We start from the raw sequence: 288,358 nt of genomic DNA, 5'->3' as shown, positions 1-288,358 counted from the left end.
TTGGGCAATGGGTTTACTCCTTATCGGTCTTGGGTTCAACTCCCCTCCTGAGTTTAAGAGGAGGGACTGCTTGCAAGCTACAGATCAATCCCCTAGGGACTAGTCTTGCCCCCACGCTCGCCCTTAAGTGGAAACTTTGGGCTGGAGTCGCGAGGATTGGGGATACCATAAGTAAAAAAATAATTAAATAAATTATGTTATTTAGTTAATTTGGGTAATTACCTCCATATTATCTATTCACTATTATGGAGTAAGAAAATATGGTATTCTTTGTGAAGAACAAACACTCTCGTGTAGCCTCAACCTTGGATTAGCAGATTGTTGGAAGTTGGAGTTTGATTAATTCCCTTTCCAACTTCATTTCTCCTCCTATTAGTTTTAGAATTATAATTAAATGGTCCCCCCCCCCCCTCTAGCCCGATACTAGTTGGTTGAAATTGAATTTTGATGACTCATCAAGAGGTAACTCAGGTCAGGTAGGTGGGGTTAGGTTCCTAAGGGACTCGAGTAGTAAAATGATCCTAGCCTACATGGCTAACCTTGGATTTCAAACCTTGAGCTTTGCAGAGGTGGTTGTGGTCTACCATGGAATTGTGATTGCGAAGGATAGAGGTGTAAAGACCGCTAGTCCTAACCTTAATAAAACTATCATAAATAAACATTGTTAAATACTATTAAAGTCTATGTACTTCTATTACAAAAGAATAATAAATTACCGTTAATATGAGCACAAGATTCATCATGCATTCTGAAATAATAGTCTAACATACATTTTCAACTGAATCTAAATTACCATATATGTATATATGCAAGATTTAGCATTCATATGTGAGGAATGTAGTTGAGTAAAATAAGGACTTAATGTTATCAAGTATATAGAAATCAGAAATGTCTTATCAAAATAAGTTTTGCAACTTGTAGTTAGTATTAAAAAAAAAAGATAAGCCAACAAACAAAAGAACTTCAAATGTCTATGTTTAATTAATGATTAATACATACTAAGGTTAATGTGCAAAAGAGTAAAGATAACTTATCATCTTAGACAATATCATTCAACCATGAATTCATGAATAGAAGATAGAGACTAAGCAAAGAAAAACACATAAAAGATTAATCATGCACACGTGGACACATGTTAGTTGGTTAGTGGGTTAGGGATTTTACCTTACTTTCTGTTAGTTACATTCTCTTGGCGACTTCCTATCGCATCTTTGACAGTAGACCTCATAGGCCCTTTTACATAGCTTATATAACTTATAATCATGAGACCATATTGATCATTTACAATAATGCAACTAAATATACAATAGTCCATTGGACTTTACAATGCAATATATATATATATGAATCTTTGTCTTTGAATGTATCGTCTCCATTGTCGTTGGGCTCACCTCCATCTGTAATCTGGAAGACGGACATATGACCGAAGCGTTTTATCTGCCCAACCAATACAAGATTTCACTTTCTAATGCTCATAATGAACTCTCGTCCCTTACGACAAAGTTCTCTAGCAAGTCAAAACCAACTTTCAAGAACAGAACCTGTGCATGCATGTAGTATCTAACAACCTAACTGTTGAACTTAACTACATGTGCTATGGCGGGGAGTAAATAAAAAATGTTATTTGGCCAAATTAACCCTATTAGGGTATGTGAAAACACCCTTCCCCAATTTAACTCACAACAAACACATCTTTCCAAATTTCATCCGTCATAGACAGAAAGAATGAATATAACTACCCTTCCTAGTTAAATTTATTTGTAATGAGATTGTTTTTCTTTCAATACTACTCATACTCATTTATGGAATAATACTCCAAGATATGTTTAATAATGATTAAAAACAAGTTTCACCGTAACATTTCTTAATTACTGTAGATTTATGCCTAGAAAATGCATCAGATGTTCAATCTTACACATAATGATAATAACTGGTTATAATCAAAGCATCGATGGAGACATGAGAAATTATATGTTAGCAGAGGAAAAATCGAATTGACTTAAGACTCTACCTGTCAAAAATGGTGTCAGAAATAACTATAAACAAAAATGGTTAATGGTTAAAATGATGTTTCCCAACAATTGAACAGGTTGTGATAGGAATTATCAGAAACATCTCTCAATTACCCACGTCTTGAGTCGATTTACTCAGGCAATTAATAAATAAAAATGACTAATTAATAAATCAGTTTGATGCCTAGTCAGAACTATGCCATCAATCAAATTCATACCCCAAAAATGCATTATTAAACAGATCGAGCCAAGAAAGGAAACGCAGAGGAAAGAATAGTGTGGGGGAAAAGGGGGTGATAGCTCCATGACTAGGCTGAATCAGTTTAGAAGAGAACATTTTCCATCTAAACGATTTGAGAGGGCAGTCAAGGAAATAAAATGAAGGAAAAATCGCAGGGAATCATCAACTAAAGAAACTACAGAAGTAGTTAATCAAAAATCGATGCCACTATATGAGCAATGAGTTTCAGAAAAACTAGCAGTAAAAAGGGCAATATGTTCCCATGGAGTCAAAGTTGGCTCAATAGGGTAAGCAAAACTTTAGAAACCTCAGCAATATCAAAATCGATACATATATTTTAAGAATTTACAGTAAAACAAAGCATGCACACACATGGCACCATAAAAATCCTAGGACAATATATAACAAAGTGATGAGAATTTTGTCTGTGTTGTGTGATTGCCTTCTACCTTATGGTTAATTTCTAGCAGCGTTTCCTTACCACCAAAATCGCATGCTAAACCACTAACCTAAGCACTCCTATAATAATATATCGCTTAGAGAGACACAAAAAACCAACAAACCCCATTATTTAAAACTGCAGAAAAATAAAGAAAGAAAGGGGGCGAGAACAATAAACCCCAGGAAGATTACTCTGTTGAATGATTAGTTTGTGCAAAAATACAATAGGAAGCCAGTAGATAATCATTCATAAACTTTAACAAACAATCAAGTTGATACTAACATGATTTCAAGAAAATCTGCTAGAAACAAAACAATGGAACAAGTGCAACACTCGAATCAGGATTTTGTTGAGGATCAAAAAATCGCAGTCCAAATTGTGGAGGTTGTTGTTCCATTGTGTGTCTAGACTTTGATTTGGCTGTGATGGGCATGAATCGTGGAATGAAGATGATGAAGTGCAACGCTAAAGTCAAGGATCAAATTAAAAGTTTGATTTAATTGAATTGATGGAAGACAAAGGGTTGATTTGATTAAAAAAAATGATTGATGGGATAACCTAGTGCTCAAATTATGAGTTTGACAAGCCTAATGAATGATGTGATGAGAGCGTTACTCAAGAAGATGCACTCAAGAAACAATATAGATCGATGCAAACTGAACCTCTTGCTCGAGGTGATGAGTCTACAATGATGTAAGGACTAACTCTAGACATGATGTAGTCAAAGAGCAAGTGATAATAGTCGCTAAGATGGGCTATGTGACAACTCTGTGATATGAGACCAAGCATGGATGAAGGACTGATTTTGATTTAATTTTTAATTGATTGAACTAGATGATTTTGATTTTATTAGAACGATCAGATTGATTGAAGTTTTAATGTTTGATGTTTGGATTGATTGATGATTAATGTTTGATCCCTGACTTATGAGAAAAGTAATAATGACATGACTTTGGTGACAATGACAATGGATGAGAGTGACGATAATGATGATGCAAATCTTACTTGTGATGATGATAATTGTGACTATGCTAGGACTAGGATAATGATCATGAAAACACAAATTTGGAATTTTGATGGACAATATGTTTGGATTATGAAAGACTAATTTTTTACTTGTTTTTGGCAAAAGATAATTTTTTTGTTACACAAACACATCAAGCACAAAGTTAATTGTCTAACTCAACTAAAGTGTAAGGGCCTAGATTAGCCCAAATGATAACAATTTTTGGTTTGAACATGAAAACAATTGAAGAACTTTACAACTAAAGGCTTGGAATACGGATACTACTTTGTGAAGCTCTTGCAACAAGAATACCTTAGACGCAACAAATAGATAGAGACTAGGTAGTGCTTGCCCCCTCCATGACACTGGCTTACCTTTTCTCTTGCTTGTGAGATCCAAAAATCCTTGAGAAATTTCTATCTCATTATGAAGGGTACATGAAGAGAATCTTCAAGGTACGATACGCACATCCTAAACCACAAAGTATAGGATTTTTGGCCTCTTAAAAAGGGCATTTATTCAAATTTAAAGGATTGGATGGCTATTCATTCGGCGGTGACTCACTTAAGAGCCTATCATAGTCCTCGATAAAGGATTTTAATGCATCTCACATGAATGTTGATACTGAGGGAACCGTCAAAATACGGTTTTCACTAAGAAGACTCCAGCTTTCGTCTTTGTCAATTTATATAGTGAACTGAATGAAAGCACCACTTTGAGTCGCTCTTAGGGTGAGTACTTTTTCCCCCAAGGCAAACTTGCTACTAAAAGATAGTACATGTTCTCTTACGCCCAAGATCACGCAAAGCACAAGGGGAGGGGATACTTGCATGTTACCTTTTCAAAGATTTAATCTAAATAAAATTAAAAGTTATAAGGTTTTTAATCACCCAAGTTCCATAGAAGGCGTGGGGAGAGCATACACCAATTATAACCTTTCCAAAACACGCAAAAGACACAGTTAATTCCCTTATTGAAAATGAAGTGTTCTCTAATTAAGGAAAATACAAGACTATACAAGACTAAATTCTTAAACCAGATTTTATTTTAAGCGCAACCCCCCCCCCCCCCCCCGCTTGGCAGTCCTACAACAAACAAGTGAGTGTTTGGTTTCTTTTGGGGGTCTTCCACAATCAAAATTTCTACACAAATATTAGCAAAACCAAAAAATAGAGAACTATTAGCAGGTTAGCAAAAACCAGGTAAATTTAAGAATCTAGAAAAGTGCAAAAAAAAAAAATAGCATTCCCACGATTCCACAGTTCAAACCCACTATTCCTTAAATTTACATGTAAGCTTGCTATTTGTCAGCTCAAACCTGCTATTCATCAAAAAATTAAAATAAAATCTCAAAACCCGACAACATTAAAACACATAGGGAAATTTTATTAGTGCAAACCCACTATTTCTCAGCCCAAACCCACTACTAATCAGTTCAAACCCGCCATTTATCAGAAAATTAGAAAAATAGACAAACACCCAAGAACAAAAAAAAAACACAAATTTTTAACCAGAGCAAGCTCGCATTTTCTCAATTCAAACCCACGATTTCTATCGCAAACGTATAAAATTTATACCTGACAGTTGAATGGCGGGAATTCATTCCCGCAATTTCTAGCTTTGTTCCGGCTATTTGTCATCAGGTTCCTGCAGTTCATGAAAAAGAGTGTTGGAGATAAAAATGACTTCTGTCAAAGCGGACATTAACCTGCTACCTCACATTTTTGTCTTCAAGAATCCAAAATCTATAATAAAAGTAATCAAAACTTCACAAATGTGTGCATGAAAATGTGAGTAAACAAAAAAGATTGAAAATGTAATTGGCAATCTAAACTACACAAATAACAAGCAAACACTCATGATTAAGATGCTAAAAAAGGAAGCTAAATTAACAAAAGATGAGTAATAAAATGCAAACTCATAAGTTCCTTTGATTTGGTTGTCCTGATTCGACGTGTGCTCACTTTGATAAGGGTGCTCGAAATTGCTCCATGATTATGTAAATGCATGATTTGAGGAAATTATGAATGCAAGATGTGTGTAAGGTGTGGATGCAAAGTGGCATTATGACTTTGCTATGAAAATGGTATGGTAGATTGTGAGGAAAAATGGAGGCATTAAATAGAAAAGGATGGAGAGGAGAGGGTGGTGGAAATGCAACGCTTGTCCTCCTTGAGGACAACTGGCAATGCAAGAGGTAAAGTGGCAATGCAAGAAGTGACAAGTGGAAAGAAAACCACATGTCAATTTGAGAGTAAAACACCCAAAATTAGTTTCTTTTACCATTTATTAAAAATAGGGAATGTGCACATATTAGGATAAGGTTGGTTAAGAGAATAGGGTTGGTTAGGAACCAAGGGTTAGTTAGTGGGTTGGGATTAGATGAAGGGTTAGAAGGTGGTTAAAGTTAGGATTTAATTCAAATTAAGAGACTAAGAGGAAAAGGACAAACAATAAATTAAATAGAACAAATTAATTTCATTTTCTTTATTTAATAGAAAAAGGGGGAGGGTTAATTGATCAAATGAGTAAGGGGACTCATTAATTAATTAATTAATAGGACACTACTAAATAAAATTAAATTGATTTAGCTGGATGGATGACATTAATTAAGTAAATAACGTGTAATTATTTAACCAATAAATGCAACTCGAGCGACTAAATTCAATTAATGAAATTAATCAAATTTGGGTGTCTACAACTTGGGATGGCACTTATCAGCGAGTTGTGCAATGAATCTGCAGATTGATTGTAGCTTCCCTTGCAATGATTTGAGTTGACTAATGTTCCTTGGTGAAGGCATTTCTAAGATAGCTTTTACCTTTGTTGGGTCAACTTCGATGCCTCGTTGTGACACAATGTATCTTAAGAGCTTCCCGGAGGTTACTCCAAAGACACATTTCTTGGTGTTCAATCACACTTTGTATTGTTCTAGTCAAGTGAAGATCTTATCTAGGATATCCAAATGGTTTTCTTATATGACTGACTTACCCAACAAGTCATCTACATAGTCTTCCCAAGAGGTCATCCACATAACCTTCCATTAAGATATGCATTATGTCATGAAAAATGGTGGTCATGGCCCTTTGGTATGTAGCTCCAGTGTTCTTGAGGCCAAAAGTGTCACGACTCGATTCAGACCCTAGTTAGATTTACTTTACTATGCTAGATACTGATACTGTTGACATTTTGCACGTGATCATTTGATTAGCTTTTAATAATGTTGGATGATATTGTGTAGTTTAGTGACAATGATGATGGTTAGTTATTTTATGATGATGATGTTTTAATGTTATGTATGATGTTTTAATGTTATGATTAATATCGTTACTTAATAATGATGTTTAATGATGTTAATATTTTTATTAGATTTTTATGTAACGCGATTTTATTATTGTGATTTGATGAATTTTTGTTGAGTTGGAGTAAGTTCCAGGTTGATCGTCGAAGGCGGACATATGACCGAGGAAGGGTTTTCTAGCTCGTCAGTGGTGACCTAAGGACTGGAACCCTGTGTAAAAACACCAATTAGATAACAATTAGTAATTTAAATTTGGAAATTTAATATAAATTGATTGAAAAAATATATACGATTAAAATAAAATAATAAGAATAAATTACTAAATATATAAGTATTAAATATTATAATCAAAGGTAGAAATTTATTGAATAATTAAAATATAATTATTCAAAAGTAAATAAATTAATTAATTAATTGAATAATTAAAATATAAAATATAAAAATTATTTGATAGTTAAATTATAAAATATTAAAAAAAAAACTATTTAAGAGATAAAATTTTATAAATACTAAAATTAAAGGACTAATTATAATAAATAAAGAGATTAATTCGAGAAATTAACTAAAATGTTTATCCTCCACCACGTCTTCCTCCACTTCATTGTTCCCCTTGCCACGTTATTTTCTGCAGAAGATAGGAAATGGAGGGGTAAGGCGTAGTGTTTGGGGGTTGGAAGAGAGGTACTCCCCGCTCCTTCCACTCCACTCCATGTTGCTGTCCCATAACCCTCCCAGCCATATTCTTCAGCTCACAGCCATATATATATATATATTTTGTTGATATTTTTTTATTTTTTTTATTTATTACGCCTCCTACTATGAAATGCACCGAGCTTATTTTGTCTATCAACGGTGGACATGCTAAGTGAAGGCCTGCAAGACGATCGAGATGATCGTCACCGTTCAGAAGACTTTGAAGACGTTTGCATCTTTTATTTTGACATGACAATGACAACAGTTGGCGTAATAACTCTGACAGCTAAGAAACGCAAAGAGCCGTGAGAAAAAAAGTGAACGAGATGTTAAAAGTTATTCACGTGTCAGTTTTTCCTTTCTCACGCGTGAAAGACGGAAATCGAAAGAAACATTATTAAAGAAAATCCTCTACCGCATCTCCGTTCACATTGGCAGTTGCTTTTATTATACTAAATATATTTCGAAGAGCCAGTATACGATCCTAGGGAAACATGAAACTTTTACTCGAACAATGGGATTCAAATACGGGTGCTTCTTCTATTTTAAACTTTTTTAAGACTTTTCCAATGCTACGTGGAATAAGAGTTTAAATATTAATTTTTTCTTCTCCCTTTATATTATCTTTTTTTTTTTTTAAGTTTGAAATTTTTTTATTAGAGATTTTTAATATATAATGTATGAAATATATAAATAATACGTTACATATTTTATTTGTTATTCACTTTTAATTTGTTTTAATAATTATTAGATAATGTATCAAATAAATAATAAGTTTTAATATATTATATAATTTTTTTCAATATTATTGTTTAAATTATATAAATATTAAATAATTTTTTGATAAATATAATTGTCTTTGAAAAAATATATAGTTTTTTTTTTTTAAATATTTTTAATTTATTTTAATAATTATTATATTATAACATATCTGATAAATAATTAGTTTTAATATTTTATATAATTTTTTGAATAATGATTCAATTTTTATATTTATTTAAGTTCATCTCTATCTCCATCTCCATCTTCTTCTCTATCTTTCTTATCTCTATCATTGTATCCCTCCTTGCACCTCACTCTCTCTCTTCTACCTCTATCTGTCCTACAAGATATCTCCCTCCATTTCTTTCTGTGTTTCCATCTCTCTTCCTATCACTCCCTCTTTTTATATCCCTCTATTTCTCTATTTGCTATTTCTCCCCCTTTCTCTTGATCTATTTATATATTTCTCTCCCTCTATCTCAATCTCAATCTCTCTCTCTCTCTCTCTCTCTCTCTCTCTCTCTCTCTCTCTCTCTCTCTCTCTCTCTCTCTCTCTCTCACACACACTTTCTCCCTCACATCTTTATCTTTATATTTCTCTAGCTCTCTCATAAACAACGCCATATTCCTTCTTCCCTATCTCTATATCTATATGTCTCTCTCATGTATCATTTCATCTTTATTACTTATCTCTATCAATTCCTTTATCTCTCACTCTTGCTCCTTTATCTCTATTTTCTCATCTCTACCTCTCTCTCTATCTATATCTCATTATCTATATATCTCTCTCTTATTCACTCCATCTATCCCTTCATGTCTCCTTTTCTCTCTTTATATACATATCCCTCACTATCTTTCTCTATATATCACTTCCTATATATTTATCTTTCTATCTCTCCATCTCCTCTCTCCTTCTATCTCTATTTCTCCCTCTCCCTCATCCTCTCTCCTTCTATATCTCCCTCTCTATATATGTATCTCTCTCACACCCTCTAGCTTTCCCAATTTATATGTATCTCTAAATCTCTCTCTTCCCCCTCTCTTTCACTTACCAATCGTTCTACCTCTCTCCTATCTCTCTATCTCTCAACATCGCTCCCTCACTCACTCCCTCCCTATTCCCACATCACATCTATTTCTTAATCTCTCCCTCTACCTCCCCCATTTTGTCTTTGTCTCCCTCTCTACATATCTATTTTCCTATCTATATTCCTCTTTATTTATCTATTTATCTTTCTTTGTCTAACTCTCCCCCTCTCTCTATATCTCAATATATCTTTGTCTCTCTATCACTATCTCACCATGTATATCTCCATCTCCCTCTCTCACTCTATACCCGTCTATCTTTGCCTCTTTATCTCCCTATCTTTCCATATCCCTCAATATCTCTCTATCTATCTCTCTCCCTCTATTTATAGACATCTTTGTCTCTCTCTCTCTCTTCTTAAATGTATATAAATATATTTATTTGAACCTCTATTTCTATCTCTCCATATTTACTCTCTCTCTCTCTCTACATCTTTTTATCTTCCCCCCTTCTGTACCCCAAATATCTACCCGCTTACCTATATTTTCTCTTACACTCCCCCCTCTCTCCTTATAGAAAACATAACATGAGCTTGTCTGTAATGGATTTTGATTATCTTTTTGATTCAAAGGTTTTCTTTTCAGGCATGTTTCGATCCCTGTAAGTGGATTCAAATGAACCTATCACTTCTTCAGTGATACCTTTATCTCACGAGCAACAACATTTTTTAAATGGCCTACTAATTGACCTCATATATTGCACATATGTATGCAAAAAATAGACCATTTTTTTCCTAATTGACTTTCCACATCTATTCGGCATACCCATTGCACACCAAGGTGCAATTGCTAGTTATTTATTTATTTCTCCTCTGTATTTCTACCAGTAAAAGCCCATTTTAATTTATCAGTTTATGAATAGGATTAATTACTGAGGAAATTTTGCTTAGTATTCTTATGCAATATTTGTAAATACAATTTTCTAAGATTTATACTTGGTGTAATGGAAAAAGAACATCTTATGGGGATTAATGGGTTAGGAGTTCAAACTCTACTAAGTGCACTTTTGACTTCTATTTTTTTGACTTTCTATTTTCCCTAAGAATGAAAAATTTAGAATCGTTTTTGTATTTTGTGGAAAGGGTTAAGTATGTTAAATTAATTATTTATATTTACATACTGATATGATAAATAGAAAATTTATAAAGAAGAGAATAAAATAACGGTGAATAGAAAATATTTTATATGGAATTTTCTTTATAAATTAGTAAAATTCTAACTTGAAGATTGATTAAAGAAGTTGATTTTAATAAGGAAAGAAAAAATTAAAAACAATAAAAATTATAATATATATTATTTTTCTGATATTAATCTATGGAGGGTTAATTATTTTTCTGTCTATGAGGGATGCTTATGGGACAAGGTGTTTTTTTATGGGCTAACCAGGGAAGGGTGATTTTCTTCACCTCCCCAATAGGGTAATGATGGCCATCATATTTATTTATTTTTCTCCCTGTCATAACACATGTAGTTAGTTCAACCAAGATGGGTTGTTAGTTCTACATGATTGCACAGGTTTTGTTACTGCCAGTTGGTACCAGTTTGCTAGGATGCTCTGTCATGAGGGACAAGAGTTTATCAAGAGCGTCGGAAAGATTATGCTTCATTTGGTTGGGCGGATAAAACGCCTAGGTCATATGTCTGTCATATGGTTTGCGAGAGGAGGTTATCCAGGTCAAACGGAGACAACACATCCAAAGACAGAGGAAATCAAAGATTCCAGATAAATTTTATGTAATAATTAAAGATGTATATTTTATCTTATTGTGAAATACCAGAATGGTCATATGTAAAAATTATGTAAAAGACCTACAAGGTCACATGATGTAATGCGACAGGAAGTCACCACGCAATGTAACTAACAAAAAGAAAAGAGAAAAAAAGGCTACTAACATACTAACCCACTAACATACATGATTTACTTTCCTTAGATTAGTTTTCCTTTTTGCATGCATGCATGGTCATATTTAATTTTTAGTTAATCGATTTAATTATGCATTTTTTGCATGTTAATTTAAATCGTAATAACACGTTTTACTTCTTCGCATGCGCACACTTAACTCGATATCGTAAATAATTATGGGATTACATGTCATTTAATCTTCATGCATACTTTACTTATGTTATTTCTCCACATGCATATTTAGTTTTCGCATGTTAGTTATGAGATGCATGGATGTTCGGTTTACTTATCTAATACTTGCATGTCAGTTATCATAAATTATGCATGTGCATTAATAGCTAAATTAATTTTAATTGTAATTGTGAGTTAAAGGATGGTTTAACTAGGGTTAGGACAAGTGGGTCCTTACAAAAAGGCATAACATTCTAACAAAATTTTCCCAAGGACATGTAAAAGTTGTTATGTGTTGGTCCTCAAGTGCGATCTTAATTTGGTTGTAGTTGGAGAATCCATCCATAAGTGATAACATTGCATGACCATTTGTAAGGTCTATGTCAAACCTATGTTGGGCAAAGGAAAGTCATCCTTAGGATAGGCCTTATTTGTGTCTTTAAAATTTATACATATTTTGATGTGGCCATCTAGTTTTGCTACAGGTACAATATGTGAGACCAATTCTGGATAATATATCGACCTGACAAAATTGACATCAAGTAACTTCTTATGCTCAGCCTTTACCAAAAGTGTTATTTTTTGGATGCATTTTTCTCAACTTCTGCTTGACAGGTTTTGCACCTAGTGTGACTATTAAGTGATGTGTGACAAGATCAAGATCTAGACCAGGCATATTGCAATATGACCATGCAAAGTTGATTTGACATTCTTTGAAAAAATTGACAAAGTTGGGATGTTCTTGTTTTGTCAATGAAGCTGCAAGGTAGATATTATGAGGATTTTCTTCATTTCAAAGGTTGGTCATTATTGTCTCCTCTATTAACACAAATGATAACTCAAGATATACTGTTAAGGGCAGAGTGTCAAGCCTTCCATCTTCTAGCACCTCGGAAAGGTTTTCACGATTGGATGTGTCCTTTCATTTTACTTTTTCATGGTCTAAAAGTGGCGCAATATGACTTTCACTAGGAAACCTTTTATTTATTTTTTATATTGTTGGGACTAAAAGGCTTGGCACCCTCTCTAAAATAATTCACATTGTTAAGTTCAATGACAAATCCTTCTCTATGGTCCCTAATAGTAAGATCATCTTGAATTCCAAGGTAATTGATTATAGCCTCATCAATTTGGAATGTGTCTAATTAGGGAGGCCCTTGTTGGTTCTAGTCTTTGAGTTGAGGGTGGACAAGTGGAAGGCCATTGGTTAATTCAAATTGAAAGGCTGAGATGGTAAAGATGCATGAGTCTTCATAGATATCAATGACATCGTCAAGGTCATCGTTGGTACTCTCCTAGTTAGTTTTGATTGTAGGGGTAGTTTGATCAACACAAATAGAGGCACACTAAGGACCTAGGGCCATTGAATTTCGTGGTTTAGACCTTAAGCCTTGAGATGTAGAGGGTTTGGGATCCCAAAAAAAATTATCTATGCTTTTCCACTAAAATGCTTAACTTGTGGGATTGAATAGTTTGTTCTTGATGTGGTGCTTGCTTGACCAACTCTAAATTTTTCCTCAAAAGTAGGCTCACTAGGTTCTCTAAAGGTTTCTTCAAGATCATAATTACTAGAGGATTTATTTGAATCCCATTCCCATTCATTGGAATCAGTCGTGGAACTGGTTGGACTCATTTATAATGTTGCTTTTGTAGGATGTTTACTATTTGTTATCCTTATTTTTTATTATAATAAAAAATTTGGATAACGCCTAAGAAACTTTCTAAGTTTTTTTTTTGAGATAATTTTGGCCTCATTAGTCTTATTGGGGTCTTCATGTTTGTTTTCCTGATCCTAGTTCTAATTGTTATTTCAAAAAATTAACTCAAAATTGTATTTTTCAACCTTTTTCCTAAAGTGGTGCAATGTCAAAGTTTAACTCCAATATTACACTATCTTAATTCTTTTGGTGCAATGTCGGAGTTAAACTTTGACACTATATCTATCTTGGCATTTTTGGTACAAATCAGACTTGTAAGTCCAAATTGCACCTTTGAGTCAAAATACAACAAAAATATGTATTTTGAGGTTGTACACCCAAAATACACATCTTGGTGTATTTAGGGTTTAAACCCAAAATTCGCATTTATGTCACATGTTTGGGGATCATTTAATGGTCTAGGTCTTTGAAATCATCTTGATTTCCTCTTGTTTTATCTTCCTTTTAATCTTCTTTTTGGTCATTTTGCCTTCATTTTGTTCTTGAGATCTTGAAGTTTTTGTCAAGTTTGAAGAAATTTGAAGGGTTGAAGCCATTCTTCGATGTTCCTTTCAGGTAATAATTCTTTATTTCTTGCTTTATTTTGGGTTTTATTTTCTTTCATTTTCTTACTGAACTGTTCAGGCTTCAAAGGGCTGAACTTTATATTCATTTTGAAATGCCTCTTTGGCATATGTCAGGGATGCAATCCCATCATATACCAAATTACGTTTGTTATAATGTATGGTGGGGTTGTATCCCTGACATACACCATATATATGCGTCTACAATTGACCAATCTCCAAATTTTCACCATTTGGTGGATGTCGGGGTCGTAACCTCAACATACACCCAAATCTTACCATTTGGTATATGTCAAGGTTACGACCTCGACATATGGTAAAAAAATTTGAAATCATTGTTGCCTAGTGTAGGACAGGGTTACGATCCCGACCTACACCAAGTTCTTCCTTTGTGGTATAAGTCAGGGTTGTAACCCTGACCTACACTGATTGCAATACACATTGTTAAATGTTGTGTTTGGTGTATGTCAGGGTTACCGATTCCTTCCAAAATGGTGTAGATTGGGGATATGACCCCAACATACACCAAAACCTGAACCATTTTTACTCTTGTTTCCTATGTGGTGCATATCGGGTTTATAAACCTGATCTACACCACTTTGTTTTGCATCAACCTTCCTAAGTGTAGATTGGGTTTACAAACCTAATTTACACCAATGTATTTTACAATATTTTTAAAATGCAAATCAAACTTATAAGTCCAAAATGCATCTTTTTTGAGCTCCACCTATGTTAGGTGTATCCCAAAGGCAATTTTTGTTCTACTAATAAATTAGGGTTTTTCAGACCCTAATAAGGTGATTCTGATGAGATGAGCAGAGATTACTTTAGTGGCAAATTTTTGCCAATGGCGAATTTTTCACGTCGACGACCTGGGAAATGGCGAATATTTTGTACCGACTGGGGTTGGCCATGTCGCCAGAACATTATCAATTTCCGTCAAAGTCACGGCCCGATAGCCATATGTTTTATGCAATTAAATGTTTCTATGCGATGATTTTGCTAATACAATATACGGTGGACACACGGTAAATTTAATTTTTTTGCCTACACTCTCCGAGGTTGCCTTAATAGATGACCATAATTCACCTATAGGCATGTGAAGATTTGTTAGCCAGGAGGACCCAATTCGCCCGACATTTTGCCGATGCGTGTCTCCATTCACCCCAACTTTCGCCAACTATATTGTATTTGCCAATTATTTGGACGACCTATAATCGCCTTGAAAAATTACATTTGGACGACCTATAATCGCCTCGAAAATTACATAGGTCGTGTTATAGTTACGCGGGATTCGCCAAATATTTGTATACCATATAAAATTCTTACGGAATTCGCCATATAAGGATTGGTATAAATACATGCAAAGATCAGATCTATCTCAACACAATCTGGTGGGTTCTAGGCTCTGAATTCTAATCAATGGTGAAGTTTCAGACCAAGGAAAATCATTGTTGTTGGCTGCATTGGCGACTGCTAGTGACCTAAAGGTGAGCGATCATATTTTTGAAGTGTTATAAGATTATTCTAAATTGATCTATATTTGTTTGCATTGTTGAGTTCATTTTTATTCAATGGCGACCCGTCAGTGCCAAGTAGTCAGGACTCAGGGGGGACATTCAAACCCCAGACATCTAGATTATAGGTCGTAGAGCCAATGAAACATATATTATATATTATAGTCTATTATTGCTTCTTCAACAAATTGATATTTTTTGGGCAACCTTTATTTCGTTGGAGATGTCAAATAGGAAGAGGGGTAGGAAACCTAAACGTGGGGAAGGCCATGAGAGGCCAACAAAAAGCAGAACGTTGTCTTCGTACTTTGGCATTGGAAAAGATTGTGGTGAAAATCAGGAAGGCACATCATCACAAGTACAGGTACAAAATTTGCCACCTACACTGCATGTTGAAGACAGCGGCGAACCTGATATCTCAGATCAAGATGATCTTGAAGAAGATTATCTGGTAGATGCCCAAGTTAGCCGGAATGATATAATCGACTTGGGTGATAATGCCATTGATGATAATGCACGGAAGGGGAAAAGAAAAGCCATATCAAAAAAGGGTGAACCACAATCAAAAAAGGATCGGGAGTGGGATATGTCAGTGAGGAATTTTCAAATTAATTGGGCATCAAAGTATCCATTCATTGAACTAGTGGAGAATCCAATTGAAGGCAAGCCTCTAATAGAATGCAAGTGTAAGATTTGCACTTGGAAACATAACAAGGAAATTAGGTTGCAGCTAAAATTTGACACCATAGAAAAGCATATGGGTAAAGTTTATGAAAAACAAATGATAGACGGGTTGAAAAATGAGTGATAAGATGGAAAACAAAGGAGGAATGTAAGCATGTGAGGAATGCCGAAGAGTATTATTTTCATGAGAAAATATAGACGAATCTTGTTGAAGTTAAAGGTTCTATTGAAGCTACTTTTGGAAAAGAAATGCAAATAGAACAACTGGGAAAAGTTGTTCAGTTAAGCGTTGTTTTTTATATTTTGAGCAGAGGGCGTGCTATGATAGATTTCCCATCGATTAGTGGTTTATCACACTTTTTTAAAGTTCCTAACTATCCTAATAGACACTGGTCCGTAAACAGTGGATGGGAATGGGCAAGTTCTCTTGTTGAGGTTGAAAAAGAAGATGTAAAGGAAAAAATAAGAGAGTCAAACTTTATTGCATTTTCTTTAGATGAAGTTACGGCAGTAGACAATACTTCATGGGTATGCATGCATGTTTATATTGTAGAGAATCATACCCGCCAACCTCATCTACTATCTGTTGCTAAAATGAAGGAGAGTGTGATCGCGGAAAATTTATTTCAACTAGTAAAGAGAAGTTTAATTGAATATGGAGGTATGGATGACATGACGGTAGCCAAAAAATTGGTTTGTGTTGGAGCAGATGGAGCTTCAGTAATGCAAGGTCACAGGAATGGTCTTTGTACAAAGATTGAAACTTCATTTGCATCGTACATTACTGCAATTCACTGCATGGCTCACAAAATGAATCTAGCTTTTGGAATTGTGAGCAAGTTTGCTTTGGTTAAAAAAATTGAAATTTTAATCAGAGAGCTCTACTCACACTTCTGTCGAAGTCCCAAGCAATTTATGGAATTTCAACACTTTGCTGATGGAATAACTGATGGGAACAAGCTTCTCAAGGATAATGATACCAGATGGATCTCTTTGGATGGTCCAGCGCATCGAGTGTTTTCAGAATATCCATCCTTGATTGGACTATTTCACACAACTCACGATGAATCAAATCAACTGAAATTTCCTGACCTTCTTCGGAGGTTAAGTAATTTAGAGACACTCTTAACTTTAGCAGCTCTTCTACCCATGCTAGAGGAAATGAGGAATATTACGAAGGCTGCCAAAAAAAGAGCTCTGTATATTGTATAATATGCTACGTTGCGTAAGATGACATGCATGACCCTCAACAATCTATATTGAAATCAACCAACACTATCTGATGAAAAATTTGTTAAGTGGCGGACACTCACAGATTTGAACAATCCTGATAACTTTTTACAAATCAGTGCAGACGGGGAGGTATGTGCCAATGTACGGGGAGTTGAGATACCAATACACTTCTATGCCACGGTCGACCCCGAGGAACCAGGAAAGCACCCCAAGAAGCAACTAGCAAGAGTTACAAGGGAAGATTTCGACAAGATTGTTGAAACTCTAACTACTTATGTGAAGAAAATTCGGTATGATATTTCCTCACAAACTAGAAGTAGATTCCCTCCTGACAACCTTCTCGAAGCCATGTCTATTGTGTTTCCTCATTATTGGAGCCTCAACATTGCATCTGATTTTCGAAGTAAGCTACTGATTTTGATTAAATAATTTTGCATATCCAGAGAATTGAATGGAGTAACTATAAATGGAATATTAGACAAAAGTCATCTTTGAGAGAAATCATCTCATTTTGCATACACTATGAGAGAACAATATGGCGAAATGGAGAACCCCCGCAAAGAGGGATCAGTAACAAGGCTTTGGAAAATTATAGCTGAGAATGCAGCATTGCATGATTCAATGCCAGAATATTTGAAGCTTGTTTATTTATGTCTTACCATGATATTGGGTTCGGTGGAAGATGAGAGATTTTTCAGTGCTTTGGGGTTCCTAAAATCAAAGCTAAGAAACAAACTAGACAAAAATTTGGAAAATTGCTTGAGGCTCTATACATCTAGGTATGATGTCCACACTTTTCCTTACGATAGGGCACCTGCAAATCTGGAGGTCCAAATGTGAAAGAAGGGGTTTGGGAAACACTTCAAACCAAAGTGTCAGTGGGACTATTGACTCATGTATTGGACCTACTGGTAGCATTGAGATGCAATTCAGTGAAGGTATGCAGACTCAGAGTGAAGAAACCACAGACAAGAATCAAGAAAGCTCTGAATTTGATGAGGATGAATGGCAATTGTAAGAGATTGGTATTTATTAATCTTATTACTGTATCTCATCATTCATATTACAAAATCATATTAATTTTTGCAATTAGAATTTAATATTGATTTGTAATTGTATTTTTCAACTTTCTATTTCCAGATTTAAAATAGCATAATATAAAAAGACCATAATGTGTTTATTGATACAGAGATGTTTATTGTTTATTTAGACATGTTTGAGTCTCAAATCTGTGTGAGACATTTCAGAACCATATGATACAATTCATTCAATAGTAATACACATGTCGAGAACTTAGATTTTCATTCATTCTTTCAAAATATAGCCATATGATACAATTCATTCAATAGTAATACACCAATCTGTGTGATTCTCCATGCAAATTGCAAAAGTGAATACAAAGTTTCAGAACCCTTTGCAAATGACCCTGAATTCCCTTTTATAGAAACAAGAGAGCAACAACAGCTCCTTTGTGATTCTCCAATGTCCATGCAATAGTGAATACAAAGTTTCAGAACCCTTTGCAAATGACCTTGAATTCCCTTGTATAGAAACAAGGGAGCAACAACAGCTTTAGGTCGAATTGCAAGTTTGCAACATGTGAAGACTCAACATCAAAATCACAAACTCAACACAGATTTATATGGCTATCACAGATCGTATTAGCAATTTAACATCTGCTACATGTCTGATGTCTCCTATTCAAAAAATAGAGTTCAAAATTAAATATTAATTCACGCCATGACAAATTAAATATAGATAATAGCAGTGCCTAAAACCTAGTAATCAGAAATAGAGAAATGCATAAATGTTAAAGCAAGGGAGAATTTGACAATACAAATTTACTAGCTGAAGTTTTGCACTATGCATCATAGATTCATAGGCTGGATTAGCAAAATAGCAATAGCGAGTGTTGGTTTTTTCCTATTCACAAAACAGAGTTATTTCAAGCGATGCCAAATTCCAAATAGAAAAAACATAAAACCTTGAAATTAAGAGTAAAAGAAGAAAATTGTGCAATACATACTATGATTCTTAAGATTTTTGTGCTAGTTTTTGTAGGGTGCTCCACTCTTCGTCTGATGGAAGGTCAATATTCTGTAAACTATGGAAAGTCAACTGCAACTTTGTCAACATTCCATATTTAGAAGATTGACTTGACATCACTGTTTCATCCAACACCGAATTTAGAGTTGTAATTGGATGGATGAATTCCAGAAAGCTTTGGGGAGTTGTGTTGTTAGGAAGTAAGTCTAAATCAGACTTAATTTTTATCTCCATGCTTTTTTTGTAAGCTTCTTTTCCAATGAATTTATTTGATGGGTCAACGGTCTTAGGCAAACCAAGTTTAATCAAATTATTTTTCTTTTCTTGCAGCTTCAATATCTTTTTTCCACAATTTTCCATAACTTCTGATGTTTCCCTTAGTTTCTGGCATTTTTGAATGATAGATGATGTCTTAACTGTGGCATCAATGCGGCTCTTAATTCCCTTAGATGCCAAGTAGTTGTCACTGGAACTGTAGACTACTTGCAGAATCTTTTTTGTCATATCCTCTTTTGAATAAACATGTATGCTCTTCTCAAATTACCCTTTGATTTTCATATAAATTACTCTCAGACTTTCATTCAATTCAAACCATTCACACAACTTGTCACTCCTCTGCATTATTTGCCGCCAAATGTTTTCTTGTATATACTTCGTTGTATTTTTCATATTATCTTTCAATCTATCATCCAAAGTTTTTATTTTATCATTTGCATTGTGCAAGTCTTCTTTCATTTGTGCACATTTTTTTATTTCTTCATGTACTTCCTCTTGCAATTTTTTTTCTTTTTCCTTCCCATGATCCAATAGGTCCTATATTTTTCTTCTTTTGACAACAGCAGACTCATAACTTTTGTATAATTTTTAAAAATTGGCTCTTTCCTAATCAATTTTTTTACTGCTTTTAGCCAGTTTTTTTGTCAGGTCCTTCAATTCTGCATCCATCTTCTCCTGCTCTGCAATTTCTACTACAAAGCCCGAATTTTTTATCCTTTTTCTGTAGATCATTGCACTTGTTATCTGTTGCTTTCCTCCTTGATTTTTCATTTGTCGGGTCTGCCTGTAACTTTTCTATTTGTTTCTCCAGTTTATTTTTTTCTTTCTCCACCTTTAGCAGTGAAGTGTAGACCACTTCGTTAGTCCTTTTTGACACACTAATTGTGTCCACATTATGTACTTTGGAAAAATCCATTTGGAGGGTGCTAACTTGAAATTCAGAGGGATCTATCTGACTGTGTGGTGGATTTTTATCTTTAGTTGGGGTCGGGGGCATAACAACCATGAACTCCTTCATATCTTTATGTGGGTCATATGTTGTAAATACCCTGTTCCTTGCAGGTTGTTCGTCTAAAACTTCAGTCAGGGAAACCCTATGAAATACTTTCTTTTTTTCTTTTTTTGCTTTTGTTGTGTGTTCATATTTTTCATAGTAATCATGAAATTGAAAATCTAGGCTTGCTGAAGCAATTGAATGTTTGAAAGGTGACATAGGAATACCAGAGGCTTCAGTTCCACTTATTCCTGTGGTTTTAACTAATGCTTGACTAGGATTACCAACAACAATTTTTGATCCTGTCCCACTCCCACTGACACTTTCATGTGTAGTTTTCATAATCTTTTTAGGTGTGTGATCTGATTGTAGTGTCAGTGGCACTTGATACAGGATTCTGAATAGTATGAATATCTACCACTAGTGGCCTCTTGCGAGAGATATTTTGTTGTAGCCCTTGTCCAACAACAAGACAACTAGTATCAGTAGTAGTACCCATGCCAGCCCCACCAATCACAACATCACTTGACTGAACAATAATGGGAATATTATCCCCAGTTTCCCCACCTGTGGTAGTGGCACTTGATTCACCACCAATGGGAATACCATGATGTGGTTGTGGTTGTGGATTTGAACTTGAAACAAATGTAGGTGGACCCTGAGGGTAATGAGTAGTACCTATCTGTGATGAATCTGAAGAATCAAGTCTAATGACTGGTTTAAAAGGATCTTTTGATTTTGACTCTGATGGAAGTTGTACCTGAAGTGGATACCAAATTCCCTCTCCTCTGGCACCTAGACCACCACCTTCAAAACCCATTTTTTCCACAATGCTTGCCCCTTTGCTATATTTTTCTTTCATGGACTCATTGACTGCACCTAATATTTTAGGGACTGTAGTAGTTGTTGGAGTGGGCTCAACCTCATACTCATCATCATCTTCACTCCTATCATATGTTGTTGTGGGATACTCCATATTCCACAATTTTCTAAACTCTCCATCCTCGTCGATGGTCTCAAATTCTGCACTGGTCTTTGGTCCACCTAGATTCTTCCTCATAGTCCAAAAATCATTTATTTTGGTTTGAGTCCAAAAACTCTCTTTACATTCTTGCAGAATTGATTTGGGAATAGATTTCTTAGATGGATTAGCAAATTTTTGGTATAAATTGTAGAACCTCCTATTTTGGATGCCCTGACCCTCCTCTATTGTCCTTTGTGTGTGCAATGCCATAATTTGTGACGAAATTTCTTCTGTTGAAATGTTATTGTCAGCTGCAATTTTTTCCATCTCCTTTTTAACCTCATCCCAGGAGTCCATGTTTCTAATCTTTTCTAGCAATGGTTTACTTTCATGTTGACATAATGCTGAAGAGTTCCCATTTTTCTTAAGCCTTGCTTGAACTACACCGATTGGATCATACTGCCAGAGACCCTCATCACCAAAGTTAAAAAACTATCAAAAAATCATGTACCACATTGAATGCTTTTCTCTCAAATGTGAACCCTCCACATGAGAAAGGCAAGGAAGAAAATATGTTCTTCTTTTGCTGACCATGGAAGTGCCTATCTGTGCTCTCTAATTGTCGTACATACTCCAATGCAAATACCTTCTTTGTCACATGTATTGGAAGTCTATATGGTTTTACTGCTGATCCGTAAAACCTTAACACAGTGAATTCTTCCATGAAGAACCAGTCAGCCAATTCTATTTGACTTTCGAGTTGAATGCAATCTCTACAAGACACGGGCAACCTAGGCATTGGAGTGCTTGTAATTTCATTATACATTGGTGCCAAAAAGAAGTCTACAAAATGCTTGTAGTTCTTTCTGTTATCATGCATCCTTATCTTTGGTGTCCATTCATATATTGGACACTCTGTTCTCCTCCCAGTCTTCTCATCAATCTTATAGTTCACAATTTGAAGCTTGTTGGTCTCGAATATTGCACGATACTTGGATAGAAGGAGATAGCACAAGTACGATGAGAAACTAAATGTCTTACAGGAACCTTTTTTTATCATTAGTAATTTTTTTTGCATGGATTGAACAATGTGCTCAATAAAATTATATCTTACTGGCTGACCTACATAATGGATATTATAAATCATTTCAAGAAGGCTTGCACCCACTTCCCTATCATTTTCCAATCCCAGGCAAAACGATAGCAAGGAAATAGAATCCCCAACCCATAGAACAAAAATGTTAGAATCATAAGGAGGCTTATGATTCTGATCCAACACAATACCGGTACAACTCTTTATTAGATCTTTGATAAATGAATCTCTATGACTTGGATCGAGACTCTCATAATTCTCTGCCAGCTTTCCAAGGTCAATTTGGACGTTGCGTTTTGGGCTTCAAATCCTAGGTTCAACAAACGAGCAAATTCTCCCTCATTTATGGAAAGAATTTCCTCTTTTTTATTTTTATTGACAATTGCTTTTTTATCTTCATCATAATTTTTGATGCAGACCATGACAAAATCAGGGCAAGGGAATACTTTAGGTAACACCATGCTTTCCAATCCAGCATCCCACGATGCGATTTTATATGTTCTTTGTTTTACATTGGGTTGAAAACAGTAAATTTTGCCCTGCATGCATCTGTCGCCTTACTAGATAATGCATATCTAATATCTATGATACGCTTTTCACCATGGATAGCAGGGTCATAAATATCATGGTATTCATCAATGAAACCTGGTGTTTTAACCAATTCGGTTAGGTACATTTTGTGTTTCACTTGGCTTCCTGTTGAACTACTGCTTCCCGTTTTCCCCATCATTATTATTGTTAATAATTCAAAATAATGCTAGATAAAAACCTGAAAATGCTAACCCTCAAATTGGACCACGAGATTAAAAAAAGCAAAAAAGGCGGGATGTAGGTGTTCTAGATTTTATCCAAAATTTCTATTTCAATAGATTGGCGCAGACAGTCTCTGTTGCAGCTTGCATTCCTCAATCTAGTAGTTGTTTCTGAATCTCCCTCGATTTACAGGTTTGTCCATGAAATGAAATACGATTATGATTTACGAGTCTCTTATTTTGAAAACTCTGAAAAGTGCAAAAGTAATACCTAAAGGGCAAAATATCTAGAATCATGTTGTAATTTTATTAATTATTACTAATAACTATTCGATGTCGAAGGACAAAACATTCATTACTTTAGTATAAATTCTAAGGACATCAAATGTAAAACATTCCATTCCGGGTGAAGTTCTCACAAATGTGTTCACTTCCCACGTTCGGGTCGAAATCCACCCTAAGCCATTGATCTTTGCTCATCCAACGGACGATGGTACCTGTTGTTAGATGTCGTGGGTCCCATGACTTCTGTCATTTTTTGGGCACGTCACCATACTCGTGTGACTTTACGGGTCTATTTTTTAAGTGTTTAATCATTTTAAACTTATGCTTGAAAAAGAGCTTTATAGACTTAATTATATTTAATTAAATTTAAAGCGTTTCAATTCCGGGCGAAGTTCTCACAAATGTGTTCACTTCCCACATTCGAGCCGAAATCCACCCTAAGTCGTTGATCTTTTCTCATCCAACGGACGATGGTACCTGTTGTCAATTGTCGTGGGTCCCATGACTTCTGGCAATTTTCGGGCACGTCACCATACTCATGTCACTTTTTGGGTCTATTTTTTTAGTTTGTTTAATCATTTCAAACTTTTATCCGAAAAAGAGCTTTACAGACTTAATTATATTTAATTAAATTTAAAATATTCAATTCCGAGTGAAGTTCTCACAAATGTGTTCACTTCCCACATTCGGGTTGAAATCCACCCTGTTGTTGATCTTTGTTCATCCAACGGACGATGGTACCTGTTTTGATGTCATGGGTCCCATGACTTCTGCCATTTTTCGGGCACGTCACCATACTCGTATCACTTTTCGGGTCTGTTTTTTAAGTCTGTTTAATCATTTCAAACTTCTGCCCGAAAAAGAGCTTTATAAACTTAATTATATTTAATTAAATTTAAAATGTTCAATTCTGGGCGAAGTTCTCACAAATGTGTTCACTTCCCACATTTGGGCCGAAATCCACCCTAAGTCGTTGATCTTTGCTCATCCAACGGACGATGGTACCTGTTGTCAGATCTCGTGGGTCCCATGACTTCTACCATTTTTCTGGCACGTCACCATACTCGTGTCACTTTTCGGGTCTATTTTTAAGTCTATTTAATCATTTTAAACTTCCGCCTGAAAAAGAGCTTTATAGACTTAATTAAATTTAATTAAATTTAAAATGTTCAATTCTGGGCGAAGTTCTCACAAATGTGTTCACTTCCCACATTTGGGCCGAAATCCACCCTAAGTCGTTGATCTTTGCTCATCCAACGGACGATGGTACCTGTTGTCAGATCTCGTGGGTCCCATGACTTCTGCCATTTTTCTGGCACGTCACCATACTCGTGTCACTTTTCGGGTCTGTTTTTAAGTCTATTTAATCATTTTAAACTTCCGCCCGAAAAAGAGCTTTATAGACTTAATTAAATTTAATTAAATTTAAAATATTCAATTCTGGGCGAAGTTCTCACAAATGTGTTCACTTCCCACATTTGGGCCGAAATCCACCCTAAGTCGTTGATCTTTGCTCATCCAACGGACGATGGGACCTATTGAGTGTTGTCAGATGTCGTCGGTCTCATAATAAGAGACTTTTAAATTTTAAAGATGTGCAATAGTTTGAGATAACTATTAAATATAATGTTAATATTATTTGTAAAAATTTGAAATTCAAAAATAGTATAAAACATGAAACTTAGTTTCTAGAATAAAACAAATAACTAAATATAAATATAAATTTTGATATACAATTTGAAAGGTAAAAATTTAATATATAAAAGAAAACATTCAATATTAAATCTAAAATATTAATTTAAAGTTTAACAAAATTCTTTAAAATTATGTTTACAATATATAATTTTTAAAAATAGTTTAAAAATATATATAAAAGTTCAACATAAATTTAGTGTATTAATTTAAAGTTTTACAAAATTCTTTAAAAATATGTTTACGATATATAATTTTAAAAAATAGTTTAAAAATATATATAAAAGTACAACATAAATTTAGTGTAATATAAATTTTAATTTAATAAATAAATAAAGACTATATATATATATATATATATATATATATATATATATATATATATATATATATATATATATATATATATATATATATATATATATATATATATATATATATATATAAGTTCAACATAAATTTAGTTTAACATAAATTTTAATTTAAGATAATTAAAATAAGTAAGTTTAATATAATTAAAATGAGTAAATTTAATATAATTAAATTTAGTATAATATAAGTAAGTTGGAGTTTTAGTTCAAATCTTAACTATATATTTATAAAATTATAATCAACCATAATCAATGTACAAATAATTAATGGAACGAACTGAATTTTTTTTTATATATATTAAATATAGAGGAAGAAGCATTACATAAAAAAGATCACAGTATTAAATTTATTTCTATTGTTTAACAAATAATTGAAATAACGTAGCTCATATACAAAAAACATTTGAAAAAAATTAATTAATAAAAATGAAATAGAATTATAGAAAGCATTTTTATATTCATAAGACTCTAAGAGGCAAACTGAAACAAACTGGAATTTGAAAAATTATCATTAATATTTATGCTTTGGAAATTTACAATTTTTACGTCTGAGACTTGAGTCCCTCAAAAACTTAAAAGCCAAAATGAGTGAGCCACTGAGCCTGTTAGGTTTTGAGGACATAGGAAAAAAAACTACTAGGGGCCCAGGGGGGGCGGGGCTAGGGCACAGGTAGTGGATGGTTTACAACTTTGCCCTAAGAATTTGGCCCTCCTTCCATGTAGAATTCTTCAGACAACATAAGTTGAGAGAATTCTTCAAGCCACATGTAGTTTGGAAATGCGTCCAGGAGCAACAATTTTTGGAGGAAGTCCCTGCCAATCCGTGCCCATTTCCTGTGACGTGTCAAGTGCTTTGCATTCAGGTTCAGGAGAAACAATTGCCTGGCTACTGGCACTGTCTAGTCGGGGAGGAGAATCTTGGATAATTCACTCACCCAAAGGATCCCCACCCCTACTTCTACAAGGATGACAACAGTAATGTCATCTCCAAGGAAGTCTTCCTTAAAAACCTTCCTCAACAGCATCAACATATCCACCTTGTCTCCTTCGAGGTCTAGAAGAGACGCTAAGAAGCGAGATGTAATGTCCATGTTAACACGGTATCTATTTTTTGTTTCGCAGAAACTCTCTGCCCAACACCATCCGCATAGCCTCATTGGTGAACGACCCAACCTCTTTGTAGACTGATTGGAGGGTTGGGTCTCTAACGGAGCCTAGAAAGGCCCTCTGGGCCTTTGCAGAAATGCTTCTCAAGCGGATGGGAGTGTCCATCTTGAGAAAACAGATTAACAATTTAAACAACCTTAGCCTATAAACCTAAACTAGAGGAAGAATTTAAATATCGTGAGCTCCATGAAAGAAGCAAAGATCGTATATAAATAGTTGAAGCTCTTGATTGTAATAATTACTTCTCTAACCATATTAATTGCTTTAAATTTTTTTAAATATTTCATATCTCTGCAAATCTTTCCCATAAATGCACTATTGTACGAAAATGGAAACAACTATAAACCAGTACCAAGTTGGCAAGTATCGCATTGGAAGTCGTGGGGACAGAGTGGATTACAATTAGTGAATAGATATATATTAAATGAACGAAATTATCGATCGTGATTCGTAACATTTGATATGTGTCTATTGAATCCAATTCCATTCTGGGCACTTTCTGGTGACCTATGTTCTCTTCAGAAAATTGGGCCGAAATAAAACTTCAGCCATTGATCTATGATCATCGAACGGTTTAAAATCATTGATAGATTTTAGGTATGTGTCACCCTTCCCCTATCAAAGAGGTCGCGCTTATTGATACATTGTGCAGAGTTTGGACTCAATGTGATGTACTGATGTGATGTGATGTGATGTGCCTTGTCTATTAATGGCAATGAATTCATGAAATCGCCAATAAATTATATATTTTTCCATAAATAACAAAATATTCGCCAAAACAAATTAAATAATTTTCAAGCGGTGGATAAAAATCGCCAATACATTTAAATAATTTTTCCTTCGGAGTAAAAATTTTTGCCCATATAATTATATATTTGTTCCTTTTAACAAAAATTATTCGCCTCCCACAATATATATTTTTCCCATAGAAAAAGGTATTATTCGCCAGAAATTTATGGAATTTTCATATCCTAGAAAAAAAATCGCCAATACAAAATAATTTTTTTTCCTATTTAAAAAAAAAATCGCCATCAATATGAAAATTTCCCCCCAAAAATAATGTCTGATTCGCCAAGATTTTACACAGTTGCCCGGGGGTGGTTTCTTAAAGTTATCCCTGGTTACAATCACAATAAAATGACAGAGTTGTCTTTGAGCATAAGAACTGTGAAGTTCAAGAAGCAAGACCCTCATCCAGTCTTCCCATCTTCATCTGTATCATCTAATATTGACAATATTAGAGATATGGAGATTGGACATATAGATATTGAAGAATTTTTTTTAAAAAGTAAAAGAGCCACCTGAGTACTATAAAATGGAGACAACTATTAACAGTGGCATTCATTTAGTCTCAGTTTTCCTGATGTCAGCATAGAACCCTAAATTTGTGTTAGCATTAGCTAATAGGTTTGATCCAATAAGTAGGGTTGTCAAGGATGCAGAGGGGAATAAAAATCTCATTAAGTTGGATGAGGATTTCTTTGATGCCATTTTAAAATGTTCTAATATTGATCAATATGCTAATATTGATCAATATGCTAATATTGATCAATATGCTAATATTGACCTGTAGTTAGCACAAGCATAGTATGACAATAATTCAGACAAGTGCATAAGATATATCAATTTCATAATTGGTTGAAGACTTCAAGGCCTACTATTGCAAGATGGCCTAAGACTATTCATCAAAGTGATTTCATTAAAGAGGAAAATGATTTGATTACTCTTCTTAGTAGGGTGAAAGGGCTTCCTATTTCAAATACTTATCATGACTGGATGTATCAATATATCCATATCATCCAGCAAAACAAGAAGAAGATATTTCAGGGTAAATAGATAAGTGATACTTTGTGTGAGAAACTTACAAAGGTCCCTACTACTTTGAAGTTTTATATGACTTCATATCTAGTATATGCCTCAATGAGGCATTTTCCAAGATTATCTACCACAGGAGATAGAAGCCAAACTCCAATATATCAATATTACTCTCAATTGGCTCTAAATAATAGTTTGCACCACTTCAGAAGAGTAAATGATGCTTTCTTCTATCATTACATGTGCATGTTTGATAAGGAACTCTAGAAGAGGAGGGTGTTAGATGAATCCTGAAATGTGATGAACTAATACAGGTGTATGTTCCTACAATTTCCTATTTTTACCTATCTTAGGGTAGGATGCTATGATGATGAACCCTTCATGTTCCCTAGGTACCCATCACACAAAATTGTGCTTATGGAATTGGCTTGTCAGATGGTAGCGGTGCATGAACACCAGTCAAGTTCACACAAGCTTGGGTTCATGTTCTCTCTCATTATTGGGAGATACACAATCAATTCAATTTACAAAGCCAAGGCCATGGATGAAGAAATGAGAAGGGTTACCATGAAGCTTTTCAAAACTGAGAAATATAAGTGGTAATCTGTAAATTGTAAGGCACAAACACTTCAATAAATCATTGCATGCATGGTTAGACAGATATAATCATGAATATAAAAACCATAAAAAATTGATCTATTGCCTTATAAAAGATGCGAGCATAGACTTGCTCTCATATTTGTCTAAGCAATACGAGTGACTAGACTACACCAAAACGAAGGATTTAATCTATATGAGCACAAAATTAAGCTAAATGGATGCAAGATTAAGCTAGATAGATGCAAGATTAAGCTAGATATGCAAGATTAAGCTATGAATGATTAAACTAAATATACAAAAAGCTAAGATGCAATAATCTTAAAGCACAATATTCTCAATGAACCTAGAGCAAAAACAACATAATAACAATAAATCTCTAGGGTTTTTTTGAATGAGAGGTGAAAGGTTGAATTTATAGAGAATCCAAAGAGAGAGCAACGGACAAGATCGATTAATGATGAGTGGTCAAAATTCTCCAAGAGGAAGCACAATCGAGGTGAATTGATGTGATTGCCTACTTTTCTCAGTTTTAAAGGAAATTGAGCTAAAATTAAGATAAAATCTGAAAAAAAAACTGATTTATTCCATATTTTTATTCAATTTTGAGATTTAGTTGTTTTAATTGCTTTTCTAAGATTTTTCAATTTATTAGATTTTTAAGATATCTCAATTTGATTCCTTTTTCCAAATTTAATTCCTTTTTTCAAATTAATTTCTTTTTTTCAATGATTTAATGGCAAATTGATTTATTAATTAAATATGCTAGGATATTGGCCTGTTCATGGGCTGTTGAGGGCTAATCTTCAGAGTAAGGGCCTACCAATCCCTGAGTGGACTTTGCTTGAAAAGGGGTGGACTAAGATAAATTTTGATGGCGCATCGAGGGGCAACCCAGGGGCTTCGGGTGTTGGGGTGATTGCTCGCGATGATCGGGGCAACACTCTGGCCATTGGTGCTAAGAGATTGGTGGATGGAACGAACAACGTTGCTAAGTGTCATGCAGCGTTAGAAGAAATCCTAATGGTTAGGAAATTGGGGGTCAAGAAACTTCATTTGGAAGGTGACTCTCAGGTTGTGGTGAATGGGATAGCTCGAGGGCGAATGGAAGCATGGCTTTTAGACAAGCAGGTGCGTAGAATGCAACTTTTGCTGAACGATTTTGAAGATTTTAAGGTGACTCATGTCCTCCAGGAAGCAAACTTGGAAGCTGACAAACTTTCCAATGTGGGAGCGAATGGCTTCTTAGAAAATATGTTTAGTTTGTTTGAGGACTTTAGAAATTGTAGTCCTCTTGATTCTGATTTTGAGTAGAAGGCTTATTTTAGAAAAGTGAACCCAAGCTCGATTTGAAGTGACCATTTGTAGCCATGGTTCTATAGGAATTAATGTTCCTCGTGGTGTGTGTTATACAATTTTACTGCAAGTGGCCTTGCGGTGATGGATGATGATGGAGGCGAGCGGTGTGAGTAACTGGTGATGATGTTTAGATTTCTGCGAAGCGTGTGAAGTACTCATGACATGTGATGGAGACAGCTTTAAAGGCCTTTGTGCTTTGATTCCTGGTATTTTGTGGTGACTGCTTGGTGGTAGATGGAGTGTACAGTGTTTCATTTTTGCAGCAACGAGAAAGGATGGAAGCAAATTTTTCATTGGAGTCGGATGGGCAATTGCCTGCGTTTCGTGGGTTGGCCTCGAGGATTAGGCTAATGAACGTCTTCAGAGTGGATGGAGATGATTTCTGGAGGGCAGTTAGGTTGTTGTTTGGAGAGGAATTCCTGACTCAGGATTGGCGGCCGAGAACAAATCTTGACATTTCATCGCTTTTTACTGCTTTGGCCTTGCAGGTGGGGAAGTCAGTGGAGGAAATGCAACAGATTACTTCCCTGATGTTAAGACCCAAATGGGCAGGAGGTTTGCAAGAAGTGGTGGCCCGAGCTGTCATTGGCGAGGGGCTGAAGTTGGTGGAAGGCCCGAGCAAGAGGATTGGAGTGGTCGTTGGGGAGCTGCAACCTTTTGTCATCTGGTCGGCTTCTCGGTCGATTGCTTTGCAGGAGGAGGACGCAAGGAAAGGCTGGGTTGAGATTGTGAATTTTGTTTGTCAATTGGGGTCGACTGAACATGTTAAGATCCATGGGAAGGTGACTCCCATTCGATCTGAGTCCCCTCTGGGCAAGGATGGGAGGCCTTTGGTTCAGCATCAACTTCCAAAGAAATCGACGAAGGTGGTGGAGCGTGGGTCGCTGTGTGGAAGCAGGCTAGGAACGCTGCCAGGTGGAGGGAATGTGACGCAGAAGGTTGGACCCAACAGGGTATCCCCAATTTCTCAAGAGAAGAGGCATTGGGGTGGTTTCGTAGCTAGGTTTGGGTCGGTCAGGGTCTAGTGTGTGGTTTTTGTGTATGTAAGTGACCCTTTTTGTGGCTGTGGGTCATGGTGGGATGGTGTTTTTTTTTGGGTTCCTTTTTGTAGTAGGGGAGTGACCCCTTTGTGTTGCAGATAGTCTATCTTCTCTTTGGATGTAATACTTTTCTATTCTAAGCAATATATTACATAATGTTATCGATCAAAAAAAAAATGCTAGGATATTTAATTAAATAAATAAAATAATTGATCAAAAAGATTTAATTGGAATGATTAATTAAATAAATAAACATTTAATTAATATAGAATGATTTATTTGACATGTGACATTGATGATTTAAGAAGTTAATTAATTAAGTGCTCCAAATTGATTTAATTGTCTTTGGTTAGGACCTTTGTGATGTGGCCGATATTAGGGGCCCATGGTTTAGGTGACCATTTTTTAGGGTATTACATTTGCCCCTCTTTGAATTGATGTGCGAGCAGTGCATTGATTCAAAGAATAGTTGATGTTGAAGAGATATCAATTCTGAACTTGATGGATCACAAACCAATGAAGAGCAAGATATTCAACTTGATTTGAAGTGATGAAACTGAATAGGTTGATTAAAACGATACCGATCCTGAACATGATTGAACTAGGACCGATAAAGAATGAGCTATCGATCTTGAACTTCATGGATCAAGAAACAAGCACCAATTTAGAACTTGATTGAACTATAATTGGTTGAGCGAAGAGATAAAACCGATTCCGAACTTGATTGAACAAGAACTGATTAGCGAAACAGGATGTCCGGCTTGATTTGATGTGATCAAACTGAACACCTATTTTGATTGAGTGTGTGATCACTGTCAAAAAGACTCTTTAAACCCTTGATTAGGTTTAAATGGATAACTAGTTTGATGAGATGTGATGAAACTGATTACCGTTAAGAGACTGATTCAGATGAAGACAATATCAGCTTGATTTGGTGCGATGAAACTGATATGCCCCTAGAGATTGATTGAAGTTCGATTAAACTTTGATTTGAAAAGATTTGCTGCTCAGCTTTTGATGAAAATTTTTAATTAAAAAAAATTGACTTTTTGATGATGTAATCATTGATAATGATGATCTAATAAGTATGCCCCCTCGGGAGCAAAATCGAAAGATAGCAAGATCGCAGTGATTTTAGGCAATTTCGTTTAATAAAATAATTTATCGATGATAATCTGAGCACGAAGATTAATTTGAGATCAGAATTGATTCAAAAAATATTTGAGTGCAGAATGATGTAAAGATGGACGCGAAGATGAAAGTGTCAAGTGGTCAACGTTGTGAAAATTTGAAAAATTGACATCAGATTTCGATTTCGATCCCGAAAATGGACTCAGGACGGTTGATTTAGCTAAGAGTAAAAATTTTGTGTCAATCGAAGCAAGGTTGAAAATTAAGGTTTGTCGTATGAATAACTGGAAAATTTTATTTTCTCGTATCATCGTGTATGTATTGTCATATGGTATATACCCATAAATCGTACGAGTTTGTTCATCATAGACCACTTTGTCGTCTGATATGGAATTGTAGCTCTTATGATCATGTTTACTCATACGGCTCGTAAAGTTTACTCGTACGGCTCGTAAAGTTTACTCGTACGGCTCGTAAAGTTTACTCGTACGAGTTTCTGTTTTTTGTGTTAACTCGTATGGAAAACAACAAGTATTTTTTAAGGTCCAATCGTCAAATTTCATTGTTGTAAATTTGGATTATTTAGCAACTTTGACACATTCTTAGCTCAAATTTGATCGCGTAGTGATGATTTTTTTGTTCAATTTTGCAAGTTCAATTGCCAGACATTCAGTTTTGGTGCACACATCTGTCGACTATGAGATTAGTTCGAGATTTGTCAGATGCATAGAGGGGACACATTGGATCGTGTGGATTTGGATACTTGCTTTAGATGCCTGATATCCATGTGAAACACGGTTTGTTGACTGCTTTAGTTGAGCGATTCCATAGCGAGTGCAACACATTCTACCTGCCGACTGGGGAGATGACTATCACTCTTGAGGATATATACAGGATTTTGAGGACACCTTTTGCTGGAGATAAGGTGGATTACGATGTTGCGCCACAACAGGGGATTGAGGCACTTAGACGCATTTTTCACCTGGATCGTTCTATCACATGGGACGATCTTTTGATCAGATATGGTGCACAGTTCCCCCTTGCTTGCATTTTGGCGGATATTATAAGTTGTTTCATGATGCCAAATAGGGGACAACAGGGATTTTGTGTGTGGATGGGGTAGGGTGCTGGAGAGATTGCTTACTCATCCTGTCAGATTAGGTTAAAGATCATGTTTACTCACACACGTGTACCACGAGATGCATGAGATCGCCTATAGAGGGGTGAAGAGTATGGCGGTAGGTTTCTACAGATTTGGCCCTGGGAGCATATCCCAATTTGTAGGCCGATTGTAGATGATGCGCGAGAGGAGGGTTAGCCCATTACATAGAGATATTCAAGATATATTACACAACCCTACCTGGGCAAGATTGACTACTAGAGGAGACAACTAGATGACATGATAATAGTAGTCTGGAGACCATACAGGGGTATGGAGTTGTGGGATGATTGGAGGAGGCAGCGGAGAGATATGTTTATGACTCTACCACTTGTTGGTAGATCCACAATGATTATTGAGTGGTTTGTGGTTAGTAGATTTTTGAGGCGGTATGGGAGGCCATAGAGTATCTCCTAGGAGTTTACAACTCATGCATGATTTTCTGATGAGGAGAGGCGAGGATGGGGGCCTAGACTGTCATATGCCCTTGCCATGTAGGATTTAGCAGGTTTACAGCCACAGAGGTGGAAGTATCTGGAGGATGATGCAGATGCACGGGTAATTCCACAATTTAGGGATTGGTTCCAGAGACATCCATTCCCACGATTCACAAATCTTGGAGAGCATGCCCCTCAGATAGATGAGGGTGATGATGTGTCTGTGCGAGCTTAGAGAGAGGCGACACCTAGGAGGGGAGAAGGAGATGTGGGTGCGAGCAGTAGTAGAGCACTTGTCGCAAGACAACAGTGCCGAAGGGGAGAGGGAGGGTCATTGGGAGCAGTTGGCAAAGATGCAGGTGGTGATAGGGGAGGAGAGGCCTCAGTAGATGTAGAGATGGGTGAGGCAGTGGGTCGTGGTGGTGAGTATTCTCCTAAATAGGTACAACAAAGGGGAGAGGACCATGGTGGCAGAGGTGAGGAGGTTGGAGCAGGAGGTTAGACACCTGCATATATCATTCACGCCTTGAGGGGTAAAGTGCATGGACTGCAAAAACAATTGACAGTTACTCAGACTCAGATAGCAGAGCAAGATCGACAGGTCCAGAGCTTGAGAGCAGAGCGTGAAAACCTTCAGCATGAGTTTGTACACCAGACGAGCAGGGCAACATACTACGTAGCAGCCTATAGTGCGGTGGTCCCAGTAGATAGGCAGGTTGTGCCTTATTCACAGTATATGGCTCAGTTAGAGGGAGCTAGGGAACCTAGATAGGATGATGCCCCTATTCAATAGCCACCACCTCTCCACTAGGCGATGAGGGAGAGGGCCATAGCTAGATTTTGATGATTTCTGCCATTTTGTTGTATACCCCATTTTTGTAGTTTATACGATTCTTGCCCCGATTGACACTATTTATGACATTTGATATCATTTGTACCCTTTGACATTAGATTTTTGATGAGATATATATGAGTCTGTGAGTTGATCTTTTTGTACTTGTGTTATTGATATGAGATGATTTATGAGATGTCTTTCTATATGCATTGTTCTATATGAATGCATTTCTTTTCAGTATATATGTATGTAATGCAGATGAATATGGATGTTTTTGTTTCTTTTTCATATGTACATAAATGATTTGATGAATGAAAATGATGAGCTAATAATGCAAATGTTTGTTTTTTTGTTTTTCATGCAATAGTATGAATGCAAATGAATGTGTAATGGACTTATGGATCTATATGATATACTCATGTATGCAGCTAACACCTCATGTAGGATTTGTGATGTTGATACACAGGTACTTGATTGTGTCGATGATGATGATACAGTTGACCACTTGGCAGAGAAATGATGATTGATTCAGATTCAACTCACCCAAAAACATTGCTATCATGTTGAATCACTTTAAATGCAAAACATAGTATGAATGCAAACTAGGACATGTATGCAAACTAGGACTCAGTCACTGGATTTGGTATGCTTAATTATCGTCACTGAGCATTTTACAATGTCGGAAATAGACATAAGCACCAAGGCATGAAAATCCAGGATGACCTGAATGTCACATCCTTTTGATCTAGCAAGTGAACATAAGCGCCAAGGTATAAAGAGCCAAGATGACCTGAATGTTGCTTGCGTGCAAACACACCAAACAAAGCAGAGTTCCTTTATTTTCATATGCAACATTGATTATCTTGTCCGCAATGACCCTTTTATCGTTCATATCCTAGGACAAATTAAGCATGTATCCAGATTGCATGATAAAGAAATTTACTCAAAACAGACAAGGAAACAATTCCAACCTCCCTGTAGCATACAAATAAATGGAGTCGAGGTATGTGTGGCGATTTGACCTTGATGTGAAGGAACTTATCACAAACACCCATCTTATGAGATGTTTTCAGATCATCAAAATTATTCCTACAAGCAGAAAACAAAGAAAAGTATTATGCCCCCAATCCTTGTTCCTCTTAGTCAAGATAGACTTCCTCGAGTTACTCAGAGGGAATAATAATCGAAAATAAATTTAAAAGACAACACACAAAGAAAAATTCAATCAAATCTCAAACAGTTTTAGTGATTGTTTTCATTGTTCTTGTTTTGTCTGGTTTACTCAGTGGTAAGACTCTGCAGTAGTTTGGAGACAGTTGATTGACTTGGATTGGATGACCTGGTACTACCGACATAAAGATGACTTGGTTAAACCGCTTAGGAAATTTAGATTGATCACTTCATTACCCTAAGACTAGGACGTTGATCGGTTTCAAGCCACGATTGTTCCAAAAAGAACCAGGTTGTCACAAAAGCGACTGAAGGATATGTACAAGCTAAAAGAAAAATGTAGGAAAGTGGGAAATAAAACAAGGAATGCCAAATTTGCGTTGATAGATGGGGCACTTCAGTACAAGAAATAAAACTAACTTGGACAAAATCTAGTAGCCATACTAATCTATGTCATTCTTTTGATTTGTGTGATCATTGATAAGAATGTTTGGTTTCAAAGAGTGAGTACCCCGTATAAGACCGATCTGTCTGGTTTTGAGTGTACCTTCCTTGTATAAGACATGTTGATGTTTGATAGAATTTGATAGATTGATTAACAAGACATGTGATAAGTTTGATTGTATACCTTAAGAGTTTGTTTGTTGTTGATTTGGTTTGATGGATGGTCTATGTTTTCTTGCTTTGATTTTTTCAGTTTTTGATTTTGTGATTTTTGTATATTTTTGTCTTTTTTTTCAGTGACATTTTATGATTTTTAGGATTTTTTTTAGGACATTTTAGGATTTTTTAGGATTTTTCTAGCTATGCCCCCAATATGCAGACCTATATGACATAATGATCTATAGAATGCATGTGGAGACAATGATTTTTTTATATGTCCTATGTCAATACAATATGCATGATGAAGATGCATTTCCTATTCAAACAAGGATGATTGTGTTTGTTTAGCACTTCGTAATACACCAATTGAATTGGAGATACAAAACAGTTCATAGATAAGTGGTCAATCGATCCTTAAGGTCTCTTGGAACATCCAAATTAACACACTTAGTGACTAGGATTTACAAATGGAGAAGCGGAGAATTTCCCCATTGGTTCTTGAAACTTTGATCTTCTTTTACCCATGTGAGTGCAAATGAGTTAATTCCTGCTCTTATGTTCACTAAACATCCTTAGTATCCTATATGACTAGCTACATGGATTATTCTAACTTCAAAAGCATCCCAAATAGAGCCTTACTGCCAACGAGATTTTAGAGCTCCGACAAGGTTATAGACTATAATTTCTCAAATATTGCTCCATTGTCAGCAGGCGTCCATTGCCAGCAAGCATCCATAGCCCTTATGAAGTTACTCACATGTTCCCATAGTCAAGCTTTTTGTCACACTTGTATGCGTGATATTTCAGTTATATATGCATTGCTCTTTTGCCTTGAGATGAATATTTGGCATAGCACTTTTTTTTCTTTTCTTTTTTTTGCCTTGACTTATAAGTAATGAAACCTAATTGGGTGTGACAATTACAGCGACGCTGAAGTAAAATTTTAGATTTTTCAGTAGTCATGTGATCAACTAGGTGTGTAGATTGAATTAGAGATTTTGTTAATGTTTTTGAGATATAACAATTGAGATATTTTGGGTTAACAAGTCTCAAATAGTGAAATCACTACCCAACCATAAGTAAAGCATCATCACAAGATAATGTTGAAAATGAATGACCTTAGCACCTCAAATACGTCATGTCCAAATATCTAAGAAAGAAGACAAGCGTTGTTTATCTTGAATGCAAACAAATGATAAAATTGAACAGTTGCCTTGTTTTATTAATGCTGCTATATGCAAATGCAGAAATTTTGTGAATACGATGCATTTAAAAAAGAAAGTATATGTGATGCATTGCTTTGAATAAAATGATATGCAATGCAAAAAGCAAAACCGAAACTAACCTAGCCCCTAGATATAATATCGTTTAAGGTGCATGTTGTTCATAGGGCCAGGGAGTTTTGTGTAGCTAGTTCATTGGTCTTTGTTTGAAGAGTCGGATAAAGATATCTTTTCCAATAGGATATAAGGACTTAGCTAAGTGTACATGTTCAACATCTCCAATGTTGATTTCCTTAGTTCTTGGATTTTGTGATGAAACTAGGACAAAGTCTTATGCAAAGGATTGGATAAGGGGGATGGAAGAGTGAAAAAGAGATGTTGGATAATGGATCAGATATCGAAAGGTTGATGCATGAGTGAATGGAAATCTTGAGGAGTGGTGGAGTGATGAAGGAAAAGTGGATCTCAGATTTTGATATTTGGATGGATGCACGAGCAGGGATTTTGGGACATAAGGATCTAAAGTGGATGAAGGAGGTGATGGAGGAATAGATTTGGAAGGTTAGGATGGAGGAACAACAATTTTGGATGCCAATTTGAATTTTTCTTTAGACTATTGTGCTTCAAGGAGTCGCTTAGGGATCCACATGGTTTTTTATTTTTCATGATTTTGTAGCTCCTTGGAACGCATTGCTTCTACAAGTGCCTTAGGAACCCATATAAATTTTGATTTTTCTTTCTTTTGCTCAGTGGGCCTTTGTGTCCTTTTAGATTCTTCTTCTTCTTTTTGGGTCATATTTATTGGCATTATTGGATGAATTGATTATGTCTTGCATTAATGTTTTGTCATTGATGTCAACACTAGTCGTTATGGTTGGTTACCGGCAAACAGGTTTTGGTTACCAGTAGATGATCTAGTGTTACTGGCAGAAGAGAATATATGTTGGACAATTCTGACATGTTTGGATCTATGGAATGTGATTGGTTACATGTGGTAGGTGCTTCTAGAGCATGTATTGGTCATATGGTATTGACTTGGTAATCGGATTCTATCATACACTCTGTTAAACCCTTACTGAAAGTAGTTTAAGTCTTTACCGACAGAGCTCTCACTGAGGAATCTTGACATGATGCATAATTGGTGGTACTGCAGCTTCTACATGGATTTCAAAATGCATAATTTTTAGGATAACTGGTGAACAACTAAGAGGGGGGGTGAATCAATTGTTAATAGATTATAACATTTAATCTACTTAATAACCTTTAACCTGATTAAGTATCGGTAAAGCAAAAACAGATACCGGTAAACAATACAACTTAACAATTAAACAGATAATCAATGCAAAGCAACCATACCACATAACACCATGATTTGTACGTGGAAACCCCGAAAAGGGAAAAACCATGGTGGGAAGCCTACGCACAGTCAAATGATACTTCTGCAGAAAGTATGTGATACAATCAAGGGCCTGCACATGCAATAAGGCACACTGCCTAAAGCATACTGCTCATTACAAAAGAGTCTCACTGACTACACAGAGGCAACAACCATCTCAAGATAAATGGACAACAATCCAATACAGTGAACTGCCAGAGATAGCATCTACCATGTCTGATTACAGTCCTGATTAAGCTCAATACCAGAGGCCTTTGACCTCGTCCTTAATCCCAATTCAATCATCTATGATCGACCAAATCTCCTTTGCATATAATATTGCATTTCAATATCGCGACTTCTTATTCCATTCTATACCATGGTCTACAATGAGATCTTACATCATTTTATACAAACCCTAAGGCCTAACCCAATTACGTCAGCCACCTAAAAGATATTACAATAAGATCATTATATAAATTCATATTACAATGATATGCCATGTCGGCTTAAGACCAAAACAACAACAATAAATCCATAAATTATCATGAAACATCATGGTAACGTGTAGAGTATACGTTGACATGATACCGGTCCATAACCTAGATAGGTATCAGACCTATTTTGGGTCCACCATGCCAAAGCGATGTCTTCAAGTAGTGGAAGCACGATCAAAGAACATCTTTAGCATCCTGAAATCCATGTAGAAGCTACACCAACACCAATTATGCATCCTGTCAAGATTCCTTAGTGAGAGCTCTGTCGGTAAAGCCTTAAACTAGTGCCAGTAAGGGTTTACTAGAGTGTATGATGGCATCTGATTACCATGTCAATACCATGTGACCAAGACATGCTCCAAAAGCATGTACCACATGTAACCAATCACATTCCATAGATCCAAACATGTCAGATGTGTTCAATAGATATTCTTTTATGCCAGTAACACTAGATCTTCTACCGGTAACCAAAACTTGTCTGTCAGTAACCAACCATAATAGCTAGTGTTGACATCAATGACAAAACATCAATGCAACACATAATCAATTCATCCAATAATGCCAACAATCTCCCCCTTTGGCATTGATGGCAACACTAGATGTGAAAAACATCTATGTACCAAAAAATGCCAAACAAGTCTCCCCCTGCGAAAGACAACGAACAATCTCCTGAATATCAATAACTCTCCCCCTAATGTATACAACTCCTTTTCTTATTTTTCACATCAATATCTCTCTCCCTTTGACATCAATGCCAGAAATCTAACAAAAATATCAAAACAAGAATATAAACCTCTGTATCTCAAAGCTGACTACTCCCCCTGAGTAGTAGCACCACTCATCAGTGTCGGAATGAATAATATCTTTGATAATGCATGCCAGACTGATGACAAGCTACATTAATCAAGCCTCTGTCGAAGAGGCAGAAACCCCTAACCTATCTCTCAAATACTCAAATGATTCCTTAGACATCGGTTTAGTGAATATATCTGCAATCTATTCTTTAGTGTTCACATAAACCAATTTGACTTCCTTTCCTTGAAGCAATTGTTAGGATAACCGGTGAACAACCGAGAGGGGGGGGGGGTGAATCAGTTGTTAACAAATTATAATATTTAATCCACTTAATAACCTTTAACATGATTAAGTATCGGTAAAGCAAAAACAAATACCAGTAAACAATACAACTTAACAATTAAAAAAAAATCAATGCAAAAGCAACCATACCATATAGCACCATGATTTGTACGTAGAAAACCCAGAAAGGGAAAAACCACATTGGGAAGCCTACCCACAATCAGATGATACTTCTGCAGAAAGTATGTGATACAATGAGGGGCCTGCACATGTAGGAAGGCACACTGCCTAGAGCGTACTGCTCATTACAAAAGAGTCTCACTGACTACACAGAGGCAACAACCATCTCAAGATAAATGGACAACAATCCAATAGAGTGAACTACTAGAGATAACATCTACCATGTCTGATTATAGTCCTGATTAAGCTCAATACCAGAGACCTTTGACCTCTTCCTTAATCCCAATTCGATCACCTATGAGCGACCAAATCTCCTTCGCATATGATATTGCATTTCAATACCGCGACTTCTTATTCCATTCCATACCATGATCTACAATGAGATCTTACATCATTTTATACAAACCTTAAGGCCTAAACCAATTAGGTCGGCCACCTAAAAGATATTACAATAAGATCATTACATAAATCCACATTACAATGATATGCCATGTCGGATTAAGACCAAAACAACAATAATAAATCTATAAATCATCCTAAAACATCCCGATAATGTGTAGAGTACGTGTTGACATGATACTGATCCATAACCTAGATAGGTACCAGACCTATTCTGGGTTCACCACGCCAAAGCAATGTCTTCAAGTAGTTGAAGGATGATCAAAGAACATCTTTAGCATCCTGAAATTCATGTAAAAGTTGCACCAACACCAATTATGCATCCTGTCAAGATTCCTCAGTGATAGCTCTATCGGTAAAGCTTTAAACTAGTGTCAGTAAGGGTTTACCAGAGTGTATGATAGCATCCGATTACCAAGTCAATAACATCTGACCAAGACACGCTCCAGAAGAACATACCACATGTAACTAATCACATTCCATAGATCCAAACATGTTGGATGTGTCCAACAGATATTCTCTTATGACGGTAGCACTGGATCTTCTACCGGTAACTAAAACTTGTCTATCGGTAACTAACTATAACAGCTAGTGTTGACATCAATGACAAAACATCAATGCAACACATAATCTATTCATCCAATAATGTCAACAATCTCCCCCTTTGGCATTGATGGCAACACTAGATGTGAAAAACATCTAAGTACCAAAAAATGCCAAACAAGTCTCCCCCTGCAAAAGACAACCAACAATCTCCTGAATATCAATAACTCTCCCCCTAATGTATACAACTCCTTTTCTTATTTTTCACATCAATATCTCTTCCCCTTTGACATCAATGCCAGAAATCTGACAAAAATATCAAAGCAAGAATATAAACCTTTGTATCTCAAAGCTGAATACTCCCCCTGAGTAGTAGCACCACTCATCAGTGTTAGAATGAATAATATCTTTGATAATGCATGCCAGATTGATGACAAACTGCATTAATCAATTCTCTGCCGGAGGGGCAGAAACCCCTGACCTGTCTCTCAAATACTGAAATGATTCTTTAGACAACAGTTTAGTGAATATATCTGCAATTTGTTCTTTAGTGTTCACATAAATCAATTTGACTTCCTTTCTGTCTACCTTCTCCTTCAAAAAGTTATACTTTATTGATATATGCTTAGTTTTAGAGTGAAATATCGGATTCTTAGACATGTCAATAGCTGCAGAGTTATCACAATAGATAACTACCGGTTCACTACAATTTACCCTGATATCCTTCAAAGAGCTTTGGTCCTCTTTTGCAAAAGCTTAACCGCTTGAGGTAGATCCTATGGCAGCTAACACTTCTAATCCACCAGAAACTATTTTCAAAAGAGAAATCCCTAAGCTTGATGGAATAAATTATGGGATATGGAAAATTCAAATGGAGACTCATCTTAGATGTCTTGGCAAGGATATTTTGGAGATCACTGAGAAAGGATACACACCTTATGATCCGACATCTGGAAATCCTACTCCTGCAGACTTGGATAAGAATATTAAAAATGATTGCAGAGCTAGAGAAGCCCTCTTGTGTGCACTTACTAATCAGCAGATCATGGGATTGACTGGTAAATCATCAGCTAAGGTTATGTGGGATAAATTGCAAACTCTAAATGAAGGTGATCCTACTTTCAAAATTGCTAAACTTGATGGCTACCGGGTAAGATATGAAAACTTGAAGATGGAAGATAATGAAAGAATTGTTGTGTTTATGGAAAGAGTAAATGAGATTGTTATGGGAATTCAATGTTGTGGAGGTTTTCTAAGGGAAGATGAAATAGTTTCCAAAGTCTTCAGAGCCCTTCCACCGGCTTACAAGATGAAGGCAACTGCAATTAATGAGTTGAGAATAATGCAAACTCTTCAATTAACAAAGACATTTTGATTGGGAAATTATCTGCTTTTGAGTTTGAAGAATTTGGATCTTTTGGAGCTATAAAGTCTGAACCTTCTTTTCATGCATCATCATCATCATCTATCGGCAAAAGTGATTGGAAAGTCTTATATGCACAAGAATTGGAAGACATGAGGAAAGAAGATGAAGAATTTGAGCAACTTGAAGCCTTATTTGCTAGAAGAGTACCTAAAGGTCCGACAGGAAGTAAGTATGAAGGAAAAGAACCTTTTAAATGTTTTTCATTTAATAAGACTAGTCATTTTGCATCTAGATATCCTGAAAGGAATGCAAGGTTTGAGGAAAGAGTTAAGAAATCATTTAAGCCTAACCAGAACATATATAGATTCAAGAAAAGTAAACAATGCTACATAGCAGATGAGGAAGGTAAATGATGACTCTGGAGATGAACCGGCAGAAGACCCTGCTAGTGGATCCGGCAATGGAAAGGAATGGGTGTTCTATGCTTCAAAGGAAGATGAACCGGAACCGACTATCACAAATGAAGAAAAGGCCCTGGTAGCAAAAGTTGAAGATAAGGATGAATGGGTAATTGATAGTGGATGCTCACATCATATGACTGGAGAGAAAGGGAAATTTTTGTCCCTGCAAGAATACAATGGTGGTCAAGTCAGATTTGGAGATGACAAAGCATTTATGATCCGAGGTAGAGGTATTATTTCTTTGGATGGCAAGCATAGCACTGACAATGTCTATTATGTAGAAGGTTTAAAGCATAATCTTTTGAGTGTTGGTCAATTGGTGGACAAGGGTTTCCAACTTCAGTTTAAAGTTAGAAAATGCAAAATCATTAACAAGACTGGTTTGGAGATTGCAACCAGTATTCAAACTGGAGGTAATATCTTTCACTTGAACACTAGTAATAAGACATGTTTGATTGCTCATATTGATGAGAGTTGGTTATGGCATAAGAGGTTGTGTCATGTTAATTTTGATTGTATTGTTAAGATCAGTTCAACTAAGGCAGTTAGAGATATACCTAAGATTATGAAGCCTCATAATCCGGTATGTAAGGAATGTCAATTGGGAAAGCAAGTTAGAAGTTCTTTTAAGAGCATACATGATAAATCTAATGATGTAATTGATTTGATTCAAACTAACTTATGTGGTCCAACAAGGACTAGAAGCTTTCAAGGTGATAGGTATTTCATGTTGATTATTGATGACTATTCTAGGATGATGTGGGTGACTTTTCTTAAGGAGAAGTCTGAAGCTTTTGAGAAATTCAAGATCTTTAGAGCAAAGGTTGAAATAGAAACTGGATTGAAAATGAAATGTCTAAGATCATATCATGGCGGTGAGTTCACTTCTCATGAATTTAATAGTTGTTGTGAGACAAATGGAATCGGGTGACAGTTATCTACACCTAGGACTCCTCAACAGAAGGAAGTGGTGGAAAGAAAGAATAGAACCATTTTGGATGCAACAAGATCTATGATGATGGAAGCCAAATTACCTCATATGTACTGGAGAGAAGCAGTGAGTACACCAGTCTACACATTCAACAGAGTTCACATCAAAGGTGAAACCGGTAAGACCCCTTATGAATTATGGTTTGGACATACACCTACTGTTAAATATTTCAAAATTTTTTGAAATAAATGCTATATCAAAAGAGATGATTCAATTGGAAAGTTTGATCCTAGATGTGATGAAGGGCTATTTCTTGGTTATTCAATTCAAAGCAAAGCATATAGATGTTATTACAAAAGATTGCAGAAAATTGTGGAGAGTGCTAATGTGAAAGTGGATGAGCAGTACAGAAATCATTTTATATCATATGACAGGGAACCGACAGTGGAAATGATCATAACTGAACCGGCAATGCCTCAACCGGTACAGGAAACTGAGATAGTTACACCGGCACAATCAGAAAATTCAACTGTGAGTGATGATCACAGCAGTGAACCTGAAGTTTAGAAGACACCAAGGTATGTAAGATTAAATCATTCTGAAGATCAAATCATTGGAGATAGGAACGAGGAGGGAGTTATGACAAGAAGAATACTGGAAAATGAAGAGGTATTTCTTATTTCTCAAGTTGAACCGACATCTGTTATTGAAGCTTGTAAGTATGAACATTGGTTAAAGGCTATGGAAGATGAATTAGATCATATAGAGAAAAATGAAACTTGGACTTTAGTTCCCCGACCTAAAAAAAAGAATGTTATTGGAACTAAATGGGTTTTTAGGAATAAATTGAATGAGGATGGTCAAGTTGTAAGAAACAAGGCTAGATTGGTTTGTAAAAGATATTCTCAAATGGAAGGAATTGATTATGGTGAGACATTTGCACCTGTAGCTAGAATTGAAGCTGTTAGACTATTTCTTGCCTATGTAGCCTATAAGAACTATAAGGTTTATCAAATGGATGTTAAATGTGCATTTTTGAATGGTGAACTTGAAGAAGAAGTATACATTGAGAAACTTGATGGATTTTCACTGATAAATGATAAAGATATGGTTTGCAGATTAAAGAAAGCTTTCTATGGATTGAAACAGGCTCCTAGAGCTTGGTATGCAAGATTGGATAAATATCTTTTGAAGCTTGGTTTTACTAAAGGCAATGCTGGTAGTAATTTATATTATAATATCACTGATAATGATATTCTGATTATTGAAGTATTTATTGATGATATCATTTTTGGAGGAGAAGATAAATTGTGCATGGAATTTGCTAACAATATGAAGAATGAATTTGAAATGTCCATGATTGGTGAGATGAAATTTTTCTTAAGTTTACAGATTACTCAAACTGACAAAGGCATTTTTATCTATCAAACTAAGTATCTGAGGGAATTGTTGAAGAAGTTTGGTATGGATAATTCCAAATCGGTAAGTACTCCTATGGTGACAAGTGAGAAATTATCTATCAAGGATACTTCTATACCGATAAATCCAACGAGGTAGAAGTCTATGGTTGGTGGTCTGTTATATTTAACTCAAACTAGACCGGATATTATAAATGGAGTAAGTATTGTTTCAAGATATCAAAGTAATCCTAAAGAAAATCATGAATGTGCAGTAAAGAGGATATTCCGATATTTGCAAGGAACAACAGAATATGGTTTATGGTATTCTAAAAATGATGATTTCACTTTATGTGCATATACTGACTCAGATTGGGCAGGAGATACTAATGACAAGAAGAGCACTTCTGGTGGAGATTTCTTTCTTGGAAAGAAATTGGTTTCATGGATCAGCAAAAAATAGTCATGCATTTATTTATCTACTACATAAGCTGAGTATGTTGCAGCAGCAACTAATTGCACTCAAGTCTTGTGGATGAAGCAAATGTTGAAGGATATCGGGGTAAATTGTAGTGAATTGGTAGTTATCTATTGTGATAACTCTGCAGCTATTGACATGTCTAAGAATCATGTATTTCACTCTAAGACTAAGCATATATCAACAAAGTAAAACTTTTTGAAGGACAAGGTAGAAGGAAAGGAAGTCAAATTGGTTTATGTGAACACTAAAGAATAGATTGCAGATATATTCACTAAACTGATGTTTAAGGAATCATTTGAGTATTTGAGAGATAGGTTAGGGGTTTCTGCCCCTCTGGCAGAGACTTGATTAATGCATTTTGTCATCAGTCCGACATGTATTATCAAAGATATTATTCATTCCGACACTGATGAGTGGTGCTACTACTCAGGGGGAGTGGTCAGCTTTGAGATACAGAGGTTTATATTCTTGCTTTGATATTTTTGTCAGATTTCTGGCATTGATGTCAAAGGGGGAGAGATATTGATGTGAAAAATAAGAAAAGGAGTTGTATACATTAGGGGGAGACTTGTTTGGCATTTTTTGGTACTTAGATGTTTTTCACATCTAGTGTTGTCGTCAATGCCAAAGGGGGAGATTGTTGGCATTATTGGATGAATTGATTATGTGTTGCATTGATGTTTTGTCATTGATGTCAACACTAGCTGTTATGGTTGGTTACCAGTAGACAGGTTTTGGTTACCGGTAGAAGATCTAGTGTTACCGGCAGAAGAGAATATCTGTTGGACACTTCCGGTATGTTTGGATCTATGGAATGTGATTGGTTACATGTGGTATGTGCTTTTGGAGAATGTATTGGTCAAATGGTATTGACTTGGTAATTGGATATTATCATACACTCCGGTAAACCCTTACCGGCATTAGTTTAAGGCTTTATCGGCAGAGCTCTCACTAAGGAATCTTGACAGGATGCATAATTGGTGTTGGTGCAGCTTCTACATGGATTTAAAGATGTTGAAGATGTTATTTGATCATGCTTCAACTTCTTGAAGACATTGCTTTGGCGTGGTGGACCCATAATAGGTCTGGTACCTATCTAGGTTATGGACCAGTATCATGTCAACGTGTACTCTACACGTTACCGGGATGTTTCAGGATGATTTATGGATTTATTATTGTTGTTTTGGTCTTAATCCGACATGGCATATCATTGTAATATGGATTTATGTAATGATCTTATTGTAATATCTTTTAGGTGGCCGACCTAATTGGGTTAGGCCTTAGGGTTTGTATAAAATGATGTAAGATCTCATTGTAGATCATGGTATGGAATGGAATAAGAAGTCGCGGTCTTGAAATGCAATATCATATGCGAAGGAGATTTGGTCGATCATAGGTGATCGAATTAGGATTAAGGAAGAGGTTAAAGGCCTCTAGTATTGAGCTTAACCAGGACTGTAATCAGGCATGGTAGATGCCATCTCTAGTAGTTCACTCTATTGGATTGTTGTCCATTTATCTTAAGATGGTTGTTGCCTCTATGTAGTCAGTGAGACTCTTTTGTAATGAGCAGTACGCTCTAGGTAGTGTGACTTCCTGCATGTGCAGGCCCCTGATCGTATCACATACTTTCTGCAGAAGTATCATCTGACTGCCGTGGTTTTTTCCTTATAGGGGTTTTCCATGTACAAATTATTGTGTTATGTGGTATGGTTGCTTTGCATTGATTAGTTGTTTAGTTGTTAAGTTGTATTGTTTACCGGTATCTGTTTCTGCTTTACTGGTACTTAATCAGGTTAAAGGTTATTAAATGGATTAAATGTTATAATCTGTTAATAATTGATTCACACCCCCCCCCCTCTCAGTTGTTCACTAGTTATCCTAACAATTTTTTTTTTTGTTTTGACATGTCGATTAGATGGGACATGGTGATCCTTGAATACATGTTGATTACTTGACTTAGTGACTTTTATGCTTGACATCCAAATTGCTTGGAGAAAGAAAATAATGTGTAGGTTGATAGGGATGATATGGGGGTATTTTGGATGGATGGAAGGTGCTCGAAGATGTATGCCTTTGTTGATCCTGCATAAGGGATGGAGGGATACAGGGTCCTAAAATGGATGGTTGAGATGAAGGGGAAGACATGTATTTGAATTTTGGCTTAGTAGGGATACCAACATCTTGCAGAATGTCACCGAGGCCATGACCTTTAATATTTTCTTTAATATGGAGGGGTTCTTGCTTGTGAAGATCTACCCGTTTTCTTTTATAAATATTTTGACTTGTAGGATAAAATTTGCTTTGGGAAGAAGACGTGAGTCCATTATGAGTTGGAGGTGGAATGTAGGGGATGATAGGATACTGAGAGGTCTTAGTAGGAATGATGGATCCTTGAGGTGAACATGGAGGATTATGACAAGGAGATGAAGAGATACTTTGATCTTGACATGGAAAAGGACCATTAGATAGAGTAGGAAGGGTGTTTGACTCTTCATTTTGAATAGGATCATTTGAAAAGGTGGAAGAGGCATCATGATCTTGCTTAGGAAGTGGATTAGGAATGGGATTTGGAAGGATGATTTTCTCTTAAGATGGAAGGGGATCATCTTGGAAGAAATGGAAAGGTATAATGGGATCATCGTGAGATTCTAGGGAAATAGGATCTTTTTCAACCATTGGATGGGATGGCCCTTGAGATAGCCCTTGAGGGTCAACATGAGAAGTTTCATCATAAGGTTCATTATTTGAGGGATATGGTATGGATTATTGTTGAGAAGCCTTAGGAGATGGAGGATACATGTGAGCCATTGCTAGACACAGGTTCATAATTTTGATCATGCTTGTTGATGACATTCGGTTTCTTCTTAGGTGAATTATTAGGACCTTCAATTTCAATAACACCATCATCAAGGAGGTCTTGAATTTAATGTTTTAATTCCATGCACATTGAGTCTTATGTTTTTTATGCCTATGATATGCACAATAATTACTCAAAAATTCACATCCCCATGTGATCTTGTTAGGCAATATGATAACATTGTGCTTAAGAAGCTCTTCTAAAGCTGACTCAATAGATTGCCCCAAAGGTGTAAACTGTCTATCTAGGGGATAGATGTCTTTTTGTCTTGGTGAAGATGCCTTGTGATCTTGTATGAGATTTGTCTTTTAATTTTCAATTACTTTATGTTCCACCTTATATAATTGTCTTAGCATTTCTTGAAGTCTGGTGTTCTTGATATCATAAAATTTTATCTCAAGAGGGTCATTGAATCTTTTTGTTGGGCTTGAATATCATATATTTTTCTCTTGAGATCTTTAATTTGTTGGGCCAAGGTGGCCATGGATATTTATGACAATTTTGATTTACAAGAATGGATTAGTTTGTAATCAGTAAGATTACCTCTTACTTTTGTCAGAATTCTTATGAGAACTTCTAGTTCGAACAAGCATTTACAATCGACGTGACCGAGAGCTAGGAGTGATACAGAAGTCAAGATCAAATCAGAGCTAGTTGTTTGTTTGGGTAATGATTGAGTAAAGTGATTGAGACCAAGTCTAGTTTCAAGAATGATCTGTCCTATATAAGACGTGATCTAAGCAGACTAGGTTGATCAGATTGATGTAGGATTGATTGAAATAGATGCAAAATAATCGACGAAATCGTGTAACACAATGACAGGGGTACACTATCAAGATTATTTATGCTCAGGATGAAAAAGACCAGATATACGCTCACTGTAGACTAATTAGGCAAGTATGACATATTTGAAAAGGCATGCAAAAAGAGATAGGCTTTTGGACTGACAGAATCATAGGCTTGTACGATAGAGTACTATGACTCAGACGATAGTTTAAGGACTTCCCGATGACACACTGGGATCCTCGTACGAGTTGTTGCTTATTCTCACATAACAATATAAGGCTTATCAGATGACAAATTGTCAATGATGACTCGTACAACAGTATAGCACTTACCAAATGACAATTCTTATTGGATTATACGACAAACTTGCAAAGATAAACCCTAGGTGTTAAGACTCATAGGACAGTTTACTAGTTATCAGACGATAATTCTCAGAGGCTAGTACAACAAAACAAAAGACTCGTATGACACAAGTTAGATAGGGATGATTTTCTAACAAGGACAGAGTTTTGACCACTGATTTTTTGATGTTTTGATTGTTTTCCAGTTTTTGGGGTTTCAGTTTCAGTTTCCAAGACAAATACACAACAAACACACAAGATGTAAAGTGACTTCAAGAACAACACACTAATTTTAAGGAAGTTGGATGAGAGAGAAAAACTTTGCTTGCAGACTTAGGTACACACCCAATAGCTAATCAGAATATGGTCGTTGAGTCTCACGCAATGGATTCTCAATGTCGTATTAGCCGACTCCAAACACAAATGGGGGCACGATATGGCAAGTATCTTGGGAGAGTTACTATCTCTCTTGCACAAAGATTATCCCCCTTTCAGAGGTGAACCAAGTAGATTCCACCTTAAAGTTCTTAGGAAGGATTTCCGTTTGAAATTACCCCTTGAAGTGGCACAAGCGCGATTGAGGCCTGTAGCCCAACAAGGTACCGAAACAAGATGTATTCATGCAAGCGTGATTAAGACTGTGAGTCCCTACAAAATGTCTGATATGAAAGATCTTAAAGAGAAAACTCAAATAATCTCATCCTCTGCTACTTTAATCCTGAAAGGCCTATTTGTTATAGTGAGTTGGAATGCTTGGGTCTAGCTATACTCACTTGGGTCATTCTCACAGGGTGATTACTTTTTCCCACTGTGACAAGCCCGCTAAAGGAACACAAATCTCAAAACTAGAAATGCTTCAAGGGTATGGATTTTTTATTGTTTGTGCATACAAGAGCATACTCTCCTACCTTTTAGAATATTCTCAAACATGAAAAAAAAAACTTGTTCATTAACCATACCGCAATTTAAGTGCCTATAAATGAATTAAAAAATACACAATGTTCAGTTGTTTCTCCTTAGGCAACCTGCAAAAACAACGAATCAGTAGTCATATTGCTTTTGAGAAATGAATTCTTTGACAGGTGTAAGTTTCATTGATAGATTCTTTTACAAGCATTCTGCAAAAAACCAGTTAGGCTATGAAATATCTCTTAGGCATACAGAAGACAAATCAGGGTTAGCATTAGTATCAGCAAAATTCAATCAGAAAACCCTAAAATTAACCTCTCTATTTTTAATACGATAGAACAGTAACTCGTATGAGTAACTTTACATAGCCATACGATAATTATCAACAGATAATATGACAAAAGATGGCAGCTTACATAAATTCGTATGAGTTTTCTCAACTTACCGCATGATAAAATAGTGATTCGTACGAGTTTTCTCACATAGTCGTATGATTATTCTCAGAGAACCAGATGAATAAACACATAATGAAATGATAGAATCGGAAAATTGTATGAGGATTCCCAGAAACCAGATGATAAAACTCAGAACTCGTATTGTGTGCTACAAAAACTCATACGATAGTTTGCAAAGACTGTACAGACGAAATCTGGAAAATAACAAGAAATGATTGCAAGAACGAAAAAATTGAATTCTCGGGCCCCACGGTGGGCGCCAAAAAAGTGTGTTTGAAAAGTGGTAATCTATAAGTTGTAAGACACAAACACTTCAATAAATCATTGCATGCATGGTTAGACAGATATAACCATGAATATAAAAACCATAACAAATCGATCTATTGCCTTCTAAAAGATGCAAGTATGGACTTGCTCTTAGATTTGTCTAAGCAATACCAGTGACTAGACTACACCAAGACAAAGGATTTAATCTATATGAACACAAAATTAAGCTAAATGGATGCAAGATAAGCTAGATAGATGCAAGGTTAAGCTAGGTATGCAAGATTAAGCTATGAATGATTAAACTAAATATGCAAAAAGCTAAGATGCAATAATCTCAAAGCACAATATTCTCAATGAACCTGGAGCAAAAACAACATAATAACAATAAATCTCTAGGTTTTTTTGAATGAGAGATGAAAGGTTGAATTTATAGAGAATCCAAAGAGAGACCAACAGCCAAGATCGATTAATGATGAGCGGTCAAGATTCTCCAAGAGGAAGCACAATCCAGGTGAATTGATGCGATTGACTGCTTTTCTTAGTTTTAAAGGAAATTGAGCTAAAATTAAGATAAAATCAGAAAAAATAGATTTATTCCATATTTTTATTCAATTTTGAGATTTAATTGTTTTAATTGATTTTCTGAGATTTTTCAATTTATTAGATTTTTAAGATATCTCAATTTGATTCCTTTTTCCAAATTTTATTCCTTTTTTTCAAATTAATTTCTTTTTTTCAATGATTTAATGGCAAATTGATGTATTAATTAAATATGCTAGGATATTTAATTAAATAAATAGGATAATTGATCAAAATGATTTACTTGGAATGATTAATTAATTAAATAAACATTTAATTAATATAGAATGATTCATTTGTCATGTGACATTGATGATTTAGGAAGTTAATTAATTAAGTGCTCCAAATTGATTTAATTGTCTTTGGTTAGGACCTTGGTGATGTAGTCGAGATTAGGGGCCCATGGTTTAGGTGACCATTTTAGGGTATTACAACAGGGGTATGAAAGATAAGCTAAAGAAGAGCTATACTCATTTCACCATGTAGAAGACATTTGGATTGATTGCTTAATAGAAGAGGATATCAGGAATCTTGACTATTGTCGTCATACCATGGAGCAAATAAAGAACTTAAATCTTGTTCATATTCCTAGGTATTTTGAAGATGATGAAAATATTCTAGATCCAATAATGAGAAGAATAAGATTGCATACTCACCCTTACCTCTCATCCAATGGTCGCAGAAGGAAATAACCTCAATAAGGGCCATGCTCCAGAATATTCTTGTCAATACCAATGTCTTGTTAACACAGAAAGGAATTCAATTGAAGCCTTTCCAAACTGGATCAAAAGATGATAGTGTAGGACCAGTGGGAAAGACTTATGAGTTAAGAACCAAGAACAAGCAAGATTCAACGACTCCAAAAGCTCCTAAATTCAATTTCACTGTTGGAAAGGGTAAAGATAAGATTCAAGGGGAATCCTATGTTCAGGATACTCAGACAAATGGAGAAGTTGAAGAAGAGTTACTTGAGGAGGAGCTACAATGAGAAGAAGATTAAGAATTAAAAAAAGAACAAGAAGAGGAGTATGATGAAGAGGGGTTGCCTAAAATTCCTAGTACCTCCCAGTCTAAAAGGATACAAGAAACTATTCCCTCCACATCCCATGATACTCCAAGTATTGTTCCTCCTCTAGTTCCTATTTTTAATCCTATTCCTTTTGATTCCACAATTTCCTATGCATATGGCGGTCCTAGTGTAGTGATCCATACCATTCCTTGCACAACAACCAGTGAGTCAGCCTTAGACACTCCACAGGACAATATTGAAAATGTATTTCTCCCAAATTTATCTGACTTGTGTCTTCTTCTATGTTAGAATATTTTGATAAATTCATGTTAGAAACTAAACTTGCACCCAAAGTTTTATTCAGAGAGGACCTACCTTCAATTGTAACTTCCACTCCTATTTTAACTACAAATGTACATAGTGAAGAACTTTCAACTTAATTATTGGCCACTAGAGTTGAAGACGACACACCCTTACCACCCTGACTAGTCTCTAATAACCCCAAGAGAAAGAAGCAAGCCATCTCCCCATATGACTTTGACTTTGACCAGTTGGCTCCTGTCAAACCTAAAGTTATTAAGAAGGCTAAAACCTTGTCGAGGGTGAAAGTGGATAAATGGAAGAACAAGTATGTAGAACTGGAAGTGCCTCCCCCAGATGCATATATTGATAAAATTCAACCCACAACTTATGTCATTAACATAATTGAATTGGGTAAACAAACTAATGAAGGAACTATAGAAGATTTTGATAATCTTGTTGCAAGGCATAATGAGGAAAAGATTAAGAAGGACAAACTTAATAAACAAGTGGAACAACTCACTACTGTGTTGGTTAAGATAACAAAGTCCTCAGAGGTAATTGAACTATTTACTTCATCAGTGGTTGTTAAGTCTGAGGTAGATAAAACATTGAATCTACTCTCACAAGAATTGGAAAGACAAGAGAAGGACTTGAACTCATGATTGACGTTAGAAGATTTTCAATTAGATGTTCTAGTTGATAATGGAGTTCTCCCTTCAAGAGAAATGTATATTCAACAATGGGAAGCATTATAACATCAAATGAACACTCTAGAAATTCTTATCAAGGATATGTGAAAGGACCAAAAAAAATATAATCACAAATGGAGAGAAATCATTCAAAAAGTATCTGGACTTTCATGCTCATTCCTTGATGATAATCAAAAGCCTCTTCATGAAGAGGTTATCATCAAATAATTTTGCTTGCTCATTGGAGAAGAGGTTGATAAATAAATTTTCTTGATATCTTCAATTGATAAGTTGATAGATATTCAGGTTAATTTGGATAACTTGGCTTCCCTTCTGAAGAAGCACAAAAGATGTTATGTTGGCCTCAGAGATTACATCACTCGGGTCAAGGTTGTCATGAGTCATACTCAAGGACTAGATGAAGAACAAATGAAGGTTTCCCTACAAAAGTTCGAGGAATTCATGAAGCAAGATCATAATGGAGTGTTTGATGACACTAAGTAATTTTATATTTTTGAAGTTGTAGGTGCATTTTTGCAGTTCAAATTTGACATTTTAGGTGTCATTTTGTATTTATGTTTTTGCATCTAGAATATGCACAAGTTCTAAGTAAGGTTAAATTTTTTTGACTTAGACATAGTTTGTTGTAGCATTCCTAGATTAGGTCATTGCTCCTCTCCTATATATATGAGGGTGCTCATTGTAATTATCATCTTTAATTTTATGCAACCAAACTCTGTTGAAGTAAAGAGCAAAGTGAGACTTTGAATTCATATTGTTATTTTGCAAACTTAATCAAATAAGAAGACATATTTTGGCATTCAAACTTTGTGTTGGATTCATTGTGGTTTATGGTGAGAGTGTTCTTACATCATTCTTATTGTAAAATCTTATTTTGATTGAATAAAAGCATTGTGGAAGAGTATTATTAAAGAGTATAACACATTTTGTTTTGTAAACTTTGTGTTACATCTCAATATTTGTAAGGTAGAAATAGTATAAATCTGGCCATCTAAAGACTTCGAGCTTTATTTAGCTATTTAGATAAAAGTTGTTAAAATTGTAAGAAGGTATCAATACAAAGACTTTTTGCTTTGTCTTGTTGTCTTTGAAAGTCATTTTGGGTTACATAAGTTATTTGTCAAAGGTTAATAGGATTATAGTTTTTAAAGACTTTGTGCTTAAGTACTATTTTCTCTTCCAGGGGAAGCAATGAAAGACTCTATGTTTTCATGGGAACTTTGCTTCTTATTTATATTTTTTATCAAGTTATTTAAATCATTACTACTCCAATTGTAGCTCATTTTCTAAAAAAAGAGAAAATAATAACATCTATTCTAAAGGAGATAATAAGATGAGTATCGCCCAAGTTTGGATTAGGATTCATAGTTAGAGTTTTGTTCTAAGTGAAAAAGAGTAGTGAGAAAAAGGGGGAGTATTCCCTTACAATTAGTTGAGATTTAATCTCACATTCTGTGGTTGAAACCACAATTTTGTGAACTTCCCTAGTTTACAAAATTTTCAACCAATAGTATTAGATCCACACAATCTTAAGGGTGCAAAGATCAATCCTTTTGTTTGTTGCTTCTTATGTACTAATTCAGGCTAGAGGGGTTCTACAATGCCCTATTTTTGTAAGCTAATGGGATGCTTATCATCATATCCCATTTTCTATAAAAAAAATTGAAGCATTGTCATAGTTTTCAATAGGTATCCTGATATTATCTCGATCTAATTGTTCTTTAGGGTCCTTGTACAACATTTTGAAAACATCTTCATCTTCTATCTCACCCCATTTGGTAAAGATGGTAGGATCCCATTTGATAGTAAATTTTGACACATGAGGGGATAATTGTGGTCTATCATAGGTCTTAGGAGAGTCCATAAGTTGTCTGATATGCATAGATTATTGCAGGGTATATTCTCCCATTCCTTTGTCCTTGATGTTGACCTTGACCTTGGGTTGCTTGGAGATGGAAGTTTTTAGTGATGCAAGATTAATATACGATGTGGATGAATTGGCTTCTCTATTGATGGGAATGGTAACTTTAGGTTTAGGATGAATATAATTGCAATAAAGGTATCGATTGGGATCCCCAAGGATAGTGATTTCAACTCCATTATGAGGAAACTTGATGCATTGATGGTACGTGGATGGAACAACTTGCATGACATGAATACATGGTCATCCTGAGAGGATATTGTAAGTGAGATCAAGGTCCAAGACTTGATAGACCCCATCTTTCACTACTGGCCCAACTTTCATTGGCAATGTGATTGATCCATTGGATAAGCACTCATCATAATCATAAGCTTTTATTGTTATCTTTTTCTCGGCATCAAAAACCCCTTCAGAGAACCTTAAGGTGGTAAACAACATTAAAGTACAAATATTTAGACCCACTCCATCTATTAGGACTCATTTTATTATATGTTTATGGATGAAAGCCTCAATGTGAAGAGGTACATTATGTAGTTGTTGAGGAGATATATCATCATTTTCAGTGAATGTAACGAAATGAGGCAAAGAAAGGTGTCCCACCATGGCTTGAAATTGATCCACACGCAGATTGGTAGGTGATGAGCTGAGATATTAGCTCCTTTTATTCTTATAACTCATAAGTTTTTGTTACGTTTTAATTTGTATAATGGGATGGTAATGTTGTATTAAAGTATGGATATGTGCATTTTAGATGTTAACTGAACCCATTAAATCATGTTTTGTCTTTGCCAGTTATTCTTGTTGCCATGCCAGTTATTCCTATAGCCATGTGATTTGTTCTTGTTTCCATACGGATTGTCATAAGGCGATAACATGTGTGAAATGAATAAGTGTTATGATTAATTAAAATAGATATGTATATGCTTGTATGTTCTCTCTTTTCAATTGCAGGAATAAATGAGATGTTGCAAAGAAGGTTGTCCTGTCACATTGAGAAGGTAGTTTGAGATATTCAAGGGGCGACTAAAAGTTCAAATCAACGAAGAGGATAATGGGTGTAAGGAATGGAAAAGGAGTAGCAAGGCACACAAGACTCATTTATGTCTGACTTTAGTGAGCATCAATCTTGTAATACCACCACGCTATATTCTTGGTTGTGGTTTGGTGTAGATCCACATTTTTAGTGGCTTAACTCTGACTATTCTCTGTCATGAATGTTATATGCCTCTTCTCATCGGCGTGATCTTGATTATAGGAAGTTGTTGTAATTTTATTTTAAATAAGTGTCTATGCCTCTTCTCTGAGGTCAGAGAAGAAAGAGAGGGACAAAGAGCAGAAGATTTTAGAAATAAAGTTGTTGAGTGTTTTAGTTTTCTTTCATTTTAAATGATGTATCAACTCTTGAAGAACAATTAATAAAGTTATGTTATTCTGAGCACTTAGAGTTATTTTGGAAGCCTGGATACACTCATCCAAGGGGGGCCACTTGGTGAGTGATCCTGTGCCTTTGTTAAATTTAGTTTTATTTTTCTGCCACAGTAGACGTCCTGGCATTGACTGTTCCTGCAGCCACTGAAAACAGATCCATTGATTGTTCCTGCAGCCAAAGCAAACAGAGTAATTCCTATTTGACAGCTTTGGGCTTAGTTAACATTTCTTTAAATGAGTTTTATGTTAATCCAGAGTTTTCCTATAGACATTAATTTTTTAAAATTCTTGCTTACTTTTCCCAAATAGATTTTAGTTTCTATAGTAATGCAAGATAGCTATCGCAAGAACTTAGTGCATATATAATGCAGACCCATTTCAAGTAATACGTCCCTAGGTTGACAATCAAATGAACTTCAGTTATGGAAATAGTAACTTCACAGAGTGAATGTCCAAACTTCGGGTTGAGACTTTAGCTATAGTTATTATTCCTATTGGTGGAGCAAACATTTTTGGCGTCGTTGCCGGGGATGGTGTCAAACTAAGAACCTGTTATGGTTATTATCTTTTTAGCTTTCAGTTTAGTTGTTTTTGATAACCCAGTTTGTCTAAAGTATTTTTTATGAATTTGCATGCATAGGCGAAGAAGAGATGCTCAAGATAGATTCCTTCCCAATCATCCTAATCATGCAAGACTCAATCCATATAATTCCCCAGATGAAAATTCCTTTGCTACACTATATCAAATCCCAAAAAATTTGAACCCTCCTGAATTTGAACTTCCAGAGAACAACCTCCATTTTCTCTTTGGACCTCCTGAAGAGGAACTTCATTTAGTAATCCTCCCCAAAGCTCAATGCAAGGAATTCCACCCCTTGGTGGGAATAACCCACCTCCACCTATGGCACCAACATTTAAGCTCCCTATTTCTGATCAACATGGTAATGCTAATCTTAAGAACATTCCAACTTCTTCCCTCCCTAAATTCTATGGATTAGTGACAGAGGACCTAGACACATTTTTGTTTGAGTTTGATGTCCTCTGTAGGAGTTTTGATTATACTATAGATGCCCATAGACTCAAAATATTTGTTGCCACTTTGAAAGAATCAGCTTTGAGATGGTTTATGAGTCTAGGGAGTAGCACAATCACTACATGGGATGGGATGAAATGATTATTTCTCCAAAATACAAGGATTATTGTAGAGGCATTGACCACCATGGGGATGATATTTTTAGAATGATATAGAAAGAAGATGAGAGTCTTAAAGATCATCTGGAGAGGTTTCTATTCAATGTCAAAAATTCCAAGCATAGCACTCTAAATGAAGAGCCTCTCAAGATGATATTTTTGAGAGGAATCAGTGATGAATGTTTAGATGCTTTGGATCTCATGGGAGGAGGTGACATAACACAATCAACATCGAATGACATTGGACAAATTTGTCAGAAGTATTCTAGATCTGCTTCTAAGAAGAGTAGGCATTTCAAGCCAGGAGTTTCTTCATCAACATCTGGTAATGGAGTTTCTAGAATGGAACTTAGCCATTTGTTGAAGGATTTTAAGGAGGATATCATAAACAATATGGCTACTCAACTGGACACACTTTTAGCTAAGAAGAAGCACGAGGAAGATGATGCAGTTCTTGCAGAATTCTACCCCCATTGTAGACAAAGGAAAAGATTCTGTAGATGTAAAATGGTTGCAAATCTTGAAGTTCCTAATTTCAAGACAATACAAGGTGATGATGAACAAGTTTTCTATGTTGCTCAAAGAAGGCCAAATTTTCCAAGACAAGGTATGCCTCTCGATCCACTTTCTTTTTTTGGTTATAGTGGAAATTCCTATGCACCAAATAATCAATGTCAATCTCCATATGCTCAAAATTTTGGTAGTTATCCAAGTTGGTATGGTCCTCAAGGCCAAGGGCAGCATTTTGCCTATCAAACTCCATAGTGGCAGCAGCCACAAGGAAATTAGTCTCCACCTCAGGGACCATGGCAGCAATTTCAAGGAAATTGGCAACCTGCTCCTTAATGGAGGGGGGGTCGGCCATGGACAAATCAGTCATCTAGATATTAGAAAACTATGTAGCAGCCACAACCACCTACAATAATGCCTCCTCCTACAGCCACTACTGTTCCACCTAAACCCACACAGTTTCCCACTCAACCAATGTCGAATTCTAATAGCAAATCTCAGCAACATCAACAAGTTTAATCAGCTGATGCTAATCAATATCCAACCTATTCTTTATCTATAAGTGATATTCACCTCAGATTTGGGACAACTTTGTCTAATATGTCCCCACCAGTTATAACTGAGATGCCAAAAGAGCAAGAAAGCCCTAGTCCAACAATCCAAATACCTTAAAATCAGCAAGTACCTCCATTTCCTCAGAGGTTGCAAGCAAAAGAGATTCTTCCATAGCAAGAACAAAGTTTTGATATCATAGATCAGCTAAAACACGTATGTGTTAAAATTCCATTATTACAAGCTATTAAGGATGTTCGTGTGTACAGTAAGGCACTTAAAGAAGCTTGTTTAAAGAAGCTTGGTAGAAATAAAAAAACAGTGCATGTAATGGGTCAATTGGTAGATATCATGTTAGGAAAAGTTTCAATTCCTAAATATGTTGATCCTGGTAGCCCTGTTGTGAATATAGTCGTTAATGGCACTTAGATAAAGAATGCTTTGATAGATTTGGGAGCAACCATTAATGTCATGACAAGGGATATTATGCAACGGCTTGAAATAACTAGTCTTAGACCTACACCTACAATCCTACAGCTTGCTGACAGTTCCACAGTTCGACCTGATGATATGATTGAAGATATAGTTGTTGCTTTAGATTCTTGGGAATACCCTGCAGACTTTATGATCCTGTCTCCTAAGGCCACAATGGGAGGATATCCAGTGATTTTGGGAAGACCTTGGCTTGCTATAGCTGATGCATATATTAGATATCAGTCAGGGGATATGACTATCTCAGATGGAAATACTACCAAAACTTTAGCTCCGTATTCTCCTGCCCAACCCCAATTTGATCAACAACAAGTTGTTTAGCCTAACTTGGGAGAAGAATTTGAAGAAGGAGTTGACTCTGCCAATCACCTTATGATGATTAATAGAGGACCATTCATCCAACTTCACGATGATGACTCAATTCTCTATAAAATTCTGATAAATGAGTTAAGACAAGAGCAGCAGTCCCAGGAGTTAGTATCAAATATTTCAGAACCAAACTTTCCTGCAGCCACTGATATGCTGCATACTCTGTTGCCGCGAGATGTTTGTACTTCTCATTTTTTCTGAAGTATCTCAAATTGATCTTACTATCAAAGTGGAAGTTGATTCAAACAAATATTTGAATATCAACAGTAAACTCACAGAAACCCAAAGAGTAGCACTTGTTGATTTGCTCAAATGTCATAAACATGCTTTTGCATGGGATTACAAGGACATGCATGGAATTGATCCTACAGTTTGTACCCACCGTATCTACATAAAAGAAGACTGTAGACCACTTAGACAACCACAGACAAGAATCAATCCTACATTAAGAGAAATAGTTAAAGAAGAATTACATAAATTATTAAATGTTGGATTTATCTATCCTATTTCAGATAGTCAATGGGTGTCACCTTTAGTGATAGTTCCCAAGAAAGCAGTAAAATGGCGAGTATGTGTGGATTACAGAGCTTTGAACTTGGCAACCAAAAAGGATAATTTTTCATTACCATTTGTGGATCAGGTATTGGAATCCTTAGTAGGGAAGCAATACTTCTCATTTCTTGATGGATTCAGTGGCTACAACTAGATTCAAATTTCCCTAGAGGATTAGGAAAAGACTACACTTACTTGTCCTTCGAGAACATATGCATATTTTTTTCTTCCTTTTGGATTATGTAATGCTCCGGCTACTTTTCAAAGAGCAGTGATAAGCATATTTTAAGATATTTCCCAAGACAACATGGAAATCTATATGGATGATTTTACAACCTATGGTTCAGAATTTGAAGAGGCATTGAAGAACCTGAAGAAAATTTTGCAGCGATGTGAAGACTATAATTTATCATTGAATAGTAAAAATTTCTTCATGATGATGCATGAAGGTATAGTTCTCGATCATTATATCTCTAGAAATGGAATACAAGTTGACCCAACAAAAATAGAAGTCATTCAAAATATCCCTGCACCGGTAAAGCAAAAAGATGTCAGAAGTTTTCTTGGTCATGCTGGATATTATAGGAGGTTTATCAAAGATTTCAGCAAAATTGCAAGTCCTTTATATTCTCTTTTGACCAAAGATATGGAATTCAATTGGACTTCTTCAAGTAATGAAGCTTTCTTGAAGCTCAAACAAGCATTGACCCAAGCACCAGTGCTTAAGGGTCCAAACTGGTCCTTACCATTTCACATTCATACAGATGCATCATATTATGCCACAGGAACAATTTTGGGACAGAAGATTGATAATTTGGAAAGTGCAATTTATTATATCAGCAAAAACATTCAGGGGCCTAAGCTTAATTACACTGTCACTGAAAAAAAAATGTTAGCAGTTATATATGCACTTAATAAATTCAGGCATTATATAACAGGATATCTGATAAATGGGGATTAGATTTTGTTGGACCAATTGATCCTCTTTCCAATGGAAAATCTTATATTCTGGTATGTACTGATTATGTCACCAAATGGGTGGAAGCACGAGCTATGACACATGCAAGAGATAATAAAGTGGCTAAATTTCTCTATGAAGAAATATCTACCAGGTATGGAGTTCCAAGAGAGATTGTTTCATACCAAGGACCACAGTTTACTTCCACGTTGATTGCAGCATTGGTTACTGAATATAATATCAAGCATAGGAAGTCTACCCCATACCATTGACAAGCAAATGGTCAAGTAGAAGTCACAAATAGGGATCTAGAAGCCATTCTTACTAAAACAATAGTTGTTCATAAAAAAGATTGGTCACAAAGACTAACTAAAGTCATTTGGGCATACAAAACAACATGGAAAACACCAATTGGTTTTACACCTTTTGAAATGGTGTATGGGAAAACAACAATGATGCCTATTGAGTTTGAACACAAAGCTCTGAGAACAACTCTACAATTGAATATGATACTTTCTGAAGCACAAAGAGATCGCATTCACTAATTAAATGCTTTGGATGAGCTAAGAAAGATGGTTGTCCAGCAAACAGAACTTATTCAAAGTCAGAGAGCTAAAGTGGCATGATAAGTACATAAAGGAGAGGAAATTTCAAGCAGGTGACTAGGTGTTGCTGTATGATTCTAGATATAAGGATACTATGGGAAAGTTACAGACAAGATGGCTAGGCCCATATGAGATAGAAGGAGTTTTAAAAAATGGAGCAGTTCGCTTGACCACTATTGATCCATTCCGATTCAAACTTTTAGTCAATGGTCATTGAGTACGCTTGTATCATAAGCCTACAACCAAAGAACAATTCCTAGAACAATTCACCAGTTAAGATCAAATATCAGTTCCTGTAGCAAATGGAGAAGTTCCTACAACAACTGAAGGAAACATTCAGGGCGCAGTTCCTATAGCTTTTGCAGGGAACGTTCCTAACACTCAATAAATTCTTCAAGCATCATTTCATAAAGATATTCCTATGTATTATGGAAATATTATTCTCCATTACTAATTTTTCCATCCACGTCATCCCACTTCATTTCTTTGTCTATCATTTTATTCACATCACATCATTTCATTTCACCCTTCTTTTTAGCTAACTGTTTCATGCAACATTTATTGGCATGACTGCAGGTATGTACATAGCTTATTTTTTATTATTTATACAATTATTATTTTACTATGATTATTGCTTATTTCAAATCCGCGTACACTTCCCTCCGTCCTTTCTGCATGTGTGGACACGTGCCATAATAAGTTGGGGGGTGTTTTATGGTTCGATTTCGAAGTTAAGTAATTATTCATCCTTGTTAGTAACTTGATTTGATTTGCCTACCATCATTCTTTCTAATGAGATATTCTTTGGTGCGAGTGAGCAATGCATTCTGTCACAGAAACTGGAAGTAAGGAAGGAATTTTCAAACAAATATTTTCAGTTCTGCGAATCACTTCAAGCCCTCATTTTCAGCTGCAGAAATTATTTTGTGAGCTGAAACAGTCATGGGTGGAGATCCTATCCACCATGAACCTATAATCCATGACACGTTGCTGCAGGATGCCCTATGTGAGCATTATTTTCGGATGCATGGGTGGATTTATTATTTTTTGAAAATAATAGATTACAATGAAGAAATTGATTCTGAATTCATGTATACATTCAATGAAGGAGAAGCTTATGTGAAGGGATTGAGGGTTATTGCTACAAAACAACGAATAGTTGAAGTTCCTGGGTTGCTGCAGGAAGGAGAGTTGTTTCTTGAATCTAAGGATGCAAGAAGCGCTAGGGCAGAATTTACACACCCCACAGATGGACCTCTGACAATGGACAAATAGGGAACCAGGTAGGTATCTCTTCTAGCAGAATGGCCCCAGGTGGCATTGTATATAATGAAATACATTACCTACGATGGAAGGTATTCAAATTTACATTCGATCCATTTCAAATTGCTTAGCCATTTACGACATGGCCGAAGGGTAAATGTTCTAAATTTTCTATACCACCCTATTTCCATAAGTACCAAAGAAACACGAAAGGGTGGAAATCGTTATGTCAGTCATCATGGTTTGATAAATTTGTTAGTAGAACGTTCCCTTAGGGATGTTTCTCAAATGGCATGGGGGGTATTTGAAGATATACTATAATTTAGGTTTGAAGATGCTCCTGTTGCAGAGGAATTAACAGCCCAAGAGGAGGATATAGGAGAGCCCTCGTCTCCTAGAATTTCTGCAGGAAACAACCTCTTGTTGCCAAAGAAGCTTTGACTATTCTAGAAGATGTGGTGGTTGAAACAAACATTGAGCAGCCCTCCACTCATTTCCAAAGAGGAGCGACATCTTTTAAAAGGAAAGGGAAAGAAGTAGAGACAATTGATGCAGAAGGAGAAACCATGGTGCAGCCTCAAGCAACGCAGGTTTCTCCTGCAGCCAAAAGGCATAAGTCAAAGGGAAATTCTCCTGCAGCAACGCCTCTAGTAGAAACTGTTCCTGCAGCTACTCTAAAGGTCTATGTAAGAAGGACTTGATGGAATACACCAAAAGTTCGACCAACAGGGGATGCAATGGAGGTCATTTCAGTAGAAACATCAGAAGAGGAACATGGGAGTCCCGCAGTGGTTAAATCCCAGGAAGAACATGATGTCGATAGACTTTCAAGTCTGGCATATGTGGCAGAACAATTTGAAGAACTTGTTGAATAAATTCCACGTCCTAAGGTAACAACTAATAGACCTCCATCATCTCTCACTAGTTTGTCTATTGCATTAACATTTTATAGGTAGTGGGAGATAGAGAGGGCTAGGTTACCTGGAATTATTTATAAGAAACAGAGGGAAATTGAAAAGAGGGATAATCATATTGTAGAATTGGAAGCCAAGGTTGACACAATTACCAATATGGTCTCTGAATTGATACAATGTAGGGCTCCTCCAAGGGTTTATGATTTGCATCTAAAAGAGCGGTATTTAAATTTTAAGCTAAACCACATTATTAGAGACCTTAGTCCTTCTTTAGACACCCCAGAAGAATTTTATAATGCTTATCAGACCTCTCCAACAACTATTAAAAATTTATTGTATAAATTCTATTTGCATAACTATGTTGTGACTTCTGATAATGAGTGGAATCCCTTGTTATACATTGGTGACATCCACATAAAAGTATTAATGTCATGGGTGCAAAATGAAATTAGCATGGGTACTCAGACCAAAGCATATAAAAATTTGGATTTTGATTGTCCATTGCCACTCAGGGATAAAGCTAAGGACCCACGACTTCTTTATTATGATTGGCATAAATTATTAGCAAGGCTTGATGTAAGGAGCCAAGTGTTACCAATGAGGGAGGAAATATTCCAAGAATATGAACACTTGATTGGAAATGAAAGTGCAACTGTAGTTGACTGTCTGATTCAGTGTTGGAATAATCTTTCAGAAGACTTAAAACAAGGTGAACCTCATTCACTGCCGAATTTTCATGCAGCTATATAGGGAGCCCCTAAATATATCCATTTGGGTAGGATGAAAACCAATGACTGGTTACCCTTGATCTTCTAGCCCCCTATCCTTATGTGGCCATTGATGGGATGTAGGGTTTCAGACAAACCCTATGAGGCAGCCACAAAAGAAGCCAAATGGGCCAGACTAGAAAAGATGAAGGGATTTTATTGAAATCTAGCTACAGGAGGGACAAGTCAAAGAACTATTGGTGACTTGCAAATTAGTGCCTGAATCAGAAACTTTCCTCTTGCTGGAGGATCAACAAGACACTAAGTTGGGGGGCATGATGAGCTGAGATATTAACTCCTTTTATTCCTATAACCCATAAGTTTTTGTTACATTTTAATTTGTATAATGGGATGGTAATGTTGTATTAAAGTTTGGCTATGTACATTTCAGATGTTAACTGAACCCATTAAATCATGTTTTGTCTTTGCCAGTTATTCATGTTGCCATGCCAGTTATTCCTGTAGCCATGTGATTTGTTCTTGTTGCCATATGGATTGTCATAAGGCGATATCATATGTGAAATGAATGAGTGTTATGATTAATTAAAATAGATATGTATATGCTTGTATGTTCTCTCTTTTCAATTGCAGGAATAAATGAGATGTTGCGGAGAAGGTTGTCTTGTCATGTTGATAAGGCAGTTTGAGATATTCAAGGGGTGACTAAAAGTTCAAATCAACGAAGAGGATAATGGGCATAAGGAAACAACAAAGGAGTAGCAGGGCACGCAAGACTCATTTAAGTCTGACTTTAATGAGCATCAATCTTGTAATACCGCCACGCTATATTATTGGTTGTGGTTTGGTGTAGATCCATGTTTTTAGTGGCTTAACTTCGATTGTTCTCTGTTATGAATGTTATCGGCCTCTTCTCATCGGCGTGATCTTGATTATAGGAAGTTGTTGTAATTTTCTTTTAAATAAGTGTCTCTGCCTCTTCTCTGAGGTTAGAGAAGGAAAAGAGGGACAAAGAGCAGAAGATTTTAGAAATAAAGTTGCAGAGTGTTTTAGTTTTCTTTCATTTTGAATGATGTATCGACTCTTGAAGAAAAATGAATAAAGTTATGTTATTCTGAGCACTTAGAGTTATTTTGGAAGCCTGGATACACTCATCCAAGGGGGCCCACTTGGTGAGTGATCCTGTGCCTTTGTTAAATTTAGTTTTCCTTTTCTGCCGCAGTAGACGTCTTGGCATTGATTGTTCCAGCAGCCACTGGAAACAAATCCATTGGTTGTTCCTAGAACAAAAGCAAACAGAGTAATTCCTATTTGACATCTTTGGGCTTAGTTAACATTTCTTTAAATGAGTTTTATGTTAATGCGGAGTTTTCCTGTAGCCATTCAGTTGTTTTAATTATTGCTTGCTTTTCCCAAATAGATTTTAGTTGCTATAGTAATGCAGGATAACTATCGTAGGAACTTAGTGCATATATAATGCAGACCCATTTCAAGTAATACGTCCCTGGGTTGACAATCAAATGAACTTCAATTATGGAAATAGTAACTTCACAGAGTGAATGTCTAAACTTCGGGTTGAGACTTTAGCTATAGTTATTATTCCTATTGGTGGAGAAAACAATAGGTATGGAAGTCCCTTGCAATGCTTTATCTAGGATGACTTTATGTGAAGTACATATACACAAAATATCAAGTATAGATATATGAGTGGGTGTCTTTCCAAATTGATCGACAAGGTCATATTGGTTGGATGTGGAGGTTGTTTTAGGCATAAGACCTTGTAAAGTCACTTTACCTTGTTGTGTTATTACATTGCATTTATGAGGTTTGTCCTTGACAATTATGGTGGTGACATGAACTGGTCCATTTCAATAATATGGTTAATCATGTATTCATAGGAAACATTGGCATATTTGGCATTATTATCAAAAGTGGTCTCGGGAGCTTTTCCTTTATCATGTTTAAGCAAGGTATACTTAAACACCATATGTTCCTCATTGGATGAATGACCTTCAACTTTAATTGCACCATTGTCAATCAATAAGGTCTTGGATGAAATCATTGAGTTTATTGCAATTTCTAGTCTTATAACCCTTGTTATGATGGTAGTCACAATATCCATCATTATTCCACTATGTTGGATTGATTCTAGATTCAAATGCTTGAGATTTTGGTAATGTGATAAGTTTATTGGTAGCAAGTTTTTGTAACACATACTCTATAGGATCAACCAAAGGCATAATTTTTTGTTGTGATTGAGCCAAAGGTTTTGATGTTCTTTCAGTGTTAGCTTGATTATTCAATGCATTAGGTCCTAAAAAAATCATCACAGGCTAGGTAGCCTTAACTGTGTTCACATCTACAACCCCATCATTAACAATATTCGTATTCTTGTTCCAAAAAAGGGATTTTTCATTACCATTATTAGGACTATCCTTACTATCTTTGTAGATCTTAATAGTACCTTGCTCAAGGAGGATTCTCTCAATAGATAGATCCTTTTCTATGACTTCTTGAAAGGTTCTCAAACATTATTTATGAAGCTCAAATCCAATCTCATGATTCAAATTTTGCATGAGCATATCAACCATTTACTTTTTTGGGACATGGCAAGGACAACAACTAGCCAAACTTATCCACCTTTGCAAGAAATATGCAAAGGATTCTCCACTATTTTGCTTGGTGTTACATAGGGGTGTCACGAAGACCTCATATTCAATGTTGTAGGAGAAGTGGGCAATGAATTTCTTGGCTAACTCACCCATGACTTAATTCCAGGTGGCAATCATAAAAACCACTCTAAGGCTTGTCCACTTAGACTATGTGGGAAGAGGTGCATAAGATAAGAATTATTGTAGGCACATAAGATAAGAATTGTTGTAGGCCACCTCTATACAAGTAGTAAACAACTCCCTAATATGATCCTCAGGATCACCTTTCCCCTTATACTTGTCAAACTTAGGTACATCAAAATTCAGGGGAAAAGGTGGCATGCGTATGGACCTATCAAAAGGATAAGGGCAAATGTCCTAAATTGCATAATTATTGACGGGTTTCTTGATCGTACACTAGCCAATTGTTTTTGTAATTCTCGCACTTGTTGTGTCAAATTCCTATTAGGTTGTGTCATGTTTCCTTGAGTTGCTCCTATGCTTGAGCCATCGGGAGGAGGATGAGGAATATAGTTCATATATTAATCGTTAGGTGGAGGGATATGGTTTTAATATTGATCACTAGGTGGAGGTGGAGGAATATAATTATTATATGGTCCATCAAGTGGAGTTAAAGGAGGAACATAGGGTTGATAATGACCACTAGGTGTAGATGGAGGAACATAATTTTGATAGTGGCCAATGAGAGGAAGTGGGGGAGGAACATAGTTATGATATTGTTGGTGATATTAATATTATTGATGGACATTTTGATCATATACATAATTGGTATTGAAAGCATGACCATAGTCTTAATCATTAGGTTGGCCACTCGGTTGAATTTTAGAAGAGTGACCATAATTTTGACCATGAGGCCAATTGTTCCTTTGACCACCTAGACTGAGAGTCTTAACACAAGGTTTTGTTTGAACTTGTTTGGTATTCGTTTGGTCATCTTGAGGGGACATAATTGGTTTTTTATTAAAGGGATGAAGGTGAATCGAGCACAGAGATGGGTCCAAATTCATGTCCACTATTATTAGCATCATTTTTGGTGTACCTAAGTTGAGACACATCAAATTTTTGAGGTACTTTAGCTCCCTATTGAGCAAGAATTAAGAAGTAGTGATGTGGGTCTTGATATAGCACTATGTCAAGTAATTTATTAAACTTAGGAGTGCTTGCGTGATCTTGAACATCCCCTAAATTGTGAGGGTATCATCATCCAAATCATTGACAAGTCCTAGATTTCGAAAGGATCTTATATTGTAAATTCCTCATCATCATAGTATTGTTCCATGTTTTGAGATCTTCAAGCTTCCTGGGCTTCTCTTCTAAGTCTTTGGGCTCTAGTTTCAACCATGCAAAGGAATGCTTTGACCTAGGTGAGGAAATGGCAAGATGACAAAAGTAGTGACATGGACTTAGGTAATAACTAGGATAGAGGAAAAGTCAAAAGTAGTCTTCCAAGGTCCTAAGATGAAAATCTAATAAGGAAAATATCAAGACTATGATATATAGTTAGAAATCAATAACTCAAGAAAGATGTGACTTCCTAGGAGATGATAAATTCCAAGTTAAGCTTATCTAACTCAAGCTAATAAGATGGTCTCCTACTTGAAGATGATAAATCTAAGCAAAAAACCACCTAGTGATACTAACATTGATGCAAACGATGAGGACAACAAGACAACTTTTGGACTTGACAAGATTGGTTTTGGATATAAATTTAAAATGACTCAAAGTGGAAGGACAACAATGGTGAAATTGATGGTTGAATGATTAGGAATCCTATGGAATCAGCCTGAAATCTCTTGATCTTTTTGGACCAAATGAGTGGGATAGCTCTCAAATATGCGACAAGAAATCTTAAATATGTGTTAGGATTTCTCTAATACATGACAAGGTTGCTCAAATACGTATCAAGAAGTGCCAAATACACAACAAGGTTGCTCAAATACGTGTGAATAGTAACCAAATACATGACATGATTACTCAAGATGTCTTTCCTAAAGAGTTACTAGGGTTACCTCCAAAGAGAGTGTTTGAATTTTCAATTGACCTAGTTTTCAGAGATGGTCTAGTATCCAAATCTCCTTACCGTATGACAATGACAAAACCAATGGAGTCAAAAGCACAACTTTAGGATTTGCTAAGAAAGGGTTTGATAAGACCTAGTGCATCACCTTTGGGAGTACTCGTGATCTTTGTGAAAAAAAGGATGGTACTTTACTATTATACATAGGCTATTGTAAGTCGAATAAGGTAATTGTGTGTGGGAAAAGTGGTGCGATGAAATGGAAAATACAAATTCAGGACTAGTCCACACACCAATGGGACTCTTGGTGCAAGTTATGGAGTTATATGGAATAACTCAACTTCCCAAGGGATGTTCCATTGTTCTCTATCTCACAAGACCCCTCAAGCCAATGCCTTTTCTCTCAGATCACTGAGCAAAGTGACTTAGGGATGACAATAATGAGAATGAGGGATGTTGGATCAATCTAACATGAATGCAATCCTAAATGTGCATGATATTAACAAATATGAATTAAACTAGCATGTATATGTGTAGCGTCCTAAAATTGCGACAGTTGCAATTTCGACTGCATTTGGGTCTTCACGATGGCGGCGCAACGTTGAACCTAAATGGAGACGTCGAAACCTGTCTGCGACACTGAAAACTGCATCTTTTTGCACCTTGGCCTGATCCTCCTTGCACCCTGCTGTCCCAGGAGGTGGGACCATGGCGCCAAGCGCCCTGGTCCCTGGCCCTATTTTGGGCTCGGTCTCTTGTTGGGCATCGGGTCTTTAAGTTTGCAATTTGGAAAATAATGCTTCTAGGTCGGCCTAAGGTCGGAAAAATCAGTCTCCTAACCCTAATTGACAAGTATATAAACTACATTCCCTCTCCCAATAGAGGGAGGGGAAAAGATATGCGAGCAAGAGGCGGAAGTGATATTCAAACATTCAAACATTCAAGCATTCAAGCATTCCTTCAAGCAATTGAGCATTCTAAGTCTCCATTCAAGGCTAAGTGTTGCATTCAAGACAAGGATTCAACCATTGAAGAGGAGATCACTTACAACATACAAAATACAACATTCATTACACCTTCGCATGTAAGAATACAAACATTCTTACAACAAGGTATCAGTACTTGTTTACATTACAAACATTTACATTTACAGCATTCTCATTTCTTGGTTAATTCCAAAATCGGGGTTTGACCTAAAGGCAAACCCCTAATCCCTAACCCCCCAATCGTCCTCTCTTTTCTATGTGTAGGTTGCAGGTACGCGGATGTAATTGAAGATCTGGAATCCTTGTGCAGAGACGAACAGATCCCCCTTCGTTTCGCGGATTTTTCGGAGGACCGTGTGCACTCCGGGTGCCATCGTCCCGTCAATTTTCGCTCAAATTTGCAAGACAACATCATCTCGACATTTTACTGCTAATTTCAGGTTCACAGCTTCATCCTGTGTCTCTATCTCCGTTTACAAACGAATCTTTCCTACTTCACATGTACTCCTAGTTCAATCCTTCCATCTACATTCTTTACAAAGGAGGGTATCCTTGCAGTCTCAACCCTTGAAACTCATTTAGAATTCAATCTTGCATTGTGTGGGATTGGATCTTGTGAGTTTCAACCCCTCTTTTGACTGTAAAGTCTCTCCTAAGTGAAAACCGTCAACCCTAGTGACCCTCCTTTCTCTCTCCTTGGAGTGGGGGAAACACCTAGGGTTCGATTTTCCGCTTTACATTTTGGTGAACCTGACGTGAACATCCTAATTCTGATTATTCATGGTTAGATCTGAAAAAAAAAATTTGCTTCCTTAATTACATTTCCATTTTAGAAGTTAATTGCACAAAACCCTAAATTTTCTTTTTAGTAATTGAGCTTGTGAAATGTTTAATTGTTAATGCTTGTTTCAGATCTACCCTTCTATTCCAAATTGTCAAATCATATTTGTGCTTTAATTTTGAAAATTAAGTGGTTAAGTGTCAAAACCCTAATTTTTAAAACTCTCTTGATTCAGCCTTTGACTGATGATTTCACTGATCAAAACACCTCCAAATCGGCTGTAACTTTGGATTCCGCAACAAAATCATAATATCTCTCATCCCTGAAAATTTGGAAAAAAGTTGCGAGGACCGTGTGCACCCCAAGCGCCATTGTCCCCGACATTTTTTCCGAAATTTCGGGAGCTAGATCTTACTGTATTTTTCTGCTAAAATCCAGAATCTTGGCTGATTTCATCAATTCTTACACTTTCAAAATTAAAGTCAAAGTTGGTCTAGTGATTGCTTGGATTAAGGATTCTAATCATTCAAAAATTGTTGAAATTGAAATTCATGTCAAAATTGTGCTTCTTACTATCCTAAATCTGAAAAGCGTGTTGGCATTCATTCGAAATTTCAGTGCTTTATTCAAATTTTTGCAGTTTATGACTTTTCAAATTAAATGTTTAATTGCAACAACCTTGATTTCCACTTTCAAAATTGAATTTTGCGTGAAATTGAGTCAATTTTTAAATTTCAAAACCTGCATTGCTTTTAGTATTCCCTATAAAATCATAAAATTCAAAATTTCAGTTTCCCTCTCTTTTTCAAAATTCAAATTTTGCATTTTTCAACAATCTTGGTAGGGTTCAATTTTGAGATTGCAACTTTAATTTGGCCTATCTACAGATCGTAAAATCACTCAATTTTTTCAAATTAGCTTTAAAATCATCATAACTTTCATCCCTGAAAATTTCAAAAAAAGTTGCGAGGACCGTGTGCACTCCGTTTGCCACGGTCCCTAACATTTTTTCCGAAATTTCGAGAGATTGTCTTGATTGTATTTAACAGCTTAAATCTAGGAGATTAGCTGATTTTATTGAAATTTGCTACCTCTAAATTCAAAATCTTCTCTCTCTCTTTAGTGCATGAGTTTTATAACAATAAGCCCTACTTACACTATTCCCGTTAGGCGAAGCCTTAGAATTAAGTCTTTCCAAGGTTTAATTACTGAGGAGATGGAACCTAATTTGAATGGCCTTTTTAACGAGGACACGGGTAATTCCTCTAATCCTCTTAATGATGAGGAAGCTCTCCATGAGGTTTCTGTAGAACAACTTTCAAAATTGGATAACCAATTTGATGATTTTCGACAATGGATGTCCCAAGAATACCCCGATAGTCAAGCTCTTCCCTTAATTGAGGGTCTAAAACGTATGGTTCAAAATGATAAGAATGGAATTGATATTTTGCGTAGTATTGCACACATTGTGGATTCGAATGTGATGCCTATGAAGAGTTGTGCTGAAACTTTGGGTTATACACAACCTCCTACTCAAGTCAATCATGTTAGAGTAAAGTAATTAATTAACTTTGCTCTCCTCTTAAGATTTCTCTTTATGCATACATTAGTCATTTAATAATTAATATTTAATTATTAAATGCTCACACCTTAGGGTTAGGTTTTCCTTTTGGTGTTGATCTCCTTTATAAGGATTGATCTCTTGTATTATTCATATTCTTGATTCATTTTTCTCTGATAATACATCTTTTCTCTTTGTCAGAGCCAAAACCCTTGTATTCATTCTCTCTCTTTCTCTGTGACAGGTTTCTTGCATGCAGGTTTCTTTTGGGTTCTGTGGATTTGTATTTCTCAAATCCCACATGGTATCAGAGCTGGATCTGCTGCAGCTTGTTCAGACTTTTGAAAGATTTTGAGATCCAGGTTTTGGTTGCATCAGATCTGTGTTTGTCTTCTGTTTTTTATTTTGGAATAGGGGGTATTTTTTTCGGTGCACTTTGAGCCCAAACGGACCTCACCGTTGAGCTCGTAGCGCCCAAAAACCCCTATTTCCATATAAAATTCGTCCGATTTGGACACAGTTGCTCCAGAGGGCAAAAAAATTTTGGCCCCAAGGGCACGAAAACCGAGGCAGAAAAATCACAAAAAAAAAAAATATATATAAAAACCGCAGTTTTTTATTAACTCAAAAGCGCAGCTAGTTTGTTAACGGCACCGCCGGTGCGCTTCTAGGCCGCCCCCCGCCCGGCCACCGCCGCCGCCCCCCGCCCCGTCGCCCGCCGCCCGGCCCCAGCCCGCCCGCCGCCTGCGCCCACCCCGCGCGCCGCTGCCGCCCCTGCGCCGCCAGCAGCGCCGCCCCCCGCGCCGCCACCTCCTGCGCCCGCCCCTGGTCGCCCAGAGGACCAGGGGCTGATTTTTTTTAGCCCTTCAGGGCTATAAGAGCTTATTTGGGCCCTTTAGGAGCAGTTTTACAAAATCGGGCATAACTTGGGCGTCCGATCTCCGTTTTTTGAAAAAGAATAGGCGTTGGAAAGTTGGTTCCGAGCCCGATCTAATTAATGCAGGACTTTTTTTCTGATTTTGCCATTTTGTAGTGTTTTTTGCCAGTCAAAGTCAGAACAAGTTTTTTGCACTCCAGGAGCCATATCTTTTGCATACGGACTCCGTTTTTCGAAAGCAAATAGGCGTCGGAAAGGTGGTTCTGTGCTCTTTCCAGATCTACAGTCTATTTCATCAGAAAAATCTTCAAGTGCTCCAAATTTTGTCTCAACCCGTTATTGCTTTCTATCATTTTCTGGCTTTCAGTTTGTATTGGGGATTAGTTTTTTGCATTGTGGGGGGGTGTTTTCTCTTGCTTTCTGTTATTTATATCAGAAAACCAGAATTTACAAACACCAATACAAAAAAAATCAAACCCCCTTCTGCATCTTCTGTCTAGTTCTGAAAGACCACTTAATAATAATTAAAAATTCAGAGCAGTTGAGGCACAGTTCATAGGATGGCAAACAGACTTATTGAATCTCTCACACCGCATAATTACCACACTTGGAAGGGTCGCATGATGACTCTTCTCCAGTCAAAAGGGTTATGGTCCTGTTTGGATGAGGTTCAGCCTCAGTTGACACGTCCTTTTGAGATTATGCAGCACAGGAACAATATGGATCAGGCTATGGGATTGATGGCTTTACACATTTCCGACAGTCTTCAGTTTCATCTTGAGGGTTGTCTCACTCCTCGAGCCATTTGGACCAAGTTTGAGGGACTTTTTGGTACCGTCAACGAGTTCAGAGCTTTGCAGCTTGAGGCAGAGTTAACTTCCTTGGTACCTGATTCATTTCCTTCTATTGAGGACTTTCTAATGAAGTTCAAACAACAAAGATATATCTTGCAGGGTTGTGGTAAGACTAAGACTGATACAGAGTGCATTTTCTTGATTCTCTCCAAGCTTCGGGGTCCATTTCAGATCTTCTCTTCGACCTTCTATTCCACCATGGATGCCTTGGGTGCTCGCCATGTCATGCCTTCTTTTGAGGTCTTTTGTGATCGTCTAACTCGTGAGCAAGCTAAGCTTAAGCAGTTGGATTCCCTTTCAGGTTCACAGAACCAAACATTGGTAGCCCAGCCCTCCAAAGGAAAACATAAGCAGAAACCGAAGCCTAAGAAAGATTCAGAGGCTAGTGAGAATCCCTCCAAGCCACCACCTAAGTCTGATTCAAAACCACAATTCAATTCTAAACAGGGCAAATCTTCAAAGTCTGGTGAGTCTTCCTCCAAGACTAAGAAGAAATCAGGTGATCCTTGCAGTTTTTGTGGCAAGGAAGGACATCCCGTTTCCAGGTGTTGGAAACGTTTAGAGGCTTTGGAAGAAGCCATGCAGCAACATAATATCAGTGCACCACAGCCTCCTTCACAGCCCACAGGGAAAGGTCATGCTCTTTCTGCACGAGCATTGTCCTCAGCGTCCACTTGGATTCTAGATTCTGGTGCCTCTCACCATATGACACACACAGAGGATTTGGTCACCGCTCTTGCTCCTACAGGCACTAGACATATTGCAGTTGGTGACTCAGCACAACTTTCCGTTCAGGGTTCTAGTACTGTTTCATTGGATGGTGGTTGTCTTCAGGATGTGCTTTTGGTTCCTGACATTTCGACAAACCTTCTATCCGTTTATCAGATTTGCCACTCTGGCTCTGGTAAGACAGTTGAGTTCTCTCCACATGATGTGGTTATTCGAGATCTTCATGATCCTGACTTGGTTGTGGCTACTGGGAGTGTGGATTCTGCATCTCACTTATATAGTTTTGATGGCTTTGAGAGTTCAGACACTGTTGGTTCCTCTCTTATAGCACATGCAGATTCAGTGAGCAGGCTTTGGCATGAGCGTTTTGGTCATGTCAATTACAGATATCTCCAGCAGATGAGTACACAGGCACTTGTGATTGGGCTTCCACAGATTTCTTGTACAGATGGTGTATGTCGTGGTTGTGTCCTTGGCAAACATCATCGAGATCCTTTTCCTAAGGGTCGAGCCTCTCATGCTAGGGCAGCCCTAGAGTTGGTACACAGTGATCTTATGTCCTTTCCGACTCCTTCTTTTTCAGGGGCCCGTTATGTACTCACTTTTATTGATGACTTCTCCAGACGTACATGGGTGTACTTTCTTAAGTACAAGTCTGATGTCTTTGACTCTTTCAGGAAGTTTAAGACATTTGTGGAGAAGCAATCTGGACTTTCTATCAGGAGGATACGCACAGATAATGGGGGGGAGTATGTAAATCAGGCTTTCAGAGATTTTTGCACTGAGCATGGTTTACAGCATCAGTTTACAGTTCCTTATACCCCTCAACAGAATGGTGTTGCTGAGAGAAAGAACAGAACCTTACGGGAGATGGCAAATTGTATGATACAGTCTCGAGCTATGAGTTCTTCATTTTGGGCTGAGGCAGTCAATTGTGCCAATTATATTCAGAATCGAATGCCCCATAAGGCATTACGACATATGACTCCTGAGGAGGCTTGGACCCATGTCAAGCCTGATGTTTCTACATTCCGAGTTTTTGGTAGTGAGGCTTGGGCATTTGTTCCTGATGCTCAGCGGATAGCCATGGAGAGGAAGAGCCGACCACTCATATTTGTTGGCTACTGTGAGGATGTTAAGGCATACAGGTTGTTTGATCCTGATTCCAGAGAGGTCTTGTTTCGGCGGGATGTCCAGTTTGATGAGTGCTATCCTCAGATGGATTCTCCATCACCAGCTTCTCCCTCATTGCCTACTCCTTCCTCTTCATCTCTTGAGGATTACTTATCTATTGAGGATGATGTAGATCATGATCCACCATCTCCACCACCACCAGTTGCTCCGTCTTTGCCGAAGTGGGCCCGTGATACTGTTGATGCAGCTGGTTCTTTGGCAGGTGATCCTTCAGATACTCGTCGCACTCGTGCTCAGACATCTGGTTCTAGTCTTTTGAGTCATACCCTTTCAGATGATCCTCAAAAGTTTTCAAAGGCGACAGGACACCCAGAGTGGGATAGGGCCATGGATGAGGAGTATTCTTCTTTGATGAAGAATCATACTTGGGATCTTTGTCCTCTTCCTAAGGGAAGAAAGTTGGTTCGGTGCAAGTGGGTGTATCGTACCAAGTATGCTGCAGATGGTTCTATTGATAAGTATAAGGCCCGTCTTGTTGCGAAGGGGTTTTCTCAGGTAGAGGGTATTGACTACTCTGAGACCTTTGCTCCTGTCGCCAAGATGAATTCTATACGCCTGGTACTTTCACTTGCAGCTTCACAGGGATGGACAGTGTTTCAGATGGATGTGAAGAGTGCCTTCTTGCATGGAGACCTTCATGAGGAGATCTATATGGAGCAGCCTCAGGGTTTTGTGCATGACACTTCTTTGGTTTGCAGACTTCGACGTTCATTATATGGTCTCAAACAAGCCCCCAGGGCTTGGTATGAGAAGATGGACTCCTTCTTGCTTTCCTCGCACTTCACACGTTGTCATTCCGATCACACAGTCTATATTCAGCGTCAGGAGGGTGATCTTTTGATTCTAGTGCTATATGTAGATGATCTCATCATTACAGGTAGCTCATCCTCCATGATTCAGAGTGTTCAGAGAGCTTTGATGGAGCAGTTTGAGATGACAGATCTTGGTCTCTTTCACTTCTTTCTGGGTCTACAGGTTATTCAGTCTTCGGATGAGATTTCCATTTTTCAGGAGAAGTATGCTCTTGATATGCTTCAGCGATTTGGCATGCTTGATTGCAAGTCTGCCCCCACTCCATTTCAGTCAGGTGTTGTTTTGTCTTCCACTTGCTCTACTCCTTCAGTAGACCCCACCTTATACAGGCAGTTGGTTGGCAGTCTGTTGTACCTGACACATTCTCGTCCTGATCTTTCCTTTGCGGTTGGCCTTGTCTCTCGGTTCTCCCATGATCCTCATGAGAGCCATTGGCAAGCAGCCAAACGTATTTTGAGATATATTCGGGGCACCACACATTATGGCATTCACTACTCTTCAGGATCCCCTCACATCATTGGCTTCACTGACTCCGATTGGGCTGGTGATGTCAATGATCGGAAGTCTACTTCTGGCTTCATTTTTTGCCTTGGTTCTGGTCCTATCACATGGTCTTGCAAGAAGCAATCTGCTATTGCATTATCATCTACAAAGGCTGAGTACCGTGCAGCAGTGTTAGCTAGTCAGGAGGTTTTATGGCTTCGACAGTCGATGACAGAGTTTGGGTTTCCTCCAGATTGTCCCACTATTCTTTGGTGTGACAACCAGAGTGCCATTCACATTTCATGCAACCCAGTGGAGTATCAGTGGACAAAGCACATTGAAATCCACATGCACTTCATCAGGCAGTTGATTCAGGATAGGTTGCTGACATCTTCACTAAACCTTTGGCATCTCCACGCTATCTTCAGTTGCGCTCAATGCTTGGGGTGAAGGAAGTTGTCCTTGGGGGGTCTCAGTGAGGCCTTCCTTCTTTCATGTTTTTCTTTTCAACATGATTCTTTATCTCTTTTTGGAGAGGAGTTTTTTCCCACTGGGTTTTCTCCTTTACTCCACTTTATAGAGATTTTCTTGTATTTGGGTACCTCATCAGGCCTTGTTGCCGGGACCCTCTTTTGCATTGTAGTTCCTTTGCTTTCTTCTGCATTGTTTGTAGCTGCATTGTAGCTCATCTTAAGGGGGGGTGTTAGAGTAAAGTAATTAATTAACTTTGCTCTCCTCTTAAGATTTCTCTTTATGCATACATTAGTCATTTAATAATTAATATTTAATTATTAAATGCTCACACCTTAGGGTTAGGTTTTCCTTTTGGTGTTGATCTCCTTTATAAGGATTGATCTCTTGTATTATTCATATTCTTGATTCATTTTTCTCTGATAATACATCTTTTCTCTTTGTCAGAGCCAAAACCCTTGTATTCGTTCTCTCTCTTTCTCTGTGACAGGTTTCTTGCATGCAGGTTTCTTTTGGGTTCTGTGGATTTGTATTTCTCAAATCCCACAAATCATTCTATCCCTTTGACAACTTCTATTGCTAGTATACCTACTTTTACATCAAACATAATGACTATTTTAATACAAGACATTCCACCTATGATCACCAGTCATGGGGGAAATCCTTCTTCTTCAATTAACCCTCTTCCTTCATTCAATCTGACTTCTTCATTCATTCCTTCAATGAGTGTCCCTATTACATCTCCACAAATGAACCTAGCACAAGGGGGCAATTCATTTAACCATTCCATTCCTCCTTGTAGTGTTCCTCCTTTCCAATCATCTCCTATGACTAACTATCATAGTGTCTCGCCACCTTAATCTCAATCAATACCTTCTTTCAATAACATAATACCTCCATCACAATCTAACACGTCTAATATGAACTCTTCGACTGAAGCGACCATTAACAATCTTGCACAAACTGTCTCTTCTTTACAGCAACAAATTGCCTCTATGAATCAATCTAAGTTTAGTGTGCCCACATTTGATGTTGCGAGCCCACTTTCTCTTGACATTGTTCGAGCTATTCCCCCTAAGCATGTTGAAATCCCGCAGTTGGAGCTTTATAATGGTAAAGGTGATCCTCTAACACATGTTAAGACCTTTCAAACAATATGTACTGATTTTGCTCATGACCAAAGATTGCTTGCAAAACTATTTACTAGAACATTAAGAGACAAGGCTCTACAATGGTATTGCTCGTTGCCTTCCTATTCTATTACTTCTTTCCAACAACTTGCAAATGCTTTTATTTAACAATTTCAAAACAATATAAGTCCTAAAGTTACTTTGATTGATTTAATGCATTGTAAACAAGGTGTTAAAGAAAAAGTGACTGATTTCATTGGTAGATATAAGCATTTGTATGCTCAAATTCCTTTTCCAGTACCTGACAATGATATTCAAAGAATCTTTATTTCTAATTTACAAAAATATATTAGAGAAAAACTTCTGTTTTCTGAGTTTACTTCTTTCCAACAGTTGTGTGCAACTCTTCACAATTATCAACTGACTGTGAGTCAAATGGAACAAGCAAATCCTATGGCTCCGAGTGATAAGGGTGATAGTAGTCAACAACCATTTGGGAAGTTTAAACCGAACAGAGAGTCCATTAAATTCAATGAAAACATCATCAACAACAATGTGAATGCAGCATCAGGTATGCCTCCTATTTCTAAGTTTTTCAAGAAAGAAAGAAAGTTTACTCCTTTGAATGAATCATTGCATAGTATTATGAATAAGTTATTGGAACAAAATGTGCTTACTCTTCCTCCTATAAGGCAAATAGATCCTGCAAAGATTAATTCCCCCTATTTTGATAACAAATCTTTTTGTCAATTTCATCGTCAACCTGGGCATGATACCGAAAAGTGTTTTGCTTTAAAGGGTAAAATTCAAGATTTGATTGATAATAATACTATCTCTGTTTCAGGTGTGAATGATAAAGGCAACACATATGTAGCTCCTCCTAACCAAAATCTTAAGATTTTTACTGATCCATTACCTTCTCATACCTCTAATGTGATTGAGACTAATGATTCCTCTTTCTCACCTGATAGTCTTGTGTCTATGACTCCGAATGTGATTAACTTTGTGGAACAGCAGAAAATCCCTAAAGAACCTTCCATCACATTCGATTCCAGTGAAACTATCAGGGCACCTGATGGTCCTCTATATATAGTTGTAAAAATTAAGAATACACCTTGCCGTGGAGTGCTTATTGATCCTTCTTGTATGGTTAATGTCATTACTGAAGAATTTCTTTTTACTTTGCAATTGAATCAAGTGATCTATGACAAAACAAATGTGGTTGTGAAACTATTTGATGCATTTTCTTCTCCTGCAATTGGTTCTATTACATTACCTATTGAGGTCCATAACAAAGCCCTCGATGTGAGCTTTGCTATTATTCCATCGTCCGAACAATTTCGTGTGAAGCTAGGTTATCCTTGGCTGTCTTCCATGAAAGCTATTGCTTCTCCTATTCACAAGTGTTTGAAATTTCCCCATAATGGTGAAGTTGTTACTGTCAATCATAGTCTCTTTAAACCAGCTGAAAGAACTTCTAGTGTTCCTATTGATTACTTTTGGCCTAAACAATTCCAATCTCTTCCACCGCGAAGTGATCATCTTTTCAAATCTTATCAAAAGTGGAAAAAAGATATGATCCTATCTCTAAGTGAACCTAGAAAACCCAAACTTGATATTCCTATCATTCTTGAGAAGGAAGTTCTTCCTTTGAAAGATAAAACTAATGTCTTCCCTCAAGAAGATTCCCAACCCATCCCTATGGATGTGACTATGTCTATGCCTAATAAACTTTCTAAAGGGAGACCCATACCTCCTCATCATGATGGACTTGGTCTCCTTCCTAAACCATATATTCCTCCTTTATATGGAGCAGTTCCTCCTCATTCCTCTTATAGAGAGAAGAGACCTTCCTCTTCTCCTATTATCCAACCTAAGAGATCACAACCCAAACACCCAAGTGATAAGGATGAGAATATTCCTCCTCCTCAATCTTCTCAACTTCCTACTAAGACTAGACTAAATCGTTCTGCACGTGAACGTTGACGAAAGCGTCGTCTTAGAGCTTGTGCAGCTGCTTCTCAAACTTTGAAATCCCCAAAAACACCTTCAGCTAGCATTATTCCATTTTCTCCTCAGCCGAAAATTGAGCCAAAATCTCCTAAACATAAGATGCATGATGGTCTTGATCCTGTGCGAGTTAAAGATCCTATTTTTATAAATCTTGATGATGATATAGATGAAAATGTTATTCATGATGAAAATGTTACTTCTCTTCATTCTGATAGTGAATATGAATATGTTGATGTTGATAACCATTTATCTAACGAATTTTCTAAAGCACTTATCCTAGCTCCTAGACAAGAACAACGTGGCTTGGAACATGAACATAGCCCTTGTTTGGATCTTGTGATAGCTCCATCTACTGTGTTGGATGTTCCTCCTCTAGCGTGTTTCCTACCTTCTCGAAATATTGATCAGCAAGATCGGGGGGTAGATGACATGCTAGACTAGTTTCATTAGCATAGCAGACTCTCTCCTCCTCTCTTGATCTCTATTGTTACTTCTTCTATGTGTTATTCTCATTCTTCTATTTTGTTGTCCTTAGTGTTGTCTACTTGAGGACGATGCAAAGCATTGAGATCTCTTTTGGTCTCTCTCATGTTGACTCAAAAGACACATGTGTTCCCTTCTTCTAGGTGACCTTCCTTGATTGGGGAATGAAGAACAATTATGCATACATACATATGATATACATGAATTATCATACAACATACTGACCCTAAGGAAAGCGAAGTCACCTTGTGCTTTGTGTTTTGTGTCTATTATCCTTGGGCTTATCTCACACTTGGGGGCTAAATCCTTGTGATAACGTGCTCCTTTCCTTTCTCATTTCCTATATGTATCACTACCTTAAAGCAATCACCCCCGATGAGGCGTGTGTGATCGCTTTAACGTAGGGGGGCATACACCCCGTTCATATCTCTTCGAGATACTTGAAAATTTCTTGGTGAACTTAGCTTTGCCTTGAAATTTTTTGATATTTTTCTTGCATGACTCATAGTGAGGGAACCTTACTATTGACAGTCATGGTTCTCCCTCGTGATCTTCCCTTTTACTTTGTCAATCGAAGTCGTAAGATCCTTAGTCCACTGGGGGCTTGGTGTATCTTGCCTCCTTGACATGGTGAAGGTCTTTCAATGTTGTTTCCTTGTACTTTACCAGAAGTATGGGCGTACGCTTATACTCCCTCTAAAGTGGGGGCTAAATGTAGCGTCCTAAAATTGTGACACTTGCAATTTCGACTGCATTTGGGTCTTCACGATGGCGGCGCAACGTTGAACCTGAATGGAGACCCCGAAACCTGTTTGCGACACCAAAAACTGCATCTTTTTGCACCTTGGCCTGATCCTCCTTGCACCCTGCTGTCCCGGGAGGTGGGACCATGGCGCCCAGCGCCCTGGTCCCTGGCCCTATTTTGGGTCCGGTCTCTTGTTGGGCATTGGGTCTTTAAGTTTGCAATTTGGAAAATAATGCTTCTAGGTCGGCCTAAGGTCGGAAAAATCAGTCTCCTAACCCTAATTGACAAGTATATAAACTACATTCCCTCTCCCAAAAGAGGGAGGGGAAAAGATATGCGAGCAAGAGGCGGAAGCGATATTCAAATATTCAAACATTCAAGCATTCAAGCATTCCTTCAAGCAATTGAGCATTCTAAGTCTCCATTCAAGGCTAAGTGTTGCATTCAAGACAAGGATTCAACCATTGAAGAGGAGATCAATTACAACATACAAAATACAACATTCATTACACCTTCGCATGTAAGAATACAAACATTCTTACAACAAGGCATCAGTACTTGTTTACATTACAAACATTTACATTTACAACATTCTCATTTCTTGGTTAATTCCAAAACCGGGGTTTGACCTAAAGGCAAACCCCTAATCCATAACCCCCTAATCATCCTCTCTTTTCTGTGTGTAGGTTGCAGGTACGCGGATGTAATTGAAGATCTGGAATCCTTGTGCAGAGACGAACAGATCCCCCTTCGTTTCGCGGATTTTTCGGAGGACCGTGTGCACTCCGGGCGCCATCGTCCCGTCAATTTTCGCTCAAATTTGCAGGACATCATCATCTCAACATTTTACTGCTAATTTCAGGTCCGCAGCTTCATCCTATGTCTCTATCTCCGTTTACAAACGAATCTTTCCTACTTCACATGTACTCCTAGTTCAATCTTTCCATCTACATTCTTTACAAAGGAGGGTATCCTTGCAGTCTCAACCCTTGAAACTCATTTAGAATTCAATATTGCATTGTGTGGGATTGGATCTTGTGAGTTTCAACCCCTCTTTTGAATGTAAAGTCTCTCCTAAGTGAAAACCGTCAACCCTAGTGACCCTCCTTTCTCTCTCCTTAGAGTGGGGGAAACACCTAGGGTTCGATTTTCCGCTTTACAATATGATGATAAGATGAAAGGATTAGTAAAAGAACTATCCTAACATGATACACTAGCTTAATATGATTATTTGTGATAATAGAAATGCTTCTAAAATGTTTATTAGATTATTTCTATTCAAAGAGAGACTAAATGTTTGATAAAATGACTAGATATGCTTAGTAAAAATGCCTATAAGTGTAATGCTAAAGACTTGGATATGAAATGGAGGAATGAGAGCTCTATTTGTAGGAAGAATAGGGCAATGGATGGTCAAGATTGGATAATCTTATCAAGGGCTAGGATTGAAAGTTATCAATGCATGTTTGCAATTCTTACCAATGAAATGGTGACAATTGTCAACATAAGACTACTTGAGAGGGGATGTAAGAAGTATTAAATACTTGAGAAAACCTCATGGTTACCTTAGGAGGTAAGGGTTAAGGTTAGGTTTACCCATTGGATAAAGCTTTTACCCAAAGGATAAACTCTTGTGCAAGGGTTAAAGGGATAACCATGGTCAAAGCAATGAATGCTTGATGAGACCCTTGGGTTAGATGAGGGTTGAGTTAGAGAGAAAGTCTCTAATCATGCAAGAGGGTTGAGTTAACCATTAATGGTTTAGAAGAATTTCAAGGTTAACTTGTTGAAGACATAAAGCCTTTAATGGTTTCCAAAGACTTTGAGGGTTTGAGAAGTGACTTCCCTTTGCTTAGGGATGTGACAATATTTAGTAGATGGGTTAGGCTAATTTAGAAGTGATTAGAAGAATCTAGAAGGGGGGTTAGAGAGGCAAGTGGGAAATGTAGGAGAATGCAAGTGGATGGAGGGTAATTTTAATTAAAATAAATTACTTTATTTCAACAAAATAGATGCAAGTGGGGGATTTAATTAAATTAGATTTATTTATTTACCATGAGCAATTTAATTAAATGTAGATTTAATTAAAAAGGGTGGAAAGGGGATTTAATTAAATAAAGTGATTTATTCAATTAAATGGATATGAAAGGCCTATGTGAATTTAATTAAATAAATTGAATAACTTATTTAATCAAATAGATGAAAGTGAATAATTTAATTAAACATAATTTAATTAAATAAAGGAATGAGGTTAAAATGAATATTAAATATTCACTTAGGAAAGTGGTCCTTTTTATACGTCTACATTTTGTCCCTCTTTGAAGTGACATGTGTGCACATGTTAATTCAAAGAAAAATTTGATGTGTCACCAAAATTTGATCGATGTGATGTCATATATTGAGATGTTGATGTCGTGCCACAAATTTGATAAATGATATTGATAATGCTCCCTCGGGAGATGAATCAGAAAAATTGAAAATTTGGTTGAGTTGATAATCGTTTTGGATTTGATCGCATTTTGAAATTTTGTCTGCGTTTAATGTGTGTTAATTGATTCATCTCCCGAAAATGATGTTTGCTAGGGTTAAAAGTGAGAGAACGAGCAAAATACATGCCCCACCTACTAACCCTAATTTACTTTTACCCTATAAAAAGGTAAAAAAGTGATTTCATTTGTATCATTTGCACCTTTTGACTTTTTGTGAGAGTGACATTTGGAGAGTGACAAGATGTCGATTCCCTATGCTTCGCACCGATTCGAGCGCGTTTGTCAATACCGAAGACTCGCCACGTATGGTCCACCTATAAGTCATCCTTATTTTGTCTTGTTTGCTTTTTGTTTTGTCAATTTTGGTCACGTTTTTTATTTTTTGCTTGTGAATTTCACGTTTCAACGCATCAGGTTCGTCACCTAGTGCATACGATAAAATAGTTAGCGCGTAGGGTTTGTCAACTAGGGTAGCGTCTAGGAGTAGTTGGGTAGCACATCGCAGGTTTAGGGTAGCGCATGGGATAGAATAGCACATAGGGGTAACAAGGTAGCGCATGCGGGGAACATGGTAGTGTGTAGGGTTGACCTAGCGCATAGGGTTCATAGCTTAGCTTGGGGGGTAATTTGGGTAGCGCATAGGGCAAAGTTTTTAGCACATAGCCGAGTTTAGCTAGTGCATAGGTGGCAGTGTAGCACATGGGAGGGTTTTCTTAGCGCATGAGCAAGAAAATAGATGGAAAGAAGTGGGAAGATTGCATTATGGGGAAAAATAGATGATGAAGATGATTTTAGGGGTAAATAGGTGTCCGCCAAGTGCTTCGGGATGGATTTTTAGCCAAATTTGTGCCTGCTTGTGATGATGTCTGAATCTTGATAGATTGTGAAATTGTTTTTGCTATTGAAGTACCAAGCTGATTGATTGAATGATGATCCTGATTTGTTATTTGATATGGATCTTTGATTTTTGCTTTAAATTGAATTTGATGTCCGATATGAGTTCCGATTCATGATTTCCGATATGGTTCCTGATGTGATGGATTTTTTATGTGTTTGCGTTATGGGTTTTTGAGTTTGATTTCTTGATATTGTTCTTTGCTATGGATCTTTTGATAGGATTCCTCGATATGGTGTTTGCATTATGGGTCTTGATGTTCGATATGGAACTTGATTTAAAACTTGTGTTGTTTCAAGTTATTTTTGATTAGATATTGATTTCGATATGGGATTGGATTTTTGATATGGAACTTGATTTAATACTTGTGTTGTTTTCAAGTTGATTTGATATTGATATGGATTCCTGATTTTTTTATATGAAACTTGATTTGATACTTGCGTTGTTTCAAGTTGATTTGATGTTGATTTCGATATGGAACTTGATTTGATACTTGCGTTGTTTCAAGTTGTTTTTGGTTGGATATATCGGATAGATGTGGGAACTGATGCTGGACATTTGTTTTGTTGTTACAGGAACGACTTGTTGTGCTTCAGTCGCGAGAGTGATTTCCTAGACCATGGTCTCTGATTCCGCGGTTGACACAGGCAGATAGAGATATTATTGAGAGGTGTGGGTTATCCTCTTTGTTGGACATGCCTCGGTATATATTAATCGGGGTTTGCTGACAACTTTGGCAGAGAGGTGGCATAGTGACACGAACACCTTTCATTTGGCTACTGGTGAGATGACAGTTACTCTAGAGGACTGATATCAGATTTTACGAATTCCAATGATTGGAGCACTATTTCCATATGAGTAGACAGAGGAGGATGGGACAGAGGCTCTTCGCTAGATATTCCACGATGATCAGATTTATGGATATGAGATCTCTTGGCAAGATTTCATAGATTTTGATTATGCTCCACTACCTTCTATACTGGTCGGCTTCGTATGTGGCTTTTTGTGTCCCGACCGTAGGTCGAAGGGACTAGCAGTGGGGTGGGGATTGGTGTTAGAGGATATGGTGACACAGGGTCATGGGTTTGCCTAGGGGTCTTGTATGTTGGCCCATCTGTACAGAGATCTACACCAAGTGGTGTATCTAGGATACAATAGTTTATCAGCCGAGGTCACATTATTACAGGTGTGGGCTTGGGAGCACATTCCTGCAGCGAGGCCACTTGCAAACAGGGATAGGCCAGTTGGTCAGGCTTATGCATATGTGTACACAGGTATAGTTGTCCAGCGTAAGCTGAGCTGGGCAAACTAGAGCATTGGAGGAGGGTGTTGGACAACATTGATACGATCATTTGAAGACCGTATATAGATTGTGAGGTGTGGGCGGAGGACGGGCTAGAGCTGCCCTATGTATACATGTCGCAATACTTGATAGGACAGACGCCTTTTATCATTGAGAGGTTCTTGCATAGCCGTGTTCAGCGGCAGTGTGGTCGACAACAGGGTATACCACAGGGAGCGTGCCTATATGCTCGTCGGAGATAGGATGTGCCAGAGTGGGGTCCGACCATTGATAGTGCAGCAGCTGTGGAGGAGTACATGCATTTGGCCGGACATATATGGGATTATGGGTTCAGAGTGATAGATGCGGGGATGATAGAGGAGTTTGGAGCACTCTTTATGGCCAATGTTGTGGCACGGATATTAGATCCGACAAAGATGATTCCTTCCTTTGACGATGATGAGGATGAGAAGCCAGAGATGGAGGAGGGATATGGGGATGACGGAGGAGATGACGAGGGAGATGGGAGGGGAGGTGGTAGAGGGAGACGGGGAGATAGAGGAGGGGGTGGAGGATTGAAGGGGGATGGAGGGAGGAGAGGAGATATTGGGTTAGTCAGACGACTGGGTGGTGATGGAGGTAGAGAAGGTTTGGTTCTTGGAGCTGGAGGGGTTGGCAAAGCAGGTGAGGTGCTAGTAGTTGTGGGTGGCACAGAGGAGTTCAGGCGGCCGACCCAGAGGAGGAGATCAGATGTATTACCTCCATCGGGGCCTAGGACAGGGACAAGGATGGGTGGTACCACAACACAGGTACCCATTCAAGTCTGGGTACCCACCCACTGACAAGACACACAGATTAGGTCCCTACAGATGACAGTGCAGCAGCTTCAGGCACAAGTACTGGCTCAACAACATCAGATTACACAGATTACCGCAGAGCTAGATACGGAGAGAGAGCGTCAAGGTTGAGCAGAGGAGCTTGCAGAGAGACTACTGAGAGCGACAGCTAGTGCCCCGATGCAGGACACATTGAGAGAGATACAATACACTACCATGGTGGTTAAGTACTATAGGCGGTTGTATGAGGATTTAGTCCCTGGAGAGTAGAGGGCTCCTAGATTTACTACTAGTCGATCAGCTCAGAGTCAATCAGGGACAGAGAACAAAGGTGTTATAGGGCCTTCTCGATGTGATCCACTTGGAGATCCAGGAGCTAGGACATCTACTGTGAGACCATCATCCTCAAAAGATAGTCATACCTAAGAGACTTGTCTCTATTGTATTTTGATCATTGTATTGTATTTTGACAGACATGACATCCTTTGTATATTTTGACCATTTTTGAGATATATATATATGTGACACCGATTTTCCGATCCACATGTGATGCGCTTATGGATAATGATTTATGCATTGATATGATGATTCTATGATGATGATGTGATGCAATGATATAATGATATGTTTGTTGTGATGACTGATTTGTGAGATGCATCTTGAAAATGAGATGTATGATAATGCTATGAAATGTGAGATATATCTTGAAAATGAGATGTATGATAATGATATGATGTGAGATGTATCTTGAAAATGAGATGTATGATAATGCTATGATGTGAGATGTATCTTGAAAATGAGATGTATGATAATGCAACTAAATGCAAATTTACATGATATGCAACTAATTGATAATGATATGCAACTAATTGATAATGATATGAAACTAATTGATAATGATGTGAAAATAATTGATCATCCTCATTCTGTCGTTTGTCATTCCTATATAGTCACATGTTTTTGCTTTGTTTGTGTTTATCATCATTGAGTTGTTGATATGTTGAAAGTTTATACAAGCATAATGGTATAATTGAACCATAATGACCTGAGAAAAACTTACATGGATTTTGGTATTGCAAGATGGCACAAGCGTCGAGGTATAATTGAACCAAGACGACCTGAGTGTTGCTTGCGTACTACAGACAAGATTAAACCCTTTGTATGCGCAAAGTGGAACAATGTCTTCGGTGATATGTTCATATCACGTCTCGAGACAAAATTTGCACAGTACAAGTGATCGCCTCACAGACAGAAAACCAAAAAAAATATCAGACTCTCCGGCTACTTTCTCTAGTTTGATGCATCGTTGACAAAATTTAGGAGATCCAATAATTAAAAAAGTTCAAGTGCAAAAATAATCAAAACTTCATGCAAGATGTAAACAAATCATAATTCAGAAAATCATCCATCATGTGTGTGTTGAAATTGTTAATAGGATCAGTGTTTTTTTTTCTTGGTTGTTGGAGTTTTGGCTTGACATGATTTGTTTGGCATGCTGCGATTCTTGTTTGCTTGAAGTTAGATGAATGTTGCACCTAGTTATAGATACCGATCGATGTGGATATTTACAGTGATTACCAAGACATGGTGGGATATAATGAACTGATATTTAGATAAGCAAGGACAGTGACTACGCTAAGTATGTCCGGGATCATGATGTTTATAAAGTGTTGGGCGATGGCCATGAGCTTTGACGTTGGCTGCAAAAGATATGAGTAATGATAGATAGAGGAGTCATTCCCTCACAAATAGTGCCCGTTGCCAGGTTTTCACTTGTTTTTATTGCACTTTTTTTTGTTGTTTTGATTTTTTTGTATTTTTCTGATTTTTCAAAAAAAAATTTGTATTTTTCACTTTTTTCGTGCATTAGACCACTCAGGTATAGTATTTCTTCAAATGGATGTTGTTGGTTGGTTCATCGAGCATATCTCCCTCTGAAATGGTAAGTTGATAGGCACCTGATCCATAGGTTGATATGATAAAGTAGGGACCCAACCAATTAGGTTCAAACTTCCCTTTCTTTTCTCGATCCTGTTGATTTCTAGGATTTTCTTTGAGTACAAGATCACCAACTTTAAAAATCCTAGGGATGACTTTGTGGTTTTAGCTTTTGCACATGTGTCATTGGTATGCTTTGAGGTGATCATAGGCATGTTGTCATTTTTCATCTAGAAGCTCTAGTTCTTGCAATCTGTTGACCCGATACTCCTCATCTGGAATGAGACCTTTCAAAGATACTCTGAGTGATGGAATCTCTAGCTCAAGAGGTAAAATTGCTTCTGATCCATATACCAAAGAATATGGCATAGCCCCTGTAGGTGTCCAAATGCTAGTCCTGTAGGCCTAGAGTGTTAGATTGAGTTGCACATGCCAATCCTTTCCTGCATCATTTACTGTCTTTTTTAGGATTTTCAATATTGTTTTATTTGATGCCTCTGCTTGACCATTGCCCTGCGGGTAGTAAGGTGTAGAGAAACGATGTTGGATTTTGATTTGTTCACATAGTTCTCGTACATCGTGATTTTTGAAGGGACGCCCGTTGTCTATGATGATGGAACTGGGAATGTCATATCTGCAGATTAGATAATTGGGGATAAATGAGGCAATCTGTTTTCCAGTTACTGTGGTCAGTGGGACTGCTTCAATCCATTTTGTGAAATACTCTGTCGCAATGACTATGAACTTGTGTCCATTTGAAAAGGAAGGATGGATTTTTCCTACTAAATCAAGCCTCCATTGACAGAAAGGCCAAGATGTTGTAAATGGTTGCAATTCCTGTGTTGGTGCATGAATAAGATTGCCATGAATTTGGCACTTAGGACATTTCTTTGCAAAGAGATAAGAGTCTTTTTCCATTGTCGGTCAATAATACCCCATTCTTAGAAGTTTTTTAGCGAGAGTAGGACCACTTGAATGTGTGCCACAAATACCCTCATGAAGCTCATGTAAAGCAGAGTCAAATTCACTATGATCAAGGCAACGAAGAAGAGTACCATCTAGACCTCAATGGTAAAGGGTATCAACAGTTAAGGTATAACAGGCGACTTGTCAGATAAAGTTGCATTTTTGGTTCCGTGATAGGTCAATGGGTAGGGTATTGGTTTTAAGATATTCATAGATTGTTCCGTATAATAGAGAGTCTGAACCGGTTAAGGCATAGATAACATGGGATGCAAAATTGTCATAGGCTAGGGAAAACAATTGCTCTACCAGAAACTCATAACAACTCTGTTGTTCTGGAATTTGTAGTAGCGAAGCTATAGTAGCCATTGCATCGACTGCTCTGTTGTCTAACCTTGGTATTTGCTCGAAGGTGATGTGTACAAATTACCGTTTGAAGTCATCCACCATTCTTTTGTATGGCAGCAGCTTGTCATCCTTTGTCTGATATTCATTGTTGATATGATTTATAACCAATTAGGAATCTCCATAGACTTTCAGTTATGTGATTCTCCATTCTACGACCATTTTGATTCTTGTGACCAGTGCTTCATACTCAGCGATGTTATTTGTGCATGGAAACATGAGTCTATATGATCTTGGTATGGTGTGCGCTTCAGGAGTGACGAACAAGATGCTGGTGCCTAAGCCATGTTGAGTGTAAGAACCATCAAAATACAAGGTCCATTGTTTGGGTGTAACAGTAAGAACATCCCTGTCTAGAAATTCTACCTTCATTGGTTGCTTATCAAGTAGTGGTGCTTCAGCGAATTGATCTGCAATTACTTATCCCTTGATAGCCCGACACTCTATGTAGTGGATATCAAACTCGCTGAGAATCATGACCCATTTAGCTAATCTGCCTGTAAGAGCTTCTTTGCTGAGTAAATACTTCAGAGGATCAATTTTTGCTACTAGCTTGATGGTGTGAGCTAGCATGTAATGTCGAAACTTTTGAGAAGCGAAGACTACAACTAACCAAACCTTCTCAATGAATGTGTAATTGAGCTCATAGCCATTTAATGTCTCGTTGATGTAATATATAGCTCGTTCCTTGCCTTCTTGATCTTCTTGTGCTAACAATGCCCCCAATGATATGTCAGTTGTTGATATGTAGAGGATGAGCCGTTTTCCTACTATTGGTGGTACCAGAACTGGTGGATTCATTAGATATTGCTTGATTTGATAGAATTATTCTGCACACTTGGCTTCCCATCTGAATGGTATGTTTTTATGTAGCAAATGATTGAATGGTAGACTTTTATCTACTAGTTGGGATATGAATCGCCTGATTGACTAGAGTCGTCCTTGTAGAGATATGAGTTGGCTAATGTTATTGGGAGGTGGCATCTCCGTGATGGCTTGTACCTTCGCTGGATCTACTTCAATGCCTTTTGCTGACTCGATGTAGCCTAATAATTTGCCTGATGTCACCCTGAAGACACACTTCTTAGGGTTAAGCCTGACTTGGAATTTCTCCAATCTTTGAAAGATTTTATCTAATATGCCCAAATGTTCTTCTCGGGTAAATGACTTAGCCAGTAAATCATCCACATAGTCCTCCATGAAGGTATGCATCGTATCATGAAAGATTGTCGTCATTGCTCTTTGATAAGTTGCCCCAACATTCTTCAAGCCAAATGGCATGACATTCCAACAATACATTCCCCAAGGATAGGTGAACGTTATTTTATCTTGATCTTCTGGAGCTATTTTGATTTGATTATAGTCAGAGAAATCATCCATTAATGATAGCATTGCATGGCCTGCTGTGAGGTCTACAATTATGTCAATGCTGGGCAAAGGAAAGTCATCCTTTGGACAGGCTTTGTTAACATCTCTAAAATCTGTGTATATTCTGATGCTTCCATCTAGTTTTGAAACTGGCACAATGTTTGAAATCCATTCAGCATAGTCTATAGGTCGAATAAATCCAACGTCTAATAGTTTCTTTAGTTCAGCTTTGACCATTAGTGCTACATGTGGATTCATCTTTCTTAGTGTTTGCTTGACTGGCTTAGCTCCTGTTGCAATAGATAAATGATGCATGATTAAGTTTGGATCTATTACGGGCATATCTGCATAGGACCAAGCAAAATTGATTTTCTTTTCGTTGAAGAATCTGATAAACTCTGGTTTTTCTTCTTCTGTCAGAGATTCTGCTAGGTGTATATTTTTAACTGCTTCCTCTATACCAATGTTAATTGATTGAGTGGGCTCAATCAATATGGGTGATTTCTCCTGATGGTGTTTAGGAAGAGTGTCAATTCTCTCGTCCTTAGGTGCCTTAAAAAGGTTTTCACCCTCAGATGCATCCTTTATTTTGACTTTTTAATGATCTAGTGTTGCCATTGACTGGTTTTCATTATTAGATCCTTTATTTTTTTCATTTTTGCGACTGAGAGATTTGACACCCTCCTGATTGCAGATATTGCTATTTAGTTTGCTGGTAGAGTCTGTTTCTGGATTGACTGTACATAGGTAATGGATAATGGATTCATCATCTGGAAATATGGGTAAGTCATGGTGTTCAGGTTCATCCCAGTCTATGAGATCAGGAAATACAAGTGGTAAAGAGTCATTGGGTGGGTCAAGGTTGGTTGCGGTAAGTGTCATGATAGAGGTATCATTAAGGTTGTCTGTGAGATTGGTTAAGTTAATGATATTGTCGAGGTCTTCGATGGTATCATCCTCCATGTAGACTTGCTCGTAGTGTCGCTGCTCATTTTCTGTAGCTTCGTAGATATGTTGCGGACCAAATTCAAGTAATCTAGCCTTTGTGTCGTGTCCTTCTTGAGAAAGGGGTGTATGAATAGCTCCTTCAAGGATATCTTCTGTAATATTTAAACAAGTTCCCCATTCATAGTCATTAGAATTAGTCTCAAAAGTGTTATCCCATAGTCTTTCAAGTGTCGCTGACAGGTATGTTGTAAGGTGAAAAGAGATCCCTAATAATTGATACCAATCATGTTGTTTTCTCTAATTCTGTATTAGAACCTGCTTCTACTCTTTGCATCTGTTCATATACTGTTTCTCCTTGGGGAGTAGTAATTTCTTTAGGAGATGATTCTGCATTGTTTTGAATGGGTTCTTAGACATGGTGTACTTCCTCATAAGATGCTTCTTCTCTTTGAATGGTCAACTCTTCTTGTTGTTTCTCATTTTCCTGGCGTTCTCGCTCTTTCCTTATTGTTTCTGATTCTTGGTGTAGTGCCTCTTGCCATAAGTCCTCATGGTATTTATTCTTTGCTTTCCACTGAGGTTTTTGATATTTAGTCGTCTTTTGCCTTGGGGTAGGTTGTGTCCATATCCCAATCCTGTTTTGTCTCTCGAAAACTATGAAGGAGGGTCCAATGGTTCTGTAATGCCTTCTTGACGCTTGCCTATAGGTCCTTTGCCATTGTATCCCATTCGTTGCATGATCAGGAATCCTTTTCCATACTGTTATGTTGGTATGGCTACCTCCATAGTAGCAACTCTGACTTCTTCCTCATCCTTGTATAGCCAATGGAGGATGTCCTTTTCTTCTGATTCATGTGCTAATGTACCCAATTGAATGAACTTGCCATCAAACTTGGTGATGGGCTGTGTTGCTTGATGTGTCGATGCAGAAGGTTTTCCCTGAGATTTTGGTGATGCTAGTAAGTTGGTTAGACACATGGGTTCAAAAGAGTATTCTCCCATGCCTTGTTCTTTGATTTTCATTTTTTGTTTGAAATCCATGGATAAAGATTTGAGCTTTTCTTGATGTCGATCTAATGCTGAGGAAGTTTGAGCTTCCCTTTTGTGTGGAACCAAGTTGTCTTGGGTTGCCCCCATAGCATTGCAATGTTGAAAGGGGTTATTATCTGCTGATATAGAAATCTCCTGCCCATTATATGAGAATTTGATACACTGGTGGTAAGTTGACGGTACTGCTTGTATTTCATGTATCCAAGGACAACCCAATAAAATACTGCATGTGAGGTCTATGTCTAAGACTTGGCACATAGTGTCTCTTTGTATCGGTCCTACCTGAATAGGCAATATTACTGTTCCCTTGGATGATCCCTCTTCATCATCATATGCCTTGATGGTGATCTTTTGTGTGGATCAATAGACTACTTAGAGAAGCCTAATGCACAAATAAGTTTTAAGGTACAGATATTGAGACCAACTCCTCCATCTATTAAGACTCTTTTAACTCGATGTTTGTAGACTAAGACTTCAATGCGAAGGGGAGTATTATGTGGATGGCTTAAAGAGATATAATTATGTTCGGAAAAGGTGAGATTATGAGGCCCTGTCATGTGAGCCACCATGGCTTGAAATTTATCAATATCCAGATCTTGAGGGACATTTGTTTCAACTAGTGCTTGTTCCAAGATGTCCTTATGTTTCGGAGAAAGTTTTAGTAACTCGAGTATTGATATATGAACAGGATTTTTCCGCAGTTGATCAACTCAGTTATATTGAGTCTTGTGGAGAATGGTTGTTGTTGATGTATCTCCTTTCAAGACATATTTTTGAGCTCGGGTGGTTACATTGATCGACTCGTGTTTGTGTTTGTCTTTGATTTTAATGACATTTACTTGATCGTCATCTATCGATATATGATTGATGGTGTTATTATATACGTGATTTATGCGAACTCCTCTGGTATCGTTTGGTGATGAAGCTCCTTCCTTGTTGTAATTTGGAAGAAGATTTTTAAACGCGTCATGATCACTGTTTGTTTTGAGACCACCGACCATTAAATCACCTCTATCAATCATGTCTTGAATAATGTTTTTAAGCCTCATGCAATCATTTGTTTGATGTCCTTTGTTTCGATGAAAATCATAGAAGTGTGAGTCATTCCACCGAGGTGGTTTGACCTGGGGTTCAAAGTTGTTTATGACTAGTAATGTGATAATCTTGTTTGCCAGGAGTTCTCAGAATGTTGATTCTAAGGATTGTCCTAATGGTGTGTAGATGCGTCTATTTTGGAAATTGTTGTTGTTACCCCTTTGATTTGGATTAGTTCCTTAGTTTGTGTTGTTGCCTTGGGCATTGTTGTTGGTATTTGGCGGATAAGTGTTAGTGCCTTGGTTAGCACCCTTTTGATTCTTGGTAGCCTGGGGATTACCCGATAAAGCCAATACTGGTTGTTTGGACTTCATATCATTAGCATCAGTTCCTCCCTCATTAACAACATTTTTGTTTCTGGTCCAGAATCTGGATTTGTCTAAGTTGTTGTTGTTGTTGTTCTAGTTGTTAAAATGAGAGTTGGATGAATTAGTTCCTTCTTTGAAGAACTTCAATGTTCCTTTCTTGATACATGCCTCCTCTACTTGGATTTCGTTTTCAATTAAATTGACAAAAGATGGTATACACTGGAGCTTGACATGTAACTCATCTCACTATTCAGATTGTCGATGAAAATTTCCATATTTTCCTTTTCGAGCACATCTCGAGGATATCTCGAAACCATATGTCTCCATCGTTGAAGAAATGCCATGAATGTTTCATTGTTTTTCTATTTGGTATTACATACATCCAACATGGTGATTGTGTGTTGAATATTGTAGGAGTATTGCGTGATAAATTTAATGACCAACTCATCAAAGGATCTAACGGGAGGAGTAAGTTTAGACAACCACTCCATTGTTTGCCCTCCCAAACTTCTTGGGAACAACCTCATCAAATAAGTGTCATCATGAGCAAATTCAAGGCTCATGGTACAAAACTCCCGAACATGATCGCGAGGATCACTCTTACCATCATATTTGTCATATTTGGGTATGTCTTAATTTGGGGGAAAAGGTATCATGTTTAATCTCCTGTCAAAGGGGTAAGGAAAATTTTTGTTTAAGGAGTATCATATTGTGGTCCCCTGTTGCATGTCCTGCATTTGCCTCTGCAACATTTGCATTTGTTGTGTAAGAGAAACCATGGGCGCATTTGTTTGTTGAGGAAACGGTTCTTCTCTTTCGTTATCCCTAGTTCGGGTATGGGTGTGTTCTGGTATTTTATGTTGTTCTGGTATGCTTTGTTCAGGTTCACGTGTCTCCTCTTCTCTTTGTTGTTCTTGATAAGCATAATTTCAAGACCTTGTCCTAAATATTTTAGTGTCAAAGTCTTCAGGAATCCTAACTCCTTTGTTAGCATGAGCATGTATTTTTCTTTGTCAGCTTCTATGAGTTTCCATAAGTTTTTGGAATGAGGGGTTTTCTTGACATTCTTGAATAAGCTCCTCAGTAATCTTTGTTTCCTCTAGATTTAGATACTCGAAAGGATTTGATAATCTTCGACCCATACTGGACTATGGTTGTGGTTCGCTTTGCTTGTTTCGTTGAGAGTGAGTGACAATGGGCATCTAGTAGAAACTTTATGTGACAAAGGGGGCGAACTCCTCTTCTTTGTGTTGTTCGGGGGTTGGTGGTTCAAATCGATTTGTTATAAGTGATGCAGACTTCCGAGAAGAAAGTTGGGTTGATCTTTCCTCCATGATTTAAGCGTTGACTGAATGCTGATTTTTGGCAAAAGGCTTTGCTTCTTAATGGTTCTTCGTCAAATTCATTTGACTTGTCTTGAAGATATAAGCGCATATGACAGAGAAAGGTACAATGTGATTTGAAGAGTTGGCGATTGATGTAGAGAAATCTATTCCGTTTGGCAAGTTTCTGAGAACTGAGTTGTCGTTTCTTCAACTTAGTTTTGTGATGAAGACTTTTTCTTCGTAAAATATGAGGAGTGGTCATACACGATTGATCAATGGTTTCCTTTGATGTTTGGATTGAGATACTTCATTTGAAAACTTAAGCCTACTTTTATCGAGTAGAGGTTTAGATTTGCCTCCACGACAAAGTGCGTCAAATGATATGGAATAAGAGTTTCCTGATATGGAGACTCGATTTGACAACTTAGGTTTAAAATAGGTATGTTTTGTTGTTGATGGAATCTGTTTAATTGGCGGACCTTTTGACCAATGTGATGATGTTACCTGATTTTGATAGGAGAAAGTGTTATCTCTAGCTATTTTCGGATTCTAACAATTGTTGTTCTAAGGATGACTTGTTTGATTGTTTGGAATATTTTTTGATGTTTTGGTTCAATTTTTGCCTGGTGAGGTCGACTGAGGATCCAAAAGGGTATCTGAGACTGATGATAATTTTTTTAAAAAATACTCAGTTTTGTTCTCTATTTTCTAAGTTTTACCTATGCGCGAAGACAGAGATTGGATACGCTAAAGTGTGATCTAGACGGGCTATCAAAAGCCACCAATGCGCTAAGCTGCCTATGCTAGGCGCTAAACCAGAGTTTTGAATTTCGATCGATCTGGATGGGTTACGCGCTAATGTGTCCTTAATACGCGCTAATGTTTAGACTCAAAGCGCTACAGTTGCCCCCAATGCGCTAGGATGATGCTTCAAAGTGCTAATATGGTGCCTAAGAGCGCTAGTGAAAAGTTTTCCAAATGTTCAGACTGTTATGCGCTATTTTTGAGAAGGAATGTGCTAAGTTTCAGCTTTGATGCGCTAAAGTTTGCTTTGGATGCTCTAAGATATCGCTCCTATGCGCTAAACTACTCTGTTCGTTCTGTTTTTTGTTTTCTTGGAAATTTTCAACACTTGTTTAACTTTGATGGATGATTTTCTGAAGTATAAATTGTAAACACAGCAAGAAAAAGACAACCATTTTTGCCAATTCTAAACAAAGAGTGTATGTTCTGCAAGGATGTGTTCAAATCCCCAATGTTTTCATAGGTCTGGATACAAATAAGATAATTCAGACAAACTCTTTATTCAAAGGTCATCAACAATACCATAGCCCACTAGTCTCGATACTCCGTCAGCTCAAACAGTCGTGTCACCGCCTAGGGGGTGCCCCTTTTTTTGCTTTTTGCCAGAAATTAACCCAAAGTGAATTGCTTCACAATTGAGTAGCTATCTTGGGAGATATATGGTGAGTAATCTTGGGGGTAGATTCTTCCCCACCATTGCACTATGATATTGAGGATGTTTGGATACTGACTCAGCTCAAGGTTTCTATTTCTAAAGTTCGTAATCAAGCTTCTCGTTCAGTCTTCAGTGATAAACTCCCTCGGGAGGCTTCCCAACCTTTGGAACAAAGGCTTTACGTATCGTAAAGATATTGGGGGAAGACTAATCGCTGAGCAAAACCATTGAAGGGACTTTTGTCACCCTCCACTTTTGATTATAGTGGGTTGGAACACTTGGCGATAAAGTCGTTTCCCACTTAGGTCGTTCCCCTCTCACCGACCATTTAAATGGCACTCTAAGAGCAACTTGGGAGGGCAGGCCCGCTAAAGGTTTTAAATGCTTGAAATACAAAAAGCGTAAGAGTGGTTTGGCTTTTTGGTCACCCAGTTAAGGGGAGAGCATATACCTTCCACTTTCGAGACAAGGCACAAAAATGATTCTTTTTAACCTTACAATTCAGTTATTTGCAAACTTCTATTGGGAGATGTTGCTCCAAAAAGGCATGGTGTTCTTTTTAACTTTCAAATCAATGATTTTATGATCCAAGTAAAGAAATCCTAGTCAACAAAGAAAATTCTTCGACATGGTCAACAAAATAAATTCAACAGGGGAAGGATTTCCCTCTTTTGTTCTATCTAGAATTTGGAAATGAGGTTCTTTAACTTATGCAATAAATGAAGTGGATCCTTTTAAACACCAAAGGATGGTGAGGTTCATTTTAAAAATTTGCACAAATAAAGTTTGTCTTGTTCTTTTTTAACCCAAAATGAAGTGTTTCTCTCCCTATGAAAGCAAGGTAAGGTTTTTGTTTATTGTTCTTTTTAAGTAACCCAAAAGGAAATGAGTTCATTTTTACCAATAAGGAAATGAAGAAAACTTCAAATAACTCACTTAACAAAGTTAGAAACAATTTTTTTAATCAAAATGCCTAAACTAGTAAAATGAAATCTCCCAACCCTGCAAACAAATGTTAGTGACCTGCAATAAAACATCAGTTAGCCAAAAGAGTTTTCAAAGTGGACTTCTACAAGTCTAATTTTTTATCTCTGTTACAAATGTGTTTTTCTCTTTGTGTCTGTTATGCGCTAATCTGTAGACCCGATGCGCTACAAAATCGCACCAATGCACTAACAGAAGATCTAGATGCGCTACATTGTTGCATGGATGCGTTGAACTGCTGCTTTAAAGCGTTGAGGCTTAACAGAAATCAACATAAGGGTTATGCGCTAAGGTTACTGCGGGATGTGCTAAGTTTTGGGTCCAACGCGCTAAACAGTGAGCGGTATGCACCGGAGGACAGGCCGGATGCGTTAAAGGATGGTACCAACACGCTAATTCATGTTTTCTGCGTACCTGCAATGTTAGTCCTGCATCAAAAATGATTTGATAAATGGGGTTATGCCCCACGGTGGGCGCCAAAAATGTGTGTGGGAAAAGTGGTGCGATGAAACGGAAAATATGAATTCAGGACTAGTCCACACACCAATGGGACTCTTGGTGCAAGTTATGGAGTTATATGAAATAACTCAACTTCCTAAGGGATGTTTCATTGTTCTCTATCTCACAAGACCCCTCAAGCCAATGCCTTTTCTCTCAGATCACTTAGCAAAGTGACTTAGGGATGACAATCATGAGAATGAGGGATGTTTAATCAATCTAACATGAATGCAATCCTAAATGTGCATGATATTAACAAATACAAATTAAACTAGCATGTATATGATGATAAGATGAAAGGATTAGTAAAAGAACTATCCTAACATGATACACTAGCTTAATATGATTATTTGTGATAATATAAATGCTTCTAAAATGTTTATTAGATTATTTATATTCAAAGAGAGACTAAATGCTTGATAAAATGACTAGATATGCTTAGTAAAAATGCCTATAAGTGTAATGCTAAAGACTTGGATATGAAATGGAGGAATGAAAGCTCTATTTATAGGAAGAATAGGGCAATGGATGGTCAAGATTGGATAATCTTATCAAGGGTCAGGATTGAAAGTTATCAATCCATGTTTACAATTCTTACCAATGAAATGGTGACAATTGTCAACATAAGACTGCTTGAGAGGGGATGTAAGAAACATTAAATGCTTGAGAAGACCTCATGGTTATCGTAGGAGGTAAGGGTTAAGGTTAGGTTAGGATTACCCATTGGATAAAGCTTTTACACAAAGGATAAACTCTCGTGCAAGGGTTAAAGGGATAACCATGGTCAAAGCAATGAATGCTTGATGAGACCCTTGGGTTAGATGAGGGTTGAGTTAGAGATAAAGTCTCTAATCATGGAAGAGGGTTGAGTTAACCATTAATGGTTTAGAAGACTTTCAAGGTTAACTTGTTGAAGACATAAAGCCTTTAATGGTTTCCAAAGACTTTGAGGGTTTGAGAAGTGACTTCCCTTTGCTTAGGGATGTGACAATATTTAGTAGATGGGTTAGGCTAATTTAGAAGTGATTAGAATAATCTAGAAGGGGGGTTAGAGAGGCAAGTGGGAAATGTAGGAGAATGCAAGTGGGTGGGGGGTAATTTTAATTAAAATAAATTACTTTATTTCAACAAAATAGATGCAAGTGGGGGATTTAAATAAATTAGATTTATTTATTTGCCATGAGCAATTTAATTAAATGTAAATTTAATTAAAAAGGGTAGAAAGGGGATTTAATTAAATAGAGTGATTTATTCAATTAAATAGATATGAAAGGCCTATGTGAATTTAATTAAATAAATTGAATAACTTATTTAATCAAATAGATGAATGTGAATAATTTAATTAAACATAATTTAATTAAATAGAGGAATGAGGTTAAAATAAATATTAAATATTCACTTAGGAAAGTGGTCATTTTTATACGTCTACAGTAATAATAAGAAACAAGTACCCTTTGCCATGTATATATGATATGTTTGATCAAATGCATAGAGCCGCAGTGTTTTCAAAAATTGATTTGCAGTCAAGTTATCATTGGTTAAGGCTAAAGAATGAGAACATCCATAAGACAACCTTAACAACAAGATATGGGCATTATGAGTTTACAACGTTACCTTTTGGTCTCACAAATGCCCCAGCTACATTCTTGAATCCAATGAAAAATATCTTTTGAGACTATTTAGACAAGTTTGTCTTAGTGTTCCTCGATGATATCCTTATATACTCCAAGAATGAGGAGGAACATTATCAACATCTTCAGATAGTTCTTCAACATTTAAGAGAGCATAAGCTACATGGGAAATTATCAAAGTGTACCTTCTTCCAAAACAAGGTTCAATATCTAGGCCATATCTTTGTTGTCGAGGGAATAATAGTGAATCCAATCAAGATTAAGGCTATTCTTGAGTGGTCAATCCCTAGAAATGTTCAAGAAGTGTGAATCTTTATGGGATTAGCATGTTATTATAGGAAGTTCGTGATGAACTTTTTTAAGATAGCCAACCCCATTATATCTCTTCAAGGGAAAGGGAAAAGATTTGAATGGTTATAAAAGTGTTAGAAAGCTTTTGATCACCTAAAAGAGAGATTATCAACACCTATCCTAAAAGTACTAGACATAGAGGGTCATTTTGGTAGTGGTTATCAATGCCTCAAGAGAAGGCTTGGATCAAGTACTCATGCAAGAACGGTGAGTGATTACACATGAATCTAGAAAACTAAAGTCATGTGAGCAGAACTATGCTCCTCATGATATCGAGCTTGCAGCGATCATGCACACTCTTCAGATGTGGTGACATTATTTGTTGGGAAAACCCTTTGAAATCAAGTCGGACCATCAAGGTCCGAAGTATATCTTTTCTCAACCCACCTTAAACACCCAAAAAAGAAGATGTTTAAATCAATTTCAGACTATAATTTTGAAATTAACTACAACAAGGGTAAGGAAAAATCATGTAGTTGAGGCCCTAAGCCGAAGGAGACACATCTCATCTATAGTTTCTATTCACACTGACTTCAGAACTCAAGTCTTGCAATAGTCAAGAGAGAATGAATATTACAAATAAGTTAAGGAAGCTCTTTAGGCTAACACTTAGGATCTGAGGTATGATGGGTTCTACTTTGAACTAGATGGTCCTCTAAGGTATAGAGGCTGAATGTCTGTTTCAGATTCAGCAAAACTATAGAAATTAGTTTGGAGGGAGGTGCATTCTACACTATACTTAGGTCACCTAGGAGTAAAAAAACTTGTAGCCAATGTTAAATCCTTATACTTGTAGAAAGGAATGAAAAGAGATGCTATAAGATTTGTAACAAGTTTTTTTCGAGTGTCAAAGGGTTAAGGTAGAACACCAACACCCACCAGGAATTTTACATCCATATGTCATTCCAAATTGGAAATGATAGGTTATAATCATGGATTTTATGCAGGGACTACCCATGTCTAGGAACAAAAATAACACTATTTTGGCGATGGTCGATAAACTTACTAAGGTAGATCACTTTGTTTTTGGAAACCTAATTGATGGAGCATATGTCATAGCCTAAAAAATTGTGTAAGAAGTTTTTAGGTTGCACGAAGTTTTGGAAAAAGATCATTTCCGATAGAGATGCTCAGATGATATCGAGGTTTTGACAAACCTTGTTCGCAACATTGGGAGCTCAATTGAATATAAGTTCAACATAACATCCTGAGGCAGATGGTCAGATTGAAAGGGTAAATTAGGTTTCAAAAGATCTTTTGTGAATGTATTATATGGATCAACAATACAAATGGGAAAACTAGCTATCTCTGGTAGAATTTGCTTATAATAACTCTTACCAATTTTCCTTCAAGGTGGCACTAGTTGGGGTATTATACGAAAGGTAACTCTCAAACTCCTATAAGTTGGGAGAAGATAGAAGATAGGATTAGCCTTGGTCTAGAAATGCTTTCAGAAATGGAGGAATAGGTAAGGCTGATTAGACAAAGATTATTAGAAGCTAATGATTGACATGAGCAAGAGAGATAGAACATCTCATGGAATGAATCTACGAGTTTGCTGTTATTTGAGAATTATCTTGTTTGGGACATTACACATTGTTTGATTATTTAGAGACTAGTTGGATGTTTTCATACTTAGCTAAGATATTTTAGAGTCCAGTGACATATATTTTATAAAATTGGACACAACACTAGATCTCAAATGGCTTGATGTACTTGTCAATTTCCTTTATTTGCTATCACTGTGAAGAGTACGCCCATTTCTTGATGGAAGGTGCACATGAGATCACTAGTCAGTGGTTGGAGGTAAAGCAGTTGGGGAATACTCTCCCTGTTGTTGTTGAAGAATGTTAAAGACTTGGTTACTCAAATATATTATTTATATTTCAAATGATAAATGTATTATCAATAATTTTTAAATTTCTATGATATGTCATCACAATATGGATGGTACTTTATAATATATATTTTGTATGATGGAATATTCATTAATGATTATCCAATAAAATTATTCTTTTCAACCTCTTACTTGTAATATTTACTAGCTGAATGTAGGTTCATTTATTGTAAATGATTTGTGTAATGAAATAATTTCATTATTTTCTCTTAGAAGCAATTATGAAATATTGAATTGAGTTTTAAAAAATGGTGTTTTTTTAAACAAATTTCAATATATTTTTAGAGAATGGATAGGCGTTCATCACAAGAATTAAGAAAACAGTCATTGATTTGCTACACTAGAAGAAAATTTTGTAGGAATCCAATTTTTGCGATAATTTTTTTAGTTTTTTTACAAATATCCTCACATTTGCACTATATTAGATTTACCATGGCCTTGAAAAAACTTGTAAAGATCAAGACTTATTTTCCCAAAATGAGAGAGATATGTGCTTCCCAAAACCATATCCAAAATTAGAAAAAAGAAAAAAAAATACGTTCATGATGCCAAGATCTTTTCTAATACCACTTATAATGAAATAAATTACATAGAAGAATAAATATGTTGCAATTAATTAAGATTATAAAAGTGTTAATATATCAATTGAGAGTTAATGTAGTCATAAATCTACTTCTTGTAACCCTATGTACATTATAAGATCAAGGAAGTAGCACAAAGTTTGGTGGTGTTTTATCTCAACGAGAACACTTGACAAAAGAGAAACATAATCAAGTAGAAGCTTGAAATACTCTTCACTGTGCAATAACAATTTACCCTTAATTTTTTTATGCAAAACATATATTTAAGTAGTATAGAAAATGCATTAATTATCTTATTTACTTGAGAGTTTTTTTTTTACTTTATAATTATTCTATTTATTACATACTTTATAATAGTAATCATATATCAATTAAGATATAATATAGCCATAAACCCACTTCTCATATCCCCATGTACATTACATGATCAAGGAAGTAGCTCAATGTTTGGTAGTGTGTTATCTCAACAAAAAAATAGTAGTATAGAAAATACATTATTTAAAAAACAAAAACAAAATAAAACTATGTTTGGTAAACTTTTTAACGTGACCGATGACGCTAGCACGACACGTCCTCCGGCTCCACGTGAACGCTTTTGACCTGGAGCTATGAACCAGTGAGGCCACAAATGGGGGACCTCATCCTCACACTTCACTTGTGCAAATCCGCGAGCACAACGACCCAGCGAAGGCACAAGGCCTTGCGAGCACAGTGGCCCAACATGGATTTGAACCTTGGTGGCCGTTTCACCAACAAATTGTTTTAACTGCGACACTACATGTCCAAAGACATAAAAAATACTTTAATTATTTTACTTAAAGAGTTATTTTATTTTACTTTTTAACTATTCTATTTACTACATAATATATGAACACATAAATTTATATTTTGCATGAATCTTTTAATTTTATCTGTAAAAAGTCACAATTTTTGATAAAATTACAAATGAAGGATATCCTAATAAGATTTAAATCTTAGTGGTAACAACCACAAGACCACAATTTAACTATTACCCTATACCAATATTAATAATAATAATAATAATAATAACAAATATACTCTAATATTTTTTTTACAAATTAATAAATTAAAAAAAATAAAAAATCATCCAACTTAATTTAACAATTCTAATGTCCCAACATTTAACATTAACATTCAATTCAATTCAATTCAATTCAATTCAATTTTATTTTTTTAATAAAAAAGTGATTTTAGACACCAATTTATGAACTTACTTTTAAAAACATACTGTACGGAGAGTCGGTGGGATTGCACGTCAATTGAATATGACATTAAGGGCCAAGTAATTTCTCATTTAGTATGGTAAATAGCCAAGCTTGAATTGTTTCGTAGGAACCTATGTATTTGACAAGTGGTAAAAGAAAAGAAAGTGGGCAATAAGCTGCATCGATTAACAAAAAATTGTCGGCGAATAACCTGTAACGGAGAAGAAATCATATTGTCTCCCGCCATCGCTGAGCGTTTTTTCGATTTTGGCGCTTTCGCTTCAATTAAATTGGGGAAAGAAAAACGAATTGCAGTGGAGAGTGGCAGGAAAACCCTATCTACTGTGCAACCTTCCAAAGGAGGATAGTCAAGCACTCTTCCTCCTATTTTATTCTAAATTATGCATATGTTTTCACAGTTCACGCGGGTTCGAATCCTGATGCATTCGTTTCTAGGGTATAAATTTACAAATACCACTCTCTTAGGGTAGTTAAGATAACAATGGAGGCTGCGAAGAGGGAAACAAGAAAACGCGCACTGGTGAATCGATGGAGAGAGCTGGAAGATGAGGAGAATGACCAGGATGATTCGCCAGTCTCGGACTTGGAATTCCGGCGCCGCAAGGAACAATGGTAGGTTTATCTCTTTCGTTCAATTTTCTTTAAACATTTTTTGGTTCGGTACTGGAACTGTATGCCCTGTGCTTGCGGCGTGGGGGTGACATTGTTGGTGCACATTTTTATTATGTGAGTTGAACCTGGGTTACACACATGTGAAGTCGTATGTTGGTTAAATCAATTTATAGACTGAGGTGAAAGTAAGTAAACAAAGCTTATATAAGAATTGGAATAAATGATATAGTAGGCATTGAGGGAGTCAAAATGAAAAATATGATTGATGTGTATGTTTTTGGGCATTCACCTAAATTAAAATTTTTTGGTGAGATTTGATCAGAATTTAAAAGAAAAAGGTCTTAAGTCTACAACTACAATTTAGGATGTCATATCTAACGATATTAATGTAAATAACAAACGAGGAGGGAATGGTAGTAAAAAAGATATTTTATTCATTTCAAATCTCCTATGTTTATATGAGAGAAATCAGAATCATATCTGTAATTGATAATGTTACTCCACAGATGGAAACAAAAACTTTAATCATGAATATGATAATTATTATTTAGTTATGCGCACTATTTTCCATATCAATCTGAATATCTCACATGTGGATAATTTTAGTAGACTATTAATGTGTGTGAAACAATAGACGGCCTATAATGGGATTGTTCAGCCAAGGTTTATGCCACACTAATGCTTACTGACATTGCCAAAAATTTTGTTGTTTTAATATTAGGGTTTGGTAACGGGCCATTTTTTTTGCAATATATCGAGTTTTCAACACTGAATTAAGTTGTTTATATTCTGTTTATCTAATTGTTATTTGAATGCTTCTGAAATATGAAGTCAGTGACGCTTAAAAAGTTTACTTGGTTTTCGATGCTCTCCTATCGCATTTGCTCATGATATGTAATTTTATTGTTATCTCAGTGTTTTTGAAATGTTTGACAGTCAGTAAAGGGCTTGTTGAGATAGGTCTATGCTACATTTGTGAATGCATTCTAGTTTTTAATATTTCACCATGTTAATAGGCTTGCTGAGCTAAGGTCTCCACCACCCTTGCCAAGGCACTTGACTTCCAATACTCTACATCCTCTCTTATATTCTGTTGATTTTAGTACCATTTGAATGTCTGCGAATAATGCAAAGCAGGGAGTAGGCATGTTGAGCTAAGCTATATTTTATTCATTGGGTTCTTTTTTATTATGATGATCTCCACCAACCCTTAGAATTGTGGTGCAATTAGCTTCTGTTGCACAACTCTGCTCAATTTGAACTAAGATTTGTTTTTGTCTTCACATCAAACTGAGGTATCTTAACCAAAGAAACAGTAGTCTGCAAAAAATCACAATTATACATGATGCCATTTCTGGTGGGCCATCATTCCTCACACTTCACTTGTTCAAACTTGCGAGCTCAATGGTCTAGTGAAGGCAGAAGGCCTATGAGCTCAATGGTCCAGTGGGGGTTTGAAACTTGGTGGCTGCCTCACCAATGGAGTTTTTCTACCACGACGCTAAATGTCCGAAGATATATGTAATATATATAGATATAGGTATAGGTATGTGATTTTTAATATATAATTGATATAGTTATTTTTTGCTCAAACAAAGACATACAATTCATATGTGAGCAATATATCCAAAGTGCTCCATGAAATAAATTTGAATGACAACAAACAAGCTCACATACTTGTAATAAAACAGCCTTCAACACATAATCATTGACATTTGTCTCCACCTAAAATAGTAGGAAAAGCTAGGTATTACCAAAACCAGTGGCTTGCTAATTTTTTACTTAAACCAAACAAATGCTTTTTGTTGAATTCTACCCCATATAAAAGACTTACCAATTGCCATAAGGGAAAATAAAGCATTGCAATTGTGGAGTATGATTTGATAAGCTTTCTCAAATATTGAACTACCTGTAGAAAACTCCTTCCCTCAATCACAATGAAAGTCTTGGATCACTTCAAAATGGCATCCACTTTCATTAAATTCCTAACAATAGCTGGATTGCTGTCTGATAAACTTTGATCTCCGTTACTTCATAGACTTAACTAATCTTTGATTTCAGACTTAGACAACCATTTGGTGACTACCCTTTTAAAAAGTTAACTGGATATTTGCCTATGTAATCAGCAATATGAATATAAACAACAAAAATCTAATTTCTACAATTCATGGGTTAAACTATATTTTTTTTGCTCTCTATATTTCTATGCTATAGAAATGTTCATAACTTGAAAGAAAACAAGGTAGTTTGTGTCTATTTTTCTCCAATTTTTTATGATTTTTTAAATCCAAATTTTTACCCATTTTTTCAAAAAATCTTATACTTTTGGTTTGTCGATTTCACCCCAAACATTTTTTGTTGCTATGATATAAGGCATTGCAATTGTGGAATATGATTTGATAAGCTTTCTAAAATTTTGAATTAACCCTACAAAACTACTTGGCTCAATCACAATGATAAGTCTGATAAGTCTTGGATCACTTCAAAATGGCTCACTTTTACTAAATTCCTAACAGTAGATGGATTGCTGTCTGTTAAATTTTAATCTCAGTCACTTCATAGACTTAGCTAATATCTGATCTTAGACTGAGACAACTATTTGGTGTATTTGGTGAACTGCTCTCTTAAAAAGTTAACTGAATATTTGCCTATATAATCAGCAATATGAATATAACCAACAAAAAATTATTTTCTACAATTCATGAATTAAACTCTATTTTGTTTGTTCTCTATTGTTGGAATTGTTTGTCATTGATGTCAAGATGAGTTATCATAGATGTCAAAGTATTGTTTTCATTGATACAATATATGAAGTTAATAGATGCAAAGAGCAGATTGAGAAAATGGATTTGCAAACTTGTGAATATAGCAGTCGTCATTATGGAGTGTTCCAATGGGGTGTCATGCATGGACCTGGGTACTACCACTGTAGAAATACATATGCAGGAGATTACTTTGCACACATAATGTGATGTGTTGAGCATGTGTTATCAAAGTTCTCTAACATACTAGTTCACGCTAGAGAGGAGTAGTTTCAATTCATTCTCTTCGATACAGAAAAGAGATTTGCCTTTGTTGAAGGAAGTGATCAGTTTGTGTGCAGCGATTCAGATGATCTTTCAGTGCACTATGAAGGATGCAAAGATTGGTTTCAACCATTGGTTATGATAGAAACAAATTCACAAACTATGAATGGCTTGTTTTGAGGTGATAGTATGATACAATTTGTATGAACAAGACTTTCAACCAGTTATGTAATGTAGCATTTAATAAATAAAAGTTAATGGTCAATGGTGCAATTACAATATCCACTAACAAAAGAAGGGATCTGATTACAAACAATGAATGTTTTAAGAAAAACTATTGCAGTTGTTAAGAACATATTTTGGAAATATTGGCCATCTTATTTATGACCATCTTATGTAAGAAGACAAAATCGACTAGATGGAGATATAAGTAAACATTAAAATAAAGGAGTCTTGAGTATTGGTATGCAGCTAACGACATCGCAATGTGACCATTATATCAGCGACTATGTTAAAGACATATAAAATATCATCTTAAAGGGTTGATGTTAAAGAACGACGATTTGAGCAGAGTCGATGTGGAATAATTTCTTATGATGGCAGATCGAAGTAGAGTTCACAACAATGATTATATCAAATTAGTTAACAGAACATATCAATATAGCGTCAAAGCCAATATTATTAAGACTCTCAATTCATGAAAGAGTTTTAAGTTCCGCTTCAAGCTTTCTTGGCCAAATTGAAGATTGCAGGAGTGTATTATGTCTATCAAAAACAATAGCAAGCGATATTAATTTAAAATCAGACTAAGTAAAAAGAGGATAGGTCAGCAAGAATAATTGCCACATCATTCATTGATAAAGAAAAGTCAACATTTGCAAGGATACAATTAGTAATGATGCGATTACTAAAAGACAGTGATTAAAATAAAGGCTTATTAATTAATCTTCTGAAGAGATGCGATCTATTTATAAGTGTGTTTCTTCATTTTGAAGAGGTACGATCTTTAGAATTAAAAGAAGATATAAAAAGAAATTGCCATTTGAGATAAGAGAGAGCTGTGTGGAGATAAAAATAAAAGAATATATTTTAGAGTGCAGTGAGTGAAGAAATAAAAGAAATGTCAGATCTACACAATCAAGATCTGTACATGATATAATAGAAGATCATCAAGGCGGATATAAAGAGGAATTGAAGGCAGGTTTTTGGGTATGAGAGTAGATTGAAGCAGACTCGTGAAAAGAGTTTATGCAAGGTAAAAGATGAATATCTGTAGACATAAGAGATGTGTATATGCAGATATAAAAGAGAAATATACGCAAATATAAAAGGGGAATTTATGCAGATATTAAATATAAGAATATGCAGATGTGAATTGAGAAGGAAAGTATATGCAGATCTAAAGGAGAAAGAGGAGAATAACAAAGGAAATTAGATGTCCATCATCCGTTGTTATAACAACATTGTCAAGGTGGAAATTCAGATTTATGTGAAGTGGGAGTTGATGCTTCTAGTGGGTTGGTGCTTACAAATTCTGAAGTGGGAGTTGGTACTTCCAGTGGGTTGGTGCTCACAAATAGAGTTAGGGGCTGGTGCCTACAAAACATTGTAAAAGAAGAAATATATAAAAGCAATAATTTGCCTTGGGTTTCCCTGTAAAACCTTGTGTTATTATGTTCTTATGCACACAATTGTTGGAATTTAGTGAATAATAGTATTGTGGATGATAAAAGTTTGAATCGGTGAAATTTGTTGTTATACTATTACTGATTCAGCCCCCCTTGTCAGTATAACCTTGTGCTCTTCATCTATATCTCTATGCTATGGAAATGCCCTTAAGTTATTTAAAAAAATAGTTTCTCTTTTTATACATTTTTTTTTTTTTAAATCCGATTTTTTCTCGATTTTTTCAAAAAATCTCATAGTTTTGGTTTGCCAATTTTTGCTGCTATGAATTCTTAACGACACAACCAAGAGTTGGATGATAACTTGATAAGTTTATATATACGTGAATTCTGCAAATGATCGATGGGTTAACATTTGATTTTGATTGCTTCTTGATCAAATTGGTGAATGTATGATGAATTGATAATCAATTGATATTCAATATTTGATGATTGATCGTTATCGATATTTGATGATTGATGATTGATCTATCAGTTGATTGATGTTTGTTGATTGAATGATGCATAATGACAAATTGCAGGCAGATTGACATATTTCTTAACTCAGGCTTGAAGCAATTGATATTTCAGTGAATTGCCCAAATGACTTGAAGCCAGCATGAACTATTTGATTGATGGCTTGAATAGGAATTGTTGATGATTGAAGGATGAATGTATGATTGATCTACCTAGAATGAATTGAGTGTCATATTGCCGCAGTTGATAATTTTTTCAATGTTCTCTTTGATGAACGATTGGATTCTTGAATGAATTAACACATAATGAAATGCTCTTCCTTTTTGTAACTTCCAATGTGAGGGAGTCACAATTTTTATAGTTAGGCCCTTTGCACGCGTTACAACCTTTCATAGTTAATTGCTACCTTTGGGTAATTATATTTTATTTAACTAAAAAAACTTACCAAATTCTTTGGATATGATTCATGCTAAGGGTGGCAGAACACTACATCTGGCCAACAAGTAACCTTTTTAACAATTACCACTCTAATAACATTTACCAACTGATACTTATTAATAACCTCTATAATAATATTATATTTTCAGCACACTTCTTTACAAGTATCGAATGCCTTTTTAGCTCTCCAATTTTTTTTTAATTCTCTCTATACTCCTAAAGAGAGGCCTCCTTTTTGGGAGAGATACATCCTCTTAAGGAGACAACTCTTCTTAACAAACCATCCTTATCTTGTCTACAAACTAACTCGTCAACAAACTCATTGGTTCAAAATTACTTTCTAATCAATCTTCATTGAATCTCTTGGCTAGAATATCATCTATCGAGACATATTTTCTTACATAAAATCTTTAGCAACTTTGCATTATTTCAGCATCTTCTTGCATTCTTAGCTGCTGTTTACCCACAAAAACTATTTCCAATATGTTTTATCATTGTAATGTCATTCCATCATTCTACACCACTAATTACATCAATCCAGTACTTTCATTAGTAGTCTTGCATAGCTCATACTTGGTTAAACTTGTTTATTTAGATTTCAAACATTATAATATAATGCCGAGGCCTAGTCTAGATACATATTTTGTTTATATGTTTAGTATAGAATTCAGAGGCATATTTGGAGTAGACATGCAACTACCTACTTTGCGCGTATGAGCGTTAATGGCATATTGAGCTGTTATCTATCCAATTTCTTTGGCCTCTTTCATTCATTGGCACTCTTTTCTGCTTTCTTGAGTGTTGAGAAGTCTCTTGTGCCAATAGTTAAGGAGAGTCAAAATGCGTTTTGATGAAGACATAATTGCCCCCAAGAGGATCAAATGTGCTCAGGGTGTCGGAATTTTAACTCGACAACATTGTTGTTAAGAACAAGTCCTTAGACCATTAAGCCTAATCAAGGTTGCAAGTGAATTGACTAGCAATTTGATTGTTAGAAGATTAAGTGATAATGATGCCTTCCAAGCTGCATCACTCACAATAAACACTACTATCTTCACAAAGGTAGCTATTAGAAAAATGGAGGCACATATTGCCAAATTAGAGGAGGAAAACATGAAGTTAAGGGATCACTGCAATATGGTCACAAGACTATTGCCACTTCAATAAGCTGCTATAGACAGTTTTTCATCCCTATAGGGAGAATCACTAATATCTAAGGTGAAGAATTTGGAGCTTGTGGAAAGTAGGGAGGTTGAGAAAAGAACAAAAGAGGAAAGAGATAAAAGAGTCATTGATTATTAGTCTATTATACTCTAATAATTATTTATTTAGTTATTAGTCTATTATACTCTATGCTTGAGCTAAATTTAGGAATCTTATAATTCTTTAGGGTTTTCACCTTTAGGATTTTGAGTATCCTCTTATAAGGATTCTCTCTTTGTATTTTCATAACAACTCTAATTATTGAATTGCATTCTTGTTGCACAATCAATATGACTCCTTTTTTCTGGATCTTTGAATTCTGGCCTCTATAAATTTTTTTGCTTCTCTCCTTCTGTGACAGGTTTGCGTGTAGGTGATCTTTGGGAGTAGTAGAGTTGATTTTTCTTCAACTTCAATATGGTTTTAGAGCTCCAGATCTGCATGCCCCTGTTCTCTTCATGAGAGTTTTTGGGCCTTGTTTTTCAGATCTGTGTATACGGGGGTTTGTGCAGTTGCTTTTTTCCATTTCTGGGGGTAGCTGATTTTTTGCTGGCATGTTTTTCAGTGACAAGGGCATCTGGGGCATGATTTTTTACTGGCATGTACCTACAAATGCATCAGAAATTTTTCGTCAAAAAAAAATATTTGCCCTACAAGAGATTTTTTTCTTTTGGCCGTAACTTGGTCATACGGAGGCACTTTTTCAAAAACCTTACATCGTCAGAAAGCTTTTTCCGAGCTCTATCCAGATTTGGAGGTTTGAATTTTTGATTATTCTTTTTTAATGGTGTTTTTTGGCTGTCAAAGCCAGAAGTTCCTTTTTGCACTCCAGGAGACATAACTTGAGCATCCGAACTTCGTTTTCGAAAACTTTATATTGTTGGAAAGCTTGTTCTGTGCACTTTCCATTCATATGAGTTTTCTTTCCAGATTCTGCTCCAGGTATATTTTATTCAATTTTTTGCTTTTCAGGTCCTGGGATCTCTTTCTTTGAGTAGGATGTTTCATCTTTGGTTGTTCTTTCTTATTTCCAGTCTTCTGTCTCTTCTGATCATTGTAGCATTTTATTTATGTAAACGCACTGAGATAAAGTGCCACTATGCATTGTATACTTGGGATCTTGCACATCTTGTGCTTTATTGTACATGCACTACTTATAAAGTGCCATGGGGAGGTTGATGTTTTCCTTTGTTTGCCATCTACCTTTGTCACGTGAGTGTTCCTTCCACGACATTAGCCTCATGATGTGTGTCAAGTGAGTGTTTCTTCCACGACACTATGTACTTTCTCTGCACCTTCGATGTTCCTGGTTTTTCGTCATGCAGTTCTTGTTGGCCGTTCTTTTCAGTGTATTTGTCCCTCTGCCTTTTCAGCATTATGGGGAGGTTTGTCCTGTTGGTTCTAATGCTTCCTTGGTTCGATTGATCAACTTTTCAGGCATTGGTGTTTCATGCCATCTGTATCTTCGAGTTCAGTTGTTTGCTTTTGTTTGCCATCTGATTCAAGTAGTGTCATTTGAGGGCACTCATGCAGATTATAGTCTTCTCTACCTAGTCATGTTCTATTTCAGTGGAGGTTCTTCAGATCAGTAGTTACTCTTCGACAGTGTTTGCAGCTATTTCATGCTTCAGTGGTGTTCTTCATTCTCTTCTTTTTGTTCCTATCTTCTGGAACACTCTTGTTTGGAGGCTTCTTAGTCTTTCACTTGAGCTTTCATCTCTTCTTGTAGAGGAGTTTTGTTCCCACAGGGTTTTCTCCTTTTTCTCCACTTTACAGAGATTTTATTGTACTTGGGTATCTCATCAGGCCTAGTTGCTGGGACCCATTGTTGCTTTCTTGCATTTTTTACATGCTTTTTTAGTCCTTAGTTGTTTTTAGCTACTCCCTAAGTTTATCTTAAGGGGGGGTGTTGGAGTTATCTTTTATTAGCTAATAATTATTTATTTAATTATTAGTCTATTATACTCTATGCTTGAGCTAAACTTAGGAATCTTATAATTCTTTAGGGTTTTCACTTTCAGGGTTTCGAGTATCCTCTTATAAGGATTCTCTTTTTGTATTTTCATAACAACTATAATTATTGAATTGCATTCTTGTTGCACAATCAATATGACTCATTTTTTTTGGATTTTTGAATTCTGACCTCCATAGCTTTTTTGCTTCTCTCCTTCTGTGACAGGTTTGCATGTAGGTGATTTTTGGGAGCTGTAGAGTTGATTTTTTCTCAACTTCAATAGGTAGCTATTAGAAAAATGGAAGCACATATTGTCAATTTAGAGGAGGAAAACATGAAGTTAAGGGATCATTGCAATATGGTCACAAGACTATTGCCACTTCAATAAGTTGCTATAGACAGTTTTTCATCCCTTTAGGGAGAATCACTAATATCTAAGGTGAAGAATTTGGAGCTTGTGGAAAGTAGGGAGGTTGAGAAAAGAACAAAAGAGGAAAGAGATAAAAGAGTCATTGATTTAATTGACAATTTACTAGGCCATTAGTTGTCTTGTATCCTTGGCCATATTGAGTAGGCTTGGGATAGCTATAAAACCTTAAAGGACACATTCACCGACCATGTTTAGGAAAGGAGTAGATTGAAATGCTTTCAGATCATGTAATCTCCAAGAATTGAGTTTCTAAGACTCTTGTTGAATTATTAAATTATTGATGTTGATAGTCTAAGCTGTATCTTACGCATTATTGCTATGTATGATTCACTAGAAAACATACTTATGCACCAAAATAAGTATCAAGGGTTCATAACTCTCGAGTTGAGTGCTTTTGAGGGGTTGGTGGTGTTCTAGTGCTATGGGGTTCAATCATCAACTCCAATATGGTATCAAAGCATTAGATTTGCAAGTTTCTATTCAAATTTTGAGGGATCCAACTTTGAGCAAATTTTAAGTGCACTTTGGGGCCAAACATACCTCGTCATTGCGAAGTGGCCAAAAACCTAAGAGTGGACTACTCATTTGTCAAAATCAAAGATAGACAATTTTAGGGTGTTTTTTTTGCTATTCATTCGTCAAAATTGGAGATTTGCAATTTATTTGTCTTTTTGGGGGCACATTTTATGAGGGTAAATTTTTGTACAAACTTATGGATCAGTGCAATTCGTATGTTTTTGTACACCTCCTGCATCATATTTGTGTCGAAAATCATTAATCTACACAATTTTTAGATGGTTGGTGCATTTTTTTGGTAGTCAGGGAGACGTCCTTGCGTCTCCCATCTCCACGTCTCCTTGGGAGACGTCTGGGCGTCTCCTCGTCCCTCGAGAGGCGTGCAAATGTCTCTCAAGGGATGGGGAGACACCCAGACGTCTCCCATCGCCCCACGTATCTGCATTGTTTTAAAATGACTTTTTTTTAGAAAGTGACTTTTTTTGGGGGTTAAGGGGTAACCCTAATTGGATGTGGGCCCCACTTTTGTGGTGGAATTGTCATGGCCCGAAATCTTTGACCACCACTCTAGCCATCCTTTTGATATCCGAGGTTTCCAGTTCTTCAGTTGCTAAGAGGAACTAGTCTACATATAGCTTCATACACTCTCTTAAGAGGAACAAACTTCACATCTCTCTCGAGGGACGGGGAGACGCCCAGACGTTTCTCGTCGCCCCCCCACGTATTTGCATTGTTTTAAAATGAATTTTTTTTTAAAAGTGACTTTTTTTGGGGTTAAGGGGTAACCCTAATTGGACGTGGGCCCCACTTTTGTGGTGGAATTGTCATGGTCCGAAATCTTTGACCACCACTCTAGCCATCTGTCTGCTATCCCAGGTTTCCAGTTCTTCAGTTGCTGAGAGGAATTGGTCTACATATAGCTTCATCCACTCTCTTAAGAGTAATAGACTTACCTCTAAGAGAGCAGAGAAGCTTGTGGCTGTACACAGTGCTTTGCGTCTCATGGACCGCAAGACACTTGTGTACAAGGAGAGTCCAGCGACACGATGGGATGTAGAGCCAGAGGAGCCTTCATAGATTGATGAGGATGATCCTACCACTTCAGATGTAGGGCTAGTTGGTGTGAGCTTGAGGGATCTTGATCTTCAAGAGTCCAACAATTCCAATGAGGAGGAGTTTGCAGATGATTAGAGGCCTCCATTAGCTACATTTTGAGTTTTGTCATTTTGTCTTTGACTCTAGTCTCTTTTGTAATGCTATTGCTATTAGTATTTGTATTTGGCTACTCATTGTAATGATGAATCGTGCAATCATCTTTATTATTATAGACTTTGCAATGGCATCAAATATTCATATTTTCCTTTTTCGATATAATAGAAATCTCCAATTTGACAATTTCATTTGTCAAATTTTATTTAGCAATTAGCAATTAGCATTGAAGAAATCTTGGTATTTAGATTTAGTATTTCAAATTTCCTATAGTTTCATTTGAAATGTAATTTTTATATTGTTATACTGTCATACATCTTTTCAAAACTAGTTTTTCAAGTACTATATGTATATGTATAACTATATCAGCATCACCACCCTGCCGCCGTCCCCTCGCTGTCCCCAAACTTAGGCCCTTCGTCCCCCCATCCTGGAAGCTTGTCCCCCCGTCCCCAACGTTGGTGGAACACTGATGAAAACTTAACTTCTATTACTATATTCATTGTTCAATATGTTGGTGAAAACTTAACTTCTATTACTATATTCATTGTTCAATATGTTGGTGAATATGAGTGATATGATGGTGTAGTTGTTGAATTTGGCAAAACAAGAGTTGGTTTAAATTCCACTTTTGCAATTTCTGTCTCTAGAGTTCATAGGATTATCTTAGAATTAGAATTATCCTCCTAAACCCTCACCCTTTTTTTCCCTTTTTTTCCAAGTCTTAGTAGAAGTAGGAGTGAAAAGCACTTATTGCACACTCATTTCAAATAGAGAAGAAAGTTGCAAGTGCTAGGAATCAACAAAATTCTTAGATTGATAAGCTCCTCGAACAATTATGTAAGTCCCCCCTTGAGACTACCAACAAATTACGACAAACCAACTAAGACTATTGGTACCCATTTGGGAACCTTGGAGCTGTCTTTGTGATCACACAATTCAGCTGTTTAGCATATAGAAGATTTTGATCAAGAGAGAATAAGATATCTTTGGGTATTTTATTCTGTGTTGAACGTGCATAAAACTCACATCAACACACTACCAACAGTCAACTCTCCTAGCATCCAAGTCCCTCTTTGTGGTCACATTAGTGTCCAAGTTCTAGGGCTCATTTTTAACCCTGTACACCATCGACCAATCCTCCATAGGAGAGCTGACTTATTTAGCCCTTGTTTGCCTCTCTAAGGTAGATTAGAGACTTTTTTCGTAAATTGGGTACAAATTAGGAGCATGACATCTATTTTTCACAAATATATATCGCTGGAAATCTAGGCTCGTGCCCAATCCAGTGGTGCTAATCATTTTTCCAATTTTTGTTGTTGGTGATTTTTACAAGTCTTTGAAGCCGGATTAAATTGTTTTTTTCTTGGAAAATGACCAAACAAAGGACGATATTTTTGTGGTCCAAAGATGAATTATCTTCCATTTTGAGGGTTCTTTTTTCTATTAATCTTCAATTTTTGTACTTTTTCATTCAATCATCATGGATCCAACCCACACCACCCCACTCACTCCATATAACTATTATTGGTGGAAAAAACAAATGGAGATACATTTGAAGAAACAAGGGTTGTACAAAGTGACCATGGGTACAAAACTTGAATCTATAGGAGTTACAGAGAAAAGAAAATGGTTCAATATGTGTGATGAGGCCTTTGATACATTATGCATGTCAGAGTCTCTTGATCTTCTCTTTCATGTTGAATCTTGCACCTCACCCAATTTGAACTCAATTGGAGTCGTTGCTTGGAAAGCAAGATACTTTGAGAGGATTTTGTTGGACAAGGAGCTTATTGGTTTGAATCTTATAGATTTTTATAGCATCGAGGACTTCTTCACCAAGCTCAAGTCTCTGAGATTGTAGTTATGATAGTGTTGTGCCGAGAAAGAAGACTCTCAAGTGATTCTTTATATCCTTGCAAGCTTGGTCTTGGTTATTTAGTATTTGTTTTTACTTTATGCCACAAGAGATGCACTTGGTACTAGATTCACTATGCCTACACTTGATGCCTTTGCTTCATTACTCACTAGGGAGTAGGAAAAGTTGATATAGAGTGGCACATTGAAGACTTCCAAACCATAGGCTCTTGTTGGAACACAAGGCATCTGAGATCAGAAGGCTTCAAATGGCAAAGGCAAGAAACAAAAACACAAGGATTTCAAGCCTAATAAGCAAGGAAACGAATCACATTCATAGGATACCTGCGAGTCCACTCCCTCTTTTAAGGGTGAATCATCTAAGAAGGATAGACCAAAATGCAGATTGATGAGCTGAAACACCTTCTACAAAAGAATCATATTAACTTTCTTCATCTATGATATCCTCTTCTTCCACTTCATCACTTACACAATCTGGGTAAGTCAACATGGCAAGTGGAAGAGGCAAGATGAAAGGCCATGCACTTTTTGCATCCATCGGTCCTTAGTCTAGTCAATGAATTCTCATTTTAGGAGCCTTTCATTATATGGCTTCATCTTTGGGTATGTTCTCTTCATATGAGCCTTCCACATCATCACATATTTTGATGGGGAATAACACATATATATGTGTTACTGGGAAAGGATATATAGATATTGATGATGGTACATTTCATGATATACTTTGTGTTCCCTCATTATTCTCCAACCTCTTTTCTATCTATTAGATTGTACACAGTGTGGCAGGGAAGACAATAGAGTTAACACCTGATTCAGTTTTAATTAGAGACTTGCATATTAGAGATCTATTGATTTGTCTACACTCATGCATCTAGAGTGGATCAAATATATGAGGAGAAGTTTGGTCACATGGACATTTTTGTATTTTCATCATCCACCCTGGTTTATGAGACTTTTGCCTAGCTTTTGCCTTCTGCATCTTTAGAGATCAGTTCAGTTCAGGAGGATGTTAGTTATCTTGTAGTTTTGATCTTGTGGGATGACTTCTTGTCAAACATTGTAGAGTTATTTGTTGAGTCACACATTCCAGATACTTGGGACATGATTCAGGATATTGCTGCCTTCTTTGATGGTGGCCTTAACCCACTTGTCATCTCTTCATCATTGCCATTGGAGATTGTTAAATGGGTATCTTCATAGTTGCTCGGATATGCTTCATTTGGTTTGGCATCTTTTGATTGAGACATGTGGACTGAAATTTTTTCCGAGGTCCTCATTAAGAGACCTCTTCTCCTAAGGGAGTTTCTTCAACATTTGCCATATGATTTTTTCTTCCAAATGGGAGGAACATTGTTTGCTGATTTGGATCATCTTCAGCCTTCTTCTTCGAGCATTCACTATTGGCACATGAGCTTCTTCCTTATTGGGGAGATTCATTGTCTCTTCCTTTCTCTCATATCTTGATTGTACTTATGTGGCCAAAGTGTTACTTGGCGGGAAATATTGGCTCATACATTCTTTTGTCACATGTATATTTTTATTTCTTTTTTCTCTTTTGGAGAGGAGTTTTATCACATGAGGCTCTCTTCTTTTCTTTGGTTATGATAGGTTTCATTAGTTTTTTGTAGGGACCATTCATGCATCCAATATTGCATTTTTCATTAGTTTTTATCTTTTTCCTAAGTGATCTTGGGGGGGGGGAATTGGAGTAAATATGTTAATTGCCTAACAAATTAATTAATCTTCATTAATTAATTAGGTTCCCTTTACTTTATTTACTTCAGCTAAACTTAGGAGTGCTTTTTCTATTATTAGATTGAGTTAATTAGAGGTCATGTTGTCTCATTGCATAGGATCAGGACACTTGTCACTATCTAATCTAATCTTCACCTAGGGTTTGATCTAGTTTTGTTTCTCTGTTTCAGGTTATTATTGCATTAATACAATTTCTTGGATTGCAGAACAAATAAATTTCTTTGATTTGTCTTTGTGATAGGTAATTTGCTTGCAAGTGTTTTTTAGGAGCTGTGGGGTTCAATCATCAACTCCAATAGTTGTTGCAGTCAGTCTTATTTTACTTGGTGACACCTTTTGGTGTCAAGAATGTAGTTGGAGTTGGCTGTTGTTATTTAGTTGCTCATTTTATTTAAAGCAAACATCTGTTAAGGTATGCCTCAAAGAGTAAGAGAGAAAACCCAATTGTTAAAGTTGACCTTCAACCGTCCATGGTTTGCAGATGAGCAAGTTTTATTTTTGTGGTGACATCCTTGGCCTTGTAAGTGACAAATATTCTAGGAAGTGGAGTTGGGGTTTTTGGATCCAACAAGGAGATGATAACAAAATATCTTGAGCCACATCCAAAAGAGGTTGGTTGCTACTAATCCAAGGGACTTGGATGAGATGTGTCATGATTAGTATGTGGAGTTGAAGAAGTGGTATGAAGTTGAGCATTTAAAAAACAAAGGTAAAATAATAATAATATGAAAGCAAAGAAAACTAATATTGTTGTGCAAAAGAGGATGAAATGGACAAAGAACATTGTTGTAATTCTAAGATAGATGGACATGTAAACTTTCAAAATGTTGGAAGCTTCATCCTGAAGTTGAATTACATCCTTAAAACAAGAACAATGATACTTTTTTAAAACTAAGAAATCTATGCTAAGTATTGAAGATGATGATATATAAAGAGAAGGTAGTCAGATATAGATGATAAACTTGGATGCATGGCCAATAAGGAAACATATGAACTTGAAGATATGAGCAAAATTTTTGTGTTTGAAGTTGTGTATTAAGAATAGAGTAAATGCATGCGTAGATTGTGGCTCAAATGTAATCTCATTTCAGAAAATTTGGTGAAAAGGCTTGGTCAGAAAGCACAAGTAAATCCCCATACAAATATAAGCAATAAAAAAGTGCAAAATAAATTTGGGGTTAACATACACTATAGATGAGATTGAAGCATAAATAATTCCTCTTGATACTATTGATGTTGTTCTTGGCAGTCCTTATCTTTATGTCAGAGTTGCTATTTTCATGTGAAAGCTAACAAGTACATATAGGTTGAGGATGGAATTAAGTACATAATCAAAGGGGCACCAAAGTAGTGCTAAAGTAGCTATTATTTTCAGCCATTTTAAAGTCAACAAAGGCCATCATTTGACAAAGATCTTCATGTGCCTATGTGACAAATGTAGAAAGGCAGAGTTTTAGGTTATGGTCATCACTTGTTTTGTGATGTTAGTCGCCAATTTTGGTCACAACAAATTCTCCATGGGCTTTATTCAAGCGAGATTTTGGAAATATAATGATTTATATTTCTCTTGGTTCTAGAGTTTATGTTTGGGGAGATCAGACTATCAAAACTCGTCGCGAGTCAAGTGAGTTTGCCGAGTTGACGAGTCAAGCCAAGCTCAACGAGTTTTGACAACTCGTGACTCGGACTCAACAAGTTTTGCTCATCATTCGCTTGACTTGCGAGTTCGCGAGTCAGGTGAGTTATGGCAAAACTCACTGAGTTCGAGCTCTAGGACTTGCGCCGCGGCATGTCAATGTTTTGACTTGCAAAAACAAAAAAATAATTTTTTTTTGACATGTTCGAGCGCTTCTGGATGTGAGCGCAATTGGTTCATGTTTGAGCACATCCAGTCGAAGAGGTGTAATAGATTGTTTGTGCAGAGGTTGTGTGATCTTGTTTTTGTTCATTACAATCTTCGTCTTAGGACCAGACAGATTTTGGACACCGACTCCTCTTCGATCACTCTAGCGGAGATCGATCCAGAGTCTGAGTGGATCACTTAGTCTACCGATCCCGTCTTCACTAAGGAGGACCATGAGTGGGTTGACCAGGCAGACAGAGAGCTGAGGTTGTTGCTATGGTAGAGGAGGAGGATATAGCACGATCCGACACAGGCACAACTAATGTTGATCATTGTGGCACCTCATAGGCGGAGACTATGGCTACTCAGTCATCCAGGACCTACCTTAGATGCCTTTGTAGGAGGCAAATAGACTACTCTGAGGCTGAGGCTAAGGCTGAGGATGAGCTAGAGCTTGAGCCATAGACTTGTTTCTGTTTACAGTTACATATATGTTTGGTAACATTTGATGTCATGGATTTTCTATACATTTGACAACATTTATAACTCTATATATCTATGTTTTTTATTTCCTTAAGCTACAATTTACATTTCTACGCATGTGATGGATGTATGTTTATGTATGTGATCAAATTAGCTTCTATTTGATGATGTTATAGTGTCTTTAAGCTTTACTCAATAATGGGTGCATGAAACAAGTTTTAAATCGTTAAAAATCTCTAAATTTCAAGGTTTTTTTTATTTTGCCAAGTCGTTGCCGAGTCATAGCCGAGTCACGAGTCGAGTCCGAGCCGAGTCCGAGTTTGGGAGCTTTGGGCTAGATGCATTTTGGAAAATATGTACTTCAGTTTTGCAATCAATTTATCAAACTTGATCAATTTTTATGGGCCATATACATTCATTGCTTGAAGGCTGATCACTGGTGTGGAAGCTATTTCGGAATATTTGCTATGCTACAATTGTAGAATATATATAATCTAAGGTTTCAAGTTAAGATGATATCCTTTTGTATGGTGTTAGTTGCCATTCTATCTCACAGTGAAATCCTGGATATTGGTCTCTCCATGAGATTTTATTTGAACTAGGTTTTTTAGTAAGAACAGTAAGTTTATATTTTATATTTTTCTCTTACTTTCATTATTGTGTTTATTATATAAGATGTGTTTGAGAGAATAAGCATTTCAGTTTTGCTTATATTTTAATGGACTGTAATTGTATACAATGATCGGGCTGAATGCTAATTGGTGGTGCAGAAATCCTGTTGGAATGGTAGCCAAGGAAAATTCAAAATTTCAAGGTTTACTTGTAATTGTATTTGATGGACCTGCTACACGTGAATATGGATTCTTGTTTATTTCAGCAATGTAATAGAACTTTTATTTTTTAATTAAAAAGAAATAAGCATTCATTAAATATTGTACTGTTTTAGCACACTTTGCATTGAATGCTGTAAATATATGCGGCGCAATTGTCACTCTTTCTCCTTTTCCAATTGTTAAATATTGTGGTGGCACGGTCTAAGGAGGTGAACTTGAGATCAGTGATTAATGTGTCAGTTTCTCATTGTCGAGACCCATCTTCAAATCCTCGAAGTGACATCTAAGGAGGAATTCTTAAGTTTTGACCCTTCTTCTTCCATTGTTTGGCTTGCAGAATTCTTATAGTTCTGAGTTGTTATCTAAAATGTTAATGCTCTTTTGAGTAGCTAAATATTGTATTGCTCATAAGAGTCCGACTCAGTATCAGTTGGTTTAGATGCTCATTTGAGCTTTTTGTAGACTAACAGGAAATATTAAAAGAATATTCTGGTGGCATAAGTTTTAATGCTGTAAATCAGTGTTCAGTTTTATGGATGGCATATGAGATAACAATGAAATTCACTTCTTTTTCGATTTCCCAGTCTTGTGGGTGATATATTTAGCATGATGGTGCCATTATGATCTTGCTGTGGTTTGTTTTATGATTCAACTGAAATTATAGTTCTGGAGTAGAAGATAAATATTATTTTGGTACATTTGCTTTATGATTTTTTGTCTGTTTTTTTATATCAAGCTACAAAAAGTTAAGTTTTCATTTATTTTTTGCTCTCAAGTTAGGTTAACATATATGGTAGTACTTATCTTCATGCCGTAGTGCTATTGCTAGCTATTCGATATTTAATATTGATGAAATGCTTCACTAGTTTAAGTTAATTTTTAGTGTTTATCCATAACCTTATCACATTTTTATGTGCATATTCTGTTTTCAGGTTCACAGATGCTTATAATTTTTTGATTAAGTTGCCAGAAGAGGTTCATATATGGTGTGGTTATGAAGATGTAATGTGGCCTCTTCTGGAGCCATTTTGTAGTTATTCTGAATGCAATGAAGAAGAGTTGTCTGTTAAGGTGCTCTGGAAGAGAATTTGTGCAGAGCTTCGGAGATGCACCCAATGCATTGTCCAGCATCACAAAGCTCAGAAAATATACAATTCTGAATTTGAACACGATACTGTTAAGCCTCTCCTTACTGTTCTGAAAGCTCTTGATGAGGAAAGAGTAGCCGGCCATCTTACAGATATTAATTCAAGGGCGGAGAAGAAAGAATTGAATTCTGAAAAGGGTTATGCAGAAGTTGTCAGTGTATTGTTTGAGGTGCAGAATTTTATTGAATAATTCATTATTATTTTGGTTTTTGTTATGTATGAAAACATTGCAAATTACCATGAAAAGTGGCTGGTGAAAACTTTTTCTCTTCAAAGCCTTTTATGTTTATTCTCTATATGTTGACTGTAAACTCAATTTCATGCACTGTTACACTATTGCTCAACTGACATACTAATTAATCTGTGGATGTTTGTATCTGAGAGCATTATCTTGGGCACTACCAAAACTTTCAGATCTTTAAGATATTATCTAGAGATGCATATGCATTCTTTTAGTTCTAGAAATTGAATTCTATATGCTATGATAATAGAGACAAGCATTTCATGTGCAGGTGTTGATGTATCCTGATTTGCTAGAAGATCAAGTTCTAGCTAATGCATTTGTTCCATTTCTCATCGAAGTTGAGAAGTCTCACGAGTTGACTCTTGCTGGAAATCAACAATATCCGGTAGTATTTGTAATTTATTTGTGAATGTTAATACATACATTAGTATTTATGTGACAATTTATCAATACTTTATCGGCGTTTATGTATTACTAAAATATGCTTGTTTTGAATCTTTAGGGTGTTTATGCTCTTTTGTTTCTTCGGAAAACGGAAGCCCGAGCAATTGGTTTTCGACTTGCTGGATATCTTGGGAAATTGAGGTATCATTTACCACTTCAAAGCGAAACTAATATATAATTATGATATTGGGAATACCTGATATATATTTGATGTGATCATGAAATGTAACTAGAAAATGATGGTTGATATTAATTGATAATTTAATTTTTTTTCCATGAAAGGGTACATAGATGATGTTTGAGTTATTGCAAGATAATTAAGAAGACTTGAATGACAAAGAATTGAGTTATTACATCTGTTTTTACCATTCACGTTGTTTGAATTAGTCAAAATTTTGTAAGCTTTACACATTTTTTTTGTAGACCATGTTGGAAACTGAGTCACTTGAATTGAAGATGGACCAATTGTTGATATTCTTGTTATTGATGTCAAATTGAACAACCTAGATTGGTTTGATGATGATTGCAGTTTTTAGTTGTATTGAAGTTGGTTGCTGTTGTGAATACTGTTTTGATAAATTACCTGTGGTTTCAGAACACTACTGATAATGTTAACAGCAGTTTTAATAATAACATACAACGAAATGGCATTATTTTTACCTTCGATCTGAATGAAGTTATCTCCAAAGCCAATGAAATGGTTGAATATGTTTGACTCTTCATAAATTTGATTCAGATTGACTGCATATGGTTCAGACTGTATTATAATGAGGTTCAGATTTGAAAATTTATATCAGACTTGTCTTTCAAACTGTGAATAAATGGCAATATTTTTAGAAGTTTGATATAACTAAATATAATAGTTTGATGGCCATGTGTATAACTAAAAGAATTCTCTATTGCAACTCGAAGACTTCTTAATGATAACTAAAAATGAAATCAAGTAATTCTATTTCCAGCGCAAGAAAGGTAGTTTATGAGTTGGTTGTTAGTTACAACCGATTTGGTTAGGTGCGTAACTAGTCATTAAGTACACATTCGATCGAGAAACTTATCAATAGAAGATCAAATTGCAATGTGAGAATGATGAACAATATTTGTGTAGACTTGTGTGGGTAGTTCGATTAAAGGAAAGACATGATCTTAGTCTTTTGATTAAAGCTGGTGAAGAATCATTGTGTGACAAAGACAGAGAGCTATTCAATGAATGGGTTATGCATAACAAGAAGATGCCATGACAAGAAAGTCTGTGTACTGTGACTGAGTAAACACAATCAGGTATAACAGATTTGTTATAATTTTATTGAATTGTTGTAAAGTGAAAGGAGTTGGTGATAGAAATGTGTGTTTCAGATTATACTTTCAGTATTGTATTCATCTTGTTGGAACTTAGTTTTCTGATTCAGATTGTCTAGTGATAAGATTCAGATCAGAGGAAGGTTTCAGATTAAGTGCAACTTTGATTACAGTTTCATATATCATTGTTTTAACAGCATACTCTTCTAAAGACACATAAATGTTTCTACTTCAATATTATCACAGTTTGCAATCAGTTTCAGATTCATTCAGTTTTGCAGGTTGATGTAATTGTGAAGTTTGATAGTATAATGGAGAAATTTTGCAGCCTTTTGTGCTTAAGAAGTGAAACATTACACAGTTCATCTGAAGGGTGCAAACAATCAGATTGTAATAGTCTGCTTTTATGTTTTTACTGATGTAAGTGTGGTGAAAGTTTTAGTTGAATCGGTAATATTTATGTAGTTGTGTTGTTCATAAAGTTGGTGTTGTAGAAAGACTGAGTTGGTGCTCAGACATTCAAACTGAGGCTTTGAAAAGTTGGTGCTTTGATAAGGAATTGGGTGATTCCTTGGGTTGGTGCCCTAAAAGTTGGTAAGTCATTTAAACGGTGAGGCTGGATTAGGACAGCAGATCCTAACAGCATTTATCACCATGGTTTTCGCATCTTGGGTTTCCACGTATCCTTTTGTGCATTGGTCTCATTGTGTGGTGTTTTTTTCAGATTTCAGTTTGATGCCTTTATTTGAGAATTTAGTTTAAAAGCTTTGAATAAGTTTTTCAAAAGAATTAATTGGATAAGAATTTAAGTTTTATTTACTACTGGTTCACCCCGCTGCACCCCCCCTACTCTCACCCCTCTTAGTAGTAAATTTGTATTCAACACCAATCACTAAGAGGGCTGGGAGCTCATTGGTAGATTATCCAAACAGCAAATTCTATTTTCTAGCATGCTGCCAAGTAATTTTGTAAATGGAGGACGTCCGTCATGGTCTTGTAATTGGAGGGATTATTGACGTTGTTGCTCTTGAAAAGAGGTATTGCTAGGATAGTTGTCCAATCTTTAGGAAACCCCCGCTGAATGATGTTGTTGAATATTTTCATAATGTGTGGTGCAAGAGATTTCATACCCTTGTTGTCTTCTGAAACTCTTGCCCATTGATTCTTTCACTATTCTATGAGCCAAATAGGATTTCAATCTTCTTTACAACAAAGTATGTTTGCTTGTTCACTTATAGTAATAGCAATTAAATAGCCCACTAGGAGGACTAAACCTTGCTGATGAATACACTGCAATATCTTTTTTTAAGGCTGCAAAGGGGTCTTTGTAGTCTAACCCACTAGTTTTGTTAGTTTTGAGACTTGTGGAGCAAAATAGCACGCTGCAATTCTAATTAGACTACTGTTTTCTGAGATTTTGAGCCATATAAACTATTTATTTGAGTCTTCTCTCTCAAGTTGAATGAAATAACCTTCTTCTCTTACTAAAACTATTATATTCCTGTGTCCTTGGCCACTCTCAATTGCCTTGTCCCACATCACCATTTTCAATTATCCTTTAAACAAAGGAGTCTTGCACCCTTCATGCTTATGCGTCTCTGTGAGACAAATAATGTTTCTACTTTCCACAATAGGCCCTATCCCAGGTCTTCGCCTCCAAGGGTAATCTCTATCTAAGAATGCATGTTTCAGATGTTATCAATAAATGTTTGATTTTATTCAAAAAGTTTTGTTTATATTGCTTTTTTGTTAAAAGGTTGAGCTTTACTCTAAAATTGTTTGTATTTTTTGCTTCTTATTGTCATTGTCTACAAAGCATTTCTTTCATTTCACAAGCTCATTCAAATTATCTAGATTAGTGAATTTAATAGTTTTCTTTTTGCTGGAAGCAGATTTTAAGTACTCAAAAGTAGAATGACTGATAGTCGTATATTTTTTTGTGGTCTGAAAGAGAAAGTAAGCTAATTTCACCTTAAAAAATATTCAATATTCCTGAAAAGAAGCATTGACAGTGTTGGTTGTATTTTTTTTATAGGAATGCATCTGATTTGGAGCCAATACAGCCTTTGTTGAACAAGTGCATAAATTTTTTGGATAATTCTCCTTCTGATATTAGCAACTCAAGACCACGGATTCAATATGAGCGCGAGTCAGTTTGGTTGGGTCTGAAATCATTGTATGTTTGCTCTAAAGTTATTCTAACTCAAGGAAGTCAATTTATAGTTGTCTGGTAAATATCTGTATTAGTATAATTCTGACTTTGTACTTTTGTTGCTAAATATTTGCCTCTGCTGAAAGAATTGGTTTCCTTGAACCATCGGCATTTGAAGAGGGAATTTTAGAACGCTACCCCATTTTTCTCAGTGTAGTTCTTAATCATGTTAGCGACGATAGTACAAAAAGCTTTTCACATGCAGTTGATTGTCTCAAGCTGTTATTTGAAGTTCTAGGTATGGTCAATTAGTATTGTTGTTTAGACACATTATTTCTATGCTGTATTATGAAACAGCTTGGCTATTTTGGTTTCAGAAGGTACTGACTAATAAGAATCTTTTTTTTTAAGGATGCAAACTCTGGCTGAAAACAACATTTTCACCTTCTGTCATGCGGAACACTCTTTTAGGTCAGTGCTTTCACACATGCATGGAAAAGCATCATAAAGCAATTTTTGACCTCTTTCAGCCATTTCTACAGGTATTTTCTTTTTTCTTAAAACTTGTATGTAATTGGTAACATTAGTTGTCTTTTATATGGGTGAACTCCTTGTTTATCTTTCTGGTTTTCTTTACTATCAATGTATATTTAAAATTAGTATAAGATGCAAAGGGTTTGTGAGTGCACAAATTGTCTCATTGCATGACTGATGAGTCTCGCAATATACATGCATCAGTCACTTGAGGCTTTGCAAGATGGAGAATTCGAAAGACAGCGTAGGCATTTTCTATATTTTCTTCTTCACCAAGTTAGTCACAGCAGCAATTTTAGTCTTCTAATGAAGAAAAAGGCCTGTCAGGTTAGTCCAGTTGTTTCTTTGGTTCATTCTGATTCTTGATTGCTGCAGAAACAATAACTTATCTTTGTATATTATTAGCATGGTTATGTGATTGATCATAGTTTCTTTGATTCTTATATATTTACATGCTTATGGCTGTCCCAACTTAATATATTTTTACTCTGTATTGATTCCAGAATTTTTTTTCAGGTGGCCATTTCTATCATTGGGCGTGGCTACAGATTGGATCCTCCATGTCCACCTTTTGAGTGTGCGCATATGTGGTATAACCTAAAATTTGCAAATAATCTTGATTATATTTTCACCATGTTATGAAATATTTAGCTTTGGTGTTTATTAGAGATAGTTTACCAAAACAAAAATACATTATATGGAGCTGCAGCTCCAGTTTGTATCAATGGTGATCACCAAATAGCAGAATCAAAATAATATCATACGTGTTTGCAGTTCCTAAGATAGCCAGGTCATCATCATAATATCAGCAACTAATCTCAAGAGCCTATCACATTGTTATGACATTCTGTTTTATCTCAATCATCTGTGCCTAGGGGAGGCACAATCAGGTTCAAATCAATCTCTTAAAAGTCAGCCTGGGCATTGATCTTCTTTTTCTCGGTGTTCACCTCCAGATCTGGTTTAGTGATCTTCCTTCCGGATATTTATTGAGCAGCTTCATTTCCTCTTGTTCAGATTATTTCTCCCTCGAGGGAAGAAGTGGGCAGATTTAATGTCTGTTTTGTAAACTAGCATGATACCTTCTTTGAGCAGGATCATGAAATGGTCGTTGGGGATCTCTAGCACAGTAGAAACCTGAAACATTATAGTCAAGTAAGTGAGTTCACTATTGAACTCACTCAGTAAAATGTCTTCTTTTGCTTTGAAATACTTCTTTGTTCCTCTTCTTCCATAAAAACCAGAAAAAATCATTAGAAAGAACAAGCCAAAACTTATTTAAATAAACATCAAAAACTTCTGCATAACCAGCAAGAATCTCATGCCAAGAAAAATCATTGATATCATTCCATTTCATAGGTTGACCAATAAGCAAAGGCCAAATAGCAATAACACCCTTGCATTCAAAGAAAAGATGTTCACAAGTTTCAGGCAGAGAACAATATTCACAACTTCTAGTAGGAAGCCCATACTTATGCAAGACATAAGCAACAGCCAGTTTTTAAAAAATAAGCAGCCATTGAAATCATGTCTTCTTGGGTTCAATTGAATTATGCCAAAGGTGGTTAAAGGTTTTGGTCCATTTGGAATCCGGCCAGTCAAATGCCAGGAGGTATTAAACCAATTATAAACCTCTCCTGAGCCAACACACATATTATAAATTTTATTAACTAAAACAGATAGCAGTTTGGAGCCATCTTTCCACATAATTCTATCAATAGCATCTGCAATATTAATTATTCTCCCAGGCAACCAGTCCCCCAAACCACTACACAGCATGGAGTAATTTTTCTTATGTGTCATTGGTAAACCATACTTGGACCTCAGCTGTTCCCAAGAGCCCATGTTACCATTAATCAGTAGATCCTGCATTACCTTCACCCCAAGGGAGTTCCAAATTTTAGTTTAGCACCCTTGGGAGAGGGTCAATGGCTTCCCATTTGAGGAAATATTCCACCAGATGGACCTATTTGATACAATACATGGGAAAGATTTGTGCATAGCAGCACCATTAGCAATCAAATGTCTAATTTGAGACCAAGCCTTCCATAAAGTGGTAAAGACATGCAAACCAAAAACTCTACCCTCAAACTGGCTGAACAATATGTCATGAATGTGCAAGGTATGCCACAGTGCCAAATTATTTCTTACCAATACTTTCCAGGGCTCTTCACTCTCAATTACTTTAAATATCCATTTGGAAGATGGGGCAGCTCCTTGTATTCTAAGGTCTTTTAAGCTAAGGTCTCCCTAGTTTTTTGGAAGACAACACCAATTCCAATTTATATTGTCTTTATTTATTGCCTTTACTAGCTAAACATAGGAATTCCCTTGATATCTTTTGAAATTTACCAAACTAGACATTGGCAAATAGCCATGCCAAGGAATGATAGGCACCATGAGAGGCAAGAAATTTTTGGACAACTTGAACTCTACCTACCAATAAGAGTAGAGATGTGTATGCCATTTATGTTGTTTCTTCTCAGTTTTCTTAAAAAGCCATTCCCACATGTCTTTTAGAGATGTGGAGACAACAAAGGGGATACCCAAGTATCTTACCACCTTGTGGGGGTTTGACTAATTCCATCCCTTCTTAACTAGCCAAATGGGAGAGTTATGGGACCAACCAATCACTGTGGAGGGTTATCTTGGAATGTAAGGCAGCACAAAAAACCTCCAGCTTCTTCATGGTATTATCAAAATTATTTTCAGAGAGTTCAATAAGAAGCTCTTGATTGGGAAGCGTAATGCCATTGATAGGGGGGACATTAGGTCAGATATGGGCGCATAATGAAGAGCATCAACTACAATAACGAACAATGTAGGGGCAAGTGGACAACCTCATCTGATTGACCTTTGGAGTATGATTGGATATGTGAGTTCTGTTGTGACCTTTTTCACACATCGCCCCATTGCAAATGGGGACCCTCTCTTTTTTTGCTTTCTAGGGTTTTTGTTAGTGCCCGTGGCCTTCCACTTCAGTTTTTGCCTAGCCTTGCTCAGTTTTGAATAGTTTGAGTCCTAGAGATTGAAAGTTAGTTTTTGCAAGCCAAGTGATAACAAAGTCCGGATACCGTCAAAGTGCCTAGAAAGGCCAAAGGACAAAGATCGCAATTGATTTGGACGAATTTGAACAACTTTCTATTTTTTAGAAAGTTTGCTTTTTTGCTTTGTCCTATTTTTTAGGAAGTTTCGTTTTTGGCATTTTTAGCCCAATCCTTGGTATGGCTATTTTTAGAAAGTTTTCCCTATTTTTTAGGGATGCCTGCTTTTTGCTTTTTCGGAGTGGGGGCCTAGGGTTTGCATTGATACCACTGACTTGCTTCGATCGCAATCAAGGATTTCCAAGTTTTGACCTAAAAAGCTAGTTTCCTACATTTTAGGGGTCATGATACTTCAGATGGTTTGCCTGAGTGTGGATTTCAAATTTCAAGTTAATCTAGTTAAATTGTGAAATTTTGAAAATTTCCAAATTTTTTCTAAGTCTGGCTAATGAATGATGTTGAGTGTTATGGTAGGTGATGAAAACTCTGCCCAAGGTGCTTGGTGGAGATGTCATAAAAGTTTGCCTTGGAGGTAGACTAAAACTGGCAGGTGCTTGGTGGAGATGTCATAAAAGTCTGCCTTGGAGGTAGACTAAAACTCCGTCCTATGGGATGATAGCTCAAAAGTCCGCCATGGAGAGATGCTAAAAGTCCGCCTTGGTAGTCATACCTTCCAAAGTTCGCCATGCTGGTGGAGATGTCTCATGAAAGTCCGCCATGCACGAGGCCTTCCAAAACTCCGCCCTATGCTTGAAGAAGTCTTCCTAAAACTCCGCCTTGCCTAGAGGTCATCCTAAGTCCGCCTTGAAGAGGTTATCCAAAAGTCCGCTTACTTGAGAAGTGTTCAAACCTCGCCCTCCAAGCAAGGTCAAGTTGAGAAGTCATCAAATTCCGCCCTATGGTGGAGATGTCATAAAAGTCCGCCATGCTTGAGGAGGTAGACTAAAACTCTGCCTTGGTTGAGGTGTCTTCAAAGTCCACCTTGGTAGTCATGCCTTCAAACTCCACCCTATGGTGGAGATGTCATAAAATTCCGCCATGCTTGAAGTGGCCAACCTTTCAAAGTCCGCCTTGAAGAGGTCATGCAAAAGTCCGCCCTCCTTGGTGTCTTTCCAAAGTCCGCAATGATTGACGAGGTAGACTAAAACTCCGCCCTCCTTGGTGTCCTTCCAAAGCTCTGCCCTATGGAGATGCTTAAAATATCCGCCCTAGGAGGAAGACATAGGAAGTAAACATGAGAAAAGTCCGCCATGGAGAGAGTCCAAAACTCCGCCCAAGCCATAATGATTGGAGAGGCAAAAACTCCGCCTTGGGGATGCTTCAAAAGTCCGCCTTGGTGAGAGCCTAAAAGAATGGACATGAGAAAGTCCGCCATAAAGTGGGGATGCTTCAAAAGTCCGCCCTATGGATGAAATGAAAGAAGTTTAAGGCAAACAAAACTCTAACATGATGATAGAGGCACCTCCAAACTCCACCCAAGCATCAAGCTAGAAGATGAAAACTCCGCCCAAGCATCAAGTTGAAGTCTCAAAACTCCGCCCTACTCTTGGAAGTCAAACAAAGTCAACAGCAAATTCAAATGCTAGTGATGTCATCAAAACTTCCTAGAATTCGAACTGCTAACTAATTTAGAAAGTTGAAAAAAGATATATTCGAAGATCAAGTTCGAAATGAGCTAAGAAATCAAAATGGAAACTCGAGTTTGAACCATGAATCAAAATTAGAAAAAGGATGTTTGCAGATTGAGACAATCTTTAGACTAAGTTCCAAATTAGAAGCCTTTTGGAAGATGCCAATCTATAGGACTAGTTCGAATATGAAGTGGGAAAACAATTTAGAAACTTGCACAAGAGTAAGATTTTTGAACTTAAAGAGATGACAGCACAACTCGAAATCGAATTGGAAACTTTCTGAAGGTTGAAGTCGAATTTAGAAGCATGAATTGGATATTTGCATGTTTCTAATTGTGAAAACCAACTTCATTACAAATACATTCTTCATTTCTTCATTCTCACACAAGAAGTTCGAACTTTCTGAGCAAGCTAAGGAAAACATTGAGAAGTATTTCGCAGATTGAAGGTCATTTGGAAGAAAATCTTGGTGTTGCAAGGATATCTCTTGCAGGTTGGGCAAGCTTCTTGAGGAATTCTGATTTAGTAGCTTCATTCTTGTCAAGTATCCGTGGATTTTTGGAGTGGAATTAGCTGGTAGAAGGCAGATTTGTCAATTTTTCTGAGTTTTCTTAAGATTTCTTCTATCTTCTAGCCGCCTTCTCATTCATTCGAAGGTGAAGTTGGTTTTTAAAATGCTGATTTATTGCATATTTCTGAGTTATCCAGATTCGTTGGAAGTAATTTTTGTGGACCTATTCAAATTTTTAGTGAGAAAAATCATTTTGTTGACTAAATGGAATGATAATTTTGAAGTTATAGAACTTGGCCTTTTTGGATTACAATCATAAATGTCCTTAGGTTGAAGAGTTTACATGTGAAAATCCATTTTTGTGGCTAAGTATGAAAGTGAAGTAAAAAATCTCCAAGCACTTAGCCATTCGCAGCCTCGATTTTCTTTAATCCAAGATCTGATTTCTAACTTAAGCTTCATGTTTATTTGCAGATTTTAGGCACGATGAAGTTCCAAGTAGACAAGGATGCTCCTCTTGAGTTGAGGATGACCTCGAAATGGAAGAATGTTAGTGACACTAACCTTAGGCATATCAATCTGAGGGAGTTCAAGAAGCATCTGTTCGGTTTAGATAACCTCGTGCCTATCATGACCACGCGAAAGATGATGAAAAGTGGCATCGTGCATGCTGCTGGTTTTCTCCCTACCATGCAGTGCACTGAGTTGGTAGCTGAGTGTGCTAGGCACTACAACCTTGTCAGTAGGGATATTGTCGCACCAGATGGAAGAGTGTTGGCAAACATCAGCGATGAGGCCATCAGGGAAGCCTTCAGAATTCCAGAATATCATAATGCTGTGTACGTAACCAAGGATGAAGCTGATCGCATGTATCAGGATCATTTGGATTAGTATGATGCCATCGTCAATCATTCCTGGCTGGACAAGCCAAGGAAAGGTGCCTCCAAATTACAGAGGAAGAGCTTGGTGAGGGCGTACTTCAAAGAAGATATCGGAGATATGATTGTCTTGCTGAATAGGATAATGGGTAATCCCCAAGGCGCCCCATTTGAGCCTTGGATGTATTATTTTATAAATGAAATAATGAACGGAGTTAAGATGATAGACTGGGCTCGAATGATAAGTGATAACTTGGACAGCCAACTGAAGAATCTGGAAGCAAATAGAACCTTCTTCATGAGCCAATACTTGTTCTATTCCTTGTCTAGAACCTACAGATACAGAGGCCTCACGTGCAAAGGGGAAGTGGGAAACAAAGAAAATCAGTTTCCCGTCTATGACTGTTATCCCCATGGAAGAAAAGTTCCATTTCAAGAGGGTGAATGATACATTTCTCATGCACATCACATAGACGCTGCAAGGTGGACTACATCAGAGACTCTCTCCAGAGTCTATGGACTTCATAAGTAGATTCAGATATTGGTATATTCAATACCCGAAGTTCACTTACATCAGAATTCAGGGTTTTTCCGGATCTCCTTATAAGCTCCCAGCTTACCCTACAACGAAGTCGTGCTACTAGAGGTTGTGAGGCAATTGGAGGGATATATGACAATTCAAAGAGATAAGCAAACGAAGGCAGGAGCCTCCTCTCTCACGATTGGAAATGGACTAGAAACATGCCTGTCATCACAAGGCGCTGCCACTGCTGAAACATGCCTGTCAGCACAGAGCTGATTTGGAAGATTATTGGGCTAACGTAGCCAATAGTTTCGAAATCAGGAGGATATTTTGGTCAAGGATTCCCTTGAGCATGGTAAGAGCAACGAAGGTATTTAGAGTTGCTGATCAAGTAGAAGACAACCTTGAGCTTCAGCAGCCAGGCTTTGAGAAGATGAGGAATGAACCACTAGCCTTGACCGATTGGGCAGAGGGAGAGAAGTCAGATCTGGCAGACCTCATGAGGTCGGTGGTCGAATACTCTAAGTGGTGGACATCTAAGAGGACGAAACAATTGAAGTCTAAAGGTGTGGCCTTGACCTATGATTTGATGGGAGTAGATGACTCTGTGTCCTCCAACCCTTGTATCTCTACAGGCAATGCTCGGAATCCAGAGAGTGTTGGGTCTCGGAAGAGGAAGGAATTAGGTGGAAGCTCTAGAAAGGCCAGAGGAAAAAACATTGTCGGGGAGAGACAGGAGTCCAACGAAGGTCATTCCATCCTGAGTGCCGCGTCTGCTGTGCCTAATCAAAATGCAGTTGAAGAGCAAGAGATGGACACATATATGGTAAATAATGAAGTGAGAGTGCCTTCTCCTTCAATTGAGGAAATAATGAAAGAAGCTGTCCAAAGTCCAGATAGGGAACAAGTTTCAAATACAGCCACAGAAGTTGAAGAGCGTGAGCCCCCAGTAGTTTTCCTTGATGGTATAGATACTGGACCAGGAAGGACAGCTGATGGGTTTGATCAAAATACTGTGGAGCAGTCAACTATTCCTGATTGGCTGAGGGAAAGGATAAGGGCTAAGGTCCCTAAGGAAACCCATTCTGAAGAGAATACAACAACATTTCTGGAAAAGGTGAACGAACCAGTCATAGTCAAGCCACCTAAGCTAGGCAGAAAATTCTCTTTGATTCAGAGGGATAGTGCAGGGTTTCGGACAGTTTAGATAGCTGTGCCAAAGGAAGGAAAAATTCGGGACAACATTGGCCCAGAGGATTATAAGATTACCACTATAGAGTTGGGTAAGCCTACTCAAGACCAAGAAGTCCAGTACGTTGACGACTCTTGCAACGCCCTCAAGGTGAGTCTAGCCCAGGAGAAGGAGAAAAGGAAGAAGGTTGAGGAAGAGATCAAGCAGTGGAGGAAATATGTTCTCCATCTCACCAGGCCACTCAACCATGAGGTACCGGTCACCCCTCCGTAGCCTCTTCAGCAAGAGTCAATGAAGGATTATGAGGACATGAAGGGCACATTCACATAGGCCAAGGAATGGATTTCAGATGCTTCGACACGTGTTGACATACTTGTAGAAAATTTAGTATCAGCACATGAGTCAGCCTCTTCATTAGTTAGCCGAATTCAGGACCTAGCTGCAAATTGGGAAGATGTTGAAGAAATTCAAGATGAAATACTTCCGCAATTGAAGGTTATTCGAGGTTTGTCAAAATGAAGTTTGGTGGATGCAGGTGTCATATAGGCTAGGCATAGATATGACTTTAACACCTGGTATTATGCTTTGGTCACCAGGATTGAAGTCCTGAGGAAATCCGAGACTAAGTGCTTTGAGATAGAGGAAAGTGTCAGAGAAATTTAGAGTAAGGTGTTTCGTGTAGCATCAGAGATCTGGAAGAAAGAGAGTATACGAGAAAAACACTTGCAGGCAGAGAACCTGAGAGCCAAAATTCAGTCAAGCTTTTTCAAAGACTCGGGAATGATTGATAAGGGCAATCTTTCAAGGATTGCCAGTTTTCTCTTCATTGACGAGAACTTTCTTGCCCAAGCAGTTGAGTGGGAAGGCATCCTCACCACATGTACTGATGATGTGGACATCATTGACTTCCAGATTAGCAACTTGCCAAGTGTCACTATGGAGGAGGTCAGGCTCATTGTGTCCAGATACATCAAATCTGCAAAAGGGGAAACTGGACACTCACCTCAGTGACAATAGCAGTTGTGCCACATGTCATTTTCTCATTCTTTCAAACTAATAGAGTTTTGGGAAACCCTAATTAGGGTTTGTAGCTTTCAATCTGGGCCCTTGATCACTATTTGATCTCGGTCGTTCATTTTTTTATGAAAAACTATATAAGGCTACCTCTTCTCATTTGGAGAGTGTGAGGTTTTTGACATATTGTTGCGTGAAGGTCATTTTCAAATAATATAATGCATGTGCGCTTTCTCTTAAGGCTTTGTAATCTCTATTGTTTGAATGATTAGCATGGTTTCAATTTCCTCAACACTTTAGTTTAAAATTAATTTAGATTTGCTTTCATGTTATTAGAATTGAATGAAGGATTTGATAAGTGTTAATTGACGGTGTATCTTTGCTCATACTTTTGGTGAATGGATGATTTCCATCTCACTGTGCAAAGTTAGTCTGAGCCTATCCTCTGTGCTTGCCAGTATTTCAATCATAAGCACAACCCGTTGAAGATTGCACCCGCTTTGTGTAGTTGTCCTCAGTGTGGTGAAACAAAGTGTGGTTTCTTGAGAACATCCAGTTGATACCGTCTCCGAAGTTCGTAGGATTAGATCAGCTTTCTCAAACCCTATCCCTTTTTCCCTTTTTGAAAGTCTAAATCCCGGAAAATCTAAAAAAAAGAGAGAGCCTAAAATTGCTAAATCCGTCTAAGTCCAGCAGTTCAAAAGACATTTGTTAAGGTGAGTCCCCCTTGAGGTTTTCAGCAAACACTACTCGAGTAGCTATCCCACTAAAGTCGCTTGTTCGCACATATAGACCTTGGAAACAATAGTGATTTTTCAGGAGATGATAGAATACCTTCGGGTATCTTATTCTAATGTTTGGTAGATGATAAAACAGATACCAACAAGTTCACCATTCACATCCACAACAATGGACGAGTCACTGAAGAGGATATTAATCTATTTACAAAAGTTAGGGGGAAAACCAAATACACGAAGGATATCCAACACAAAAAGCCACTCAATCCTATCATAGGCCTTTTCAAAATTTAAGAGAACCATTGCCACATTTTTTTTATCATGCTTGGTCCAGTGCATTCCTTCCCAGCTTGTAATGAGATTCTCCAGAAAAACAACTCATCCCCTTTCCAAAGTGAATCCTTACCACCTTTTTTGCTAGTTTTGTTTTCAATCATATTAAAGTCTCCATTGCAAATCCAAGGAATTTTTGGGAGCTTCTTAGCCATCCTATTCCACTAGTCAGACCTTTCTCTATAATCATTTGAGGTGTAGAGAGAGCAAACTCCCAAGACCTCAATAACAAAGGACAAGGAGAACCAAACAAGTCTATCATGGGGGAAAGAGCCGCGCTAAGTAGTATTTTTTTGCGACTTGGGGTGCATGAGGATAGCAGTACCCCCTTTACTCTTTTCATGGTTTGAGATAATCATTTTTGCATTTCTCCAAATGAAATTAAGAACATTCTGTGCCTGAAATCCAACCACCTTGACCTCTTGAAGGCAAACAAACCCATAAACAGTCTATTATTGCAAAAGGCTCCAACCACATACTTCCTATAAACTGACTCCAGACTCCTAACTTCCAGCTGCAATTGTTGAAATTCATTAAGGATTAGGGGGGCAGGGGGAGTATTCTTTCGATTCTTATACAATCTATTAAGACATTTTGGATTCTTATCTTCTTTGCCCTTTTTTGTCACTTTCTTCTCTGAGCCTGAGTCAGAGTTAGATGGTCTGTTCTTTAGTTTCTTTTTTTATTATCCTCCTTTACATAAGTAGTTTTCTGTGGAGGCAGAGGATTATTAGTCTTTGGACCATCACAAAGTGCATTATAACATGACATCACAATTTCCTTGCCATAGGCTTCATCACAATTTCCTTTCCAAATTTGGTTTTATTTGTTAATGTTAATGAATACTATAGAAGCTATATTTGTTGATAAATGTTGGAAATGCTCACAAAAATAAAAGAACATGGCAGTGAGTTAACATGAAGAAATGAATAATAAATGCATTATAATGCTATATGAATGAATGCAAGTACTTGTTTGTCAAATTATAAATGAGTGAGTTGCTTTTATAGGCAACAAATGCATTAGAGAGAGTTAATAAAATATTCAAAAGGATCACAATCAAGTCAAAGTGACTCACTAAGGTGGGTTTACACCACTAGCATCCTTCCTCTATCATAACTTGGGTGATGACAAGGGAGATCATATTTTTATAAAGGAATTGGATGACTTTATAGGTGAAGTGACAGTTAAAACACACATTGTGTAAGATGTAGGTGTTGAAAGGAAGCAAAATGAAGGGAAAATGAAGGCTTTTTAGCTACAATGCAAAGCCACCAATTGTGCTGGGTGACATTTATGTATTTACTGTGGTAATTGCAGCTGCGACTGAATAATCTTTAGGTGGTATTGTATTGGAGTGGTGGTTCCAATCATTGCATGAACTGACAGCTTGGTCACATGTCTAGAAATGTTTGTAACTCTCATAATTTGGGTTCTTTATGGTAAAATCCTTGTTTGTTCTTTTGCAGTGGTTCTTTGCTTTCATTTTTTTTCTAGTTCATAGTCAAATGCAGTGGATAATTTTTTCTTAGATCTGCATGCTGATGGCTAGTATATGACAGTCTTCTTTAAATTTTGAATCAGATTGGTAATAGAGCAAGTTATTTCCTTTTGTGGAAGTTGTCATAAGTGATTTTGTAGGTAGATGCCCACAACCAGGTCAATTGGGAAAGATTTGTTGCCTTTGCAAAGAGATGTTGAATCTTGTAGTTGGAAGAGAGCTCTCGGAAGAATAGTAAGAGACGCAAAAACCCTTAATGAAAAAGCAAGGTTCCTCAATCTTGAAGCTAATGTTGCACACTTGCGAGCATACTTATGTCAATGGAGAGTATGAATGGTAACATAGTGGCTCTCATGGAGTTGTGCTTATTGAAGGATGTCGAGAGGAAGGGGAAGGCTTACTCATAGAAGAAGAGGAGCAATAACATGGCAAGTCAAGTCTATCAAGGACACCTTAGTTTAAGGCAGCAGGAAAGATTGAGATTCTACCATTCAAAGGGGAAGTAGATGCAGAGAAGTTTAACTGTGGTTTGGGACAAATGGAGGTATACTTTAGTAGACATTCTCTTAGTTTGGAACAAAATATTTCTTTTGCTAGATTGAGAATGGCAAAGCAGGTTTTAAACTTGTTTGAAAGTCTCTCATCTTCAATGGCTTTAATAAAACAAGTTCCCATTAGTTATTGGGATCAGTTTAAGAAACTGATTAAGAAACACTTTTACCCAATATGTCTTGGAAGATAAAAATGTGCGGAGTGACAAGTTTTGAAATAGAAAGAACAAGTGTGTAGGAGTACACAAGTGAGCTTTGAAGAAGGGTTGTCCAAATGGATAGAGATGTGTAAGATGAGGAAGTGTTGATAAAGTCCATTCAAGGCCCAAAACTACCATATGGAAGGGTTGTCCAAATGAATAAAGATGTGTAAGATGAGGAATTGATGATGAACTACATTGCAGCTTAGATGAAATAATCAACTTCCAAAGCTCCACTTGCGAGTTATTGGGTGAGTGACTCACCTAGTGAATTGGCTTGCGAGTACTTAGCGAGTTTTCCAACTATGCTATAAACAATATAATTCTCAAAAATGGAAGGGAAGATAAGGTAAGTGCACCCTAAAAAAGGCAGAGGAGAAGGTCTTAGTTTGTGGATCAAAGGAGGGATACCAGGGCTTTATGCATAGGAAGTCACCCAGGAGAACCCAAGGGCCATTTTCTAGCATCCAAACCTTGTTTGCGATAGACTCAAACTCAAGAATGAATAATCTCTTGGCAGAGGGGAATACGCAAATTTCATCCCTTATAAATCTTTCCAACTTACTAAAATACAAGCATGCAATTCACCTAACTTTAGATAGTTTAGTAAATCTACAAATTAAGGCATGGATTTGTAAAAAATCCTCCCTGTTGTTAGCCAAACCTTCTAGACAAATATCTGGAACTGTTTCAGAGCTGTTGTCCTCATTTTTGTTTTCAAAAATGAAGGACCATTACATGAAATTTTTGTGAAAAAATGAAAAATTTTACTCTATGGCATGCTTCCCGAGGCAGAATTTCGACTAATCCTTGGACTGGCTTAATCCTCAGTCCATCCTCGAACTACGTTTCGAATTTCGTCAAATTCTGGGTTCGTTTGCTATGTCTTTCCTTCAATTTCGGGTTTTAAAATCCCGACTGCAGGTGGAGAATTTTCTTCAAACTGCAAGTTTTAATGATATTCATTGTTTTGGTCTTTGTAGGGGAATTTTTGACTTATTACATGTGCACTTTTATTTAAAAGATGTTACTTGTAATTTGTTTTAAATTTCCCCTTTGTTGTTTTTATCTTTTTATTGTTTTTTGGTCATTTTTAGTTAAAATAGGGATTTTTTGGCTCAACTGCAAGTAAACTTGCAGTTTGGTCAAAAAACCCCTACTTTAATGGCTTTCACATGTAATAGGGATTTTAAATCCCCATTACATATGTGCAAGTAAACTTGCTATTTGGTGAAAAAACCCGATTTTGCCTTGTAAGTGAAAAAGTGACAATTTAAAACTTGCACTTTGGTCCAAAAAACCCGATTTTGCTCATAAAGTGCATTTTTGACATTTTAAACTTGCTATTTGGCCAAAAAATCCCGATTTTGCCTAACATGTTGAAAAAGTGAAATTTTAAACTTGTCATATCCTCCAAAAAACCCGATTTTCATTGTTTCATACATTTTAAACTTGCTATTTGTTCCAAAAAACCCGAATTGCAAGGAAAAACATGTTTTTTGAAGATTTTTAGCAAATTTTTGTGGAGATTTTTTGGGAGATAGAAGGCGTTTTGGATTCCTTCCTATTTCCATGCATTTTTAGACACCTTTCACGCCACATGGAGGTTAAGTTTGCTGGTTTTTAGGTTTATAACAGCAAACACGTTTTTGCTAAAAAACCACGTTTTTCTTCATTAAAAATGTCACGAATCAGCAATGTTATGAATCGTTTTGGCTTGGTATGCTAAGGTATTGAGGTTAGAAAGAGTCTTGGCCATTTTCCATGCCATTTCTCATGCATTTGCTGCCACGTTTTTCAGTTTTTGCCATTTTTTCAAAAACGTGGCTAGGGTTTTGGAATACGGTTAATTTCTTTTTAAGAGATTCTTCTTTATTTCAAAGATTGATTATCTTTTGGAGAGGCATTTTCACATTGGAGCAAGGTAAGATTTATTTTCTTCTTGTTTCTTTTTTCTTGTTTTCTTGTTTTTTTTTTCTTTCTAGTTGTAAATTTGTAAATGGTTGGTTCTTCCCCAAAAATCAGATTTTGTGAGAGAGATTTTCTCTTTTGTAAAGCAATTTTAGAATTGCATTGTTCTTCCCCATTTTCCCTCTTTACTTGTATTCGGGATTTTAAATTCCGATTACAAGTTGGATGAAAATCATTGTTCTTCCCTTACGGATAAAAGATTTAACCATCTTTTTTTTTTTTTGAAATCCGGGTTGCAAGTTGAAAGTTCTTCCCATTTTTGCATTGGCAAAGTTCCAAGTGATCTTCTTGAAATTCATTTTTACCTATCCGCTTCCAATTCCCTCATCCGTACATACCAATTCATCCACTCATTTCACACCTTCATTCATTTTCCCCATTTAAAGTCTACTTGCAGTCAGCCATCCAGAACCCGAAATTGGTCCAAAATGCACTCAAAAAACACTTGAAAATGAGTTTTAAAGGTCCAATTACAAGTGCAAACTTGTAGTTACCCATTACACATATGAAGTTGCATGTTTGTTCCCACATTTGCAAGTTAATGCTCTTGTTTTCCCCACACATGTAATGCAACTTCCAAAACCCGAAATTCACTGGTGAGCCCGTTTTTGCATCAATTTCTCTCTTCCCTTGTCAGTCCGGTTTGCACACACGATCTACCAAATCAATGGATTAAGGCATGGGCCTTATTTTGCAAGCAAATTTCAAGAATGAAGGATGATACAAAGAAGAGATACAACAACAATTCATGGTTGAGAGCATAGAATGCTTTCAAGACAAAGATGGTCATGACATGAAAAGAGGAAGGCAGCCCGTTCCCTCTTGAAAAGCTAGTACTACCCCAAGCAAGAAGACAAGGATGCAAGTTCCTGTTCCGGTTCAAGATGTCTTTACCAATCTAGAATACTTCAAGTTCTAGCATCCTGAAGCGACATGAAGATCATCACAGACAAAGGATGATGCAGTTAGAGTCGTGTCTTTAGACACATGGAATAGTTTTAGTTATGCATTTGTAATTTCGTTTTGACAAGTTACATGTAAAAGTATTTTTTTTGTAAAATGCAAGTTACACATTACTTGCACTTTTGTAATTACACGTAAGACAACTACAAGTTGTGTCCGATTAGGACTGTAGTTGGAATAAGTCTTAGTTAGTTGGAGTAACTCTTAGTTAGTTAATGAAGTCTCAGTTAGTTATTGAATGAGTCTTGGTGGTTGAGAGAATCTCTCAAGTTAGTTAGGATCCTCCCACCTTTTTCTCAAGGCTCCTCTTCTATAAATACTGGAGGAGTCTATTGTAATTTTTATCTTTTGGAAGGCAAGCAAAAACTCTGCCAAATTTACAGCAAGAAGTCTTTGAGCTTATGTATGTGAATTGAAGGTTTTGAAGAATAAGAAAGAAGGATTACTCAAGTTTTGAGTCTTTGAGCTACATGTTTGAGTTTCATTCTTTTTATTTATTCTATGCAAAGTGTTTCTAAAGGAGCTTAGTCCAATCTGATTTGAAGTCTTTGAGCTGCAAGTAGAGAAGATTAATTAAAATAGGAAAATCTCTAGAAGGAGCAGCAAGTCTTTGAGCTTGCGTCTATTCTTGAGGAAAATTACTGTTTGATAAGAAATAGCAGCAAGTCTTTGAGCTTGTATTAGTTCTTGTCTTTGTGTTAAAAGAATAAATTATTCCAGTCTTTGAGCTGTTATCTTTTATCCATTGTAAAAATTTAGTCTAGCAAAGGTTAGATAGGACTTCCAATAGTCAAGTCTTTGAGCTTGATATTGCTGTCCCGTCCCGAAGGAAGTGACGGAAGTCTTTGCGCTTTCAGGAAACTTCATTTCCTTTCTCTCATTTCACTTGAAAGTAGTTACTGCTGTTCATTTTCAATCGCTATCCTTTTCTGTGAAGAGAAAAGGATATTGTCTTTCTTGAAGAAAGAAGGAAGACTGCTGTCCCATCCTGTTTTTATTTCAGTTTTAGTTAGATAGGGGGAGCCTTCCCTTAATTAGGAGAGTTTTTACTCGTGTGCTGTGGTTGAAACCACAATTTTGTATATTTCCCCCAAGTGTACAAAATTTTCAACCAACAAGAGCAATTAACTAGATTGGTGGAACCAAGTAGATCAAGGACGCCAAACCCATTGAGAGATTTCCTCGGAAGATTAGAGGATGGCAGTGTGTTTGCTTGTCCCTACACGGTCCCCTCCAAACCAAAGCATAGAGACTGCCTGTTTTGATTTCATAGGCTAGTGTTTTGTCGTCTTGTATGATGTGACAAAGGGTCATTGCAAGCCCTAGCACCGTGCTTGGCCTCCTTGACAGATTGTCTTCCAATCAAGCGAGTAGGTGCTGCACTTTCGGCGACCTTGGAACCAAACCCCTCGATGCCATGAGGGAGATAGCCTGATTTGAGGTGGCCAACATTTGCAATTAGCGTAGGAGGAGGAGTTGGAGGAACACCGTCAAGCATTGCAGATTTAAAAAAAATAATTAATAATTATTGATTAGTTATTTAATTTATTAATGTCAAATATTATTTTGTTTACATTAAATTGTTATGAAAAAATAAAATATCAAATTTAAAGTCTTCTTTTTAAGTATTAACATTTAATAAATTAAAATTTCATATTTAAAATAATGGACTTAAATTTTAAACTATTTATATATAAAATTCAACAAATTTAAAATAAAATATTTAAATCTAATTTTCTAAATTTGACCTATTTTATTTATATTTAACAAATGTCAAATATATTATTTAAATATTTAATATAATAATGTTTTTTATTTTAAAACTGATACATTTGAATATTTAAGTTAAAGTTTTAAACTTATTTATATTGAGTTATTTCACATGCTTCTTATGGTTCATATTTTATAAATGTGTCATTTTTTATAATGATTTCAAATTTATTTAACAATACTAAACTGTTTTGATAATTTTCTGGATATATTACTTATCTAAAACAAACCGATTGTCTTTCTGAATTTTTTTCCTTGTTGAACTTCATACAAAATTCTTGTTGCTGAACACGAATTCGAATTCGAAGGCATGTCATGTAAATTCTCTATGGTGTGGCCTGAAAAATAAAATAGTGGTTTGTTATTACCTTGGGGAGAGTAATCGGTATAAGAGAGTCAAGTTTTATACACACATCTCTCATTTGATTTCTCTGCAATTTCTTTGTAGCCATTGGGGTTTACACTCAGTCCTTTGAATGCAACATCAGATTTATGTGTTTTACAATTTTATTCCTTCTCTTTTGTATATTAGGATATCCTTTGTTAATTGCCTCTACACATATCTCTTTATTCTTTAATTGTGGAGAATATGGTTGTGTAAAATGATTTGAAAGGCTAGAACAAGATGAAAATGTGACCTTAAAGTCATTTTCTTGTAAATATTAGTTTCCACTTCTTTCCTGACAGGGTTCCCTATGTTATGTATTCTAGTTGTGACACAATACTACAAATATGTCTTCTAAAAATTGGGTTGGGGGATAATGATAAATCCCCTATATTTGGTTGATCTAATAAATTATTTGTTTCATCATTGTTCTCTTCTCTCTTGTACTTGTTGGTTGTTTTGATTATTTAGCGAAGATATTGGTAGACAAGACATGAGTTTTAATTATGTTTTGAATAATTATACTGAGACTTAACATTTGTTTTCATCATGAGATTATCAATTTATATTTGCACTTTTTTGTGGTCTGTTTAACAAGAGTGTTTCCAGGTTTCTGAGCTCTAGATTAATAAAATTTGGAGCACATATGCTGCAGCAATTATATCTTGTTTTAATCTTATTAGAACATTTATCTGGTGTATATTGTATTTTTATGTATTATATTTGATCTCTGTTAGTGTCATTTAACAGGGGCCCATCTGTAATCCGTTCTGTGATGGATTCATCACTTTACTCATCTCTTCGTCAGCCTGCATTTGATCTCATTCAGACTATTATTGTTGCTGATGCAGCAGCTCTGGTTTCCTTGTGGGAAAAGAAGTGTAATCAGCATATGTCTTTTGTGAAAACCTCTTGTGAGATTGATGGAGATGATGATGACTCACAGCCATTTAATGAAGTAGAAGAAGCTGATGTTAATTGCTGGACAGATTTCAATATGGTAGGAAGGTTAACAGCACATGGTTGTGAAGAATGGTTTTGTATTCCACTTTTGTGGGTGGATGTTTTAACTGGAATTTCACCATCAGCTTTACCTCTATCGTTTTCAAAATCTGTAATGTGGGCTTTGTCAAGATTTTCTGTGATTGAACCTGAAATTGACAGCTCATCAACAATGCCAGTGTCACAGTGGGTATCAATGTATTTTGAGAAAATTGGTACTTCTTTCATGTGGGACAACCCCAAAGGTTGTGATGATGGTGCAGATGGTAAGGGATCGATTAATTCAGTGAAAGCTGCTCTTCAATGTGTGGATCTACTTAGACTAATGAGAAGGTAAAAAGTTATATTTGCTATGCCAACTTTTTATCATTTGGTTTGTCATCCATGTCATGGTATGTTAGTGTTGATGTTAAACATGACTTTTTATTAACTATTTAAGAGGAAGTCATTAGATTGGAAATTGGGGACAGAGAATCATTGCTGCTTTTAACCGGGTGTGCCTGATGCTCGTCAAATTAAGTGGGGTAATTTTAGTTATGTTAGTGGTGTAAAATTATAATTTATTTGTTATTGTTCTGATTTTGTGTTATTTGAATTTTGGATTTCCAGGTGCGGTTCAAATTATGCTAGTAAAATTGAAGGTAGTGAACTTTACAAGCAGTGGACATGGGAACCAAGGATGAGTGAGACTGTCTGTCTGTTGTTAGTGGATCCTGATGATGTAAGAACTGTTTGTGGTCATTTTAATTTTGCTTTACAAACATGAAATTGTAAGTTATCATCAGATGGTTTCTTAGTTGAATCGTATGCAACCTGAGTTTGATATTGAACGTCTTATAGGTCTTTTATTGGATTAATGTTGCGTTCTATGTGGTGTAGTCTGTGAGGCAGGCTGGTAAAGTTATTTTGGAGCAAGTTTCAAATGCTCGGGGCCTTGCCAATGGACTGCAATTCCTTTGCTCAAGCCAGTCTTCTATATCTTCAATGCTTTTGGGTTTATGCTATGCAATAAAAATGGTTTGATCCTAATTCCTTTTAGAAAATTTCAAGCATAATTTTGAAAAATATTAGGTAACAGTTTTCTGTTTGATATCAAACTAAAATCTGGAAAGAAACAAGAATAATATGTAATAACAAGAAATATGGGTGTGAAATTAAGTATATTGCTTGTGAGTTGTGCTTAGTAATTATTTTCAGCTCAATGAATGGGAAGATGCAAGAGAGCACTGGTCAGGAAAAGCTTCTGTACTTTTAGGAGCTTGTGCAGCTTATTATGAAAATCTTCTGATTCCTACTAAATGTGAAGGAAATATATTATAGATTTTCAACTTATCGGAACAATATATGATAGGCTTTTTGTTTTTTGCATGCAGGAGCTTTAGGCTGAAGTTACTATGCTTTTTGTGAGTTTTTAGATTCAAATGGTAGGAACAATGATAGTTAGCAAATTTGGACTTGGCAAAACTTTGGCAGACCCAAATTTGACTTGGACTTGATGACATGCCAAAAACTCAACAACTTAAAAAGATTTACTTAAATTCCTTGCAAAAGAAAAAATAGTGTATAATACAATTACAAACATATCAAATGAGTTTGCAAAACATTGGGGAAGTGTATTCTATCAGATTTGAATACTAATAGAGTATAAATTTTCCATCATCATGAGAGTAGAATTAACAAAGTGATAAATATGATGAGAATTATGTAATTATAATGTTTGTCATTGAAAATTATAATTATAAATTCCATATTTACGCAAGTCACAACAATTTACAATTTATTCTTCACCTTTCTAATGAAAAATTGAAGTAAGGGCATGTTGGCACTCCATTTGACTATGATGGGTTTTGCTTGAGTTTTTGCTGTTTTAACTTCTCTGATCCCCGCCTTTGTCCCCTTGTCTTGTCAATAGTTTAGAGTTTTGCTTCTAACATCCTTTTCTTGCAAAAGTCGTCTTTTCCTTTCTATTTGTTGGAGTTTTAGATATTATCTTATTGGTATGCTTTTCATTTGAACCTTGACTCCTTGATCTTTTACACTAAGTAATCTTTCAGCTTTAGAATTTTGGCCATCCCTTACCTTAGTACCTTTTTCTCGGTATCTATGATCCCTAACACTTTTCAATATGTCATCTCATTGGGATTAGGAGTTTGGACTTATCTTTATCTGTATGCTTTCAGAGATAAATTCCTTTGCACTTATGATCCTTGGCTCCTTGATAATTTCCTATATGTATCATTTGCTATCCTTAACTCTCGATTCTCAAAATTCCAAGATTCCCACATTTTGGAGTATTCACTCTCACCTACCTCTTTGCGCGATTCAAAGCGTCATTAATGAACCGATAAGACCTTGCAACTACCCAATCAGATTCTCTTGCCTAGAAATCATTGTGTATTTCAAGGATGCAGATTCAAATCCACTTTTAGTGGTGGATGATGAAGATGCCCATACAATCATTAATATGGTGGTTGAAGTTTCTTGCTTGATGATCTTGATGCCATGTTTAGGCTGCCATTTTTTCGGATTTAGCAATCTCCTCCTTGCTCTATACACCGAACCCTATCAATGCCTTTAATGTGTAGGATGGTTGTGATAGAAAAGGAATAGATTTTTTGATCCTTTGAACATCCTAAAGAGGAAATTTCTACAATGAAGCTTCGAATATGATGATGTCAAGGGTATGGGCAACCTTTGTGGTGTCAAACAACCATGTTTCTTCTCTTGAGTTGCATGAATATGTCAAAGGATATATATTTCTAGGTTCTCATCATTCAATTAGGGGAAAAGAGGTTGTAGGGCAAAAATAAGGAAAATAAACTTCCAAGCTACTAGGGTTTGTATTTAGTATAGGGTTTTCAGACATTTTTTGCATTGTAAAGATTTGATTTTCATCCCAAATGTGTAATGAAACATTGTTATCCTAGAAGATGGGATCAGAGGTACATATCCAACATTATCAAACTGTCAACATGTGTAATGTGTGCACTTTTAGGTGTTATATTTGATTATTTAGCTAACTAGACAACTGTGAAATCCTTGTAAAGTATTTTTTGAGTACAATGCAAGAAGTGTATGGAATTGTTCATGGATTATTTAGATTCTTTTAATGCTGTACAAAGTTATTCATCTTCTTATTTACATGCATAGAGCCTAGCTTATGTATAGGGTTTGAAGGTGAAGTCATCAACAACATCTTAATTGATTAAGGTAGTGCAAGTGGATTTTAGTCACTATATTCATTGTGTTTGATATGTCTAGACTTTGTTTACTTGATTGGATATAGGCACCAATTTGACATATGCTCAACCCCCTATCACTCCAACACACCCAAACAATCAAATCTAAACATTGTTGTCAATTTGTGTTGTAATGAATTTTATTCAGCATCACAACTAGATGTGCATGACAACATTTGGGCTATTAGAAAACACATCCATAACATATAATGTGGTAGTTCATTTGTTTTATATAGGTGTAGAACCTTGAAAATTGCAAACCAGCAAATAGATACAGGGTGACAACCTAAATAGGGTTTTATTATGCGTTTTGTATGATTTGTGGCAAGGTACATGTTCATTATTTGTAATTGTATTTAGAAGTAGCACCTTAGGGAAGCCTCCCATGATCATAAGCTTTGGGTTTTTGTCTTAAGTTTGACAGCCCTAGTGCTTAAAAGATCTTACTTTGGGTATTTGGGATGTACAACTATGTGCACCAATAGGGCTTATTCATTGCTATCGGTTGTGTTCACTCTCGTACTAGAAGGTTGCAGCTCCACCTTGAATCTAGATGGCAATGACTCTTTTTTTCATGTTCAACATCATTTGCAATGATTTAATGATTAATCCAATCTAATACCCTTTATTATTTTTTTTGCTACATCCTTCATAACTTTCATCTTGAATTCAACAATCTTGTCTTTTATAACATTGGAGTATCCTCATCCTTTGTAGTCTAGTATGTATAGATTTATCTCTTTCAAATCCACAGGCTTTGAGTAGTTGTGTCCACCTTTCTTTTTTAGAACAATGGTTCTATTGCATAAAAATTAGTTCATGAGACTTTTTTTTATACTTTTGTGTGAATTACCTTAAAAGAATCTGGTTGTGCTCACATTGAGAAGTGCTACGAGGTTTAGACAAAATACAAAGGGGTAGCTTTTGAAGATTTGGGGTATTTTCATTCCAATCCTTTTACTAAGAACCTTACAAAAAGATATTCAAAAGTTTGTAAGGAATAGGTGTAACTTGTAAGCAATAATTGCAAGATATAAGTCAGAACTTCACTTTTTTTTTAACTTGGTGTTTGGGTTGATGTCCCTTGTGTAAGATTTGGCTATGGAGATAGCCACCCAAGATCAATAAGGCCCAATGAAAAGCACAAGGAACTTAGAAGATCAATATGATAGAAAAAATTGTATTCTAATCAAATAATAGAATATGATTGAGATACAAGAGTACATGAGGTGGGTATGCATATATGACACATTGCCAAGAGGTGTGAGTATGCATATATGACACATTGCCAAGAGGTGCGAGTATGCAACCGGTGTGGAATAAAGGAGATGTCACATCTTCACACAACATCTCCACTGAACTGGGAAAGCACAAGTCACATGACACAAGTACAACCTACCCAAGTGTATACTTACCTAAGTAAGCTTATCCTATCTATAATGTATTAGAATATTTAATTATATTTTAGTCACCTATATTTAGTTCCTTGTTTAATGGTCATTTAGCTTTTTAGTTAATTAGCTTTTAGCTCTTTAATCTTTTACTTTAATGTTATGTTCTAATTATAGAACATCGTCTTGTAACCTCTATATATACGTATGTATATCTTTCAATGTAATCATCCGATTATCGAATCATTCATTCAATTTATTTTTCATGGTATCAGAGCGGGTCGATGGGATTCTTTAAAGTTTGGCAAATTTTTTAATAAAAATTCATGGCCTTCTTTCTGGAATATTTTCTAGATTTTTTTAATTGTTCTTTTATAAAAAAAGATTTTGTTTTTTTTAAGGCTTTTTGAAGGTTTTTGGTTCGTGGACGAATTTCTTTGTGCTGGGCAACAGTTCATGTTTTTTTGCAGATTGAAAATTTTCCTAGGGTTTCTGCAATTTTCGACTAGGGTTTTGACCCTTCAGTTCAAGTCAAAATTTTATTCTGGTTGCAGATTCTTGGTGGGTTTTTCGAGACCTCAACTGGGTCGTCGTCATATTTTTCTGGGTGCATCGTTTTCCGTGCCTCAATTTTTGAGCCATCGAATTTGTATTCTGTTTTCAGATTCTTGGTGGGTTTTTCGAGAGCTTTTCTAGGTTGGTCTCAGAATTTTCTGGGTGCCTCGTTGTCCGTGCCTCAAATTTTGTGCCAGCAAATTTGCCTTGGAATTTAAAAACAGTTCACAATTTCTGCTATTTCTATGGATGTTGGGATTTTTGCTGTTTTAAGTGTGCAGAAAATTTTAATTTCTGGGTTTCTTCCAAACCTTGAAATTTGCACATTGGAATTTGTGTCAGAATTCTCCTCCAGGGTTTCAGATTTTTTGTGCAGTTGCTTCTATTCTGATTTTTGAATTAAAATCCTTAGGTCTCATGCTTTCACTAGGTTGACCTCGTTCAACCTCCATTTTTGTGATAGCATCTTTGACCAACATCATGTTGGAACACAGTCAAAAGTTCAACAGCTGTCACAACACCTGGAAACAGTGCATGTTCACGATATCTATCGTTGCCTTGATCAGATTGATTTAGGCCAGACCTCGTCTTACAGGTCCCAGGGTTTTCATGTTTTTTTCTTGAAAAATTGTTTGTCGGTTTTCTGATTTTTTCCACAAAAAATCATGGGAGGGTTTTCACAAATTTTTCCTCAAAAATTGTTCACAGGGTTTATAATTTTCCCTTAAAAATTATCTCATCTGTAATTAGTGATATTCGCGTAAGATTTTAATTATCTGGGTTTTACCGTTTTTTTCCACAAAAACGATGATTTGTAACCTCAAATTTCTTGGTTTTTCGATTTTCTCCTCAAAATCGTAAATTCTCTTTTCGAGGGTTCCTATTTCAGGGTTTGACGATTTTTTTCTCAAAATCGTGCTTTGTTGTAGTCAGTTTGGGTCGCACCTGCCAGGGCGAACATCTGCAACCGTGGTATCTTGCAGTCAGTTTTGGAGTTGATACTCTTCTGCAAAAGGGTTTGCCAATTTTCCTCAAAATCATGGTTTCAAGTTTCAGTTTGGTTACCCAACGTCAGGTTGGATGGATTCTAGTACTCTTGGTCATTAACACTTTTCAAATCCAGGGAGGGTCTCCACTGCAACAGAGTGTTCTTTTCGTTTGTGATCAAAAGACTTGTAGTGTCCTTTGTAGGGTAGTTAGTAGATAGAATGACCATTAAGGGAGGGTATTAGAATATTTAATTATATTTTAGTCACCTATATTTAGTTCCTTGTTTAATGGTCATTTAGCTTTTTAGTTAATTAGCTTTTAGCTCTTTAATCTTTTACTTTAACGTTATGTTCTAATTATAGAACATCGTCTTGTAACCTCTATATATATGTATGTATATCTTTCAATGTAATCATCCGATTATTGAATCATTCATTCAATTTATTTTTCATAATGCATATAATGCAATAAAGTAATAAACTAAATGCAATAAAACAAAATAATGCATCAACTCCCCACACAAGCGCAACCTAGTGGGGTATGTGGGGTTGAATAAATAGGTCTCAACAAATGTGTGGTCATATTAGGTGCCTATGTACAAAATGGTCTCCTCAAAAAATAAGGGGACTAGAAAACTCATAGGAAAAATCTCCACTCCCCATAAGAGGATGAAGAGACGTCTAGTTGACCCCCCCTTGAAGAAATAGGGTATTACACACCTAAGTGAACTCACAAATGATGAAACTTGCTCTCAGTGAAGGGTTTGGTGAAGATGTTTGCAACTTGTTTTGGTTTAAGACAATATTGTAAATCAAGGATTTTTCTCCCACATCAGGTTGTTGATATAGTGCTAATGGATTTTAATGTGATTGGATTATTGATGATGAACCGGGTTCTTTGATATTTTAATGACACTTGATTGTGACAGAAGATGGTTGATGGCCTTTGAGAAGGAATACCAAATTTGGTAAGGATATATTGAAACCAAAGAGCTTTAGTGGCAAGATTAAAATATCATTGAGATTCAACCTTGGTTGAAGAAAAAGCAATAGTATGTTGCTTCTTGCTTTACCAATACATGTACTGAATACCAAAGTGAATGCTGTAGCTAGATGTGGTTTTATGATCATCAAAATTGTTAGCTAAATTAAAATTTGTATATCTAAGTAAGGTTGAACCTATACTTCTTACATAGTGAATTCATAATTGCGGATGCCTTGTATATGGGTAAGATACGTTTGGCAGTGTTCTAGTGAGGCTCATGTGGTTCTTGCATGAATTGTGAAATAGTGCCAACTGCATATGAGAATGCATTTGTGAATGTTAGATGAGGCTGCCACCAAGTTGACAATATGATGTGGCAACAAGAAGTGAAGTGGAACACTTGGCCTCAAGCTTGACTTCATGCAAAGAGGAACTTTAGACAAACTTACAATCAGCCATGTGAAATCTAACTAGAAGGCCAAGAGCATACTTGGGCTAAGCAAGTGTAATGTCAAAAGAAGATTGAATGATCTTGATCTTGAGAAAGTAGTGCAATAAATTCAAGTTTTTCATTGCAAACTTTTCACGCAAAGCACACTTGACTTTGCCAATGATGGATGATGTATATGACTTTTCTCACGTGGTTCTTGCACGAATTGTGAAACCATGCCAACTACATTTGAGATCTATGTGTGAATGTGAGATAGATTGATGAGGCTACCAACAACTTGACAATATGATTTGGCAACAAGAAGTGGAATGGAACACTTGGCCTCAAGCTTGATTCCACATAGAAAGGAATTCCAAACAAGCTTACAATCAGCAATGTGAAATCTAATTACTAGGAATTTCTACACAATCGATCTTTTGTCACATCAAGCTTCAAAAGAAGTCATACCTTTTAAGGCGTTGTAGGGAACTTATAGGTTTGAATGTGAGCAACACAATTAATTGCTTTGGTTCCAAAACTTTGGAGCTAGAGATTGAGGATCAATTATGTAGCTAGCAATCTTCTTAAAGGACTTGCTCATTTGTTTTGCTACAATGTTTTGCTTTGGTGTGTATTTAACTATATGCTAAATATTAATCTTCTCAAGAGTGTAGAGTTGGCTAAATTTGTAGTTCATGTATTCTTATCCATTATTTGTGTATAGAATCTTGACATACTTCCTAGTTTATTTTTTAGCAAGAGCCTTGAAGTATTGAAGTTGTCAAATATTTGACTGTTCTATCAAAGGAAGTAGATCCAAGTATATCTGGAATAGTTTCTAATGAATGTGAGAACATAGCGAGCCTTGATAAAAGACAAGGATGGAAAAGGTTTTGTTAGATCATTGTGAAGTAATTCGAGGACTTGTTAAGCCCTCACAGATTTCTCTTTGTCAAATTTCTCCTCTTGATGCTTGCACATATCACAACTTTTACACACTATTTGAAAAGCTGATACGAGGGTGTCTTGTAACCATATCTTGGGAGTGGAGCTATTGAAGATAACTGTAGTTGAGATGATAAGCTCTTTGTGTTATAAGCTGCTCACCATATTTGAACGAGTGAGTAAAGATGTAGAAGGATAATTAGGCACAAAGTGGGAAAATGCATATAGTCTAGAATGATGGTCAACCTTCCTCATTGCATTCAATTAATTTTTCTCAAAATCTTGAATTTCTTGAGATGAGTGATTTATAGATATAAAGAAGGTTGGCAAACAAATTGGTACACAAAGGACATCTTGAATGAACCTTCATCCATGCCAACTGAACCTTTCCCAACAACATCTACTGTTTTGTCATCACCTATGAAAAAGTGGTAGAAAACAAGTACACAAAGGACATCTTGAATGAACCTTCATCCATGTCAACTGAACCTTTCGCAACAACATCTATTGTTTGTTATAATCTATGAGAATATAGTAGAAAAGAAGGCTTCAAGGAATAAAATTCTTCTCTATCATAACAATATGTTGCGCAGCACCTAAGTCAATTATCCACACTTGTGAAAAATCTACCATTGCAACAAGTTCATACTTTCCCTTTCCTTATATTGCAGAAGTAGAAAGAGATGATACTCATGTATGGGAATATTTTTGAAGATGTTTCTACTCGTCAATTCGCTTAGCATGATATCGATGTTCATCATGACCAACTATTCTTGGAATAGGAACAAGTTGGTCTCTCCTAGAAATTTGCTTTCCTAGAAGAGGATTGAGTTTCTATTTGTGAAATAGAAGATGAATATGCTTTGTTTTTTCGTGGCTTGTGCTTAGATTGTTTCTATTTCTTATGAGGGTTAATTGGCCTTTTTGACTCTATGGTTGAACAACCAAAGCTTATGACTCGGAAGGCTTGAGAAGACCCATACCGATTAACTTTGCTAATTTAGTAATTTATGAATTGATATTTTTGAAAATGATTCAAATGAGGGTATTGTTTATATTGCTCCATAGCCACTTGATGAGTTTGAAAACTAAGACAAATGCAACATATGTAGAAGGAAGATCGCTAAGCACATTGAAAGTCAAATGTACATCCTTATTCTCAATACCACGCTCTTTGAGTTGTGCTGTTAGATCATTGACCTTAGTTATATGCTCTTGAATATTGTAAAAACTTTTAGGATCGAGGTTTATTGAGATAATTGTCTATTTGACAACCCTTAACTTTATTTGTTCACACAAATTTGTAAGTTTGTCTCATTTCTCCTTAGGCATATTACATTTATTAATTTGAAAAAGAAGATCAAGAGAAACAAATATATGAAAATATCCAAGTGCCTTGGTATAAACAATGAGCCATGCCATCTTTAATTTAGGATCTTTTGGTTTTGGAGTAAGTTTTTGGTTGTAAGGTGTAAACCTTGCATTCATTAACATTCCATACTTTTTTCTTTCTGTAATGTCCCTTGTTGAATCACTTAAGTTAGCCTTTTATCCTAAAGATCAATTGTTCAATATTGCAAGGAATCAATCTAAAGAATTGTATAATAACTTTGTACATGTGTGATGTCTTCTTGATGCTTTGCCTGAGTAATGTCTTTATATTTGTGTGCCTTAGCGTTGCAAGTTGGGTGGAAAAGACCACCTGTTCTTTGGCTGCTTATTGGCCCTTATAGAGTGCCTCAGATCTGGATTGTATATATAAAATCAAAACTGAATGCCTTGTGATGAAACCGTGATCCTCCTTTAATATGCCATGAAGGGGCATTATGTGAGAAGTTGTGTCTCAACATCCTTAAACTATGCAAACAACTGAAGTAATTTATGCTGAAGGTGTATTACACTCACATAATGGATCCAAAAACGTCTGTCAATAAAAACTAGAAGCATTTAATTTGACGTGTTTGTGACACTAAAATGCATGAAAAACAAAAAACATATTTTATTTATTTTCTCCTGTCAACTACCACTACTATGAATCAATTCTGTCTATCTACATCATGCAATCAGTTAACTTCATAATAATCTCAATCTAATATTATAATAATAATATAATGATATGATAATATTTTAATATAAAAAATATAATAATATAATAATTTAATATTAATTACAATATCATAATATAATAATAATTTAGTACTAATTACAATATAATAATCGAATATTTTTAAAAGTGGAATAATGAACAAATATGATATCTTTGGCGTACTTTACCTATTCATCTATAGATAGGTATGCTAGTTATGTCTCTTCCTTAGTTGATTTTACTTTTAACACTATTGTTAAGGAATTAATCTTCCTTCACTCAAACTGTTTAATCCCCTCTTAGTCAGTGATAGGTTTATTATTAACTACTTAATGCATGAGACGTCCACATGCCTTTGTTCAATCTGTTTATGCTTTCCTTGGACAGCAATGTCTTTACTATTAACTAATTAATGTAAGAAATGTCCTTGGCTTGCCATGCCTATGATACTATGTTCCTTGCTTGTTTTGCTTTAGAGATTGAACGGGGTTATTACAGCTTCCAAGTGGAGTAATTGTCTGAAGCTAAGTGATACTTAGGATGACCCATGTGAGGATAAGAGAGCACAAATGGAACTCAAATTAGAGGAAACGTGAACGAACACATCCCTCCCAAATCATTCACTGCAAGAGGCCACCCCCACCCCAACAACAACAAATATGATTTGGCACTTTATATTTAGTGTATTTACAATTGCCAGTAGTTGAAAATATTAAATGGATTTGATTTCAGTGCTTTTACAATTGCCAAAATGAAGTACATTTTTTGCTCACAATGAGCACAAAACAATAGCAATATTGAGAAGTTTATTTATAGACCTGCATTTTAAAAAGAAAATAACACATTAAAAGGAGAGTTTTTATAAGCTTTAATGAGGCCTCAAAAGATTCCAAAATGAGAATTGTGTAGCATCATCGTGACAAATTGCAAGTTTTGAAAAAATTATGCATCAAAATAAAAAAGCATTTACATTGCCACAAAGTATGTAGAAAAATAGCCAAAAAAGATAATAATGTTGAAAAAGGCACTCATATGAGCTAGATATCAACATTTGAAACTTAGGTTCCAAATTCAAATGGTTTTGAAGTCAGCATGGCATCATTGCCAAGTTTGGTGGAATTGTTGCTAGATTTGTAGATTTCCATTAAATGTGGTGATCATTATATTTCCACCAGTTTAGTGAGAATTGCTTGATATATTATCATGTTTGGCTAACAATTGCTTAATGCCACATGGTAAGGGTTTGTGTGTTGGTTTGGCCACATAGGTTGGTTGTATGACATAGGCTTTAGAGAAGGGGTACCACAAGTTTGTTGAGGTGGTTTGGAGGTTGCATGGGCGAACCCAAGGTCTATAAGACTATCCCAATGGTCTACGGCTTACAAATGTTGCCAAACTAGCCTTAAAGTGCTCAAACAAGTAGATCTTATAGGTTATAGCAGGTATGGGGATACACGGAATATTTGTTGTTCTTGGTTGTGTAGTGCACATGCTTGTCCAAAGTGATGCTAGCATGTGCCAATGATCAACTATTAAGCATAAGACTAGAGAATATTCCTCTAGACAGTTAAGGAGGACAAAAAAACTTTGAGGCCTTGTAGTAAAGTGTTTCGATTTTGACAAAATGATAGTCAATTTATGTTTTTGGGCTTTTGGATGCAAGGATAGGGTTGGATTTGAATCAAAATTCTCTAAATTATTAACTACCTTTGGGATTTGGCAATCACCTATTAAATACAAACCATGCATATTTGGCTTCTAGTGTCTAGTTGGGGTGCAATAAAGGACAAACATGACCTTATGGATGCATTGGTTATCTCATCAATGCTTCACCAATCTAAATGCAATTGCAATATATAGCCCCAAAGAGTAACTCCATAAGAATTTGGTACTTTTATCACAATTTTCTGATTCTTTGGATCATCCAAGGATGCAAGAAAAAAAACATACTCAATGTTTTAAGAAACTAAAAGATTTGCAATCTTAGATCTTCCAAGAGATTAAGTAAAGACTTATAATTTGGCTCTAGTACCATGTAAGATTTGATTATGGACATAGCCATGCAAGATTAAGGCGGCCTAATGGAAATCACAAAGAACCTAGAAGATCAACATGATGGAATAAATTGCATTCCAATCAAGGAAGGAATAAAATGATTGAGATACAAGAGTATAGGAGGTGGGTATATATAGGATACACCACCAATATATGTGAATGTAAAATCAATGTGGGATAAATGAGATGTAATCATGTGTGCTCAAGATGACTACCAGACTAGGAAAATACAAGTCACATTAAGTATAACCTACCCAAGTAGATAACTACTTAAGTAAGCTTATCCTATCGTAGATATATATATATATAATGCAATAAAGTAAATAAACTAAATGCAAGGAAATAAAATAATTCACAAACACTGTGGATAGTTGTGAGGAAAAGAGATTTCCCTAGTTTGCCTTTAATTTCACAACTCTTGAATAATTAGGTCATTCATCTCAACCTTAGATGTCATCCTTTGAGTGCCTATTGACAGGCCCTTTAAAATATCCCCATTAAAATTTGTGAACTCATTCGAGAAGATAAACTTGGGGTTGAGGCAACAACTTGATGCATGAATGGGTTGGTGAGTTGATTTTTTCATCTTTGATCATGATCTTTCAAATGAGATCAATTTTTTCTCTCTTTAGTAGTAGTTTTGGATTGCCTTTTTGGCCCTACTTTAAATTGAAGTTTGAAGTTACTGTTATGATCTTTGTAGCTCTCTTCATAAGGACAAAAAAATGTCTTTGTGATCCTCCTTTTTGCAAGTTTAATTGAATATGATGAATCTAGCTCTGCTCAACTCACAAAAATTTGTTGCAAATGTGTCAACAAACTATAGATGTTTTGCAACGTGAAAAAGTTAATTGCAAGCTTTGTTATACCAACTTGTACAATCTTTTCCCCCTTGGTGTGATCTCTTATTAAGCTAAGAATGCAAGGGTAGTTATAAATGTTTTGTGATATTCCTAGCTTCTTCCACAATCAATTTCACTCGATCAATCTTGCTTATGCTCTCCAAAATAAGAAGGCAATGGGCAATGCAAAGGGTCTAAAAAAATGATGGATGCTTCTCTTGAAGCAATTTCCTCACTACCATACATGTTGCTACACTATTAGATACAACTTGCACCACCTTTTCAATGTTCACTTATAGCACAATCTTTTCTAGTAATAGACTCAATTTTTTAGCATTCTTTACTTTCTTAGAGGCATATATGTACCTAAAAAACACCATCTTAGTATGAGTCTATCATTCTTTTAGAGAAGTCGGCTACATCTCCACCCCTCCTCAAAGCATGTGTACCTCCGTACTGGATATGGATATGGGTACGATATGACTTGGACACACATTGGATATTGTACATGTGTGCCATAAAAATGCTAATTTTCTAGTTGTGTTGAATGATTTGATTTTTCAAAAATCTGATGTGAATCTTCCTAAACTTGATTTAAAAAAACTTCAATGGTGCAATTTGTTTTCAGTAGAAACAAAACCTACACCAAATGAGGAAGACAAATGAAATGTTTTTCTATTTCAGCAACCCAGTTTTTGGGTCTTCTTTCTGCGCAACTCTACAATTTTTTTGGCATTCTAATTTTCATAGATTTAAAAAAAATTAATTGCTTATAATTTGATATTTATGTTATGTTGTTTAAATGTTAGAAATTTTGAAAAACTAAAAAATATATTCTTTAAATATAAATAAAATTTATTAATATATTTAATTATTTACTAAATTATTAACATTTTATTTTTATGTTGGGTAAACATTTTAATGACCGGTGACACTAGCACAACATGCTTACGGTACCATGTGAAACATTTTTGACTTGGAGCTATGAACCAGTGAGGTCACAAATGGGATCAGCAAAGGCACGAGCCTGCCATCACAATGGCCTAGCAGGGGTTTGAACCTTGGTGGGCGCAACAAAACTACCACCAGTTAACCAACACTCTATGGGATGAACCCAAATTATTAACATTTTAAAATTAAAATTATTTTAATTTATTCTTACTTATTTTATTATAGTTATTTTTTTAATTAAGATTTAAAAATTAAATGTGAAAGTGATTTGGTAAAGTTTGGATTATTATTGTTTATTTAGTTTTGTATTTTTAAATTTTAAACTTTTAATATATATAGATATATTTTTTTTAAATTTTAGTTTATTTTGTTTTAATTTATATTTAAATGACATTATTGTTAATTTAATTATAGGTCATAGTTTGTTAAAATAAATAAAATATCCTCTAATAACTTAGAAAATTGTGTTAAATATTTGTGTATTGTGCCATTGCTTTCTTTTTTCTCCCAAAATTGATTTTGTACGTGTAACATCATTTTGGAGCAGCTCCCCACTTGAGTCATATGGAGAGTGCCCTTTGTACCCTTTTTTGCAAATATCAATGTTGTGATCAAATACTCTTAGTATGGGCTCATTGATACATTGAAATGAAGTTGGTTTTGATACCAAAAATTACCACAAGTCGGGATTTTTTCTTGTGCATCTCCTTATTCTATGTTATTCTTTGAAGGTAAAAAACTCTCTGACTGCGTTTTGTTGGAGCTAGACGAGGTTGATGTGTTGTGAATGTGTAGACCACAATGGGAATCCACTATCCTTGTCACATGCACCTTTATTTTTTGTGGCAAGTTGGGATTAATGGTTACTGTTATGCCTACATTTGTCCTTAACCTCTCTATTTTTTTGGATCCAACAATGCAAGAGTTGTCTGCATCACTTGTTCTATCTCAGCCACAAAATTGGGAAGAAATATGTGTGAGGTGGTACTTGAGGCTATTGATGCCTTCAAAATATCTCTTCTCAAAATAGTTGCAAACAATAGTCATCGGGTTTGGTTCTAGTGTGCCTTGTTTCCAAGTGATATCCTCGTTCTGATCTTCAACAATGGGCTAGCTTCCACTTCTTGATGTTGATGCCATTGTATTAACCTAGCATTCATAAAAACAATAAAATAGTTTTAAGTGTAGCATGTTTAAGTAAAAAAAAAACTCAAAAAGTAAAAAAGTAACAATTTGAATCTAAAAGGCTAAGACATAAAATAGAATAAACAAAAAATCTGTTACAAACATAAATTAATAGTAATAGACTCAAATGATTTAAGCAAAATAATGATTTTTCTACCCGAAGCCCTGACTAAGATTTTTTTTTTGAATTTAGTTCTTTCAAAGCATGCTTAAAATTTAAAAATTTAAATCTAATATTTTGGAAGGAAATTAAAATGCTTGAATAAAATATTTAAATTTTTTTTTTTTTGAAATTGCAAATATTTTCTTTTCAAATCTGCTTCAGATTTGTTTGAATTCACTCAAACAAACTTGCAAATACTTTGTTGGGAAATTTGCTGGGCAAAGTAGTTAAAAAAGACCAAGAAACTACATTGTCGCATTGTTTTCTTTACATTTTTCCCTTTATTTTTGTTGTGTCAAATTGGAAACTGTGTCTAGCAAGTCCCAGTTGCAGACAAGTGCAGAATTGCTGAGTACTTGCAGTGAAGTGAGTTTGCACTGCGGACTCATGAAAACTTGGAAATGGCAAGTGGCCAGTTTGTGGTTTATTTACTTAGCCAACCAAATTCCATGCAATTATTCGAGAGTTGAGTTTGAAATCTTTGGTTTGATTATTCACTTCAAAGGTTGAAAATTGTGATCATGAGCACCATTGGCATGTGTTTATGCTGACCTCTTTACTAGAATTACTGTATTCACAATAATATAAAAACCCAATGTTGTTTTATTACATGCTTTAAATTTGAAAGTTTTCTACGTTATTCTGTTGGAAGCTTCAAAATACAACTATTTACAACCATAGCATATATTTGTTGAAAGTTAGCTACTGAAAAATTATGTACCAACAATAAGTTGACAAGTACCAACCTTGCCAAAGATTCAGCTGGTTTTACAATGGAATGATGTTAACTAGGGACTTACAATATCAACTGAAGAATAAAAAAGCAATGAATTGAAACCTTGACAAGGGCATACTTTGCAAAACCATTCGTAATTGGAATTTTTGTTGTTGTCCTGTTTTCTCATATTAAGCATGAGGGAAGGGGTTCTCATCCCTATCAAGGTTAGATTTTTGAAGAATGTCAAATTCATTTGTATTTTGGCAGGCTTTGCAAAATTAGTACAAGAATTACAAGGTTCTCAGGACCAAACATTTTTTGAAGAATTTTATTATAGTCAAGCTTGTTTGTTTCGATGTGAAATTTCTATTTGAATATTTTGATGTGTGTAGTTACACATTTTCTTATTTTTCATGCAGTTGATGGCAGATTCAATTATTTCAACATCACGAGTTCTACATCATCTTTTTTTTGCCGTGTCTAAACTGCTAATTTCTGGTGCGAGTGATAATAAATGCGCATACAATGAGGAAGCTGAATGCCGGTCCTCTTATTCTCTAAAAGGAGGATTCATTCAGCCTTTAATTTATACTGCTTCGTCAACTCCAGTAATGCTGAGAGCTTCATCAAATGAAAGGAATGCAAACGCTTGGAAGAAACTATGTGAGTTACTTTCAGAGAATATATGGCCTCTCTTGTTAAAATGTTTGAAAGAAGGGAAACATTCAATTCAAGAGAAAATTTATCAGGTATACTATTGCTCCTTGGAGATGCTCTTTTTTTCTTCTTTTCTCTTGGATAGATATGTTACTGTTATTTGTCTATTTGGGATTTCCTTTTTGTCATGAGAGTGGCACATTCATGAATGTAGATATCATATTAGCTCTATCAGCATTAAGCATCATTTTTTTGAACTACCTTTAATTATGAAGGTAGGTTCTATGAAGCCCGTTGCCTTTGGAACTGTGTAGTATCTCCATGTTCACTTCTTTTGTTGCCATTTTGAAGGCTTTTATTTCTAGCAGTGTCTCTTCTGCTTTTAACATCTTTCCTTTATTGATGGATAAAGACGTCATTCTCAATTCATTTAGTATAATGTAAACATGCATATATCTAGATGTGCAAACATAAACTGAAGATATCAGCCTTTGATGGGTAAAAAATTATTAGTTCTAAATCAGCATTAGCCAATGGTCCATCTTTAATAGTCAGCTACTTAACATCGTGGTCACGATATCTTTCCTATTCGCGTAAATTCAATATGTTCTTAGAATAAAATTATGTTTTACTTATTGAAGAAGTCAAGGAAAAAAGACAGGTTCAGAAAAAGAAATAGAGGAATACTATCAGCTAGTTGTATACTGTATTTTTTGCCAAAGGAGAAGATTCAAATAATGAGGTAGAAGACACTATATATATATACACACACACACACACACACTTTTTAATTTATTTATGAATGAGGGTGATAGATGGCTGATTTCAGTGGGAATGTGGCATCAAGGCCACTCTGCCACTTACAATACCGTTAGCTCTTAATGGAAATGGTAGTAAAGTGATAATCACTGTGCTCCCTTACTCTCAAAATTTTCTCAATCATACTGCTGGTCTTAAATATCAACAGACAACTTTGATGATCACAAGCTTATACTCAGTATAAGTTAATTCGTTTAACTTCTTGAAATTAACAACCACAATAATATCAATTGCACAAAATCAACAATTATGAACACAAGAAGAACGCAAGAGTTGCGTGGAAATCCTTTCAAGAGAAAACCACGTCAAAATGATTTGCTTATATAAATACTTCTTTTACAAATTTTGTAGGCATCAATCTCCACTTATCTTTGTAGGCACCAACCCATTGGAGACACCAATCCCCACCACTAAGCACCAACTTAGTAAGAGATACCAATCTATTCTATGAAGAGGTACCAACCTCTTGAACAACAAAATCTTCTTGAAGAAAAAATCTCCTCAAAATTTGCCTTAAATGTGCTGCAAAATCACTTTAAAAGGTCTGCTCCAAATCTGCCATATTCTCCTCTTAGATCTGCTATAATTCTTTGACAAAATCTGCCTTGATAATCTTTTATATTTCCTTTACACACAAATCTGCTGGTGAATATATGATATATCTCTTTTTCTAGCACTCAAACTCTTCTCCACATTTCACAAACTCCATTTATATCTTAATGAAGTAGGCTGGCTTCTTGAAAATGCATATTCTTTACAAAGGAGGGGAACTTTACATTTATATGCACCCTTGCAAACTTGGGCGGTCACACAAGAGGTCGCCCCCTTTGGAATAAATATAAATTTATTTATTTTTAAATTTTTTTAACAATTTAAGCACCAAAACGGGATGGCCCATTTTGAGTAAAACAATTAATTTGATTGCATTTTAAAGTCTAAATGGATGCCAAAATGGTACAGGATTGGCCAGCATAGATAATAAATCAAATCTGTCTTGGGCGCCAATATAAAGGGTGGTCGACCAACAAGAATTTAATGCATTTTTATCATTTGTTCATTTCTGCCTTTGTGAAGATAATTTCTGCTTTCAATCTGTTTCAGCAATGTATGCCATTCGGGAGCAAACTGATTTGCCCTTTGACATTAATGACAATAATCCACCAATCTCTCTCTTTGTCATTAATGGTAACCTTGCATAAAATAATCCATAAATATGGTAAGAACACAACACACGCCCTGTCTCTGTTGCTCCTCCTTTCTCTACTTCTCCCCCTTTGACATCAATGTCAATGGAATCCTTGAAGTTGTAAAATGGTGCAATGATGAGCTCCCCCCCAAAATGCATCTCATTAATAACTGAATGAAGAGGTTATCACCCCCAACTTCTGTGTAAGTTAATCAAAAGTATTTTTTGGAAGAGGCTTTGTGAAGATGTCTGTAATTTGTTCCGTGTAGTAATACACTCTAACTTCTTCCATAAACTCATGTATTCTCTTGCCCCATTGACCTACTCTTGGTCAATTGTGGACATTAATATAATTATTTATCAGACAGGAAAAAACACCAAAGTTGTGAATTTTTTGCTCATTTTAAAAAAGCCTCGATTCAACTTTGGTGCCTCGTTTTTACCCTCACATTAATTGTGCCAACTGTTTTTGTTGTACAAATCTTCAAGTTTGTGTTGGTTGCATAAATTTATGGTGACAGTTAATGCAAACCCTTAACTTTGTCTATCTCCCACCAATCTGAACCTCGTTTGACTATTGACCTTGTTCATGTGCTCCCTGTACTGTTGTCAGTGGGGCCAAGGGGAAGTTTTGATGCCAGTTGATCATATCAGCAAGCTGTGCTAGCTTTTGCCCATCTGGTTCACCAATCTCATGATCAGTGTTCTGTGTCAGCTAATCAATGCCAATTTCACATTGAATTCCCTTCAATATCCTTACCATCCCTCGTTGATCCCAAATGTAGGTTCCATTGAGTAAAAGTTATTGTACTGTTTTTGTAAAATTTTGTGAAGTACTGAATACGCATTGATACTGTCATCTTTCTCAATGATCGACCACATGCAAAACTAAAATAGTTCACATTGTGTGTCAGTATAATTTGTCCACATTCCCCAATGACATTCATTGCCTTGTCTAAACTTTCTAGTATAAGTTAAACAAGTTTTCTCTTAAACTGGAGAATAAGTGGCATGTGGTGCTTTTGGGTTAATGTAAATATTCATGACAAGTGAGACAAAATCATCATAATATTCTCCTTATGTCGAAGTCCTTTGAAAACAAAATCCTCCTAAAACCGTGCTTTGTTGTCTGTTGTGTGTATTTGTGGACATGTTTTAGTTCAAGTCTCTTGAATGTATGCCCTCAAACTTAATAATCCCCCTGAATTTCAGCATGCTCAAGTCCAAAGTATGATTGAATGCTTTGACAAAATTAGATCTTCTTTAGCATCGGATAGTGGCCATCCTATCTACTGTAGCATGTTGCAAACAACATCTCAATAAAATATTATTCTTGCATTATTTAATTGGTACGGTTTTACTAGTCCTCGTATCTTTGAAAAAAGCCATGTCCATTTGTGTGTGTGGATCTATATATGTATTTATATATTTCTCTACATGTTATTATCCATGTAGGTTTTATAATAAATACTCTGGTCTGATTAGAAATTTTATCTGTCCTTATATATTCTCAAGTGTATGGATATTTAAAAAAAACTGTACCATATCTAATATACTTCCTACTTTTTCGTGATCTTCTTAATTTGCTTTTAAGTTTTTATTTGTTCTTTTGCTTGCAGATTTTGATATGATCTTAACTAATCTCATTTCATTGTTCTCTGATATTCTTCCGCCTTTGCTGGTATTTGTGTACATTTCTGCTTTGTTTGTGTTGTTCACCGATCATGACTGAGCTCTGCAACCCATTCTAGAGTGGACACTCCATTTACTCATTTACTCTTCCTTGATATACTGAAAACATTGCCTTCTTTACTCAAAATTATTCAATGCCTTGATGATATCAGATCTTCCTTAGCATTGGATAGCAGATTGTTCATATATTGTAATACATTTGAAATTTCATATCTATATATTCTTATTACTGCATTGTTTATGTCAAACTGTTAGGAGTCAGACTTGGACTCAACTCAGCAGCCCAAAATTTTGACTCGGTCTCAAGACTCCACAAAAAAATCTTATAATTGCAGAAAAAAAGAAATTAATGCATTTAGAGAATATAAAAGCCTAATTTGACTATCAATTTGTCATAATTTAAACATTACACATCATATGAAAGAACTTTGCATATTTGAAATTTCATAGTTTCAAACTTTTAAATGTATAACATCATCATAATTTATTTTATAAATGTATAACATCGTCAAAATGAGAAAAAAACCAAATATAATCTACATCTTGCTCTTTCCCCTCCTAATGTAAATTAATTTTTTAGGCCTCAAACTAGAAGGTTCTATAATATCAAAATGCTGATGGATTGCTTCTTCAAAAGTGTCTTTGGTATCCTCCATCGCATCCAATTTTGCTGCTTCTGCTTATTTTGCTGCTCCTCTCTCCAATCCTGCAAGATCTTGGTCAGTAAGGAGGACATCATCTTGTCCATCGACAGTCCATTCACCACGAGGATCAATATCATCTAAGTTGATGGATTCATGTGAAATGCCCTCCACCTTTCTAGTTCAAAGGAGAAGGTTGTACTGAACAAAGACAAAATCCTTTAGGCTCTCTTGGGTCAACTTGTTTCTCTTCTTTGTGTGCATGTTCTCAAATAAGCTCCAATTGTGTTCACACCTAGTAGCACTACATGGCTGGGACAAAATATAGATGGCTAGCTTTTGAAGATTTGGTGTGCCAACACCATAATTCTCCCACCATAAATCTGCAATTTGTTTTTTAAAATTATAAGAATTAAGTAAAAAGATTTAAGAATCAAGTTTCTAATTTTTGCTTGTAGTATTGAACTAAAATTTTTACCCAGTGGTTGTTTTTCTCTTCTCTTAATTGCTTGGGCTAAAGAAAAGAGTCTCCCCTCCGTGCTCTTGTAGACCTTGAATAGATAGATCAAATGTAGAAAATTAATTATTATGTATGTAAAATTGATGTATCTAGAGAGTCAACATTGCCAAATTCATAATTAAGATATCGCAAATTTCACCTCTCAACTCATCAAGAACTTTGTCTCTCATCTCACAATCTGGCACCGTCTTATCCATGCATGTAGTGACACCTACCTTGACCTCCTCATTAGCCTTAGATATACCAGAGTAAGTAGAATTTTGGGTTCAAGTAGTGGGCCAAGGCATGTATATGTTGGTGGAGTTGGTTTACCCATCTACGATCAATGATGTGCCAAATGATTTCATTTTTTTTGTTTCCACCATAGTAATGCAATAGGGCCTCTTTGGCCTTATCCATGGCCTTATAAAGAAAACCCATTGACATGCCCTCTTCATCCACCATATGAAGACCTCGACCAAAGGTTTTGTCACCAAAAAAATTGGAAACAAATTTTAAATTATTACAAAATTGATCCCTAAAAAAAAGAAGCAAATAGATTATTTTGTATAAAGTTTATAAAAAAGCATTTGTTACTTACCCTGATTAACTCCTCTCCATTTTTGATGAATGTTTCATTAAAGATTGTTCTTGCAAACTTCTCCCCTTCAACTCTTTTGGAATATGGAGACTCCAACCAAGCATCAAACACAAACGTTTGCTTGACATGAGGAATTGCGGCAAAAATGCTTCACAAATTGAGGAAGTGGCTAGCAAATCATGTCACTCCTGGTTGCACAAGGTCCTTGCCATTTGTGTGTTTTCTCAACTAAGGAAGGACGTGTTGGTGTGCGTTTTATTACCCACCAAACACAAAATAAAATGTTCAAAGACATTCTATCCTCTCTTGAACAAAATCACTGCATATGCTAAGATTGCGAGAAGATCATATGGCGATTCCAAGGTTTCCTTTGTTAGGTCTTGATGTGTGGATAAGCTCGATGGGCGTTGTGATATTCTGGTAGTACACAAAGGGACTTACACTTGGCTCGTTCAATTCACAATGAAGGTCTAGACAATAAAGCTCTATCATTTAAGTCTTGGATCATGGACTTCAAGAAAACTGAAAAGGAGATAAGGGTTTAGAAGTTCTAATCTATTCCTAAGAATTCAAGAGACGGTATTGACTCGGTGAAACCAATAAGCATGCTTTGCTTTGCCACGCTAGGACAGCTACACAAAGTGGGTGCAATCTTCAAGGGGGCGTGCTTATGATTTTCATGTCATGAATCATTACCATCAAATCGAACAATATTCTTTCAGACAAAAGTTAAGCATCCACAAAGTAAGCTTAGACTAACTTTACACAATGAACAAAAATCATTTGTTCATCAAAAGTATGAGCGGAAGATTCACCATAAATCAATACTTATCAGATCTTGCATTTGTCTAACATACATGAAATAAAATCTAAATTATGATGAGGGATAAGAACCATGCAAACTCCAAAATAAGAGAAGTAATCACCATCAATTTGAACAATGCATTACTTATTACTTTGGCAGTCATAGACAACAATTTGCTTATCTCAACATGTTTTGCAACATGCTCCCATGTTTTACAAATGAGGAGTGAGCTCAATTTATAGGCTCTTCAATTACAATTCAATGGCCAGGATTGATTTCGAATCAACGATCGAGATTACAAAATAAAACCCTAATTAGGGTTTGTTACAACGAACTACCTCTCTACCAATGAGAAAATTACATTTGGGGACACCAAGAATAAAATAGAGAGTTGCTGCATTGTGGAGTGTGCCCTCTAGAAGCTTTCATGAAAAAGTCAGGTTCATTGAACTTGGACATGTTGACTTGGAACAATTTGATTGGTTGGAGGATGACGAGGCGCCACCTCAGTGTGTTGGATGTCCTCCTTGGTCACTTAATTCTTTTTCCATGTACTTGCCTTAGAATATCTTTCCTTGTTGATGACTCTGTCTTTTGCGCTTGCTTCTTCCTAGCTTTGATCTTAGATTCCTTTCGAGATTTTGATCTCTTCTCACCTGCATTTGAATCTTTGAGGTCTGGAAATCTCCCCGTGGAGCAGATGTTTGGACTTGAAGTTATTAAAATTTTCTTTCCTGATTGCTTTGAAATTCCTCCTGCTTGAAATGGATTGATGTTATTCCTTTGAATTCTCCAATTTGTGTCAATACTCTTCTTGTCACCATTTGATTCTGATTGGGAGCTTGTCTTCAATTCCTCACGAGATGAAATCCCTCAAGAAGTTGCCCTGATTGCTTCAATAGGACTGGGATTGTAGATGAAATCCCCTAAGAAATCTGAAATTCTTTCCTATATTTTCATCAAGTTTGAGGACTTTTCTTTCTTCATACCCTATAATTCTTTCAAGTGCCTTGAATTTGGAGGAGAATTCCTCTGTGCTTTCGCCACAATGGAGAAAATTGGAATTTTCTCTGTGAAGTATTTCCCATACTTGCCAAATTTTGGCTATTCAATTTCATTTTGTAACACCTTCATGTGAACCTTTCAAATTTAGCCAAGATTTTGGCCATCTCTAGCTCGGACGAACTTTGCCTGTGGATTTGCCTTCAATTCTGAATTCGGCTTGTGTTAAGTAGAACAAACTCCATCCTTGGACACGGATTTTATTCATTCCCTCTTTACTTTTCCTTTTTATTCTTCTTCATCCTTCCTATTTCCTTTCTAACACAGTCAAAATTTGACTCTTTTGTTGTGGAAAACTCCACACTTATCCATTTTTTGTTTCCTCTTGGCAAATTTCTTCATTTCCTCTTTACTTTTCCTTTTTATTCTTCTTCATTCTGCCTATTTCCTTTCCAACACTTTAGTCAAAATTTGACTCTTTTGTTGTGGAAAACTCCACACCTATCCATTTTTTGTTTCCTCTTGGCAAATTTCAACACTTGGGTCGGACTTTGGAAATTCCTTTCCTTCCTTGAACTTGGAGAGAGAGAAACCTCACACTTTCGAATTCGAGAAAGAATGAAAATGAAAGTGACAAGTTGAAATTGATTTAAGTTTGAGAAGTTTGATCCTTTTTAGCATCTTTACATTCTTGGTAGATTCATTGAACCTAGTCCTCTTCTCATCCTCCTTGAAATGGCAACTTAATCCTCTCAAAAGACTTTCAAAGAAAGTTTCTAATTATGCTCTTGTCGCCACTTCACACTTAGCCAACTTGTCTTCGCCTTGGCCATGTAGGTGAATGTGTTGGCAAGGAATCTTTAGAAATTCATGTGTTTTAAGAGATTTCTCCAAGTGTTGGGCAAATTTCTTGACTTTCCAAACTTGGTCAATTCTATTCATGGCGGAGTTTTCCATGCATTAGGACATTCTTTTCATGACCTTGGTGCAGCTCATGTAGGGTCATGCTATTTCCAACTTCAAGATGGTGGACTTTATGTGGCCTTAGGCCATTCTTTCTCCTTCATGGGCAGAGTTTAAGTGTTTCCATGCCATTTCTAACCCTTTGGCGGACTTCATGTGCCTTCATGCAGGGCGAACTTTGCACTTCATCATACCAATTTCTTCTAAGTGTCAAGGCGGACTTCCTACTTTGTCATGCCATCTATACTTCAACCTTGGGCGGACTTCACCATTGGCAAGCCATATTGTTAACTTCTCTTGGCAGACTTGGTTCTTTGGCCAACAAAACTTCATTTCTCCTTGGGCCGAGTTGGCCTTGTGTTGTGCCACTTTGAGTGGAGCTCATCATGTCTTGGACATTGTCATCTTCCTTGGGCGGACTTCATCATCTTCATGCCATTGCCATTTTGTTTCATGCTTGGCGGAGTTGATCATTGTTATGACGTTTTGAATTTAGCCTTGGCGGACTTGGCATTGGTCAAGCCAATTGTATGATTTTTCTAGGCGGACTTTGCCATTGCCTAAGACATTGTCTTGCTTTGTCTTGGTGCTTAGGCAAGACATTTCCTTGACACTTAACCAAATTTTCAAATTTTTTTTTTTTCAAGGTATCAATACTTAGCCAATTTTCTGAATTTTCTCCCCAAGGTATCAACACTTGGCCAATTTTATGAAATTTTTCCTTGGCGGACTTTGCACTTGTCTAAGACGTTGCCATCTCCTTCTTTGGCGGACTTTGCACTTGGCAAGCCATTTGGCATGGCGGACTTGATTATATGTCTGGCCAAATTGTGCTTCAAGTTGGGCGGACCTCATGATTGGTTGGAAATTTTTCTCTTTATGGCATGGCAGACTTCAGCATCAGCAAGCCACTCTCTTTTATGCCTAGGCGAACTTCATCTTCCTTAAGCCATTCTCACCAAGTGCTGGGCAGAGTTGCTGGCTGTTTGGATATTCTTGGGCGGAGTTCATTGTGCCTTGGACATTGTCTTTTCCTCATGGCAGACTTGGAACTGTCTTGGACATTTCCTTGGACATCCTCTTGGACATTTCCTTGGACATTCTCTTGGACATTTCCGTGGACATTCTCAACATATGGCATGGCGGACTTTGCCATTCTCAAGACACGTCCAACTTTGACATGGCGGATTTCATATTGGCCTGACAAATGGCCATCTCCATTTAGAAAGTTGTCAGAAATAAAAAAGCAAAAAAAGCAAAATCTCACAAAAATAGGAAGTTGTCAGAACTGATCCTAAGTTGTTGTGTTTTTCGTCCTTTGGGCCTTCTGAGCACTTTGATGGTGTCTGAACATTGTTCGGAGCATTATTTCCTTAATTGACTTAGATGACCATCTAAAAACCCTAACTCCTCATTGCAAAAAGACTGGTGATTAGTAATTGTGACGCCAAGGCAAAACCCTAGAAAGCAAAAACAAGGGGTCCCCATTTGCAATGGGGCGATAAGGTCACAACAGGATGCAAGTATGGTTGTAGATAAATTTGGTAATATGTTTAGAATTTTCAACCACACTTTTGACCTTTCCAATCTTCCCAATGTCCTCTAACAACAAATCCAAGCTATGTGCTGCACAAGGAGTCTATGAAATAGTAGCATGTCTCTCCATAAGTAGTCTGCCAGTGGCTCCATATGCAGTTGCATTGTTCATGATAATTTGGACAGCATTCTTAACCTCAACCTCCTGGATCACCTCATTTAATAGATTGCACAAAGTCTCAACATTTTTTACTTCACATGAGGCATTTATAGACTTCAAGAACACCAGTGTGCCATTAAAAGCCACTAAAAAGCTAACACGAGTCCTATTCCATCCATTGGTCCATCCATTTGATAAGATGCTACAGCCTTTTCAGTTTTCTCCACCATACTTTCTTTTGATCATCAACCCCAAGTTGTGTATTTTTTATGGCTTCTTGTAGCAATGGCCCACTCAAAACTCTAGGTGTTGGAGTCTTAAACCTCTTACCCACAACTGGCATTGCATTCACCAAACCTTCTCAATATGGGCTTTTCCCCACATTGAAAGGGTAAATTATTATACTACCAAAAATTTGTTGCTGCCATCCTTGCCTCTTGGTGTTTTTTTATTCCAAGCAGTACCTTCAAGTGAAGGTTGTGCTTTGAGAACATTGTGTAGAACAAAGAAATCTGGTGGTGATGAAGGAATCTGGCCAGAAGTAGAAAAAAAACACTTAGGACTCTCACCAATAGATGAATGTGGTTGACGAAGGCTTGAACTTGGGCCAAAAAGGAATCCGTAGGTGTAGAACTAGATACATTATGATACATCACTATTGCTATTGGTTTGTTTGTATTTTACTTTTTTGTTTTTTCATCTCATACTCAACAGTTAGGGCATTCATCTCTCTAGAAATCTCTTTGGATGACTTAGCACATATCTCCACATCTTGTCTAGGTATTTTAGCAAGGTGGTATTTTAATCTATTAATTCCACCCGTCATCCATTGCTTGCATCCAGTACAAGTAACGTGGCCCTTGGCAGCTCCTAGTATTCCATGTTTCCTTGCAGAATCTTTTCTACCACTCATTTGTGGTGAACTTGAAGTTGATATTGTTGTTTTAACATGAAAAACAAATCAGTAGTGTTTTGTAAAAATCAGTAACAAGAAAAATGATAAGCATTCGTATTAAAAATAGAATCCAGAAAAAGCTAAAAGTGTTAGAAAATAAGGTATAAAGGGAAATGGAAAAAAAATTCACAGCATTTCACCTAGTTTAAGTTTTTTTTTTTTTCTAAATTTTCAAATAAAGAAAGCAAAAAAGGAAATGAAAATAAATTTTTTTGCAAATGTTTTTATCCCAAATGCTTGTCTTCTCCACTCCTTCCCTTGCTATGTCACTCTTGAGCTCCCTGAAATGGACAAGTTTGAGGTAAAAATTAAAATAAATCTTTTTGTTTTGTTTTTGTTTTAAGACTGTTGGAAGTGGTTGCAGGCAGACCCAAGAGTTTAAGCCTAGGATTCGCATGTCCAAACCTGGGACTTGGTGAGAATCGCTAGGATTAGGCTCGCGAGTCTTGGTCGACTCAACTCGGCTGACCTCATTACTTGCCAAGTCCTCAAACCTTGGTTTATGCAAATAACTCTAGTCTTCCTTTCATGGAAAGAAAGTTTTATTTAATTATATGGACCAAAATGTTCTCCATAACATGTAAGGCAATGAAAGAGCAATTTGACAACTCTTGTCATATTTTTATGAATCTTGCATTCCCTCTTAGATCTTCTTAAGTTTGTTTAAGATCTTAGATTTACTTCTTTACCCTAGTACTCTTTCTATGCTTATGAGTCCATTTGACCTACTTCCATCAATCACGTACAGTAACATAATTTTTTTCTCTTCATTTATGAAGGTTTTCTAAAATTTCTCCTCTTTGATGAAGTTTTTTTCTTTAATCTTCTCTTGTTTGATTCCCGTTCTCTCTTCTCTTGTCTTATTTATTTTCATTGAAGTTTGATTTGAATGCCCATTTGCAGTCATTTATAAGATCCCTGCTTATTGGTTCATTTTTCTCAAATATTCATTTTTCTGTGCCGATATTGCTTTCATTTTGTCTTATTCACCTAGAATTCTATGAGTTTTGCAATCCATTCCTCAATTGGAAATCCCTGTTGTGCCAACATCTATGGTCCATCGGCATCCTATGTCGATCTTTCATAAACACTTCTTCCTTTTCTCCCTTGAGCTTTCTAGGCTGCATATGTAGATTAACAGAACATACGTGCTCAAGATCAAAGAATTAAGATCAATTATTCAGGAGGCAGTTTTATGCTACAGCGGTGGATGAAAACACAATGTCTTAAAACTATGGGTGATAGCTCCTAAAGTTTATTACAGATCTTTATGAGAAGTGACAGTTGACAAAATCATCAAGATACTTAATTATTAGCATTTTTACTATTACAATTTCATAGCCTTTCTTGGTTACTGTGCACCATGCTAAGTACAGTTGTGCATTATTTTTAACTTCAAATAATGTTGTGATTCAAATCTGCATGGAGGAAAATTTTGTTGTTTATTGGTGTCTGCAATCATTTAAGTCTTTGTAGTAATTCCACCATTCAATTACATTGGAACTGCAAAGAATCTTTATATTAATGATTGTCCACTATGCTCTCACTATTTGAAAAGAACACTTCATGATTCCTCATGTTAAGTGGATCCCTTTGGTTTTGTAAACATTGTGCATACAGTTTAGTTTTTGTGCACATTTTTTGTTGGCAATATATCAGCCCTAAGAGCTTCTGAACCTGGATGTTGTATTCATATCCTAGCTTTTTGCATAAAATCTGCTTTAGCTTATTATAGATGCAATTCCTATGATACATGTTTATTTTTATCCAGAATATTTCTTTAGAAATAACATTATGTAATTTTGCAGAACTTTAAGTGGTTTGTGAATGTATTACGCTGTTTTGTCCTAATTTGATCTTTCTTGTTAGTGTATGCCAACTTGAATCTTTTTTTTTTTTTTTTTCAATATAAATCAAAGTTTGCAATGCCATTGTTGCAGTGTGTTCAGCATGCACTTCTAGCACCATGTGAGTCTGTGGGATGGGTTGCCTATAGTAGCTTGAAAAATAAAAATGCATCAAAGGTTATGCTAAAAATAAGGAAAATCAAAAATAAATATTTGGTCTATCTATTATTTATTAAATATACATGCTTCTGATTTGTGCTTAAACTGTCAAGATTGCCATTGTACTTATTTAATGGAGAGATCTAGTAGGAATGTTCTATGTTATCTTATTTATCACAAGTTATCAAATGTTTAAAAATATAGAACAGTATATGTGAGAAAATGAGAGAAACAAAATGAACACAATATACCGTATAGGGGGTGTGTCGGTAGTTATAAGGTGCCTGTTGATAAATAACTATGCTTAGGACACTCAAAAGGAGGACAATTTGGAGTCTTGTCTTGGAAAAAATGGTTATCTGAATGTGGATTACATGCTTCTGATTTGTGCTCACTATTAAGATTGTTATTTTACTTACTTTAATGGAAAGATATTGTAGGTCAATGTGTCTTATCCATCTCAAGTTTTCTGTTTAACTGGATTGTGGATCTTATTGACAGAAAAATGTGCAGAATATTAACAATACTGTATTCTTTAAATAATATAAAACATGATATGTGAGAAGGATAGAAATAGGGTAAACGTGAATATACCATATAGGGGATATATAGGTAACTACAAGGTGTCTGTTGATAAACAATCGTGTTTGTGCTCTGGGAGGAAATTGGATCATAGTCTTGTCTTAGAGAATATGGTTATATGAATTCTTACCCAATAATTTCCTTAGGAATTTGAGGTTACAATTTTCAATTCGAAATTTATTAATCTTATTTTTTTAATTTTCTGTGTTTCAAATGTAAGATAGTCCTGCATGTAGAACACAGGTGGGGCAGATTAATCCAGTATCTTTTCCTGGCTTAACTATGGATTCAATTTCGTTAAATTATGTTTCAATGTTTGAGCTCAAGGCAACCATTCCATTGCAGTGTCTGAAACATAGGTTATGTGAAGTTTTTGTTTGTCACCTTTTTCCCTTATGTGTTGAAATGATCTTCTGTTTGATTACTTTCATATCAGATGACATTTGTCCGTGTGCTAGAGATTCTTCCCTTAGTTGTTGGATACATGAGTTGTTCTCAGTTCAAAAAGTCACTTTTCCTTGACATGACGGGGGATTCTAGTTCATCCATGTCAAGAATAGAGGATGATACTTGGTTTCATGATTTGATTGACTGGGGCAAGTCTCAGCTGATGGTGATAGGGAGGCATTGGAAGCTAGCAGTCTTTGGCATATTGAAGATTGTTAAAGACTTCACAAGGGGTTCTACTCTGAAGGTTGTTAATTCCATTGAAACAATGCTTGCCTCTGGTGAGATTTAATTTTTGCTAAAAAAACATGTATTTTGCTAAATTTAATAACCTTGCTTTTGAGTCTGATGGGATCTTCTTGTTCTGTTACAGATAATATTTCTGTAAATCATCTACGGGAGCAGCTATCACTCCTTTTAAAGTCAATTTCTGTAGAAAGTGCTACATCTCAGAGAAAAACAGAGGAGCCTCTGAAGAGCATATTGACTCCTGGAGATGACGTTTCCTGTAAGGATGATGATGATGTAGAAATACTTGATTTCAAGAGTAAAGTTGATATCATTGTTCTATCTGATGACGAAGTGGAAAAAGACAGAGAGGTCTTGCTTCCTTCAAAGTCATGTGCAGAAAGTGAGTTGCAACCGACACAATCTCTTGAAATGGAAAAAGTAGTACATGGTTATGAAGGATCTTATGATTCTCAATCAGATAAGCAGAATTCAAAGAATAACACAGAGAATGTTTCTTCAGTTAAAAACTCTAGTTTTAGTTGTCTTTTAGATGGTGCCATTAATTCTACTAATAAGTCTGCTATAAATGAGCCTCTAGTTGGGAGTGAGTCCTTTGATAACAGAACTATGTCTGTCCTACAACATGAAAACATGAATATGAATGCTGCAGTTTGCATGCAACAACCTGCAGTGGAAGAGCATGTTTTGTGTCATTCTCCTATTATTAACACTCAGGGAAATGTTTCTAGTGGGGAAAGCCAAGACAAAAGCAAGAGCTTGGTTGTTTCTTCAATTGGTAGGACAGATTCGATATCTCATGTTGTTCAGGACCAAAATGACAAGTCTGAAAATCTTACTAGAAACTCTAGTGTGCGTAAAATGTCAACTGGTGTCAGATCTAGTGAAGATTTGCTTTTGAAGAAGTTGATAGCTGATGATAAGTATGATCCTCTTGAATTCGCTCTTGATTCTGTAAAAAGTATGCAGCCATTATCAATAAAGCCTGCTGTTAGTTCAAAGCGTCAATTAATCTATCTTGAGGCGCCACTGGAGCAAGACAAAAGTAGCTCTGAAAGGTTAGATACCAGAATGAAAAAGTATAAACCTCCCAGACTTGATGAATGGTACAAACCAATCCTAGAATTAGACTACTTTGTTGTAGTTGGAATAAGTCTTTCTGACAGTGAACCTGAGAATTTACCAACAGCTCAGTTGACCGAAGTGCCTACTTCTTTCCTCTCAGCTGATCATTACATGAATGTCTTCCGGCCGTTGGTTCTGGAAGAGTTTAAAGCACAGCTAAGACAATCATTTGAAGATGTATCGTCACCAGAGGAATTGTGTTGTGGTAAACTTCGGCTATTGTCCTTAGAGAAAGTTGATGACTTCCAACTTGTACGTTTCATGGCAGAGATTGGTGAAGATGCTGCATCCAGGGGCTGTTATGAAAATGACTTGGTTTTGCTTTCACGGCAACCTTTCCAGAGTGTGCATCAGAATGTTCATATGATTGGAAAGGTAGTGTTGGATTGTTTTGTGGTTCTAGTTTAAATGTTTCAAACCGTTTGCTTGTAGATTTATCTTCTTATGACTTTTTCTACACAAAATATTTTGATTGACACTGAAGGTATATTGCGTTGAAGGTAGAAAGAAGGGAAAGGGATACTAAAAGCAGGTCAACTATCCTGGTATTGAGATTATACCTTCATTCTGGTATTATTAGGCTTGCAAAAGCTAGAAGGCTTCTTATTGAACGTAGTAAGTGGTGTGTAACTCGCCTTATGAGCATTACACCCCAGCTGCGAGAATTCCAGGCACTGTCAGCTGCCAAAGATCTTTCTTTACTTTCTATCATTCTAAATCCACAGACAGCCGCAATTAAACTTGCTCACTTTCATAATCAGGCCCAAGCAACTGACCTAAAAATGCTTCCAGAACCATTGAAGGAGCGTCTAGTGGAAGCCTTTAATGAGAGTCAACTTAAAGCAATCAGTCTTGTTCTTGATCAAAATCTATCACAGGGGAATTTTCGATTATCTCTGATTCAGGGACCCCCAGGTTGATTCTTTATGTATTTTAATTTTACCATATTAATTCTTTATTGTGATAGAGAAGCTTTCTTTATTGAATTATTTTGTGAGTTTTTTTAGACAAATAATGTTTTGCTGTAGGGACTGGGAAAACAAGAACTATTCTTGCCATTGTGAGTGTGCTGCTTGCCATTAATAAAATTTCAAACAAAGGTATGGCAAGGGGTAATTTCTCTTCAAAAAATGCTACTTCTTCATGTCAGTTTCGAGGGAAACAGTCAGTGAGTCAGTCTGTTGCAATAGCAAGGTCCTGGCAAGATGCTGCTCTCGCTAGACAGCTAACAAAAGATGCTAACAACTTTCCTTCTAAATCTTTCGGGATGGAAGGGCCAAGAACAGCAAGAGTTCTTATTTGTGCTCAGTCTAATGCAGCTGTTGATGAATTAGTATCAAGATTATGCAAACACGGGCTTTATGACATCGACGGTAAAATTTTTAAACCATACATAGTAAGAGTGGGCAATGCAAAAACAGTACACCCAGACTCACTTCCTGTTTTCATCGAGACACTAGTTGAACAGCGTTTAGGTGAGAAAAAGCAGAATGAAGCTGATTCTCAAAATGATGAGGCACATAAATTTACTGCAGTACTTAGAGCTAAGCTTGAGAAGCTGGTGGATAAAATACAGTTATATGAAGCCCAACGCTCTCGTCTGCAAGATGAACAATCAAATAGAAGTCCAATTGAAGATGATGGAACACATAAAGATAATGATAATGTATTTAAGTCAGAGGTGGAATTGAAGGCAAAATTGAACATTTTGTACAAGCAGAAAAGGGGAGTTTGTACAGAACTTGCTGCTGCCGAAGGAAAAGAGAAGAAAGCTTTTGAGGAGAACAAGGCTATAAAACAGGAACTACGAAGAGCTATTATTAGAGAGGCAGAGGTAGTTGTGACTACGTTGAGTGGCTGCGGAGGTGATATATACTCTGCTTGCATTGAATCTGCCTCCCGTAACAGAAATGGCAAAGCAGCTGGTGATTCCTTGTTTGATGCAGTGGTGATAGATGAAGCTGCCCAGGTTATGTTTGTTTAGTATTTCTTCATAAGTTGAGTTATTTATCTTAAGAAGTACGCTTATAGTTTTGTCTGCAAATATTTCATAAACTTAGAGTGAAATGCCTATCAAAGGAATTCTGCTCACAAGAAGCATCTTTCTTCCACTTCTGGCTCTGATGCATCCTTCTCATGTTTATGATGTTTAGGCTTTAGAACCAGCAACTCTTATCCCTCTACAACTTCTGAAACTGACGAGTGCTAGATGTGTGATGGTAAATTCTGTTGCTTTACTCATGAAAATAGGTTTCTTGGATCTTTGTCAAAGCATCAAATACTGAATGATTAGAAATTTTCAATTTGAGAAAAGGTTGGTGACCCAAAGCAGCTTCCTGCAACTGTTCTATCACGGCTTGCTAGCAAGTTTTCATATGAATGCAGCATGTTTGAACGCCTACAACGAGCAGGTTACCCTGTAACAATGCTTAGCACTCAGGTAAATATGAAAATAGGTTTATCATTGTGCAGTTAATATTATTACTTGAGGTGATAATGCATATTGCAAAATTCTTTTGATCATAAGATTATAGGGTAGTTAAACAGAGTTGGGAATAGTATCTTCTTGCAATATTTAATTCTTTTATATTATTTGCAGTTAGAATATGTACAGCGACTATACAGAGTTTAACAGATTCCTTATATGAGCAGGATACTTTCAAGTTTGTGATGTGCAATATATTGTTTTAACTTTACATCAATTATATCCTTGAGCAATAATTTATTGCTGTTGTTTTCAGTATCGCATGCATCCAGAGATATGCTGTTTTCCATCTGCTCATTTTTATGACAATCAATTAAAGGATGGAGGTATAAAGGAAAGCAGGTCGGCAGCATTTCATGAGAATTTTTACCTTGGTCCCTATTTGTTTTATGATGTTGTCGATGGCTATGAGGAAAGTGGAAGATCAATCAGATCTCAATCCCTTTGCAATGAAGCAGAAGTTGATGTTGTCTTGGAGATTTTGAGGTTTCTAAAATCAAGGTAACAGTTTATTTCCCTCTGTAAATTGCTGTGTAAATCTTCTACTTGATTGTCCTTTTTGACTGTTGGGATTATTTTAAGACAGGTATCCATTGGAGTTTCTCCCTGGAAGGATTGGAATAATTACACCCTACAAACAACAGGTTACATTTTTAAGGCAGAGGGTTATGAAGGAGTTTGGACCAAGCATTGCTGGAGAAATGGAGTTTAATACTGTTGATGGTTTTCAAGGGCGTGAAGTGGATGTTCTTATATTTTCAACTGTACGGGCTTCATCAAAAGATGTGGTAAGGCAAACTTCAAATCCAGGTAGTATTGGATTCGTCTCTGATGTCAGGCGGATGAATGTTGCTTTGACACGAGCCAAACTTTCATTGTGGATTATTGGACATGCTAGGACATTGCAACGAAGCCCTCACTGGAAAGCCTTGCTCAAGAATGCAAAGGAAAGGAATTTGCTTTTATCAATTCTGAAGCCATACAAATCTATATTTTGCAATGCACAGACAGGTTCTTTATCAAAAAAATATCTTGCCAGTGACTCTAGCATTAAACAGGCGTCAACAGAGAAAATGCACGATTGGAGTAAGATTTCAGGGAAGCAATTAAGAAAGGACATGAGTAAACATGATGCAGGTAATATGCAAAGTGAGCAGAGCCAAACAAATCAGGTGGAAGAGAGTCCACTTTTGAGTCCAGGAAGGAATATGGAAAAACATGCACAGAGCAACATGTATGGGAATTGGGAAAATGAGAAATTACATACAGAAGTAAATATAGCATCAGGTCTTGGGAAGTATGGCAAAATGAGTAATGACTCAAAAGACAAAGCTAATGAAAACAATGGACAGAAAACACAAAACAGGAATTTTACTGACAGAAGTGATATTATTTATAGAAACAAAACAACAATAGAAAGGACAGGGAAGAGTGACAGAAGTACTAAATTAAACATGGAGAAACATTGCTCTCTGGAGAGAGATAATAAAGCCTCTATGCCTGATAAATCTAAACCTCAGGCTAAAAGAATTTCAAAAGAAAGTGCTACAGTTAAAGAAAAACATTTATTGGTGAAGCATAAACATGACAAAAAGAATGTTAGAATAGGCATGAAACCAAATCAGTTCATTTCTGCTCATAGTGAATTCATTAAAACAAATGCATTACCGGCATCAAGAGAGTCATCATTGCAGCAAAGCATTGGGATCCGAAATCCAGGAGAATCCAGTGGTGAGCTTCATGATCAGAATAAAGTCAATGATACTTTACACCAGCAAGTCTGTCAAAGTTCGAAGGCCAGTTATATTGAAAGCCGTAAACGGCAGCGTGATGCAGTTAATGCCATTTTACCTGGAGCATTTTTTCCTTCCAAGAGACCTAATGTTACAGAGACAATATTACAGCCAAAATCCACCACTTCAGCCCAAGGTAATACGATTTCCTTTTCTTGTCTCTTGACATGTTTTATGATATGATATTGTTTAAAATCATAATGAATATTGAATGGAAGAGATTCCAATGTAGTACAATCCAAAAACTGGATAAATTTCTCTGTTATTCATAGATATTTAAATAGACTGTATAACGCTGCCTGGCCTCCCTCTTTAGCAATGATCAAGAACACTTGTTTCTGTCATTCCAGAGCTTGTTGAACATAGTGTACGTACATTGTGCTTGTATTGGAGAGCTTATAGCTGTACTACCAAGTTATGCATTTTGACTCTCGAGTTAACCAACCACTTCTTTATGCTGTGAGGTGTAACCCATAGTCGCAATGGGGATGTATGTAATTGTGTGAATGTGTTTCTACTAAAATTATTGTGAACCTGACATATGCCTTTCAAAATAATAATTTTGTTAAATAAAATCCTTTGCAGGATTTGCAGAAGCCTCTTTTTCATAATAATTTGTGAAAGCCTTAGGCAGATAAAAAGGTAGCAGAAAACAAAGCACATTAAAACACCAAAAGACTAGGTTTGCCACAGTAAGTGCCTGCCTGAAGTTTTTCTCCCGTCTGGTTGCTCTTTTGTACCCAAACTACATTGCCATCCACTCGAGAACTAAGAAAACACTGTCCAGATTGTAAAACATGGGCTAAAAGTGTTGAGACATGGACCAGCTAGGACTCGAACCTAGGACCTTCCATGCGCTGCTGGAGTGCTCTACCACTGAGCTACTGGCCCCTCTTGGACCAGTCCATCGTCGGTCCAGGTGTGGCTTATTTCCAACACCAACACCCCCACTTAAGCCACACCTCTCGTGTGCTTGGGGGTCCTAGCCTGGACCTGGCTCTAATACCATGTTGAGACATGGACCAGCTAGGACTCGAACCTAGGACCTTCCATACGCTGCTGGAGTGCTCTACCACTGAGCTACTGGCCCCTCTTGGACCAGTCCATCGTTGGTCCAGGTGTGGCTTATTTACAACACCAACACCCCCCCTTAAGCCACACCTCTCGTGTGCTTGGGGCTTCTAGCTTGGACCTGGCTCTGATACCATGTTGAGACATGGACCAGCTAGGACTTGAACCTAGGACCTTCCATACACTGCTGGAGTGCTCTACCACTGAGCTACTGGCCCCTCTTGGACCAGTCCATCGTCAGTCCAGGTGTGGCTTATTTCCAACACCAACAAAAAGCCTGCTTGAGTTAAATGTCACGCCTTTTAGAAAATACAACATGACAGTAGGAAAACATGTGGTGGTGCTGCCTGCATGCTGGCCTTGTGCCCTCTAGGAATGCCAGCAAAAATATCTGAACAAGAAACTTTTACCCATGGTGGCATTGAGCCTGACATAGCAAATAAACAGATGGCCGATCAAGAAGATCAGCTGTGGAAGACTATTTTGATATGATGAACATGTATATTGTCGACTGGACAAGGTCACTATGAATGCATGGCGTCGATCTGTGCAAAGGTGAGGGGGCTGAGGAGATTTTTTATGTCCATGGATTCAACTGCGTTGCTTACTTGAACTGCTCTTGCACCTGAGATGATTTTTTCTGCCATTTCTTTTTACTATGAGATTGTTGTAGTTTAAAGACAATTTACTCTGTGTGATTATAATCAATGGGAAAAAAAGGCAGTGATACAAATGATGATGACTTTTTTGATAGATTTTAATTTTGCAGAAGTGTGGCAACTGGAATGTTGTTGAGACATTAATAAGACATGTTTGCCACGCTGGCCTGGATTTTGACACAAAATTTCTCCTTTAAACGTATATTTATAGTGTTCCCCAGAGATGCATCCCTTCCACTTTTGTGCCTTTTCCTGAAAGGGGACAAAACATTCTACTCTATTTCCATCTAGTTTTTTTTCAAAATAAAATTTCTGGGGCTGTCCCAAGCTCGCCTGTTCTGCTAGGGGAATGTCTCCCAGCAGGGATGTAGAGCTGCTCCCATGATGTATCCTGCACCTAGTCAAATTTTAACATGAAACCAAAAAAATGTCGACTATTTTGAAAATTTCAAAAACCCTAATATAGATATCATTTTTGGTAATTTATTTTTGTTATTTTGATGTTCATTACCTGTAGGCTGAGACTTTAGCTGGTACTTTGATTAGTTATTTGTAATGAATTATGATTATCAGCTACTATGATCAGTGTCGTTTTGGTGTATGATTCCACAATCATCCTTGTTCATTTATTGATTTGAATTATCATCAATCAATAGTTGTTCTGTATATTGTTCTCACTTCTATTACTTGAGTTTAATTTGTACTGTGTGTAAAATTTGGTATATATTAATATAGATAATGATTTTGAATTTTTATATATTACTATATATAGCTGTACCCCCACGTACCCACAATTTTGGAAACTTTCTGCCATCCTTGGAAACACATTCCTGCATCCCTTGTTCCCCAAAACTTGAGAGACACTGATATTTTGTGTATGCCATAACTTAATATGAAATAGCTTCCTTGTGTGAAGTATACTTGTATATTTTTTGTTGGAGGTTCTAGGTTCAATATCCTAGAGTTTACTCAATCATTATGTCGAGAGGCATAACTATAGTGGCAATAAGGAGTGGATTGTTCATTCATGTGTGTCTGTGTGTTTGTAAAGGATAATTCCCAAAACTAAATTGGAGTTGTTACGGTCATGCAAATTTCATCATTATATATAGTTCTCCTTGGGGACATGTCCCTTGCCCAAAATGACCCTGTCCCCTATAGGGGATGTATGGATGGGTAGGAAACATCCTCACCGTGTCCCCTTCTTTGTCAAAATTTAGGAAACACTCTTAGGATGTCAAAAAAATTGCAATGAATGTTAGGGGACAACTAGCAGTTCTCAAGACAGACAAGGGATGTCTAGATGTTTTGCATCTGTCTTGAGGATGATAACCCATCCCCAAGACAGACCCAAGGACATTTTAGTTACTTAAAAAAAAAAGAAGCTTACAACCTTGTAATGCTTATTTGGTTTATGACATGCTCATCTAGGATTTACAACATAATATGAAAATGGTGTGCGCTATGAAGGTTTGTGTGGTTTTGAGGGACATTTTGCTATTTGATGGATTTGAAATACCTATACATCCATGGCTGTAGAATTCTTCATATGCGAAATATAAAATACTTATTGTATATTCTCTTAGTATAGGACAAACTCAAATGAGATCTATCACATTGAGGTACTAAAATTATAGTTCGTATTGTCCACCATGTCTAGCCATAACTCCAAAATGCATGGTACTGCGATTTGATGATGTAGTTTGTCCAATTTGTATAGTCTAAGATAACAATCTATTCATATCCATGATGTATAACATAATACTAAACATCATCTCCATGGATCATAACGGTTCTCGCCCTATCATGTTTGAATGCCCCTATGTCGAATGTCGATGCCACTACCCGAGTGTGCTCATCGATTGCTAGTGCCTCATCTCTTCAACTAAATGTTGTTGCGCCAGCTCCTCAAGTTTGTGGGTTGTGTGTTCCCCCCTACCCGATGTCGTGGGTGTCATTGCCTCCAGTTTGAAACACTTTGTTGTGGGTGTTGGTAATGTTGGCATGGGTGTAGGTGTTGTGGCGGCTCCTTCTAGTGCTGTTGCATCTACTGTCGATGGTGATCTTGTTGTGGGTGCTAAGGGCCCTCCTAGACCTCCTTTTGCTAGTGGGCCAAGCTTTGCTCGTGTGGCTAGATCTACTACTCATCCCACCAAGGGGATTTGTCCTATTCCTTGTGCCAAGACCTCCCTTGTGGTGGTTTGTGGCCTGGAGGTTGTGGAAAATGTTGATTTCTACCAGCGTTGTGTGTTGGTTTGCAGATTTATTGGGTTTTGGCCTTCTCTCCTAGACGTTCATCGCTGGGTGAGTGATTCCTGGAAGCCTTTACTTGATCGTAGCATTGAGCTTTTCCCTTGTGCTAAAGGCTTTTTCATTGCTTCCTTTGCTTCTTCTCATGATCGTGATTTGGTATTGGGTAAGTTGTGGGCTTGGACAGTTCACTCTCTCTTTATCAAACCCTAGACAACTTCCTTTAACCCCCTTACCAAACCTCTTAATGTGCGTACGGTATGGGTTCGCCTTCCTAATCTTCTCTTTCATTTTTGGGAGCACTCTTGTTACGAGGCCATTGGTAACTCTATTGGTTGATTTTTGAAGGTTGATGATTCCACGTCTTCCATGAGTCATTCTACCTTTGCCTACATTTTAGTCAATATTGACATCTAGCTACCAATTGGGAGGATGTGGAGGAAATTCAGGATGAAATACTTCCGCATCTAAAGGTTATCTGAGGCTTGTCGAAAAGAAGCCTAGTGAATGCAGGTATCATACAGGCCGGAGATAGGTACGACTTCAGCACATGGTATTATGCCTTGGTCACTTGGATTGAAGTTTTGAAGAAATTCGAGACCAAGTGCTTTGAGACAGAGGAAAGTATCAGGGAGATCCTGAGCAAGGTATTTCATGTAGCATCTGAGATATGGAAGAGAGAAAGTATAAAGGAGAAGCATTTGCAGGCAGTAAACCTGAGAGCCAGGATTCGATCAAGCTTCTTCAAGGATTCAGGGATGATTGACAAAGACGATCTCTCAAAGATTGCAAACTTTCTCTTCATCGATGAAAATTTTCTTGCCCAAGCGGTTGAGTGGGAAAGCATCCTCGCCACATGTACCGATGAGATGGACATCATCGACTTCCAAATTAGCAGTTTGCCAAGTGTCACCATGGAGGAGGTCAAGCTTATTGTGTCCAGGTATATCGAATTTGCGAAGGAGGAAAGTGTACGCTCACCTCAGTGAGATTAGTAGCTGTGCCACATGTCACTTTCTTATTCATGCATGCTGATAGTGTTTTGGGAAACTCTAATTAGGGTTTATAACTTTCAATCTATGCCCTTGATCATTGTTTGATCTCGGCCGTTCATTTATTTCTGAAAAACTATATAAGGTTACCTCCTCTCATTTGGAGAGTGTGAGGTTTTTGATGTATTGTTGCGTAAGGTCATTTTCAGATAATATATTACATGTGCACTTTCTCTTAAGGCTTTGCAATCCCTCTTGTTTGAATGATTTGCATGGTTTCAATTTCCTCAACACTTAGTTAAAATTAATTTAGATTTGCTTTCATTGTTGTTAATTTGAATGAAGGATTTGATAAGTGTTAATCGATGGTGTATCTCCGCTCATACTTTTGGTGAATGGATGATTTCCATTTCACCGTGCAAAGTTAGTCTGAACCCATTCTCTGTGCATCCCAATATCTTAATCACAAGCTTAATCCATTGAAGATTGCACCGGCTTTGTGTAGTTGTCCCTAGTGTGGCGAAGCAAAGTTTGGTTTCCCGAGAGCACCTAGTTGATACCGTCTCCGGAGTTCGTAGGATTAGATTAGCTTTCTCAAACCCTATCCCTTTTTCCCTTTTTGAAAGTCTAAACCCCGAAAAATCAAAAAAAAAAAAGAAGAGCTTAAAATTGCTAAATCCGTCTAAGTCCAACAGTTCAAAGATACTTGTTAACGTAAGTCCCCCTTGAGATTTTCAGCATACACTACCCAAGAAGCTATTTCACTAAAGTCGCTTGTTTGCACATATAGACCTTGGAATCAGTAGTGATTTTTCAGGAGAGGATATAATACCTTCGGGTATCCTATTCTAATGTTTGGTAGATGATAAAACAGACACCAACATAAAATGGTGCTAGAAGGAGGGCTGAACAATTGATATCCAAATTCTATCAATTTATGCTTGGGGGAGTAATTTTAAGGACTTTTTTTAACCCTCCTCCCAAGCGCAACATAAAATGGCGCTAGGAGGAGGGCTGAACAATTGATACCCAGATTCTATCAATTTATGCTTGGGGGAGTAATTTTAATGACTTTTTTTTAACCCTCCTCCCAAGCACAACATAAGATGGCGCTAGAAGGAGGGCTGAACAATTGATATCCAGATTCTATCAATTTATGCTTGGGGGAGTAATTTTAATGACTTTTTTTTAACCCTCCTCCCAAGCGCAACATAAAATGGCTCTAGAAGGAGGGCCTGATCACTATCAAGTCTTAAACAACTAAACTCGAATTTGTATTTGCAGAAAGTTGTCCACAACTTTTTCTTTACCCTCCTCCCACACAAAACATTCAAAAGCATTAGGAGGGCTTTATCACTATCAAATCCTGAACAATTGAAGTTACCTATTTTTGATAGTAGATATGATGCAGCATGATATTGCCGCATGAATTCCCAGACGACTTGCCTCTTGAACAACCTGAACAAGGACTGAATCAATCATACATTGCAGATCAGTTACGAGCACTTGCTTGGAAATCAAAAGTAAATTATTCTCAATTCAGACAAGTGAGTCACGTTATTACCAAGGAAGAAGAAAAAGGTCGACAAATAGAGACTGTGATCAAGGAAAATCTAGCGAGACAAAGGATTTCTACCCTTCACAGGCAAGTTCTTAAAGAAATCCGACAATTTTCTTCCCAGTCCACTAAGATGGTAAGAGATGGGCCTCCCCATCATTCCTCTTGAACTAGGAAGAGACCCTGAACCAGTGATATAGCCAGACTTGAGCTTCAACGACGAACAAGAAAACATCATCACTGAGTTATATAGCTTGGCCTAGTCTGTGAAAAGAAATTATCCTGACTGGTGTCGAATGTGCTTCATCCTCGAAGAAGAAGAAGAAATTGCTAACCGCATCAATGCACAAAATCAGCAAGAACAACAAGAGGTTAATCCAGCTCCTGAACTTGCTCCCGCACTGCCTTAACAAGAATAGACGCTACGCTGGATCGTATAAGTTCTTTCTCCCCAGATAAATTTCAGAGAATCCTCAGATCAGCACAGACTTCATCAAAGGAGTTTGTGGAGTTGGAACGACCCACAAGATCTAGACAAAAGAGAGAATTTTCACCAAAGAAAGGAGAGAGTCAAGCAGAAGAAGGTAGGCCAGAGGAGGAAGATATTTCCAAATTATTTCAAACCCCCGTTGCTCAAGTCACAAGCACTCCGCCTCCAGTGACCTTTCCGCCAGTTATCCAACAAGTTCAACCAAGAGTCTCCCAGACAAATATCCCAATGGCTTGGCGCCCAACCAATGCATCCCCTATTGTTTTTACAGCCTATAATGCAATGCCAAAGAGTCCCGAGCACTTCTGTTCTAAGTTTCATAGTTGTGACCTGAGTCGCTCAGCTGATGAACATATAAAGATTTTTGAAGACCTCTTGCATAATAGAGATATCCAGCATGAAGATGTGGCCTGTAGGTTGTTTCCTTACACCTTTGATGAAGAAGCCTCTCACTGGTATATCCACCTGCCAGCTGACTCCATCCATAATTGGCAAGAGATGAAAGACATTTTCTTAGAAAAATTCAGATCACCAATTTCTCCATCTGAATTATATCGACAATTCGTGGAAATAAGAAGGCAAGAACATGAGCCTATTAGTACTTTCAATAATAGATTTCACAAGGTTTATACAAGGCTAAGAGATCCCTACAATTTGAATAATGTTGCAGCACTGCCTGTTTACTATGTAGCGTTAGATCGCCTCACTTCCATGTTTGTAAAAACAAAAGGCACCCCCCCAACCAATTTAAAGGAAGCATATGCTTCAGCTATTTCAGTTAGCAATGATCTGGAAGTAGGTATTGCTACAGGACCCTTGAACTATCTAGGAAATCCCGCTGCACAAGGACAGATTCAGAATATCAACAGAGCATTGTCTCAGAATATGCCGGTGATGGACCCAATTCCCATAGCCAGTAATTAGTTGGTTCTTCATCTTGGAAATCCTGTCTCTCAAGTACCTCCACCGCAACCAATATATCTCCAAAATGCAACAACTTCGAGCCGAACCCAGGAGGAGAAAGAAGAAATGAGGGAACTAATAAATCAAGTAAAGAAACTATCAGCAGAAGTAACCTATTTGAAAGGTCAGAACAATCAAATGCAGAGAAATTATCAGGGGAATCATCAAGGACAAGGTTCTTTTGGATATATAAGAGAGAGTCAAAATTTCCAAAGAGACAACCAAAACTACCAAGGGAATAACCAAAATTTCTGGAACAACAATCAGGTTTCCCAGAAGAGAACATGGAATACTGGGCCTAACAATGGTATTGTGCCATCTCCCTTGGATAGCCAACCTGCTGCAGACAAAGTATTCCTAGTTGAAGCTGCACTGTCAGGATGGTGTAGGTTGCATAGTACTGATCAACATTCTGAGTTACAATGCCATGAATTCCAGGTAGCAACATATATTTTCCAGAGTGAGAAGGAATTCAAGAATAGAAGAGGCTCCGACGACTGGATATGAGATTGTTCCTGTAACGAGGTATGACCAAGCTTTAGTCATAGAAAATGTCAGATCCCCATTTCAGAACGGCTCATCATACCTACGCAGTCAAAGATTTCCACCTACATCTGCCAATAGTCCCGTAGAAACGTCGCAAGGTCAAATCAAGCCTGAAGTCCAATTGGCATCAAACCAACCAACCACGACCAATGGCTATAGTTTTCCCCCGTTATATGACAATGTTTTGGTAGAAGGGACTAGGGAAGTACAAGCATTCCAACAGACATCTGGAAACCAACCCCGTGAATACCAGAGGATTACTCGATACAATGATCCTTTAACTACATCTATTCCTCCCAATAATTTTCAAACCCCACTGAATCCTAATGCCACCAACACACCAACACCCCCTAGGGATTCCCCTGAATATCGCCAGCAGAATGTCCAACCCAGTGGATCAAGACCTATCAATTCTCCTCAAGTTGACCACAGGCAATCGACAATTTCTCAGCTAAGTCCAGTTCAGACTCAAGCAAAGGACAATCCCAAAGATGAGTTGAAAAGGCTAAGTTCATTCGTATTAGAGGAATTCAAGAAAATAAAAGTTAGCCTACCTTTGATTGAATTGATGAAAATTCATGAAATTAGAGAAACAATCTTTGGTAATATTATTGAAGTTGTGGCACCAAGAATCCCTCCGCCAAATACAACAAACAGAGGAGTAGTCAATACTCACGCTAATACCAATGTTGTATCATCCGATATTCCACAACAACCTCCAAATTTTGTACGCATGATACATACATTAGTTGAAAACCAAGAGAACATTACACCAGAAGAAGTCCTCATGGACACAAACATATTCCAAGAAGAAGTTCTGGCAAATGAATTACCATAGACCTCACAAGGAGGAGATTTTCCCTTCAAGAAGTAGGAAGAGAAACATGAAAAGAACCAAGTAGTTTTCTATCAAGGGAAAGATGAACCTGCTCCATTTCTGTTGTCAGTGAGGATATTTGGCAAAATGTTACACAATTGCCTAGTAGACTCTGGTGCCTCCAGCAATGTAATGCCACTAGCCGTTTGTCAAAAGTTAGGGCTTGTTCCGGCAAGGACTAATAAGAAAGTCACATAGCTAGATAAGACTGAGGTACCTGTGATGGGAGAGCTCAACAATATCCACATGCAGTTGGCAGCAGACCCAAGAGTGTAGAGTTGTATCGATATCTCTGTCGTAGACATCCCAGATGGATATGGCATGTTACTAAGTAGGGATTGGTCCAGAAGACTGAATGGATACATTTCTACTGACTTCTCTCATATGTGGTTACCATGGAAAGGGGTTCCAAATCAAATCAAAATCGATAGTACCCCAAGGCTTAAAGTTGATGATCACAGAATATATGTAGAAAATAAGGAAATATTGTTTCTCGAGACCGACCTAGGGTCCTATACACCTAGGGTAAATGAAGTTTTGACACTACAGGCCTCCTCCATAGGAGAAGCAATTGAAGATGGATCCGACCTCACATTACTTGACAATCCAGACAAAAAGGAGAAATTATTCAAGAGTTTCAAAGAATTCATCTAGACAAATGTATGTCAAAGGGCAGAAATGACGAGTAAGATTCATGAACTACTGCTGACCAATTGGTGTCGGGCTCACAACACATCTCATTCAGAATTCACTTGTAAAGAATGCCACAAAGCAATCAAGGAGGTTCATCAGATGCTCTAGCAGTTTGTAGACCCTGGAAGCGATATCGAGAGTAGACCAGTCCGTCAAAGGCATGAACCTGAGCAAAATATAGAGGTAAATATGGAAGAGGATCAACTGCAAGACTGCCGTAGGCGCGCCATTGAAATACAAGCTTCATCATCCTACTGAACAATCAGACAAGAGGTTGAAGGTGAGATCAGCCAAATGTTAGAAGAATTTAATAGAAATATCATGGAAGTTCAAGCTCTACCACCTCCACAAGAAGAAAGGGAAGAACAAGTTTCAGTATGGTCTCAACATGGAGAACATGCATGGATCCTAAGGTTTGACGGATCCTATTCCAAAAAAGGGGCAGGAGCTGGGTTCAAATTAACCAGCCCCGATGGGGAGATGTTTCTCATAGCTCGTCGACTCCAGTTTCCCTGCACAAATAATGTAGCAGAGTATGAATCACTAATACACGGATTGTTGTTCGCCATAAGTAAGGGGGCTAAAATTGTACAAGCCTTTGGTGATTCAGAGATAGTAGTAAAACAAGTGAGAAAACAATATGTTTGCCATGATAAGAGGCTATCTCATTACCGTAACAGGATCTGGGATCTCCTCGAAAGCTTTGATGCTTTCAACATCCGGTCAGTAGGGCAAGCAAATAACCAGATTGCCAACACCTTAGCTCAAGCGGCCAGTTCACTAGAATCCCTTGCTATAGAGAACATAGATCATTTGTCTATAGAGTTGTCGCTAAATCCCTCAATCCCAGACAATATCACAAATTTTTAGGTGTTTGAAGACGATGGTCAGATTCAAGAATTTTTGACAAGCTCAGATATATTTACAACTTAGATGATTGATGATGAGGAAACGGAAGAAGAAGCAGAACTAGATGATGATGGGATTTTAAACTTGAAGACAAATTTCATCCCTAGAGGGATGATACAGTTAGAGAGAATGTATGATCAGGACCAAATCAATGAAATAAAAGGTCAAAAGATTGATGGTGACCAGTTCGAGAAAGTCAATATGGGAACTGAAGATAATGTTAAAAACGTGTGCATAGGTAAAATCTGTACACCAGAAGAAAGGGCTGGGATAATTCACGCTTTAGAAGAATATGCCGATATCATAGCATGGAGCTATGAGGACCTAAGGACCTATGATACTTTTGTCATTACCCACACAATCCCTCTCAAATAGGACAATAGACCTTTCCAAAATGGAAAGTTTTATTTTCTCTCCAAATTTCATCTTTATCAAGGAATCTTCTAGAACTTTTTTTAATTTCCAAGATTCTTGGTTTTTTTTTTTGAAAATGTTTCGAAGTGTTGAAAAATAATTCGTGAAAAATAATCTTAATTTTGGAAAATAATTAAAAATTTATTTCATGTGTCAAAATTATTTTCCAACTTGTTGGTCTGATTTCATGTGGATTTTGATCAAAATTTATCTTTCTTAATGGCATGACAAATTGATTGCTCTCATGTTCGATCAATGGATCAATTTTAGGTCTCTGGTCAGGCATCTTCACATATTCCATTTATGTTTGGATGAATCAATTTGTTGTCTGGACAAGGGTTTGGACAATTTGTCTTATGTCTTGACTGGATATGTCAGAGTTTGTCTTGGAATTTACTTCAATCTTCGTGTCTTGGCATGCTTCATGTGAATTGGTTTTGGATTTGAGACTTGGAACGTTCTTAGACAATCATCCTTTGGTGAATCTTCATGCTTCAATCTTTTTATGCCTTGGACAAAATTAGTGGATTAGAAAAGTTTGGACAGTCATGAGCCTTCTTGTCCTTGGCAGATTTGGAAATATGATCAGACCATTTGTCTTGCTTTTATCCTTGATCTTGTTTATATGGCAAACTTGAGCCTTGTTTGTCTTGTCATGGCAAAGCTTGAAGGGTTTTAAGCTTTCTTTGTGTTTGGCCTGCCAACTTATGTTTTAGATCAGACTTGGAAGGATTTTGGACAGTCATATGTCTTTCATGTCTTGATGGGCATATATGTCTGGAAGTTGTTTTGTCATGTGCTTGCTGTTCATGGCAGATTTTAATGATGTTTAGACAGTTTTACTTGCTCTTTGTCAGGTCATCTTGGCAAGCGTTATTTAATCCTGTGATTGCTCTTTGTCATGACCTTCTCCATGCTTTCCTTGGGCGGAATTTGAAGGTGTTTGGACAATTTTTCAATCTTCATGATAGGCGAACTTCATGCCCTATCATCCTTTGGACTTTGATCATCTTGTGTTATGTTTTTTTATTGTCCAACCTTTGGCGAATTTGGACATTCCCTTCTAAAACTTATCTTGCTTTTCAAAGGGCTAACTTAGAAGACCATGTGCCATGTTTGCTTGACCAAGGATAGGGTGGAGTTGATGTGATGCTTGCCAACTTTTAATTTGCTTTCATCTTTTGAAGACATGATTTGCTTGGACAAGGCCTTGATTATGGTAGGGCGGAGTTTACATGTCCTTGGATGTGTTTGTCTTGTGTCTTCTTCATGGCAGACTTGGATAGTCTTTCCCTTTCAAGGTAGACTTAGAGATGATCAAGACATGCTCTCCATTGTAGGTGAACTTAGAATATGTGAGTTTCATTGCTTTGTCTTTGTGCTCAGCAAACCTTCAATCTGCTGTGTATGGCGAACTTGGATAAGTCTTGAACATGTCGAACTTATTGATTGCTGCCTTGGACAAAATTTGGACAATTTTGTCTGGCTTTCAAACCCTTGGATATGCTTTATTTCTTATCCCCATGGTGGATTTCATTACCCTGTCTGAAATCTGATAGTCTGATCAGATTCTTTCATGCTTGGAAGCTGCTTACCTTGCTCAATTTTGGTGAATTTTGAGATAGACTTATGCTTCAATCCTTGCTTGGTAAAATAAGGAAATCTTTAATGAAGCCTAATTATGTTTTATAGCTTCTTGGCAATTTCTAGAAGCTCTATGCTTTATTCAATTTTTTTAGAAAGTTCTTTGCTTCATGAAGTTTCTCCTTCAATTTGAGTGAACTTGGAAGGCTTGGATAACCTTGCTTTATACGATTTTTGGCAAATTTGGAAGTTTCCATACTTTATTTCCTTCTAGAAGGCGGTGTCATAATGTTTTAATTTAACCCAATCGAACTTTTCCTTATTAGCTTCTTTCTAGAAGGCGAACTTTGGGAAAGTTTTATTTGCTTTCTTCTAGAATGTGAATTGGAAGAGGCTTTATTTGCTTTGTTCTAGAAGCGAATTTAGGATTCTCTGCCATGTCATCAATTTGCTTTATTTGCTTGGGCGAACTTTGAAATGCCATGTCATCTTACATGTCATTGCCAAGTTGGAAGGCTTCTAGGCGGACTTGGACAATCATCTTCCATACTTGCCTAGGCGAACCTTGCATCATCCTTGCTTATGCCTTGGCGGACTTTGCTAACCTTCTTCCAATCTAGCATGGGCGGACTTGGATGAGTCTTAGACAGTTTATTCCATGTCTTGGGCGGACTTGGACAATCGTCTTCCCAACTCACTTCATACTTTCATGCCTTAGCTTATTTTTCAACTTTATTTGCTTGATTAACCCCACATAGGAGTTTAACTAACTCTTGCCAAGATTCAATTAACCCTTGGTAGGAGTTTACCATCTGTCAGACAATTTGTTTGGACAACTTCCTTATGCTTTGGCAAACCTTGATCCTGCTTGGATATCTTGGGTGGACTTGACTGATCATATGCCATTCCACTTGTCTGACCTTGAGCCTTGGCGAACTTGATTGATCATCTGCCATTTTCATTTCTTTAACTCCGGCGAAATTTTTAATGTGCCATCTCCCATTGCGACCTTTATACTTGATCAATAGTACATCTGGAACGAAACCCTAATTAGGGTTTCCACTTTGCTTTTTGCACTTGAAGCCCTAATTTTCGAAATCTGAGAACATAGGTAGTAATAATTTGGCATGGAGATCAAAACCCTAATCTCGGAAAAAAGCAAAAAAAAAAGCAAACCCTTGCTTTTTATACTCAAGAGGCAAAATTTTTTGAATCCGGAGACATGGGCAGGACTGATATGACCTAAAGAACAAAACCCTAATCTCATAAAAAAAAGCAAAATTTCAAAGCCCTGCTTTTTATGCTTAGAGACAAGATTTTCAAATTCTGACAACATGGGCAGAGATGAAATGACTTAAGGAACAAAACCCAAATGACACTTTCAAAAAAGCAGAAAAAAGCAAAAAAGCAAAAAATTCTAAAAATAGAAAGTTGTCAGAAATGACCCAAAGCAATTGCGATCCTCATGACAACATTCATTCATGATTGTGAACATGATTTCCAAACTTGGCTTGGGATGACCTCAAAAATTCAAACTCGAAACTCCCTTAGAAAATGGATTTACGAAACTGCAGAGCTAGGACAAAACCCTAAAAAGCGAAAACAGGGGGTCTCCATTTGCGATGGGGTGATGTGTGAATTAGGTCACAACATGACCCCCACTCTTGATTCTTCTTTTGATATCCCTAATAGAAGTATTGCTTGGACTGTTGTTTGTTGTAGGGGGAAGGGGATGTCCTCCCCTCCCCTCCCAAACCCCTCTGTGTCAAGTTTTGGGTGTTTCTCCCCACTCGAGTTGGGTTTTGGGTTGTTGCTGGTTTGGCAGGCTTTTAATAGTGGACTTCTAGCTTGTCGTTAAAGGCCTCTCTGACCTTGTTTTGTTTTGGGTTTGTACCCTTGTTTTGTTGCCTTGCTTTTGCTGCCTACATGCTGTTGTATAAAGGGCCAACACTCTTGTTTTACTGCTTATTTAAATAAAAAACAAATGAGCTTATGATTACAACAATTTTGAATGAATGATTGAGTCAATCCTAAAATGGTCTAGTTCTATTGTGAGATTGCTTAATCCAAACCCAAAATGGCCTAACTAAATCCTGAAATGGTCTGACCCAATGCCTAATGCAGTGCAAACATAGCACCTAAAACCAACGCAAAAATAAAACTCAATTTTATACAAAATGACGACTCAAGACAGTATGAAATTGATGGCTAATCTAATCTGCAAATGGTTAAATTCAATCTCAATACATCAACATAAAACAATAGTACCTAAAACCAACGCAAAAATAAAACTCAATTTTATACAAAATGATGAGTCAAGACAGTATGAAATTGATGGCTAATCTAATCTGCAAATGGTTAAATTCAATCTCAATACATCAATCTAATTTGCGCGAGTGTAAGTACAAAAACATAAATACAAAAAAGAACATAGCAAGTTCTATAGACTTTCAGAGTGATGCACTCAGTGAACTTCCATTCAATACTAATGAAACATCTTAAAGAAATTCCATATGGAGTTTGATTCTAATGCAAAATATGTATTTGTAGGTCCGATAATGAAGATGGATGGCAAAAATACGATCAATCACATGACATCAATGGCCTCCAACCCATGTAGTGCCTTGAGAGAGATGGTGTTTATCCATACAAGTAAAGTAAATAACCCTAATGCAAAAGCTAGAGCAATGATTAATTGCTAAGAATGCGGGCATCTCTTGTGAATGAATATTTCATGAACACTTACTCGATATGGCTTACCCAACATTATTTTTCAATGGATGATGCAAATATTTTGAGTGAGACAAGTCCATCTACATGAATTTGTTAAACTTTGTTTTGATATGTGGATTTTTATTTCCAACAATACCCACAATTTAGATATTACATAATGAACAAAATCATGAGACATAATGCTTGCATCTCGTGTGAATGAATATTTCATGAACAACTTACTCGATATGTGGCTTACCCAACATTATTTTTCGATGGATGATGCAAATATTTTGAGTGAGACAAGTCCATCTAGATGAATTTGTTAAACTTTGTTTTGATATGTGGATTTTTATTTCCAACAATACCCACAATTTAGATATTACATAATGAACAAAATCATGAGACATTGTGCACATAATTCATCCACCCAAATTTGAGAAAAAAAGCCTTAATGACATGTCAAGCACAATTTGATGTATATTATGCATTGGATGAATATGAAATGTTTCATTAATTGTCAAAGAAAAATTTTGTATGATAAAAAATTTATTCGACAACTGAACCTTGGCTATATGCAGTTTGATTTTGATATAAATGAATATGTTTTTGTTGTGTGTCTAAAAGATGCTGAGAGACATCAGTCTCTGAGTGCTTATATTTTCATTATATTTCAAAATAGTTAACAAAGAGGTTACCATATATTAGCCAAAGGCTAAAACAACAAGCTATTAACCATACTTACAACATATAAAAGCAACCTGGATCGTGATATCAAAAAACAGAGGCAGCAATCAAAAGCAACTAGAACATCAAATATGTAGAGAATCATCATACTCCTATGTTGGTGATTACAACATAATACCTAGTCATGTTTTTGTTCCAGCTTTTAGTCTCATTCTTAGGGCAGATTTCTCCAACATTTTCTTGATCAAGGGTAAGCTGCACCGCTGATGAAAAGCCAATATCATGATCAATAAAATGTTCCATAAACAACTGTCCAATTTTAGCCACCATTATGTCATCACACATCCACTCCTCCGGGCCATCATTAGCTGTCTGTCTTGTTTATGCCACTGCAAAAGATTCTTTGCCCATTTTGTGTACTCTGATTATTTCTCAACTAGTTGCTCATCTTCTTCAAACTAGGCCACCCTCCAAGTGCTTGAAATCTTCCTTGGTGAGATTTATTGTACTGTGATTAATTAGCTTGCAAAAGTCTTTTTTATTATGTCAAAAAACATTGTAACCGAACAAGAGAGACAACTTCGCACCAGAAGTTAGTAAACAATTATCTTTAGCCTTGAAACAATTTGTTATTCGTAGCTTTCCAAATAAAACACATGGCTTTATTGGAGAAAACAAAACAAAATTTACAATATTTTTACCCAGATATTTCATATAACGAAAAACAATATCAGTACAAGAAATATACTCTTTATTGGTCCACTTAACAAGTCCCTTGGAAAAAAGAAACCCCAAACTTCTTGTGCAAAAGGGCTAATAAAAAATATTTAAAATAATTAAAAAAAGACTTAAATATAGCAAATATAACAAACTACAACATTAAGACCTAAGGCTTTTTTTATAGTTCCAACCATAGTTGAACTACTCGCGACTCGGCTCGACTCGCCAAGCCCCTGGGAAAAAAACTCGGCGAAAACTCGGGAAAAACTCGGAAAAACTCGGCGAAAAACTCGGCAACTTAAAAACACGCTTAAACTTAGTAAAAAATGCATTTTTTTTGCAATTTTTAATGAGAAGATGCATCCAAAGAGTCAATAAATGATAACACAAAAGAAACAAGCTGATTCTAGATATATTTAAATGCAAAGTGTCTACAAAATCGCATCCTCATGAGGAATGCTGATGGCTGGAAGCCTGAAGCAAAATAGTAAATTACTAAATAGTTTTTGTAAAACCAAAAGTAAATACATCATCACAAATTACAATTACAACTTCCTCTTCCCAGCTCTAGCAAAAACATGGGGAGAGGTAGAACTAGAGGGTCTAGACTGTCTAGTCGTATAAGTCTGCTGTGGGACTGGGCGTGACTGTGCCTCCTCGCTCGGTATGGTTGATTGAGACTCATTCTCCATCCTGGATGAAGCTATGTCTCCACCTGCCTCTGGCACTGGCAATGAATCCTCATCCTCATCCTCATCCTCATCCTCCTCAATGTCATCCAGCCTGAAACCAAATCCACCCCCCTCCTCCATAGCCTGCCTCTCCAAATCAGTGATGTCAGTGTCGGAAAACAATGAAGGCTGCTCCTGTGATGTCCAATCACTGTAAGGATCTATATCATCCAAGTCAATTGGACCACCTTCTAGTTCCTCTACCTTCTTTACGCGCAATCGAAGATTATATTGCACGTAGACAAGGTCATTGAGCCGTTTCTGCGCTAACTTGCTCCTCTTCTTCGTGTGGATTGCTTCAAACAAGCTCCAATTGCGCTCACAATTGGATGAACTGCAAGGCTGACATAAGACTCTGAGGGCAAATTTTTTGAGATGTGGGGTGTTTCCACCCCAATTTTGCCACCAAGCATCTGCAAAATAAATAAAATGGAAAAGTTAGAAAGCAAAGAGAAAAGAGAAAACATAATTTATCAATCATTTTAGTCTTTAGATCCCAAAATCCAAATGGCAAATGTTATACCTGGGGTTTGAGTGGTTCTTCCTCTCCTAGCCAGCTCTGAAGAGAATAGCTTACCCCTTCCTCCCTCATAATTTTGGAGCTCACTCACAATGAGGTCTCTCTCCTCAACATCAGGTACCATCCTCTCAATGCATGTACTGAGGCCCTCCATGACTTCTCCATTCGAATCTGAGTAAGAACCCCCGAACCTAAAACGAGGGTTGAGGAAGTACCCTGCTGCATGAATGGGTTGGTGGAGCTGATTGTTCCACCTCCTATCAACAATTTCCCAAATGGGATCAAATTTGAGCCTATCCCCCTTGTAGTAATTTTTGATAGACTCTTTGGCCCTATCCATGGCCTCATAAAGATATCCCATTGGGGTTTTATCCCCATCCACCAAGCGAAGAACTCGAACCAAGGGCTCTGACACCTACAATTGAAAAATACAAATTACAAAAAGATCAAAATTTAAATAATGAAGTTACAAATTAGTAATGAGAGACTTGAATCAAAAATAACTAAAATTTAAAAATTAAAGTTTTGAAGTAACAACCTTCACAATCTCTGCAGCCCTTTGTGCAAATTGGTTGTCGAAGACTATGCATGCGACAACCTCTCCTTCAGGCTTCTTTGAATAAGGTGAGTTAAGCCATTCTCCACTCACAAACATTTGTTTCAAAGAAGTCAATGCAGCAAGAATGCTTTGCAACGTCAAGAAAATCGTTGCAAACCTTGTGACACCAGCTCTCACCAAATCTTTCCCTTGCGTGTGTTGTCTCATCAAATTTAGGACCCAAGGGTGATTGTAGATATATTTAGTGATCCTCCTTGCATCTTCCACAACTGGAGTCACCCACTCAAGTTTTCCTATGTCCTCCAAAAGAAGGTCAAGGACATGTGTTGCACAAGGTGTCCAAAAAAGAGTGGGGTGCCTCTCTTGGAGGATTCTTCCTGCAAAAGAAGAATTTATTCTTAAGAAATATGCAACCAAGTAAAACAAAGCCCACAACAAATGAGAATATTGCTAATGCCTAAAGGTGATAATTCAAAAGGATTCTACCTGCTGACACATATGCTGCTGCATTATCTGTGATGATTTGCACCACATTCTCTACCCCCACCTCCATGATGACACGCTCCAACATTCCAGCCAATGTTTCTGCATTTTTCACCTTGTTGGAGGCATCGATAGATTTCAAGAACACTACATTGTCCTTGCAAGCGACCAAAAAATTGATGATGGTGCGGTTCTTGCCATCTGTCCACCCATCAGAAAGAATGGTGCAGCCATAATTTGCCCAATCAATTTTTTGATCCTCCATCACTTCTCTTGCCCTAGCAACTGCATTTGTGAGCAACCTATAAATGCAAAGTGAAATTAGGTATTAGTACACAATTTTGATTTAATAAACAAGAAATCTAAAATATAATTAAAAATGAAATCAAGTGGACTATGTAGTAATTTACTAACCTCCCACTCAAATCCCTGCGAGAAGGGGCCTTGTACCCCTTTCCTGAAACTGTCATAGCAGTCACCAAATTCAACCAATAAGCATTCTCCGCCACATTGAATGCAATGTTGTTGAAGTACCAAAAATCAGCAACTGCAATGTCAGTTTTCTCATGTACCTCCTTATTCCATCCACTAGCCTCTAATGATGGTTGTCCTCCAGGTGTGTTTCTGGGCACAAAATAATCACCTATCGAACCTGATCGTTGTGATGGAAGTGGAACAGGGCCCCGGCCAGGTACTCTACTAGAGGAAGCAGAAGCAATGGGTGAGCTGATGGTCGGTTTGCGGATACGTGGGCCACGCCGAGAGCCCACTATGCCCTCAAGTGCTTCTTCTTCCTCTTCAAGGTCAATAGAAACACCTTGAGATTCAGCTATGGCTGATCTCATGGCTAGTTTTGCCCTCTCCCTTTGCAGTTTCTTCTCTTCCCCAACTGCAAGTAGGGCATTCATTTGTCTTTTTATTTCTTCATTGGTCCCAGGGCATGCTCTAGCATCATGCCTATCTATTCCTGCAAGGTGGTATTTGAGGCGGTTGATGCCTCCATGAAGTATTCTCTCACACTGTATGCATATAATTGACCCAGGATCGGGTCCCTCATAGGCATACCTCCATGCCCCATCTCTAGCACCTCTAGGACGGGTGCCTATAAATCCAGATGGGCATGGATCTAGTGGCCATTGCTCCCTTGCCATGATTAATGCTTACTTAACCTACACATACAAAGTGCAAAAAAAAATTAACATTTTAGTTAAACAATTTAGCACTAAGCAAACTATCTACATTAGTTTAAATAAATTTAGACATCATTCGAAGTTTTTTTTAAAAAAAAGTAGGGTTTGAATTTTTTTTTGAAAACTAGATTCTTCAAAAAAATTGTGAAAATTCAACAAGAATTGTGTTAAATCTTGTGTAAATAACTTAGAAATGATTTAGACTACCTAGGAATCATTTGTAATCAATCTAAATGCAACAAAAAATAAACAAATTGTTTTAAAAAAGCATAGAAAAAAAAATTAAAAAACTTACTTGGAATCTGATTTTCCCTTCAAATCCCCTTCAAATCCCCTTCAAATCCACTTGGAATCACTCAATAACCACCCCAAATCACCTTCCAAGCCTTCCAAATGAGTTTCCCCCTTCTCAGCCCAAAACACAATTGAAAAACAAAAAAACAAATTTGTTTTAAGCCGTTTTCGGCTGTATACAAAACACGGGCGAGTTTTTTTCAAAAACTCGCCGAGTTTTTGGCAAAAACTCGCCAAAAACTCTGCGAGTTTTTGCCAAAAACTCTGCGAGTTTCCTGGCGAGTAGAAGTCGTTACTACTCGCCAGGGGCAAAAACTCGGCGAGTTTTTGTGACTCGCCGAGTATTCGGCGAGTTTGTCATCTATGGTTCCAACAACCTTCGAAAGCTTGCTTTTTAAGGTTCAGTCCATGGGGATCAAACAAAAGACAACTTTTTCTTTTCCATTCTACGTCAAAAAAGTCAAATCACCCATTTATTGTTTAACAATAAAAATATCTCCTGGTTACTGTTTAGTATTTCTTAGAGAGACGTACCAGTAATATTAGTAAGTGAAGTCCAATTGATCCAAGGTTTCAGTGTAAATGTGTCTTACCCTTTTTAGGAAATTAATGCATTCAGCAAAATGGAGAAGGTTATCTTTTGGGAATCAAGGAGCAGAAATTTCAAAATTTGCCCTTAATTTCTTCTGAAGAAACCAAATGCCCATTCCTGAACAGAGCACCCAGATTTTGAAATCCTTTTGCATACAAGTCTGGTGAATTTAACCCAATTCAAACCTTCTTAACTTGTCAAGAGATTGTACAAAGTATATCTACCTTCGCAAAACTTGTCTGAAGAGCAAGAAAAAATCTTTCCCAAGGTTCCATCATTTGTGGTTCCTTTGTACACTTCAGCTTTTGTGGAATTCTACGGGAAACCATCAATTTATAGGGACTCGATATTCTTTAAAGATTTTAAAATAGATTTTCAACTTCCTTAATATTAATGTTATTTTCAAGGGATGCACCTTCTTTTAACTTCCTTGGAATGATCTTCATGCACATTCTCCTAGCCTTGCCGATATTTTAATTGTTTCCATTGGTTCTCTCTTCAGGATCATCTGTTGGAGTGCCAACATTGGATTTGTTACGTAGCATAGATAGGTGTCTCGAGATTGATATATTTCACCATCATTTAAGCAGATGTATTAAAGACATCTATTCTAGTTTCTTAGAGTGCTACAGACATCTTTTCTCTTAAGGGTCAAGTTTCTCATGAAAGAGTGCTTGTAAAGTTTCATGTCAAAATTATCTTTCAAGACTGAGGTTTCATGTATTTAGAAAATAATAGGAATGATTTCATTCTGTATTATAATATGATGCGGTAATAACAACCTGCATGGCAATTTTGATTGGCAATTTCATCCATTTCTTTTGATGGGCTTTCAGACAAATTAGATATGCAAAGTACAAGTAAACCTGAAGCTGCTCATCATCAAAAGCAAAGAGTAGAAGTTTCATCTCAAAATTCATCTGGCGGGAAGGATCGATTGTCTGAAGAATGGGAGCTTTTTGAGAAGAAACTAGCTGAATCTAAAAATGCCGTCCAGTCAAGTAGAGGCTTGTCAATAGGGACATCTACATTACCCACGAACAACAGAGTGGGGTAGTTAGTTTTTTGAGATTCAAATGAAAGCATGGAAATTCATAAAATATGAAGAGCATCATCGTATCTAGTTACCAATGTGTAACCTGAGCACGGGTGCTGCGGGTGCTGGGCACTATTTTGAGGAACTAGCTGATCAAGGGTAGACAAGAATATGTAGTTCAAATTCTCCACTGTAACATCAATTTGTATCAATGTGTACGCTCTGCATATCTCTTCTGGGTTTTGATTCTTGAGGACTGCAGGGTGTAGCATGTCCAGTGATTAGTTCCAAGGAAATTGTAATATAATGCTGAAAATATCGTATTTTTTTGCCCTAGTGGGGCTTGATGTAATAATTGGGTCGGCAAGATCTGCAACCAGTATTTTTCATTCTGTTGCAGGAAATTCGCCTGTCCAGCGTTTCTTAAAATTTGTATTTTCAAGTAGATACATTAGTTTCCACTCTGTATTGCGTTTAGTGCTAAAACAAAAATTGCTGATTATTGTATTTTTGCTTGTGTTTCATTAAATAATTGCATATTTGTTGAAACCCTAAACCAAATGATCATTATTTTCTATTAGCTTTGTGAATCTCGAGAGGCAGATTACACCCCACATCATCCTGGATTTTTGGAATACTGTTTGCAAATGTTTTCATGGATATGTTAGGTACTTAAATGACGGGGAACTCTACTTCGTGATTATCGGTCTTTATAGGGTTCTCTTCCCATGCTTCTTGTGGTTTTTTTCTACACGGGGATATGCATCCAATACAATTAGTGGCATCTTCTTCAAGATGTTCTAATGAAGAATCCCTTTTTGGGTCCATAATTTGTGTTAAATGATACTACTAATCCGACCAGGTAGATGTATAACAAAATATAATCTTCACAGGGAAAGAATTTACTTTTCAATACTTAAGTATGTTGATAAGAGAGAAGCTCTATCTTATACATCTTATTCTTCTCCCGCTTCTTTGTTGATTTCGATGTCGATGCCGAAGGATGTCACTTATATCTATGCATCACCCAAGCAAAACATTGGAAAATATCAACTCATGATCATCGAAATATGCAATCAGAAATGTTCAATCTTAAATCTCTCCTTTAAATCACTTACTCTATTTAATTAAAGGTTTAATTCCTTAATAAATGAATGTTTAGTTTCAGTTCCTTAATAAATGAATGTTAAGGTGATCTAGTTGTATGGTAGATCTTTGTTAAGCTAGGACTTAAGTTGCATAAAGGATTAAATTATTTATAATTATAAAGTCTTCTTAGAAGGAATAAAATGTGTCATCTTTGAGAATTTGTTCACTCCTAGAAAAATGGAATCATGTCATCTTTGTGCATTGTGGAGTGGAATTGATTATTATGTCAACATATTGGAGTGGGTGGGTGAATGCCATTAGAGACATCATTTTATTCATTGCCCTCACTAGGCTACAAGCCCCTCAAGTTGCTTCAACACCCCAAAGAATCACTCATACTCCCTAGTCCCATACAACCATTGACATACATCACCTCTCTCAATCCTTTCGAACTACATTATTCCAAGGTAGTTTCTTAAGAGCCCCAGACACTTGTAAATGTTTCATCTAGTCATACAAGTGAATTTTGGTTCTCTCCATAATACCCTATATTAATTTTAGTCAACTCTACACCTGTTGAGCACACCAACAATAAATGCATTCCTGCAAAATGTGTCATTCGAGAGTAGTGTAAAGGCATCAATGCACATTTTTTCTTTTACACCTCGTGGGGCTGAACTAAATACCCCGACACGTTGAGGTGGGTGGGTGAGTTATGCTAGATTCCTTAGCTTATTCCCTAAATCTCCTTAACCTTTTAAGTTACATTGCACTAAGGCAATCTCTCAAGAGTGGAAGAGAAAAAACTTTCCATAATTTTGCCTACATATTCTCACAAGTTGTGGTACTTACAAATGTCTCATCTACACCTAGAGGTAGAAATCGGCTCTTTCTATAGCACCATTTCTTTCCTTCTTTTTCTTAATTCTTAACCATTTAGTGGTGCCAATAATGAATACATTCTTCAAAAATGTTTCATTTGAGAGGTGTAAAGTTGTCAATATGGATATTTTTCCTTCCACACTTCATGGGATCAAATCGAATTTGTCAACACATCAAGGTGAGCGGATGAATACTAGTAGAGGTCTCATTCCATTCTCCAAATCTCCCAATCCTTAAATCCCACATTTCATCAAGATAGTCTCTTAAGATTTGAAGAGGAGAACTTCCCAAACTTTAGTTTACTTATTCTCTCAATTTTTGCAACCTACAAATATCTCATTTACACCTAGAGGTAGATGTCAAGTCACTCATAGTTCCTTGTCTCAATTTTTCTCGAGGCCATTTGACCTAAACCACATTGAATACATTCTTACAAAATGTGTTATTTGAGAGTAGTGTAAATGTCTCAATAGGAATGTATTTTCTTCCACGCCTCATGGGAGTAAACTAATTGTGCCAATATATTAGGGTGAGTGAGTGAACAAACAATTCATTCAATTGATCTCATCATCCTTCTAGGATACATTATATTGATGCAATCACTAGGAACATGTTCTCCTAGGTGAACCACTAGAAATGAACTATATACAAGTGTCGTGTTGGTAAGAAAAGTGGTGGGACATAGATTGCACTTCCAAGCCCCAAGTATAAATTATGAGTTGTATTTATGCCCTGGACTCAATAGTAGAAGGATAGGAGGTTGATGTATCATGTGGAATAAATAAAATATCAATACATTAAATGACATTCTATTCACAGATTAACTTTAATATATTCATTTAATAGTTTATATTTTTACATAATAATTCTAAAATTATAAAAAGATAATCTTCTTGAAGAAGGATTATAAAGGGATACATGGGTCTTGAAATAGAACCAACGTTAATTGTGAAAAATCCTAAATTACAATATAAGTGATAAATTATTTAGTACATTATGTATGTCTACATCTCCAAACTTTATATTTTATATTGAGTTCCTTCTATCCCAAATGAAGTGTTGATCACTTTCAAAAGCCTATTTGGTACACACAATAAGTTGAGAGGTCATCAAGTACATAAACAACTAATAGGGTTGAAGTTTTATAAAATTTGAAACTATTCAAGACTTCTTCATAAAGATAAAATGCATTAGATTGCAACTAAAATAGTGTCATGTGAAAAATAAATACACAAAAATTATCTTAAGTATTCTCTTTAAGGTTGGTTCAAACTATTCTAAATTTCATTCAACATTTCTTGCCAAAAATTATGCCTCATGTTCCACCTATAAAATGTCTTCTTGTGATGATTTCTCACTTCTTGTGATGATTTCTCAGTAGAACTTGGTAAGGAAAAAGACATATTGATCCACATGAGAATAATTTTCATGCCTTGCCAAGGAACCCCTAAGGAAACAAGTTGAGAAATCTAGATTTTTTTTAAAAAATATTCCAAGATAACTTTACTAGATGATACAACACAACATGTCACACTTACATGACCACACATGTTCAACCCAACAATAAGAATAATAACTCTAGTTGAAGTCTCAACCCGAAGTTTGGACATTCATTCGGTAAAGCCACTATTTTCATAGCTAGTGTTCATTTGATTGTCAACCCAGGGACGTAATACTTGAAATGGGTTTGCACTATATATGCACTAAGTTCCTACGACAGCTATTATGCATTACTACAACAACTAACATTATGCGGAAAATATAATCAAGAATTGAAACTATAGAAAGGCTATAGGAAAACTTCTGCATAAACTCGTAAAAGCAATACTGGATAAATTCAATGCTGATAAACATAAATTATTTTGTTCTGACTTGGCTGCAGGAACAGTCAGTGGATCTGTTTCCAGTGGCTGCAGGAACAGTCAATGCAAGAACGTCTACTGCAGCTAAGGAAAGAAAACTAATCTAAACAAATGGGCAAGAACACTCACCAAGTGGGCCCCCTTGGATGAGTGATACCAGGCTTCCTGAAAACAACTCTAAAAGATCAGAATAACATAATTTTATTAACCATTTTTTGAAAGTCATTACATGATTCAATATGAAAAGAAACTCAAAAATGCTTATGAAAAATCATCTGCTCTATTCTTCTCTCCTTCTATCTAACCTCCGAGAAGAAGAAGAGCTTATTAGTAAAAAGAAATCATCTACAACAAGCAACACAAATCGCGCCGAAAAGAAGAGGCAGATGATTGACTGAGAAAGGAGATAGCTAGAGTTATGCTGCAGGAAACATAGATCTAAACCGAGCCAGAGTCATAACATACTGTGGTGGTATTTACAACTTCAATGTCCACTTAAGTTAGACATTGGTAGTATCGCTTGATTGCTCCTCTTATGCCGTCCCTTACGCTTGCTCAACTTTTCTACAGTTTGATCTTCAGTCATTTCTTGAGTATCCTTCCCTTCAACAGGCGCGATAGGCGAACATTCACTGCAACATCATTTATTCCCTGCACTACAAAAGAAATAACATACAAGAACATACATACGCATTTTATTTAATCAAGACATCTATTAATTTCACATATGATATTGCCCTAAATAATCCACATGGCAACATGAATAAATCACATGGCTGCAAGAATAAATGGCATGGCTACCAGAATAAACTGGCAAAGATAAAACATGATTTAATAGGTTCAGGCTTAACATATGGAATACACACACACGTGTCACAAGTGACACCATGACACATGATTACTAAATACAAGACCTCTATTAGAATTCGTGAAATGCAAATCCCACAAGGCCAGTTATCTTCTGCAAGAATACTTGTCACACATAAAGAGAAGATTGAATAGCAAAATGATTGAAGACAAATAACAATAATTGAATTGCTTGTATTACAATGAAGGATATGACATCTTTATAAAGAAATCTAACTCTAAAGATAGAAACTCTAAATGGTGGAGTCTACAAGATAGACTAAGAGTTAAAATAGAATGCATGAATCCATCATGTGTATGCACGAAAAAACATAATAGACTAATTACTAAATGAAACTCTCAAAAATCTAAACATAGTTTGTTTTTCCTAGTTTGCATTATGCATGGAGATAAATATTAATTAATTATTCGTAATTAATTAACTAAATAATAAATTATTAAGTGAATTAATGCAATTAAGTGAATAATTAATATATAAATTATTTATTCCAACACCCTCCTTGAATGCACAATTGGGAGAGAGGCAAAAAAGATGTAGGAAAAAAGCATGCAAAGATGAATGCAAGATAGGTCCTGAAATAAAGTCTGATGAGGTACCCCTGAACAAACATGCAAGTTTCTCAGAAACAGAGTAAAGGAGAAAACCCAGTGGAAACAAAACTCCTCTCCAAAAGAGAAACAAAAGACAAGCATGAAGAAGCTGCAAACACTGTCGTAGAATGATAGCTATGGTGCTGAAAAAAGAACCTCTAGCAATAGGAATGCAAGAGTGTCGATATGGTAAATGTTCCATCTCACGAAATGCAGGGGTAAATGGTCGCGCTGCATCTCCTAATACATATGAACAAGTACTGAATACATAGTTAAACCAAGGAAGCATTAGGACCAATAATAATAACCCCCCCATAATATTGATAAGGGAGATGTATGCCAGGTACACTAAATCTAAATGCAATTCTCCATGATACTAAAAAGAATAGAGATCTAATACAAGAAAGATGGACCTTGGATCACGAAAGGGAAGAATAGGACCAGAAAGGCATTGTTGACTTCAGAAAGAAAAGACAGTGGGCTAGTAATCTATCTGCAAAAATGGACTTGAGATCTGGATAAAGCTTTGAATCAACTTTTCGACGATATCTCGTTTGTGAAAAACAGTGTCCAGATGCACAAGATATGCCCTCGGGCATGCAAACAACAACTTCTGACTTCAACTAGAAAAAGAATTTGTGAAATGAAAAAAGAAAAAAATACCTCCATATCTGGATAGAGCTTGGAAAGAGCTTTCCAATGATATATGGTTTGCCAAAAAATGCCTCTGTATGCTCAAGTTATGGTCAAAACAAAAAAAACACCTCTTTTAGGGCACAAAGAGGGCTCAAAGGGCCACGCATGCTGATTGTACAGTTGATGTCAGCATGTCATGCTGACGTCGACGCTAGTGCAATGTAGTTTTGCTGCAAAGGGTTGACTTTTTTTTTAAAATTTGTAATGTGGCCAATGCGTATTGGTGGGTGAAACATGTATGAATGAGAGATCAAGAGGAAGACTACCTTTTCCCTCCAAAGAGAGATGAGAGTTTCACTACGGATTTCCCTTCAAACACTTTTCACCTCATTACATTGGAACATGAGAGGAGAATTCACTAGATTCAACCTTCAAAGAAGAAGATAGAATTCTGAGTGAAATGGGAATGATAAGCTAATCCCCTCTTCCTATTTGAAATGAAAAGGAATTGATTGAATTTTGTAGTGCAAAAGTGACAAAGAACTGATTATAACTTGAGATCGGAATATGGGATGAAGTTGTGCACTTGGATCTGACAATAATATGTCGAGACAATGTTGCCTTGCAATTTGAGTAATAGTTGCTCGGACTGTGGCGGAAATGTACACGGTCCTTCGAAAAATCTGCGAAACGAAATGGGTTTTTCCACCTCTGCAAATGGAGCCCGAATCTGAAAGTACAGTTGTGCACTGCAACCTACACACAGAAAAGAGAGAAAAATGGGTTGGGATTGGGGGTTTGCCTTTAGGTCAAAACCCAGTTTTGGAATTAACCAAGTAATGAAAGAAAGTACTTGCAAGTAGATGTAAATGAAAAAATGAAATGTAAATAACCTCAAGGGAGGTTGTGATAGAAATGTTGATAGAAATGCTTATGTGGAATTGAATGTTGGAATCAATCTCCTCTTCAATGGTTGAAACCCTGACTTGAATGCAACACCTAGCCTTGAAGGGAGACTTGAGAATGCTCAATGTTGGAAAATGAATGCTTGAATGCTCTTGAACGCTTGATCACAACTTTATCCAATTTGATCAACTTACCACTTACCCAAATGAGAGGGAAAATGCAAATTAAATACATGTCAATTAGGGTTAATGAAATCGATTTTTTTCATAGGCTGACATCGGGGAAGCTTTCCTGCTCACTGCACAACCTGCAATGCATGCTTAAGAAAGGTCTTGCAAATTTTGAGGGTTGAGCAGTCTCCGGTCTTCAATCAGGCTAGAGGATCTGATCTCGCATGCGTGAGGACCCTAATGCGGTCAAAATTTGCTAGGGTCGCAATTTTATGACACTACATTTAGCCCCCACTTTAGCGGGAGTATGAGCGTACGCCAATAGTGTCGGTAAAGTACAAGGAAACAAGATTGAAAGACTTTTACCACGCCAAGGAGGCAAGATGCGCCAAGCCCCCAGTGGACTTAGGATCTTACGGCTTCGATTGACAAAGTAAAAGGGAAGATCAAGAAGGGAATAACCATGACTGCAAGTAGAAAAGTTCCCCTCACTATGAGTCATAAAAGCAAGGATACTAAAGATTACAAAGGAAAACAAAGTTTACTAAGAAATTCTAAGTATCAAGAAGGAAAATATGAGCGAAGTGTATTCCCCCACATTAAAGTGATCGCACACGCCTTATCGGGAGCGATTTATTTAAGGTAGGATACACCCAAGAGAGAGATAAGAGAGGAAGCACATTATCACAAGGATTTAGCCCCCAATTGAGGAATAAACCCAAGAATAATGAATACAAAACATGAGGTACGAGGTAGTTTCGCTTTCCTTGGGGTCAGTATGTTGTATGATAACTTATGTATATCATGTATGTATGTGCATATAATAATCGTCATTCCCCAAAGAAAGGACACTACCTTGGAAGAAAGGGAAGAGAGGATGTCTTTTGAGTCAACATGAAAGAGACCAAGAAAATATCTCAATTCTTCATCATCCCCAAGTAGACATTTAGGGAACAATAGAAGAACAGGGATACACATATAAGAATGGTCACAAAAGAGCATGAAAGGAGAGAAAGAGAATATCCACAGTGCTAATATTGCTAATCTAGCACGACATCTGCCTCCCGATCTTGCTATCACTATTTCAGGAAGGCGAGCAACATGCCAGACGAGCGACATCGAGAACAACAGATGGAGCTATCACAAGATCCAAACAAGGACTATGCTCATGTTGTAAGTCATTTTGTTCGATTCTAGGAGCTAGGATTAGGGTTTGTGAAAATTCAGTTGATAAATGCATGCCCACATCAACATATTCATACTCACTATCAGAAGCATTAGGAGTTGTATTGCCATCATGAATAACATTTTCACCCATTTCTTTATCAAAGTTTAGAGAAAGAGGAGCAAGAACACAAATAGGAGTAAAACCATCACATGTTTTGTGCAACTTATGATTTGGAGATGTAGGTTGAACATCTTGCTTGGAAAAAAAGGGAATCATGTCGACTGTCAGAGTCTGAGGAGATTGAGTATTTTTAGGGATAGCTTCACGAGCTCGAACACAGCGTCTTCGTTGACGTTGTCTCGCACAACGATTCCAACGAGTCTTAGTGGAATGCTGAGAAGGAGGAGGAACACTTGAAAAAGTAGGAATGTTTCTCTCCTTGATAGTTGAAGGTTTAGGTTAAGGTCTTTTTGGTTGAACAAGAGGAGAAGAAAATCTCTTCTCTCGATAAGAAGGAGGTGGAATTGCGCCATAAAAAGGAGGAATGGTAGGTGTAGGAAGAAGACCAGGTCCACCATGAGGAGGAGGTATAGGTCTAATGTTAAGAAGAATATTGTTGTTCTTCTTAGGAGAAGGTATAGTCACATCCATAGGAATAGGTTGATGATCTTCCTTAGGAGGGAGATTAGTTCTATCCATTAGGGGAAGAACCTCATCTTGAAGAATAATAGGAATGTCAAGTGTTGGGGATCTAGGTTGACTTAAGGATAAGATCATATCTTTCTTCCATTTTTGATAAGATTGAAAAAGAGAATCGCTCCTTGATGGAAGAGATTGAAATTGTTCAGGCCAAAATAAATCAATAGGAACACTGGGGCTTCTTTCGAATGAACGAAATAAGCTATGGTTCACGGTTATGATTTCTTCATTGTGAGGAAATTTTAGACACTTGTGGATTGGAGAAGCAATATCCTTCATGGAAGATAGCCAATGCTAGCCCAACTTCACATGGAATTGCTCAGAAGAGGGTATAATAACAAAGTCAACATCCATGGATTTAGTATGAACTTCATCAGGAAGGGTGATAGAGCCAATGGTAGGACAAGAGAATTCATCAAATAACTTCACAACCACATTAGAAGCATCATATATTGGTTTATGCAATCGTAAAGTGAAAAGATACTCTTCATTTATGACATTAACCATGCAAGAGGGATCAATAAGGGCACCACAACAAGGTATATCCTTAACCTTCACAACTATGTATAAAGGGCCATTGGGTGCTCTAATGGTCTCGCTAGGGCCAAATGTAATACAAGGATCCTTTGGTGTATCTTGTGTTTCTACCATATTAACCAAGTTCGGAGCCATAGAGGTGAATTCTTCAGAAGAGAAAGAATTAGGCACAATCTCAATAACATTAGAGGTATCAAAAGGCAAGGGATCAGTGAAAATCTTAAGATTTTGATTAGGAGGAGCTCCTGATTTATTCCCTTTATCATTCACACCTGCCACAGATATAGTATTATTATCAATCAAGTCTTGAATCTTATTCTTCAATGCGAAACATTTCTCAGTATCATGACCAGACTGACGATGAAATTGACAAAATGAATTGTTATCAAAATAAGGGGATGCAAGTTTAGAAGGATCAACTGGTTTTATAGGAGGAAGTTTGATAACATTTCTGTGCAACAATTGAGACATAATACAATGTAAAGATTCACTCAAAGAAGTAAACTGTCTTTCTCTTTGGAAAAATTTAGAAATAGAAGGCACCCCTATTGTAGCATTCACATTGTGGTTGTTGATTGTATCATTGAACTTGATGAAGCTTTTTGTTGGTTTGAACTTCGCAAACGGTTGTTGAACACTCTCCCCATTATCACTCAGAACCATAAGAGTGGATTGCTCCATTTGTCTCACAACCAATTGATAATTGTGGAGTGTAGCGCATAACTGCGGAAAGGAAGTAAACTCAGACAAAAGAAGCTTTTCCCTGATATCTTTTTGTAAATTAGAAATGAAAACTCTTTGAATATTATTATTAGGTACATGAAATGAAATTTGAGCACACAAATGCTTATATCTACCAATGAAATCAGTCACTTTTTCTTTAACACCTTGTTTACAATGCATTAAATCAGTCAAAGTGATATTATGACCAATGTTGTTTTGAAATTGTTGGATGAAAACATTTCCCAGTTGTTGAAAGGAAGTGATAGAATAAGAAGACAAAGAGCAAGACCATTGTAAAGCCTTATCTTTTAGTGTTCTTGTAAACAATTTTGCAAGCAATCTTTGATCATAAGAAAAATCGGTACACAAGGTTTGAAATGTTTTGACATGCGTAAGAGGATCACCTTTTCTATTACAGGGTTCTAATTGAGGGACCTCAACATGTTTAGGTGGCATTGCTTTAACAATATCAAGGGAAAGTGGGCTCACAACATCAAAGGTGGGCACACTAAACTTGAATTGACTCATAGAAGCAATTTGTTGTTGTAAGGAAGACATGATTTGAGCAAGACTGTTAATTGTCGCTTCGGTAGAAGAATGGATATTAGACATAGTTGATTGAGAAGGTGGTGTGATGTTATTGAAAGAAGGCATGGAATGAGAATAAGGTGGTGGGACATTATGATAAGTAGGCATAGGTGATGATTGGGTAGGAAAAGGGACACTTAAAGGAGGAACAAAGTTGTTGAAAGAATTGCCCCCTTGTGTCACATTGGTTGGTTGAGGAATGATATGAATACTTATGGAAGACATAGGTAAAGATGGAGGATTAAATGAAGAAGAGGGATTTCCCCCATGACCAATGGTTGTAGGAATGACATTTTGAGTTGATGTAGCCATGGTGTTGGAAGTAAAAGTAGGAATACTAGTCATAAGAGTAGTCAAAGGAATTGAATGATTGACTTGTGTTGAAAGTTGTGAATAACCTAGGGTTTTGACACAACTCTTGATAGACATGACATTAGAATCAATAATATGTGCAATGCCACACAATATATCAATTTCATTCTTATCACTTTGAATCATGCACTTAAGGCCTTCAATTAATGGAAGAGCTTCACTATTAGGGTATTCTTGGGACATCCATTGTTGAAAGTTATCAAATTGATTGTCCATTGTGGAAACTTTATCTATAGAAATCCTAGTTAAAGCTTCTTCTTCACCATGGGATTCATCAATAGGGTGAATAGGCACATGATTAGGATGTGAAAAATTAGCATGATCCTCATTAAAGAAGTCACCCAAATTAAGCTCCATCTCCTCGGTAATTAAACCTTGGGAAGCCTTAATTCTAATGCTTCATCTAACGGGGATAGGATAGGTAGGACTAATAGTGGTAAAATCAAAATTTTTAAAATCAGGGTAGACTATAATTAACCTCTTAATTTAAAAAAAATTGTTGAAATTTGAAATGTTGAATTTTGGAGGTATTTCCAATTCTGGAGGGATAAAAAATCGACAAAATCAGCCAATCTTCTGGATTTAGGCTATTAAATACAGTCATAACAGTCTCTCGAAATTTTGGGAAAAAATCGAGGACCGTGGCGAGAACGCACATGGTTTGACCAATGTTTTTCAAAATTTTTAGGGATGAATATTACGATGATTTCAAAGCTAACCCCAAAAAATTGGCGAATTTTACGATTTCTAGATGGGTGAAATTAATGTTCAAATGTAAAAATAGGACCCTCTTAGGGTTTTGAAGAAAAAGAGGAATTGAATTGCAAATTTGAAAAAAGTCAAACCTAATGGATGGGGACACCTTGGAAAATGTTTAGATATCTGAATTTGAATGAAATTGATTTGAAATTTGCAAAAAATCCAATTAAATTTAAAAATTAGGGTTTTATGACCTAACCACTTAATTTTGAAATTTGAATTTTGGGGAAAAGGAGGGAAATTGAAAATTTGAATTGTAGGAATGAAAACAAGTCTGAGAATAATCAGAAATGTGAAAATTAAATGGAAATCCAATTTTTGCACAAGTTCAAGATGATTTTTGAAAATTAGGGTTTTAACAAGTAACCTCTTAATTTTATGAATTTGATTTGCAAATTGAACAAGACAATGAGGAAATTGAATTTGATAAACAAAATAGTTTTCAAATCTAAGATAACCACAAGCAATATTTACAAATCACAAATCCAATTTTAATTTTAAAAACTAGGGTTTTTAATGATTTAACCACTAAGTTTGCAGAAAATTTAAACTTGTAAATGAAAAATATGCAATTTTGTTCAAAGGAAAGCATGCAAGACGTCGGGTTCACCAAAATGTAATGTGATCAATGTGTATTGGTGGGTGAAACATGTGTGAATGAGAGATCAAGAGGAAGACTACCCTTTCCCTCCAAGGAGAGATGAGAGTTTCACTACGAATTTCCCTTCAAACACTTTTCACCTCATTACATTGGAAGAGGAGAGGAGAATTCACTAGATTCAACCTTCAAAGAAGAAGATAGAATTCTAAGTGAAATGGGAATGATAAGCTAATACCCTCTTCCTATTTGAAATGAAAAGGAATCGATTGAATTATGTAGTGCAAAAGTGACAAAGAACTGATTATAACTTGAGACCGAAATATGGGATGAAGTTGTGCACCTGGATCTGGAAGTAATATGTCGAGACAAAGTCACCCTATGAATTTGAGGAAAAGTTGCTCGGACCGTGGTGAGAATGTACACGGTCCTCTGAAAAATCCATGAAACGAAAAGGTTTTTTCCGCCTCTGCAAATGGAGCCCAAATCCGAAAGTACATTTGCGCACCTGTAACCTACACACATAAAAGAGAAGAAAAAGGGTTGGGATTAGGGGTTTGCCTTTAGGTCAAACCCCAATTTTGGAATTAACCAAGTAATGAAAGAAAGTACTTGCAAGTAGATGTAAATGAAAGATTGAAATGTAAATCACTTCAAGGGAGGTTGTGATAGCAACGTTGATAGAAATACTTGTGTGGAATTGAATGTTGGAATCAATCTCCTCTTCAATGGTTGAATCCTGGACTTGAATGCAACACCTAGCCTTGAAGGGAGACTTGAGAATGCTCAATGCTAGAAAAGGAATGCTTGAATGCTCTTGAACATTTGATCGTGATTTTATCCAACTTGATCAACTTACCACTTACCCAAATGAGAAGGAAAATGCAACTTAAATACATGTCAATTAGGGTTAATGAAATTGATTTTCGTCACAGGCCAAGATCGAGGAAGCTTTCCCGCTCACTGCACAACCTGCAATGCATGCTTAGGAAAGGTCCTGCCCCAAAATAGAGTAGTGACAGGGGCGCCATGCCCTTGTCCTACCCCTTTCTCCAGGGCAAAGGGTAGATAGGGTGGTGCGAGGGCCAAGGAAGAAGCAGATTCCGAGGGTTGAGCAATCTTGGATCTCTGATCAGGCTAGAGGATTTGATCTCGTGTGCGTGAGGACCCTAATATGGTTGAAACTTGCTAGGGTCGCAATTTTTTTTTTTTCTCGGTAAACGGCCGAAGCCAAAATATCTTATTAAATAATAAACAAGATTACATTCTCCGCTCAGTGCGGGCGTCGGTAGGAAAGAGTGGAGAAGAGAAAAAATTCGACCTTGCCTGGGATATTAAGTCCAGTCAAATAATGATTCTGAATCTCTACAAGATTTAAAAAATTACATAATTCCCTTCTTAAGCCTTTCATCCTGGGCTAAGCAGACTCATACCGACCAAGTGCTTTTCTCTTCTAGCTATTGTAATGCAAGTGTCCCATCACAGGGATGCTCCTTTCGACATTCTACCTCCAATATCTATAGAAACCTGCCACCTTTATCTTAATTCACAGTTCACAGACTTCTAGATAGCACTGTCACTTGCAAAATAAAATCTCAACACAACCCTACGGCATACCACTTCATGATTTGTTAATGCCGAAAAAATGACAACTTTTATATAAAATAGCTTTTAGTATACTTTCCACTATTGTTATTGCAACCAAGACATCTTTTATATTGAGACAACAAAGATTTCCTTTTAATATTGACTGCAAGATGAAAGATTACCCATGTTACAATAACATTTGTGAGAAGTATACCTGCACATCACATAACCGACATTTTCCATCTGTCTTATTTTCCATGTTAGCACCTTATTTGCCACTTAAAAATATAATCAATGGAGTATTTAAGGGAAATGATTCAATGAAAATAGATGAAATAGGCTAGTTCCATGGTACATTCTGGAACACAATTATACTTACTGCCCCTGCATACTGAAGGTAATTATAGCCATGGATGACCATAATTCACACCTAATAAGTCATATCTAAATGCTAATACAAGAAAACTTCCACTAGAGTATATGTATTACTGTAAGATGTGTAAAAGAAGATATCTTGATTATGATAGAAGCTACTATAGTATATATATATATATATATATATATATATATATATATATATATATATATATATATATATATATATATATATATATATATATATATATATATATATAAATGAAATTATTATCAGTATCCTTTTCCTTAGTTATCCAGACTAAAACAATATCAATATCGTTATAGGCATATTTCTGTGTATTTAGCAGATCCAAGTCATGCCCTTTATCGAAATGAAAACATAACCAGGAATTGGCATATAGTTTATTAACTATAGATACTTCCATACCTATATAACAGAGATAACTATACCGGACCCTCCCACTCCGATTTCAAAAACCTTGATATGAGGATATCCTTATCCCTCATTGTCATCTGCAACTTCTATACTAGAAGCCTGTGCCTCTGCATCCTCCATGTCATTGGGGTTTTCGGTTTGCATCGGAGCCCAACCCTCATCGATCATATAATTAACCCTCCATTCTCCTTTTGGTTCATTTACCAGACCAAGCCATTGCTTGAGGAATATGACATTCCTTCTTATATCTGGTTGCCGTTGCAGAAAGTATTTTTTATCCTTGATAATGAGAATGGGCCTCTTGAAGTCTATTATGAGTGATTCACCTTTATCGATGGCCTCAGAGACCCTAATGTATTATTTCGAGTATGGAATAAGGAGATTGTCATCTGCACAGTTAATGGCCATCTCCTGATTTACCAAGTATTCATTGTTAAATATTAGCCTGCATAATGATGTTGCAATTACCTTATCCTCTCCCATTGTGAGTAGAATGGCTAGAAACCCAACAGGGATGTCATTGTTAAATCGTTTCCTATGCTATGTATTCATAAGCTCATTACCCAAAATCCTCTTGGTCTCATGGATGACCAAATCATCCTCCGATCTCAAAATAACTGACCAACGTTTCTTAGAGATCTCTCCAACAAAGGGCATCTGTCGTTTATCCGGACATAAGCAAATACCAGAATCCATTGTTAAAGACAGAGTGCAATATTGGAATGCAGGTATTGCGTCTAGATATAAAGGTTTTTAATAACCAACTCTACCACTCGATACATGGGTTAACAATAAACCACGACTAAGAGATAAGCTATCCCGCAATGAGTGACTCCTCACCTCATGATAGGTGAGTACAATTATTATCGGATAGGTCTGGCAGGTCTCCCTGTCCAGGATGCCTTGCTAGAGTGTATCAAGAGATTATAATTAGTCACCTATTAATGATCATCTTTTAACCATTCACTCTAGCGACTCCAGTTCATGATTGCCTGAAGCAACCGAATGATTGATGGACTTGAAAAGCACTGGGAAGGGGGGGGGGTGAATCAGTGACACCAAAAATAAAACTACTTCAAACACTAACCGGTAGATGAACTTAACAAAACTTTTAAACACAATGCATTTAATCCAAAATGATATAACAACATCCACAATAAGTAAAACATCCACCATAACACAGGTGTTTGTACATGGACAACCCAAATAGGTAAAAACCAAGGTGAGATGAAACTCACAAGTTAACTATCTGCAGTAATAGATAACTGACTGGTTAGGGTCTACAAAGTGCTCTACTAGGAGTGAATCTTGTTAGAGATCCCAAAACTTGATTAGAAGCTTATACCCTGTTAAAGGTAGTACCTTGTTAGGAGTAACCTCGGTGAAGGATTTTTGAACCCAAACTAATGGATCACCATGTTAGAGGATTTGTACAAAGAAGCTTGTTAGAGCTTACCCGGTTAGGGGATTTGAATTCTATTGTGATTGCTAGAAAACAACAGGATTGGTTTGATCTGTCTGAGTAGCACAATACTTGCTTGATCAAATCCTTCTAAACATATTCAACACTGCTCTTCTGCATACTCTGCAACTTAACTCTTTTGACTTTTGCACACAACATATCACTTTCACTCATATGAAATAATTCATTGTGATGTCAATATATAGACATTAAGATTTCGTGTTGGCCCAAAGAAATCATAACACAATTTCCTAAGTGCAGTGTATCTGGTCAAGTAATCATAACTCATCACAAAAATACTGCCAAAATTTGTCGGTGGGATAACTCATCACAAAATCAACGAATACCAGTTGGAACAATCAATACCAGTTAGAGCTAAATAAATGAACCGTTATCCTTGAATCTTCTAATATAATCTTCGTTTGATCTTCAATATTGATGACGACTAATGTGTATCTACTGGTTGTCTTCTATGCATATACCGGTTTGTCACAAAGTACCGGTTAGAGATAAACCTCTTAGTATAACCTCTAGCATACCGGTTGTAGAATAAACAACTTGAAGTTACACCGGTAGAAAATATAAACATATGTGTGTATGTGTTTCATCAATGACAACATATGATGAATATATTACAATCATCATCAAGCCAACAATGATATCTGTAGAAGAAATGCCTAACATATGTATGAGAGCATGAGGATGAAAATATGAAAATATGAGAGTAGGGGATGAGTGTACAATAATACTAAGATCTGGGTGTCTGTTCAAGATGCCTCTGGTTGCCCGTGAGTTGCCTATTCTGAGTGCACGGGGATTAAGGATGTGGTTTTATTCATTCCATTTGCCCCTATATTGGCTAAATTATCTGCCAATGAGTTAGCCTCTCTGTATATATGATTTATTGTGTAATCTGGGAAGCTTTCTAGTAATGATAGAGGTCTGTCCCAAAGGCTTCTAAGTTCCCAGTTAGACATTGTTCTAGTTTTGATTGCATTGATTATAATGGTTGAGTCACCCCATCAAGGAGGGAATAAGAGCACCTGACCATCCTAGTTGGGCCATCAACCAATACCAACATTTCTGTGAGTAATTGTAGGTTGTAAAGATATGGTCATTTGTTTCCTTGTTTTCCTTACATAAGAGGTAGATTGAAGGTCCTTTGTAACCTCTAAATTTAAATTGTTCTGCAGTGAGAACCCTTCCTTGAATTGCAGCCCAGGCAAAGAAGCCAACTTTTGGGAGACAAAATTTGTCCCAGCATAGTATAGTTGGGATGTAATCCTTGCAAATGTTTGCTTCATCGTATATGGTTGTGAAGCCGTCTTTACAGTTGTACTGCCCATCCTTAGATTTAGACCATATTAGTTCATCTGACCCATGTCTGAAGATTATCATTCTACATTTGAGAATTTGATGTAGTTCTTGGAATTTTCTATCCACCATGAATGGATGCATGCCTTTCCATTTCCATCCAATTGCCGATTTTGGTTCCATTGTTATATACTCCCTTACACCCCATAGAATTTTAAATTGTTCCTTGATACCAGTAGTATCCATAAGCTTGTCTATCAGAGGATGTACCCCCAGGAGTCTTCCCAGAAAAAGGTAGATTTTCCATCGCGAATGTCCTAGGACAGGTAATTAGATATGAGTGTACGACATTCCTTTATGAAATTCCAGATTCTGGAACCCTTGGGTGGTTCCATATCCCTAAATGCTATCTCCCTATGATTACTCGTTAGATATTTATTCCTAAGAATTCTGGCCCATTTGGCTTTTGACGAGGTGTATAATCTCCAAGCTAGTTTTGCCCCTAAGGCCTTATTTTTCCATAGAATTTTCCTAATCCCTGTACCCCCATCACATCTGTCTCGACATATTTTGTTCCATGATATCAGTTTGATTTTGCTCCTGTCCTTTGTGCCTTGCCAATAGAAGTTTCTGATTGTTTGAGTCAATTTCTTGTAGGCCCCTTTCGAAAGTGGGATACATGATAGTAGGTAGATGGGCATCGCCACAAAGACTGTCTTAATAAGTGTTAATATTCCTGCCCCTATCAGCCATAAACCTTTCCAAGATGATTTTTTTTTCCTAACCTTCTCATTCAAGAGATCCCAGATTTTATTGGTCCTGATGCCTTTGTCCAAGGGCATTCCTAGATATGTACATGGTAAATGACCCATTCTGTAACCTAAAAATAATGCTATTCTAGATTCCTCCTATGTTGTCATGTTAAAAAAGAATATTTCAGATTTTTCCTCATGGACCTTTTCTCGGGATGCCAGCCCATAAGAGTGTAAGATTCTCTTAATTTCCTTGGCTTCATTCAACTATCATTTTCCCAGAATCATTGTATCATCAACAAACTATTGGTGTGTGCATGATTCCACACCTGTTGTGATTTGGATGCCCACTAGCCTTCCAGCTCTCTGTGATGCATCAAAGCATCTTCCTAGGGCTTCAAACATAATAATGAATAAAAATGGGGAGAGTGGGTCTCCCTGCCTTAGGCCCTTAGTTGTTCCAAAAAACCCTTCTGACTTCCCATTCAATAGGATTGAAAACCTTGGGTTTGATATGTAGAAATGGATTCAATTTACCCATTGTTTGTTAAAGCCAAAAGCTCTCATGCAAGTACAGAGGAAATACCAATCCCCTTTGTCATATGCCTTTTTAATATCTAGTTTTATCATCATATTAGGCTGGCCTTGGGCCTGAATGGAGTGGATAGCTTCCTGGACTATAAATATCCCATCCAAAATTGATCTATTAGGAACAAAACCAGTTTGCTCTTCTGAGATAATGGCTGGCAATAGCTTTTTCAACCTATTGGCCATGACCTTTGATAATAATTTATAAGTCATGTTGCACAAAGAAATGGGTCTGAACTCTTCCCATTTTGAGGGGTTCTCCTTCTTCGGGAGTAGGACTAGGAAGGTGTTGTTGATTTATTTTAAGAACTTCCCTGCATTTCAGGCAGATTCTAGGGCATCAGTGACCTCGTCTCTTAAAATGTGCCAACATTTCTGAAAAGACCGGTAGGGAAACCATTCGGCCCAGGGGTCTTATCCCCTTGGAATTGAGATAGAGAAGTTTTAACTTCTTCATGGGTGATTTTGGAATTCAACATATGATTATCATCATTTGTTATTATTTTAGGTATGCTTTTTAATAAGGCCCTACTGTTAAGGAGATCCAAGTGCTCCCAGTTATTGAGAATATTTTTAAAATACTGGGTTGCATCCTCCACAATAAGATTTTGTTTTGTAATGGTCTGACCACTATCGTTGGTAATCTGAGTAATTTTGTTTATTGCCCTTTTCAGTTTGACACTGTTGTGGAAAAATTTGGTGTTTCTATCTCCATCCTCTAGCCAAGTTTCTCTAGATTTTTGTTTCCAGAATATCTCTTCCTTGGCCAAAATATCCTCATACTCACACAGAAGCTTTTTCTCTGCCTCGTATGTTGTTTGAGTCATCCCATGTTGCATAACATCGTTATTCACTATTTCCAGTTCCTTTTCAACTCTTATCTTCTCCTCGAAGATGTTTTTGAATTTCTTTTTGTTCCATTCTAACAGTTTATGTTTAATCTCTTTCAGCTTTGAGACAAGACAATACATTTTAGATCCAACAAAGACACCTTCATTCCATCATTTCTGGATATTAGGGAGGAACTCCTCATGCTTGAACCAAATCAGTTCAAACTTGAATGGACGCCCAATCGTCTTTGCTTCCCCCATTAACTCTAATAGCACCAGGTAGTGGTCAGAGCCTGACCATGGCAATACAATGGCTTTTAACTCAGAGTTAAAGTTAGTCAAGTCTCCTTTGAAGAAAAAATTGTCAAGAGTTTCGGCAATATTGTAGAATCCCTTTCTTCTATTATTTCATGTGTGGAATCCCATCTCAGTCCTGATTTCTAAAAGGTTGTTATCACTTATCCAGTTAGCGAAGTCTCTTTGTGGTTGTTTAATGGCCTTATCCCACCACTTTTGTTTGTTGCATGCAAAATGGTGTTAAAATCACCTCCTATGATGATGTGCTTAGCATTGTGATTTATTAGGAATTTCTCTATTTCTTGCCAAACTAGTCTTTTCTTGTCTGTTGGGATTGGACCATAGACATTCAAGATGATAAACTCAAGGTTTAGGCTAAGGATTCTTACTTTGCCAGCCATCCAATTCTGAATTTTGGCATAGCATGTGAATGTGATTGAATTCTTTTTCCACATTATTGTCAGCCTACTTGAAGCCCCTATAGAACCCACCATCTCCACCTGCCATTGGGTGAATTTTCTACTAAAATTGGTCATGTCAGCCTTTCCTAATTTTGTTTCTTGTGGCATTACTAGGTCCATAACAGATTTCAATATACTACGCTTAATTAGGCGTTGTTTGTTAGCGGCCTAACATTCCATGTCAATATGTTTATTCCTTTACAGAGGGTGGGGGGGACTTTCCCAGACCCAACATAGTTGTGATTTTGGTCTGCCCCTCCGCTTCCCCATCCATTTTCATCTTGTCTAAAAAGACTTCCGACCTCTTTTGTTGGAAATGGACTTGCCACAGTCTGGAGTTTATTTATCTCCTACCATCTGGAGGATGCCTCTGTTACATAAATTGCTTTGGTTGTTGTTCAATACCATATTATTTTCCCCTTCCTACATATTGATCAGTTCTTTGGTTATGAATTATCTCTCTATGTTTTCATTCAACCCTTCCACAATGGGAGAAGAGTCCTCCATATTGGGAGAATCTAAGGTGATCTCCTCATGTGTAGCCTTAGTTGAGTTATTACCCAAAGTGTGAGTTCTGGGGGGAGTCTGTTCATAATCTAAATTGAGAGTGGTGTTATTGTTTGCAACATCTATCAGAGCATCGTTATAAATCTCCTCGACAAAATCTTCTGCTAGTTTTCTCATTAAGTTATCGATGACGTTGTTTAATTCCCTCTGAATCTGATCCTCATGCCTACACTCAAGGGAATCGTTATTATGTTATGTCTTGTTTGGATTATTTCATGCACGTAGATCCGAGGGAGGAGGGGGGGTTGCATGCTTATATACCTCTTGAGGGTCAATATTGATGATGAATCCACCAATATTGTTGTTAAATTGAATATCAACTATGTTAAACAACTCTTTATACTTATCTAGTTTTGGGGATTGAGGCTTTTGTATTCTAGGGTTCATCTTTTTGGAAAAGGATAGATTCTCAGAGATTGAATCATGATACCATTTTGGAGATAAGATATAATTACCATCTACTATATCTAGGGTTATATTCTTTAAATTCTTCATGCCATTATCTACTTCTATTAAAATTTTGATATCGGATTTTTTCGACCAGTTCGCTTCTATGGCTATGAATTTGCCTAATTTATCCCCAATTTGTATGAGGATTTTGGCATGCATTAATTCAACAAGAACATTGTGAATTTCAATCCATTTAGAGGTTTATTTGAATTCAAACTTATTAGCATCGAATTTAGGTTTCTAGTCGATGAAATTAAAATTTACTCCATTGTAAAAAACGTGCTCCTCATAAAATAGCTTAGTTTTCAGCAATTTCTTATGGCATTCGATATACAAAAAAATATTAGCTAGGGCAGTGATACTTACCTTTCCTTGGAATGTTTCTTTCCAACATTTAGCAATCTCTACAAGGGGTTGGTCATTTCCTCCCCATTTTGCAAAAAGCCCATGCTCTTCGCAATAATTCCTCAACTCCAAGGCAGCACTGGGAGTAGGAATTTTAATGCAATCCAGGTTGGGTGTTACCAACTTTAGGGCACACTTACTCCTTCTTGCCTTGGGGGAAACATTACTCACATGATTAAGAGAATTCCTAATCACCGGAGCAGGCTCGATGTTTCTTAAATTGTGGCGTCGATGTGGCAGGGTCGTTCCTCCAACACCGGTAGGTTTTATGAAACCCTATGCTTGATTGAAAAATGGTTGTGAATTAAGCAGGGGCCTTTGAAGGGATTGACATGGGCCAAATGCAGCAACCCTAGTTCCTAAGGGGATGTGATTTGCCTTTGTGGCGCAGCTTGGGATTCGTGATGTAATGGGAACCGCCCAAACATTAGACAGGTCTATCAAAACCCTATCTTCCCTTCTTCTTTCAGCTTCAGCAGCTCACCTGCTTTTCACCACTTGCCATGGTTGATTTTGCAGAGGGGGAGCCCTACCAATTGTTGAAGGAATCTTTGCATTAAGTTTATTGCCCCTGTCCTGGTGACTGCTATGTCCGAAGAATTGCAGAGCCATTTCTTTTTGCCGCTAGGGTCGCAATTTTATGACACTACATAATTTTAAAAAAAATCATTTTGTAACAACATGCACCAACTTGATTAAAAAAAATAAAATTAAAACCCAGCAATCAATTTTTTTTTTTTGAAAATTAGGGTTTTAACAAGTAACCTCTTAATTTTATAAATTTGATTTGCAAATTGAACAAGGCAATGAGGAAATCGAATTTGATAAACAAAACAATTTTCAAATCTAATAATTTAACCACTAAGTTTGCAAAAAAATTAAACTTGTAAATTAAAAATATGCAATTTTGTTCAAAGGAAAGCATGCAAGACGTTGGGTTCACCAAAATGTAATGTGGCCAATGTGTATTGGTGGGTGAAACGTGTGTGAATGAGAGATCAAGAGGAAGAGGAAGACTACACTTTCCCTCCAAGGAGAGATGAGAGTTTCACTACGGATTTCCCTTCAAACACTTTTCACCTCATTACATTGGAAGAGGAGAGGAGAATTCACTAGATTCAACCTTCAAAGAAGAAGATAGAATTCTGAGTGAAATGGGAATGATAAACTAATGCCCTCTTCCTATTTGAAATGAAAAGGAATTGATTGAATTATGTAGTGCAAAAGTGACAAAGAACTGATTATAACTTGAGATCGGAGTATGGGATGAAGTTGTGCACATGGATATGACAATAACATGTCGAGATGAAGTCGCCCTGTGAATTCAAGAAAAAGTTGCCCGGACCGTGGCGGAAATGTACACGGTCCTCTGAAAAATCCGCGAAACAAAAAGGGTTTTTTCACTTCTGTAAATGGAGCTCGAATCCAAAAGTGCAGTTGCGCACCTGCAACCTACACACATAAAAGAGAGGAAAAATGTTGGGATTGGGGGTTTGCCTTTAGGTCAAACCCCAATTTTGGAGTTAACCAAGTAATGAAAGAAAGTACTTGCAAGTAGATGTAAATGAATGATTGAAATGTAAATCACCTCAAGGGAGGTTGTGATAGCAATGTTGATAGAAATGCTTGTGTGGAATTGAATGTTGGAATCAATCTCTTCTTCAATGGTTGAATCCCTGACTTGAATGCAACACCTAGCCTTGAAGGGAGACTTGAGAATGCTCAATGCTGGAAAAGGAATTCTTGAATGCTCTTGAATGATTGATCACAATTTTATCCAACTTGATCAACTTACCACTTACCCAAATGAGAGGGAAAATGCAACTTAAATACATGTCAATTAGGGTTAATGAAACTGATTTTCATCACAGGCCAACATCGGGGAAGTTTTCCCGCTCACTGCACAACCTGCAATGCATGCTTAGGAAAGGTCCTACCCCAAAATAGGGCAGAGATAGGGGCGCCATGCCCCTGTCCTACCCCTTTCTCTAGGGTAAAGTATAGATAGGGTGGTGCAGAGGCCAAGGAAGAAGCAGATTCTGAGGGTTGAGCAGTCTTCAGTCTCCAATCAGGTTAGAGGATTCGATCTCGCGTGCGTGAGGACCCTAATGCGGTCAAAAATTGCTAGGGTCACAATTTTATGACACTACATAATTAAAAATAAAATAATTTTGTAACAACATGCACCAACTTGATTTGAAAAAAAAAATTAAAAATCCAGCAATCAAATTTTATTTTTACTAGCTAGTTGATTTATTTTTTTAAATATTTCTGACGTAGGTGCAGGTATGGCCATACGGATTTTCATGCCTCTGTAATGGAAGGAATTTTCCACCTCAAGATGATGCCTCCTTGAGGACAAACTGTCCTTCCAATTACCTCTACGAACTAGTGCTAGGATGACGCAGGGATGGCAAGACCTAAGCTAAACACACTGGGCACCTGAGACAGGTCTCTGGATGGCCTCACAAGTCTCTATTCTTAGGAAACACGCGTAGAGATGGGACACCAGCGCGAAGCGTTGTCATCTTGCACGGACAAAGTGCAAAAAAAGACAGAGAGCTCAGAATGCACGAGAAGAACTTACAAAATGACCAAACAGAGCTAAAACATCTAGGAAACGTGAAGTACGAAACAAAATGAACATAAATTCTAGAAGGAAGTTGGAAATTTCTGACAACTGGTCGAAACCATGTAGCCTCTCGCAACTCGATATCCACTTCGGTGAAGATATTCCTACACACATGCAAGAAGGGAAAATGTTGGGGTTGTGTTTTGGAGTCTACCTAAGTCAAACCCCCATTTTGGTGTTTCCACCTCCACGAAGATTGGAATGCTTGGAAGTACTTGGAATGTTGTTCTTGGAACGCCTGGTAATGCTGCAACAATGGTGGAATAGCTTGAAGTTCTCTCCAAGAGCTCAACCTGCAAGAGATAATTAACCAAATTGCCAAAAAAGATCCTCTCAAATGCTCCCCAAGTGAGAGATATAGAGGCGTTATGATTCCTTCCAGGCGTAGGCGTAACGCTCAAACGACCACCTGTGGACTATAAGATTTACGGGAGGCTAGCGCGCCTCACGGATGTCTCTGCGCCATGCATGTGTCCCTAAAGGTGACAAGTTGGCAAAGTTGGTAATGCTTCGGCCAAAGCTGACATGGACGGTCTGAGTGGACAAAAGGACATGATGGAGGATCCCGATCTCTGATGACATGGAGGAAAAGCGCCATTTGTCACATTAATTACAAGGGATAATATTTTTGATATTACATTTTACCCCCACTTTAGCGAGCATGCCTTTGCTGAGAGATGCAAAGATAAAGTAGAGGATGATAGAGAGAAAGAACAGTCGTGATAGGGAGGAATATTTTCGTTGATCAGATGAGGTTTCCCTTAGCGAGACAATGTCAAGATTTGGTATAGATGTTGTTATTTGGTACATCTCAAACACACTAGCTCCAGACTAGCGTGATGTATGATAAGATAAAGAAATTGATAAGATAGTGTAACAAAAACAAACCTCGTTCTAGAGGAAAGCCCCTAGCTATGGAAAGATACGAGATAAGCGTCTTCCATTGCAGATAAAGATAGATTTGTCAGCATGGGTAGCGATGCGCTAGATAGCCATGCAATAGGTTAGATAAATTTGGTAAGTAGTAGACTGGCCCCTACAAAGGCACTCAAGAATGGTTTGGTTCCCATGTAGATGATCATGGGAAAATAAAAGGTCAAGTGGTTTGGCCCCCACCTAGGTGATCTTGGAAAAGAGAAAGATCAAGTGGTTTGGCCTCCACTTAGGCAAACAAGGAAAACAATTGATAAAAGACACCAATGCAAAAGATGAAAGGATAAATGCCAAAGCTAAAAAGATAAGTGCAAAGATGATTTCCCCTCTTAGAATGATAGGCATGGAGGCATGTCTGTATATGGTGAAAATGGATAATGAAAACAACAATATTAAAAGACTAACAAGGATACAACCACAAAACCCTAACCTAACAATGAAAACAATCCACCATACACAAATGAAGATACCTAAGATCATGCAAATAAACAAAATAGACCAAATATACCATTCACATGTCTAACAGGGTTTCAATCTCCATTTTTTCCTATCTCCATTGATCTTGTTTGATATATTTGCTCTCAATTTTTTTTTGTGCACAAGAGCTCAACAAAGAATGGCAACGTGGTTGATAGGTTGATTGCAAGAAGGCTTGAATGCATAAGATCGATAGATGATTAGATGATTAGGGTTGGTTATGAAAGAGAGTATCCTCTTATATAGAGAACACTGTAAGAATTAGAGGGATAAGATTAAAAGGTGAAGAAGATAAATGACCGGCTAGGATTAAAGGGTAGGTAGAGGAAATAATTAAATGATAAAGGGGTAGGTAAGAGAAGAATTAAGAGATGAATGACATGTGTCATGGATAGAAAAGGCTAATGAATTAATTAAATAAATACAAATTTACTTAATTAATAGAGGAAGTGGAATCAATTAAATAAATAAAATATTTATTTAATTTAGGAAAAGGATAATTTAAATAAATAAAAATATTTATTTAAATGAGGAAAGGCTTAGAAGTGGATTAATGAATTAATTAAATAAATAATAATTTATTTAATTAATAGAAGACTTATAATAAAATAATTAAAGAAATAAAAATATTTATTACATTAGATAGGACAATTTTAAGTGTCTACATTTTGCCCCTCTTTGAGATAATGTAGCTTGTCGCATTGGCTCAAAGAAGATGAATTGATACAAAGTTTCCCCAAGATGGGAATGATATGCCCCCTCAAAAGATTGGATGGAAAGAGTGAAAGAGGTTGCAGACGATCTCTTGATAAAAGAGAAAGGCTAGAAAGGACTGACAAGATAGGGTGACAAGGTGACGCAGGAAAAGAGACTGACATAGGAAACTAGGGTTAAGTATTCTATAAGATAGGACCACAAGGTAAACTTCCTCATTCACATCCACACACCTAAGAGATCAGAGTGCAGAGAGAGCTTAGAGCAGCCAGAGCAATCAACGGCGATGGATAGAGTTCACAAGTTTGATTGAGTCTGACGGTATTAGAGACCAGATGACATGGATGAGGCGGTAAGTACCTCAAAGTCACTTTGGACGTTTTTACATTTATTGTTGTCATTAATGCATTTTAGGGTAGATTAACAAAAATGCAAAATCGGTGTTTTGTACTAGAAATGCATCTAGGTCAGTGCCAGGCACGTCTAGGTAGGATAGTCGCGTCTAGGTTAAGTTCGGTCACGTTTATTAATGTAATCACTTCTATGTTCATAAAGGACACGTCTATGTTTAGAAAACACATATGTGTCACAAAGGCATGTTTGTGAAGGACATTGGTGTGTCTATGATGTCAAGCGCGTCTACGACAAGAAAACACGTTTGGGTTGATAAAAACCACGTTTGCATTGTAAAACCGCATTTGTGTCTAAGTGGGCACAAGTTGGCAGTTCTGTGATGAACATACACTATCGATTTGATAAGTTGCTAAGAGGATTCACTCGAGCAGGGGCCCTAGGAAGACAAAGTGAGAGATAGGATAGAATTGACAATTCTATGATGAACATACGTTGTCAATTGGATAAGTTGCTGAGAGGATTCACTCAAGCAGTGCCTCAAAATAGGATCAAGTGCAATGTGATGAACATATACACTAGGATGCAACGCCATGTGATAAACATAAGCACTAGGATAGAAGTAGCACTATGTGATAGATATGAGTACCACTAGGATTGACATGATTAGTTTGGTTGGATTCAGGAATACTTGCCCTAGATAGAGTTGTGAGAGAGATTCCCTATGACACAGAGGTTGCGACCAGAGTTGACCTTTAAGGACCGATAAATTGTCGAGGGTATGGGATTGAGACACATCATGTATCTACCTGAGATTAGGGCAAACAAAGGATTTCTGACTGCTCTAGCAGAGAGATGGCACTTTGAGACCTGTTCATTTCATTTGTTGACTGGCGAGATGTCAATCACTTTAGAGGATGTTTATAGGATCTTTCTGACTGCTCTAGCAGAGAGATGGCACTTTGAGACCTGTTCATTTCATTTGTTGACTGGCGAGATGTCAATCACTTTAGAGGATGTTTATAGGATCCTAAGGATACCGATCCATGGTACGCTGGTGTTGTATGACCAAGAGGGTGACGGTGATGCACTGAGATGAGTCTTTGGAGACCCAAAGCTGGAGATGAGATCAGATCATGTCAGCTAGGATGTGATGCTAGCTACTGGACATAGACTATCGACAATAATTGGAAGGGTGATTAGTGACTACCTATGTCAAAACAGGGTGACACAGGGTATGGTTGTTGGCTGGGGGAGGACTCTAGAGGTATTGGCACATTTATATCATGAGATTCACCAGTTTGTGTATCTCGGTGGTTGTGGGTTAGGTTGTGGGGTCTCTACTACAAGTGTGGTCATATGAGCACATTACAGTGACATGACCAGTGTACTTCAGAGGGAAAGGGAATGGACAGTCCTACGAACACTTGTATAGTATGATTACTTCCCAACCACAGATTGGGAAGGTGGACTATTGGAGACGGGTTATAGATGACATATATAGTGTCATGTGGAGACCCTATCTTGACTGTGAGGACTAGGAGGAGGATGCCACAAAGATTCCTTATGTTTTCAGGAGGAGGTACCTGATCAAGTAGATTCCTTATATATTGGACAGACATCTGATTGATAGGGTATGCAGACATTTTGGGTGGTAGTAGAGGATGCCTCAGGGTTAAGGAGAGTTTGCACGAACAATGCAGAAGTAGGCTAACTGGGGGTTGATTTTGTCTTATGATGCTACAGTTACTCAGTTCAAGCAGATGTTTCTGATGCCTTGGGATCTACTGAGGGATGTAGCCGACGGAGGTACAGATGCAAAGTGTGATTCTTATTTTACAGCACATCTGGTACCCAGGTTGATAGATCCAGATGAGCTTGTGGCTGCAGAGGATGATGTCGACGAGGATGATGATGACAAAGGTGGAGGGAAATGAAGGAGGTGGATGAGAGGAGTAGCGAGGAGGGTGGTGAGGGGAAGAGGTGGATAGATGGATGCTAGAGAGAGGTCTGAGGAGAGACAGGATCCACAGGCAAGGAGACCACCGAGACCACCAAGGAGTAGAGGAGGACAGGTACAGGGACAAGTACCAGGGAGAGATGCCCAAGGATAGGTATAGGGATAGGCTAGACAGGAGGAGGATGAGATTCTAGTGCTGCGAGAGATTGTAGCAAGACAGGCTGATGAGATCGAGGATCTTGAGAGAGACATGACTAGATTGAGGCGACAATTAGCAGAGATGTAGAGGGAGAGGGATCCAACCATCCAGTGGTATACTGAGGTTGAGGAGGCACTGAGGTCAGGTAGGAGAGAAGCTGAGGACATGGGGGATGGATATGCATGTGTCCTACGGGTAGGAGAGGAGATAGCCTATTGGAGAGATCTGCACTATGCAGTTGTTCCTCCAGAGCTGAGAGCGAGGAGCTTCAAGAGAGCTTCCCAGACAACTACCATAGGGGGAGAGACAGACAATAGGCATCCAGTGGTGGGGGTTATGGGTCCGCCCTCACCACCAAGAGGAGGAGACAAAGGAGGGGATCCTAGAGTAGGTACTTTGAGAGCTCAGATTCCTTCGAGGCCAGCTGGATCCGAGGGAGGGTCTTCATCATAGCTCTCTTGGATCCCATTTTGTATCAGTTTTTTGTACGATGATGTAGACACCTTCGGGTGATTTTGTAGCCTTATGAGATATTGACATCATTGTATTATGACACATGATTTTTACGCTTTATGATGATGTAGTTTATGAATGCATGTTCTTATAATGATTCTATGATGCTTATGATGATGTTATCATGTTTATGATCTTATATGATGATTTTATGTTATGGATGCAAATATGTACATGATGATATGCAAGTATGTTTTTGTTCTTTTCTGTTTTTTATAATGCAAATGTGAATGCACTAAATGTAAATGGATGTATGATTATTAACATGTTATGATTATATACATGATGAGAATGCAAATGTATATATGATATGCTAATCAGTGGTGTGTGCATGATGTAATGCAATTATGATATCTATATGCATGTATGAAATGAGAGATATGCTAACATGAAATACAAATATTTTTGGTGTCATTATACTCAGTCATGTGATAGTAGGCTACACGGACTTAGGAAGGAAAATGGTGGTCAATCAAGAAAGGGGAATGGAAGATAGAAGATATGGAAGTGAAAGAGATCCTTGTGCTTTATCATCATTGAGATTTATTATGGCAAATAGGTTATGAAAATTGATGTATAGGTTTGACCTAGAAAGTCATTGTACCCATTTGCATGGAGATTAGACAATCACAAACAAGGAATGCCCCAATTCACACTAGACTCACAGTATCCTCATACCCTTGGACTAGTCATATCATTACTAAGAGACAATCCACAGGAAACAAAACAATAGGTGAACATATCCCATCCTTGCCTTTCTAATAAAAGACATCCTGGAGATATAATCTCTAGTCAGAGACATCCTGAAAAAGCTAGAAGACATGTCACCAAAAGATAAAATCAAAAGAAGACAAAGACTTGACACCAACATACAATTAAATCTTCAAGTTATTTGTGTTTCTTGCCACATATGTTAACATGTTTGATTTGGTCACAATATTGTCATCCTGATAAAGGAGAGAATATGTTGAAAACCATGTTGCTGCCAAAGTTTATTGAAAGATTTGATTTGTTGAAATCCCATTGTCACTTTGCGTCTCATCTGAAACTAACTGAATCCATGAAATTGATACTTTATTGTGAATAAGATCAAAATTTTATTGCGGATTGGTGATCCTCAAAAAATGTGATGCTTAGGGTACCACTTCCATCACTAGACTTAGATTTTGCCCTAGTTGCAGATTGGACCTAATTTATTATGGAAGAAAAGGGGTGACAAGAGAGGTTTATTATGAATGGCTAACCAATCTTAGGTAGATCAATAAAAAGCCATGATGGGAATGGGTAAGTTTATTATGGAGGGATAGGTTGTGAGTGTGTGCAAAGTGAAGTGAAAAAGGGATTGAATCTTGAAGGAGAGAGGAGAAATGTCTCTACACATGGCACCGGTAACCTGGTTTTCACCATGGTACTTGCCCAGGGCACCACCGAAGTGGTTTTCACCATTGGACGAATTTATCTCTTTACTTTTTTCAATTTTTTTCAATTTTTTTTGTGTCACAAGGCGCTTGTTTGCCAGATTTTCCCCAAGTAACGATTTTTTTTTATTTTTTATGATTTTTGATATTAAGATATTCTGAAGAGATATGTGTAAAACCTGCGAAGGTGCATGTTGTTAATCGTATCTTCCAAAGGTTCTCCATTTGGTGTTGAGAGCTGATATGCACTTGATCCATAGACTGTTGTGATGGCGTAAGGACCAAGCTAATTGGGCTCAAATTTTCCTTTCTTTTCTCGGTCTTGTTGATTATTAGGATTCTCTCTCAATACTAAGCCACGCACCTCAAATGTGTGAGGCTTTACCTTATGGTTGTAGTTGTGACTCATTCTCTATTGACAAGTCTTAAGATGATTAAAAGCAATTTGTTGTCGCTCATCCAATAGTTCTAGTTCCTGTAAACAAGAGACCCTGTAGTCTCCGTCACTAATTATATCACACAAAGAGACTCATAAGGATGGTAATTCGACCTCAATAGGAAAGATAGATTTGGTACCATAGAAAAGTGAATAAGGGGTGGCTCTAGTAGGTGTGCAGATACTCGTGCGATAATCCCAAAGTGCGGGATTAAGTTGGATGTGCCAATTTCGGCCAGTGTCATCAACCGTCTTTTTGAGGATTCTAACAATGGTTTTATTAGACGCCTCATCTTAACCATTACCTTGGGGGTAGTATGGAGTGGAGAAATGGTGGTTAATATGGAAGCGATCACAAAGGTCACGAACATCATGATTCTTGAAGGGATGTCCATTATCTGTGATAATGGAAAGGGGAACACCGTAACGACATATAATATAGTTAAGGATGAATGTAGAAATCTGTTTTCCAGTGACTCGGGTGAGAGGAACGACTTCAATCCATTTGGTGAAATATTATGTGTCATTGATAATGAATTTATAGCCATTAGAAGGAGGGTAAATCTTGCCTATGAGATCGAGTCCCCACTAACAAAAGGGCCAAGGAGTCGCGATCGATTGAATTTATTGAGCTGGCAAATGAATGAGGTCTCCATGAATCTGACATTGCTTACATTTCTTGACAAACTGATATGAATCTTTTTCCATAGTGGGCTAGTAGTATCTAGTCTATTAAGTTTATTGGCTAAGGTCAGACTACTAGAATGGGCACCACATATACCTTCATGAAACTCTCATAAGGCAATCTGAGCTTCGTCACTCTCTAAACATCTAAGAAGAGTGTCATCTAGACCTCGTCAGTAAAGGGTATCAGATAAAATGACATAGCGAGAAGATTGGCGGATGAAAGTACAATGTTGATTGCTGGATAGGTCAGGGGGAAGGGTATTGTTGCGTAAGGGGAATCAAGACCAATGACACATCATTTCGGCAAGAGTGATCTCACACGAAGGAACCAAAAGGTTGTCCACCAAGAACTCATAGCGGGTTTCATTTTGTGGTAGATCAATCAATGAAGCAATAGTAGCCATGGCATCTATAGCTTGATTGTTTTCCCTTGGAATCTGCTCAAAGATTATCTCTGTGAAGTATTGTTTGAAATCATCTACCATTTTCTTATAAGGCAATAAATTTTTCATCTTTTGTATGGTAGTCATCATTTTCTTGATGAATTACAATTTGAGAGTCCCCAGAAACATGAAGTTCTTGGATCTTCCACTGAACCACAATTCGTAATCCCGTTGTTAGTGCCTCATATTTTTCTATGTTATTAGTGCAAGGAAATGACAATCGATAGGATTTAGGGATGGAATCCCCTTGGGGTGTGATAAAGAGGATGCATGCTCCTACGTCGTGTTGCGTGTATGAACCATCAAAGTACAACTGCCAAGGCTTTGTGTGTGTCACCTTCAGAATGGATTCATCTAGAAACTCTGAAGTCGTAGGAGTATCATTAGCCATGGGTGCATCTGCCAATTGATCTGCGGTAGCTTATCCTTTAATTGCTTTTTTATCCACATATTCGATGTCAAATTCACTTAGGATCATAATCCATTTAGCTAGTCTACCAATGAATGTTGCCTTATTGAGAAGATATTTTAGTGGATTTATCCTTGCAACGAGCTCAGTTTTATGAGTTATCATGTAATGTTGTAATTTTTGCGAGGCAAAGACCACAGCAAGACATGCACACTCAATCGATGTGTAGTTAGGCTCATAGCCAACCAAAGTGTGATTGATGTAATATATTGCTCTTTCTTTGCCTTCATTGTCCTGTTGTGCCAAGAGTACCCCCAATGTTGTTTGTGTAGTTGATATGTATAGTAACAGGGGTTTTCCTAGAATTGGTGGCATCAAGACTGGTGGATTTAAGAAATAATCTTTGAGTATCTGAAAAGCCTGTTGACATTTATCATCCCATTTGAATTTGATATTTTTGTGAAGTAGATATTGAAAAGGATGACATTTATCTGCAAGTTGAGCTATGAATCTTCATATAGACTGGAGTCTTCCTTGTAGAGACTAAAGTTGACTGATATTCTTTGGTGGTGGAATTTCTAATATAGCTCTGACTTTTTTTGGATCGGCTTCAATTACTCTCTTTGAGACAATGTATCCAAGGAGTTTTCCAGAGGTTACTCCAAAGACACACTTCTTAGGATTTAATCTTACTTTGTATTTTTATAATCAATTGAAGATCACTGAAAGGATATCCAAATGTGTGTCTCTTTCTAATGATTTACCTAGGAGGTCATCAACATAATCTTCCACGGTAACATGCATAAGATCATGAAAGATGGTGTTCATAGCTCTTTGGTATGTGGCACCCGCGTTCTTTAGTCCAAAGGGCATAACATTCCAACAAAAGGTTCCCCAGGGACAAGTAAATGTTGTTTTGTGTTGATCTTCAGGTGCGATTTTTATTTGGTTGTAGCCAGAAAATCCATCCATCAATGATAACATTGCATGACCAGCTATAAGATACACTACCAAGTCAATATTTGGCAACATAAAATCATCTTTAGGACAAGCTTTTGTCGATGTCTCTGAAATCTGTATATATTCTGATGCGATGATCTGGCTTGCTGATAGGTACTAAGTTAGAAATCCACCCAGGGTAGTCAATTGGTCGTATGAATCCAACATCCAACAGTTTCTCAAGTTCTACCTTTACTAATAGTGCCACTTATGGATGCATTTTCCTTAATTTATGCTTAACTAGCTTTTCTCCTGATGTAACTGTCAAATGGTGCATTACTAGATTAGGGTCTAGTCCAAGCATATCCACATATGACCATGCAAAATTGATTTGTTGTTCTGTGAAGAAACTTATGAACTTCAGTCTTTCTTTTTTTGTCAAGGATTGTGCTAGGAATATGTTATACAGAATCTCTTATGTGCCAATGTTTGTTTTGATAGTTTCCTCCACAAACATGGATGATTTCTCCTCATATGAATCCATTGGGAGGATGTCAAGCCCTCCATCTTTAGGCACCTCAGAGAGGTTTTCACCCTCAAATACGTCCTTTCTTTTTACTTTTTTAGAGTCAGATAGTGTCAGTGTGGTTTTCACCATAAGACCCATGATTTGTTTTAATTTTTTTATATTTTTGCGACTAGAAGGCCCAACACCCTCACCAAAGTATGCCACACTATTGATTTCTATAGTGTATCCCGGTTTATGGTCCCCAAGCGGAAGATCATCTCGTATGCCCAAGTAGTCTATGAAAGAATCATCGTTTTGAAATGTGTCTAGTTGTAAAGGTCCTTCGTGGTCCCAATCAATGAGTTGTGGGTGAACAAGGGGAAGGCCATCAAAGATTTCAAAGTCAGTAGGAGTAAGGGTAAAGACACAATTGTCTTTAGGTATATCAAGGTAATTGTCGAGGTCATCGCTAGAAGTCTCCTCATCCATCTTAATTGTAAATGAATCCAAATTGACATCACTAGAAGCGCATTCAGCAATAGGAGACCTCACTCTTCATGATTTTGACCTAGAACCTAGAAACAGATACTATTTGGGATCCTCAAAAGTTTTCTCTTTATTATCCTCTTTTTGTGGTATAGACTATGAAGTATTTTGACCAACCTTGAATTTTCTATTGAACTCTTCTTCCTCAGTGGGTTCATCTAGTTCTCTGAATGTTTTGGTGAGTTCATAATCACTAGATGATTTGTCTGAACCCCATTCCCACTTATTGGAATCGGTGGAATAGTGTTTCTCTTGTTGATCACTAGAGTCTATGATTTGCAATGCTTCTTTATATTTGTATTTACTTAACTTGAAAGGTATGAAACCAAGACCTTTGGATCGCTAATTCTTAAATGTCAATTTTGGTTGCAAAGGTTGAGTAATACCTTCTTTTCTTAAACCAAGAGGGCTCTTGCCATCGTACCCATTATTTTGCAAGATCTTGAATCCTTTTCCATACTTTTCACATGGTATCTTGATGTGATCTTGTGTATCCCCTTCAGATTCTTTATAAAGAATTTTGTATAAGTCCTCTCTTCCATCTCACCCCACTTTTAGAATATAGTAGGATCCCATTTTAGTGTAATGATAGATACCCTTTTAGAAGAATGTGGTCATCCATACTCTTTTTGATAATCCATTACTTATCTTAGGTACATAGTTTAATTTAGAGTGTACTCACCCATGCCTTTATCCTGATATTTCCCTTTAAGCTCGCCTTGTTTTGATGTTGAAGGTTTTAATGATTCTGGATAAATATATGCAGATGATGGAGTTGCTTCTCTGTTGATTGTTATTATTGTTTCCAGTTTTGATCGCAGGTTGTTGCAATATATGAACGGATTTGGATCACCATTAATGGTCACTTCAACTCCATTGTGTGGGAACTTAATACATTGATTATATGTAGAAGGAACAACTCTCATTTCATGAATCCATGCGCATCCCAAGAGTATATTGTATGTGAGCTCTAAATCAAGGACTTGACAAACCACATCCTTCGTAATTGGCCCAACTCTGAGAGGTAAGGTGATTGTGCCCTTGGATGAGCGCTCTTCTTCATCATACGCTTTTATGGTGATAGCATGTGTATAATTCATAACCTTTTTAGAATATCCCAATTGTTTAATAGTGTTCAATGTGCAAATATTCAAACATGCTCCTTCGTCTATCAGGACTCATTTTATTTGGTTTTATAGATAAAGGCTTCAATATGTAGAGGTGCATTATGAGGATGGGTTATAGATGCATCATCGGCTTTTGTGAATGTGAGGGTATGCAAAACGGAAAGGTATCCCACCATGGCTTGAAATGAGTCCATGTTCGTATCAGTGGGTACATAAGTCTCTCTCAAAGTCTTATCAAGGATGGCCTTATATGCAGGGGATATGCGTAAAATCTCAAGGATGGAAATGAGGGCAGGTGTCTTCCCTAACTGATCTACAAGGTCATACTCATTCTTTGTGGATGAAAAGGTTGTGGGCTTGGATGAAACGCCTTGCAAGGTGACTTTACCTTGACGGGTTGTGACATTACATTCAGACGTTTCATTTTTAGAAGATGAGGAAGATGGTCCAATGCCTTTCAAAACAACTTTACTCCTTTGGGTAGAACCTTCAGTAGTTTTGTCTTTTATAATGATAGTAGAAACATGATTGTCCATTGAAATGTGATTAATAGTAGAATCATAATCATAGGGCATCTTGGTATAATTAGCTTTATTATCTGTAGTTTTTTCTTTTCCCTTGTCATGTTTAGGAAATGACTCCTTAAACATTGCATGCTCTTCATTGGAGGTATGACCATCAACCTCTATGTCACCTCTGTCAATGAGATCATGTATGATATTCTTTAATCTATGACAATTGCTAGTTAAATGCCCTTTACTCTTGTGATATTCGAAATATTCATCATCATTCCACCAATTTGGTTTTACTTTTGGATCATATGTTGGATTATCTAGTAGTGTTATGAGCTTGTTTGCCACTAACTTCTTGAATGTTGTTTCAATCAGTTCTCCCAATGGAGTGTACTTTCTTCAAGGTTTTGATTGCCTTTGATTTTTCATTTGATCATTTGTATTGGATGAGCTTGCACCGGGGAAAGTTAGCTTAGGTTTCACAACATTTTCATTTACTACCCCATCATTAACTGTGTTCTTATTCTTGTTCCAAAAATGAGGTTTGTCTTTCCCATTTCCTTCCTCTTTGTTTTCTTTGAATATCTTGATGACACCTTGTTCAATAAGGACTTTCTCTATCGCCATTCACTTTTCAATGACCTCCTTGAAGGTAGACAAGCAATCTTTTCTTAGCTCATATATAATATCCTTGTTGACATTTTTAGTGAACATTTCTACCATTTGTTTTTGTGGGACATCACAAGAGCATCGACTAGCAAGACCTCTCCATCATTGTAAAAATGAAGAGAACCCATTTTTCTGCTTAGTATTGCACAAGGTAGCCACTGACACATCTGTTTCAATGTTGTATGATAAGTGTTGTATAAAAGCCTCTGCTATATCACTCCATGATTTAATTCCGGGTGGAAGTTAGGAGAACCATTCCATTGCTTGTTCACCTAAGCTTTGTGGAAACAATCTCATCAAATATGTTTCTTCTCCTGCTACCTCAATGCAAGTTGTGAAAAATTATATTATATGTGCCTTAGGATCCCCTTTGCCTTTGTACTTATCAAATTTTGGTGTCACAAAATGTGGAGGTAATGGAGGCATTGGAATTCTTCTATCAAATGGGTAAGGACACATGTCCTTTATTGTATATTGTTTCTTTGGTGTATTCATGTCCGCCATTTGCTTTTGTAAATCCTTTATCTATTGTTGCAAGTCATTCTTGGGTGGTGTCTTTTCTCTTTGAGCTAGTCCCATGCCTAAGCCAATGGGAGGAGGAGGAGGGATATAATTCATGTATGGATGGTAATTATCATAGATATGTTCATATGGAGGAGGGACATAATTATAGCTTGTATATGGACCACTTGGTATGGTGTTATAATGAGGAGCACTAGGTCTAGGTCGATACTTGTCATGACCATGAGAATAGGAAGTATCATTAGAATGGTCTTGAGTATTGTCCCCAAATATAACATGGGGTCTCCTTGTGTCATGATTTTGAATATTTGATTGAGTGTAATTGTATGCATTGGTATGATCTTGGGTATCATCATGGTCATGCATGGTGGTAGTTCTTCTCCATGGGAAAGGACGACTGCGGGGGTTTTCATGAGAGGTTCGATCATAACTAGCATGAGAATTAGTGTATGTATTTGGAATCTCAGGTTTTTGAAATAGGGAGGAAGGTAACTCAAGCATGAGATTCTCTTTCTTCTTATCACCATTAATGGGCATCCTTTGTCTTGTGTTAACTTAATTTATTTGGTTTGTATCATCCTCCCAAATCTGCGAGATATCAAAATCACGAGGTAGCCTTGTTCCACTTTGTGCCATAACTTGTAGAAAATATTATCTATCCCTCTTCATGATTTCTTGAACCAATTTATTAAAATGGGGATCCATGATAGTCTCCTCAACTTCTACAGAATCCACAGATACATTGTCATTGTCATTATCATTTCCATTGTTGTTGTCATTGTCTGGTATATTACTACGGTTGTCAAATGGATTGTAGAATTCATCTCCATCAAACTCATAGGTACTCATGTTTAAAGACCTTAAAGCTTCTTTGGCTTCCCTTCTAGACCTTTGTGAACAAGTTTCAACCATAGACAAAGTGTTGACCAAAATGAAAGGTAGGATAAAGATTCAAAGACTATGGAAGACCAAGAGGTGTATGGAGTGTAGATGAATCTAGCATAAACTTGCAATGTCCAAAAGTGTAAGACCAAAGTACGTATGTTTTGAGAGTAAGGTGTGACTTCCAAAGAGATGATGGATCTCTTGATGACATAAGTTGAACTTGACTCAAGAAGATCAAATGAGACCCTAAGATGATAGATCTTGATGCGGGAATCACCTAGTGTTGTGTTGTAGTATGTTTTGCAAAATGTAATGAGGACAAGTAAAGTAACCTTTTGACTCAAATTTAGAAGGTATGCATGAGGGAAATGCAAGTGAAGGAAAATGATTGACTATGTATGACCAAGACGGGTTGACTAAAAAATGAAGCGCTATAGGAAGCAGCCTTAGAAGCTCTTTGAATCTGAAAACTTAAGTCCTTTTTGTTCTCAATAATTTTCTATAATCTCTCAACTATGAAGGCAGACGTTGTTTTAACCAACCCAGACGTGAATTCTGATCATAGACGCAGTTCCAGTAGACACAGACGCAGTTTTCTGGTGATAATGACAATTTTATCTTGAAATTCAAAAATGTAATTCTGCTTTGCACAAATGTGATTTCTCAACACAGACGTGGTTTTAACTGACAGAGACATGGCTTATGAAAATATGACAATATTTGGGTGATATTTTGTTGTATGACACAGACACAATTCTGTAATACACAGACGTGTTTTTTGGTCACAAACTTTTTAACTAACATAGAAGCATTTTCTGATACTTTGTACAATTTTGTTCGATTGTGAAGTTGTTGAATGTGACCACATCTCAATGTTTTGACTCTTTTCGTGGCAAGAGGACACAATAACATTGAAGATTCAATATTTCCAAATGTGAAATATGATGTGAAGTGTTTTTGCATACACTTGAAAACACGATAGACACAATGTATCTTTATCTTTCTTGAAAATGTTTGAGTGTTTTGATCTTACAAGCACAAATCCTAGGGCTGGTCGAGACAACAGTTGTTGAATCTCACTTGGGGGGTTACCCCGAGCTACGCAATTTAGAGCGGATACTTAGATGCTCGATGCCACTAGCTCCACCCTCGACACTCACTTCTCTGGGGAAGCCAAGCACCAGTCCCATGAAAATTCCCCGTGGTGAAATTTGTATCTCTACTAAGAACTATAAGAATGTGAGCCGCTTCAAAGGTCCGACCTCATGTGCCAACAACTAGAAGGTTTTTGGCTTCTAACACAAAACGGTGTCTAGTAAGGGCATCTATTTGGGTATCTATAATCAGTATCTTGTTAGCCTATAGAGGTTGTGCTCTATGGGGTTTATGGGGAGTCATAACACCATTATAGCAGCATGTAACACCCATTGCTTGCAACTTTCGTCACAAACACTTTTATTTATAGTGGCTTGGAAGAGCTTGGCTTTAACCCATTACCACTTGGCTTGTTCCCTCTCACTTGGCCTTATGGGATACTCAAGAGGCAGGCCCTCTAAAAGGTAAAACAAAAAGAGCTTATTGCTCAAGACACAAAAGACACTTGTTAATTTTAGACCACCAATTGAAGTGTTTTGCTACACTAAAGAAGACAAAGCAAGCAATTTCAAAATCAAATCTTTACCAAAGGTTCTGCACCAAACTTGTTAGTAGTTTTAAAATGATACCCCTCCTGCAAGCACACACGTTAGGTAAATTTTAGATCCAAAAGACTTTGTGAAATAGGGGCCTTCGACAAGATGTTTTTCTCTGTTTTAAACAGCTACACCACTTCATTGGTCAGGTCAAAAGAGGTTAGCCCTAAAAAACAAATCTGAAAACCCTAAATGAAAGTAGAAATGCAAAACTGAAAACACAGACAAATCTATACCAGACGCAGACATGAAGATAGATCACAGACGCAAAAAGATGAAACACAGACACAATTTCCAAATCTGAATCCTACAAAATAGACATCAAAATGTAGACGCAACAGAAGCCTGCACAGATGCGAGATCTTGACACAGACGCAACAATACTGCTCACAGACACAATTCCAGAAACTTGTAACTGCAAATTTTGAACAAAAACCCTGCAAAAACAAAAATGCAACAATACACAATGCAGATGTGAAAAGAAAAAGAAAATGTGATAAGATGATACACAAATGCAACTTTAGGATGACAGATATGCAAAAATAGCAAAAAATCAAAAACACAAAATTATCAGTCGCAGACGCGGAAATAGAACACAGATGTGGTCAAATTCTGTTGCAGACGCGGAAATAGAACACAGATGTGGTCAAATTCTGTCGCAGACGCTGAAAAATGTAGAATCGTCGCAATACCGAACCTACAACTTTTTAAAATAGAAAATCTTCAAACAAAATGTCAAACTAAAAGGGATAAAGGTCCCACCAAGCGTTCCAAAATGTATACAGTGAAAATGGATAGTGAAAAGAACAATATTGAAAGACTAATAAGGATTCAATCACAAAACCCTAGCCTAACAATGAAAGCAATCCACCCTACACAAATGAAGATACCTAAGATCATGCAAATAAATAAAATAGACCAAATATACCATTCACATGTCTAATAGGGTTTCAATCTCAATTTCTTCCCATCTCCATTGATCTTGTTTGATATATTTGCTCTTAGATTTTATTTGTGCATAAGAGATCAATAAAGAACAAAAATATGGTTGATAGATTGATCGTAAGATGGTTTGATTGCATAAGATCGATTAGATGAATAGACAATTAGGGTTGATAATGAAAGAGAGTATCCTCTTATATAGAGAGCACTGTAAGAATTAGAGGGATAAGATTAAAAGGTGAAGAGGATAAATGGTCGGCTAGGATTGAAGGGTAAGCAGAGGAAATAATTAAATGATGAAGGGATAGGTAAGAGAAGAATTAAGAGATGAATGACATGTGTCATGGATAGAAAAGGCTGATGAATTAATTAAATAAATAAAGGTTTATTTAATTAATAAAGGAAATGGGATCAATTAAATAAATAAAATATTTATTTAATTTAGGAAAAGGACAATTTAAATAAATAAAAGTATTTATTTAAATGAGGAAAGTCTTAGAAGAGGATTAATGAATTAATTAAATAAATAAGAATTTATTTAATTAATAGAAGACTTAGAATAAAATAATTAAATAAATAAAAATATTTATTTAATTAGACAGGACAATTTTAGGTGTCTACAATGTTATTCTAAGGAGAAGAGCAGATGTGGCACGTCAACATAATGAGATGTTTTTGTGGAATGTCACCAATAGATAGTGACACATAAATGTCCACAACATCAAAAGATACAATGCAAGAGGACACGGGGATCTGATAGTTTGGCATCGGAACCAAGAGCAGTGGCAAAATATATGTAACACAACTGTGAAATGGATATATCATCATAGTACCAAATTTCTCAGATCTGAAGAAGAACACATGAAGACAAAGATCAAATCAAAATTAGGGTCAACATGGAAGAAGGCAAAGAATGCCCCCAGCATTTTGTATCATTCTTGAATGTCGAAAAGCAAGATACGAAAGATAGAAGAAGGGGGTAGACAAATAGAGGAATGTGGACGGCAGAAAATCCCCTATATCTGAGCACCTACGGAGTAACTCGAGTCCTTCAGGAGAGAACAACGGATAAAAATAGTCAACCTCCCATATCCAAGTACCTACGGAGTGACCTGGGTCCTTTGGGAGGGAACAAACAGATAAAGCAAGCACGGGGGAACACAATCACACGTACATGCAAGAAGATGTAGATGAAAGATAAAATTCCTAACAATCAACCCTTAGGAGGGGATCATACTGCAGGAGGTCATCATCCTCAAGAAGAGCCTCATCCTCTAAATCTAGATCATAGGGAGAAGGCAGAAGAGCTTGAAGAGGAACAATGGCAAGGGCGACACTAGATGCCTCACCCGCAACGAGAACTAGTGGAGAGGCCGCATCGATAATGGTGTTCGCAAGCTCAGAGGAGGTGAGAGTCAAAAACCACGTGAAGATCGAAGACAAAGCTGGAATCTCCTCCAACAAGTCAAACATACAAGCTTCCATGGAGGAAACAAGTGACTTACTCAGAGAAAATGAAACAAGAACGAGACTGCGAGCATCCAGAAGACAGGCAGTGACAAACTCAGGAGAAGGCAGGGCCTTCTCGATCATACAAACATAAACAAGAAAACTAGCAGGCACTGAGACATGCAAAGGAAGGGATGAAGAACATACCTGTGAAGACTTGCATCGTCGAAACTCTAGAACATGGCCCTGCTCAAACTTGTGTTTATACGGGATAGGAGTGTTAGGCCTCCTATCAACCATAGTAGGCTGAAGGACCCCAAGAAAACTTGGATATTGGAGCAATGGCGAAGCAGGAGGGGTAGATAAACCTACACTAGGCACCACCTATGTATGTGACATGTTAAGGGGTTGGGACAAGGGAGGCATGTCCAGCAAAAAAGAGATAAGAGGTGGCTCCAAAGGAGCAATAAAAACCTACACCCGTTAAGAGGGAGGTTGATTGAAAGCCCCTGAAGCAGCAGGGAATGAGACCGAAGCAGGTGCAGAGACAGGAGCAACTGAGGGAATAGGCTCTGAAATAGCAGGGCTGGGTGTCGGAGCCACACTAGCGGACTATAAGGCAACGTCGCGCTCTAGAGCTCGAGCTCGTCGAAAGAGTTTACACTCACACGCACACTAGTTCTGATAGAGGTGAGGACCACCAATCGGATCCAGAGAGGATTTGGGAGCATCGTGCTCCATAGAAGAGGCCTCTAAAATTGTGTCAAGGATGGGAGAAGGCCCAACTGATGAAATAGGAGGTGCATTCTAGAGAGGCACCACATCCACAGCAATGGGTGCTTGACCTCGTTTCGCTCGAGGAGCGACCGGAGGAATAGAGGGTGCCAACACAGGCTGTGATGAAGGGACATGAGAAGAGTGCTTCATTTTCCCATAACGAGAGGGCCGAGGAATATCAACGATGATTAGGAGCTCGAAGGGAGGACGGGCCGCAGACTTCGACACCATGGGTGCCTTTCCCTTGTTTGTGTTGGGTGCAATCAAAGGAACAACAGACACCACTAGAGGTTGTGCAGTTCTAGGAAGACGTGGAGGTCTATTCGAGGGAGCAAGCTTAGCCTCAGCCCCTGATGATGAAGAGACATGAGGCACTACCTGCTCCAAGACTGGAATCGATGGAGGAGGGGTCGATGCAGGAGGTGGAAACAAAACACTAGGTTGCACAAATTTAGGGGTTGACTTCCCCATTTTATACTGATACTAAGCGTGATACATTAAATCATCATGGGGAAGCATGGACCCCACTGAAGCAAGCCAAAATTTATCCAACAAAAAATCCCCACGAGCGATCAGGGGTTGGTATCCACTGTCCCGAATGACATGCATTGTGCCCTCATGGGGAAACTTGAGACATTTGTGCACAATCGAGGGGACTACTTCCATAGAAATTAGCCAAGTAATGTCGAGCTTAACTTGGAAGAGGTCCAATTCGAGAATTATAACGAACACAGAGGACACTGCCTTAGGCCCTACAAGGACAGTCAAGGATACTACCCAAGGGGCGGATAGAGAACCCATCATGCATCCTCAAAGTTGTGCAGCATTCATCGTATGTCGGTCTATGCCATCTGTTCACAAAGAGAGTCTCCTCTATGATAACATGGACTCTGCTAGATGGTTCAACCATCATGGCCGTGACAGTTTGACCATTCATCTTGGCAGGGATGTAAAGAGAAGCAGACTCTCTGCAATACGGGGCATCCAGAGGGGTAAATGAAAAATACAGATCAGATACCTTCCCCTTCTAAGTCAGAGGTAAGATAATGGGGGTGATACTGACTATGTTCACATATGGACCATCATTCGAAGAAGGATCCGATGTAGAGATAAAGTTTGTCGAATGCAGAGGGAAAGGATCTATATAAATCTACAAGTCGTTGTTGGTTTTATCAACAGACTTGTTTGATTTGTGCTTATGTGCATCCACCTAGATTGCACCACTATCAATGTTGTCTTGGACAACATGTCAAAGATGATAACATCACTCAACGTCATGACCAGAAACATGATGACAATGACAAAACTTCGAACCATCATACCAATACGGACGAGGTCGACCACTAGACAACAATTTGATTTTCGAAAGGGTAATAAGGTTGTCTTTCAACAACTGATGCATTATGCTCGAGTACGAGTCATTCAACTTAGTGAAGACTCTATTCTGTTGCGGGGCTTGCGCAAAAGTCATCGAAGGAATAGCCACAACATTAGTGACAGTCTTATTCTTCCAGGACCCATCCGTAGACGTTCCTACAAAGGACCCATCGCGAGGGTTCGAAGAAGTATCTCCAAACTACGACACAGTGTGTTGGTAATCGGTGAGAGAAGATAACATATTAGCAAAGTTCTGATATCGATTAAGAGAGTTTATCTCTTAATGTCGTCTGCAGATTGTCAATAAACATCCTCTATAGATCACTATCTAGTAGGGAAAAAGGGATCTTGGTGGAGATAGATTGATATCTCGAAATGAAATCAGTGATCTTTTCATTGGGCTTCTGTTTACAATGAACAAGGTCAGCGATAGTGACCCTGCTACAAATATTTGCCTGAAACTGTTTAAGGAAAAGGTCCATTAGATGATCAAAGGTACAAATAGAGTGGTTAGGTAAGGATCTATACCATTCTAACGTTGTCCCCTTCAGGGAGCATGAGAATAGTTTCAACAAAATGAAATCCAAACTATGGTAGTCACTACACATAGTCATAAAAGAATCTATATGCACGTTCGGGTCCCCACTACCATTGAACCTATCAAACTTTAGGGATTGATCAGCAACAATTGAAAGGATAATATTCATAATGGTAATGTCTAAAGGACTTTTCCTGTAGTACGTAGGCAAAAATGACTAACCGGAAGAAGAATCTAGGTTAGTGAACTACAACTGCAACTGACCCATGTTCTGCAGAATAGTGTTCAAAACAGGATTAGGAGGTGGAGGAGGTGGAGGTGCACCACCACCTCCACCGGATCCTCCAAGAGAAACCAAGATGCCTGCAGATGTAGTACTAGTGCTGATCACTAAAATTTGAGCAGCGGTAGAGGCCAAACTACTAGCCATGCCTATGTAGCCCAAGGGAGTGAGTAAAGCACTAACACTAGGTATGGTGGAGTCTACCATGTGCGCGCTCAATCCTGGAATGCTAACACCAACCTGGGAATTGAAAGGATCATATTGATTGTCCATAGGGGTTGCATCCACTAGAAGTACATGGCTTTTAACAATCATGGACAAGGACCTCAAAATCTCTAGGCCTCTTTTGTCGTAGATCAACATATCTCTCAAGGTACCTATGACATTCCCGACTTGGGGGAGGACATTCTCTCTATTCAAGAAACCCTCAAAGTCTCCTATTGATCTTCTCAAAGTCTACAGTGACTGTAGAATCATGATCGACAATAGGAGGGGAAGACGAGATAGAACTCCTAGGGGAGTTAGGTTGTGAATTAGAAGGAGAAGGCCCCCCAGTCAGAATAGATTTCAGACTGCGAGAGGCCAAGAACTCATTAGGATCGGGCCACTGCTCACTCTGCATGGTGTCGGGTAGAGGAGTAATGTAGCGATCAAGGGGAAAACTCCTCTTGGACGTCCTCCTAACTATGGCTCATGTTGCAGTCTGAGTCATAAAGCTCATAAACAAGCTACACAATGTTCAAGACCACACTACAAGGACACTGAATGATAAAGTTGGTTTTAAATGATAAACGAAAAATGTAGAAATTTAAACTAAATGCGAATGAAAGATTTTATTTTTGGTTTTCCTCTTTTTAATTTTTAGATTGTTTTCAGATTTTTAAACTTTTGAAAATTTAAAAGACTAAATGCACCTAAATGAAGCAAAAAGCAAGTAATGCAAAGATAATCTTGTTTCACGTCGGGTTCACAAAAATGTAATGGAAGGAATTTGCCACCTCAAGGATGATGCCTCCTTGAGGACAAATTGTCCATCCGATTACCTCTGCGAATTGGTGCCAGGATGAGCCAGGGGATGACAAGACCTAAGCTAAGCACGTTGGGCACCCGAGACAAGTCCCTAGACGGCCCCACAAGTCTATGTTCTCAGGACGCACGCGCAGAGTTGGGACACCAGTGCGATGCGTTTTCATCCTGCACAGATAGAGAGCTCGGGACGCACGAGAAAAACTTATAAAATGATCAAAGCTAGCTAAAATATATAGGAAAGTTCTCACAACGGTTCCAAACCATGTAGCCTCTTGCAGCTCGATATCCACTTTCGTGAAGATATTCCTACACACGCAAGAAGGAAAAATGTTGGGGTTGTGTTTTGGAGTTTGCCTAAGTTAGACCCCTGTTTTAGTGTCTCCACCTCCATGGACAACCCAAGAAAGCCATGGGAAATATAAATGATAAAGAGAATAATAAAGTTGATAAATATGCAATAGAGAGGAATAAGATAACTCCCCTATTGAAAACGAAGATTGGAATTCTTGGAAGTACTTGGAATGGTGTGCTTGGAATGCTTGGTAATGCTGCAACAATGGTGGAATGGCTTCAAGTTCTCTCCAAGAACTCAACCTGCAAGAGATAATTAACCAAATTGCCAAAAAAGATCCTCTCAAATGCTTCCCAAGTGAGATCTATAGAGTCAGGAAGGAATTCAGACATCGGTGGGTGGATGCAAAGGCATTACAATTCCTTCTGGGCACAGGTGTAACGCTCAAACGACCACTTGCGGATGTCTCAACGTCGCACATGTGTCCTCGAAGGTGACAGGTTGGCGGAGTTGGTAATGCTTCGGCCAGAGCTGACATGGATGGTCTGAGTGGAAAAAGGACATGATGGCGGACCCTGGCCTCCAATGACATGAAGAAAAAGCGCCATTTGTCACATTAATTAGAAGGGATAATATTTTTGATATTACAGCCTCGAAAAATGTGCCAATAAAAAATCATGCCCTAGATGCCCTTGTTACCAAAAAATAGGCAAATTATATATCAAAATTCATGGAATCATCCTTCTGAATCCAACCATGAGGTCCTTTTGGGCCCAAAAAGCTCCAAATTTTTAGGCACTCTCTAGAATAGAAAAAAATCCTCGAACTTCGAACCCTTGCAAAATGGACTTTGTGTATCCGATTTCAATGAAACTGTATATGGTGAAAATGGATAACAACAATAACGATATTGAAAGGCTAAATGAATTCAACCACAAAAACCCTAGCCTAACAACAACAAAGATCCACCATAACATATGAAGATTACCTAAGACAATGCAAATCAAACGAAATCACAAAGATTATACCATCACATGTCCAATAGGGTTTTGATCTCCATTTTTCCTATCTCCATTGATCTTGCTTGATATATTTGCTCTCAGATTTTATGTGCACAAGAGCTCAACAAACAACGGAATGTGGTTGCAAGTAGGATCGCCTATGTTCAAAAGCGTAGTGTAGTCAAGTGCATAAATTGATTAGTCAGGGTTTGATAATGAAGGAAGCATCTCCTTATATAGAAGACACAATATGAAATGGAGGGATAAGATTGAGAGGTGTAAAAGGAGGTCAGCTATGATTAGAGGGTAGGTAAAAGAAATAATACAATAATGAAAGGGGTAGATAGTGTATGAATTAAGAGATGAATGACATGTGTCATGGGTAGAAAAGGTTAATGAATTAATTAAATAAAGATTTATTTAATTAATAGAAGAAGTAGGATAATTAAATAAATAAAATATTTATTTAATTTAGGAAAATGATAATTTAAATAAATAAATGTATTTATTTAAATGAGAAATAAGGCTAGAAGAGGATAAATGAATTAATTAAATAAATAAAGATTTATTTAATTAATAGAAGAATTAAGCTTAGATAATTAAATAAATAAAATATTTATTTAATTAGACATGACAATTTTAGGTGTCTACATTTTGCCCCTCTTTGAGACAATGCGGCTTGTCGCGTTGTTTCAAAGAAGATAATATGAACTGATACAGAGTTGCCCCAAGATAGGAATGATATGCCCCCTCGAGAGATTGGATGAAAATGTCTGAAAAGATCGCAGACAATCTCTCGATAAGAAAGAAAGGCTAGAATGGACTGACCGGATAAAGTGACAGAGTCACGGGATAGAGAACACTGACTTGGGAAACGAGGGCTAGGGCAGTCTATAAGATAGACCACGAGGGAAATACATCCTCATTGTCATCTACACATCCACGAGAGCAGAGTGTAGAGCGAAAATAGAGCAGCAGCAGTCAGCAGCGATGGCCTTCATTCATAGATTCGACCGCGTTTGCCGATTCCAGAGGCCAGCAGAGGCAGGAGAGCCGGTAAGTACCACCAAACCTCCTCGTACTTTGACGCATTTATTATTGTCATTAATGCATGGTAGATAGGGCAATAAATGCGCTTAGAATAGGGTCCAAAAAATGTCCAAAAATGTCTAGGCGCGTCTGCGTTGGTGCTAGGCGCGTCTATGCTCGCGAGGCGCATCTGTGTTTGTGCTAGGCGCGTCTGCGTTTGAAACCGCGTCTGTGTCAAATGCGGCCGCGTTTGTGATGTTGAGGCGCGTCTGTGCCAAGAAGGCACGTCTATGTCACCCAGGCGCGTCTGTGCAGAGCATAGGCACGTCTGTGTTTGTCAGGCGCATCTGTGTTGTTCAGGCGCATCTGTGCAGTCTTTAAGCGCATTTATGTCAGGTAAGCACGTTTGTGTTTAAAAAAATGTGAATTTGTGTCTTCTAGGTCAAATCGACAATTCTGTGATGAACATACGCTGTCGATTGGATAAGTTGCTGAGAGGATACACTCAAGCAGGTCCTCTAGGGAAGACTAGGATAGATCAAGACACTTTGTGATGAATAGTGAGTACCAAGATAGAGTACTTTGTGATGAACAGGGAGTACTAAAATATAAGCAACACTTTGTGATGAACAGGGAGTGCAAATGTGAGCAGCACTTTGTGATGAACAGGGAGTGCCACACACGTAGTACTTTGTGATAAACAGGGAGTACCACACACATAGTACTTTGTGATGAACAGGGAGTACCACTAGGATAGAAGCAACACTTTGTGATGAACAGGGAGTGTCACTAGGATAGATAGCAACACTTTGTGATGAGCAGGGAGTGTCACTAGGATAGATAGCAACACTTTGTGATGAACAGTGAGTGTCACTAGGATAGAATACCATATGCACTTAGATAAACAGTAGCATTTTGTGATGAACAGTGAATGCCACTATGACTGACATGATTGATTTGCTTGACTGCAGGAGTATTTGTCGATGCTGGAGTCACAGGAGAGATTCCCATCGACTCAGAGATTGCGACCTGAGTTGACAGCCAAGGAGCAAGTTGCTATCGAGGCTATGGGATTGAGACATGTTCCATATGTGCCTGAGTTTCGGACGAACATGGGACTAATGACTGCGTTGGCAGAGAGATGGCACTCTGAGACATGTAATTTTCATTTACCGATGGGTGAGATGACAGTCACCCTTGAGGATGTATATAGGATCCTGCGGATACCGATCGATGGGGAGCTGATCCCATACGATCGAGATGGAGATAGGGAGGCCCTAAGATGAGTGTTCCAGGACCCAGGACTAGAGATGAGGGCTAGACATGTGGCTTGGGATACGATGACAGCTACAGGGCTAGCGCTGCCAGCAGTGGTAGGAGGAGCGATCAGTGGGTTCCTGTGTCCAGATAGGGCGACACGGGGGTTGGCTGTAGGCTGGGGAGGAGCATTGGAGACACAGCACACCAGATATGCTTGGGGACCGTGTGTGCTGGCACACCTCTACTATGAGCTGCATCAGTTTGTATACCACGAATCAGTGGGATTGGGCTACGGGGTGACATTGTTGTAGGTGTAGGCTTATGAGCATCTGCTAGTGACGAGGCCGATACACTTCAAAGGAAGAGGTCATGGACACAGTTTTGTGCACTTATATGACATGATCACATCACAGCCACGGATTGACAGGTTAGAGCATTGGCGGCGGGTGATAGATGATATTGACATGGTCATATGGAGACCATACCTAGGATGCGAGCAGTGGGAGGATGATGCAATTGAGCTTCCCTACACCTTCCAGGGCAGGTACCTGATTGGGCGGACGCCTTATGTGCTGGAGAGGCAGCTAGTGGACAGGGTTGGCAGGCAATTTGGCAGGATCCAGAGGATGCCACGGGGCTCAGGCTTGTATGCACAGACTGTGAGAGATCAGGCGCAGTTTGGGCCCCTGTTATCATATGATTAGGCGGTTACGTAGCTGGTAGAGATGATGCCCCTACCTTGGGACATGTGGCCAGAGATTGAGGATACCGACATGGATGTCGAGTACACAGCATACTGGGCGGAGCATCCATTTCCACGCCTGACGGATCCGGGAGAGCCCTTAGATGGAGATGGTGGTGGGGATGATGATGATGGTGGAGGTGATGGGGGCAGAGGCCGACGGAGGAGGAGGGGAGAAGTTGGAGAGAGGAGGGTTGCACAGCGGAGGGAGGGTGGAGAGGAGAGGCAGGCTCAGGTGGTGAGGGGTCGTGGTGGATTGCCGCTACAGGTGCCGGCAACACAGGGTCCCAGACAAGTACAGGTACAGCGACAGAGACAGGTACCAGTATAGGTATAGGCACAGGCACAGGGGCAGGCACCCGTACAGGGGGAGCCACAGGCAGAGCCGGAGGGGGCTGATGCAGAGGAGGATGAGCTGATAGAGCTGAGGGAAATCTGTCAGGGACAAGCAGATGAGATCCAAAAGTTGGAGAGGGAGAGGGATAGGCTCAGGAGGAGGCTCAGAGATACTGAGCGGGAGCAGGATCAGGCTATTCAGCATTATACAGAGGCTGAGACAGCACTGAGGGCTGGGAGACAGGCAGCAGAGGACACAGGGGCCGGATATGCCTATGCCCTGCAGGCAGGGGAGGAGATTGCCTATTGGCGGGATCTCTATTATGGTGCAGTGCCAGCAGATCAGTGGGCGAGGAGCTTCCATAGACCATCGTAGACAACGACAGCTACGGGAGGGAGCCGAAGGCGACAGACATCTAGTGGTGGGGTTATGGGTCCTCCACCACCACCAGATAGAGGGGACAGGAGGGATGATCTTGGGGCGGGTCCTTCAGGGGCTCAGATTCCATCGAGGCCAGGCGGCTCCGAGGGAGAGAGTTCATCATAGCCGTAGAGGGCTCCCTATGTATCAGTATTGTACCATTTTTGTATGATGATGTAGACACCTGCGGGTGCTTTGTAGCCATATGATTGTTTTGACATCATTGTATTATGACACTTATGATATATATATGAGATGATTCATCTTTGCGGCAGCTATATGCATGTGTACCTATATGATGAGATGTTCTTATGTGATGTTTGTTTTATGTTATGGATGCAAATATGTATATGATGCAATGCAGTATTTTTGTTCTTTTATGTTTTATATGTATGTATGATGCAAATGTGAATGTATGTAATGCAGATGAATATGATAATGCAAATAACTATTTACATGATGAGAATATAAAATGTTCTAACATATGTTGTGTGCAGGATGTGATGCAGTTGTGATATCTATATGTATGTATGAAATGCTTATATGTGGTAATGCAGGTGCAACTACATGAAATGCAAATGTTTTTGGTGTGTCATTATACTCAATCATGTGATAGCAGGCTACGCGGACTCAAGAAGGATGATGGAGGTCAATCAAGAAAGGGGGATGGAAGACAGAAGATATGAAAGTGAAAGAGCTTCTTGTGCGTTATCATCATTGAGCTTTATTATGGCAAGTAGGTTATGACAATCGAGGCATATGTTCGACCCAGAAAGTCATTGTACCTGTTTGCATGGAGATAAGACAGTCACAAACAAGGAATGCCCCAGTTCACACTAGACTCACAGTGTCCTCATATCCTTGGACAAGTCATAGAATTACTAAGAGACAATCCACAGACAACAAATACAAATAGGTGACGATACCCCATCCTCGCCTTTCTAGTCAAAGACATCCTGGAGATAAAATCTCTAGTCAGAGACATCCTGGGAAAGCTAAAAGACATGTCACCAAGAGATAAAATCAAAAGAAAACCAAGACTCGACACCAACATCCACTGTAGTCCTCAAATTTAGTTGTCACTTGTATAAGTCTATTTGATTGTGGTCACAATGTTTACTTTCACAGAAAGGATAGATAGCACTGAACCATATGTTGTCTGAGTCTGTTGAAAGATTCGATTTTGTTGAAGCCCATTGTTGCTGCTGTGTCTCATCTGAAACTGACTAAATCCATGAAATTGATACTTTATTGCGGATCTGTGATGCAAATGTTGCTTTATTGTGGATTGTGCGTGGATAGACTGAAGAAAACTGGTAGAAACTATACTCCTCAGAACGTACGATGCTCCCAGTTCCACACCCATCACTAGACGTAGGATTTGCCTTAGCCACAGATAGGATCTGATTTATTATGAATGGAAAGGGATACGAAAAGGGACGTTTATTATGAATGGCTAACCAATCTTGGGTAGATCAATAACAAGCCATGATGGGAATTGGTAAGTTTATTATGAACGAATAGGTTGTGAGTGTGTGCAAAGTGAAGTGATGAAAGAGAATCCTGAAGGAGTGAGGAGCAATGTCTCTACGCATGGCGCTGGTGACCCAGTTTTCACCATGGTACTTGCCCAAGGCGCCACCGAAGTGGTTTTCACCGTTGGACGAAATTATTTCTCTTTACTTTTTTCGATTTTTCAATGTTTTTTGGTGTCACAAGGCGCCTGTTTGCCAGGTTTTCACCAAGTAACGATTTTTATATTTTTATGATTTTTTTTGTATTTTTGAAATTTTTGAATTTTTTTTGTATTTTTGAATTTTTTTATTTTTTTGTATTTTTTGAATTAGGATATTCCAAAGAGCTATGTGTAAAACCTGTGAAGGTGCATGCTGTTGATAGGATCCTCCAAAGGTTCACCTTCTGTAGTTGAGAGCTGATATGCCCCAGATCCATATGTTGTTGTAATGATGTAAGGACCAAGCCAATTTGGTTCGAACTTGCCCTTCTTCTCTCCGTCTTGCTGATTTTTGGGGTTTTCTCTGAGAACTAAGTCCCCTACCTCAAATGTGCGAGGCTTGACCTTGTGATTGTAGCTGCGACTCATTTGTTGTTGGTAAGCTTTGAGATGATTAAAAGCAATTTGTCTTCGTTCATCCAATAGTTCCAGTTCTTGTAAGCGAGAAACCCTATAGTCTTCATCACTGATAATGTTTTGGAACGAGACCCGTAAAGAGGGTAGCTTGACCTCAATAGGCAAGATGGCTTCAGCACCATAGACAAGTGAATAGAGTGTAGCTCCTGTAGGTGTGCAAACACTTGTGCGGTAGGCCCAAAGTACAGGATTAAGTTGGATATGCCAATTATGGCCAGCATTGTCGACTGTCTTCTTTAGGATTTTAAGGATTGTTTTATTAGACGCCTCAGCTTGGCCATTACCTTGGGGGTAATATGGTGTGGAGAAACGATGGGAAATATGGAAACGGTCATAGAGTTCACGAACATCCTGATTTTTGAAGGGACGCCCATTATCAGTGATAATGGAAACAGGAATACCGTATCGGCAAATGATATTGTTGAGGATGAACGTAGCAATCTGTTTTCCAGTGACTTGTGTGAGAGGCACGGCTTCAATCCATTTTGTGAAATACTTTGTGGCAGTGATAATGAATTTATGACCATTGGAAGAAGGAGGGTGAATCTTGCCTATGAGATCGAGTCCCCACTGACAAAAGGGCCAAAGAGACGCAATTAGTTGAAGTTCTTGTGCTGGTGCATGTATGAGGTCTCCATGAATTTGACATTGCTTACATTTCTTGACAAACTGATATGAGTCTTTTTCCATATTGGGCCAGTAATATCCAGTCCTGATGAGTTTCTTGGCTAAGGTAGGACCACTAGCATGTGGACCACATATCCCTTCATGTACTTCACGTAACGCAATCTGAGCTTTGTCACTTTCTAAACATCTAAGAAGAGTGCCATCTAGACCTCGCTGGTATAGGATATTAGCTAAAATGACATATCGATAGGATTGGTGAATGAAAGTGCGACGTTGGTTATTTGATAGATCAGAAGGTAGGATATTGTCACGAAGGTATGTGAAAATGGAACCATATAACTGGGACTCAGGAACAACAACACATATCATCTCAGTAGGAATGATTTCATATGAAGGAACCAAAAGGTTATCCACCAAGAACTCATAGCGGGTCTCATTTGGAGGTAGATCGATCAATGAAGCAATTGTAGCCATGGCATCTGCAGCGCGATTTTGTTCTCTTGGTATCTGCTCAAAATCTATCTTTGTGAAGTGTTGTTTCAAGTCATCCACCATTTGTTTATAAGGCATTAATTTTTCATCTTTTGTTTGGTAATCATCTGTTGCTTGACGGATGACAAGTTGGGAGTCCCCAAAAACACGAAGTTCCTGGATCTTCCATTGAACTGCAATCCGTAATCCTGTTGTTAATGCCTCATATTCCACTATATTGTTAGTGCAAGGAAATGATAAGCGGTATGATTTTGGTATAGAATCCCCTTGAGGAGTTATAAAGAGGATGCCAGCTCCTACCCCATACTGTGTGTATGAATCGTCGAAGTACAGTTGCCATGGCTTTGCATGTGACATTGTTAAAATGGATTCATCTGGAAATTCTGAACTTAGAGTCTATCATGGGAGCATTTGCTAATTGATCTACGATGGCTTGTCCTTTTATTGCTTTTCAGTCCACATACTCAATGTCGAATTCACTCAGGATCATTACCCATTTGGCTAGTCGCCCAGTAAGTGTTGCTTTATTGAGAAGGTATTTTAATGGATCGATTCTTGCAACTAACTTAGTCTTATGAGTGAGCATGTAATGTCATAATTTCTGCGAAGCAAAGACCACGGCGAGACATGCACGCTCAATTGGTGTGTAGTTTAGCTCATATCCTACCAATGTGCGACTGATATAGTATACTGCTTTTTCCTTGCCCTCAGCAATTTGTTGTGCTAAGAGTGCCCCCAGTGCTGTTGAAGTAGCTGAGATGTATAGTAACAAAGGTTGATCTGGAACTGGTGGCATCAGAACTGGCGGATTTAGAAGATAATCTTTGAGCGTCTGGAAAGCTTGTTGACAGTTATCATGCCATTTGAATTTGATGTTTTTATGTAGCAAGTGCTGAAAAGGATTACACTTATCTGCAAGTTGCGCTATGAATCTTCGGATGGACTAGAGTCTACCTTGTAAGGATCGAAGTTGACTGATATTTCTTGGTGGTTGCATCTCCAAGATGGCCTTAACTTTTGTTGGATCAGCTTCGATTCCTCTTTTGGATACAATGAATCCTAGAAGCTTCCCGGAGGTTACTCCAAAGACACATTTCTTGGGGTTTAATCTTACTTTGTATTTTTCCAACCGATCAAAGACAACTGAAAGTATGTCCAAATGTGTATTTCTGTCAATTGATTTTCCCAAGAGGTCGTCGACATAATCTTCCACGGTTACATGCATGAGATCATGAAAGATAGTAGTCATGGCTCTTTGATATGTAGCACCTGCATTTTTTAGCCTGAAGGGCTTGACATTCCAGCAGAAAGTTCCCCAGGGACAAGTGAATGATGTTTTGTGTTGATACTCGAGCGCAATCCTTATTTGATTATAACCAGAGAATCCATCCATTAATGATAACATTTCATGACCTGCTGTGAGATCAACAATCAAGTCAATATTTGGTAATGGGAAGTCATCCTTTGGACAAGCTTTGTTGATGTCTCTGAAATCTGTACAAATTCTGATGCTGCGATCTAGTTTACTGACAGGCACTAAGTTGGAGATCCATTCAGGATAATCAATTGGACGTATGAATCCGACATCCAATAATTTCTCAAGTTCTACTTTAACTAGTAATGCCACTTGTGGATGCATTTTTCTTAATTTCTGTTTCACTGGCTTTGCCCCCAGTTTGACTGTCAAATGATGCATTACCAAATCCAGATCCAATCCAGGCATATCAGCGTATGACCAGGCAAAATTGATTTGTCGTTCTTTGAAGAAACTTATGAATTTTGACCTTTCTGACTTTGTCAATGATTGAGCTAGGAATATGTTGTGTGGAACCTCTTATGTACCAATGTTTGTTTTGATGGTCTCCTCTACCAACATGGATGACTTTTCCTCATATGATGCTGGGAGAATATCGAGCCTTCCATCTTCGGGTGCCTCAGAGAGGTTTTCGCCCTCAGATACGTCCTTTCTTTTTACTTTTTTGGGGTCAGATAGTGCCACAGTGTGGTTTTCGCCATAAGACCCTTGATTTGTTCTTATTTTCACATTTTTGCAACTGGAAGGTCCAACACCCTCGCCAAAATATGCCACGTTGTTGAGTTCTATAGTGTATCCCGCTTTATGGTCCCCGGGAGGAAGATCATCTCGTATGCCAAGATAGTCAATAAAAGCTTCATCATTTTGGAATGTGTCAAACTATGCAGGTCCTTCATGATCCCAGTCAATGAGTTGGTGGTGAACAAGGGGAAGTCGTTAATGTCTTCGAAGTTAGCGGGGCTAAGAGTGAAGATGCAGTTAAATTCGGGTATGTCAAGGTAATTATCGAGGTTATCGATGGCACTCTCCTCATCAGTCTCGATCGCGAGCGAATCCAAATTATCATCACTAGTAGCGCATTCTGGGATAGGTGTTCTCATCCTATGTGATTTCAGCCTAGGACCTTGAGACAAGGACTGTGTGGAATCCTCATGGGTTGTTTCTTGACCAACTCTGAACTTGTTATAAAATTCTTCTTCTTCTGTGGGTTCTTCTGGCTCTTTGAATATCTCGGTGAGCTCGTAGTCACTGGAAGACTTGTCTGAACCCCATTCCCATTCGTTGGAATCTGTGGAATAGCGATCCTCTTGTTGAATTTTGGTAGCTTTGATTTGTAAGGCTTCTTCTGTCCTTTGAATGTGGACCTTGGAAGTCAAGAAACCAAGTCCTTTCAAGCGTTCCTTTTTGAAAGTCAATTCAGGTTGTAAAGGTTCAATGATGCCTTCCTTTCGTAACCCAAGAGGGCTTTTTCCATCATACCCGAATTTTTGTAGAATCTTGAAGCCTTTTCCATATTTCTCACATGGTAGACTGATGTGATCTTGTGTGTCATCTTCAATGTCTTTGTAAAGCATTTTGTATAAGTCTTCCTCTTCCAGTTCGCCCCATCTTTGAAAGGTAGCAGGGTCCCATTTGAGTACCATGATGGATACTTGCTTGTTAGGATGTGGTCTTCCATATTCTTTTGGGGAACTCATGACTTGTCGTAAGTACATGGTCTGATTTAAAGTGTATTCCCCCATGCCTTTGTCCTGAAACTTGCCTTTAAGCTCACCTTGTTTTGATGTCGAAGGTTTTAATGACTTGGGATCAATGTATGCCGAGGAAGGAATAGCTTCACGATTACTGGGAATGATGGTCTCAGTCTTTGATCTTAGATTATTGCAGTATATGAACGGATTAGGATCACCGTTAAATGTTACCTCCACTCCATTGTGAGGAAACTTAATGCATTGGTGATATGTGGATGGGACTGCCCTCATTTCATGAATCCAAGGATGTCCTAGCAATATGTTATAAGTGAGATCTAGATCCAAGACTTGACAAACCACATCCTTTGTAATTGGCCCAACTCTGAGAGGCAAGGTGACTGTGCCCTTGGACGAACGTTCTTCATCATCATATGTCTTGATGGTGATTTGATTTGTAGAATTCACAGCTTTATCAGAATATCCCAATTGTTTAATAGTGCTCAATGTACAAATGTTTAGACCAGCTCCTCCATCTATCAGGACTCGTTTTATTCAATGTTTGTGTATGAAGGCTTCAACGTGTAGGGGTGCATTATGTGGCTGACTTACGGAGGCGTCATTGGCTTCTGTGAATGTAAGGGAATGTGGAATGGAAAGGTATCCCACCATGGCTTGAAACTGGTCAACGTTCAGATCAGTAGGAACGGCGGTGTCTCTCAAGGTTTTGTCAAGAATGGCTTTATGAGCGGGGGATATGCGTAAGAGCTCAAGGATGGAGATGAGCGCGGGTGTCTTCCCTAACTATTCTACAAGGTCATACTCAGGTTTGGTTGATGAGGAGGCAATGTTCTTGGCTGGAGCACCTTGCAAAGTAAATTTACCTCGGCGGGTTGTAACATTACATTCAGAGGTAGGTTCGGAAGAAGATCCAACGCCTTTTAAGACAATCTTGGGTCTCTGGGTAGAATTCTCAGGGGTTTTGTCCTTGATGATAATGGTAGAGACATAATTGTCCATCGAGATGTGATTGATGGTTGAATCATATTTGTAGGATGCTCTTGTATAGTTGGTTTGATCCTCTATGGCTTTAGCTTTTCCCTTGTCATGTTTTGGGAATGGTTCCTTAAACATCTCATGTTCTTGATTAGATGAGTGCCCCTCATTCTCAATGTCACCTCTGTCAATGAGATCTTGTATGATGTTCTTCAATCGATGACAATTTCCTGTCTTATGACCCTTGCTCTTATGAAATTCACAATACTCATCATCATTCCACCAATTTGGTTTAACCTTTGGTTCATATGGAGGAAAATATGGAACTGTGATTACCTTGTTTGCCACTAGCTTCTTGAAAACTGACTCAAGTGGTTCTCCCAATGGAGTGTACTTCCTTCATGATATGGAAGTTGTTTGAGTATTCACTTGATTGTTTGTAGAGCTTGATCCCGAAAAGATGAATTTGGGTCGCACTGTGTTGGCATCAACAACACCATCATTGACTGTGTTCTTGTTTTTATTCCAAACTCTTGGCTTGTCTTTTCCCTTAAAGTCATCTTTGTTTTCCTTGAATATCTTAATGACTCCTTGTTCAATTAGGACCTTTTCTGTCGCTAAGCCTTTTTCAATAACGTCCTTAAAGGTGGACAAACAAGCTTTCCTTAGATCATAGCCAATGTCTTTGTTAACATTTTGGGTGAACATTTCTACCATTTGTTTTTGTGGAATTTCACAAGAGCATCTGTTGGCTAGATTCCTCCATCTTTGTAAAAATGATGCAAAAGACTCTCCCTCTTTTTGCTTGGTGTTGCACAAAGTAGTGACTGATATGTTTGTCTCTATGTTGTAGGAGAAGTGTTGAATAAATGCCTCTGCTAGATCACCCCATGACTTAATGTCAGGTGGAAGTTGGGAGAACCATTCCATAGCTTGATCACCTAGGCTTTGTGGGAATAATCTCATCAAATATGTCTCTTCTACTGCTACCTCAATGCAAGTTGTGAAAAATTGTCTTATGTGTGCCTTAGGATCCCCTTTGCCTCTATACTTATCAAATTTAGGCGTCACAAAGTGTGTAGGAAAAGGAGGCATTGGAATGCTCTTGTCAAATGGATAAGGACATATGTCTCTCATTGTGTATGTTGGCTTCGGTGTATTTATGTCCTCCATTTTCTTTTGTAAGTCCCTGATTTGTTGCTCCAAATTGTTCTTAGGTGGAGATCAACTTCTTGGACCATACCCCATGCCTGAGGCACCAATTGGAGGAGGAGCATGTTGCATATATGGATGATATTGATCATACACATGTTCATATAGAGGAGGTCTATAGTGATGCTGCATATATGAACCACTCGGTATAGATTTGTGTTGAGGAATGCCATATCTATTTTGTCCATGTATACCATACTCTACAGGCATGTCATGTTCTAATGTGTTGCCCCCGAATTTGACACGGGGTTTCCTTGTGTCCAAATTTTGAGCATGCCTTTGAATATCCAATTGCTTTGGTGGTTGATCCTTAGCATTGGTATGTGATTGAGCATATCTGTCTGCATAAGACTTCCATAATGGTCTGCGAAGGTGTGTATCATATGCTTGACCATGTGTGTATGAGATCTCTGGTTTTTGAAACAAAGATGATGGTGATTCAGGTACCATATGTGGTCCTCTATTGCCTCCACTATTAGGTCTCCTTTGATCCATGTTGGAGTGAGGTTGTTGCAAAGGTCGATTTTCCATTATTTGAGAGATGTCAAAATCATGAGGTATCTTGGCTCCACTTTGTGCCATCATTTGTAAGAAGTATTGTCTATCCCTTCTAATTATTTCCTCAACCAATCGATTGAAATGGGGATTCATAATGGATTCTTCCACATCTGCTGAATGTACGGAAATGTTATCCATATTGTCATTGTGTGTAGCATTGTTGTTTGTAGTGTCCATGTTCTCAACATTTGGAATGTTTCTATAGGCATCCATGTCAGGTAATGTAGTATGATCAGAATTGAAAAAGATATCATTCTCATACTCATAAGAACTCATGTTTGTGGACTCTTGAGCCTCTTTAGTTTCTCTCCTAGCTTTTTGAAGACGGGTTTCAACCATGAACTAGGTATTGACCGAGATGTGTGAGACTAGATGAAAAATGGAAAAAGTATGGAAGACCAAGAGTTGGATGGAATGTAAATGAATTTGAGGTGTACTTGCAATGTCCAAAGTGTAAGACCAAGTATGTATGTAGTAGAGTAGGTGTGACTTCCAAAGAGAGGATAGTTTCTCTTGATGAGGTAAGTTGACCTTGACTCTAAGTAAGACTAAATGAGACCCAAAGGTAAGAAACCTTAATGAGGGACCACTTAGCAAAGTGTTGTTGTATGTAGTGTGTTGACAAAGTATGATGAGGACAAGTAAGTGACCTTTTGACTCAAGTTTAGACAATTGTGAATGTAAAGTGAGATGTGAAGCAATGATGGACTTTGTGAGACCCAAGGGCAGGTTGACTGCTAAATGAAACCCTGGAGAAATGACCTAGGAAGCTCAAGAATTCCGAAATTGACTGTGGTTGTTTGCTGGACTGCAAAAGTTCTTTCAATTCTGAACACAGACGTGCCTGTATACTTCACAGACGCGGTTTCCTGACACAGACGTGGCTCTGTTCAACACAGATGTGTCTCTGATATTTTTTTGCAAAGTGTAATGTTGATTCTGAAAACACAGATGTGTTTCTGCCCTTCATAGATGCGGTTATATAACACACGCGCTACTATGTCAGACACAGACGTGTTTCTGCAAAATTTGTGCAAATTTTTTTTTTTTCAATCTGTGAAGTCATTTTGTTGTGACCAAAATCTGACTGTTTGACTGTTTTTCGTGACAAGAGGACACAATGTTGATGAGGACTCAATGTTTGCAAGTGTTTAGACTCAAAATGACTTAAAAAAAAAAGTGTGTTGTTTGATGTAAAAAAAAATGTTTTTGCATACACTTGAAGACACAAAAGACACAATGTTTTGTTGTTTGGTCTTGAATGTTTTGAATGTGTTAAATAAAGTCAAGCACAATTCTTATGGCTAGCCAAGACAATAGTTGTTGATCCCACATGGGGTTTTACCCCCGAGGCTACGCTATTCAAAGCGGATACTTAGATGCTTGACCTCATTGGCTCCACCCTTGACACTCACTTCTCGGGTCAGCCAAGCATCATTCCCCACGAAAACTCCCCGTGGCGAACTTTGTATCTCTACTAAGAACCGTATGTGTGTGGGCCGCTACCAGAGGTCCGATTCTAAAACAAAAAGGTGCTAGTAAGGGCATCCGCTCGTGTGGCCATACATGTGGCACTTTCAGCTCTGTAAATATAGAAGGCTCTCAGTCGGTAGGGGTTACGCCCTACAACTGATCAAATAAATTTGATCAAACGGGTTTATGGGGAGACATAGTGTCGGTATGAACTAATCAGCACACATTATCCATAGTTTTCACCATGAATACAGTTGTTTATAGTGGTTCGGAAGAGGTGGGTTTTCCTCGCTACCACTTGGGTCGTTCTCTTCTCACTAATAGTCCTAATGACCACACGAGAAGACAGGACCTCTAAAGATTAAACAAAAAAGAGCCTATTGCTCAAGACACAAAAGACAATGATTCAATTTTAGTGCACCAATTGAAGTGTTTTGCTAGTCTATGAAAACAAGGCACACAATAAAAATCCAAAAACCCTTGCCAAGGACCTGCAACAAAGAGTTGTTAGTAGTTTGGATTGTTTCAAATAATCACCCCTTCCTGCAAGCACACGAGTTAGGTAGATTTTAAACCCAAAAGTCTTTGTGAAAATAGGGGCCTTCAAGCAAACGATTTTGCTTTCAAGACAAGCTGCACCAATTTCGTTAGCTAGATCTGAAAATGTTAGCTCAAAATAAACCAGATCTGAAACCCTAAATGCAAAATCCAAAACTGAATCAATAAACCCAAAATTTTAAACTGGTGAACACAGACGTGATTACCATCAACACAGACGCGCCTTCATGACATAGACGCGGTTATGTGAGGCACAGATGCAACTATAGAACGCAGACGTGATTTATGGACACAGACGCAGCTAAAAACACCGCAGACGCGACTTAATAACACAAACGCGCTTTCCCGAAACCTACAAAATAGAATACTGCCAGTAACACAAACGCGATTCCAGATGTCGCAGACGCACCAGAAAAACAAAAACGCGATCCGAAAGTGCGCAGACGTGGGAATATCAAAATGTTGCCGAAAACGTCAAATCTACAACTTCAAAATACAAAATCTGCAACAAGGATGTTAAATGCAAAAGGGACAAGAGTCCCACCGGGCGTGCCAAAATGTATATGGTGAAAATGGATAACAACAATAACGATATTGAAAGGCTAAATGAATTCAACCACAAAAACCCTAGCCTAACAACAACAAAGATCCACCATAACATATGAAGATTACCTAAGACAATGCAAATCAAACGAAATCACAAAGATTATACCATCACATGTCCAATAGGGTTTTGATCTCCATTTTTCCTATCTCCATTGATCTTGCTTGATATATTTGCTCTCAGATTTTATGTGCACAAGAGCTCAACAAAGAACGGAATGTGGTTGCAAATAGGATCGCCTATGTTCAAAAGCGTAGTGTAGTCAAGTGCATAAATTGATTAGTCAGGGTTTGATAATGAAGGAAGCATCTCCTGATATAGAAGACACAATATGAAATGGAGGGATAAGATTGAGAGGTGTAAAAGGAGATCGGCTATGATTAGAGGGTAGGTAAAAGAAATAATAAAATAATGAAAGGGGTAGATAGTGTATGAATTAAGAGATGAATGACATGTGTCATGGGTAGAAAAGGTTAATGAATTAATTAAATAAATAAATATTTATTTAATTAATAGAAGAAGTGGGATAATTAAATAAATAAAATATTTATTTAATTTAGGAAAATGATAATTTAAATAAATAAATGTATTTATTTAAATGAGAAATAAGGCTAGAAGAGGAGAAATGAATTAATTAAATAAATAAAGATTTATTTAATTAATAGAAGAATTAAGCTTAGATAATTAAATAAATAAACTATTTATTTAATTAGACATGACAATTTTAGGTGTCTACAGAAACAAAAGGTCATACTAATTTTATCGAGCCTTCTGGAACTAATTGTGTGATCCAAATTGACCCAAGATGAGCAATTTGTTGTGCATGCAAATAATCTCCAAAAAAAAGTGAACAAGAATCTTCAAATCTAGAGCTCTGATACCATGTTAGAATTCGTGAAATGTGAATCCCACAAGCCTAGTTATCTTCTGCAAGAATACCTGTCACACATAAAGAGAAAATTGAATAGTTTCTTATTGCTTATTGCTTGTATAACAATGAAGGATATGACATCCTTATAAAGAAATCTAACTCTAAAGATAGAAACCCTAAATGGTGGAGTCTACAAGATAGACTGAGTTAAAATAGAATGCATGAATTAGTCATGTATGCACAAAAAGCATAATAGACTAATTAATGCATGGAACTCTCAAAAATATAAACAAAGTTTTCTTTTTCGTAGTTTGCATTATGCATGGAGATAAATATTAATTAATTATTCATAATTAATTAATTAACTAAATAATAAATTATTTAGTGAATTAATGCAATTAAGTGAATAATTAATATATAAATTATTTATTCCAACAACCTCACCATTGCACAAGCAAGGTGACAATAGAGGAAGACTAACAAATGAGGAACCACTCACCATGAAGAAGTGGCATAAGAGAAAGAGAGGAAGGATGACTCCTGAATGATGATTGACACACACCATGATTGCATCATCTCACAAAATTAGATTGAGATGGTATAAGGGAATCATTAACCTCCAATCCACATACAAATAGGCTAACCAACTCAAGTCCAAACACTCTTGACACATGCAGGAGTTCACTAGCTCGAAGTACACTAGCTCGAAGTACAAACATATGACCACCTATTGCAACTTGATGATGCACAAGTAGAAGACTAGGGTCCCTAAATGTCAAACAACCATAGGGGAAGGCTTGGAACACCATATGTATGTTCAACAAGAGGTTTTGACCTTACAAGACTTCATGAGATGATCTCAACCATCACCTCAATCCTAGGTGTGACGATCAATCTCCTATAGACAAGGACATGCAAACCAATGCAATTGATATTATGACCTATCCTTGGATACACAAATGTACCCCCTCAAATGTTTTACAAGTACTTCAAGCTCCGATGAGCAACTTTGAAAAACAATTTTCACCTATCTGAGGCCTCGAAAATCCTATTGACAACCAAGGACATAAGTGCCCCAAATGGACTTGGGTGCCTAACTAGAACAATACCACAATAGAGGGACACTAGCACAGGTGTTGGGGTCCTTTAGGCATGCTAGTTTCTAGTATGGGCACTAGTATCCCTGGTAGGTTGGCACCCACATTGTCGACCTTTAGATGCGCATTTGTGCTAACCAACGAGCCACCCAAAAGTAGGGAATGATAACCAAGATGCCATGAATCAAAAAATTAATGAAATCCACCATTAAAATAACTTTACAAACATATTAAAATTTAAATACCAAAAGTTAAAAACTTAACAATACCCTTATGGTTCTTAGGTTCCCAACACCGCAATTCCATCACAAAATCAACAATTCATTCATTGAAACAAAATTTTGGCATGGTAAGGGTATAATTGAAAATGTCATAAAATTTCTTCATAACAATAAACCACTCATCCAAATGAATTGGTTTAAACAAGGGAAAAATATATTTTAATCATTCAAATCATTTGAAATTAATTAAAAATGAGAGAAATAAGATTCGAATTTCAAGTTTGAACCAAATTTGAAACCAAAAATTATCCTAAAACTCCAAATGAGAGACAAATTTGTGGAGCAACATAAACTCTTACCCAATCCTATCTTAATGTAACAAATCTCATTTGATTCCACCCACAAATGCATTCACAATCACAATTTGAAAATTCAAGAAAAAGGGTTATTTTTAACTCTCAAAACTCAAAAATTGGTTAAGTGTCAAATGAGAACTTTTCCCTTTATAAAACCCAATTGACTTGTTGAAATAAAATAATTAAATAAATAAATAATAAATCAAGTAATACTTGTAAATTCCTAAAATACTCAAAATTAATCCCAATCATGCAATATGTTCAAAATAAATATAAATAAGCTGAAACAAAAAAACTCAAAATATTAAATAACATTGAAAAATATAACTCATATCAACATTTTTAAAAAATGCAATTCACATAAACATTCAAACACTCTTCACGTGTCGATCACAAGAGATTAGGGTTTTCAAAAAGTACCAAACATGGTATTTAGGGTATAAGACTAGTAGTAACATAGGGAATCAAACTCGAACTGAGTATGATGAGTTAGGGTTAAATATATTTGGCCAATTTAATGTCTCCTCATAACCACCATTGGGGTACACTCAAACCTATGTAGCTAGGTGAAGTCAATTTCTAGTATCTACAACCACTCAACACATATCAAAGGAATCTATCCCTATATATAATAGTTGAAGCACATATAATTTCCCCAAGCAAGATCAAATATCACTTTTATAATTTTTATTTCATTTAACTGATTCAAACACATTGTCATTTAAATTCAACATCAACAATAATATCTCAAGCATCATAAATCAAAATCATATTATCATATCATCTAAAAATGTATTTTAATGCCACAATCACAATCCACATTTAACTAATATTTCAAACATCATTAAATTTAAGCATACAAAATCAGGTAAACACCATCTCAGATACATCACCTAAGCAATCATCAATAGAGAATACATCAAGTCATCACCAATTTCCTCACGGAGATGTGAAGGGGGATAACTCCTTCTCATGCTTGGAACCATAAAAAAAAACCCACATTAAAACACTTTTTATTGTTTGGTTCTTTAGCATTGGCCCACATTTTAGAAGATAAATTCAAGAGCATTAATTCATAAAGAAATATTTGTATTTTGTTAGTACATGAATGGTGTCAAAGCTTGTAGAATTCATCCAACCATTCATGAGCTATTTATTCAATAATTTTTTCATCTTTAGGATAACTCTTTTACTTCTTCTCCTACCAATTCTTTGTCCTTCATCACTTTGGAAACATTGTTGCATGATGATATTTTCTCAAATCATTTTAGTCCTCCTAGTGTTGATGAGGAGTCTTATTCACTTTTGATGATAAAAATGATAATCAAGAGTTGCCACTTTCCACATTGTCATCGCTAAAAGAATACTTAGATTGTCCAAACTCTACATCCAATTGGCCTCTTTTGGATAGTTATGCATTTCATTTAATATGTAACTAGGTTGTGAATGTTCCAATTTCCAAAACAACACAATCATAGTTGTAATAGGCTCCAGATCTCTTTCATTGCCTTGACTTTTGATCCATATTCATTCTAGGAATCTTTCAATATCTTCAATTGAAATGTTTCTATGCAAAAAGAGTTTAGTTCCTTAGAAACATGTTAGGATTTAAGTGTCATCCACCTTGTAAATTCTATATCATTTTACATGATCACAACATATTTGGAAGGTGTCTCTAGATGTTTAGACTATTGAATATTAATTTCTATTATTTAGTCTTACATATTATTTGTAATTCTTTTATAAGGAGGGGTCTATTGATAGTGGTAAAGATGACTTGTGGAGTAAAAATCATCAATTGAAGTTATGTCTCTAAGTGGGATGATGATGAAAGAGTGGAAAATGACTCTTGAGTTTTGCGCATATGTCTTTTGGCATTCCTCAAGTTGGATGCTTGTGAGGATGAGGAAAAAGGATTTTGATTTTTTCTTGAGCGAATCGTGATATTTTGGAGTTTGTCCATGAGGCTTGGGCACTAGTGAGGTAAGAGCATGACTCTTGAGTTACCTTGGGCATTGAAAAATTAATGAAGATCCATTTTTAGATTCCTTGTGGAATCTAGTTGAGCTTCCTCTTATTTTTAAACCACCAATGATTTTTCCTTTTATGAAAGTCTACAAATTGGAGCCCCAACATAATGGAAAGTAGCAAAACAATTTGGAACAACACAAAATATTTGAAAAAAAAGGGATAGAGAGTTGAATACGTGATATTATTCACAATTACACATGTGATGTCAAATTAGAGGAAAATAGGAGCACAAAAGTATGATTATATTATAATCTTTTTAAAGTTAATAATTCCTTGGCCTCTTTTCTTAGTGGAGTTTTTCTCTCACAAGAGTTTTATCATGTAAATCATTTGTTATGTGATTGAATAATAGCGTTTAATTAAATTTCATATTTTCTTATTCAAATATACTAAATCTCTTTATGGTAATCAAAGATTAAGAACACTTAATTTCATATTTGGATACAAATTTTAGATTTTTATATTGTATTAGTTCAAGGCCTTGTATCTCATTAATTGGTATCATATTTGATAATAAACAATTACATTATATATGAAAAATGTCCAACAAAACGAACAACACTTGAGATGTAGTCCTCTTCTTAAGGAAAGGAGGCTTGCTCAAATAAAGTTGATATATTGAACAAAATTTACAATAGATGAGTCAATTAAAATTTATAAGGCTTTCTTGGTCACTAGTGGTTTCTTTTAGATTTCTAGGATTGACTTAACCAATATTTTTATGTTAGTTGCCAGAATTAATCATATCCAACTACAACTACATCCCACCATTGGGAATTCGTTATATAAGCATGAAGAGTGTATTTCTTCATGGTGAATTTCATTTGTATGGAGTGTCCAAATGGATTCGTTCAAGATTCTTCACTTGATTATTGACTTCAAAAGTTTCTCTATGGCATCAAATAGGCTTCTTGAGCCTAGCATGCCAATATGGGCTCCTTATAATAGTTTGGTTCACTTGTAAGATAATGTTTTGGCATTTCTAGTTCTATATATCAATTAGTTGTTGTCGTAAGGACTCACTTATCAACCATGTAGGTAATAAAAATTCTTCTTTTGATGGCATACTTGGACCTTCTTCATTACTTCTTGGAGATTGAACTCATTGATTCATCTTTAGGTATCTTCATTACATATTCTAAGCATGCACTTGATATTCTCTACATATCTCATATGGATGAATAAAAGACAACACTAACTCCTGTAGACACCTAAAATTGTCCTGCTTAATTAAATAAATATTTTATTTATTTAATTATTTTATCCTGTCTTCTATTAATTAAATAAATTGTTATTTATTTAATTAATTCATTTAGCCTCTTCTAGCCCTTTTCTCATTTAAAAAAATATTTTTTATTTATTTAAATTGTCTTTTTCCTAAATTAAATAAATATTTTTATTTATTTAATTGGCCCCACTTCCTCTATTAATTAAATAAATCTTTATTTATTTAATTAATTCATTATTTTTTTCTCTTCATGACACATGTCATTTATCTCTTAATTTTATTCTACCTACCCCTTTTATAATTTTATTATTCTTCCTAACTACCCTCTTATCATTTTATTATTTTCTCTACCTACCCTTTAATCCTAGGCGACCATTTATTTCTTTCACCTCTTAATCTTATCCCTCCATTTTCTAAAGCATCTCCTATATAAGAGGATTCTTTCTCTCTTTCACAACCCTACCTAATGCAGTTATCGAGCCTTCTTGAGATCAAACGACTTCACAACCACAATCCGTTCTTTGTTGAGCTCTTGTGCACCTACAAAATCTAAGAGCAAATATATCAAACAAGATCAATGGAGATAGGAGATAATGGAGATCAAACCCTACTTTGTATGTGAATGGTATAATGGTTTAATTTGTTGATTTGCATGTTCTTAGGTATCTTCATTGGTGTATGGTAAATGTTTTATTGTAGAAGTAAGGTTTTGTTGATGGAGATAGGAGACAATGGAGATCAAACCCTACTTTGCATGTGAATGGTATAATGGTTTAATTTGTTGATTTGCATGTTCTTAGGTATCTTCATTGGTGTATGGTAAATGTTTTATTGTAGAACTAGGGTTTTGTTGCGGTTGGATCTTTGTGGATTTGCAATAGTTTGTCATCATCTTTTTTTACCGTATACATTTTGGCACGCTCGGTGGGACTCTTGTCCCTTTGTTTCTAACTTTTGTTCATTTCTTTTAGCTTTTATCGAGTTGCAGGTTGTATCAGCACGACGAATTCAAATTATTGTGTGTCTGCGACACTTCTTTCTGTGTCTGAGTTCAGATTTCGTATCTGGGTTGTCTGTTTTTGCATATGTGGTTTTTGTTGGTTTTCTGCAGGTTAAGATCTTTGAAATCGCATCTAGGTGTCATTTTTTTGCGTCTACACTCATAAGTCAAGTTTGCGTTCCTTGTTTCCATGTTTTCATTTTTGTTTTTGTTTGGCAAGTTTAGATCTCTTATTTTTCGCATTTGTGCATCACATTTTGACGTCTTTGACCAGAAAGTGTGTCTAGGTTTGCTTTTGTCGCGTTTCTATTTATGTTTGTGTTTGTAGGTTTCCAGGTCGTTTCATCACATCTGTGATCTGTCGTATCGCGTCTGTGTTCAGTTTTTGTGTTTGAGTTTGGTATAACAACGTTTTTTTATTTTTAGTTTTCATTTTGCTTTTTATTTTAGGGCTCTTAGATCTGGTTTTTGGCCTAACCCTCTTGATTGGACTAACGAGTGGTGCAGTTGTCTTGAAAGGAAGAAAATGTATTGTCGAAGGCCCCTCTTTCACATTTTGATTTGGATTTCTAAAATTAACCTAACTTGTGTGCTTGCAGGTGGGGGTAATTTTCCAAAACTACTAATCACTTTGTTGCAGGGGTAATCTTAGTGTGTGTCTTTGCATCTCAATTTCCTAGTCTAATTAGGCTCACATGATTTCATTGATCTTTTCTTTGTTTGTTGAGGGTTAATTAACTTGCTTGGAGTGTCTTGTGCCTTTGGCGCACTTGTGATATTATAACCCTAAAGGTGATAACAAAAGTATCCTTTCCCCTCACCTTCCATTGGACCTTGGATGTAAGAGAAATTGTTGTCTTTTAGAGGGCATGCCTCCCATCTTGTGAGAGGGAACGACCCAAGCAGTATTTTGTTCTAGTCTACTATATAAAAGATTGTGGTTTTGGACGAAAGTCCCTTATCACCTGGTGCCGATGTGTTATACCAACATCAGTCTCCCTTAGTATCCATATGATGTGTAAAAACATGTAGAGTGTAACCTTTGCAGACTGGGAGGCCTCATTAATTTGAGCGAAATGTCACATGTATAGCCACCACATGCCCTGGAACATGACTAGACACCTTTAGAGTAGTGACCCACCCTATTTTGACTGAACATTGCAACAATTTCAGTGCAAGTATACTATAGTATTTTGCTTCCCACTTGGTTCTAATCCAATTTTCTAGTTCAACAAAAAATATACTGCAATTTCATCTACAAAGGATGAGTAACATATAGTACTTAATGCTTCCATTTAGGTCATTTGGCTTCATAATAATATTCTAATGAAGTTTGGAATTAGATCCTAAAATCCTATAGCCATATTTTGTGATAACCAAATTAAAATATAGATCTCAAATTATTTAGCCCATCACCAATAGGTTGAACACATTTAGATGCACATGCACTGCATTTGGGGATTGATTCATGATCACATAATTGATCTTTAGGACTATAACTTCAAGGAAAATCACAAACATCTTCATCGAACCATTCACAAAAAGAAAATTCCTTCATTTGTGAACTTTGCTTGGGTTGTGGCAGATGTCCTCTTCTAGGGAGCTAGTTTATCATTTAATTTCTCTCTTTTGCGGGAGATTTTTTTCCTATATGCTTTCTTTTTTTCTCAATTATGAGAGTTTTTTGTAAATGGGTACCCAAAATGGCCTTATTATCATGACCCGCCTCTACATATTAAATTCTTTAATCAACTCCCTATGTTGCACTTAAGGGGGTCTTAGTGTAATATTTATTACTTTGGACATATTTATCATATTACACATGTTATTCAATTTTACTTAAGCAATTTAATTTTACTTAGGTAGGATAGGACAATGAGTTGCACAATCTATTGGATTCTATCTTTTTCCTTATCCTTGTGTATTTGAAAACTTAGATAAGTAATCCCTTGTTTTAAATGGTTTTATGCGTTTTCCTCATCCCCATCAAATTTGGAAATTGTAAGGCTACATATTTGTAAATTTCTTTTCTTTCTAGTTGATAACATAGTAAACCTTGTGAGCTCTTCAATCTCTTAGATATAACTTTTTTTTGTATTTTGATTTTCATTTAAACTAATATAATTCTATTTCATAGCATTATATTTTGGTTATAAATCTAATCACAAATTTTACATTATACCTATATCTTGTGAGAACTTCAATTGAAATTCAAATTTCAAAGACAACTCTCCATGAACACCATTTGATTTGAACATATAGAAGTTAAAAGTAATGAAATTGCACCGATAGGGAGATTTAGTCATCACACAATTAAAATTTTATCAATTTTAATGAATTTGTGCCACGTAACATGTGACCATGTGTTGAAATGGTCAAATAACTACAAATTTTCACTTCCAATATAAGTATAATTGCACTTAGATTTAAAATTTGTACTAAAATCAATTGTATCCACACTTTCAGAAACCCATAAAACTAATTTGCAAACTTTCGAAGTAATCTTGTGACTTTGTAAAACTATGAATTGGAATTGTGGTAAAATAAATATGCTAATCAATACCTTCAAAGGATACACTTACCAAACTACATTAAAACTCTATATTGCTCACTAAGATATGAACAAATGTTTAATCATTTTTGTATTCATAATTAAGTTGACAAGATTTACAACTCAACTTGGATAGACTAATGACACTTTTAGGTTACCAAATTCGACTTAATATTACTTGTAATTATGATTAACATTTAACAATAGATTCTAACTTAATAAGATAGCTAATACTTCAAATCAAGTAAGGAAAAATTATGCCCAGGACTCATTGATAGAAATATCAACATTTTCAATTTGACCATGTCAAAAATATGAATAGCTTTTATTATGTGGCTTGAAAATTTTGCCATTACATTCAAAGCAATGACGTCTCATTTTAATGAGAGTGAAAAGTTCAAAAAAATTTAAGGTGAAAAATGAGATAACATAATTCAATGCAATAGTAGACTTAGGATTAGGTTGGAGATATAGAAACAAGAAAAGAATCCCCCAATAATCTATCTAAATTCAATCCATGAAGGATGGATATATGCAATAGATCCATATCACCACCATCATTTGCCAAAGAAAGCAATTGGTATAGATAAAACATAATCTTGATATATATTCAACAAAGTAACCCTCAAAGAAAGAAAGGAATTTTGAACAAATTTGTCCAATATTATATCTATTGATCTTTTAGATCCTTATGACGAAATCTCTCATACCAATAAAGGCATATGTTGACTCTAAAATATTACAAATTTGTCATAAAAGTGTCAATCCTCAAATATTATAATTCAACTACTAGAATGACCATCAATAATCCACTCAAATTTAGACCCGTTAATGGGTCTCAAAGGGTTAATCCTTCTAATCCATCAATGAGACTCTCATTGGAACCCTTTGTGACCCTCTAGTGCAGACTGTGTAGCAAAGGACTATAATGGAGTTGTCATTGCTAGATGCAAACAACAATTGGCCTCGGGTACTAATAATGAAGCTAAGGCAAAAGCGGCTTTTTGGTGGTTCAAGTGGCGAAGAGGATAGGTGTGGGAAACTCCATTTGGAAGGAGACTCCCAAATCATAATGCAGTTCATAATCAGGGGTGAAGCACAAAACTGGAAGATTGATAGAGAGAGATTCAGTGGATTAAAAATCACCGCAACTCTTTCCACGATTTCAAAGTGTCTCATGTCCTCAAAGAAGGAAATAATGATGTTGATTTGTGTGCCAACCAAGCCTTTGACTTACAATTTGGCGAATTAACTTTAGACACTTTTTTCCCCAACGGCTAGATCATGGAGTGTTTTGAATTCTCCTAGTAGACAATGTGTAGGGTGGTGAAATTGTCAATGTAACCGAGTTGCTCAAACGCAGTAAATGCAGGCCAGACATAGTACGACAACTACCTACTTCGGGTGTACGAAGAGATGAAATCTTTCCAAATCTTGGGCGAGTTAGCGTAATTGAATGTGGAGTCCACAATGGACCAAGCTGGCAACGCATCTTTGTACCACCCGCATGCGATCTCTCTGCAATGTCATATCTAATAAACACTATCAACTTCGAAAGGTTGAGTGCATTAATGACCCCCTACCAATGATGATGATATTGTAAATGCTTGGCTTCCCATACAAGCCATAGTTATATGAATGAGACTACTTTGCAAATAGATACATTCCTACAAAATCTTTTGATGGTTTGCACTTCGAATTAGAGCTATTTTGGCGCGAGAGAGAATAAAGCCTAACTTTCCTTTCAAGCATCGAGACCGACAATGGCGTTTTGAGGGCAAGTCTTTGACAAAAAGTTGGCAAACGCTTTCCATTTTGAGGAGAAAGAATTCCTTACCTGGGTTAAGATCATCTTCAAGGAGGAATACCTGTGGATGCATTTCAAGTACCATACTAATGTCAAAATAGTGTTCATGTTTGCGGCTTGGTGCTTTGAACTTGACGATAAGGAGCAGGTTGAATGGATTGTGAGAGGATGTGTCTATGAGGAGTGGTGTGGAGGCTTTGACAATTTTTTGAGGATGATGTATGACAGTGTGTGCTTTGTTGTCTTGAATGGGTCTTGGCTCCATGTAAGTGAATTTTAACCTCTCCTTCGCCCACATCTCCAATGGAGCGCAAACTGCAACAAGGAGGTCCATTGTCCATCTGTGCAAATTGGTATGCATGAGGTCAAAGAGTATCTAAAGATGTGGGAGAGGCAGGAGTTGAGGTTGGAGCTGGAGAAATGGGGTCCGAATGAGGTGAAATCTTTACATTTTGGTGTGTCTACATCTTCCAAACGCAAGCGCGGCCACCCAAGGTGTTCAAAGAAGCAATGCCAACGAACTCTGTAGATTGGCTTTCCATGAGAAGACTGATGACATTGAAGATTCGAAGGAGCAGATGGAGCTGGGCGAAGATACTAGTGGGAAAGGCAAGGAAATTGTCGTTGCAGAATAGCCTAGCACGTTAATTATTTGTTTCACATCTTTTGATAAACACTTCATTTTATTTTTTTATTAAAAAAGCAACGTTAAATAGGGCACCAACCCTTTACATAGTCCAAGACTATCCACAAACCAAAAATACAAAATAGACCAGGCAGGCAAAAGAGGCCTACAGAAACAACACATAAACAACCCAAACAAGGGGGTATAGAAAACATTCGAGCCAAGATTAGGGGGGAGGCGGGGAGGGGGGAAGGACCTCCCCTTTCGACGATGACGAACCACCAACCAAGCAATAGAATCAGTAGGATCCTCGAGATGGAGATCGTCCGAAAGGGAATCATTAGGAGGTTGACCTGTAAGGGGTTGTTGCAGATCAACAACAAACTGCCGCAGAGAAGCCAACAAAGTAGCATCAGAAGGAGGTTCAACGGAAGTAGAATAAGGTTGTGGAATAGGAGTAACAGTAGCAACAACATGAACACTTCATTTTGTTATATACTGCATTGTAAAGACATACCATATGCTTATAAGGGATGGGGAATCTTTATCTTTTTGATATAGTATGTATAGCAAAGGGGGAGCATGATACAATATTTGTTGATATCTTTGAATGGATGTTTCGAATTGGTTTTTTTGGATGTGTTGAAGATGTAATTTTCTGATATTAGCAATAAAATACCATTAACCAATCAAAAAAACATAAGCCGCTCAAATTATTGCATTTATCAATTTGATGCAACCATCCATATAGGTGATGATTTCACAAATGTCTTCACTCTATCATACAATAATCTTTCAACAATTATGCAAGGTCATCTCCCAAAATAGTGAATCTATAGTTACAATCATTAGTGTAGGTACTCTTCAATAGATTGAAAACTTTAAGATTAATCATCAACAAATCTCTCATTATTGATAATATGACACTCTTTCCAATCAAAAAGTCAAAAATCTATATATATTCTATTGATATAACTTTGCATCTCTCTCACACACACTCTACACTGACAATCATTAATGTAGTTATTCTTCAATCCAAGATAGCAAATTTTAAGATTAATCTCCATTGAAATAGTGAAAAAACTAAATATGCAATTTGCTCTCTCTCAACCTCCTTCCCTCGCTCCCCCCTATTTATTTTTTTATGTAAAATTTATGTGTGCACAAAGAAAACATCAAAGAATTTTGGCAAGCATTCTCAAAAATATTGAGGCTTACCAAACATAAAGATACTAATGCTCACACAATCATCAATGCCCCTAGTCAAGCACCAACTATAATGTTATCCTACAAGTGCTCAAGTCAACGATGTGATTTTCTACATCAAGACTGCACATGCAATTTTAAATCCTATTGAAAATGTATCCTTATACAATTTGTCAAATTCCACTGTGACAAATCTGATAACAAAAACTTAAATTGAATCATAACGCACAAATTGCAACAAACACCCATATGATCACAAGCAAAACTAGCGGCTCTTCTTTTATCATTTTTTAACATTCATTTCAATACATATTTTAACTTTTATCATGACCACATCGTTATAATTATAATAAAAAACCTACTTTTGTTTGATTAAAACATCTTTATACATGTTAAAATAGATTTTTAAAAAAACTTGAAATTTTATTTGACAAACAAAGATTGACTTCAATTAGAATCCTTTTAAATAGAACCCACACTATCCACGCAACTTGCTCCCCCATCGTTTTCAATTAAATTACTACTTAATAGCAAATCCATCTCAGTAACCTTTTAATTAGAAGATCTTAGTAATCCCTTCGATCAACGTAACAGCCTTATCAATCCAATTTCATCCCTAAACCCCCTCACATTTTCCACCAAATTTGTTCATTGTATAGTCATTTTTCATAACAGTCTAGCTTGAAAATACTTTGTGAAGGCCCTCACTAGGCTGGCAACACGCGGGCTTCATGCCCTTGCTGGGCTATCATGCTCGCAAGTCTGGACCTCCATCAAAAAAAAAAATCATTATATTTATAATGAAAAAACCTACTTTTATCTTATTAAAAAATCTTATACACGTTAAAATAGATTTAATAAAAACTTAAAATTCTATTTGACAAAGAAAGATTGACTTCAATTAGAATCCTCTTAAATAGATCCCACACGCTATCCACACAACTTGCTCCCCCATCATTTTCAATTAAATTACTGCTTAATAGCAAATCCATCTCAGTAACCTTTTAATTAGAGGATCTTAGTAATCCCTTCGATCAGCATAACAGCCTTTTAATCCAATTCCATCCCTAAACCACCACCCCACCCCCCCCTCCTAGCATTTTCCACCAAATTTGTTAAATGTGTAATCATTTTCCATAACAGTCTAGCTTAAAAATCTTACGAAATGGAAGGCTCATTTTCAATTCAATAATTGAAGAATGATCTCAACATGAATAATATGTTGACATCTATCTACCGTGAAATTTAGATATATATTTTTTTCAAAACATCGTTTGAAATTCTGCATTAGATTAGTGTTCTATTAAAGGAGGTAGGCTTGCAGCCATGGCTTTGCAGCTACAGATCTGTACCTGTACTTAAGATTCAATCTAACAATCTACTAAGGTTTCCCACTACAACTTTACTTGCTTCTACTCTTACCTCGTTAAAATTTAGGCTGACAATATGGTAACTATATTTATTAGGTAGATGAAAGATTAAACCAAAAGGTTTGTCTAAAGCAACTCTTTGAAATTGAGTGATATTAAACATAATTATACAGAATTTTTTTATCTTTCTATTACAGCAAATCAAGTGTGGCAATTTTGATTATTCTAGTACTTTAGAATGATATTTTTTTGAAATGCTTGAGTAGTTCATTGCTAGGACTAAATATCTATATACTAGTACATAGCATCAAATCATACAACTGTGCAGTTGTCTTAAGGTACATGGGCAAATGGAACCTAATTGATTGATTTTGAATTTTGAAGATTAGTTTGTAAAAAAAACCAGGAACAAAGTCATCCTAATGACCATTGACTTACCCTAAAATTATAATAACAATTATATACAGGTGGAAAACAACTAATGTAGCAATCAATCCCAAAAAAAATCTTATGAAATATATAACCACTCATTTGTTACAAATGCCAAAAAGTGTCGTACTACCACAACCATTTTTTCACCT

At 37.0% G+C, this 288,358-nt stretch overlaps 2 protein-coding genes across 4 annotated transcripts; one reads left to right on the top strand and one right to left on the bottom strand.

Moving 5' to 3' along the window:
* Positions 1-108,224: 108,224 nt before the first annotated feature.
* On the top strand, positions 108,225-210,225 carry LOC131037116 (uncharacterized). 3 transcript variants are annotated; one of them, XM_057969152.2, is made up of 22 exons: positions 108,225-108,718; positions 127,360-127,744; positions 128,088-128,204; positions 128,322-128,404; positions 131,595-131,735; positions 131,858-132,009; positions 132,123-132,253; positions 132,450-132,572; positions 132,762-132,835; positions 150,200-150,784; positions 151,061-151,172; positions 151,331-151,468; positions 167,405-167,734; positions 181,526-181,817; positions 181,910-183,285; positions 183,411-183,825; positions 183,939-184,879; positions 185,064-185,129; positions 185,225-185,350; positions 185,652-185,896; positions 185,982-187,324; positions 209,519-210,225. In XM_057969152.2, the coding sequence occupies exons 1-22, from the start codon at positions 108,588-108,590 to the stop codon at positions 209,737-209,739; spliced, it is 7,527 nt and encodes a 2,508-aa protein (XP_057825135.2). In that variant the 5' UTR covers positions 108,225-108,587; the 3' UTR covers positions 209,740-210,225. The 3 variants fall into 3 exon arrangements, with proteins under 3 accessions (XP_057825135.2, XP_057825136.2, XP_057825137.2); XM_057969153.2 differs by lacking the exon at positions 127,360-127,744 and having other exon boundaries at positions 108,587-108,718; XM_057969154.2 differs by lacking the exons at positions 108,225-108,718; positions 127,360-127,744; positions 128,088-128,204; positions 128,322-128,404; positions 131,858-132,009 and having other exon boundaries at positions 131,619-131,735.
* LOC131051306 (uncharacterized) lies at positions 204,524-207,874 on the bottom strand. The gene is made up of 5 exons (XM_057985760.2): positions 207,021-207,874; positions 206,610-206,908; positions 206,103-206,500; positions 205,568-205,979; positions 204,524-205,457 (listed from the first exon to the last, which is right to left on the bottom strand). Exons 1-5 carry the CDS (start codon positions 207,755-207,757, stop codon positions 204,859-204,861), a joined length of 2,445 nt encoding a protein of 814 aa, XP_057841743.2. The 5' UTR covers positions 207,758-207,874; the 3' UTR covers positions 204,524-204,858.
* Positions 210,226-288,358: the final 78,133 nt, after the last annotated feature.

The sequence above is a fragment of the Cryptomeria japonica genome, chromosome 2 (genome assembly GCF_030272615.1).
Source record: "Cryptomeria japonica chromosome 2, Sugi_1.0, whole genome shotgun sequence".
Classification (NCBI taxonomy): domain Eukaryota; kingdom Viridiplantae; phylum Streptophyta; class Pinopsida; order Cupressales; family Cupressaceae; genus Cryptomeria; species Cryptomeria japonica.
Note: the sequence above shows the minus strand (reverse complement) of the source record. Positions and strands in the feature narration are given on the sequence as shown.

Excerpts from the sequence above, each read along its gene's own strand:
- LOC131037116 (XM_057969152.2), top strand. The coding sequence starts at position 108,588 with ATGGAGGCTGCGAAGAGGGAAACAAGAAAACGCGCACTGGTGAATCGA. Across the intron at positions 127,745-128,087 it reads TTGTCAGTGTATTGTTTGAG|GTGTTGATGTATCCTGATTT; the intron begins GTGCAGAATTTT and ends TTTCATGTGCAG. Across the intron at positions 151,173-151,330 it reads TGTTAGTGGATCCTGATGAT|TCTGTGAGGCAGGCTGGTAA; the intron begins GTAAGAACTGTT and ends TATGTGGTGTAG.
- LOC131051306 (XM_057985760.2), bottom strand. The coding sequence starts at position 207,757 with ATGGCAAGGGAGCAATGGCCACTAGATCCATGCCCATCTGGATTTATA. Across the intron at positions 206,909-207,020 it reads CGCAGGGATTTGAGTGGGAG|GTTGCTCACAAATGCAGTTG; the intron begins GTTAGTAAATTA and ends TTGCATTTATAG. Across the intron at positions 205,458-205,567 it reads AAGAACCACTCAAACCCCAG|ATGCTTGGTGGCAAAATTGG; the intron begins GTATAACATTTG and ends TTTATTTTGCAG.